This window comes from Agelaius tricolor, unplaced genomic scaffold (assembly GCF_023055355.1).
Source record: "Agelaius tricolor isolate 1412-34295 unplaced genomic scaffold, bAgeTri1.0.p SCAF_71, whole genome shotgun sequence".
Classification (NCBI taxonomy): Eukaryota; Metazoa; Chordata; class Aves; order Passeriformes; family Icteridae; genus Agelaius; species Agelaius tricolor.
The window spans coordinates 1,300,022-1,545,254 of NW_027269331.1; the positions used below are offsets into that span (position 1 = coordinate 1,300,022).

A 245,233-nucleotide genomic window follows, 5' to 3' on the forward strand; every position below is an offset into this window, starting at 1 on the left:
AGTCAGAATAGAATTGTGGATGTCAGATAATGTCAAACTCAATTTCTGGCTTTACCTGCTCCTGGGAGTGGTCGGGAACATTACGGACATTATGGTTAATTGTTCCAGATAATTTTGTCCTTTCTTTATTTTTTATACTTTTATTCACTTTTTCATTTTCTTTTTTTTTTTTCATTATTTTATTCTTATCTATATATATGATCTTAGATGAATTTTCTGATATAAATTAATTTGATTCTATGTGTGTGTGTCTCTCTCAATGTCTCTCTCTATGTGCATGTCTCTCTCAATCATTATATTCATTAAGCTTTTCATTACTTATATATTCATTTAAATATAAAATAAATTCTTAGACATTCATATATATCCACACACAACACAAAGTTAATATTCCTATAAAATAAATTCTTATACATTCATATATATCCACACATGACACAAAATAGATATTCCTATACAAGAGAGCTGGGGAGGGACTTTGGATGAGGGATGGAGCGACAGGACAAGGGGGAATGGCTTCCCACTGCCAGAGGAAATGGATGGGATATTGGGAAGGAATTCCTGGCTATGAGGGTGGGGAGGCCCTGGCACAGGGTGCCCAGAGAAGAAGTGGATCCCTGGAAGTGTCCAAGGCCAGGCTGGACACTGGGGCTTGGAGCAGCCTGGGCTAGTGGAAGGTGTCCCTGCCCATGGGCAGGGGTGGAACGAGATATTTTTTAGATTCCTTCCTATTAAACCATTCTGGGATTCTATGACATTCCTAAACATCCATATTTGCTACAATTAAATATCACACATTCCATATAAAAAGCTGACTTCCCTGGAGGAAGCTGCTGTGCTGTCAGACCCCTCCCTCCACGGTCTCTACTGGTGAGCAAACCCTTCTGCCAGGAGCGCTCCTGTGAGCCCAGTGGGAAAAATCCATGGTACCAGGGAGCAAACCCTTCTGCCAGGAGCGCTACTGCCAACCCAGGAGGCAAAATCCGTGTCTGGAGAAGCCGCTGTGCCAGGGCTCCGGCAGCCGGAGCTGCCTCGTGCGTTAATCACGGGCCCAGCGCGAGTTCCAGCTCGCTGGATTCCGCTCGGAAGCGCGTCCTGGCAGCCAAGAACCCTCCAACACATCGTGGTTTTGTGCTTGAAAAGGTTTAAACCCCTGCAGGGATTAAATTCAGGTGTGAAGAATGAACAGGCATCAGCCGCCTGGGAGCTGGGATCCAATGTGTTGCCTTCGCCTGAGGATGGGAATCAAGGGAGCTCCATTCCCTAAAGCTCCTCTCCAAATTTTGCTTTTATGGCTAAATTCTTCTTTATTTTTTTTCTTCTGAATGAGGGAATGAGCTGCTGTTTTCAGCTGTGGGTTATCCCCATCAGCTGGAATTTGGCTCTTGGGGTTTCCAGCCTTGATGTCTCATCTCTGTCGGGGTTCCCTGAGAGATGTGCATGGCTCTGGGGCTGTGTTCTGCACCCTCCTTCATACAAAATGAAATAAATGAAATGAAATTGAATGAAATGAAATGAAATAGAATGAAATAGAATGAAATAAAATGAAATAGAATGAAATAAAAATAAATGAAATTAAATAAAACAAAAATTAAATTAAATGAAACAAGATAAAATAAAGGTCAATAAAATATAAAATAATAACTGGTCTAGTGGAAGGTGTTTCTGCCCATGGCAGGGGATGGAACTGGATGATCCCTAAGAGTCCCTTCCAACCCAAACCATTCTGGAATTTCATGAGACTCAACTGCCTTAAAGTCCTGCAATAAGAAAGGAGAAATCAAGGGATAAAGGCACAGGATAAGCTAAACTACAATTACACTGTGAAAACAAGTATTTTGATAAAATATACAGCTCTTAGACACTTATACTATTGACTTTTTGATAATCTTTATTTCACATCCTTTTTCTCCCCTATTATCAGCACTATTATTAAGATGTGGAAGAGCCAGGGGCAGCTACAAGAGGCATCTCCATCAGGATTTATCATCCCAGATGCAAAACCCTCCAGGATTCACGTTGAACCTGCAGCACTCCATGAGTCAGGCTTCAGGGAATCTGTGGTCAAACAGATAAAACATAATTATTCATGGAAGAATACAAGCAAATAGTAGAAAAACAACTGCATCATAAGGGAGGATGATACATCTGCCTGCAGGCCTGGTGCCTAAAATGCTTCTCAGTCCTGCATGCAGAAATCTGGGCACGATTTTTTAAAAACCTGGGCTAGTGGAAGGTGTCCTTGCCCATGGTAGGGGGGTGGAATTGGATGAGCTTTAAGGTCCCTTTTAGCCCAAACCATTCCATGATTCCATGAAGGGCTGCACTTGCAAATCCCATCCCTTTGCAGCCCTAATAGAGAGATGAAATATTTTTTCACAGCATCTGCTGCTGTGCCAGGTCTCGCTAACAATTTCAGATTTCCCAGGGAGAAAGAGTTAAGACTAATTAGAAGCACTAAATAAACTAGTAGCTGGAGGGGGAAAGCAGAATTCAAGTTGCATATTAGTTTTAAAGGTGGTTAAAGCATCTTTAAAGGCGAGGGGTCACTTTCTGGGAGCTGGAACAAAGCAGCTCATCAATAATGAAGGAGCCGGCAATGGAGCAGCGGCAGCACCGCTGGAGCACTTGGGAAAATGCAATGATGGGAATTGCCTGATGCTCTGCAAACTGCCCTGGTAATTTGCTTAAGGGAAGCAGCCAAATGCACGTTAATATTTCAAAGATTTTGTTGCAGCAGAACTAATAAGCAAAGGCCAGGAATTTATTTCAGTGCAGGGGACGGGGGTTAAAACCCCAAAAGTGCTTCTGATCAGGAGTGTTTAATTCACATCCAGCAAAACATGATAGGGCTGGGAGCAACACATCTGCCTCCTGGGCTCTCTGCATCTGCAATGCTGAAGAGTTCAGCTTTGTTTTAGTTTCCTTTGGTTAAAACCAACCCCCTGCAAAGGCTCACGTCCAGGTCTCTGCTTCCCAGTGTGCTGCCCTTGGGATGCACCAGGATCTGGGATTCTCCATCAAGGGATTCTCCAGCCGCTGTCAGGGGTGGTGCTCCCTCATGTGCTTCAGCTCAAGTCCAGCCCTTGCTGCCCGGCTTTGTTAGGGCAGCCTGGAAAGTGCTGGGGGGAAGGGGATGGCTGCTTTGTGCCGTGGAGCACCCCTGAGTGCCACCAGCTGTGTCCTGCACCCCAATCCCGGCATGTGGATCCTGCACTGGATGGTGCAGGGAGGGCACTGAACTCCTCTGGGCACCTCCCTGCACCCCATAGCACCCCAACAGCATCTCAACCTGTCCCTGTGCACCCCTTCTGTGTGAACCCCTTCACTCCTGTGCACCCCCTTCTGCAAACCCCAAACCTTCCGTGTGCCCCCTTGTTCACCCCCTACACAGCCCTGCACCCTCATTCTGCACCCCATACACGCCCCCATTGTGCACACCCCTGCACATCCCATAACCCCCATACACATCCCCATTGTGCACACCCCTGCACATCCCCTAACCCTCCTTACACCCCTGTTGTGCAAACCCCATTGTGCACCCTATACAACCACCCACACCCCATTGTGCACACCCATACACGTCCCATTGTGCACACCCCACAACCCCCTTACACACCCCATTGTGCACACCTTTGCACACCCATACACACCCCATGCAAATCCCATTGTGCAGAGCCCATGGACATCCGATACACACGCCCATTGTGCACACCCGTGCAAACCCTCTGTACACCCCACTGTACCCCGACTCTGTCCCCATTGTGTCCCCATTGCGCCCCCTCCCCTCCCTCCCCTCCCCTCCCGCCGCTGCCCCCTGGCGCCCCCCCGCGGCCGCCGCGCTCCCCCGCACCCCCCGCGCGCGCCGGGGGCGTTCCCGCCCCGCCCCTGCCCATGGCGGCCGCCGGGGGCGGCGCAGGCCCCGGGCCGGCCGCTGGGGGGCGCGCGCGGCCGCCGCACGCCTCTCGCTGCGTAGGGATTTTTTTTTTTTCTCTGTTTTTTTTTCTTTTTCCTTCCTCCTTTTATTTTTTTTTTTCTCCCCCTCCCCACCACGTCTTTTCCCGAAGTCTCTCCCTCCGCCGCCTCGTTTCCCTCCCCGCTCCCCAGCGCCGGGACGCCGCTCCGCTGCCCGTGAGGAAGAGGCGGCCTCCCCCCGCCATCCCTCCCCGCCTCCATCCCTCCCTTCCTTCCCCGCTCCTCCCGCCGACCGGGACTCGCCCCGAACCGGCAGGGAGACGGTCGCTGCCCGCTCCTCCTCCTTCTGCCGCTCCTCCTCCTGCAGCGGGGGCCGCATCCTGCTGCCGGGGGGGAGGGAATTGATGTGGATACCCAGCGCAGCACCACCACCACCACCATGCAGCCGCCGCCGAGGAAGGTGCGACCCCCGCCCGGCGCAGGGGGGCTGAGGGCGGAGGGGCCGGGGGCCGGCTGAGGGGGGTTCTGGGGGACTGGGTCTGGGGTGCGGGGGGATGCGGGGGTCCGAGGCCGCGGGGAGGGGGGCGCAGGGTGGGCTGTGCGGTGGGGGAGGCTGCGGGGAGGTTCGGAGAGGGAGCGCGAATGTTGGGAAGGGAGTGGGGGGTGCACGGCGAGCTGGGGGCCGGGGGGCTTTGGCGAGGGTGGCCCTGCAAGGTGGGTCCTGGGGAGATATCGGGGGGTGCTGGGGACTGGGCACGGAGGGGCGGTGGGGTGCGATGGGATGGGAGGTAGGACAGGGCAGGGATGGGGACGCGGTGGCGAGGATGGAGGTGCAGGGGGGCAGCGCTCCGTCAGGGACCCCCCTCTCCAGCGGGGGCTCTCCAAAGGGGACACGGAGGGCTGGGAAGGGGGGCAGTGGCTGCGGAGGGCTCGGCTGCACGGAGGGGTGGAGGTCGTGCAGCTTGTGGGGTGCTGCCACGGGAATTTTGGGGGCTCTCGCGGCGCGTTGGTGCCAGCAGCGAGGGGTTGGTTGTCTTGGGGAAGAAGGTCACGTCTGGAGTTGATCCAGGGACGCAGCCTGTCCCGGCGTGTGCCAGGAGCACACAGGAGCACACAGGAGCAGGGGCAGCCGGAATTGTGCGGCGTTTTCCCACTCGTTCCCACGTGCGATGGGAACAAGCTGCAGATGCGCCGGGGAGGCTCTTCGGGTGACCCTGCGGTCCGTGGGCATGTGGGGCGCTGCCCACCGGGGGGACTGGTGTGGCAGCGGAGGCAAGCGGGAATGGAAATTTGGGATAAACGCTGTGTCCCGTGTGGCTTGTCTGGCTAGGCAGGTTGGTATCTGCGAGAGCTGGGCTGCCTTCAGCTGCTCCGTGGTGGTTTCTGGGCACGTTCTGGGGGTTGTGCGGAGTGCTCGGGCTGCGCAGAGGATGGAGAGGATGGAGAGGCTGCTCCTGTGCGAGCAGGAGTTCCGTGGGGCTGAGACCTGTGCCTGTTCCATGTCCCGCTTTGGGCTGCTCTGGCTGTGATGGAGATTTTCGAGGTGGGATTTCTCCGTGGGGAGAGGATATTGCCCAGTTCTGCACCTGGCAAAGCCCTGCCACAGTGACCAGGAGAGGAGGGAACGTGAGCAGGATTCCCTTGTCATGCCCAGAGCTCCCCAGCAGCCCTGGCAGGCAGCTGCAGTGAAGGTCTCTCATTCCTGCCTCACAGCCTCTTATTTTAGGGGCTGACTCTGCTTTTGTCAAACAAAACCAATTTAATTTCAATTATTTCAGTTTTAATTTATTCATTTTACGTTCATTTGCTTTGCCTGTACTATTTCATTTGAGCTTATTTCCATTACCTGGCTTGTGTCATGTAGGTTTATTTATTTTGAGTTGGGCTTTTTTTTTATATACAGATAAAACCAAAAATGCTGAAAGTTCACGTTAAAAATAGACACGTTTTCTGCTTGAATTCAGGGGCATACATGTGATTTATTTTTCTGGTGTCGTGAAAAACTTGTCTTTATGTGATGTTGTGATTAAAGGGTGCTTGTTGCTGGGGCACGATTTTCAGAGTTAAAATAGGGAAGCTGATAAGATCTAGGGTTTTGTTGTTTTTTTTTTTTTTGCCTGGGTAGTGAAGAAGAGAGAGATGGGTGCCCTCTTCCTCTGTGAATTTCTCTTCCCTCTGCAGTAACAGTTTGGCATTTCTGTCCTCAAGAATGCATAATGTATTCAGAGATATTGGTGATCATTTTTGAGGCCGATATGTGGATTCCCTGTGATCACTAGAGGGCTTAAATACCAAGACCTCTTTTTAAATAAAAAACAAGAACAAAACAATTCCAAGGTTGCCTTCCAAAATCAAATTGTTCCCAGTACCTGGGCCATTGGTGCTCCTTGCCAGTTACCAAGCAGGTTCCCAAAGTATTGCAATTTTGGCTGTGCAGGATCACAAGGCTCAAAGGAAAACTACAACAGTACTAAAAATGTAAATCCGACCTTCTGAAGCCTTTCCCAATTTGTTTGCTTGTTTTCTTGTTGAAATGTGACTTAAACTACAGAAAATATAAGTGGTCCTTGGGTTGGTTTGTTTGTTTCTCTGATGAAATGTGACTTAAACGACAGGAAATATAAGTGGTCCTTGGGCTTGTTTGTTTGTTTTCTTGTTGAAATGTGACTTGAACTGTAGAAAATATAAGTGGTCCTTGGGTTTGTTTGGGTTTTTTATAGGTGAAAGTTACACAAGAGCTGAAAAACATTCAGGTTGAGCAGATGACAAAACTTCAGGCCAAGCATCAGGCAGAATGTGACCTACTGGAAGATATCAGGTAAGGCTACAGAAAATGTTACCAAAATTCCTTTAAGGTCCAGTTTTTGGAAGAACATTTGAGTTACAAAATTCAGGAACTGACGATGGAATTTCCTCTTTGGATTTCCTGCTTTTAGGCTGTTAAAGTTTTGACACAGCTGGAAATTATAACTGGAGCTAACACAATGCAAACCCTTTTTTTCTTCTTTTCAATGGGGGAAATGTTAAAAGAAACTCACAAACAACATCCAAAAAGCATTGGTCTTTTCAGCAATATTTATTTACATAATATACTGAGACTTTGATTTACCAGTTGTAAAAAGCTGCTAAAATTACTAAAATATTTTAAAGGCACTGATGATTTATGTCTCTCTAGAGATAGCTTTGAAAAGCACTTTCAAGCAGATTGCATTTTTTTACCAGAAAGTTACAAGAAGATATCTGCATTTATAATTTAAAACTCTGCATGGGTTCAAAACAATAGAGAAAATCCACACAACATCAGTTGTGGGGGTTTCATTATTCCTTTAGGTTCATGTGATTTGCTTCTCCTGAAATTAAAGGTTTGCTCTTAACAAAATATGGTGGGAGTGGGTACCTGGCATTATATGGAGGATTAATCATTCAATTTCCTGTAAAATATTCAGCAGAAGTCCATTGCTGCCCTGCTATTTTTGGCAGTGGACAGTCCACATGTTAATTATTTAAATGAGATTTCCTGCTTGATGTTTGTATATTAAATGCAAGTGTTTGGCTTTGACAGATGAAGTTCTGTTTATCAGTGTCCTCCATAAATCAGAATGTCAAGGCTGGAGCCTTTTCTCCCCCTTGTATTTTTGGGTGTTGAAACACTTCTTTTTTTCCTATGGGAAAGATCACAGCGTTCATTTCCTCAGATTAAGATTATTCTGGGGAGTGTGTAACACGCAAATGCTGAGTAATAAGTAACAGACTGATCCAAGGAATTCCCCCCCCTTAGATGGAAACTTCTTTTTAGAGCATCTAGGCTGGGTACTGCTGCCATAGCCCAGGTTTTGTTAGCACTTGCTGTTTTTCAGGAGCTTATGATCACTTCAGCCTGTATTCTGCTGAAAGATGTCATAAGCCTGTGGATACAAACCCAGGAAAACGTGAAAATGCCAGCTTAAAATATCTTCCTTTAATGTAATTTAATTTCTGCAGTTAATTAAATTTCTGAATTTTAATGTTGGGGATTAGGAAGCTGGGTTAATATGTTTAATTCACTCCCGTGGTCACTGAGTGTGTTCAGCACTCTGGTTGCAGAATTGCTGTGTGGATTTACAGATTAAACATTCTTTCAGAGTGGGATGATGAGATGGGGTATGACAGCTCAGTGCTGTCAGTGATTTGCTCAAATATCAGATAAGAGAATCAGAACCAGGGAATTTGGGGTTAAAAGCATTTGCTGAGCAAGCCCTGATCTTGGTGTGTGATGCAGAGGCCTTTGGATTGGGAAGGGAGGAGCTTTGGGGCCTCCATGGTGTTGGTCAGGGTGTGATGCTCCTGGGGGAATTTGGGTGTCAGCCTCACCCCAATATCCCATCATTTATGGCTGGATTCAGGATATGCAGCCACCGTGGTTCCGGAGCGTTCCAGAAAGCTGGAACCACACACAGGATCTTTTTGTCTCTGTGAGGAAGGTTTGTTTTCACAGAAAGCCCCTGCTGTTATCCCAAAGTGTGGAATTTGGGCACAGTGCCATTTGTTTATCAAGGCTCAGAAGAGTTTGGGTCCTTTGGTAGGGTTTTTGAAGCTTTTGGGCACTGCAGGAGCACAAATTTGTGCTCAGAATTCCAGAAACTGAAGTGCTGCAATGGCAACAGGAAACACTGAATCAGGGCTTGCAATCCAGTGATTAAAAATGCATGTTTGAAAAAGTTACTTTATTGTGAATAATTGCTTGGTTTGTTGGCACATAAATGCAAGCATTCAAATCACATTTTTTGTATCGTTTTGGTTGGGTTTTATGTGCAACTAAAGAGAAGTGATAGGAGGAAAAGATCAGAAAGTTCTCCAGCAGAATACATCTATTGTCTGGTGTATTAGCAGATGATTTTTGGCAGCCTACCAGCCCATAAAGCATGCTTGCAGTACCAGCAGCTTTGATATCTTTATGCAGAACTGGGGATTCTTGGTCAGGGTTGAGGTATATGTGTTTAACTACCTTTTTTTTTTTTTTTTTTTTTGATAGCTTTTGACACTATGTAAAATTCTAGTATTTATTTTTAAAAATACCAAATGTCCATTTCAGTCTTAAACTATATTGTTCCTCTGTGGAAGCTCAGTAGCACTAAAGCTGAAGTCTCTTTCCATGACTTGACAAGACTCTAATAAAGAACGTGTTTGAAATGTGTTAGCAAATAGATTTAAAAATACATTTCTGTGTTTACAATATCTGTTTGGCTCTTCTGTTAAATTTCTTCATGCTCAGTGACTGAGGAATTTGGGGAACAAGTGATTCAGGATGCTTTTAGGGTCTTTTGGCTTACTTTTAGGTATGACATGTGTCTATCTTCTGTGGCTCACTAAAGCTATCTCATGCCTTCATGTGGGAGATCTGTGTTGGCACTACCATAAAAAAGGTTGTCTTTCTGCCACTGGGATGGAGAAAAAGGTTTTTTTTCCTTGACAGGCAAATGTAAGTTTTGTTCCTGTGATCTAGAAACCCTTCAACATTTATGGCAAGGAGTCCTTCACTCCATCCACGCTGGCTGCTTTTAGGCAGTGAGTTAATTATTTTGCTGGGCTGTGAATGGCTGAATTTATCAGAGGTTTTAGCAATATTCATGTATTTTATTTTGGTTTTAAGATTGCCTTATTTGACTGATGGTAGTAAGTAAGTCATAGCCAGGGTCTGCAAATGCCCTTGGTTTGCTGGGACGCAGGGATGCTTTCCTTTTGTGTGTATACCAGTGCCTGCAGAATTGTAAAGAACTCTGTATGATTCACATTTTAATTCAACTTGGCATTTCTGTGAGGTATTTATGTGCTACAGACTTTATAAACTCATTAAGTGATAATTGCTTTACATCAAACATTGGGCCTTGCTTTTTCAAAGGCTTGGGGTCTGCTTTTCCAAAGCACTTGTTATGCCTTTTCAGGTTTTGCTGAGGTATCCTAAGATATCCTTTCTAAAACTTCTTCACATTTGTGTTTTGCTAGAGAGAATGAAGTTGTGCTTATGTGTCTGTTTTTACTTTAGTCTGGACTAAAGGCGTAGGGCCAGGTCTGCTGGCCCAGCTAATTCTGCTGCACCACAGGGTGGGTTCTGTGGATCAGGGAGCTTCCCCACCTGAAATCAGCCTTCCCTGGCTTTTCTCCCAGGTTTTGTGATAAATCCAGTCCCTGGTGCAGTGTGGCAGGGGAGGGGGGAGGAATGATGAGTACCTGAGGGAGGAGAGGGAGAGCAAAGCTGCTCAACAGCAGCCCAGGTTCACACGGGTTTAAAGTCACTGTGTAAGCCCAGCCTGATGCCCCCGTGGAAGGCACAGCTGCTGCTTTGTGAGTTACAGCTCTGGAAAATTCACCTCATTTAAGCCTTAACTCGTTTTGGCTGTCTGGATGTGCTGATCTACGTTGCCTCATCCTTTTAAGTCATTTGAAATGAGATGTAAAGATTGCCTGATTTCTGGCTGAGAAGGAGTAACAATACAGTCCTTTCATTTGTTGGCTCCTGATTTTAGTTTTTTCAGGTTTTTTTTCCTCATTCATAATTTAAAAGGAATTGCCAAAAAGACAGGCTCACCATCTACTTGTGCAACTGACAGAGATGTGCATCTATGTACAAACACTTCCTTCTGTTTCCTTCCCTCTTCTGCCCTTGTGGTTTCTGCCTCCTGACACGTTCTTTTTGATAAAGCTGCATTTCTCTGTGTTATTCACTTTCCTTCTGCTGCTGCCTTGCTTTTGTGGGGTGTCCTTGTGGGTCCCTTCCAGCTCAGATATTCTGTGATTTTCTATCTTCCACCCTCTCCTCCAAAGCTCTGCCTCCTGACAATCCCTTCTCCCTTCCAATTTGTCAACTTCAACTTCTTTTTTTTTGTTTTTTTCCTCCCAGGTGCTTCATCTCCTCCCTTTCTTTATCCAATTCTGACCTTGTGAATTTTAATTAGTTCTCTATTCCTGAGATTCTTTCCTATTTAATGTGCAGCAGAGCCACTGAAGATGTATTAAGCCAAGTGAGGAGATGTTGTGGCTCTTCCTTCCCAATGTGAGCCCTTCCCAGTCTTGGTTGCTGTTGCTGGGCTGTCCCTCCTGCAAGTTGTGAGGGAAGCAGTAATTCCAGGGCAGGATTTGTGTTTCTGTGCTCAGGATGAGGACAGAGAACTCCTTTTAACTCCTCAGCCTGTCATAACAAGCCAGAACGAGCAGCACAGATCTTTAAAAAAAGAAAGTAAAAGTATGAATGAATGTACATCTGTAGCCAGCCAGTTCCTGCTCGTTTTAACATGTCATTTTCTGTGCTCAATTATGCTCTGTGGAAGCTTTTGCTTTTGGATACACTTTGTACTCCCTGGTGGAATTTGTGCTCCTGGAATCTGGCTGGCTGTGTTGGCAGGTTCCTGATAAGGTTTATGGCAGCTGGGGATGAGTCTAGAGTAGAGACCAGCAGCAGTTCCAGTTTTAAATACAGCAAATCTACAGGATCCCTTAAAAGATTCTGTGTCAGGGAAGAGCCTTGTGGAGCTGTGGAAGGAGGAGCAGATGGAGAAAAAAGCTGTCAAATAATATGTATTTACATGTGTGTGTAGCCATATGTATTAGAATTCCGTAAGAGATTCTGAATAATTTTGAGAAATCTCTGCTTTTCCTGCCCCCAGGCATGGTGGTGGTGAGGAGTTTACCTTTCTTCCTGTTCTTTCCAGTCTCCAGCTGCAGGGAATGCAATTTATTTGGGTATTCCTGAACCTGGGCTGCAGAGGATGTTTGCCTCTGGCTAGTGGTATCTGATAAAGCCCCTTTTTAAAAAATTCATCTCTCCACGAGCAGGTCCATCTCTTTTTTCCCTTTATCCTGCTGAGAAATATGTCCTTCCTTTTTCCCTCAAGGTCATTCCCTGCATTCAGCAGATGCAATCCTTGCCTCTGGTGTTAGGGGCTTTATTTCAGTAGGAGCAGAGTGATTTGCTGTGCTTACAGGTTCTGAAGCCTGCAAACTGCCAAGGTAGAAAGCAGCAGAAGAATCAGAAAAATTCCCCAAAACAATGTGCAAAACGTTATTTTTCCTGGGTTTGACTCACACTTGAGGCTGTCCTTTGTGTGACTGGAATATTTATTTCTTTAAAACTTCCAATCTTCTTACGAGCTGATGACATTTCTTTCCTCCTGGGTTGATCTTTCTCACCACCAGTGATTATTGTGACTTTATTTTGTACTTTCAGTTTTTTTCCCAGGCTCTGCTAATTAGTTGAGGACACACAATTCTTTGCTGTAACACTAAATAAGCAGAAATTTCAGAAATTTTGAGAAAAGTTGGTGCAGTTACTTCTGAATAATATTCCATATAAAGATACCACAGAATCTGTGGTCTGGGCACGTTACCTATAATTAGGCAGGGCTTTAATGAGATGCTCACATTCTTGACGGAATTAAAATCTGGTGATGTTTTGACTGGAACTGTTTGAGGGAAGCTTGGAATGTACTTTAAAAAAGGCTGTTGCCTACTGGGTGTGGAAATCCAAGTTCTGAGTGAAAAAAGAAGAGTTTTAGTATAAACATGGCCACAGTGTAATGATTCAGGCCTGTCTTGGCACAGTGGAATTGAGAAATGGACCACATTCCTTCTTTTTTTTTCATCCCTGACAGACAAAAATTAATGGATCCCCTGTTTTAGTATTTCTGAGTATCTTTCAACTGATGAAAGTTAAATAATCAAAAGTTTTTTTTTGTTTGCTTTTTTGTAGCAGAATAGTGTAAAAAAAAGCCCAACAAATAATTTCTCACATCAAAATGAAAATTTTTTTTTTTCCCCATTTTTTTTCTCTGAGGTTTGCATTTGAATGAGCTTTTTTTTTCTTCAATTCCAACACACCCTCTGGAAGTCTGATTTTTAAGGACTTTCAGGAGACCCTGGGCTTGTTCTGTTAAGCTGTGGCTTTAGTGTGAGTTTCTCATCCAAGACATAACAAGAGGATTTGGGTTCTGAGTAGTCCTTGCCAAAAATTGCATTTTCACTTTTGACTCATGCCCCATTTTTTAAGAACGAATTCTTTAGTTTGCAGAAAGTCCTGTGGGTTTGATTTCTTTTTTTTTTCCTGAATTTTATCCGAGCATGGCTTTTCCTGGACCCAACTCTTGTTTTTCACCACGATGTTCCTTGGCAGAGCTCTGGGAAACCAGCAGCTGCCATGGAGTCCTGTAAAGTTGCCTTTGGTACAGATTTTCATGGAGACAATTGCAATGTGTATTAAAATATATGGCACAGGGTGGTTCTGAAGGAACAGCAAATTGTTGTTTTGATCCACTTGTTCAAACTCAAGGTGCTTCTTGGGGTTTCTTTCTTCTCCATCACATCATTTCTGTGGTGAAGGCTTTCCCTCAAGGTTTTTCATCCCAGCTCTTATTGAAACCCCTGTGTAAGGGGAATTGCAGGGGACATCCCACAAAGGTCAGGATGAGCTGTGTTGGAGAGAGGAAGAGCATTCTTCCCATTCCAGGCACAATCAGGGTGGCCTGGCCTGATTTCCTATGGTGGTGGTGTGTTGTCACAGAGTCATGGAATATCCTGGTGGAATGGGCCCATCAGGATCATGCAGTCCAACTCCTGGCCCTGCACAAACACCCCCAAACCCCCCATGTGCCTGAGAGCATTGTCCAAAGGCTTCCTGAAGTCAGGCTTTGGTGCTGTCACCATTCCCTAGGGAGCCTGTCCAGTGCCTGACCACCTTGTGGGGGAAGAGTCTTCTCCCAGCACCCAGCCTCAGCCTTTGGTTCTGTTTAGTTTGGTGCCAAAAGGTTTATTTTGCAGGTTTTGCTGCCTTTGCCAGTATCCCATCAGGAGACCTCAGAAGCCTTGTGCCTTGTCAATTCCAGCATCCTGAAAAAGATGGGAATGGGATTACCAAATCCTGCGCCATGTAAATATTCCTGTAGGGGAGGCAGAGGTAAAAAAGAGGTTGTGGGTGTGTTTTGTTGGTTTTTTTCCCAGAAAAAGGCTGATGTACCATGGTTATCTTGGCTGCAGAGAACTTTGTGTCCTTACTTTTCTTTTCATTCCCAGCTGGTCCTTGAAATCAGCTTCTCCTGCTCCCAGTGAACTTTCGACCCAACTAATATCTTATCTTACATGTGGTGAATTTGGTTTTCTGATGAATATGCATCTGATTTTTAAACTTTCTTTTTTTGCTTAGTAAAATCATTGACCTTGTTTAATCATCTTGATTGCTTTTTGCATATGAAAGCACACAGAAAATTGATACTTACACAGCATTTATACTTTTAAAAACTGGCAGTTGAAAAAAGGCTAAAACCTTATCAAACCAAAGCTGCTCTGGTCAAATGTTTGCTGTATAAACTGGTTTCTAATGGCTCAATGTGGTACTTTTCTGACTGGCTTTTATAGTAGGTTTTAAAATTTTAATAACATTTTTCCTAAATGTACAGTAGGACTATATTAAGTTGGGGGCTTGTTATTGACTTGAAGCTTGTAAGTGTTGGGTTGTGTTTATTTATGGAGTAAATGCAATATTTCCAAGTAAAACTTGAGGAAACAGAGGGAAAGTATGGAATTAATGCTTGTAAGTCTTGGCTTGTGTTTATTTAGGAAGCAAATGGAATATTTCCAATTGAAACTTGAGGAAAGAGAGTAACTACAAAAATAATCTATTGAAATCTAGGGTTTTTTTGGTTTTTTTTTGCTGTGTGCTACTGTAAGCATGGAGATTCCATTCTCAGACTTTTAAAATGATTCCTAACCTTCGGAGCCGCTCCTTCTGAGAGCCTTTGGAGTTATTTTAAGCGTTCCTTTCTTTGTGGCACTGTGAGAACAGTCTGGGCCAATCCCCAGTGGCTCTGGGAAGGTTGTTCACACACTCCTCTCTCCTCCTGCGCCGGCTCCACCAAACATCCTTTTAATGAGACAGACAAAACGCGCTGGTGTCTAATTTTATGAGCAGAGCTCAGCCATGCAGAAGACTTTCGAAGATTTATGGTGGTAGAGCCACTGAGTAGAGTTATTCTAGCCAGATGCAAGCCAATCTTAGTGGGGAAAATGTTGGCACTTATGGCCATGTTTAAATACATACAATCCTGAGCATAAATAAGATTTTTTTTGAGGGGGCTCTGCTGTGTTCTGTTTGCATCTTTGAAGGAGAAAAAAAAAAGGGAGGAGGCAAAAGAACTGAGCAAGGCACAATTTTTCTTGAGGGTATGATACTCTGAGATGAGCTCAGATCAGAAGTGCCTTTAAAGAGCTTTGAATATAAGAATGAATCATAGATTTGTGGAATGGTTTTGGGTGGGAGGGGGATGTTAAAACTCATCCAGTGCCTACCCTGCCAGGGCAGGGACACCTTCCACTGTCCCAGCTTGCTCCAAGCCCTGTCCAACCTGGCCTTGGGCACTTCCAGGGATCCAGGGGCAGCCACAGCTTCTCTGGGAATCTGTGCCAGGTCCTCCTCACCCTCCCAAAGAGGAATTCCTTCCCAATATCCCATTTAATCTTTCCCTCTTTCCCGTCCTTCCCTTGTGTCAACTGCACTGCTCAGCTTGGCATCATCTGCAAACTGGGAATTTGAGAAATCACTTAACTGTGTGAAAGGTGGAATTACTTTGCTCTTATTTCAGAGTGACAGAGATGAGGGGCTGAAGTTCTTGAAAAATGAAGTAAAATTGACCCCTATTTTTCAGTCTCTCAGCAGGGAGTAAAGTAGTTGTAATCTCTTGACATAATTGGGAATTTCTGTCTTGAAACATTGCCATGTGCTAGGCTGCTGAATTTCTGGTAATGTTTGACCTGAAAAGCATTGCCTTCCCATCCTAAAGCCAGGCAGAGGCAGAACAGACAGGCTAGATTGCCTTGTGAATTAAAAAGAATATTCAGAAAAGCAATAATAGGCCGTGTTACGGTGTCTTGATTTGTAGCACCTGCTTTTCATAGTCCTGGTGTGTTCCCAGGCTGGTTTTAGTCTGTCTTATCTCTAAATGTACTTTGCTCGTTTTCAGCTGTGTTGCCACTGGTGAGAAAGGGAGTAGATGACAGTGGTTTCCCATGTTATTTTAATGTGCTTGTTGCTTATGAAGTTTTCTTTCATGTTAATTGATTTTGTGTGATTGTTTCTAATTATCTCTCTGTGATCTGAGCTGGCTGAGTAAGAGGACAAGTACGTATCACTGCCTAGTAACACCTAATTAAGAAAGAGGTCCTGCTTTTGAAATTCCTCTTTGTCTTCTCATTCTTCCTCTGTTCTTCTCAATGCTGTTGAGCCAGAGTTGTGTGAAGAGAGACAGGACAGGGAATGACTGGAGAGGATCCAGCAGAGGATACAAAGATGTTGAGGGCCAGGAGCACCTCAGTTCTGGAGAAAGGCTGAGGGAACTGGGCTGTTCAGCCTCGAGAACAGACAGCTGAGAGGGGATCTATCAATGCATACAAGTATTTCAGGCCAGCTGCCAAAGGGATGGGGCCAGACTCTTTCCAGTGACAGGACAAGGGGCAATGGGCACAAACTGGAATGCAGGAAGTTCCCCTTGAATATGAGGGAAAAAACTGCTGAGAGATGACAGAGCACATGGAGGAGGCTGCTCAGAGAGGTTTTGCAATCTCCTTCCCTGGGATTATTCCAAACTGGTCTGTGGGAACCTGTTTTGGCTGGGGGGGTTGGATTGGGGGTCTCCAGAGGTCACTTCCAGCCCCAGCCATTCCATGGTTGTGTGATTTGGTGAGATTAAGAGAGCACCATCACAAGGGTGGGGTTTTGTTTGACAAGAGTCACAGCAAAGCACAAATATTTGAATCGAACCTGTTTATTGAACCGTCTCCTGTGGCACTGGTTTAAGGTGGTAAACTTAAGATACCTCACTGTACCAACAATACCAGGATGCTCTTTAAAAGTAAATTTCCTCCAGGGCACACCTCAAAAGGCTGTCTCATCCAACCCTACAAGGCAAAGGGAGCCTGGATGAAGTTACCTCACATCTGTATCTTGAAAGCCTCCACAATGGGGACTCCCTGCATCTCTTGGGAGGTTGTTCCAGAGACAAAGGCTCTCTTTCTAAAATGTGGCAATTTGGGAGCAAAAGATTCAAGACTCATTATTTGATTTCCTCTGGATCTCTGAGCAATCTCATCTTTTCTTTGCAGTTAAAAGAATATCAATTCTCTGTAGTATTAGCAGACATTAGTATTTTCGGGGTACTTGTACAACTCGTGTCTTTGGGATTGTTAGTGGGAGTTGCAGCTATTCCTTGTATTTCCCACCCAGTAAGCAAAAAGAGATGAGAGAAAAGTAATTTCTGCAGTTGCAGTAAGACTGGTTCGTACCTCCTTCTTAGCTCTTTTCTGTGTGTTTCAAATCAAAGCAAAGGCTCAGAATTGTAACAGTGTGGGAGGTGTTGAGTCTCTCAAATCACTATAAATAGTGGCAGACTTGAGAGGACTTGGGAAAGCTTGGGAAGTGCACTAGTTCTCCTTGGGAATCTCATTTCTTTTCCCCTGTGGTGTAGAGGCTTTCAGGGGAGCATCTGCCTAAAATCTTCTGATTTGGCTTGAATGTATGCAGGGCTTGAATGATGTGCATTATGTTCAAATAGGTTAAAAGTGCAAACAAAACTTTTCTAGACATTGTTCGTCTGTATTTGTATTAATTGATGTAAAAACAGATTGTAGTTAATTGCTATGAGCTAATCAGCTGCATAGAAAACAAAGAAGGCCCTATATTCTAGCTTTTCTAAGTATTTGGAGCTTAGGCTTTTCTGCTGAAGAGGTGAAGGTAATCTTTGTGATTACAGGAGCTTTTCATTTGGAAAGATGCAGAATTTTGGTTGTAGTATCCAAAAAGCGGTTGAAGTTGCAGTCTGAGGTGATGCAGTCTGTCTCTTGTTGGTGGAAAGTGGCTGAATGTGATTCATAATGCCTGAGGAGCTGAATCTTCTGTCTGTTGGGCATTTGGGCTCAAGAAATTTGGGCTCAGGTCCTCAAGAAATTTTGGGCTCAGGTCCTCAAGAAATAGTTTTAAAAACCTGTGCAAAGACTTCGATCATCCTCAAATGTGTCACTGATAAAAATGTCCTTTGTTTGTCTGCACTTGCTTTCCTGTGTGCTGCCTCTTCTTGTGGTAAGCGCCTGCTCTCCTTCTCTCCATCCTAACAAAGAGCAGCACAAGGAGGAGCAAAGGCACATTTCTTTTCCCTGGAGCCGAGCATGGCCGTGTTGTTATTCCGATTTCCCGGGGAGACTTGGCCCTGTGGCTGAGGTTGGCCGTCGGTCCCCGCGGGCTCTGCGCTGCCGCGGGAATGCGGCCGCACGGCCTCGCTCTTTGTTCCCGGCTTCTTCGGGGGGTGCTTGGAGCACCCCAGGCCTGGCTTATGAAGCGCCTCGAGCTTTGATCTGCCCTGAGAAGTTCCTTTGAGTTGGTGGGGGTGCTTTGATGTTCTCTGCTCGCTGCCAGGTCCTTCTGCTGGAGGTGCAGCGCACAGTTGTCCACTTAAGAACCAAGACCTCATCTCTCTCCATGCATCCAAACACTTCTTTATTCTCAGGGAGCAAATGGATCTCTCTGCTGGAGGAGTTTGTCCATCGTAGTTGTGATTTTTTTTTTGTTCTAAATTTAGCAGGTTAGCTCGATACTGTGCTAGAGGAGGGCTGGGCCCTTTTGTTGACACAGCTCAGTGGATGTTTGAAATGCCTTTTGCCTTCTCTGCACCCAGCTGTGCTGCTGAACTGGCAGTATGGGAAAGGCTGGGAGAATTGGGATTGTTCAGCCTGGAAAAGAGAAGCTTCAGGGTGACCTAATTGCCCCTTGCAGGACTTGAAAGGAGCCCATAAGAAAGATGGAGAGGAACTTGAGACAAGGGCATGAAATGCCAGGACAAGGGGCATCATTCTGGCTGCTAAAGAGCAGGGGTAGTTGGGTTTTGGGGGCAAGTTCTTCCCTGGGAGGGTGGTGAGGACCTGGCACAGGTTCCCAGAGCAGCTGTGGCTGCCCCTGGATCCGTGGCAGTGCCCAAGGTCAGGTTGGACAGGGCTTGGAGCAACCTGGGACAGTGGGAGGTGTCCCTGCCCATGGGACTAATGATCTTTCAAGTCCCTTCCCACCCAAACCATGCTGGGAGTCTGTGATTTTATGACAAACCTTCATTAACAGCCCTGTTCTGATTTTACTGGAGCTCAGGAACAATGGTTTTAACTGCATTATGCTCCTATATGTGATTGAAGCAGGCAGTGGTGCTGCAGGTAGTAAACAAGATCAATATTCTTGTCAGTGGCAAGAAGACAGGATGCCTTGACCCATTTTAGATATCTTTTCCCTATCTTCTTTTGGTTGGCAGTAGACTGAAATTTCTCCTTTAGGGGAAAAGTTTATAAGGAATATTTGTGTTCAAGGAATGACTGGACATGGCACTCAGTGGTGGCAAGGTAGTCAGAACTTGGGCTCGAGGATCTCAGAGGTCTTTTGCAACCTAAATGATTCTGTGATTCTAACATATATCTACAGATGGATTTTAGAAATTGTGCCACATGTTTTCAGTGAGCTGTTAGATTTTACTGACTTGAAAAAATAACAGTACTGTGCTCTTCTAAAACAGGGTGATTGTGCTTTGAGGAAAAAAATCCATTATAGTAATTATTATTACCTGTAGAATCCATTAAAACACAGAATTTGACTTACGTCAGTGTTAGTGACAATGAAACCTTGTGAAGGGCATAATTTAAAATTGAAATGCTCATATTAAGACTGTAGGAAAAGAAAGGAGAGAAGTCTTTGTGATAAACCTGGGTGGCGCTGTCAAGATTCCTAAAATGTGACAGATGAGTAAAGTAAGAACTCCAAGGTGGTTGTTGCCTGCTACAAAACCTTTTGCAGATCCAGGATGAAATAAGAAGCATGAATGATGAAATGTGCCTTGGCTTCTTGCTGTTAAGCAAATGGGGATCAAAGAAACTCCTCATATTCCTGTTTTCTAAAAGCTCCTGGTAGACAGTCTGAATTATAACATCCTAGGTTGGTTTTGTTTTTTTTTTTTCCCTGAAAGGGAAATGCCTTGGATATGATGAATCAGGTCTGGGGATGATATAGAAAAATACCCTTGTATTTGTCTAAGTTGTATCTCTCCCTAATGTTTGCTTACTTTCCCATTTTAAAACAAAAACTCATTAGGGATCATTTTAAATACACTTAAGCTCTGAAACCAATCCTTGTATTTGTTGTGAATGTTAATGCTCTAAAGAGGGCACGCTTTTATTTTGAAAAGGGTGAATGAAACGTTCACACACACCAGCAGCTTTCTGGCAGTTCTTTTTTGTTTTCTTTTTTTATTCTACTGAAGGAAAAACGATTGTTTTAGCATTGTTTTGTGTCTGGGTGTCATGTTCCTCTGATCACATGCTGGACTGCTAATACTTCTCTGAGACAAATTGCTGAAAACATTGGCTACGTTTGAGGTTGCAAGAATTCTCTATATATAGTGACAGAATTGATTTTTTTGGCTCTGTTGCTAGTGGCAACTCATCCTAATCCCAAACTGTACAGTAATGTGATTTATGGGGAGTACATTGCTCGCTAGTGAATGTTGTCTGGAATTTTTTTCTCAGTGCATTGCTACAGGGGCACTGTTCAGGCACGAGGTGAAGATATTTAATGGTTTATCATAGGTTGTGTGCATTAGAACATTTAAAATGATGAATAAATTTGTAGCTCACAAATGCATTTGGGGAAAAACTGCTTTGTTGTTTTTGATAGATTTATAGAGAAGAAATTTCATATTAATTGGGAGCTTGTGCTGATAAAAATCACAACTATCTCCTGTTGAAGGCCAAATTTGCTTGTGGGTACTTTCACACCAAGAATTTTGCTTATGTGTTAATATTTTTTGTTTAAATCAAATAAATGTTACTGAGCATTAAAATGCTTCAGTTAGAAATGTTGCCAGGATATGTATGTTCTGATATGCTCTGTATGTTGTAAAGAGCACTTAAAATTGGCCTGTGCCAGTTGGGATTGACCTCTAAATGTCCTGGTAAAAAAAAATACGGACTTTATAATACATTGTGCGAGGAAGTTTCAGGTTTGAAGTGCATCTTTTAAACTACTGTGAGCACTGTAAGCAATGCTCTCTTGAAAATCCAAATGGGCTTTTTAGGAAGGGACATTTTGTAAGAGCAGAAAATCATTCATGGTTTGTCGTGATGATCATCAAGGTCTTTTCCCACCTGAGCTATTCTGTGTGTGAGAACTTGTGAATTCAAGATGTTCAAAGTTAGGCTTTGTGGCTTTTGTTTTTCAAAGCAGGAGCTCATTTATCTGCTCTCTGTGGGCATGGAAGGCAGAGTTATTACTCCTTTGAGTTGAACAGTACTGCCTTCACTTGCTTGAGGGGATGGCAGGAGGATGATCCAGGTACTGAAAATTGTGTGTGAAAACTGGAGTAAGAACAATTGTAGGTGCATGGATGCTGGCAGGACAGGCAGGAGACTGCATTTGTCACTAAGACATTATGCCCAACTTTGATTCCTTGATAGTATAGCTGGCTGTATCCTGATGTATTGAAATATTGGTTGAAATATTTTCAGCTTTAGTACCTCTGTTTACTCTCAGGAGAATTTCCCTTCCGTGTACTTTTATCTTAGTTGAGGATAAGTGGAGATTTAAAGGGTGAGCATTCCAAAGGACAAATGGTAGCAAAGCTGTCACAGCTGATTAGTTTTAGGTGTGAGACGAGCAGGCTTCTAATTGCAGGGCAGAGACAGAGAATCCAGTGCAGTTGTGAGTTACTGTAAAATCTCAGTGTAGCAGAAGGATGGAGCAGGGCTCCTCGGGGTGGTAAAATGTTCAGTAGTAGCTGAATCAACAAGGGATTACTGTGTGCTTGGCTATAAAAGGGATGGGTGGATATGGTAGCTGCTGTTTGCTCGGGGAAAAACTGCTAGAAAATCGTGAGATGTGTTGTAGAAAGGAATTTGTAGAGGAGAGAAGAGCTCTGCTGTGGTACAGGATGTTGGAATTGCCAGCTACTCCCTTTCTGCAGGAATTTATGAAGCTCTGTTCAGAAGAACTATTTTAAGACTAAAGAGGAGACAGTACAGAGTATGTACATTAAAGTCAAGTTTAAAAAAAGGCCACTCCTTTATTTCTTTTGTGCTTGCCAGAGAACTGGAGCAGTGCACTGAGGTAAGCAGAAAGTGAGGGCTGCCGGCGAGCTGCAGGAAGGAGAGCTGAATTCCTTGACTCAGCAAGCAGAGAGTTTCCTGATGTTACAAATATTTGTGCTTCCCGAGTTGTAAAGATGCCCTTCGCACGTCTGCTGAGATCAGGCAGACCTCAAGTGGATCCACAAGCAGGAAATGTCCCTGGCTTCTCGTGCTGGGTCAGAGAACTTCTTTGTGGGCAAAAATTGAGGCTGTGGGTGACCTCGCCAGGGTGGTTTTGAGTTTGTTCTGCTGCCTCGTGTGCTTTCACAGCTGGTGGGACCTTGGCCTGCCCAGCAAGTTTCTCGTTAAAAGTCTTGGCCTGGAGGCCACGTTCACCCCACGTTGGGATGTTTGTGGTGTGAGAACTCCACGTTGTCCGTGCTTGCCGTGGGAGGGGAGGCTGGTGTTGGGAATCCTGTCCAGACTGGTGGTGGCTTGGGCTTCTGTGACCACAAATTGCCTTCAGGACCTGGAGATGCACTGTTGTGAGAGCAGAATTCAGCAGTGGTGGGCAGAGTTTCCTGGGAAGCAGCCAGGAGTGATGGGTTCAGCTTAGTTTTCCTAAGCAGAACTCGCAGAGAGCTAAGGAGCAGCCCATCCCATTGTGTGGGAAGGTCAGGAGTTTCATGGCTGAGCAGGGAAAGCATGCATGGTCCCTGGGCAGGAAGGAAGGAGCATGAAAGCTTTGCTTGGCTGCTCGAGGACAGTATCAGTGACACCTCCACCTGATCAGGGACGTGAGGAGTGGAAAGAGGGAATGGGAGCAGCAAGACATCTCCTGCATGAAGACTCTTCCAAGTGCTGGGCTCTGGGGAAGGGCTTGCAGTACTCAGCAGTTTTATTTCCTCCACTCAACATTTCCAGGGAAATCTTTCCCTTTACTGATGTCAAGGAAAACCTTAACATGTAATTTGGAAAGAAGAGCCAAGGTAATGCTCTGATGTAGAAATATGTTCATTAACAAGAGCTGGAGGAAGAGTTCCACGTGTGTATCTCTCTGCTGAAGGGCATGGATGTGATGTAACATGGGAGGTAGAAGGTTTAATTGGAGACCAGGCAAATAAAGCCAGCCCAAAATCCAGGCAGCAAACCAGTGTTTGAACAGTGCTGTTAAATGCCCAGCGCAGTGGAGTTTATTTAATAGGTGGTACAAAGTCTTCAGCAGGAAAGGCAATAGTGGCAGTGCTGATATTATTCAAAGCTGACATGGAACTTTTGCTCCTTGATAAAAATGCAGCTGAACTGCCTGTTTCTAGCAATAACATAACCCTGGCCGGTGACAGCATGCATATAAAAGGGTCATCTTTCTAGGAAGGGATCTGTTTCATTCAGATGATATAAAACCATTGAACAAAAGAGTTTGTTATTTTTAAAACCGAACATAAAGGCTGTGATTTGCTGTAATGTGACCTCTGGTGATTTTTTCCCTGGAGTCGCTGAAAAGGAACCTGAAGTATTCTGTGCAAATGAAATGGAAATTACTTTCTCCTTGCTTACAACTTCCTAATTGCTTCAGTTGCCTTTTTGCAAGAGCAGAGGCATGAGATCAACTCTTAGAGTCAGCACTGGTTTTACTGAAATTTGGGGTGTTTAAATCAAATACAGTTAGCCAGAAAGTGATTGGAGGCACCTGGATTCCCTGGTGAGGTGACTTTGCTGATGATTTTGTGGTGATCTGACAGTACAGAGAGTTGTAATAAAGGAGTTAATTCTTTTACCTGATGTAATTAAGTGGAAACTTCACTTGTCATGCTTTGTCTGAGGTGAAGTTTTTGATGTATAAATAAAAAATATAATTTGTGGCATTCAGTGATCAATATTGGAGGAGTTTTGCTGGGAAAAGGGAAAGTCAGGCTACAAAAATCTCTGAATTTGGAGTCTTGAGTACTTTGTGACAAGATGGACAAGAGGAATGGATTTCGACTAAAAAGAGAGTAAGTTTAGATTAGATATCAGCAGGAAGGGTATTAAGAGGAATTTCTTCCCTGTGAGGGTGGGCAGACCTTGGCACAGGGTGCCCAGAGCAGCTGTTGCTGCCCCTGGATCCTTGGAGGTGCCCACAGCCAGGTTGGACAGGGCTTGGAGCAGCCTGGGACAGTGGAAGCTGTCCCTGCCCATGGCAGGGTGGGGAATGGGATGTTCTGTAGGTCCCCTCTGACCGTAACCATTCTGGGATTCTGTGAAGTATGTTCCAAATTTTAATAATCTGGTTGTTGCACTGCCGTGCTTTCTGCAGCCTATGTACAGACAAATTCAGAAATTGTGGTGTTCTGAAAAATAATTTACCCTTCAGCCACTCAGAATTTTATGCAAACCTCCTAAAACATTTCTGTAGTGGTAATTCTGATTAGTAAGGAGAAAAGCCACGAAGAGGAGCTTATTACATGCAGTGATTGAGAGTCTTGTTGTGATGAATAATTTCTGTAGATTCATTATTGCTCCAGGTATGTTGTCTTTGTGTCTGCTGGACACGGGCAGGGAATATTAATGCAGTGTGTCCCTGCATGCATGGGTGTTCCTGGAGTCCCTCATTAGCCATGCAGCTGCTGCTGTGTTATCTTATCTCAGCATTTATTGCCAACCCCTGCCCTGAACAGAGCCACAGGGATGATTTATGTTGGCTGGAGTACTTGGGATTCAGTTGTGCTTTTGTTAGTGACACATCTGTCCTTAAATTAAAAACCAGGTAACAGCAGTTATTTGGTTGTGTGGTACTGATTCATTATGGTGCATTTTTCATGTTGCTGGGGAAAAGTGAGAGGAGACATCCACATAAAAGTACTGAATTAAACCAAACAAGGTTTGGTTCAATTCACAAAACCTGTTTTCCTTCAAGGGATGGCAAAACTTTTTGGCCCATTCTCTTCTCCCATGTATTTCAGGGTTGCTTCCCTTTGGACTTTATAGTGGGAGCTGGCATTCCAAAGGATATTTTAATTCAGTGTTATGGTCTGGAAAGGGGGCTGGAGCCCCAGGAGAGGCTGAGGGGGCTGGGCAGGGGCTCAGCCTGGAGAAAAGGAGGCTCAGGGGGGACCTTGTGGCTCTGCACAACTCCTGACAGGAGGGGACAGCCAGGGGGAAACAGGGACAGGAGGAGAGGGAACGGCCTCAGGCTGGGCCAGGTTGGACATCAGGAGGAATTTCCTCATGGAAAAGGGTTTTAAACAGTGGAAGGCACTGTCCAGGGAGGGTTGGAGGTGTCCAAGGAAGGGCTGGACGTGGCACTCAGTGCTCTGGGCTGGGGACAAGGTGGGGATTTGGCACAGCTTGGACTCAGTGATCCCTTAAGGTTTATTGCAACATGAATGATTCTATGACTTGCCAAGACAAATGCCATCATTTTGAACATCCCTTCTTCCTTCTTCTTCCCCCAGCTTTTATTGCTGAGCACAGTGCTGTGTGGTCTGGGGTCACTTGGGGTCAGCTGTCCTAACTGGGTCCCCTCCCAATTTCTTACACACTCACAGCCTACTCACTAATGGGATCAGGGTGCCCAGAGAAGCTGTGGCTGCCTCTGGATCCCTGGAAGTGCCCAAGGCCTGGCTGGATGGGGCTTGGAACAACCTGAGACAGTGGAAGGTGTCTCTGCCCATGGCAGGGGGTGGAACAAGGTTGTTATTAAGGTCCCTCCCAACACAAACCATTCTGTGGTGTGAGGAGCAGGAAGGGCTTTGAGCTGTGTAAGCACTGCTCAGCAGTAATGGGAACATCCCTGAGTTATCTGTGCCTGGAACTTTGTGTTCTCAGCACAAATCCCAGGGACAGCCCCATCCTAGCCACTGTGCAGAAAATTAACTCCATCCCAGCCAAGCACTGTGAGCTGTCCAATGGACCTGGACAGGGCAGGACTTGGAGCTTACTGGGACTCCAGAGCTGCAGTGGGATAGTTCCCTGTCACCTTGGAAAGGTCATGGCATTCAGGAGAGCTTCCTGATGGCTGCAGAAAGGCAAATACTGGATCCATTTTCAAAGACTGCCAGGAGGAGGATCTGGGAACAGCAGCTTTACCTTAATTCCTGGGTAAATTACACAGCAAAACCTCCTGGAAACCACTTTTGAGGCTTCTTTTCCATTCCTTGAAGGGGCACAAAGGTAATTTGGAGCAGCCAGCATGGACTCCCAAGGGCAAAAGGTGCTTGATTGCCTTTTGGGAAAGCTGGCAGGGCCTGTGCTGTGCGTGGTGGCTTCGGGGAGACCTTTGACACAGTCCTGTAGCACCTTCAGAGCCACACTGGGGACACATAGACTGATAGCTGGGTGGAAAGTTGGCTGGGCTCCCCAAGTCTGAGTGGTGGGGAGCAGTGCCAGGTGCAGCTGGGAGCTGGGAATCCCTCAGAGCTTGGTGGGTGAGTGCTGCTCCATGGCTCCAGTCACAGCCTGGATGGTGGCATGGGGCTTGTGGCAACTTGAAGGAGAAGTTAAACTGGGGGAGAACATTGACCAGGGTCTGGCAGGAACCTCTGGAAGGTCAGCAAAAGCAAATGCCAAACTCAGGGGCATTCCAGCCTTGAGCAGCCGGCCAGGCTGGGACTCCAGGCTGGAATTTCAATGCCATCCTGGGCAGAAACACTTCCCTGCATGTCTTCACCATTAAAGAGATTGGTCAGGAGTGATTTGTGGACAGTAATTCCTAAATTTCATCTTTATCCTGCCAGCAGTAATGCAATATGCTTATTTATTCCCAGTGCCCCACTAAAAATCATTCTAAACCATTTCAAGTCTGGGATGGTTTAAAAAGAAGACAAGAAAGAATAAATACAAAGAAAATCAACAATATTTGGGGTTGATTAAAGCTGATGGACTGATTTTTGTCACTGAGACAAAACCAGCTGCTCCCCTTTTTCTTTTATTTTCTTTTTTTTATATTGAGAGCTGTCTGTTTTCATGTTTTTAATGGAAAATTTTGGAGTAAGTGTATACTAAAAAGAAAAATCGGGATAGTATTACTTTGGACATGATTGCACACTGAGTGTGTGTGCTCCCAGTGTACATTATAAGCACAAGTTGTAAAGTCATATTTTTCCACTGCTCTGTGTTCTAGCTGTCAGGAATTATCCTTGATCTACTTTCTGGGAAGCTGGAAATTTTTGGGTATTTCAAAATTCACTGATTCATCTTCTCAAGTGGTGTTGGATTGAGTCAGTTTTAACCCAGCTGCAATGTGCTCTGCAATTCTTAGGGAGATTTACTTTGAGAATTTTTGATGGGGTAAATTAATTTCAGGTCAAGGTCAGTCAAAAGGTGTGTTTCTTTAGCCTAATGTTTTTGGGTCTTTTGGGTGTGATATAAGTTTATCTGTTTTTTGAGGCTTTGTATTAATTGTAAGGATTTTAAAATTTCATTAAAATTTTCAAACAATTAGTCTGAATTTTCATAGCCAAAAAACCTACAAACACAAGCTGGTGTCAGGTGAGCTGTATGAATTTTCCAGTTAATACCTTGGGTTTTTCATTATTATCATCATCTTGCATGAGAAATTGTTCCAAATGGGATTCAGGCCTTGCCTGGTTCATTGTTCAGTTTCTCAGCCTTTGAATAGAAATACATTCACAGGTCCAAATTTAAACTCTTCTTTTATTCAAGAGCCCTGAACGTGGAGTGTGTGTTTACGTTTTTGCATAGCTCTGCATGGAATTAAATTTTTATACAGTGACTAATTCACTTGCTGGTTTTCAGGGTGTCACTGGGTTTAACTTTCTGCTGTGCAAGCTGTGTCTTTGATCTTCAGATTTGTACAACTGCACAATATTGGCAGATGGAACATTGTCTTACAAAACACTAATGTGTATTTTAATGTTCTTATATTGATTTTTCATGAAGGTGTGAGCTTTACACATTTCCAGCCCAAGTGGACATCCATGAAATAATTAAACCCATCTGTTTCTCCTGTTTCCCTGTAGGAAAACTTAATGAAATATGATTCTCCACTGACCTGACTCCTTAATTCACATTGTTATGCTCTTCTACAATGGGAATATAAAAAGATACCTCAATATTTCATAGCATCTGTTACCTTTAATGGATATGAGTGATGGAAATACATGCCAGTGGTTGAAATTTGGGGTTGAGAATTTGCAATGAGGGCTCAACACTAGGAAAAGTGTCATTAGCGAAGTGGGGATAGCAGGAAGAGAAGTTTTCTTTTTCCTGCTTTCTTAGAATTCCCTGGTCTCACAGAGCCTGAGCAAGAATGGGAAGGGAATAAATGTATTGCATTAATGTTGACAGGATAAACAAGATACTTAGGAATTACTGTCCACAAACTAAAATGCCTTTTTGGGGACTGCAATTCTGATGTTTCCTGCACTTAGTTAATGGTTACTTTAAGAAAAAGGTGTAAAGGTAAGTGTTAATGCTCCCTAGTTTAAAAAACCACGAAATAATGTTCCTGCTTTCTTGCAGACTCACTAACTCATGTTGTAAAAAGTTACCAGTAGTTAGAGAACATTTTATTACTTCATGGAAACAAATGTTTCCTTATATGGATAGATTTGGAAGTCCGTCCTGAAGGACAATAAGGTTAAGACAATCCCAGCTTTGCACATAAAATCTGGATACACGTGTCAAAGTTTTCACACCGCCCAAGTTCAGAAACTATGATGCATTTATTAGTCAGAATTCTCTTTTCCTCTGCTCAAAATAATTTTCTCCTGGGAAATGTGTTGACTTCTCCCCTTTCATCATGTTTTGTAATCCATTCATAGCTGTCATAGAAGGGTTGCTGTATGAGCTGTCCCAAGGTTCAGAGCAGCTTTGTGTTGGTCCAGGGGAGGGAAGCGCAGTCCCAAAGCCACAGGGAGCACCAAGGAATGCAGACAACTGATCCCAACAGCCTTTCCATGCTTAACCTTCTTCTTCATCCAGCAAAACAAATTTAAATATTGGATACAGCATCTTGCCAGTTATTTCCCCATTTAAAATACAGAACAATATCTAAAACTGAAATATTTCTCATAAGGAGGTGCTGCTGTACAATCCATTCCTGCCAGAGTTTGTGGTTGATCCAATTCCAAGATTTCAGTTGGGATTGGGAGTCAGTTTGATTCCCATGTTATTTTGTAATCCTACACAAGGGCTGGTTGAATGTTTTCGTTTTTCCTCTCTGGTGCAAAACTTGTAATGTAGAAAGTTTTTGGGGATATCTGGAGCTTCCTGCTTGTCACAGTAATTGTTTTGCAATTAATTTAAGAGGAATTTGGTTTGAATGGGGTGGGGAAAAAGCTCAGGTGAAATACACAACTTCATATCCAGGTTTGGTGTAACTCAGCCCTGATTCTATGTTTTGAAATGCAGTTAGCTGAGAATTGGAAAATAACTTTGTTTACCTAAGGTGTTCCCAGATTTCAGTTCCAAAGACTGGCACTTGTTTTCTTCTACCTCTTCAATATTGATAACACATTTTGGTTATTCCTTGGAGTTATTTGTGCAGTTCTTTGTACTTCTGATAGAAAAGTGAGCCTTTTCAGAGGAATATTGTGGTTTCTAAGTGTTTGTTAAACTGATTGGGATATTGGATTTTGGAACAGGAGATGCTAAAAGAAATTGGGTTATAATACTAGCTGGAATACTTGGAATGCTTTACAAAGGAAATTCATTCACAGGCATCTCAACTGACTTCACTTGTTCCTATCAAGGTGTTTCATATGGGAATCACACAGCCTTTGGAACCCACCTGGGCTACACAAGGGGGATTTGGGAAGTTTAACTGTTGGAGCTGGAATATGGCCAGATCTCTTGGGCTGTCATTGGTCTGGGAAGAATTTTAAGCAATCATGATGCATTTAAACTTTTACATCCTGTTAGGGAAGCTGAGCCTGTAGCATGTGGATGGATACTCTTCATGGATGAAATGGAGTAGGCAGGAATAAAAGGAGCCTGTCCAGACTCCTTTTTATTGAGTTAACTTAATTAGAGGATGTTCCTGAGGTGTAGTTTTTTTTTTTTTTATTGGCATGTCACCAGAGTTATTGTGTAACTAATTTAAATATAATTAGATTTTTTTTGTGCTTATGGTGTAGCCTTAAGCTGAGTAGTTTGTGGTATAGCTTAAAGAAAACACCTCTGATCAAAATAAGTCTGAAGAAAATTAAGTAAGTCTGTCTAGATACATAAAGTCAAACGCTGTTCTGTGCTCCCAAATAGTCCTCCCTTGGCTGTACCACTGGAAAGCTGACGAGCTTTCATTAAGAAAATGCTATTTATGCCTGGGAACTGAGTAGTCCTGGGAACTGAGTTTGCCCAATAAAACTTGGAAATTCAGCCATCACACATGTGAAGTCCACACACAATCGTTGCTGGGCTACTGATGTGCACTTGTCAAACCATTTCCCTTTTTTGTTGCTGTTTCACTCTGCAGACTGTCCAGCAGAAGCTCCTTTTAAAGTAAATTATTGAATTTGTAGAGTTTTGCTCTCTGTTTTAATGGATTTTGACTAAATTATTGAATTTGGAGTGTTTTGCCTAATGTTCTAACTGAATTTCTTTGCTTTTCTTTCAGAGCATTCAGTCAGAAAAGAGCTGCAATTGAGAAAGAATATGCACAGGTAGGTTCTGGAATAATTTTGATGGCTGAGACATTGTTCTGTTGGGATGATTTATTAATCAGCAAATTACTATGGTGTATCTTTTTATCATTGATCTTTTCCATAAGTTACTTTCCATGAAATGTGTTGAAGTTCTGAATCAGTTTAATTTATACAGGACTTAGGCCCATTCTGTATTTTCATGTAATTTGACTTGAGGAAGTTCTCGAGTACAGAAAACATTTTTAACATTTTTTTCCCAATTGTTGTAAAGTCAAACTCCATGTGGTTTTCTCAGAAGTCAGTGTGAAATTTGAGTGAAAGGTAAAATCAGGTCAATTAGAGGGAGAGGAAATGTTCTGGCTTACTTGATCCAAAATAAATTTAAATTCACATTCTTCAGTAAGAGCAGCTTCCCATTCATCTGAAATAAAAGCGGATTTGGCCTCATGCTTGTGATAGGAGTGGAATGAATTTTGATTTGTTTGTGAGAAAAGAGGGAGGATTGCTTTTTCTCCCCCAGTCCAAAATTAGAAAGCATCTAATAAGGGGCAGCTGCCTGTTTAATTTACAGTAAAGGCTCTTGGAGCTTAAGTCCAAGTACAACAGATTAAAAATACATTAATTTATTTTAAAATAGATTAAAGGTAGAATAAAATCCAAGGGAGTGAGCTCGTGGAGCTCAGTATGCCATAAATCCAACTGGAGATATGCCTGACGTGGAATGTGAGAACACAAGCTGTCACCAGGCTGCTTCCAAGTGCAGTTTGTAGATGTCATGTTAAACATCCTTTCAGTCCCCAGTGCTGCATCACCCCCAAAATACACAGAGCAAACTTGTTCTGGGGCCAGGCTTCACTGTCAGCTGGGAAAAGATGATTCCTGTGCCTGTGATGGATGGGTTTTTAGTGCTGGATTTTCTGCTTGTCTTCTCAGCCTAAAACCCATCTGAAAACCCTTCCTACACCACATGGAATTTGTGCTGAATTAAACCCACTCACTGACATTATTGCCATAAGTTATTGGTGCTCCCATTCTTCCTCCAGATATGGTTTACCTTGGCAAGTATCAATTCCATTGGCAGTTGTATTAAATTTGATTAAATACCTGAATTTTTCAATGATGGTGCCTCCTGAAACTGAGGTTAAAAATGTGTGTTCTTGAGTGATTTTTTAAAATGATGTAGAAAATTTAACACCAGTTCTTAACACATTTATCCATTAGACACTGGGAATGTCTTTTATATGCAGAGACACAACAGTCACTGCATTTAGGGAATAGTCCTGATAAGTTGGAAAAATAATTACACTGCGCTTCAGAAAGCTCCGACCTAACAACTGAGGCTTTCAGCTCCTTGGATTTAAACCCCCCCAGCTTTGCAGCAATGCAGCTGCAGCATTTGAGATTCACTGAATAGCTCTTTCTATGAATGAAGTCTTGTGGGATCGCTTCCTTGGATTGCTGATAAGTGCACAGCTCCAAAACAATGTTGGATGCTTCTTCTAAAAGGATTTCTGTTTTGGAGGTGGTAATAAAATTTCACATAAAGCCTTTTGGGGAGAGAAGTTGTGCTCCAAATAAATGGGAAGTTGCATTCATCAGCAATGGGATATTCCTTTTAAACCAGTTCTAAAGGGAGCTGGAAATGCTCAGTAGTTTATGAAGCCAGACTTTTAAACCTTTTCACAGATTCTCTCCAAATGCCTCTTGTCACCTTAGGGAATTTGGAATATTCTGACATCTGACTTTTTTTTGCCAAGTGAGAAGCAGTGGAAGGCTGGCCAATGAAAATCAGTTTCCCAGAGCTGAAGGCTTTGTTGGTTTAAAAAAAATTGTAGGTTGGTGCCCTGCACTTGGGTGCCAAGTTTCTAAACACAGAGTGCTTTTGTTGGGAGCAGGAGAACCTGTCCAAAGGCAAGTGAAACACCCCAGCCCAGTGTTTATAACTTGCCCCTAATTACATGGTAAGTGGTGCAAATGTATGTGATGAATTACAGGGCCTGGATTTAAATTTCCCTGCTCTTATTTTGTCCAGGTTATTTTGCGTTGTGTTTTCACCTGTTGCCTTGAAGGTTTTTGGAGCTGTTTTTTGCCTATTGCCCATCTCCAGTGGGTTCTTTCCTGGCTTTTCTAGGCTGTGCCATGGTATAAATGGGAGAAGGATCCAGTGTATCAGCAATTCTGCAGATTTCTAGTGATCAGTTGGGATTCTGCACTCAGCTCTTCCACTTGTATTTTTGGTCCTGCATTATTTAATACATGCTCAGAGGGTTACCTTAATATTCAGAAATGAGAGCTCAGAAAGGTTCTCATTTCCCACTAACAGTATGCCTGCTAATAGCATTTAAATTGCAATTTTATATTGTTATTATTAGCTATTCTCCATGATTAATAAGCGACCTGAAATCAGTGCCTGAGAATACTCTTATGGTGAAAAAACAGTTTACTGAATGTGTGCTTTTGCTGCTACCTCCAAAAAAAACCTGTTTTACCCAGCATGTTTAATAGGTAAAATGTTGGTTTGGGGTTTTTTTTTCTTGAGATTATAAATACATTTCTGCTGCAGTTACTATTATTTCACACTTTTAACTCAAGAGACCAGTCTCTCACAGTCTGGGAACACACAGATGACCTTCCTTGTCATGTTTTGGTTTTGCTTGATGTTTCATTATCATTGTTTCAGAGTAAAACGTGACTCCAGGCAATCAGCATGGCCTGGCCCCTTGGAATTTGCAAGTAACCTCAAGGAGGTTGAGTTTCCCTGCATGCTAATGAGTTTCTAATTGTAGTACCTCAACCAAATGCACTGATGTTCTACAAAAAGGTGGGAGAGCCCATTCCCTGAGCTACATTTCAAGTGAGCCACAAGTAGAAGTGTCTGTTCAGTTTTTCTTTTTTAAAGAGGCAGTAATTGTTAGGATTTTTTTCTCCTCTCTGTGTTTTTTATAGGTTAAATTAACAATGAAGAGCTGTGGGTGCTCAGTAGAACCAGCTTATCTGTCATCAGGAGGGGACAGGGCACTCGGTGTTGATTGCTTTGTCTGTGGCACTGAGAAACTTCATGCATTTAAAACATTTTCAAATGTGGAGAAGAGAAAAGAAAATTTAATGTTGTTTATAGCCACAAAGTCCTGTTGGCAGCTGCTCATATCCATGGTAGTGGTCACGAGAGGAGCCTTAAATAAGATGAAATGGATGTGAGAGGGAAAAGCAGCTGGAGGTGGAGTGAGAGGAGCAGGATAGGTGGGGAGGTGGATGTAAGCAGACACCATGGTCACCCTTACCCATTTCCCTCGCCCTGTGTCTCACCAGACCTAGAAAACACACTCATTTCAAGACATCAGAATATATGCATTAATAGTTCCTAAAAAATTACAATATTCTTATGGCAGTTTTTGTCTATGTAATGTGTGCATGTGTATACATAATATATAAAGCAGATAATAAATAAACATAACATGATTTATTTTCTATCTTTATATATGTATTTTATATATAATTTATTTATATATTTGCTAGAATGTACTGGCTTTCCTTTGTTTAAAAACAAAAGAGCTGACCATTTTTTTACCATGTTCTAACAGGGTGTCAAGCTGCTCAGTGGCCTTTTGAACAATTTTTCAGAGGATTAAAATCATAAGGGTTAAAATCAGACATTGTCACCATGTCTAGTAACTTCTACCATGGCTCATTTTTTTTCCTTTGCTGTTCTTTATCCTGTATTCCAACACTTTGTGAAAATTAACTTTATCATGTGAAGACTGGAAAGGTGATGGTATTTCCCTCATAAGGAATGAGAGAAATTGAATGAATTTTAGCCAAAATACCACAAATCTCTGATAGAATGGATACCAAACTTTTGAAAATACACTGGTTTATTGGAGTGTTTCAGTGGTGACTGTAGGAGCAGGAGGATGGCAGACACTGCTCAGGAACAGCTGGGAGATTTGGGAATGGTACTGGGAAGCTCTGTAAATAGAGCCCTGTCAGCATGGGACCCCAGTCACCTGGGTTGATTCCTACATCCCACCAGGCAAAACAGCTGCAGCCTGGAAAACACAGCCTTACAACAGGCTTGGAATACAAAACAAAAATTCCAGGGTGAAGCAAATTCTTTCCTCTGCCTCCAAGCCACGGAACCCCTGGAGCGGCAGGAAAAAATAACTTGAGGTACCTGCCCTGCAAAGGCAGCAAGCAGCTTTCCATGAGATCATTGCCTGCAGTCTGGGCAGAATGGGTTGGATTTTTTAATCCCAAAGGATGCAGGAGGTTGCTGTGGGAGAGCAGGAAGAGATTGTGGATTTTAAGGGTGGGTCCCCGACTTGGGGACAAACAAGGAGCAGCCGTGGGTTGACTGCTCAGGAGCTGTTTTGTTAACAGATGAACTTAAGTTACTTGTTTCTTCCTGTGAGGATGATTTTAGAGTTGCTGCAGTGCTAAACCTCCCTCTAGAGTATTTCTGTATTACTTATGACATTTTGTCTTGGTTTTGTTTTATGGTGAAATTGATGACTTTTGTAGTCAAGCAGCAATTTAAAAAAACCTAGGAAATCAGGTTTTGTGTGTGTATGGAAGATGTATTTTTAAGACTTAGGACACTTCATCTTTTAGGGAATTGGGATCTTCTGTATTCCAGATCCTGTGAGGAGAGTTTAGTTTGTAATTAGCTGATATGCAGAAACTAGGTTGGTTTTTCTTTTATCTCAGGCTTATCTTTGGAAGGAATTTAGCTGTCATTCTGTGATTTCTCTACAGAGAAACTTTCACTTGTAGTACATGAGTGGATTATGTTGAAATTTCCATCCTGGGTATCCTGAGCTGAATGACTCCTGTATCTGGATATGTTTGATAGCAATTAATTTGAAAGACAACAAATTGCTTTGAAACCCATCTGTGTATTTATTATATTTTCAAACTTTCTGTAGGAAACAGTAGGAAAAACTCAGAGTGAAATCTTTTTCCAGGAATGAGCTCACTGAGTGTCTGCAAGTGTTGGTTTGTGTCTGTTTCAAAAGACAGGCAAAATATTCCAACCCCAACCAAACAAACCCAGCCTGTAAGAAGTGACCCTGGAGGCCTGAGGTGCTCCCTGTGCACCACTCAGAAGTGTGGCAGAGCTTTGAGGTGCCTTCTTCCTACTTTATTGGTAGTGTTGCAAACCATTTTAGCAGGCATTCCGTGTGTTGGTTTAATTGCATATGAAAACCATGGTTCTGTCCACCAGTGCTGGGGACTGTTCTCCTCCCAGCCCAGAGCCTGGAGGAGACTTTGTGCTGGTATTTATCCATAAAGTTCCATTTTTTTCCCAGTGGTGGCTGTGTGAATGTGGCACCTCTTTCTCTTAGCAGAGTTAATTTCTTGCCTGTGCAGAGAGAACACCTACTGAAATCCTACAATCCAAGGTCTGACTTGAATATTCCACCTTTCCTGCTGTAGGAATTTCTATAGGAGAAGGCAGCAGACCCAGGGAATGTTTGTGTGTGACTTTATTTTGGATGTTGCTGCCTGAAGCTTGGTTGGCACATCTGCTTGGGGAGTGGGAAAAGCTGTATCCAAGAAACCTCTGGATCCAATAGCAAAAATGCCAGAGCCATTCAGGCCTACTCCTGCACTGAGTGGTGTTGCCCCATGGATCCTTAGGGCTGTGAGGCTCCTCTTCTTCCTTCTTTTGGAATCTTGCTGTGGTTGATCCCATTTGTCACAGACAACCATGTCAGGCAGGTTTGTTGTAAACCAACTCTGCTGCTTTCCATGGGCTTCCTCCTGCTCTTCCATGAACTCTGCAAACCAGGGAGGGTGGGGAGCCTTCAGAAGGGGCTGATACTTGCTTGGAGATGATGTCTTTGGTTGATACCCATTAATTGTTCCCTGTGAGGGCGGTGAGGCCCTGGCACAGGGTGCCCAGAGCAGCTGTGGCTGCCCCTGGATCCCTGGAAATGTCCAAGGCCAGGCTGGACAGGGCTTGGAGCAGCCTGGGATAGTGGAAGGTGGTGGCAGGGGGTGGCACTTGATGATCTTCAAGGTCCCTTCCAACCCAAGCCATTCTGGCATTTGCTGACTTAATTTAGGATATTTCTTTTGGATAATCACTGATGTTTTCTAAATGAGCTTTGGATTCATTAGGTAAAAAAAACTCAGAGTAAGGCTTATGAGCACTTAAAGTCTTTGTTCCTTGCCATATCCCTGAAAAATCTCATGTTTGGTGTGGAATGCCTGTGATTTCAGATACACCTGGAGCCAGGGCTGTTTTCTTAGTTTAAGTGTCAGCACGACTAACTTTCCATTTTTTGGGAGAGGATCCCAAGTGGTAGCACTTCCCAGTCACTATGGAGATCATGCATATTGATGGCCTGGTTTGGTCTTTTCAGCCATGGTGGTGCACAATACATCAGCAGAACTTGATGTTTCCAGAAAGAAAACACCTGCCTGGTACTACCTTTGGATTATGTTCTCCATTCAAAGCACTGGGATATCCATAAGCAGGGCAGGAAAATGAAGTGTAGGACCCCGTGGCTATTCAGGCCATTCTTCCCAAAAAACCATGGAGAATCAGTGGCCGTGAAGGCCACAAAGACTGAGCTGCTCCATTTCATAAATGGTTAGGAACACTATTGTGAATTTTAGAATAACTTGTAGAGACAAGTTTGACAAATCAGATGTTATAATGGGATTATTGATACTATTCTGCACTTGTCACAGTTCAACCTCTTAGTGCACGTTTCCCTTTTTTCCCCCAAACAAGAAGCTCTTTAGAATTCTCTATATTAAATGTCCATTTAACATTTAATATAATATACTTTGCCTGGAACAAAGACTGTGGGTCTATGAGTGACATTCCAAACAATATTATCGTTGACCTCTTTTTATGTAGATTTTGCATTCAGTTGTTCTTGTACTTTTCTGTCTCCACGTCAGAACTTAAAGTGGGGAAAAGTGGGATATCTGATTTTGGTCTTGTCTCACTGGTCGTTCTGTTAGAAGAAAAATGAAAATGCCCTACACTGCAGCATTAGTCCATTTAAAAAGAATTTTAAAAGTCAGCCTTTTAAAAATGCTAAGCTATCTGCTACAGTTTTTATGGAATTCTTTAGGTTAAAATAATATTTCTCTAAGAACAGAGGAGGACTGTCAGCTTCTATTTTCAGTGAAAACATCTAGTTCCTTATAAAGGGGCTGCTAAGCTTAGAATTACTCTATTCCTACAAAGAAAGCCCTTCATAAAGAAACCCCCATTTTTTGCTGAACTGATGCAAGCAAGTTTCTCTGAGCCTGCTTTTAGCTGTTATTTTTCTTTCCGATTACTGCGCTCAGAAGCATCCAGAGCCTGGAATTTGGATCCTTGTAAGTGGCTCTGCTTGCAGATGAAAAACTTTATTCTTCAGAGCTGCTTTTGCTTGGCCATGCAGCCCCACCAGTGAGCCAGGCAGCGGATCCTGCAGCCTGTGGGGTTATCCATGAGTTCCTTCTGTGGGCATCGTTTTTCCTCTGCTGCCTCAGTTTTTCTCAAGCTACCCCAGTGTTTCAGTTCTTTCCTAACATATTCAGCCCTTCAGTCATCCTTCCCAGCAGCTGCTTTTCTTTTTCGTGGGATTTAAGAGGGCAGGCAAGTCACAACCCAAGGCTTTCAAAATATGCACAGTGGAAACTTTGGGCGTCTGAAGTAGCAGCAGCAGCAGCAGCGCTGAGTCATGAGTCCGTACCAGCCAAGGCTGCTCCACCTCTCTTTGGGCTCCTTTTCCACCTCTTTCCTTATATCTTGTCCTGGGAGTTCAATACTCTTTCATTTCCTAGCTCTGCACAACTCATACACATCTCAGAGTTCTTTGGATGGAGGAGATTCCTGTTCCAACCTCCTTTACCACGCTGTAGTTTGGTGAGGCCCTTATCGCTTTGAAACTTGGAAAATCTTGAAGCATCTTGGTACCCAAACTGCATCCCTCAGGAAAAACATGTCACTGTTCTCAGAGAGAACCCAGGCCTTGCCTGAGCCACCTCCTTGGCCTTTTTCCCTGCTCCATTTTCCAGTCCCCTGGTAATGGTGGTGCCATGCTCTCCTCCCAGCTTTTGGGTTGGTATCAGTTCCTCAGGAAATGCATCCTGGTTTGCAGACCACTGCTGGACAGGGCTGTGCAGGGATCTACAAGCAGTCAAACACCCAGGAACGCTCTGGATGTGGGTTTGGGGGTGTTTGTTTGGGGATTTTTAAATCCCTAAAGCTTCAAGGTAAGAAGGCAAATATTTGATGCATGACCATCACCCCCATCATCCCTTGTATTTTCTAGTGGGCCATAAACAACTCAAAAGCTGTTTTTCTCTCAACTTTCTTTTCCCTTTCTTTTGCATTTCTGCACCTTCTCTTTTAACCTTGCATTTGTTCTGGAGCTATCAATTGAAAATAAAATTCCTTTGTATCCAACATAACTCTGCCTCTATACCTAATAATAAGCACCTTCTCTGTTACAATCAAAAGACCATAACTTAGGGTAAAGCAGAAATCAGTGGTTTGCCTGAAAATGGTACTCAGGAGAGTGTAATTAAAAATAAAATTATTATTATTATTATTATTATTATTATTATTATTATTATTATTAAAGGAAAGGGGTTTTTTTAAATTATTGATTTTAAAAAACAACCTACACAGAAATAAAAGTGTGGAGAGTGTTACTTTGTGTTGATTTCATTTGGTTTATTCAGCTGACTAAATTTTCTCCAGTTCAGCTGGTTCAGCTGGTTGTCAAATGTTGGGCACACAGAGGTAATTCATAGGAGATGGTGTTCCTTTTTTCTCTAGGACTTTGAAAGACTGTTTGATTGCACCCCCTGCACAGTAACTAAAGTGGTTTTGGGCTATGTGCGACTGTATTTTAGGTAGTGACATTTCTGAAAAGTTATTCTTCCTTTTGTCTCAGACATTTATTTTACTGTTGAAAAGGTTTCCACTGGTTAAATAAATTTAAAAAAAAAAGGGAGAAGAGCTCATTTTATTTCCTGTTCAATAATTGAACACCTAAACTTGTGTTCACACTGTAAAAAGGACTGAACATGGGTTTGCAGGAGCAGCCTGTTATCCTTTCCATTCTAGAGCAATCCCCAACCCCAGGGATCCAGATTTCATGTTGGACCCTCAGCAGTTCATTAGAGGGATGTAAGGAAAACTGGGCAGAGCTTCTTGGCTACTGAAGCTGTTTATCTTAGGGGACTATTTAAAGGGTAAAGTAGATGTGTTCTTAACTATTTTTAAAAACTATACTCCCTTCTTCCTCTTTCCAGCCTTGGAAGTTTGCTTTCAGACCTGGATAAACCAGGATGTGTTGACAGCTCAAAAAAAAAACAACAACCAACAGAGAATGTTTTAAGTCAAATCTCCCCTAAATGATTATTCAGTGTCAGACCCTGCAGCCACAGTGGGTGACTTGTTCAGTTTTATACAGATAAAGGCCTTTAGCCAGCTTTCACTCCCAAAAAAAAGAGGAGGGAGAAAGGAAGCCATCAACGTTTAGATCCTAGGATCTCAATTATTTCTGAGAGCTCTCCAAAACTGCTGTCTCAAACATTTATTGTTCTGTTTCATGGTGTGTGGGGCCAGCAGTAGAGCTCAGCTGGGTCATTCCCTTCCACATCGTGTTAGGAGGAATAAATAGCAATGTTTAAATATCTTGGTGCTTTAGATAAGGAAAAATGCTTGTCCAGCTGGATTCTGGAAAACTGTAGGTGGCTGGCATCCCATATAGATGATGGGCTCCACTTGATTACTGGGTTGGTGCTATTTTATTTTAGTAGTGTTTGGTTGTTACTCATTAAGTTACTTATTAATCAGTTTTCTGGGTTTTTTTTTTCCATGGAAAATAAAGTAAGCCAGTGCAACAAGTTTTATATTGGGAGATTTTGGTATATTTAAAAATCAATTAACTTCTGTCTTATTGAGAAAATATTTTAAAATTTGATGGGTAAGTTAATGACATCAACATTAGAAAACACTAATGAGGGGAAAATCCAGTGTAGGTGTAGTGCAGGAACAGAGCCTTAACATAGATTTACATTTTAATTTATAGATGTAAAGCATTCTTTTCAGTCACCAGAATTGTGTTGATGATGGCATAGAGTTATTCCTGCTATCCCTTGTTTAATTTTCAATATTACTCCATATTTTTTGCTAGGCAGATATCCTGCCTGCTGCTCATTTCTCTAGCAATATACTCTTCACTGCCTTTTGCAGTTTAAAGGGTAGTTTCTTCTATTTTCAACAAAAATAAAAGCATATTTCATACTGGTTGCAAACAGAAACTAATTGAGTAGGAGGAAGCCTACACATTTACGAAAAAAACCATCTCAGCACTGGTTTTCTTAGCTCTGCTTGTGTCCAAATATGGCTCAGAGGTTTTTTTTTTACTTTCACAAACCATAAGGAGGTAATTTTAAAAAAACCAAAAATACTGAGGGCCGGTTACATTTTTTGAGATGTGAAATTTGTGAGCTCCTGGGTTTCCTGGATTTATTTCTCTTCAGGATGCCAGATAGATCTGTGTTTGCTTTTTGATTGTCTATCCAAATAGGCTGGCCAAAAATTTGCATTTTTCCTATCACATGGGGTTTTCTTGTATTTATAGCAGCATCTTGAAAGATATTTTCTGTCTCGTGTTGGTTTTCTGGTTTTGTTTTGAGAAATTTTTTTCCTGATAATTTATGTTCACCTAAGGTAGAGCAAAGCATCTCTATGAATGCCCTCCAGTAAATGTGGTTGGGAATGGAATTTGTAAGCAGGATTATTTTTTCTGTGTTCATAAAAGTGAATAATGCAGATAATTCACTGGCTACCTTTTTAAAAAGAGTTTTCAATTATACAGCTATTACCAGGTGCAATGATGTTAAAATTGTTTATTTTTATATAAGAATAATAATATAAGCTCTTAAATATAATAAAGGGGTTGTGGAGCATCATGAACAGCTGGAATACATCAAAATGTTTATTTTTGATTATTCTTGTAGCCTGCAGTTGTGTGTTAAACCTTTAGGAAGCAAAATCCCCTCCCATAACAAAATCTGGAAATGTGATCCAAGGTGCAGGCAGCTTCTGGGAAGTCTCCTGCAGAAGGGTTTTGGTTGAGGGTTCCACCAAGAATTCTTAGAAATACCTTGGAGAAATACTGAGATGTTGCTAAAACTACATCCTGTCACTTTTTTTTTCCCCTGCAAAGAGTTCTCTACTTGTTCCATAGGAAAAGAACAAAAAACATACGGAAGGAATATTGAATATATGTGGTAGAAATAAAATAACAAAGAATTTGATGATCCTTGTGACTCCAAACACCCAGTATTCTATGATGCAAGATTAAAAAAATTATTATTTCTGACTTCAAAGCTGATTTCCTTTATAGCAATAAAGCAATAGCACACCAATAAATGGTAAAAATTGTGGGGTTGGGCTGGGTGGGTTGTGCTTATTTTTTAGCAGTGGGTCTTGTCACCTTCTTTATGGTGACCTTCACGATTGTAACATGACTCCTTAGTTTCTTAAAACTTCTTTCTGAGGAAAAATCCATGAGAAAAAGGGTTTTTGCTGTGTGTTAGTAAATTGAGCTCCTGAATCTTAAAAAAACCCACCCTCACACTACATATTTTGCAAGTTCGTATGGCTTATCTACTGGTATTGTTTGGGTTTTTCCCCTATGTGTGTCAGGCACAAAGAAATGAGGCAAAGAACTTGTGAAGGAGAAATGCTGCAAACAACCTTGTGGGAAATAATTTCAGTTCCTAAAAACGTGTGTTCTTCTTGGGAAGCCACAGAGCTGAAGTGAGGCTCAGCTTCCAAATGCAGCTATTGAATGTCTCTAAATTTGAGTCATATTGTTAAAAATAAAATACTCTCTGCTTCACAAAAAATTCTTTTCACTCAGCAGTGATATTTTCCTCTCTAAGTTGTAAAATTCCACCAGCTCCAATCCTGCCAGCGTTGTATATAACAGGAATAAACAGATTTTCTCTTTCAGGCACTTTCTGATGCCATGTTTGACAGAGTCTCTCCCTGATTATTCTTGCAGTTTATCCAGGTTCAGGAGCGTGAAATGTTTGCTGATTCATGGCAGGATTAGGATGTGCTGAGGAAGCACTGCTGGAATTTGGCCTTGCTGAGAGCAGGGATGTGGCCTGGCTGCTGATGGAATCAGCCTGTGGGAATTCTGCTGCTCTGATACATTCAGAACTTCTGGGTATTTTATGTTGGGGTTTTGTTTCTCACAGTATCTAAAGCTTTAAGTGTTCCTCACATTTAAATAGCATTTTCCAGCAGAAATAATAGAACATCTGAGTGAGTGTGTGTCCAAGCCCATCCCATAATTCTGTCTGGTTTTCCTTTTCCTGAAAGCACAGTGGCAGCTCTTCTAGAGATATCACCTGTATTGGTTCTCCTTACTCTGCTCAGATTTGTGAGGTTGAAATTCACTTTTCTTCACCAATTTCAGGGGAGAATCCTCAGGAACTCGTTTGGCTGCTACACTGAGTCACTTGGCAGGTGGTTTTGTGGGATGTAAATCCCACTTCACTCAGGTTATCAGGGAGGCCACCCATCATTTTTGAAATGTCAGGTGTTTAAATCCATGACCAGAGGCTCCTGATAAGTAAGATCAGAGATGTTTTCCCACCATTTAAAAAAGAGCCAGCCCAGCCTTGAAATAAAAAGAACTTGTAAACTCTTTAGCCAGCCTTTATTATTCAAGAAATGTTTGTACCTTGCAGTGGTGTGTATCTGATGAGGATGTGTTTAATCAGCCCTCTTCTGAGTGCAGGAGATGTCCTTTCAATGAAAGATCTTCTATATCTTCTTTTTGAAATAGGGTTTCACCACAGGACTTGATGGATTATTGAGGTGTTAATGCTAAATTAATACTAAATAATTACTCAGGGAGAGCTTCCTCTCTGCTGAAGAAAGCACTTTGCTTTGCCAGCTGAGAAACTGAAATAAATAGCATTTGTACAGCATCAGTGTGCTCCATTGATTTGGGCTTTTTCTATCTCAACTTTTTCAGTGTTTTCCCTCTCTAGCAGCACTGCCAGCTGTCTCCCCACTCCAAATTATACTGTCACCAGTTCTGTAAACACCAGAGAAAACCACTTTTATATTAAATTCCTTTCTCTGCTGAAGTGGTGGATGGAGCTGGTAACCAAGTTACTAAAGAATCAAAAGCAGAGGAGCTGTTAATTAAATATAATTTGGCAAGGTGCCCAGAAATTTCCCTGTCGTGGGAGTGGGGAATGACAAACAAAATGAAGAGCTGCCACTGCTGCCTTTCAGAGTGTCTGGAAGATGTATTTGCTTGGATGTGCAGATCCACTACCAAGCAGTAATAAAAATAAAAATCCACAGAGCAGCTCCAGTGCCAAGGTGACCTTGTGCAAGTGGTTTTTGTAAGCTCAGGATGAGTTGTGATCACATTTCACAGGAAGCAGAAGAATGGGATACAAACCAAAGTCCTGTGTGGTTTTAGGCTGTTGTTTAAAGGTGAGAAGCAATTCAGTGCCATGAATTGCCCCTCATTTACATCAATTCCACGTGATGCCACATTATTTTATAATTATCCCTGCTTGCTTGTGGGCTCATTAAATCATTCATGGGCTGCTGCTTAGGTGGGATTCTGTCAGTGTGCTTTCAGTTTTTATGATTCTTGATTTTTTCAGAAAGTTTTGCCATAGGTGATTCAGTTTTTGGTCATCCCTCCCTTTTCTTGCCCACATTTTGAGTATCTCATGTTGAATGGGTTCAGTGAATCCTCTTTTTATGTGTTCAGCATTGTGATTTCAGTGTGATTTCGGGTAGATCTTCCCTGCCTTTAACCAGCACTATATTTGTTTTTAACTTCTAAATCTGCCTTTCTGTCTTCCTTTCCCAAACAAATTAGATTCTCATTTGGAAAAGAGGGAGATGTCATCTCTCTTAGTGATGATTTTTTCATATTTCATGTATGTTTTGATTCATTTTTGCCTCTGTATTAGTGCCAGAATGTCTTTCTCCGTTGTCAAAGTCCTAAAATCCCTTATGTAGCAATGAGATGACTTGAACTGAAACTTCCTTCCAATATTTACAGAAATATTTTATATAGAGCATTTTTCTGTTTCATTTTTTACACTTAAACTCCTTGTTTGTGAAGCTGTAAAGCACCAAGCCCTTGTGTATTAACTTTCTACAAGGTTTTAGTTCACTTCTCTCAATCTCTTGCCTATTTTGCTCTCAGTAATGCTTCTCTGTGCCCCTGATTTCTGCAGCTTCCAGGTCACACCAGTCTCTGATTTACCCTGGTTATTGGGGGGGTTTATTTGTGTTCTGAGTGCTTCCAGGTAGGGAATGTTTCCTTCTGTGTTTGTACAGCACTATGTAAATTTGCAACAATATATAAATGTTTGCTAATGACCCAGCCCTGTGGAAGTTAATAAGTCACATCACACAACATTGATGTGCTGTGTTCAGAAACACAGGGTTTATTTAAAGAAAATCAGGATTTAAAAAGGTTGGAGTGGAGAGATGAGGCCAGACTGCAAATTTGAAGCTTGCCCTGGGCTAAATAAAAGTTGTTTTTAAAAATCTATTATCTACCAATGCTGATTTAAATATGAATGCAGTTCACTTTGGTCCTGATTCTGTTTCAGATCTTTTAAAACCAGATTTCATTGGTTTTCCTTAGCAGAAATTTGCTCTTGATGTGTTTGCTTAAAACAAGACTTGAGAGAGCCCATCTGCACTCTCCAGGCTCTGTGTCAGCACTGGCTTCTTTTTGGCTTCAGGCATTCCTGTGAAGAGCATTTTCCTTTGCAAAACCATGGAATTTTAAACACACATTGGCCAGTGTGTAAAATACAGTACCAAATGAAGTTAGTTTTATTTTTTTCTGAGTGATCTATATAATTTCCCTGCTTGATCTCAGTTTTAAAGCTTTATTCACATCTTTGTGTCTGGGATTAATTTGACTTGGCACAGTGCAGTGTCTCTGTCTCCCAGGAGCAGCTGATAATTTACAATGAATTTCTTTCTCCTCTTCTCCCTATGACTTGTAGCAAAGGTTTTTCTCTGCAGAACTCTGAATAATATGCAAAGAGCAAAATTATTTAAGAATGAATAGCTGAATTACCTGTGATGATTGGAAGCTCAAACATGGCTCAGCTTGTAATGAGTCCAAAACTGTTATTTACCAGAACATCTTTGGTTTGCAGCAAAGAAACCTTTGAATAATGAATAGTGCCTCTATCTGTGTAGCTGTACAGAAAATATTGGGCTGCAGGCCTGCAGTGAAACAAGGAGTTGACAAACGTCTGTTAATTATATGCTAAATTAATCATATTATTCTGGTGAGAGAAAGAGAAAATGTGTTTTCTTTTAGGTATAATAATGATGTAAATAAGAAAAATCAGCAGTTTGGAACTGACTTTTGAAAGATAATTTGTTATAATTTTTTATTACTGCTTCCTTGTCTTGTTTTTTTAAGCGCCTATTAATTTTTGGAAAGGCTGAGGCTGATGTGAGTGCCTGTAAGGGCCTGTGTGTGACTGGGCTGGTGAACATGAGCTGGAGCCAGGACATGTCCCTGGCTGTGTAAATCACCAGGTGTCATTTAACCACCTGCATTTGTCAGGGAGTTGCAAAGGAGGAATGGGAGGAACATCTTTGTTACCATAAAATCCTGAAATTGTTTGGATTGGAAGGGACCTTAAAGGTCATGGGCAGGGACACCTTCCACTATCCCAGGTGGCTCCAAGCCCCATCCATCCCGGTCTGGAACAATTCCAAGGATGGGGCAGCCACAATTTCAGGGTGTACACCCAGTGATGTACCTGTGGGATGTTGAGAAGCCCAGTCCTGAAAGGGAAAGTGAAAGCAGCATTGTGGCATCTTGGTGGTGGGATTTCTGGTTATGGGAATTTTGGATAGGAAAAAGTCATGGGGAGAAGGCTCTACTAAAGCAGGCTGGATTTGTTCCCCTTTTAGTGAACAGTATTGTCTCTGTCCTCCTATTTATATCCTAAATGCTTTTTGTCCTTCCATCAATGTTGTGAATACCTGGAACAAAAGCCCAGTAATAATTAGTTTCTAAAATTGAGTAAATGAAAGAGCAGAACTTTTAGTGAAATCCAATTATGTACCATCATATATTAAGCTGGTAGTGGTGTTCTCACATCCCAAAATCAATGGCATGCCCTGCAGGCATGTTTTAATTAAAATAGGAAATATATATATTATGTTAGTCCTGCTAAAATAGTTAATTCTGAAGTTCCTGATTATTTTCCTGAACAAGTATAAAGTTCAGTCTCTGAATAAACCCCGTCCTCTGAAGGCTCAGTGAATTGCACCTGACAGTGAACAAGGATTGGCAATCCTGAGGGAGTTTGCAGTAAATCAGGGAATGTTCCTGGGGCTGTCCAAGGCTTCCTCTCTCCCAGAGTTACCTCCAGAGCTTGAGTGAGTGTTGGCAGCAGCAGAGCTGAGAGCAACCAAAAAAGTGTCAGGGATGAAGATCTACGATAAGCACAGATGGAAAGAGCCAGATACAGGAAAGAAAACAAAGCAGCTGGGGGATGGAATTTTGTCCCTGGTGAAAGAAGAAGTGAATGGTGAAGAGCTGGGGAACAGCATAAAAAATGAGATTATGGCAATGGCTGCTCAGGTTTTGTGTTGCCAGGCCAAGACAAAGAAATAGAGGTGGGAAGTGCTAGAAATTGAAGGGGGGAAGTTAAAAAGAGATTGAAGAGATGGACCAGACAGTTGGTGTTGAAAATGGAAATACAGAAATGCCTGGATGGGATAAGAATGGTCAAAAGAGTGTGTGGGGAAAAACTGGGTCGTATGGCAAGGTAGGAGAAGTCTGAAGTGGAGCACTGGAATCAAAGATGTCAGTGCTGAAAGACAAATAATAATTGAGAACATAAACACAGAGGGTGAAAGATATTTTGAATACTTAGGGAGTGCCCAGAAGCCAATATGTTGGCTGATCCCAGAGGAGATTCCTACAGGAAACAGGGAGAGAGAACAGTGGAATTACTGGAAATGCAAAGCACTCAGTGTCTTGGCAGAAAAAGGGAGAATCTGAATTCTGGGTGTCAGAAAAATCCTGGAGGAATTCCAGCCAGGCAGGAGACATGATGAAGGCTGTGTACATGTGATGAACACATGAGCAAGAGTCTCCACAATTTATCTGTAAATTGTGTTGAATGAGGAATAGTGGCAACACTCTCACGGATAGAAGGAAGATTGGATTAAATCACTTTAAAGCAATGTCAGAAACTGCCCAAGAAATTCTTTTGAATTGAAGTTCAGTGTGAAGTTGTTGGAATCTGAATGGAAAAGAGGTGGTGATGGAAATGCAGCCAAATATCCATCAACTGGGAAAACAAAGCATGTGGCTTTGGAAACTTGCTCCAAGAGTTAGGGGATGTTGAGGTGAAGCAAAAAAGAGCATAAAAAATAAGTTCTGAAACACTATGCTTGTAAAATTAAAAAAAAAAAACAAACCAAGGCAATTGGCTCCTGTATAAACTTTTATCTTTACTGACTCCAATTACAGGGCTGGAACAGAGTGAAAACCTGTGAAGCAAAGGAAGGTGTTGGTCTTTAAATCTGGATTATCCCTAACATTGCTTCTATAAGTTCTACACAACCAACTTTGAGGCCCACTGTAAATCAGATGAATATGTCCTTTTTTGAGGAATAAGTGAGGATCTAAAATTGATTTCATTTTTATTTGAGCAAGGCTCAGATGATTATTTCTTATTTTAGTCTCCTGATACCATCTGTAGAAACCTGGTTCCTTTAGAATCAGTCACAGGCTGGAATGGGTTGGAAGGGACCTTGAAGCTCATCCTGTTCTATCCCCTGCCACGGGCACCTTCCACTGTCCCAGGCTGCTCCAAGCCCCATCCACCCTGGCCTTGGACACTTCCAGGGATCCAGATTTCTTCAATAATAGTGAGAATAGAGAATTCAGCTGCAGAGCTGAATCCTCAACCTGTGTAAAAGTCAGTGCTAATGGCACAGGTTGTTCATCTGTGATAACTTCTGACCCATTAATGCTGCTCTGCATCCATTTAGTACCTGGTGCTCTGTGGGAAGGGAAAGTCCTGCCCTTAGAAGTATAATTAGTCATGCCTAACGTACAGTTAATGAAGTTGGAGGCTGCTGGTTACCTGGATCACAGTCATTTGCCTGCAGTCTTTTTTGTGTCCTACTGAATCCTGGGATTCAGTGGGATGGCAGAAGAGCTGGGCTATCTCCATGAGTACTTACTGGAAAATTGATATTTGGGGGAGGTGAAAAGCATTTCAGGTAAGAATGGGTGATTCAAGCCATGGGCTTTTAAGAGTTGTGCTTGAAATACAAAAACATTGTAGTAGTTTTTAAGGATAAATTTTACATATTTTAGTAAACTACGTTAAAATTAATAATCCTGGAGGACTGAAGTGGAGCAAATTCATTATCTTAGATTCCACATTGGTATTTTACTTATTCTGTGACCAAAATGTAGAATTGGAGTAAACTCAGCCAGAATCCAGGCTCCCAGATAAGCAGATGATGTCCTGCCCATCTTCCCCAAAGTTCCCGCTTGTGCCAGTGCTCCTTCTGGAGCGCTGCCTTCCAGCTGAGGGAGAGCTGCCATCTCTCAGCTGCTTTGTCCCGTGGCAGAACACAAGGAAAATGTCCAATGGGATGAAGAATACATTTCCTGGGCTCTGAACTCGGGCTCTGACCCCTGCTATCCACGCTCCGCTAGGATCATTCCAGGCATCTCCCAGCTCGGCCAGGGGATGTGTTGCTATCTTCCGTTCACATTCCCTCCCTTCTTTCTCTTGGTTTGTTTTCCACATGACTGGGAAACAATTGCTTCTTCCACATGGAGCCCTTCTCCCATTCCTGGGAAAATAGCAGGGAATGGGGAGCATTTGCATAATCGTCTTTAGTGCTATTGTGGGCGGGCTTTGGATGCCGGCACGGAGTTGCAGACTGGCCACCTGTCCAGAACAAATGAACTTAGCTTTTGTATAACGTTATCTGGTTTTCCACAGTGTTATTTTTGTGTAATGAATAACTCGATTAAAATATTATAAAACCCCATCATTCAGTAAATGTTTGTGTTGGGTTTAAATCCCCCCTCGCAGGGGTGAGGAGGGGGACGGAGTTTCCTCTTCCTCTGTTAGCACAACTATATTTTCAAGCTGCCTCTGACATAGTTTTATAACTGCCTTTGTGAAATTATCCTCATGAATATTAATTAGGGGTGTGGGAAGAAAAAAAAAACCAACCCAAACCTCAAAATGATTTACATTCATCCTTGTATAAATGATAAATTAAGTGTTGTCTAATGTTTTCTAATGGTCCATTTCACCTATGTAAAACAATTAATTAAACAGTTGGCCACTCAGGGAAGGAAGAAGAGGAGGGTGCTGAGGACACCACCCCTGCCAGGGCTGCAGCACAAGAATTAAGCTTGTTCACTGTTTACATATGTGACTTTTGCATGTCTCAATGTTAGTCTTTGATCTCTTGGACTCCTGTGACTGAAATCATAAAAAACTAATTCTAATTTCTGCTTCTGAAGGGAAAAAAAAGAGACAGTGCGTTCCTATGTGCAGGTTTAGGGCTTTTGCCAGGCAAGGTGTGGGAAGGACAAACTCTGGGTGCCACATCTTATTGCACCTCAACCTTTGCCCCGTGACTGAGTTTCGATTGCTGTGTTATGAGAAATCAAAACAAGCCCTTCCATACTTTCTGTTTGCCATAAATAACATGTGGAAATTAACCTGGACAGTAAGATTTCCATATTGCCCATTTTACTTTCATGTTTATATCTTCTATTGCCCATAGTAAAAAACAACTGGCCAAAGTTTGGCCAAGTAAGCACCACTAAATTATGACCCAGAAAGATACGGGTTTCTTCTTCCCCTGCATTTCTCTTTCCCAGAGCAGTTAAAGGTAAGAGCTCCATTAACCCACAGCACACTATTATTATTTTATCTGTGCTTTTGAACCCTTTCTCAGCTCCACAGTGGCTGTGGCATTGCTGCTTTGCTGTTTGGTGGCAGCAGATAAGAGGAGGGGAGTTTCTGTCAGGGAGCAATTGCAGTTCCATTCCTGAGACAAGAACATCCACCATGGACATTGTCCTACCTTGTTTGGCTTCTGGCTCGTTCCTGGTGCACGTGTCCCATGGATTGGGTCCAGAGCTCCTCCTGCTCTTTTATTTCCCTTAGTTAGCAATCACTTGGAAATGCTTCTGGTGAACATTGTAGGTTTCTGTGATTGATTTACGTGTCAGTGCTATCAGCTTTGGAATATTACTGGAATTATTATGGAGTTTGGTCTGGAGCTGCTCAGGAAGAGGCTGATGTGTCCCTTGTGTAGCTGTCAGTCAGCAGTGTTGGTTTAAAACAAGCTTGGAATATCTGCCAAAGAATCTGCCACAGATCCTTTGCTGAGGGAGAACATTAAAATCAGGCAGTTGTGTTTTGCTGCAATAAAATAAAATGTCCTTATAGTCAGCAAGGAATAAATATTGAAAGTCTGTAAATTAAGAAGTTTAAAGCCGAGTCTTTCTGCTTCAGCAGTTTAAATTTGCAGATCCCTTTTCATTTTGTGTGAATGGATGATTTGTATATGTATTTGATAAAAATATGAGTGCTGTTACTATAACCGGGTTAAAAAACTGTTTTGTTTGATTTGCTACCCCTGCTATGGTTTGTAAACCCTGAGCCATTAAAGGTGTGTTTTCTCTACCTGAAATGTGGTGTTTTCAAACCCAACAAACCAGTGAATTGGAAAATGGGGGCATGTTGATAACTGGACATATTTTTTTAATCTTTTGCTGATCTTTTTCCTGCTTTGCTTATCTCTCCTGTAATAACTGGGAATTGATTTCACATTTTATGCTCTCACCCACTGAGTGAAGACCTGGAAGTTGCCTAATTCATAGCCCAACTTTCAGATTTACAGCCATGGATCAGCACAGTGTTTACAGGAGCAGTTCTCCAGATATGACTGAATTTGGAGGATTTAAAGTCAGGCTGTCGAGTGCAATCTGATCCCTTTTGCCATTACTTATTGATGAGGTTTCCTAGGTTTTCCAGTTGTCAGCTTGCTGATGGAGCTCCAAGATTTAGGATGTTATGTGGGTATGGGAATCTCACTCTTTGTTTTCTGATTAGGAGCCTGACCTCTGGTACCTCATTTTAACATTAGAGCGGACTCTGGTGAATAATGGTCTGTGTTGAAAGTGCATCCAGCTGGAATTGTGTCTTGGGATGGGGGTAGGGGGGACTGGAATCTTTGGATGCCATCATGAAGCAATTAGACAAGCTACTTAATAATTTATAGCTTGCTGTCTTAAGGGTTGTAAGCGTTTTGACTGAAGAGGGTTTTGTTTAACCTTTCAGGGCTCTCCGTGAGGCCGAGATTGAGCTTAGAAATGATTTTCCTTTGAAGAGTGGCAGAGAATCCAGAACCAGATGACTTTGTCATCTATTAATTAATGCTTTGTCTTGCTACCTAAATATAAGAGTTTGCTCAGCTCTCTTAGAGCTTCAGTGTGTTGTGAATAGAGAAAAACCTTCAGGAAGCAGAATGTGAACAACAGGATTTTTTTGCAAATCTTGTTCTTAAACTCCTTTTTTGTTGAATTTGCTTGTGGCTTGGTGACTCTTTAGTGTTCTTTCACCTTAAATATTATATTTAAAATAAATGTAATATTTCCTAGGGAAAATGTAATGCTGGGGAAGTGAGGAAAGCAATTGCATCTCTACTAGATTTCCGTGATCTTGGTGTAATTTCAGTATTCTTGGTGTTTATATGAGTGACTTAGGAATTATATAGACACCTTCCAGTGAAACAACTAGTAATTAAGCATTTAATGAAATCCAATCTTTGGTATATCAAAAGAAGAAAAGCCCACCTGGGTTTTCAGATGCAAGAGAATGAGGGGCTCCACTTGCCTGGAGGTGTCCAAAGGCCAAGAACCAGAAATAAAGTGCAAAACACTGTCTGTAGGAATTGACTCCACTGGCTCTTCTAGAAATGTTATAAAATTAAAAAGTTAGGAGAGATTTCTAATGATAGTCTGTCAAGCATTTGTCTGGGGAAGAAAATATTTGTTAAATATGTTGCTGATATTCTTGGATGTGACTATTTCACCTCCTGTCAATGTGCAGCTGCTTCAATTATATAAATATATATAGTAATATATACTTAAATATAATAAATATATACATACAGTCACTGGGAGATATTTTGGATGGCCAGATGTAATAGCTGGGGTTTTTTTGGTTTATTCCCACTGTTCTAAGGATATTATCCAGGGTTTAGACCTATATTTGCTTTATATTGCTTTGAATTCAAGTCTGAAGAGCGGAATGGTTTCCTGAATTGCAGTGTGGATTCATTTTTCTCTACATTATTCTGTGTGTTCCCTTTTTGCCATCAAACTCATCTGTTCTTCCAAGGGCTCTTCACTTTGGGGGAACTTCATTACACAGCATCTCTTGCAATATGAGTGTTAAATGTCATTGCTTTCTCCTAAAAACTTTCAGCCTTCCCACTTTATTTCTCCCTGCTCACCCTGTGAGTGTGCTTAACAGAACCCTTTGGATAATACTATTTCTATTTTAAGGACTGGAATCTGCAGTTTTCCCCTTCCCTCCAGCTCATCTGCTTCATTTTTAATAGGAATAATTTGTGGCTTTCTTGTGAAGGGCTATTCCTGTTGGAATAACCTTGTAGTTGCTGATACTTATCCATGGAAGTTGTGGATATTTTTCCCCCTTGTATTTTTTTAGATCCAAGGATTAAAAATAATATCTACTGATCTCTGCAAAGTGGAAGCTGCTGCTTGATACAAAATAAGAATTCTCAGTACTCACCAGGGCTTGACTTTGAATACCTTATGCTCAAGTACTGCAGGGTGAATAGTGCAGCTTCATGTAACTGCTGTGTAATCTGGGATTAAATTAAGGTGCTGATGTGCTGAGATCAGTGTGGTGGGGACTGACATGGTCTCATTCCCTCCTGGGCTCACTTCATTTGCATTATGTTAACTTTTGCATGTCATTTTTTGCCTCAAACTTGAGTTGTTGTTGCCGTATTTGATTTTGGGAGGTTTTGGTCTCTGTCCTTCTGCCTGGCCTGATGTTACAGACTGCTGACCATACCCAGGGCACTGGTGCTCCCAGAAACCAGAGCAGAAAAATTTGCTGCAGACTGCATTTATCTCGTTTAATTTGCTGATGTGGAACTGTAATTGAGAGCTTCCATTTATCATTGTAGCAAAACCTTGTTCTAAACAAGCTGGACAGAACCACCTGAGGTGTTGTGTCTGAACACTTGTGTGTGAAATGCAACCCTGTTTCCAAGGAACTCATTTCAGCCCTGTTCTTGGCTAATTTTATGTTAAAATATATTTGGTACCAGCATAGACTTGGAATTTCAGGCTTCTCTGGTTTATTTTATTAATATATGAGTCAACTTGTGGCTCAAGAGCTTCTCTTGTAAATATCAGTAAATACATAAAACAAATACTGCCTTTGCTGTTTTAAGATAAAGAATCCAAAGAAATTTGGTCCAAATAATCTTAGTTTGCTAGGATTTGAGCCTTTGCTTTTGTAAGGATAAGAACCCAAGCAAATTGGTCCAGATAATCTTAGTTTGCTAGGACTTCAGTCTTCCTTCTTTTCTTTTCCTTCCTTTTTTTGGGACCTGCCCTGGAAGCAGTTTGGGAATTTTCCAATTTTGAAACCAGAATAGGAGGACATTTCATATCTGTGGTGAGAAATTAGCCCTCAATCCATTCAGAAAGCAGAAAAATTGCCAAGGCACCAATATGAGGAGATGGCACCCTCCTTCAGAACACCCCTGCGCTGCTCCGCGCCTTCGTTTGCAGCACCACAAAGCTTCCAACAAACCCCACACGGGCTGGGAGGGTTGTGACACGAGGTGGGGGAAGGCAGAAAATGCCCAGTTGAGAGGAAATGTGCCATATGCTTCCCAGTGCCGAGCTGCCAAACTGCAGCCCTTCCCCATTGTGTCGGCGCGGTGCAGAGCAGATGGTTCCTTTCCCCCGGCACTGCCTTTTCTGCCTCGTTCTGTTTGTCTGATAACACCAATTCCAGGAGTTGCACGTGGGAAATAATGTATAAACCTCTACAAAAAACCTTCCTCTGGATGGACCTGTGCTTAGCAAACATTGAGCCTGAATTAATGCATTTTTTAAGCTCCCTAAGACAAGCTTTCCTTCTCTGTCTGTGCTTTCTATTGACGTGATGATTTTTTGTTTTTCTGAACTGTTCCTGTTAAATTCTTTCTTAACTGAGCAGGAAGGAATTTCTTTTTCTTTCTTTTTTTTTTCATGTGAACAAAGTCAAACTGAGTTGGACTCTGATGTTCTTGGCAGCTCTTGTAGGGTTGGCTTGTTTTCTGACTTCAGAGAAAAATTGCTTTCTAATAGACTGTTTTTCCCCTTAGTGAGTGCTTTGGCACCTGTATCCTGAGTTGTGGAAGGGTTTCTTTTTTTCTACAGATGTTTGAACATGAACACAACCTTTAACATCTTTGCATTATTGCTGCCAGCTTTTCTGTCCTGTTGAAAATAGAGATTTTTTTTCCTAAAAAATAATATCCTTGATTTAAAGTACTACCATACTGTAAAACAGTAAATTTACTCTATAAAATGCTATTAAAGACACTTTAAGATGGCTAAAATGTTACTTAAAATTTTGTATTGTTTGCATAACTGTATTCTATAGCCTTAAATTTTGCTTTCAGTCTCTGCTACTGTTTGATTTATAAAGGACAAAACAAAACCATGGCAAATTCCTGGAAATACAAGGCAATACTTTAAAGGTTCGGCTAAAGGAATGAGGATGTCACATCCTGTGTCCTATAGGATATATGAGGTGTTAAGGAATGTGCTGTGCACTAGGTAATTTTGTTGTTAAGTTATTACTTCAGGGTTAATGTGGAGTCTTGGAAAGGTGGGAGATTTTCTGTGGTAAATTAAGGGAATTACAAAGGCTGTGATCCCTGGGCATCACTACTGCTTGTGGGAAGCTGGATGTCAGCTTTGGAGCCCCCTTGCCTGGGAATGTTGATATCAGTGATCTCCTCTAGACCCAGTTTAATTATTAATGGTGGTTCTGATGTGCCACATCCACCTGGGATCTTCTCATGGTAACCTTCCTGTGGCTTCCCTGCTACTGTGGGCACTGTTTACTTTTTCCTATGGGAAAAAAACCCTCAAAGAGTTTTAGGGTTTTCAAAGCTCTAAAATGGATTTGTTTTAATTAGTTCTTTCCAAAAAAAAAAAAAAAACAAAAACCAAAACAAACCCAACAGAATCCAAACCAAATTCTGTTCCCTGTGCTGGCACTGCTGAGGCACCTCCAGTCCTGGGGCACTTTTGGACCCCTCAGGACAAGAAGGACATGGAGGGTCTGGAGGGTGTACAGGGAAGGCAACAGAGCTGGGAAGGGTCTGGAGCACCAGGAGGGTCTGAGGGAGCTGGAAAGGGGCTCAGCCTGGAGAAAAGGGGGATCGGGGGGACCCTGTGGCTCTGCACAACTCCTGACAGGAGGGGACAGCCAGGGGGAACAGGGACAGGACAAGAGGAAATGGCTTCAAGTTTCTCCTGAATTTTTTTGAGGTTACCAGTTCCTTCTGTATTTCCCTGCAGGACACAATCCCACCATTTCTTATGCTCTTCTATGAATGGGTATTCTTCCTAAAAAACACTTAGATGGAATTCCCCTCACCCAGGAATAAATAAAGTATTTCTTCTTCTTTTTCTCCACTTGAAATGATGAGTTCTCCAGTCCCTTTTCCTGCATCAAGTCTCAAAGTTTACTAACCAGAAGAATAATGTGGCTTTGGTGTCTGCTGACGTAGAATGCTGAAAATGTTGTTAGGTACAACTTTGTTCTTACTCTGCTCCTCCTCAGGCTGCCTGATCAATCCAGCTGTTTCATGTAGGAAGTCCAAACCTTTGTTTTCCATAACTGGATGGTGGTGCCAAAATTCCTTGGCGGATGGAAGCGTGCACACTTGTCTCCCTGATTTCCAGGGAGCTCTTGGGTTGTTTGTGCAGCTGGAAGAGTTATCCAGCCAAGGTGAATCATCTTCATTTCTTTTTCAGAAATTTAGGTCTCTTTGTCTTCTACCCTTGACATTTGTAACTGTACTTTTAGTGCAGATTTAGGGGTTCAGAACGAACCCAGAATGACAAGTGAGGGATTAAATTCCCTGACTGCTGTAGAGTTTGTGCTGCATTTAATTATTTTACTGATCTGGGCATAACTAGGTGAGCACTGGCAAACCTTTCCTCATGAAATCACAGAATGGGTTGGGTTGGAAGGGACCTTGGCATCAAGGACATTGTGGGGCTGTGGTGGGACCAGTGACGCTTGGAATGTGTGGCTGCAGCATCCCAGAATTTCTTTTCCATGCCACTATGTCTTCCCTGAAATACTTGATGAAAAGGGGCTTTGCTAATTAGTCTCAAACTACATAAGTTTATGAAGCTGAAACTGACTGAAGTAGAAATTGACTGCTGTGCACAATTTTTATTATCATCTTCTGTTAGAGGGGTTGATTTCAGCAAGGCTTGAAGTGGACCTTTAGGGGTTAGTGTTGAACAGAATGTACAAGAAATATGAATTAAAAAATTATTTAATTATTAAGTAGTGAATTCTGAATAGTGGTGATGCTTTCGGAGCAAAATTTGTTCATGTAAACTTTGCCAGACAGATAAAACGTACTGAACTCTTTAAAAATATGGCATTGCATTTTCAGGCAGATTTTTCATTTTTACCTCATATTATGATGTACACAATTAAATTTATGCCAAAATCTGACTTAATTGCAGGTTCCATATTCTGAAGATAGACCAAGCTCAAAAGCTAATTACCAAATTCAAAATTAATTTTAAAACTTCACAGTTTAAACATGATAAACTTCACAGCAGTAACACTTCCACTGTTACAAAGTGATCAATAAATATTATGTGAAGTACAACTGATTTCAGAGTTATTTGCCAGCTGTTTTAGGGTGAGAGAAAAATCAGCTTTGTGCTCCATAGAGCGGGAGCTGTGTCCGTGCTTTGTAATCATGTGAACCTTTAATTAAGAAGTTCCCACAGAATAGGAAATGCTGATCTGCTGGAGACACTTCCAGGGAATAACACAGAGCAGCTTCAGTGACAGCACTTTGGAGAATGGAACAAATTCAAAAAGGTTTCTCTCAAAATAGTAAATATTTAAAAATTGAATCCTCCTAAATGGCATTATTAAAAAATAAAACCCGACACGCCTGTAGTTTATTAATTATGGTTTGTTGTTATGGTCAGTGCCAAGTCCTACAGTGAGGATGAGAGAACCACAATGTTGCAGCCGTGACTTACTGGTCTTAAATACATATTTTGTAGCTCTTTGAAACAATACAGAGAGGTCACTCAGCATTCCTGGTTTACTCTGACTGTCCCTTTGTAGCTCTTCCAGTGCTTCCCTGCTTTTTGAGCTAGTTCAAAAGTTTTGAACTGGTTCCCTGAGGCAAGTGAACTGGTTAATAGGGATTTTTAATCCATAGCTCAGGCTTGGCTTAGGAGATCCCGTCCTGATCCTTCTGTTTAGTAGAGCAGCGGCTGTACAGTGTTCTCCAGCCAAAAAATACTGTGGAAGGTGAGGTTTTTGCCATCCTTCATCAGCCACCCAAGATCTGAATTACAGGAAATTTGGAAATTATTGCTGTGCACCTCACATGTTACAAAACTGGGAAGTATCTGGTTTTGGTCTCACTCAGCAAAACAGAACTCGTGGAGGTAATTATGGGGAAGGTGAGAATTTGAGAACTACCCTTTTTTTTTAGTCCTAACTGGGGCTTTCCTTTTTCCCAAGGCTCCACATCATGATCCTGTTGTCTGTCTTTATGTCCAGCAACACAGAGCTTCCATTTGGGTGAGGGGAGAGGAAAAATCAGCATTCCAGGAGTCCTTAGACTCAGTTTGGTGCTTGTTGAAAGTGCTATTCTTAGCAGCTCAAATAGAGAAGAAGAACCCCTGTACCTGACAGCAGTGCTGGTTAAACCCCCCCAGAAGTTCCTTCAGACTCAAATTAAAGGGATGCTTCTGGCTGGTATCCCTGAAAGCAGCAGGAAACGGTGGTGAGGAGCAGACAGATGTGTCCCCCATGTCCTGCTTCAGCTGAGGTGTGAGACAGAGGAAGGATGTGGCACTGATGTCCCCAAGGTGGTTCCTCTTTGGAGGGAATGGCAGAAGTGCTGCTGTGCCATCTCTGGGGGATTTGGGTGGCATTTTGTATTTGTGTCCTGAGAAACTTTGCTTTGAATTAATGCTGGCAATCAGACCTGGATCAGACATGGAGGAAAAGAGTTTGTTTGCCATGACTTTACTCTTCAGTGTTAATTTCAGGAAAGGATCTTAAAAATCACCTCATCCCAACCCCTGCCATGGGCAGGGACACCTCCTACGATCCCAGGCTATCCAGCCTGGCCTTGAACTCTTCCAGGGATCCAGGGGCAGCCACAGCTGCTCTGGGCACCCTGTGCCAGGGCCTCCCCACCCTCCCAGTCAGGAATTCCTTCCCAAAATCCCATCTGTCCCTGCTCTCTGTCACTGGGAAGGCATTCCCTGTGTCCTGTCATTGCCTTGACCCATCTGCACAACCTTGCACTTGGCCTTGTGGAACCTCATGAATTTTCCTATTTTTAAGCTTTAGATCTGTCTAAAGAGCAAGGTCCAAAGTTGTTAAAAGTTTACCTAAAAGTTAAAAATTAACTCAGCCAAAAAATGACATAGTCTAGTGCAGTAGGGAGGAAAAGAAATCTGGTTTATAAGGAGCAGTGTAAAGCAGTGGTTCCCCGTCCGAAATGTGATCCAGGACTTTGGTTTATCTATTAGGAATGGGATTTGCTCAGGAAGCACAGACTTCTGAACCAAAAGGCAAACTGACTTCTTCTCCAGAGCTGCTAATGTGCCTTTGGCTCCAGGGAGATGTGATGTGGTGGAAACCTCCTGATACCTTGTAATACAACCTGAGGCTCTGCCCCTTCCTGAGGTTTTCTAACAGTTTCATTGGGACTTAAAGAAAGCCAGCACTGAAAAAGAACTCTGAGTTTATGTAGAACAGCTTCACGATCTAGGAGAATCTAGTTATTTCAAGTATAAGAAGGAATAATTTTAGATGGTTTAAACAGGAGCTCCTTGTATTTTGAAGAATAAAATCAATCTTCAGCCGTTATCCAACTTTCACGCTTTAAGAGGGGGGAATTTTACTCAGATTTCCTCACTGGGTGGCTGGAAAGCTGGGGGATTTTTATTTGCTTGGATTATTGTACTTTCTCAGGGGTTGTAGAGCTAAAAATGGTGAGAAGAGAGTCCCTAAACTTCAGGCTGCCTGAAATACTCTCACTGGATAAATCCTGGATGGTGCAATAAGAACATCATCACAGTCATTTTTAAAGGAGTCATTTAGCAAAAGGCCTTCAAAATAACCTGGAATGTTTCCAAATAGCAACATATCCTTAGTGTAGCAATTTAAAATATGTAATTTAGGAAGTGAAAATAATTTCTCTACATGAATACTGAGCTAGGTTGGTGTAACTGGATTTATTCTGGTTTGTAATCTGCTCAGAATTGGAAATATCTGTGATTAAGTTATGGCCGTGATGCCACATCATGGAGATTACAATTAATTTTTCTTGATGCCTAAAATCCTAAAATTTGGAAGCCAAAGACAGGAGAATTCAGAGAAAAAGCAGTTGGAAGCTTAGTGAAGTATGATTCTATTACTTAAAATCTGTCAGGGTATTCATAATAAGGGAGACTCTTAATAAGCCAGAGGAAGAAACTTCCAAGACTGGTTTTGTGCCAAGTAATACAGAATATGAATCCCTAGATTAGCTATGGATCCTGGCCTGATGAAAGGTCAAGAATATAATAGGTTAGAGGATATTTTGATGAATAAATCTGAATTGGCTTTAGGTCTAGTCAGCTTGGCTGCAGTGGATTTATCCTCTGATCATTTCCTGTCTTAGCCCTGTGAGTGTTGTCTTTGAAAACTGTGAAACCTTTGGAAAAAAAGGACCAACTTAGTGCCTTTTTTTTTTTTTTTAAAGAAGGGCTGGGAGAGGAAAAGTTAAATTATATCTCATTCAGGTTGTTTTGGAGATAATTAAGATGCTGCAAATAAAGCAACGGTTTTAACAAATGAACAAAGTGAATGAGAAGAGCTTTGACGTTTCCTTTGCTAAACCTGATTGCAGGAGTGCCTGAGGTGATACTTAACTGCTGTACATGAATTTTTTAGCTTCCCACTTTGTTTTTCTTTGCTTTCTTGTCATGCTTCAAATATCTGAAAATAAAAAGAGAAATGAAGCTGCTTGGAACAAAACTGTGAGTGAATAAATGAATGAATGAAACTCTATATTGTTTTGGAGTCATCTGATAGTGGGAAGGAAAATCCCATCTTGAGGAAAGAGAAGCAGCATGGTTAGGGGTGCAGGTTCACCTTAAATAACCAGCCTTTCCTAATGTTTCCAGGGAATTTTGCAATTGATGCTGCAGGCACAGGGGAACCTCTTTTATCTCTCATTTAACCATGTTAAAGGCAGTGCAGATCAGCAGTCAGGGCACCTTCTGGGAAGTGCCAGGATGCACTGGAGAAGTCCATGTGCTGCCTGTTGCAGGGATTGTTTTCATTTTCATTTGGCCATGGGACTACTGCCTAAAACCCTCTGTGAGCTCCCAGCACAAGAATTGTGTCTGACAGAGCTTGTGATGCCAGTGGAGCCACGACACATCCTGCCTGGAATCCCTGCCTGTGTCCCTTCATTCTCATTAAAATATTTAATCTAGCTCTGGTAAATAAAATGTCACTTGAAATAATCACTATCCCAGACTTTAGTACTGACACTGAATGGTTCTGCTGGATTCAAGAACCAGGGTTCTCACCTCACTGGCTGTATTGCATTTTCTGCTCCCTTCTCCCTGTCCAAACGTTTCCAAGGGATTGGCAAGGGTGTAAAATCTCTTCCATTTCTTGGTTTGGATACACCTAATTTCTTCATCTGTGTAGTAGGAGCATTCTTCAAAATCTAGACATTTTGCATTTTGGCTGTGTGGAGTTTTTTGTCTTTTTTTTTTTTTTAGGAGTCTCTGCATTTGACAATTCCCCTTCATCCTCAGCCAGCCCTCATAGATTGCTTCATTAATTTCACAGAATATTCTGAGCTGGAAGGGACCCACAAGGATCATCAGTGAATGGCCCATACACTCTTTGTTCTCTAAAAATATGGGTTTGAAAATATCTGATATCAGTCAAAAGGCTGTTTTTACAGTGGCAGGAGAGTCTTGGTGTAGCTGTCAAATTTATTTTGGAAGAGCCAGCAGTACTGAAATAAAACAGAATTTCCACGGTGCCTGTACTCACAATAATGACAAAGTGCAACATTCTCAACACTTTTTTCCCATTTAAAAGTAAAATAAAGCAAAGCTCTTTCGCACATAAGCAATGGATGGGTCTGATAATAAGAATGAATACATAATAAAACTGTGACTTTTTCTAGCTGCTAATGGAGACTGTTAATTTGCAGCTGTTGATTAGTAAAAGTGGCTTCCACACTTCCCATGAAGTCAGTTTAATTGGGAGTAACCTTGCTTTTTCCAGAGAAGAAGCAAAGTAAAGAGAGATACTGAAGCCTCTCTGTTGTGGAGTGTTTGCCTGCCAGAAGAGGACTTAGCAAACAAAATAATGCAAAAAAGAAATAATCATGTCAGAAAGCTGCTGTGATAAAGAGAAGGGATCAAAATGATGCAAGATACTGAAACCACCTAAATGAAAAGCAGTACTGAATTTGGCTGCCTGATAATCCCAAAACTCAGTTTTACATCAGCTGTGTCTGTCATGCTTTCTGCTATCAATTATAGGTTTTTTGGGTACCTGCTGTCACCAGCACCTCTCCATTATTATTACAGATAAAAACCCTACAACTGCTTTGGAAAGTATTGTTAATATGACTTTTAAAAAGTCTTCTAACAATGATCTTTTAATTTGGGTCATCTCCCTCTTTCCTTTTCTAGTGGTGATCCCTTTTGTAAGTATTATAGCAAGTATTTTAATTTTTTTTTCCTTCCCAATACCTGCCACAAATGGCTTTATTAGAAAATATCAATAAGTAGACTTGAGGGGAGGTCTGGTGCTAGGGAGCATCAAGTAGGAGCTGCAGCCCTGGGAAATAAAAATCTGAGTGTGTTTGAAATTGTGCTGATTTTTTCCTGGATGCCAGAGCTCCAGGAGTGTTTGGACAATGCCTTCAGGGTGGGATTGTTGGACTGTGCAGGGCCAGGAGTTGATTTTGTGATCCTGTGGGTCCCTTCCAGCTCAGGCTATTCCATGATTCTTTTATCCTCCCTATTCTCTTCACTTTTTTGAGTGGTTCTGTTGCTAAGCTTGTTCAGTTTGGAAAAAAATGGTTAATCCCGCTGGGTTTATGGTTTATTTGCTGACATCAGTGATAGGATTTCTCTGGGCAAAAATAGCTTTATTTATCCCTCTTGTGACTTTTTTTGCATCTTAATTTTGGCAGAGCTTGTCCTCAGCTGCCAGTGAGCTTTTTTTCCTGTTGGGGAATGTGTGTTCAGCATCTTGAGGCAGATCTCGAAGTGGAGTCTGAAGAATAAATGGTGGAAACATGGAATTAGCACCAGGTGGAGGCATCTCATAAAGCTCCAAATCCCATCACAAATTGCTCTGCCAGGGTTAAAGGAAATGCTGTTTTTCCTTTTATCTGGGATTTTTTAACAGCTACCTAATGGAATTCACATTTTTTTAAAAAACATGAGGGAGCATGACTTTGCTACTAGTGATCTATTAGCAACATTTAATTTTTCTATGTGAACACATTGATCAAATCATAGCTTGATAATAAATTTCAACCACTGTGTGGGCTGTAAGACATAAATAAAATCTTGTGCTGTTTGAGCTACTCCTGATACTATTTTCTAGGAGTAATCCAAAGGTTATTGCATCTTAAACATGATATGGAAAGTATAAATAAATGACACTGGGCAAAGATGTCTCACCCCAGGCTCTTCCTCAGGAATGCTTTTTCAAAATACTCCTGGGGCATTGATTCTTAGCTGGAGAGGGAATTTTCACCCAGATCTCCACTTCTTTCTTGTGTAGACTAACATGCAAAAGGTGGAGGTGTTTCTGTGGTGATGGTTTGGGTTGTAAAGGATCCTCAAGGTCTTCGAGTCCAGCTGTTGTCCAGCCACTAACCCATGTCCCCAAAATGGGATATGTACTGATATATTGAGGAAAATGGGATGTATGTTGATATATTGAGGAAAATGTGATATATATTGATGAAAATGGGATGTATGTTGATATATTGAGGAAAATAGGATATATATTAATAGATAGAGGAAAATGGGATGTATATTGATATATTGAGAAAATTGGGATATATACTGATATATTGAGGAAATTGGCATATATATTGAGGAAAATGGGATATATATGGATATATTGAGGAAAATGGGATATATATGGATATATTGAGGAAAATGGAGGGGTCTGCAGCCAGAGGAGGGGTCGGTGTGGAGCAGCTCCCCTACCCTGTGTGGTTATAAATGAAACCTTGCTGCTTTCTGACCTTGAGTATGAAAATGTTGTTATTGATTTCCTGAGGCCGTGCAAAAAGAAACTCAGGGACTGAAGGGTGCAATTAACATTAATAATTAAAGATGAGCTGCATTTGTCAATCTCTTGTCTGGTGTAATGCTCCGGGTAATGGGCTCCTCCTGGGAGCAGCAGAGCTCCTGCAGCCTTGGATGATCTGAGCTGGGCATGTCAGGGTGGGCTCATAAGTGATGATCCAGATGTTTCCTGGATTCTGGGAGCCCCCTGTCCTGATCCAGAGAAATGCAAACTGGGGTTCTCACAGCTGGCACAAGTTCAGCCCTTTCCCTTCCAACATTGCCAGCTCTGAGTGTGGGAATTTGTACATTTGCTGAGCTGGAGATTGCTTCTTTGGGTTTTCATTTGTCTGATGTAAGAGCAGAAATGATATTTTAATTACCTTTTTTTTTTTAAACTATTTTTCCCCCTTTTTTAACAGAGCATTCAGAAGCTGGCTAGCCAATACTTAAAGAAGGACTGGCTTGGAATAAGAGCTGAGGAACGAAGTGATTATAGGTAATTTACCAGTTGGATATCTCAAAATTACTGTATTTATCATTTCAATTTGTGTCATTATTTTACTTAACAATGAATCACTGCTTTTCTGTAGCTAATTTTTCTTTTTCCTTTGTAGTAGAGCATTGCCAGTTAAAAGAGAAGCTTTGTTTTCCTGAGATTAGTCTTAAATAGATGTTTATGACTTGAATATTTAGGAAGATGGGAGAAACAAAACAGCTTGACAGGACCACAACTGTAATTTGCATCTGTTTGGGTATTAATGCCTGTATCTGAATATAGATTTTTGTAGATAACTTTAAGGCTAGAGGGATAAGTGTGTGGATTGTTTCACAGGAAAAGAGAGGAAGAGATCTCATTTTATGAGGCTGTTCTTTGTGAAGAGCACATCTGACAGCAGGGAGGATGCAAAGCAGGAGACAGTTGTTTACAAAACTTTATTTCATTAACATGAAAGGTGGATAAAACATGAAACCAGAAATAACTCAGTTGCTGAAAGCCTTTGAACAGCAGCACCTCTTAAATATTTGTAATAAGCGTTCAGATGTTTTGTTTTAATGTCTTCTTTGTATTTCCACAAGTTTATTTCAAGCAGGAAGAAATTGACAGATTTGTGTTTGGGACTTTAAGCACCCTCACGTTGCTTGTGTGTTTAGAAAGAAATAAACTGAATTATCAGTCTCAAGTGTACATAAAACACTCCCATAACACCTGTGAGATCCCACAGTGCCAGAGATCTTCTCCAAACCCCTCCCTACCCATCCCCAAGTGCTGAATCCAAAATGTTTGGTAGCAAATTGAATCACAAGAGAGGAACAGGTGGGAAAATCTTTATTTTTGGTATAACTTCCATTAAAGGTTTTGTTAAAAGTGGAGATATTTGCTGGTTCAGCCTAAAGGATTATGCTTTAGATTTAGTTTTAAAAGCAGTTCTTGGAAAAATGTGTGCTGCTGTCACATAAACCAGCCCAGGAGCTGGACTCTGATTCTTGTGGAAGATCCTTCCAGTTCAGGAGATTCTATAAATCCACATTTTTAGTGGAACACCTGACCTCCCTTTCTTCCTTCCCACACCCTCTCTGTGTTTCATTATTTTAGGAGCATGTACTCAGTTTGGAAATCACTCTTAGAAGGCACCATGCAGGTGGCCCAGTCCCGACTCAACATCTGTGAGAACTATAAAAACTTAATTTCTGAACCAGCCAGGAGTGTCCGGTGCTTTAAGGAGCAGCAGCTGAAGAAGGTACTTGTGCTTTAAGAAATCCTCTAAACTATTGTCATTTTTATTGAGGAAAAAGATGCTTTTTGAAATCTTTTATTGTGGCACTTCTAAAATATGTAAGTACTCTTCATCTTACAGATGTAAGATTCATCTTATAGTACTCTTCATCTTATGCAGCTTGTTGGAGAGAGATCAAAATTCTGAGCTGTTATCTCAAATTATAACTGCTTGGAAATGAGTCTCCTAAAAATATTATATCAGTTGGTCAAATGTATCTCAGCAAATCTCACACTGTGCTGTAGAAATTGCATTGAATTGGGTTTGCTGTGACAATTGCAAGTGGTTTTTGTTAGAAGAAGTTCAAATTTTAAGAAAAGACTCCTCTGAAACATGGAGGAATGGCTTGAGCAATCTCCAGGGTGGAGAGTGGAGACTGTCCAGCCACCTCCTGGAACACTATCACAAGTAAGTGCTCCAAAAGCTGCTTTAATTATCTCTTTAATTATCTGTAGTTGTCCCTGCAGAGAAAATAGTGTAGTTCCAGTGAGCTGGATATTAATTTAATTGCTTGTTGTATTTGAAAATCATTCATGAGGGTGGGCAGGGCCTGGCACAGGGTGCCCAGAGCAGCTGTGGCTGTTCCATCCCTGGAAGTGTCCAAGGCCAGGTTGGATGGGGCTTGGAGCAGCCTGGAACAGTGGAAGATGTCCTATTAATTAAAAAAGAAAAAAACCCAAACAACAGACATTTTATCTGTCCTTGTTACAAAGTGACAACAAAGACCCAGAACGTACCTAGTTCTGTGTTCTAGAGGAGTTTTTTGTAAAATACTTGGTTACAAATTTAAATAGATGTTCCTGTAATGTGAGCTCTCAGTTTCTGAACAAATTATTCTACTCCTAGAAACATGTGCAATTTCTGTTTTATGAGGGAAAAATTAACTTTATTAATGCTGTTTTATTGTCCTGTGGAATTTTATTTTCATGTGAGGCTTTCAAAACAACGCTGTGGCAATTGTATGGCGTTCTTACTGGTAAATAATTGTACTTTATTCTTCTGCAAGTGGCGATAATTCAGTGTTCATGAGTCAGCAGCAGAAGTGGGATCTTTACATTCTTAAAAGTCATAGAAGTTCCTTTATTCCTGCCTTCTGAATCAGCAGAACAAGTTATTACAATTATCAGGGCAGTATTCTGGTTCAGAGTATTCTAACAGTGATATGCTTTTCCTACAACATGGAATTATCATCCACTTGGCAGGATTAATTTTCCTACACAACCAGTTTATTGTTTTACACAGTGCAGGCTCTCACCCTTCCTTTTGAATTCCCAAACAGATAAATAATGGATAGAGAAATAATTGTTCTGACCTCCATTCAGACAAAAGCTTATCAAAATTAAAATTCAGTCAGCAAAATACTTGTAAGGTTACATGGGAATACCCATCTAAAGTGGCATCCAGTCTAATGATAATTTTTTTATCCTGCAGGGATGCAAACCAAGATTATTTAACTCTTCTCAAATGATCTTTTTAACAACTGGGGTTATTTGATATTTTAATTTTTTGATGGTGGCAGGAGATTTTAGGGATCAAAATCCCCACTGATGTTGCAAAACCCTGGTTCTTTTCACTGGCTTTCAGCTCTTTGTCAGCCATCCTTTACATACAGATTATTTTACCTTTCATTTTTCACTGATGCACACAGAGGTCTCCAAAAATCCAAATTCTGCCTTCCACCACTCCCCAAACCAGCCTATAGGGAATGCACCCTCTGGAGCCATTGCTTTATTGGTCTGCACACATCAAGCAGTGCCTTTAGTGGGAATTTTTTGTAGCAATTTGACAGCTTCAGGGAGAGCAGGATTGTGTGGTGAGAAGACCAGCAGTTCCTGTTGGCTGCCAGTTTGTTTTTTCCAGGTGGCTGGGTGTTATTTTTTAGCACTGGAACAGGGGAAAGTCAGTGTTAGGTTGTTGGATGCCAGCACCCCATCAGTCCTGCACTGCTCCCACAGGAGGTTACATTAATTATGCATTAATAATTAGTGTAATGAAGGAGCTGAGGTGTTTTGCAGGGGTGTTCAGCACCTGGAATGAGGGCAGCCAGGGGGGTGATGATGATATGAAAAGAGCTTGGACTTTTGGAGTGATATTTGTGGGACTCAAAGGTTTGAACTCACCCCTGGGTGCTGCTGGAGCCTTCACTGACCACATCCAGCCTGTGATGTCTGTAATGAAATAGAAATCCAGTGGACTATCAATCTCCTGCATGCTTAATCCAGTTTGGGTAAAATAAAATCTTTAGTAATCTCTTCTAAAGAGAGTTTTAATTCTAGACACTGATGATTCACATTGGATTTCTTACCTAGATCCTGCTGAGCACACATTCTTTCCCACTTTGTTGGGGTTTTTCGTAAGCTGGCAGAGTGTCTGAAGAATTGCTGAATATAATGATTTTTCTTCCTGTTGTATTGTGTTTTGTGTGGCAGCTTTTGCCTCATATTTTAAATTTTAAAGAAGGAAAAGATTAATCATTTTTTTGGTATCACTTCCAGTAGATTGCCTTTGGATTTTTCTCGGTTGTATTCTGATAGCTTCAACTAATTACTTCATCCAAAGCTTTCAGAACTTTTCTGTTTAATTTGTGGGTTATCTTAACACTTTAAACAGCAGCAGAAAGAAAGGAAGAGAGGTTTTGTGTTCTGATCAGTTTTAAAAGACCTGCATGAATAATTGACTAGGAGTGACTTGAAGCCTGCATCCTTCCCTATAAAATACCATAAAAAGCAGCAAAACGATGATGATAATATTATTTGGATGCAAAAAGAAGTAATATTTTCTTCCCTGAATGCTTTTTTTCAGTGTGTGGACCAGCTGACAAGGATCCAAGCTGAACTACAGGAGACAGTCAAAGATTTAGCTAAAGGCAAAAAGAAATATTTTGAGACTGAACAGATGGCTCAGGCGGTGCGGGAGAAAGCTGATATTGAGGCCAAGTATGTTTTTCTAATGGCATATGCAGGAATAATTGCAGCCCCAAAAAGCACATTTCTATTAGGTTTTGCACTTGATATTTGGCTTTCAATGAGATTCTGCCAGGTTTTCTTTGCATTTTGCTCCCATATATTTTTGTAGCTATTTCAAGCAACCCTGACAGGAAATTCGAACTTGTTTGTGTTGGTTTGTTTAGAAAGGAAGTTTAAGTAACAGCTTTAATTCGGCATTTTCTATGGAACTGGCACTTTTTTGATACTAAAGCCTCCTGACTTCCTTTTCTGTCCACACATCTCAAATTTTGGATCAGTCCATTTAGAGAAGGAGAGGCAGCAGGACACTGTTTTTCATTTTTTGAGATAAATTTTGGAGGCTTTAGCTTTTTTCTGTTCCTTGACATCCTAAAGAGGGTGATTTCCTTCCTTCCAGGAAAACCAGTAACATATGTTTTGGGTTTGGAGTCTGGCCTGTCTTGTGGGAGTTCACCACACCCCTTTTGCTTTTTTTTCCTTTAATTTTTATTTTTTAGAAGTTATTCAGAATTGCTCTCAGGGAATGAAATGATGGTTTCCTCAGAGATCTTTTCTGTTTTTCTGAGGGATGACGAAAAGAACTTTAATCAAATTTCCTATAATACCTGAAGAAAGTAAACAATAATACATAAACAAACAAAAACAGCCAAAAATTTGAGCTTGGAGGTTTTGGAGCAGATTTATCCTGCAGTTTTATTCAGATTAAAGTAGCTATTGACTTCAGTTTGTTTTCTTATTTATTTTTTAAACCGCCACTCTTCAGACAGCAAAAAAATACTTTTGTAGAAATGATGTAAGGCAATCATTCAATTTCTTCTGCTCATTTTTGTTCCAGGTCCAAACTTAGTCTTTTTCAGTCAAGAATAAGCTTGCAGAAGGCAAGTGTGAAGGTGAGTATAAAACTTGGATTTTGCTGCTCATCTCATGAGGTGAATGCCCCAAATTGTCTGGAATGTAGAGGTGAGGGACAGCTTGGAAGGGAAATTGGTGGGACAAAGGATGAGCTAAGAGCATTCTCTGGGCAGAGTATAGAATTATATATGGAATATATGCGATGAATTATTTATCTAATTAGAGTTAAAACTGTTCTTTGAAGACCACACGTGAAATTCTGATTGCAGGAGAGAAAAATCCATCAGGAATCCCCTCATCATTAGGAAGACTTAAAAGCTAGAAGTGCCCTAAAGTTTTCACTGTATTAACACAATATACACACAATTAATTTGCTCCTGCTGAATGCTTGGTCGTTGAGGTTCCCTTTGTGAGCTGTGTTTCCACTTGTTGCAGTTAAAAGCCCGACGATCCGAGTGCAATTCCAAGGCTATTCACGCCAGGAATGATTATCTCCTCACTTTAGCAGCTGCCAATGCCCACCAGGATCGCTACTATCAAACTGACCTGGTGAACATCATGAAGGTAAGGAAGCTGATTTCTGCCTGCCACAGGCTGTTGGAATCCCAAATGCAGGGAATTCTCAAAACTTTGGGCCTGTAAGCCAAGAATTAAACACGGGGTTTGATCTGAGACCTTGGGAAAGGCTTCCAAGCTTAGAGAGAATGTGGATTTGTAGTTGAAAGCAGAGCTAAGTAAAGGAAAGTTTAAAGTTTTAGAATTTAAGATATAGAAAAAATAAAAGTAGTTCAAGATACAGAAAAAAGTAAAAGTTTAGAGTTTAAGATGTAGAAAAAACAAAAGAGGTAAACAAGGAGTTTAGAATGCAGCACTGTAGGTTTCTGTGTCATAACATGATTAGTTAATAAAGTTTGCAGTGCATCATGGGTCCATAAGATAAAATATTTAAGGATTGAGTCAAACACATAAATATCCTTGTTGGCAGTGTTTTATTAATCAATAACTCCTTAAAAAGTCTTGTAACTGAGGGTCTTGTTACCTTCTGAGCCATGCAGTGGAGATGTGAGCTGAACTCACCCTTCCTGCCTATGTAGAAGATAAGAAAATAAACCCCATCATCAAAAACAACTCAGAGGTCCTGTCTGGAATTCCTTTCAAAATTCCCCACAAGTGAATTATCACAACTGGGAACTGGGTAAATCAGGAAAGTCCAAAGTCCTGGATTGGCTCTTCCACTGAGCTGCCACAAGTGAGAGGGAAGGTAGAGCCTGCAGTGGTGTCTGAAAAATTTGAACTAGCTTTCAGACCCCAAAACTGAGCAATCACTTCATTTTTTAATTCACTGCCTTTCTGAACTCAAAAACTCAGTTGGATAAAGGACCAAAAAAAAAAAACCTGATTGAAAAACTCCCTTGGATAAAGGAGTCGGGTTTGTCAAACTAAGCCCTATATTTTCCTCTTGTAAGGAAACTGGAGATTTTTTTACTTCTTTAGTACCATATCCCATAATCCTTTTTGTTTTGTGTCTGATCAGAACACTTCTTTATGGTGTGATTAATGAGCTAGAGTTATTAAATATCTTGGTTTCCCAACTATGGGTTTTTGGGAACAGCAGTCTACATTCTTGTTCCCACCTGTGGCACTTTGCCAGGTCAAGGCAGGAGTAGCTCCTTGAACTCAGAGGAAATGACACGCTTTAAAAAGTTCAAATCTGATTGCTCACTGTTGTTTTTTCTTAAATATCACCCTAGAATTAATTAAATGTACACTATTCCTGTGTCTTTGAATTTGAGAGTTACAGATAAATTGTAAAATCATCTCCTTCACACTTTATCTGCTTGCATTTCACATGTTGACATTTTCAAACTTTACTTGAAATTGCTCTTTACAAATTATTTCTATGCAGGGTGACTTAGAAGTCTGTCATTTGCATTTTGAATTGCTTCATTGGAGAAATGGCATAGAATTATAACAAATCCCTATATTACCAGTATACCTTTGCATTTTGGGGGGGGGAAATATTGATATGAAAAGCAGGTAAGTGAGGTAAAAAATTAAAGCACCAAAGGAATTCTCCTGCTTTTCCCTCTGTGTGTGCTTTTCTGTTAGTAAAATGTGAATATTTGTGCCGACTAAATGTTTGCTACATGGAAATGCTTGTAAAGAATTTCCATGTGCTGGTGCAGATAAAATTATTAATTGATGCTTACATAAGATAATTCCATACTTACATGCATGGTTGGCTGTCATCACTTAATGCTCTTACTTGGGAGCAATTCCAGAAGGGAATTGAATAGGTTCACAAAAAAAACAAACAAAAAGGGTGCTTGAAATCATTTTTAAAAATGAGCAAATAGCCTTGGTAATTTTTTTTCCAGCCTTTCTCAAGCTGAACCTTTTTATTTTTCATACAGAAAAAGCCTTACAACTTATTCTTTGATATAAATAATTGTGGTTTACTGAAAGCTTAAGTGCTTTCATCCAGCCAAAATTACTGTGGAAGGAAAGGACAACACTCAGGGTTTATTTTTCTGCATCTCTCAGATATTTATAGCAGTTGAATCTCTTTGTCTGGTAAACAAAAGTGTGTTTTTAATGAAGAGCTGTAAATTCAGGTCTCTTGCACTGTTGGCCATGAGCAAAACTCCCTGGGAACACACCCAGGTGTCCTGGGAATGGGGTCATTCTCTGGAGCAAGGCAGAGGTCCCAAAATTGGAGTGGCTACTGGAGATTTTAGGGGAGAGAGAGGGAAAATCTTCAGGAAAATCAAGGATAATGCATCCAATTTGTTCATCCAGAAGCTCTAATGTAAATTGAAGGATGGAACTGCTTAAATATATAAATAAATACAATAGGAACAGCAGCTTGTAATCTGGAGTGGGATTTGCTGGAAGAGTCCTGGTTTCTCCTTCTGAAATTCTTGAGGGAACTACACTGTATAAAGTACAGAAAAAAAATGATTCTTTTATTTAGCAGAATGATTTAACACAAATGGAAAAGGAGCTGGAGAGAGAGGTGACCAATTGAAGGTGAAAAATCATTCAGTGTAAGCAAATGTACAATGGCTGAGAAATGGAGCAAGATCTTGCCAATTTTGGTTCACCAGGCAGAAAAAAACACATGAAATGAATGTTTAGAAGAGAAATGCAGTAACTTGGGGAAAAAAATTGCTGCCTGCAGAATAAAGAACTCTGAATAGCCATTACCATTTTTGAAAGAGATGCTGGAACTGGAAAATGGAGTGAAGGATAAAGGAATGGAGACACTAATCTCTAGGTGACATCCCTGGGAGGGAGTTTCACCCTTCCAGCACGGTTTTTGTTTCAGTAGGTTGAGTGGTGGTGTGACCCAGTATATTTTACATGCTATAAGCAGTTGTAGTGTCTAAACTAAACATCTTTGCTACTATGTTGTGATTAATATTCAGAAAATGTGCTTTTTATCAATATTAGTAAGCCCTTAGGTATTCCTGTAGTGCCACGTGCTGTCTGTGAATGTTTCCCCATTTAGCTGCCCTTGAGCTGATCTTTGAACTGCTCAGGGCTCTCCACATTTCTAAATCACATCAAGTATCTCCTCAAACTGTTCAGATTTTGGAGCCAGTGCCTGGTTTTTCTTAGTTGTTACCCAAAAATGATGAAATCTTTAGAGTAAGAAAAAAACACATGAAAACTGTTCAGCTGATACTTGGCTGTATTAGTGTATATAACATTTACAAATGTGTCAGAGGCTGTTTCTGTTTGCATCCACCATAAACAGTTTCTCCATGGGTTTTGGGTTCTTGTTTCCAGAATTAGGATGGAGCTGTGTGGATTTTGTTGCCTCTGGCTCACTGGAAGCCAGGGCTGGCTTGGCTGGAGCACATCCAGTCCCTGGCCTGTTATCTTGGAGATACCAATTATTATCACTGTGTTAGTTGAAAGGATTGAAGGGACCACAGTTGGGCTAAAAATTATTTATTACTCATTGATTTATTATTTAAAAAATAAACATCAGCCTCAAAGGCTGTGAGATTTTAAAGAATAAGCAGTCAGCCATAGCTTAAAGTAGGGACAGGTTTCTTCATTACAAGGCAATATATAACATTCAAATCCAATAGAAAATTGCCACAAAGTTGATTTTGTTTTTCTAACCTATCACCTTTACTTAATTGTGCTGCACTGTGGATACTTTTATCCAATGGGCTACTACATATGATTCTCTTACAACATTTAAACTCTTAGCTTACTCTATACATTACTTACTTCAGTAAGTAAATACTTACTAAATATTAGTAATTATAAAATACTTTACCTATTTAGTAATTACTTTAGTGTAGTAATTACATGACTACATTACAAAACCCTTCACCATCTTACTCAATGCAGTCTCTTATTTATCTAAGGTAAATTCTTACTTACAGCTATAGAAACATAAGTTTATAATTTGTCTGCTTAATGTCTGTGTACTTTTATTTTTACATCTATCCAAGCTTCTTGCAAGGCTGCAAATGAAACCTTTCAGTGTCTGTGGAAGTTTTTACCTTTCCATTTCCTACACTGGCCATGATGTGCATCCAGCTGCTGCCTTTGGGTTGTAGCTGTGGCACTGCACTCTCAAACCATCCCTGTGCACCATCAGCATGTGCAGACAGTGCTCACTGCCCTGGCAAACATGAGATTTTCCTCTCAGCTCTGACATGGCTGCATTGATAAATAGTGAATGAAAAGCTCAGCTGATGGGGCTGCCTCTTCCCATCTGTTTTCTCCTTATATTAAATTACCTTTTATTTCAGTAGGCTAAAAGGTGTCTTACTTGGCATAAAATAGAATCATGGAGTGTTTATTGTTGGATGTGGACATCAAGGGTTGGTCCTGGCATCCTGTGTGAGCTGAGCTGAGCAGAGACAGGTGGAGTTCCTGCACAGCCAGCCTGGAGAATGGATCTTCAGTGCTTTGGAACAGTAAAATCCAATAAAAGGCTGTGTTGGTGTTGGAGAAAGGAGGGGTGGAGATATTTTGCAGCCTCAGTGTGGGTTTGTCCCTGCAGGAGGGATTTCCAGCCTGTTGGGAAAGAGTGATGTGTGCTGGGCTGAGGCACCTTGGGCTGCTTCCAAGAGGAAGCTGCTGCTGGGTTTGTTCTTGTGTCTGGCTCTGGAATGCTGCTGTGGTGCTGTCCTGTGACAAATGAATCACAAATCCACCTTATGGCCTTGTTTTCTTTTCTGTGACAGGCAGCAAAAGGGGTTTTTCATACCAGGGTTCCTGGTGCACACAGCTCCTGCTTGTTTTCAGTGGTTCAGAGTATGTTACTTTATTTTGCAACATTTTTTTGTAGAGAAGAAAAAATTGCTTGCTCTGCTGTGTTTGTAACTGTGAAAGCTATCACAGACTAAACAGTGATGCTTGGAAAGAAAATACAAATTGCTTCCAGCTTTTTCAGTAGGATGAAGAATTGTTCCTACTGTGCCTTCCTAGTTTTCCAATTACAGCACTTAATAAGGAGCAAAGCCATTCTAGGTCTCTCTTCAGAAAATATTTGAATCCTTTTGCCTTGCTTTTTATCTGTCCTTTATGTCCATTTCAATCTCTGCAGTGAAATTAAAACCCCTCAAAGCACTGACTAAATAAAGCCTGGTAATGTTTTATTCTTTGCCAATTTCCTGACAAGCTGCTTAGGAAGAGTTGCCATCACCTGAATGTGAAAGTACAGTCCACAAACCCTTTTAAAAATAAGTTGTCTGCCTGGTGCTTAGGTTTTTACTTTAAACTGAGGTCAGAAGGAAATCTAAGATGATTTTGAAGTCAAATCAGGACTGTTTTGTTATTCATCCTTTTAGAAACTTTATCATTTTTAATGCTGTGCTCATAATTCTGTAAGTTCCCGTCATGAACCACCTCAAGGATTGACTTTACACAGCAACTTGCTATGAGGAAATGTTGACATGAAAAAAGAAAAGCAGGTGTGCTGGACACTTTAAACAGTTCTGAGATTATTTAAATAGAGAAAAAAAGAGGGAACAAAAACTTCCATTGCAAAATCACAGAGTGGTTTGGGTTGGAAGGGACCTTAAAGACCATCCAGTTCCAACACCTTCCACTATCCCAGGCTGCTCCAACCTGGCCTGGAGCAGTTCCAGGGATGCAGGGGCAGCCACAGCTTCTCTGGGCACCCTGTGCCGGGGCTGAGGAACAGCTTACAGGTGGTGCTGCATTTTTTATGAGCACAGAAAAATTCTGGAGAAGGTAGCAAGGAGTAGCAGCAGGTATTTCTAAACTAAGCTCTTTTAAAAGGAAATATTTCATGTCATTGCTCGTGTGGGCTTTGGTGTTTGAGGGAGAACAGTGTCAAAAGCTGGTGCTTTGTCTTTGTGGTTTCAGTGGTTTCTTTTATCCTGTTGTAATTATCAGGCTGCTTTTCTGGTTTTTTCTGTACTTTCCAGTTTGCTTGACACAAGGAAGTGGAGTTGTGTAATTTGGCTCCTGTTCTTGATCAGAGTTCTTGTGATGATTTGGCAGGTTTGAATAAAAACTTGGTTACATCATTTTCCTGCAACAGTCCTTTGCTCAGGTGTGGGTGACAGTAACAACACAAGTTACAGCAGAGCTTTGTTAATTTGAGATGTTGATTTATAAAATTACAGGTGAAGTGTGGCTTTTCCACACCCTTGCCTGTTTTTAAGGACTCTGATAGAGGAAGAGATCTGGCTGACTTCCAAGGAATGAGCACCCTGGTGTACTTGACCCTGCTCTGAGGGCAGAGGTTGAACCAATATCTCCCTTTTAAACCTGAATTTATAATTATAATAAAACTCTATCATTCCTTAAAAGAGCATTTTTTGCTAAGGAGGTTCTCCTTGGGATTTAACCACCTGCTTTCTGGGTTTGGGGTTTTTTTCTGCAATTAAGTGGAGTAACTGCATGAGTTCCAGCAGTGCTGGAACCTTCATGTTCTGGTGAGCCCTGGTTTTTATTTGTTGGAATGGTTGGGAGTTTTTGTGAAGCTGTGTTGACTTCTCTGTTTGCAGCATAGTCATCCATCACTTTTCCCATGCACTTTCAATGATCATTTAAAACAAATGGAACTGCAGGCTCCAAACATGACTTGCACAAATGAGATTCAGCTGGAGCTGGCAGTATTATAAAAATGACCCCAAATTGAGGACTTGGTGGCTTCCAGTTAATAATTTGCTTTATGCCCTGAAATTAATAAGATGTGTGTGGCAAAGGGTTCTTTCCCCTGGTGGCTCTGTCTGAATTGAAAAATAAGTTGACACAGTAGCTGAAAGTCTTCAATTGGCTCAGGAATGTTATCCCAGCACTGCTGTGTCCTGTAGAAATAAAAGGGTACCATTTGCATCAGCACATATTTCTGTAGCCTCTGGAACAAGCAGAACCAATATTATCACTGTAAGAAATCAATTTACGTCCACAGTATTGTTTCCAACTTTCTGGAATGATTTAGAAGCACCCAGGGGATTCCTTTTTTAAAATGGAAAGTTTGCCCCTCAACGAAAAAATAGCATTAAGATAAAGTAATTCTGAAGTCACCAGAGATTTCCATGTTCTTCTATAAATCTCTTTTATTATTTCAGTGCTACCAATTCTTTTAAGATCCTGTAAAACTCCCTTAAAACTGCAGAGGGGACTTGTGCAAGTGAAAGAACCATTGTTTCACTTCCTCTCCTTGTCAGCTGCAAGCCACAAATATTCTGTAATCCCAATTAAGGCAGCCATGGATGGCATTATCTCCAGCCTCCGATGGGCACAGGAACTTTCCTTCCCAGGCAGTTCATGAGTGTGCTTGGCCTCCTCATGGTCATTCCCACAGAGGGGGGTGGCTGGAGGGATCATGCTCAGCACATGATCCCAGTGTTCCAGAAGATGCTCATGGTGGGTTCCACAGCAGCTGATCCTGATCCCACACTGTTTTCCATCTGTCTCTGTGTTGATGTGTGCATCAAACCTGGGGGAAAGGAATTCCAGGTTGTAGTGTAGTTCTGCATCCACATAAATGATTTAGATCATTAGTTGTGGTCTCTTGTTCAGTGTTTTTCTAAAATGCTCATCTCTCACATTCCCAGCTGATACCTAAGAAGTGTCTTAGAGAATTTTTGGTGTTCACAGTCCATGGAATATGTGCTGACTCCAGTTGGGAGCACTTGGATTCCAGCTGACTGTGAGTTAATGTTTGCAGGGAAGTGAAAAGAGGATTTGCACTGGAAATGCAACTTTTGATGTTAATTTTGGTAAAACCACAAGCAAGGGAGGTTTGTTTGCTTTAACAGTGAATGGTATTTGCAACAGTAATTGTGGTGTATGTATGTCATAGAATCATGGAATGGTTTGGGTTTAAAAACAATCCATTTCCACCTCCTGCCATGGCAGGGACACCTTCCACTGTCCCAGGTTGCTCCAAGCCCATTGTCCAGCCTGGTCTTGGGCACTCCAGGGATCCAGGGGCAGCCACAGCTTCTTTGGAAAACCTGTGCCAGGGCCTCAATACCCTCACAGGGAACAATTCCTTGCCAATATTTCGTCTAACCCAGCCCTCTGCCCCCCAGTTCTTGCATTTCCAATTGTATCTTTATTTTTTCATAGACAAAATGTGGATTTTCAGTTTCAAATCCACCACTCACCCCCTGAAAAATCACATTGCTCATCACGCAGACTTTCCACACGACCTTGAGGCACAGGAGTGGGGCTGAGTCACAGCTGTTTCTGTTGTGAAAATGAGAAAGTGTGATGGTCACATTGGCCTGGTGACAGTCAGTTTGTCCCACCTCCTGTTTCAGTCACAAATTAATCCCTTGGTAAAGCATTTGACCCAAAGAAGTCCATTTACTTCAGGGATCCAGGTGTTTATTCCTCCATGGCTTGGCAGAGCAGCGTGGCAAAGTCTAACACAGAACTCAGGGCAACTTAATTATCTTAAAACAATGACCATTTTTCATGGTGAAATAAATTATTTCTTGATAATATGATTGACTTTTCAGTGAGGTTTCCTTTGGTGTTTTCACAGAAATAACTTAAGAAAAGGGTTGGTTGTAAAAGAGAAGTGTGGTTTTACAGATGCTTATGAAAGAAAGGCATTCCCTGTGTCCTGTCCCTCCATCCCTTCTCCCCAGTCCCTCTCCAGTTCTCCTGGAGCCCCTTTAGGCCCTGCAAGGGCTCTGAGCAGGGGCAGAGAGGGAGAATGATCAGGGATGAAATCAAGGATTTAAGCTGAATGTAAAACAAGGAAAATGCCTGGAAAGCCAAAAAAAAAAAAAAATTCAAAACCCCTGCTGGAAAGAAGGCAGCAGGAAAGCAGTGTAAGGATTAGGATTGGGAAGGAGTTACTTGAAAGGAATCTGTGAGAAATCTGGTTGAGGAAGGCAGCAGAAAACCTAAAAAACCTAAGACACTTTTTATTTTCCCCCCCTTCATTTAAAGATTTTATGCAGAAACTGTTTAGGATTTGAATGGGGCTTTGAGATATTTTGGTCAGCTGTCATAAACCCTCTCATTGTGAGCAGGAAATGAAGCTGCCATCTTGTTTCAAAGCCATGCTGTAACACAATGAGAGCAGTTCCCAAAATACTTCCCTGTGCCAGAGAGCAGCCTTGGAGCTCAGGAAGCACCTGGGCTGCTCCTTTTGGGAGGCAGGTGGGGCATGCAGCATTCCTGCTTTAGGATTCATGGAGAAAAGCCTCCCAGACAAACCCTTCTCAGGGCTTTGTTTTTAGCAACTCCACTGGGAGAACTGAAGAAGCAGGGAAAAGTTACTTTTTTCCTCAGTGTTTTGGGTTTTTTTCTGCTGCTCCTCAAAGCCATCCAATGTTTCAGTGAGTTACCTGGAATGGACTTGTTTCCATTGAAACCAGGGGAAAAACTCGTGGATTATTCTTAAAATTGAATGTGTGTGCACAGGTTTTGTCTTGGTAAATGAGATATTAAACTGTAAAAGCCACTGAATGTGTGGAGATCTCAGAGCTCCCTCCATTGCCTAAAGGGGCTCCAGGAGAGCTGCAGAGGGACTGGGGACAAGGCATGGAGGGACAGGACACAGGGAATGGCTTCCCACTGCCAGAGGGCAGGGATGGATGGGATATTGGGAATTAGGAATTGTTCCCTGTGAGGATGTTGAGCCCCTGGCACAGGTTCCCAGAGCAGCTGTGGCTGCCCCTGGATCCCTGGCACTGTCCAAGGCCAGGTTGGATGGGGCTTGGAGCAGCCTGGGACAGTGGAAGGTGTCCCTGCCATGGCAGGGGGTGGGATGAGATGATTTTAAGGTCTCTTCCCACCAGCCCATCCTGTGATTCTGTGACTCATCTTCTGTCGTCAGTGGCAGGACAAAACATTTCTGAGTGACTTCACTAATGAAAGCAGCAGAAGAATTATAACAAGGAGATGAGGCCCAAAATAGCACAAGGCCAATAAGTGTGAGATGGAAAATGTCACACTGAATTTGAAGTTTAATTAAATCCCAGAAAACGTTATGGGGAAAATGGTAAAATGGTTTCTAATCTACAGCTGTCTTGCCAAGAGGGAGGCAAACCTGGGAAGAGTTTTTGTAGATCTTTGAGAGTTTCATAGGGCCCAGCTGACAAATTTTGAGGTTTATTCTTTCAGCTTCCAAAGGTCTGCTCTGTTTGGAGTCCATGCAAGTGTTTTGGGGTGGCTGGAGGTGAGGAGCTGCTCATTCCCTATGTGGACAAGAGCTGCTTGAGCTCTGGTTTTTGCAGTCTTTAGAAGACTTCCTTGCCTTGGAACCCCTTCCTGTAGTTGAAAATTCCTATTTAGTTTTTACAAATTGCTAAGGAGGTAATGAATTGTAAAGCTGGCCCAGAAGCTCAGTCATGCAAAGAGGAGGAGGAGGAGTGGGAATGCTCCAGTGTGGTTTGTCTCCCTACCTGCAGGTTTGATCCCCAAAAATAAAATTCCCATCTGTTCAAGTTGTCATCTCTGCTTAAAAAGCTTTGCAGCCATGCTAGACCCCCTTGGTGTGGAGGGAAGCAAACAATTCCCTACCAGTGGCTTCCTTAAATCCCTCATTCCTGGTGGCTGACTTGTGGAATGGTGTCATCCAGCTGAAGGAGGATATTATTTTATAATGTTTTACAAATTATCAAAGCCCTAAGGTAATTGCTTGTAGGATTGGAATGCTAATTAAAGGAATTCATCTCTCTGGAATTCCCAGTGTTGCTCATGGATGATGGGAAGAACCTTTTCCATGCACTTTCCTCGTGGCACCAGCATTGTCCAGGGCATCCAGCAGCACCTTCCAGCTTCTATGAGGACCTTCTTAAAAATCCTCATGGAATTTTTAAAACTTTGGGAAAGTTTCAGTGCTTGGGTTCAAGGCTTTTAATCTCACATAAAAGTCATGGGGAGATGAAAATGATTCAAAATGAAAATGAAAAAAAAAAATTGTTAGGAGGAATCATGACAATATTCTGGGATTTAGGTGCCTGAATCTTCTTGGGGATAAACTTCTTTTGACTGGAGTTTTAAACCAGGTACATGGAGATAGTTAAAAATGGGGTTTCTAGTTCAAGCTGAAGAGTATTAGAAATCAAAATTTTAAAACTGCTCCTATTAATAAAATTGTACAGTGTTTACTATGCTAGATTTATATATATTGTATATATAATAATTTAACAGATGAGAATTCAATTTACTAAAAGATAATTTTCAAAAACACAGAATTCCAAGAAAATATGCATAAAAAGAAGATGGCAAATCTGAGAAATACCTTTTTTCCTACATAAAATGTTCACAGATGTTTGTGGCTCTGTGTGTACCAAAATAATTCAACATTTTTTGATAGCTGATCCACTTCTGTCAGGCTTTGCTCTTCTCACTGGGCAGCTCATCCAGTTGGATTCAGTCTCAGTTCCTTCAGCTGGATTATTTTAGTGTATTTTTATGATATTCATATGTGACTTCAGGTCCAGATCCCTGGATTCTGTGTCTCAGCATTCCCACTGAGCACAGACCCTTCTCTCTGGCTGGGCCTGGGAGCCCCATTTCTAATTTAAAAGGGGATATGGGAGCATTCAGTGAATTAACTTTGCTGAAAGGCTCAATTTATTTAATAGCAAAGACTAAGCACTGAAAACAGCCTTGTATCAAAGAAATCCCAGCCCTGCCAGATCCTTGGGATGTCTCTTCCTGTGGGATTTCAGTCTCCTGCTCTGCTCTGCCCACACAGAGTCAGGAGGGCCTCTGAGCAGTGGCACTGTGAAATTAAGGAGTTTTTAAAAAGGTTTGAGTATTAATCCTGCAGGGCTGAAGTGAGTTTGAAAAGGAGCTTAACTTTAATGCAGTTATGTTCAACAAATACTGTCAGGAGACCAAAGTATATTTAGGTATTCCCAATCAGGCCACACTTCCGAAGTGATTTAATTAAAAGATTTAACAGAACTAGATCCCATTTTTGTTCATTTTTTGGTTGATTTTTGTTACCCATCACTGTCCTGTCAAACAGTAGAAGATTAGAAAATCCTCTCAGCTTTTGGAGAATATGGCAGAACTGATGATTCCATCAATCCTTGTTCAGGAGTACTGCTTGGAATGGGGATTCTGTGCCAGGCTTTGGGATGGGGGGTGGGGGGAATCTGTTCGTGAAAGGGAAAAACCTTCCACAATATTTTTAATTATGGACTTCAGGCTCAAATTATCTTTGTCCTCACCCACTGGTGCTTACAAGGAGTGCAGGCATAAATTGTTAGTGCGATTCCCCTGGAGATAATTGAGAATGGACTCCTAGAAGTAATAAAGCATAATTGGCACCCAGAATTCCCAAGTGGGGTTTGGGAACCCAGGATTAATCTTCCTGCTGCACTGCAGCTGCCATACCTTTGGCATTACCCCCATCATGTTTTTTCCTTTATTGTGGGACATAAATGCTGTCATTGTTCTGTGATTCCATAATTACTGCAAATAATCACAGTGCTGTGACTCTGGGCCATTTTCCTTATAAGAGCACATTTGTGCGGATTATAGAAATTCCTAGAAATAGTTTTGTTGGGTTTGGTTCTTGCATTTTAGTGTGACTGGCAGAGTGATCCTTTTGTAGGGTGCCTGTTTAGGAAGGGGGGGTTCCCTGTGTGAGATACACTCTGCCCTTTTCATATTGCTGAATTGTCTCATTTATTAGCAAAAAATTTAATTGAATTTGTATTTTGAGTTGGAAAATGCCTGAATATTCTGAATATCCTGACAAGACCACTCATGTTCTATGTGAGAGAGAGCAGTTTTACATTTGCAGGGCCACATCAAGCTGCAGGTGAAATCTCTTTGGCATGATAAGAACCTGAAAGGCTTGGGAATATATTAAATTATTGGAATTTTTAATACTGGGACCTTTCCATCCCTGAACCTGCTCTGTGAGCAGTTTTTGAATGGCCTGTTCACTGAATGCAGGTGACTTGAAACCCACATAGAGAAAAAGCAGATGGAAGTGATAAATCCAAGGAACAGTTGGGAACAACAGCCTGTGCTGGGGCAGAAAAGGTTTTGTTGAAGAGATTTATCTGAAGAAGTAAATGAAAATGGTAATACAGAGATTAAATCAGCTGAATTAAAACCTAAACCCAGCAAAATAGGTGGTTAAAAAGACTTGTAAGAGTGCAAAAGAATTAACACAAGCTCCTGAGGAATGTTTATGCTCAATATCGGAATTTTTTTTTTAACTCCTTTTTAATACATTTTATCTTCCAGGGGAGTATTTTTAAGAAAATGCTTGTTTCTTAATTTTTTTTAAGAACATACTAAGAAAATAGCTTAATGAAAATATTTTAAGGAAAATATTTATTAAGAAGCATTGGGATTTGTTGTGAAATGCACATGTGCATTATGTGCATTTGTTGTGAAATTTTCATGTGCACATCTGTGTCAGTTTAAGGTTTCTCTCCCTTAGCTTGTGTTGTTGTAATATAGAAAAGATTTGGATTTATCCAAGCTTGTGTCTGAGTCAGGGATGATTCTCCTGTAGCATGAGAGTTCCTATGGAGACCTCCTGGTAAATCTGGAATTCTGTAAGGAAGAATTCCCAGGGCTGGTTCTCTGTGTGAGATTTGGTTTTGTAGGAGGTAAAAATAATCAGCTCTGGCTTGTTCCCAAGCCAAGTGCATTTCTTTACCTTACTTTCCAAATCATGTTGAAATATCAAAATATTTGTTGATCTGAGCAGCGAAATAATTTATTTTTGGGTAAGAAGAACTAAAACTTCCAGACAGAGCACACACCCCTCTGCTGTTCCTCAGACATTTTGTGATGATGACGATGGTCTTGTGGTCAGCAGAGGAATCCTTGAAGAGCAGAAATGGTGTCAAAGTGCTGAAGGATTGAAATGCACATTTTTCCACATGAAGGAAGCCAATTATTACTGGCATGAACAGTGTAGAGCACTCTGTACTCTCCAGATGCAAAGATTTCATCACGGTGACAGCTCTGCCACAAAGTTGTCTTCTAAATGTTGGATTTGAGCCAGAACTTTTTTTTTTTCCTCCAAGAATGAGGAAGTACAAAAGCAAAGATGCAGTTTATTAAAAATTCATCCTGTCAAAAGTGGAATTCCCCTGGGATTTATTCCAGGGCTGTGCAAGAAAAAGCAAACTAGGTCCAAGATGTCTTGGGAGATACTGTTGGGGAATGTATTCCTAGATATTCCTAGAACCTGTTTTTATCTTCCAGAGTTTTTTAAGCCTTACATGGTAGAATTTGAAGATCTGCTTTTCCATGCTTATGGCAGTCTCACGTCAGGGTGTTCTCACTGATTTCAGTGGAGTTCTCCTTTAACCCTGGAGTGTTAATTTAGTGCTGCTTTCACCAGGTAACTCTCACTGCTGTCAGCCTTGTGGCAATTAAAGGAATTATAAAGGGCATTTCCTTCCATGCCTGTGTTCACCTACCAGACCCTCATCCTGAAATGTGACAACTGCAGGGCACTGCCATGAGATAGTTGGAGGCAAATCTTGTTCTTATCAATAATTTTGTTTATTCTTATTCTAAAGGGACGTTTTTCCAGCACTGGGGGAGGGTGACAGGCATCTGTTGGTGGCTGTTCCATATTTTTGTGTGCTCAGAGGAGGCTGCAGCTCCCAACAACAAAGGTTTTGTCAGTAAAAACAATGACCCTGGCGAGATTGTAAAGGAACAAAATGATGTGCAGAACAATCATCAAGTGACTAATGAGAGCAAACAAAGAACTTGCAAACAAGCCCCAAACTCCTGACAGCAGAAAACACAAAGCTCTGGGGTAAGGGAAAGTGCAGAGTGTGTTCATGGGCACCCAGCTGAAAGGAACTTGGGGCTCTTGTGGTCTTCCAGTGTCCATTGTTCCCCTGTCTGCGTGGTGAGAGCTCCTGCAGGGTGTGGGAGAAGAGGGAACTCTGAGTTTCATCAAACCTTGTTGAGTTAAAGAGGCACTTTCTATTCCTGTCATCATATTATCTTCCTACCTCTTGGTCTGCTGGTTTTATTCCCAGGTTATCATGTATCTCTGCTCTTCAGCTGGAGTATCTTGTGCTCCCTTGTTGAGCAAATGCACTCCAGGATAGCATGTGGTCATGCAGGATGTGGATTTGGGGAAAACAGAAAGAAACAAGAGAAATTAATTAGCCTGACAGCAACAGGACAGTGACACAGTTATCAAAATTCCTTTAAATCGCTTTCTGTGGAAGTTCAACAAGGGAGCAGAAGCCAGAGAGGATCTTTTTGTGGAGTCTCTTAAACCGTTCTTCACTCAGACCTGCTGGCATCCTCTGGGCCTGCTATAACAGCTCCATGTCTTTCCTGTGCTAAAGACTCTGGATTTGGATGCAGTGCTCCAGGCACTGGATTTCAGATATTTCCAGGCAGAGCTAGGTAGTGATACTTCAGGAGTGAGTTGCATCTGGACCTCACTAAGGCAGACTTATCAATACAGCCTTTGGCTGTGTAAGATTATCCTGAGGTACAGATAATTTTACAGCCTTAGATTATCCCTGCATTGCTTTGGATGCAATTTCTGTTAAACTGAAGTCCTGATTTTACTGAACTAAAATTTAGTTGCTCTCCCTGCAGGCTGAGCAAGTCCAGCACTCATTCTTGATCCAGGGAAGAGAGTTGGGGTTTGCCCTCAGCTTTCCTTAGCAGCTTTCTCTACTTGCACAGCTCAGCAGAAAACCAGGATTTTTCCCCAAGAGGGAGCCTGCAAAGGGCAGGCTGGGCAGCAGCTTCCTGTCATTTGGAAGTCAGGCTGCAGCCCTAAAATCCTTGATGGGCATTGACAGGGTGCAGTTATTCCTGCAGGATGTCTGGGAATGAGCAGCTCCAGTAGCTCCAGGCAGGTTGTTCAAAGCCGCTGCTAGGGCTTTGAGCAGGGCCTTGTTGGGAATTCAGACATAAATGTTGTGTATTGTTGACAAACACAGCCCTGATTTACTTCTGCACTGGGAGGGGATCTTGATGGAGAGGAAGGAATTTCAGCAGAGACAAATGCTGCAGAGATGGAAGAGTTAAAAAGGAAAAATTAGCAGTTTTTCTTGTGTATTAGGAGAAATTGATGCCAGGAATCAGCATTTTTAAAGGAAAATGATTGTGGAATGGAGCTGTTACCCAGAAATGATGGGTTCTGTGACCTTCCTTCCTCCTTCTCCTCCCGTCCTTGGGAAGTGCTGTTCCATTTCACGGCTCTGAATACTGCTGAGTGTGGCAAATCCAGCTGATCTGGGCTCTTGACTTTGTTCTGAGTTTCAGATGAGTTTTTAAAATGCTTTATCCTTCACTGTCAGATAAAAGGAGATTTGTTGCTCTGTTTGGGCTCAAATACAGAGACTTCTTGTCTCACCCTAGAAAACATTGAAGTTGATGCCTTAATTCCAACTTAATTTTAAGTTATTTCTTAATTCTAAGAATACCTGTTGACCAATTACTATTGTCCGTACTCCAACCTTTCCTTTTAATATTAATTTTATCTTTTGTGACACATAAAAATTAAAACCCTCAGTGGAGTGTCATTTACCACAATCATTCAGCTGAAAATTCTCAGACTGTGCCATCCATGAGATTGCTCTGTTTATTTAGTGGATTGGAGGCAGGAGTTTCAAGCACAAGCACTCAAAAAGCTTCACTCAGCATGTTTGTTCTGCAATTCAGATTGTTGGGCTTTTAATTTCAAGTAAGGAAAAGTTTTGAGTAATATTACAGAAAATAAAGGGTGAGAACTCAAGTCCCGGTTCTTAATGGATTCCAAGTGGTTTTCAAAGCAAAGCAGATCAGGGATAGATAAAACAGGGGGTTTAATGCAAATGAGAGTAGGGTGGTAAAGGAATTTAATTTTCATTTTTAATATAATTATAGTCACATACAAAATTATTTTAATATAAATATAAAATAGAGAGTGGAATCTATGATACAGATCTCCCTTTTGATTTGGGGGCTGAACAGGAAAGCAACTCACATTACCAGGATGCAACCCCATTGACTCCACAGAGAAGTTACCACTCCACAGACACAATGATTTTTGTTCAGCTCATTTCTTCCCCTTATCTTTCTGTTTTCAGGCTGCAGCCCAGACAGGGGAGGGTCAGCTCTAATTTTGTGCTGTTCCCTCCACCCATGTGAGGAAATTCCTTGCCTTCCACATCAATTCTATTGTTTCCGGCCCAGCGGTGGCAGCTCGAGGAGCCTTTGCCAAGGATTTCGGTGGCAAAATCAGCCCTCAAAAACTGCTGGGTGGCATCATCTCAGGGAGGAATGGGTGTTTTGAAATGAAAAATTAATCTCACAGAGCCATAGGGTGGTTTGAGTTGCAAGGAACCTTAAAGATAATCCCATTCCACCCCTAGTTTGAGGATGATGGTTCTCGTCACAAGCGTGGGGTGAGGGAGTTTAAAATGCATAAAAACATAAATGTATGTTTGCAAATACCAAAATTGTTTCTAGCAGTGGTGATTCAGATGAGACTGGTGTGAATTAGTCAGTGAAACCCACATGGCTTCACAAGTGTGCCTGTAATTGAGGGTTTTTAGCCTAGCACTGGTTTTGGTGCCTGGTGGTTAAATGAGAGGTTTAGTTTGAACACCTGAATTTAAAGTGTAAAATTATTACCCAGAGCTTCAGCACAGATTTGAGGAGTTTCTGTGCAAGACAAACATGAACAGAATACCAGGAGTATTTCAGAAATAAATGGGACAACAGGGAAAACTCACCTTGGTGGCTTCACACAACTCTGCTCTGCATTGTGTTGGGCAGAGTTTCCATTTTTAATTTCTGTTTGCTTTTAAAATAAAAAATACAGAGTAGTTCAGCTTGTTCTCTGTCTTCTCCAAGAAACTGAAATGGTAATTCTTAAGTGGAGTGTGGCTGAGACCTGTAAATGTTTTAGTGAAGAGACCAAAGTCAGTCACATAAATGAAGATGAAAATTCTACACAGGGTCTGTTCTACATTGTATGTTATTTTAAACAAGTAACAACCTCCCAAAGGCAACCAAATGTCCTAATAATAGCTAAAATACTGTCATTTACATATTTGCTTTTGAGAGAATTTTCATAGAATGTAGAATGATTAAAGCTAAATTCCCAAAATGTTTAGTATCATCTCTTGAAACAAAAAAACTCTCCTGAAAATGATCTGAACTGGGACTGAAGTTTTGTTTCTGGGAAAAACTCTCAAAGTTGTACATGAAACTTGGATGTTGAAATCAGAACAGTGTTCTAGTCCCATTCCCTCTGTATATAATTTTATTGGTTTGAGTTAATGTACAGGATTTCTTCTAAAAATGGGCTTTAATTTGGTTGTGTGTCCATTGTGTTTATTAACAGCTTCAACTCTTCTCAGCCCTAATTCCAGCTTTTAGCTTCTCAAGCTTGGACACAGGGGAAGTAGTTTTGTACTTTTAGTATGGCAATTCTGCTGTAAAGAAATGATTTCTGAAAAAACAGTGACTTTTTTCTATCCTTGGAAATTGTAATTTTGTGCTACTTAACTTCGTATTATCTTGGGTTTGATGCCAGATTTGTTTTTTTAAAAAAATACCCTTGATTTCCTTTTGAAGTTGACAAAAAGACAGGTTTTTCAGTGGGATTGTAATACAGTAAGTGATTTAGTGCTCTCTGGAGAGTCAGAAAGAGAACAAAAGCCATTGTAGAGGAATAATGGGTGTTGGGTTTTTTGATTTTCTTTTTTTTTCCCCAGTTTCCCCTCCAAGTTGTGTGATGAGAAATTTTGAAAAGACTTTTCCTTTCAAAACCTGTGATGTTCAGTGGTTTGGGTCAGAGTGTTTGTAAGTGAATGAGATTCAGCTGATAAAACCCCACGTGAATGTTAATTTAGATCCTACAGTTCAGCAAGTCAAGTCTTTTGTTTTAATATGAACACATCCAGCTCGATGTAATAATTACCATTTTATAGAAAGGATAAATCCATTATTATTGCAAGTCTGGAACCAGCCAGCTCTCTGATGCTGTGGCTGATGGGATGTCACCTTTTCTGTGCTTTTTAGCCTGTGTTGAGGCTGCTTTCTCAGCCTTGCCTGTGTGGTATTGCAGTGAACTTCAATTCTGGCAGCTCTCATCAGTATTTAAGAACTTCATCATATTGAAACTGCTTTTAATTAATGAAAGGAGCCAGGCTGTAATGCAGTTCTCACATGCTGACAGACCCATGTGCTCCCTGATGTTTTGCCACACTTTGCTCTGATGTCCTTTCTTAAATATCTTTATTTTTTATATCACACTGTGGGGGTTTCTGCCATCTCAGCAGAGCTGTGGTCATTGCAGGAGGAGGGGGGAAATAATGAAGTTGATATTTCTGATATTTCTCCCTGTTTTTGTTTTTTTTTCTTTACTGTTCCTTGAAGTGCAGGCTGCAGCTGGACATGAATTAATGCCCAGTGCAGTGTGGATGATAATTGGAGGGAATGAACACGTGTGGGGCTGGGCTGTGTGTGCCTGACATGTCTGTGTGAGCTAATTGTGGGGGCACTATTTACGGTCACTGAAGAGCAATAGGCCCTTGGCATCCTGCCTTTCAGCTGACCTATTTTAGCCATCTATCTTGGAGAGGGATCAATCACAACACACAAGTACCAACTTCTCTCCACTGGCTCTGCAGTGCACCCAGACTGTCAAAACCCAAGGCAGAGCTCAGCATTTAAGACTGAAATGTAATGACACGAGCCCTTCGTGTGGGGGTTGACATAAAAACAACATTTGGGTTTGATATGGAACTGTGAAATTCTCTTTTATGGCATCGTGGGATGAAAAGAGTCACAGCTGCTTTGCAAACTGAGCACTTAGAATTGCTTTGCCAAATTGAAATGATTTCTTTACATTTCTTTGCAGAGTTGCGCTCCAGCCCTGGTGTTTGAGCTGAAAAGCTTTAGGAACAGATAAAAGTTGACAGTTCTGTTTTGGGGGAGTTTCAGGCTCCCCGTGGTCCCCCAAGGAGAGCACAGGCAGTCTTGGCAATTTTGCCCATCATTTGTATTCTCTGTGAGCACAGGGCTGAGCTGCTGCTGGGGCTGCCTGTACTGGATGTGAAATGAGTGCCCTTGGAATGGGGTGGTGACTCTGGCACTCGTGTGTCCCTTCAGGGCTAAAAGCACAGGGAATGTTCAAATCCTGTGAATCCCAGCAAAGCTGTGCCCACAGCAGCACAGGCAAGAACTGAACCTGTGTCTGTGTTTGGCTGCCTGCTTTCTGTGGATTTGTTGCTGGGAATTTCCTCATGTTTTCCTCAATTGGCTCTAAGCTGGTATTACATAACTCTTAAAATAAGAATTTTTTAAAATTCTACATAACAGTGTTTGGTGGAGCTGACACCACTGGCAGGAGGCTGGAGCAGTTATCCTATAGCTCTTTCCCAGCCATTCTGGGAAGTCCTTCCTGGGGCAGGGCCTCCAGGAGCTGCCCTGGCTGCTGACACCTCAGTCCCAGCCCGAATGAACCCCTGAGTGCACCAGCTACAGTGAGGGGGCTTGGAAGGAATTCCCAGTTTGCCACTGGTTGGATAATGGCTTCCTGATGGCCACAGAACTGCTAAGTTTGAGGCAGGTTTAATGTGTAAGGCTGGAGGAAACAATCTGCCTCTGCTAAAAATTCCTTTACACTTGGAAGGGGCAGGATGAAGTGTGTAGTGTGGATTTGGGATATCAGAATTTGGATGTGAGAATTCCAGTCCCACAATTTGATTATGTCCTCAAAGCATCCCTCACTGAAGGTGGCTGTGTGCTGCTGGGAAAACTTAGCAGAAGGAAGATCTCTTTTGTTCTTCCTGACTTCTGAGGGATTTCATGAAACCATGCAATGGTTTGGGTTGGAAGGGACCTAAAAGCTCATCCAGTTCCACCCTTGTGATGGGCAGGAACACCTTCCACTATCCCAGGCTGCTCCAAGCTCTGTCCAACACTTCCAGGATTTGTGTTTGATTTTTTGTGTCTCTTCACCTCACCTTAAACACTGGGCTTGATTTTTCAGGGCCAGAAACCATTCCTTGAGTTCTGCACAATTTCAACTCTTTCCCCCCCCCTCAAATTTGCAAAATGTTTTAAATAATCAAATACAATTTTCTAGAGAAGCACATTCTTGAGTGTGTTGGAATGGAATGGAATTTCCATGAATACACTGTTTAAATGGATATCTGTGAAATGTGGCCTATCTAAAAATCTATATCACATATATATAAAATACATCCTGAGTTAGCTATCTAAATGACATTGTCGTCACTTGCAAAGCCATATTTAATACAGTCATATCTAACATTTAACCTGCCCTGTGTGATGTTTTACATCATGTGTTTTTACAGCTCTGCTCACAACAGAGCTTTGGGGTTTGAACTTCGCTGTCACTGCTATGTTTGGGATAAATTTGTGTTCCTTGTTTTGTATCTCTGTGCCCAAAACAGCTGGGGATGTGTCCCTCCAGATGTTGAGTGTCCTGGCACCACTCCCTGAGGAATACTCTGGTTGGCAGCACCCGTGGCCTGGCAGTTCTGGGTATTTTCCTTGCCCTCTGTGACATCTCCCTGAGCATTTTCCCTGCTCCAGAGCTGCTCTGCCCCTGGGAACAGCTGGATGGAGATGCTGGGATGTTGTTGTGGTGCTTTGTGCTGCCATCTAATGGAGCCCAGCACTGTCATTCCTCCTGCCAGGAGTGAGGGATTTTCTTGGTCCCTTCCCACCCAAACCAGTCTGGGGCTGTGATTGTATCAAAATGCATTTTAAGTTCCTTTTCACTTGAACAGTCTTACTCAAGATTTCTTGCACTTCTCTTTCTGTCCACTCCTCACAGGTGTAAATCTGCTAAAAAATAATGGTGTGAGCATCTTGCAAGTCCCTTGGTGAATACTGATAAATTGTATACAGAGTTACTTCCTGCTTTTCCTGATTTTTTTTTTTTTATTTCTTTCCCTTGTGCAGGCTCTTGATGGAAATATATATGATCACCTTAAGGATTATTTAATGGCATTCAGCAGGACTGAACTAGAGACATGCCAAGCTGTACAAAACACATTCCAGTTTTTACTGGAGACTTCCAGCAGGGTAAGTTTGAACTGAATGATGCTTTGTAACTGAATCCTTGCAGCATGGACAAATCCCCAGGCCTGAGATTTGCTTCCAAAATCATGACAGAACTGAAAGATTGTTATTTTTGGTTACTCCTGAGTGGTGTTAAGTTCAAAGGCACCAGACAGTTTTCTTGGGGAGAATTTTTCCTCTAGCACCCAGACTGCCTTCCCCTGACTGCATTTGTGCATCCAGAGATGCTCTGCTCTCCTCACTCTGCACGTTTGGGAGGGGAAATTGCAGCTGAGGGTTCTGCAGGGTGTAATCTGGAGCAAAGCCCCAGGAAACTGCTTGGATCATTCCTTAATAATTGTCTGTCAACTCAAAATCCAAGCTATTAGGTTGTTTTCTCCCTGGAATTAAGAGTGGCAAACACAGCAAACAAATTAGAGCCCTGTTGTAGACGTGGTTTGTTTGCTTTGTGGAGCTGCCAGACTGAGAGAGGCGTGATCGCTTCCAGGGTGATTTTGATACTTAAATAATTCATCTGCTGGGCTAAAAGAAGGAAAAAAAATTGCCATTGAGCTCAGAAAAAGCTGCTTTGGTGCAGTCATAATATTCCTTTTTACGTTTCCCTTACCCACCCACCCAGAAACAGAGCTCATTCACACAGATCTGGAGCAAAAGCTTATTTAACACATTCCTTATTTACCTCCAAGCAAGTGATCTCACACCTTCAGAGATCTAAAGGGAGGGCATGAAAATGGGCTTCACCTTCAGCTTTGAATTTACTTGGCAGCAACTGTAAAAATAATCAAAACACCATTTTCTCTTCAGTTGTAGAAGGAGTTTCAATAATTTACCTTGGGGTGTATTATTCAGGTCTGCTTCAAATACCTTCCCCAGAAATGCTGGCTTGGAATCTTGCAGCTAAACAGGCTCCTGTATAATGTCTGCATAATTAATTTTTCACTGTTGTATCAGATCCTTTGTGTTCAGAATGCTCAGAGAGCTGCTGGTTGGGACTTTGATCCAATTCTAAGCTGCCATATCCAAACATTTCCTTGGAGCAGGAATCCTTTCCTCAGATATTTGTGTGTGCTGAGGTTGGGGTGCTTCAGAGAGCTCCAGGTCTGGCTGATTTTAAACAACCACCAAGTCAGGCTGTGTGTGTGAGCTGTGTTTTTGTTTTATTCCATGGGCACAATGCCTGGAGAAGGGACAGAAGTGTAAATCCAGCTGGCAGGTCTCAACAGGGCTGTTACAACTGGTTTCTACAACTCCATTTGCTTCTCTCTTTGTGCTTCAGGAATGTGGAGAAGACAAATTTGTGTTGCTTTGCTGAAGAAATGTGCTTTTCTCTGAATATATTGACTGGTGGATTTTTCCACAGGCTTTGCTTATCCTTTCTTTCCATAACAGGTTGCAGTAATCAGCCCCCCAAAAAAAAAGAACCCAGAAAAAAACAATTTTCTCTCCACCAAAACCCATCCGTGTCTTTCAAAAGCAGCTTGAGTTGTTAAACATGTAATAAATTTGTAGCAATTTAGAATAAACCTGTCATCAAAGCAAAGGTTTTAAATATTTATTGGGGGTTTTGAATGCTTCACCTGTTCTTTGTTAGTTTGCAGTACAAGCTTGGCAGGCTTTGCTTAAAAGAGACACTTCAGGTCATTGGGAGGAATAGAGGAATATTTTTGCTCTTCCATCTGAACTCCATTTCTGTTTGCAGGATGGAATTAAATTGTATTTGCTTTAGGAGGACACAAATTGCTTCACACAAGTGCCAGGGATGGCTCCTTGGATGGGCAGGGCTGGCTGTCACCTCATGTGAAGCAGATTGAGAGAAACAGCTAAAAAACAGATTTTGTGTATAAAATGCTGTTTTTTCATAGTTTTATCGTTGTTGGTTGGAGCTTAGGAGATTTTATTACTCCTGGGTCAGGGTGGCCATTGTCATTCCTCTGACACTGGAATGGGAACACTGACCCCAAAGGGGACAGGGACAGATGGGATTTTGGGAAGGAATTGTTCCCTGTGAGGGTGGGCAGGCCCTGGCACAGGGTGCCCAGAGAAGCTGTGGCTGCCCCTGGATCCCTGGGAGTGCCCACAGCCAGGTTGGACAGGGCTGGGAGCAGCCTGGGACAGTGGAAGCTGTCCCTGATGCCCATGAGAAGGGGTGGAATAAGATGATTTTCTAGGTCCTTTCCCACCCAAACCACTCTGGGGCTGTGATTTTATCAAAATACAATTTAGGTTCCCTTTCAAGACACCTTACTCAAGACTTGTACTTCTTGCACCTCTCTTTTGGAAAAAAAATAAAATCTGATTTTCTTTGGAATATTTTCTGAAATTCCATTTGCTGTTTTGAGTAACATTTCTGTGAGGTTTCTGGTAAGAGGGCAAATAATTTCCTTTATGCACATCTCTAACTGTGCCTTGTTTCTGCATATGGGGTATATTCAATGTTTGATTTCAGGTCTGTTGTAACCTGTCAATTGACATTGACTTCAGAAAGAAACCATGTAAAAACATGGATTTAATTACTGAATAACAGGAAATCTATTTGAAAAAGTTGCAGCTTAATCCCAAGGATGCAGTGTTGCTTTGGAGTCTTTTTATTATCTTTTTTATCAAGTGTCCAGTATTTTGTGCAAATGCAGGATTTCATGTGCTGGGCTTGCACATCCTCCCTGACCTCCTGTTCTGATAAAGTTGTTTTCATTTTTAACCACTTATTGTGGCTTTGAGGGCAAATCTCCTAGGAGTGATGTTGGAAAAATGAGATTTCTGCTTTGAACTGATTTGCTTGGGAGTCAAATTTCTGTGGGGAAAGCACGTAAAAATATCTGTGGAGGTTTTCGCATCCTCAGTAACTTCATTCTGGGGGGAGGTTTCCTAATTGAAGTTAAAATAGCTCCACATATTTGGCATGGCCCAGGGTTGTGTGCTATGGTCAGTGTTCACATGGATCTAAAGGACAATTCAGTGGAATAGCTGCTTAAATTAAATTATTTTGATGCCAGATCAGTGCTGAGCATCCTCTGAAGCTGCAGATGTTTCCTTCTTTAGTATTTTCTGAATTTCTATTTCTGGGAATTCGTGATGCAAATCCCTGTCTGTTTTCTCCCCATTTGAGTGTGTTTATGTTCAACTGCTCAAATTGGAGCAGTAATTATGTACTTTTCTGGTTTAGATGAGTGTGTTATTGGCCCTGGAGGACTATTTACTTTCTTTAACTGGAGATTAATTTTTTACAGTTCAGTATTTCAGCAACACAAGCATCAACATTTTGCTGCATTAGTGAACAAGTTTTATTTCCCATTGTCCACGCAGCACAGAGTTCTTGGTCATGCACAATGCTGCTATTTCTGGATAATAAATACCATCTTTATTATCTCCTTTGTACATGTAAACCCCCAGTTTGGTAATAAATTGATATAATTTTGATGCATTTTCATCAATTGAGGCAGTGAATGCTCTGTAAGAGTTCTTCAACCAGTGATCCTATTTTTTCATCTTGCAATCACTGGGTATTTCTTTGTAAATCTGTGTAAATTGTGACATAAGAGGTTTGTTTAGGGATCTGTGTCATGCTGCCTGAAACGTATCATTAAACAAATTTGGGAGCTGAAGGAGTTTTGCTTCAGCAAAATGCAAGCTTGGAGAGTTTTCTCTGAAAGCAATTTAATAAAGAGAGATGAAGTTTGTAACTGATTTTGGATGCATTATTCCAAATAAGTCTTTTCAGCTCCCACAATTAATAATTTCTGCCAAATTAAGACTTTTCATCTCAAGAAAGAGCAGTGCACAGGAAATTACCCATAAGAGGAGGGGAAAATATTTATGGCAGCGACAACCTATTCAGTAGTTGGTGTTTTTCCTCTATTTTGTAGGTAAATGTCAGGGATATTTTAGGTCCTTGTTACCCCTGTGTGTCCTGCCAGTGCCTCTGAACAACTCAGGTCCTCAATTCCCTGCTGGTGCACCCAAACTTCTGCTGCAGGTTTAATCTCAGTTGGAAACTGTGCAGGTTTTGCTCTCCAGCTGTTTTTCAGTTCACCAAACAAGGAGTCTAAATAAACCTTTTTCTTTCCTCAGGTGGTGCGGGATTACAACCTCCAGCTGTTCCTGCAGGAGAACTCCGTGTTCCACAAACCTCAGCCTTTCCAGTTCCAGCCCAGTGACAGTGACACTGTAAGAGCCCTGTGAATCCCTGCAGTCACTTGCTCTTGCTCTGTTTTAAAGCAGATTGTTCTAAATGGGGAAGAGAATCACTGGTATCCCAGTCTGGTTTAACCTCGTGCTGGTATTTTTGGGAAAGAAAGGGAGAGTGGCCTGGTTGCAGGAGGTGGGTGATGGTAAAAAAAGCATCAAATAGGCTCTATATCACCCACAAAAGAGCAGAATCTTTTTTTGGCTTCCAGGTTGTGACTAACAGTCCTCTGTTTCACTGCTTTCAACCTAATTCCTACTAAATTTTCTTGCCTTTTTATCCTGCTGGTGAGATTCTCATAATATTCACTAATACTGGGTTACAGCTGTGCCAAAGAAAGTGTCCCTGTACACCTAAATTGCTCAAGGAATACTTAGAGATACATATAGAGAGTGTTACTAAAAATAATACTGTTAAAACACTGCATTCCAAAATAATATGCAAGAATCTTATCTTGGTTTCTGTGTTGCTTCCAAAGCAATCATTAATGACATTAAAAGTGGGTGAATCAGAGTATGTAAGTGCATTTCCAAACAGCACCTTGATTAAAGTGGATTCTTGATGTCCCATTGACATTACTGATGGTATTTTAAGAAACAGCTGTTTAAAATAGGTTTGGATCTTTGAGGCATATAAACTTTTTCTGACTTGAATTCTTTATTGAACTGATTTAGGCAGTCCTGATCTGCATTCAAGTAATTCAGATCAAGACCTGCATAAGGGTGACTTTCCCAGTCACCCTGACATCTCTGACTGGCTCTCCTTTGTATTTCCCTTATGACAAACTCTGATTTTTATTTTTATTCCAGAAAGAGTCAGTTATTCCCATAAATAAATGTTTGGACAATGCTCTTGGGTGGGATTGTTGGGGTGTCTGTGCAGGATAGGAGGATGCTGATGGGTCCCTTCCAACTCAGGATATTCTGTGATAAATTTTAGGTTGTTCTTGGTAACAGTGAGCAGAATCTTTCTGTGTCTTTGCTCTGCCTCTCTAACCTTTGCTGCTATGTTCTCATCCCTGTGCACTCCCTGCATCCAGAGTTTTAATGCAGTTCAGCTGGTGGAGATTGAGCCCTCACCTGTCAGTGCTATGAGAATGACCATAGCAGAGGTACCTGGGGGTGTTTCTGGTCAGCCCTGTGTTATCCCTGTGCATGTGGGATGCTGAATTTACACTCTGGACAGGTGGCAACAGAATGCACAATCCCTATCTATATAACACAGAAAAGGTAAAAAAAAAAAAAAAAGCTTTTTTCACAATGAGACTTGAAGGAGGAAAAATCAATTTAAGGGTGTTATTAGTGGGGGGCAGCTTCACACTTCTCCTTTTGTAATTGATATTCTAATCAATTTGGGGGTTTGTAATTGATATTCTAATCTGCTGGGACATGAATTAAAATTTCACAGCTCAAGACAGTGCTGTGTGAAATTGGTTGCTGCTCCTGTGTGAGAGGGAAAGGTGTGAGAGCTGCAGGCTCTGAGTGCACTGCTGAAATGCAGCCCCATTGCTGATTCATTTGGCTCTTTTTCCAGAGGGCCATCCCCAGGAGAGCTGGAAGTCTCTCCCAGTAAACTCCCCAGTGTGAGGAATGCCAGGATTCTGTGCCATGGCACTTGTGTGGGCTCACGGGGTCCACGTGTGCTCCTAGTGCTGCCTCACTCCAGGAATTTTTGGGAAGCACTGAATGGGTCCTTCATGTCTCAGTTCCTCCTCCTTTGCTTGGTTAATTCCCTTGGGCTGCAGAATTCCTGCATTTCCTCAGTGCTCTGCAGCTTTTTAATCTTCAGCTGCTTAGGCTGTAACCAATTTTCCCCAAAATAATTCAATTATGCTTCTTTAGGATCCATGTAATTCTGCTCACCTGACAGGATCCTACCTGGGCATTCCCATTTTTAATGAATAAGTACAAGAGAATGAAGGCTCTTGCTCAGGCTTTTGAATTGGTCAGAAATTGGGTGTTTTCTAATTGATGGAGGCAACATTTAATTGCAGGAGAACAATCACGAAGCATTCTTTTGCCACATGTTCTGTTTCTAGATGTTTTGCAGAGGTTTCTCCGTTGGCTTTTAATTTCTGTGGGTTTTGCATAATAATTTTCACACCAAGGACTGAAAGAAAAAAGTAGAGTCATAAATACATCTCATCAAAAGTTTAATATGAACCTTTCCCAAGAACAAGTTGTAGGCTCTCTTCAGGCTGATCCACTGGGACTGGGCTCAAAATTCAGAGCCTTTAAGTATTGCTGGAATGGAGTTGTGAGGGCTGTAGGCAGGAGGAATGTTATAAACAATATGGATGTGGAGCTCTGAATGGAGAGATCTGAATTCTGGTAGAAATTCCACTTTTCCATGGTCCATCCCAAACTTCTGTTTTATTACCAGGATTTCTGTGCAATCCTTGAGTCAGGGACAGCCCAATTTGCTTCCACAGTGATCCCAACATGCACATTCAGAGCCTGCAAAAGAGTCTGTTCCTAAGAAAGGAAGGAATTAAACAATTTTCCCTCAACTTCCAGGATTTTTGATCCCAAAAATCCCAGTTGCTCTAGGCAAAATATACACTTGAGTGCCCACAAAGAGAAAACCACTTCAAAATGTTTTACATCAATCAGGTATTTTCCTTTATCTTAAAAAATTGGTTTGAACTGGAATTTAATCTGTTGTTGATATTAGTGAATTACTTAAATGATTTCATTGTCTTGGTTCATTTTGATGGACATAAATTCTTATTTTTAAATAAGAAAGTTTTCCCAAAAATCCCTAAAAGAAACCACTTATCCTTAAAGAAATGGTTTGTTTTAAAAATACTCAGAAAGAAACAATTGATCAGTTCCTAGCAAGCTTTAATCCTGTCCAGAAAAGAATTCCCAACATGGATTTATAGCCAGCAAAGCAGAGAATAGCAAAGAATATTTTAAAATTCCTTTATCCTCCCAAGGAAATGCACTCAGCACATCTTGGCCTTCCACAGAGGCTGCTGTGATTCTCCAGTTTCATCATGCCCCATCCTCCCACAAGGGAAGGGAGATTTCTGAATTCCACAGGAATCCAGCGTGTGGAAAATGCTGCCCTGTGCTCACAGATAAGCCACGAGAACAGGGCAGAAGAGAAATGAAATTTCTGTTTCCTGCTTGGAAAAGCTGCTTTTTCCTTGATCCCAGGGTTATCACGTGAGAAAGGGGGGCAGGTGACACAGAAGTGTCCCTGGAACGGGAGGAGAAGGGCTCTGGAAAGCTGACATTTCATTTTTGGGGTCTTTTTCCTGTTTTTTATTCACTGTTTCCTCAGAGAACGTGAGGAAAACCTGTGGCCCAGCTGATTTCTCCCACAGCTTCTTGACATGAAAATAATCTTATTTTTTCCCTCTCAATTTGCACAAAAACACCTCAGGAAGTTCAGAGGAAAGTTTTGTTGTTTCACTCCATGTAACTTGGCTGTTTTATGGGTAGATTGTGAAAACAGAGATTATTTCTCTTCTCTCTCAGAAGAACATCTTGAAATTTCTCAGCATCTTCTATGAAGGAATTTTATATAAGTTACATTAAAAGGGCCCATATTTCTATATTTACAATGTTCTGTACATTTAATACCAGAACAGACCAGGTTTAAGTATAACTTTCTTGAACCTAAACCTAAAAAAAAAATTAAAGTTATTATTTAATTTGATCAACCTTTTAATACTGGAACAGACTGATTTTAAGTATAACCTTTTTGAGGCTAATATATATTACAAAGAAGTAATTATTTAATTTTATTCAGAATTAGGAGTTCTTTTTGAGGAAAATTACAGCCAATTCAGGTAAAGAAATGATCAGTGGGTGTGAGTGGGCAAAGCTCTGCCTTCCTTCTATGACTTGACCCATCTTGTGCCTGTCTAAAACTGATTTTATTTAGTCCCTTCCACCCCAGTTGTGCTTAAAATAAGATCTGAGATCTGCTATTTATATTTGATGTTGATACTGAAGAAAAAGGAAAGTTTTGGATCTACTGGGGATTTAACTTAGGTTGAATGTGAGGATCATTTCTGATTTTCTCCTAAGTATAATGATCTGGAATTAGCTCCCAATCTAATGGATTTTATTTTAATTTTCACTGCCTAATTGATTTTAATTTGCACCACCTAATTTTAATTTAGAGAGCACACAGAATTCTTTGGCTTCAAGCAGTCAGGAAACAAAATTTAAGCAAAGCTCTGAGTATTTTCTAACAATGAAAATCAGAGAGCACAAGTTGCTCTTCTGGAAAGAAGTGGCCATTTCAGAACTACAAATTTGTTTATATTGCATTGAAAATATTCACAAAATCAATTTTTCTGGGTCAAACTTGATTTTAAAAGTCCTTTTTTTTGCCTCGGGTTACCTAATGAGGGCAATTTTTCCATATTTCTAGTCCTAATAGATTTTTGGAAAAAATTGGCTGGGAATGCAGCTACTGTGAGAGCTGAGGCAAATGAGGATAATTATGAGGGTGAGAATAGAAGTAAATGAACAAAAATACTCTGCACTCTAATTTCAAGATTAATTTCAGTGAGAACAATAAAAACTTTAAAATAAATAAGATTCAAATTAATTTTATCAAAAGGGTTGTGCTTTTCATCTCTTGTATGCAACAGAAGTTCTAAATGCAGAAACATCAAGGCCTAGAAATAACAAAGCTGTGTTGATCAGTGATATTTAATAAAAGTCAATAATTTTAAGATTCTTAACTTCCAAAACAAAGCCAAAAAAACTGAAACAAACGAAAAAACCCAAAACCCAAACCAAAACAAAAAAAACAAAACATCCCTGCCTGGTCTGATGTTTCCTTTCCTTCTACAGCCCCCTCATCAATTTATTAGATTTATATAATATTGTCTAGTATCAATAATATATTATGGATTTGTTGGTTTAAAAAGCAGCATGTGGTTCTATAAAGCAGCAATAATTGGTTGATTTGGATTTAGCTTTATTGTAACATATATGTGATAATAATATCAATATATCCTATCATATATGTGATAATAGTAGTGGATTTAAGTCCTTTTTTTGTTATTCTGAGGGGGAAAAATCCCCTTTATGCAAAAAAAAAAATCTTAATTTTTAAAGATGAGGAGTGTCCAGTTTGAAGTGTTGGAAATTGACTGAAACATGAGTCAGCCCCAGCTCACTCTTGGCTAAATTAAAATTAAATGAATTCAGCAACAAGAGACTGAAAGGAGCCCCAAAGTTGGCTCACGATTTTCTCAGAACTGCTGAGTTTAGCAGTGAGTTGTGTGAAAAATGTCATGTGTGTTCCTTCCTCCTCCCCAGAGCGTTCCTCTGCAGCATTGGCATGGAAACTTCTTGTTTTCACCTCTCTTTAAAAGAAATGCCTGGTTTTTAGCTGTGTTTTATGTCGGTGCTTTGCATGCAATAAATGTCCTCTGCTTTTTGCCTTGCTAGAAGTGAACTTTTTTAGGCTTCAGCCACAAAAATAAGGAACTTTGAGGCTCAAGATCTGATTTTTTTTTTGCTTTCAAGACAGCACTGTGCCATCTGCATCCGGGTATAACCAGATAAATAAGAATACAGGCTGAGTTTGGCCTGTTGGGAGGCAAATCCTGCACCTGCACCAACATTTCAGACCAAAATGGAGAAGTGACATTTGGCTGCAGCCTGAATGCTTTTGTTAATTTAAGAAGCAGCATTGCTGCCCCTGAGCTTTTTAGCTGCTTGGAGCCATCCAGAAGTTTCTCTTTGGTTTACTGATCGAATTTTTAGCGCTAAACACTGTTTTTGTTGTAACCCAAGCCCTGAGGGAGCAGCAGGGTGTCCGTCTATGTTTAGCTCAGGTTTTCTGGCTCTGCCTTCATTCCTTGGCCACCAGAGTGGGTTTGGTTTCTCTCTCTTTTTGGAAGAGGTTAAACTGAGGCATTCCAGGCCTGAAAACACTTCAGCTTCATGGAGTAAATCAGGATCAGACCCTTCAGTTCCTCCACCTTCTTCCCTGCAATTTGGGCTTTAATGTCCACAGCAGATAAATCTGGTTTAGCTCCTTTCTTCTCACCTATTTAATGGTTTTCATTTTCTTGATGTTCCTGTCCAGTCTGTCTTTCCCTGAAGGTACAGAATTCAGGCTTTTCATTGCCACATTTTTATTTTTGTTTTATTTTTAGAACTTCAAGCAAGGGTGAGGTCTGCCTGGGTGCAATACTGCTTTATAAATAACTAATAAAAGTCTGATCCTACAAAATTCCTTTATTTTTTAGTAAGCCTTAAAGAATAGCCACAAAGTCCACATTCATTTTTCTGGTCAAGTGCTTTTGATTATAAATAGACTAAAACCCAAAATCACACTTGGGGTAATGGAGAAGATTATCAAGTGACTTAAAAGTTTGGATTCTTTCCATATGAAAATGAGCTGTTGAGTAGGAGCAAGAGCAGTGGGAACACTGAAAATATGTTATGGGCTGTTTTCACTCTCAGATGTTTGATAGGGAAGAGGGAATGTCAAAGATTCTGCTCAGGTTTAGGCTCAGGTGGAAGCTGTGGAAGAAGCTGTGGGAAAAAACCGAGGTGAAATGTTACCTTAAGGATTGGATGTGCCTAAATAAATCCATGTGTTGTTTCCTTCAAATTTACAATGGAGTAGCTTAACAGAGGTAATTATGAAGTCAGTAATGAATGAATATGATTCTCTAAATCCACCTCAAGAAAAGCCAATTTACTAATTAAATTGAGGGGATGGCTGGAGAGATCCTCACCTGAAGCTTCACCTTCCTACCTGATCATCCCAGGGCTGGCCCTGTGCCTGTACCTCTCCTCTTCCTCTTCTGGGCTGCTCCACACCTTGCTTGACAATTCCCTGTGCCTGGAAAAGAACTCTGGCTGGCATTTCAGACACTCAGAATAAAGGCCAGGTTCATTTTTGGCAAAGAACTTCACTGAACAAGTAATGAGCAGAACCAACTTTGCCTCTTTTTCAGTTATTATCCCCTGATAGGCTGTCAACCAAAGGTAGTAATTTTTTTCTCTTCCATGAGGCCAGGAAAATCTTGTTTTCAGAATTACTTCAGTTTGCCTCCTGGTGTCTCTTGGTTTTACCCCAGTCTGTGCCAAATGCTGGTGTAGATGATTGAACTCTCATCCTTCCTTGACACAAATCATTCCACTTTTCCTGTTAAAATACGTGATAACAGCATCTCTTATTCTGCAACAGCTGGAGGCTTCCCAGCTACCCTGAAAATAATTCCATGTCTTTCAGCTCTCTTACCCTTTTCCGATGGCTAACCTTGGATTTCTCCTGCCTAAACAACCTTTTCGTCCTTCTGGGCTTTTTCTCTAGTTTCAAACTCCACCTGATGAAGAAAAATGGTGTCATTTGAACCACACAGAGTGAGAAATTTGTGACACAGGCATTTCTTTCACACTTCAACAGCTCTGTGCATATTCTCTCTTCTTGAGTCAGTTTATAAGGGATTTTTTTAGTGGATCTCGAAGGCTGGGAAGAATTATGTCAGGACTTGTGATAAAAAGGAGTGTAGGGGGTTGTGGATTGCAGTGACTGGATCAGGGAAAGAAGTCACAGGGACTGGTTGAGGTTGGAAAGGATCTCTGGAGGTTGTCTGGTCCAGAGCTGGTTGTCCAGGACTGTATCCAGGTGGCTTTTGGATATCTTCAATGATGGAAGATGATTCTGTGATTCTGTTACAAATGGAAATGATGGAAAGATTGGGAATGATTTCAGTAATTCCATGCTGGAAAATGTTCCCACTGTGTTCAGCCTGTAGATAGCAGAGAACTATTTCATCTTGCTCTAGTTGGAACTTCTTGAAGGGGATAATTTTACTTTTTGTCATTGACACAACAAAAGCAGGAATAATATGGAATAATACCAAAAATGTGATTGGAAATTTCAGACTCTGTTTTGCAGACACAAACATTTTTGGACAGAAACTGCCATGCTGAACTAAAATATTTGATGGCTTTGTGGTTTGATCACAATTTACAAAGAATGAGCCCCTTGGTCATGTGGTGGGGCCCTGGCACAGGGTGCCCAAGGAAGCTGTGGCTGCTCCATCCCTGGAAGTGTCCAAGGCCAGGTTGGACAGAGCTTGGAGCATTGTGGGACAGCGGAAGGTGGTGTGGAGAGGTGCTGGGTGGGCTTTTAAAGTCTCTTCTATCCCAAACCATTCTGTGATTCCGTCATCTTTGCTTCCTGCAATGCCTCTTTACTTTGGAAACTGAATTATTGTGAACTTTTGGCTTTTGGAGTTGCCTTCCCACAACCTGGTCCCATCCCGAAGTTCACCGGGAAGTTCTTGTCACACCTTCCTTGTTTCATAAGAAACAAGACCCCAGGCTGATAAATGTGGCACAAAGTTACCCTGTAGGCCAGCACAGAGGCAGCCCAGGGTCTGGGCCATCGTAGCTCATCCCTTGTTGCCCGTTCCAGAGCCGGCAGCTGGAGTCAGAGACGGGAACCACCGAGGAGCACAGCCTGAACAAGGAGGCGCGGAAATGGGCGACGCGCGTGGCCCGCGAGCACAAGAACATCGTCCACAGCCAGAGGGTAGGTCTGGGACAGGCACATCCCTTGGGACAGGAGCTGCTGCCAGCACCAGGGACTCACCTGGGGCCTCCCCTCACATGGCTGTCAAAAGTCAGTTCCACACTGGGAAAATCCATGAGGAATTGGCCCTTAAATCTAATGCGATGACGCAAAATTAGATGGGAATTGATAAATTTATTTCTTTGTCTGTGGCTGAGCGCTGAAGAGCCAAGGGCTATGTTTTGGAATGTATTGAATGTGTCTTTTAGGAGGGAGAATAAAGACAAAAGTTTTTTGCTCTTCCCCCAAAAGATCCAGCCATGAAGAAGTCTGCTGTGCTTTCACCACTCCCTGCCCAGTTTCCCCGTGTTCCATACAATTCCAGCTCCTGAGCACAGCATCAGCTGGAGAAAAACAACATCCAGAATGCTCTCACATCTCTGGGAAGGCTTCAGAGAGACCTTAGTGCCCCTTTCAGTGCCTAAAGGGACTCCGAGACAGCAGGAGAGGGACTTGAGACAAGGGGTGGAGGGACAGGACACAGGGAATGGCCAGAGAGCAGCGTTGAGAGTAATCACCTTTTATTTCTTTTATTTCCTGGGATGGACCTTTGTCAGCCAATCCCAGCATCCAAACAGTAACTGATTGTCACAAATTCCTGTCTTTGGCATTTACTGCACCTGTGGTGTGTGTCCTTGTTCCTGGCAGACCCTGGAAGAGCTGGAGTGCCACGGGGCCGTGATGTCCGAGCAAACCCGAGCGGAACTGGAGCAGAAAATAGATGAAGCCAGGGAGAGCATTCGCAAGGCTGAGGTACAAAGGAAATTATTTTGGCATTTTCACTTCCTTCCCACAGGTAGATATTGGTTACAGCTTCATTTGGTTGGTGGAAATGTGTATTTTTAGCATCAAAACCCAGGGAGTTTTAAGATTTTTTTTTCTTCATTTAGTATTTGTCAAATCACTGAATGAACTTCATGAAAGTTCAGATCAGAAGAGTGATATTAAAACATCTCCTGATGAAGAATGAGTCCTCTTGCTGCATTTTTCACTGTCAAAGGTCAAGAATCTATATATTTACGGGTTTTATCTGAAACAGACTGAAGAACTATCTCATTGTTTTTTACTAATTTCCTTCTGCTTGAATGAATGAATACCAGAAAATGGTGACTTTATCTGACTTCATATTTTCAGGTTCTAGAGCTGCCACGTGCTGTTGTAGTGGGTTTTGATACACAAACTAAATCTGAGTGTTGATGAGAAAACATTGGAAATAATCCTTGTATCTCTAATTTTAGTGTGAGGTGCTTTTAAAAGGGTTACTGAGGTTTTTGAGACCTGTTGTGGGTTAAGACTCATGAAAAAATGAACTTCTTATTTGGCTGCCAGTGTTGGGCTGGTAAAAGTGAACTGTTTTCATGGCCACTGACTGAAAAATCCCATTGCAGGCAGCAGGATCAGATCTGCTGGGTTTTGGGTGAGTGGGTTGCTTAATTAAAACTGTAGGAGAAACCTAATTGTTTCAGTGAACTGCTTCTCATACCTCAGAGTACCTGATGTAATTAGGAATGTGATTTACAGGTGAAGGGGTTGGAAAATACAGAGCAAAATTATTCCTCCTCCTGGCAGGAGAACTATCAGACTCTCTTTTTAAAGCAAATGCAGGATATGTTTTTTTTAAAAACCTAATTCTTACAGAAAGCGGTTTAAAAACCTGGTTTGAGTAAATAATTTCCAAGATACCACACTCCAGAATACTTGTGTATATACATACATAGTTAATGATTAAACCTGCAAGGATAAAAGCAGCAGCAAGAAATAAAATCAGGATAAGAAGTTGCCAAAGAGAAAGTTCTTGCAGCAAAATATTATAAAAGGTACAAATTAAATCAGTCTGGAACTTACATGACTTAGGAGAGAGGGAAAGTGCCAAGAAGTGGAAATTTTATATATTATTTTCTCCAAGACATGTGTTTTAGCTAATACAGACAAATAGTGTATTCTCCTGGTTTTCCAGTGTGTTGGAGTTAAACCATCCCTTATCTTCCTAACATTTCACATGTGCCATGTTTTACAGGGCAATATGCTGCCAGTGCCAAGTACTTGAGGATGAAATTCAGTGATTGAGGGATTTTTGCCAACTTCTTTCTCTTCTGCTGCATGTTTTAAAGACATGAAATTATCCCTGAGCTTTTGGAATGGTGTGGAAACCTCTTTGTGGGAGTTTTCTGTATTGCCACCAAAGCTGTTCATAGTGTAGCATTGTTTATTTTTTTCAGATAAATCAATAAGTGAATTTAGGGAGATTTTATTTCCCCTTGGGAATGTTTTTTTCTTTTAGCCCTGTTGGTCCCCACTCCTCTAAGACTGAGCTTGAGACCTTAAATCAGACAAAGAGATTTTTGCACACATAAAATCCTGGAGGAGAACAACCTGAGCTTTGAGCTTAAACCTGTTCTTTGGGAATGCAATTATAATTCCTTGCAGTGTGTGAAAACCAAACATTCCTGCATATTTAAGTGCACCTGATGGAGTTGGAATTACTGAGGGTTGGGTTGGGGAGTGGTATTTGGGAGTGCAAAAAGTTATTGAGGCTGTAGAGAGGCTGTGGAGTTTGTTCTGGTCTCACATCTGAAGGTGTGTGAGGATGACACAGAGATTTGATTTTTTATTTTATTTTTCTCTTGAAATGCTTGTTATTTTTATGGATTTTTTTATGCCTGTTCTATCCCATTTTGGTTTCTTGACTTGTTCATTTTCCTTTGCAAATCTGCTTTCTCCCTTTTCTATCCTTGTCATTCCTGAAGGGGAAGACAACTTCACAAACATATTGGGATTAATTTTTTTGTGGTTTGGTTAGAGAGGATTTTATTGGTAAAGGTTTCATTTTTCCAGGGTGTATTGGGTATACAAGTACTCATCTCCCTGCCCTCTTCCTTGGAGACCCTGATTCCAGGGAAATCTAAGCCCTGGGAGGAGCTGAGGAGCTGTTCCCTATGGATAACTGAATTTAACAAGTATAGGGATGTGGAAACGGGTGTAATTTGAAAGTACAGCAAAGGAATTGAGTAAAAATGTGCTCAGGATCAGGAAATATTGGAGAATCCCAAATGTTTTGTGTTCTGCAAGGTGAATATAAACCCTCAGATTGGCACATCCACAGCTCAGTGGGTTATTTCTGATCTTTTTCTCCCTGGGATAACAGCTATTTTTTCCTTGTGATGTTTTCAGGGAGCAAACTGCTTGATTAGAGTTAGGGAAAAATTAGGATTTCCAGCAGAGTGCTGCTGTGCAGATGATACATGACAGATGTGACTGTAACTGATAACCAGAGCACACATTTTTGTGTTAAAATTGGAAAATGTGGGGTTTGTTAAAGGAGGGTTTTTTTGTTTTGTTTTGCTTGATTGCTTGTTTTTAAAGGAAATGTTAAGATAATGTTAGAGTTTGAGTGATAATACCTCTGGCACTGGCAAAGAAGTAAAATTGACTGTATTTAATAACACACTGTGGAGTTCAGATCCAGAGGGATTCCATCCTTGTCCCAGCTGCATTGAACCACTTTGATAAAGACAAACCCTGAGAGCACAAGGTGCTCCTTCAAACTAAAAGTGGCACAATTCAGGCATCAGCTGTAAAAGAGATCAATTAAAAATTGGGGAATTGATGTTGAAAACTGATTATTTGTGAAGATAAGCCATTCTTGGAGCTCCTCTGTACTCACTGACCCAATTCAGGTAATTGAAGTAGAACTTCTGTGATTTCAGCTTTGATTTCTGTAACAGCAGGAAGGAAGGGAGGAATTGAGCTTTCCATTTTCCCACTGCCTGAATCCCTTTATCTTTCAATGACTGGAGACAGAAATTTACTGGGAGCAGAGCCTGATCCTCCTGGCTGTCCCCTCCTGTCAGGAGCTGTGCAGAGCCACAAGGTCCCCCTTGAGCCTCCTTTTCTCCAGGCTGAGCCCCTTCCCAGCTCCCTCAGGAATTTTCCAGCCCCTTCCCAGCTCTGTTCCCTTCTCTGCACACCCTCCAGCCCCTCCATGTCCTTCCTGTCCTGAGGATGCTGAAGCTGCCCCAGGACTGGAGGTGCCTCAGCAGTGCCAGCACAGGACATTTCTTCTTCTTATCTCCTTTTTCCTGTCTCACACCAAGGGCTCCAGCCTGGCTCTCCCCAAGCAGTTCAGTTGTCCCAGGGCTGACAAGATTCTTCTCCAGGATGGTGGCAGAGGTTTCCCATTTGCTCTCAGGTCTTTGGGCCTCCACAGCAATTAATCCTGTTCCCACTTAATTACAGGGGGATATGTTTTGTCTCCTCATCAGGATACCTACAGCTCTCCAGAGAGTGTTTGTACCAGATTAGATCTGGTTAAGGCTCATTGTGGTGCTGTTCACTCTGTTTGATAGCTCAGAGGTGCAGGGCCAATTTAATTGTGTTTAACTGGGGGGCTGATTTCTCCCTCTCCTTGTATTTGGCTGTGGATATTTATTGCTGGGTTGTGTCACAGTGGGAACAAAGGAAATTCCATATGCTTCAGGAAAATAAATGAAATGGAGTCACAGAATCACAGCATGATTTGGGAGGGAAGGGCCCTTCAGGGCATGGGCAGGGACACCTTCCACTACACCAGGTTGCTCCAAGCCCTGTCCAACTGTCAGGGAATAAGGCTCTTAATCCATAAAGGTGAATTTGTAAAATGCCACCCTCTGCCATCTCTGGTTGAGCTCAGGAAGCAAAGGCTGGGGAGCAGTGCAGGGAGCCAGGTGCCTTCCCTGCAGGAGATGTGGAGGAGTTGTTGGTCTTTCCAGGTCAGCAGATTGAGGACTGGTCTGGAAAAATCCCAGTGACATCCACAGAGCAGGAATTTCAAACTGTCTTGGTGAAAAGCAGTTTAGTGAGGGGGAAGATGACTTTTTACATGGTGGGTAGTGCCAGGACACAGGGAATGGCTCCCACTGCCAGAGGGCAAGGATAGGTGGGATATTGGGAAGGAATTCCTGGCTGGGAGGGTGGTGAGGCCCTGGCACAGGTTCCCAGAGAAGCTGTGGCTGCTTCTGGATCCCTGGCAGTGCCCAAGGCCAGGTTGGATGGGGCTTGGAGCAATCTGGGACAATGGAAGGTGTCCCTGCCATGGCAGGGGTGGAATGGGATGATTTTCTAAGTGATGGGCTCTTTGTCTAATCCAGCCTCTGCTCCAGTCTTACTGAATGTTTTGGCTCTGAAATGTCCATTACATTTTTCACTCTGTGAGGAACCAGTGTTCAACCCAGGACTACAGAGAAATGTGATATTAAATGTTTGTATACATACATTTCACAGACACTTCTTTCCTTACAGAATTTGGGTGATGTCCATTCAGGCCCTGTTCCCAACAGCTTGAGAGCCACTTCTTAAACCCTACAAATTCAATACTTAGGGATCTTTAATGTTCTATGTGCCTAAGCTTGGGAAGAACCCATCTGCCACTTGGCCTGGAGCTGTACAGGTGGATTCTTCTCCAGGAATAGCTTCCCCTCTCTTTCCTTAACCTTGGAATTCCCTTGGGAGAGGTGTTATGTGTGCCAGTGCCTCATTTCCTGCTTGCTTCACGTTGGATTTCAGTCCATGCAGATTATTTAGCATATAAATTAACTGCTGGAATAGCTGTACAAACCTCCAGCCCAGCCTCCCACTTAGAAAAGAAATGCACTCAGTGTTGTGGTGGAAAATGTAATTTATGAGCTAATTCCCCACCCAGTGCAGAAAAATGATCCAGATTTAAGGTGAGTTGTGTTGGACAGGGTTTGTCTTTTTGTTTGGGGTGGTTTTGCCACAGCTTTGGGTTTTCCACCCCAAACCCCAGCAGGGCAGTGCAAGTTGATTTTTTGGTTTATTTCCTTATACATCCCTACTTAAACACATGGGATTTAAAACTGAACTGCATGGAATAAGACTCACTTTGGGTTTTGAGAAGTTTAGGCCATTCCAAGACTTAATTATAAATTAAATTGATTCATAGTCATGCCTATCACTATGTATCATAATTCCGGTGGCCCAAAATTTAACTTTCCCTGAAAATAATTATTTCATTTTAATGTATTTTTCTAAGTAAAAAGCCTAGAATTTCAACAAAAAGTTTTTCAAAATGGGGACAGAAATAAAGGTAATGGCCTTCCAGAATGTTTTGCCAGAATCTCTCCACACTGATTTCTTCCTGGCTAAAAGAATTTGCCAAATGAGAGTGTCCAGCCACTTGGGGACATCATCAGTGATGGCCTTGGCAGTGCTGGGGGAGCAGTTGGATTCCATGATCTTAGAGGGGTTTTCCACCCTAAGTGGTTCATACATGATTTTTTTTTCCTGCCACTGAAAAAATATTGCAGTGGAATAAAACATTTCTCACTGAAGATGTTTTGGATCTCCTCACAATCCTAATTTAATTTGATTTTAGTATCTGACCAAGCTCCTAAGTGCAAATTCTGTGTAAAAGAAATAAATCTAGATTCTTCAGGAGAAAAAGAAAATCTGGGCATGGCACAGAGTTTGTTCTGTACCTTGGAAAGCCATGGCAGGTAAAGCAACTCTGCTTTCAGGAAAATCCATTTAAAACTGGCTTTAAGAAAAACCTAAACCAGAATATAGAAAGGGCAACATTTTCTGCTTTTCTGTGTGGTTTTTACCCCAACACATTTATAAATGGCTTTGTAGGACTTGGATTCGAGGTGTTTGTGGGATGTGAAGGAAATCTGGGTTTCTTTCCAGCCCTTTTCTCTCCTGGGAATGGGGAGCAGCTCTGTAATGTTCCTGCTGGATTTCATTTCCATGCCTTGCAGAGCAGTTGTGTATCTTCATCTTGAGTAAGCTGTGGGTCAAAAAACCATTGCTTAATTAAGACTGGAACAGTAAATAAACAAAACTATTGCATCTCCCATGTGGAGCAACGTCAGGTACGTGAGGAATAGATAACAGTGTTTATATTTTCTAAAACTTGGGTGGTTTTTCCTTTCATCTTCTTAGATCCTCCCAGCAGAAAGAACAGCTCAGAGGAGCAGGAACCCCCCAGAAGAGTTTGTACATTTTGTGGGTGGCTGATGGTTTTTTAATCAGTGTAAAAATACCCCAGTCCTCAGCTATTAGCCAGTAATTGGTGGCTGTAAACAGCAATTTTCACTGTTACACAGGAAAATGTTTGTCCTGCAGTGAGATTCCCTAACAATGAAATTTGGGCAGCACCCAGATTTCAGAGCCAGTGCTGGATTCCAGCATTCCTGGGCTTGGGAAGCTCAGCTGCCTTCCTGGAGATGCTCAGAGTTGCTGGGAATGCCAGGGGTCACTTGATGGAAGATATTTCCCAATCTGTCAGTGGAGGTCACTCAGTCCCCCAGTGTCCCTGGAGACTCCAGTGGGAGGCAGGGAAAACCAGGGTTAAGGCCTTGTTTGGTTTTTAATGTGATGATCTTCCAAGGGAACAAGACTTGGAGAAAAGCTTGTGGCACAATGTGGTGAAATCACCACTATTGCCCTGTTTCCTTCTTATTTAACATTTTATTGTGGCATAATGAAAGCACCAAACCCCAGCTCATTCAGATGGAGTGATGCTTGAATGAAATGTATGTATCTTTATAAAATCACAGAGTCATTGAGGTTGGAAAGGCACTCCAGGATCATCATGTCCAACCCAGCACTGCCAAGGCCACCACTAAACCATGTTTAAATGTGTAGCTGTTCCTGTGTGAGAAGCAGGATAAAGTTCTGCTCCTGAGTGGTATTTTATTTGTATTTTTCCTACAGGTAGGAAGCTGTTAACTCTGGTCTACCAGCATAATTATTTAGGTAAAAATATAATTTCAGCGTGTAAATAACTTTCAAGTGCAGGCCTGACCTAATGCTTCTGGTGCTTTTATGGCTTGTCTGCAATGGAATGGAACTCAAAACATTTGTGGTTTGGAACAAACATTTGTTGACTGTTAAGGCTCCTGGGTGTAAACAGGGAGGGGGAACTCCATTGGATTTGCTGGGTACATTGAATTAAAACCTCTTGTAAAGTACACTCAAGGATTTTGGAGCAGCTTGTTTATTTTAGCTCACAATTTGTACAAACAAACTACAGCAGAGCAAGGACTAACAGCAACTGCAGATGTTGGTAGCAGCCTGGACCAGTGTTTATTGCTGTAGCATAACTCAGCCTAATTGGAAATTGCATAATGAGGTAAACAAAAACAACTGGGCTGAGCAATCCCTAGGTGGAGGCACAGGGAAAGTGCTCATAAATGGGTATCAGGATGTAAAGACAAGGTAGGGGAAAGCTACTTCACTCCACGAGTAAATATGTACATTAATATATATATTTATATATTCCCCTTCACTCCACAAATAAATATATACATTAATATATATATTACATATTCTACTTCACTCCACAAGTAAATATATACATTAATATATATATTTATATATTCAAGGCCAGGCTGGACAGGGCTTGGAGCACCCTGAGATAGCAGAAGGTGTCCCTGCTCATGGCAGGGAGTGGCACTGGAGGATTTTAAGGTCCTTCCAACCCAAAACATTCTGGAATTCTGTGAATAAGTTGCCTTTGACAAGGTTGTTCTCCCTGCCCTGTGCAGCTGCAAGGTTGGAGTGGGTTTGTTGGAAATCTTGGATGCTTAGGAACAGGAGAGAAGGGATGCACATTAATGTATTGAATGTTTCCTCCTTTTCTCAGCTCTCTGAACACTGTTTACTGTTAATCATTCACCTGGAGACCCCTTGCATGAAGAAGTGGCTCAGTGGCTCTGGCTTTTCCCATGGGAAACACCTCTCAAAGTTGTCCCATCCTCCTTTCTCCATCCCTGATTACAGGACAGAGCTGCAAGCAGCTGTAGCCATATGAACTTTCATCTGACATCATAAATTTCCCTCTTACAACTGATCTACTCCTTAAAAATCACATTTCTTCTGCGAAGAATTTAAAATAATGTCTCTCAAAAGTGGTTTGATTGAGACGGGTTTAAAGTCACCTTCACAAATTAAGTGAAAATGGAGACATTTTGGGGGTTCAGCTTAATCAAGTTAGCAGTCATTTCTTTTCTGATTTCTTTTCTAAGTAGAAAGATAGAATTCTCTGATGCTGTAAGTGCAGCAGCATGTCAAAAATGAGAAAAATACCTGTATCACTTCAGCTCAACACAAAATTTTGTATGGAGTAAGGATTTGTGTAAGAGATAAATATCTGGCACCCATTGGCATTTGAATTCACTGTACACATATTCTGCATAGTCTCCTGTTCTTCAGCCACTACTGGAAAAGGAATTTCCCTCTAATTTTTGCCTGAACTCACCTGTTTTTGCTGGGATTCCCAGTGCTGCTGAGTGCTTGATCTGAAGCAGTGAGGTGCTTCAGATCCCTGTGGGAAGGGCTGGAAGGGAGAGAAAGGAGATGAAACTTTGCTACTTGCTAAAAATGACCAGTGCTGTGAAAGGGAATGTGGGAAGAATTCCAGGGTGGTTCAGTGGGTTTCTGTTGCTGCCTCCATCAGTGACTCACTGAAGGATTTTTGGGAAATCACTTGATTTTTGTTCATCTGATGAGCAATGGCAGCAGGGGGTGTTGAGAGGGCTGGTCTGGACAGAAATACCCTCAGTTTTATCCCTGGGTTTGCCCTTCACTTCTTGATGCAGATCTGCTCTTGCTGAAATCCTGAATTTCTTCACACTGTTCTTCCCACCCCTCCTGTTTAGACTGTGAACTAATTTGGATCAGGGTGGTGCTTTGCCATGAATTTGTTAAATCCTTGGCTCCATCGGCCAGCCAGCCTGCCAGCATGCTGAAGTGAACCCAGCTGTCAGAAAACCTCCATTTCCATGCTGGTCTGAAGACAAAAATCCTGAAACTGTTTGTTGGAGTGCAATACTTACTTAATTTGGGGATTATTAACATATTGTGCTTCCATAACAAATGAGTTTCCTGTCATCTCTGGCACGTGCTGGTGGAAAAGAGCCTGGCTTGGGAGGTGGTGGGTTGGTGTGTGTGTATCCTGTCAGGTTTATTTCTGTTTCACATCCAGCTTAGTCACCACCTGGAAAGGTCTGCACTGTGGATATTCCTAATTTTAAAAATCTTGGGAAGCAAGATTGTTGTGAAGATTGCTTTGAAGTCCAACTGTGTTGTTGGACTTCAAAGCTGCACTGAACTACTTAAGGGTGTGAATTGGGAGTGGGCATAAACTCAGAGGTGATACTTCAAAAAACACAACTGGTGAGATTGGCTGAGCCTCCAGAAAACCATTGCCTGTGTCTTGGCTCACACCAGGCAAGGAAATGAGGAGTGGGGCTCATTTCCACAGGGAGCAGCTTCAGGAGCCATCTGGATGGTCAGAAGGTCCATGGGGCAAGGTGGGACCTTGAGGAACTCTGAGCTCTGTGTGTGTTTGTGTCCCCAGATCATCAAGCTGAAGGCAGAAGCGAGGCTGGAGCTGCTGAAGCAGATTGGGGTGTCCGTGGACACGTGGCTGAAGAGTGCCATGAACCAGGTGATGGAGGAGCTGGAGAACGAGCGCTGGGCCAGCCTGCCCTCGGTCACCAACAACGGCTCCGCGCACCTGGTACGGATTCCTGGGGGGGAGAAACCCATCCCCAGGGCTGGGGGATCTCAGATTCCCAGGGAGAACATCTCTCCAGGGCTGGGGGATCTCTCCAGGCGCTGCTCCTGATTTTGTGTGGGATACAGCAGGTCCAGAGGAGGCCCCGGAGCTGCTCTAGGGCTGGAGCCCCTCTGCTCTGCAGCCAGGCTGGGAGAGCTGAGGGTGCTCACCTGGAGAGGAGAAGGCTCCAGGGAGAGCTCAGAGCCCTTGCAGGGCCTGAAGGGGCTCCAGGAGAGCTGGAGAAGGACTGGGGACAAGGCATGGAGGGACAGGACACAGGGAATGGCTCCCACTGCCAGAGGGCAGGGATGGATGGGATATTGGGAAGGAATTGTTGGCTGGAAGGGTGGGCAGGCCCTGGCACAGGGTGCCCAGAGCAGCTGTGGCTGCCCCTGGATCCCTGGAAAGTGTCCAAGGCCTGTGTTTCTTTGAAGTTTCATTAATAGTTTATAATGTTATCTTGAGCTCTTTGGGTGTGCAGATCCAAGTGTCAAAAATCCCAAAGGAATTCCTGTGCTGAGTTTCACTTCAGATCCTCTCTGGTCACCATAGATGAGGATTTGTTGCATAGCTGTGTTAAACAGTGATTTTATTCCATTTCTTTTTGTACTCCATCTCCTTTAACCTCCCTCTGTGCCTGTTGGGCTGCTCCCAGTCCCCCGTTCCCAGTGTCCCCAGACATGGCACAGTTGGAGCTGGAGCTGAGCCCCCCGTGCTGGTCCCAGGCGATGCCACAGCCTGGGAGGTTCAGCTCTGAGTCTCATTTTCCCTTTGACACTTACGTAGGCTCCTGCATTTAAAAAAGGCTCTGTTGACCTTGGCAGGCCAGACAGGGACAGCCCAGAGATGGAATTCTTAGAGCTGAGACCAAAATTATGCCAAAATTCAGAGGAATTACTGCAGTTTGTAACAAGCAGCACTTTGACTCCAGCCTGGAGGAGTGGGCAGTGTTTAAAAGAGCTGGGGAAGGGAAGCCAGCTTCCTGAAGCCCCAGGAAAAGCTGAGGGAGCTGGGAAGGGGCTCAGCCTGGAGCAAAGGAGGCTCAGGGGGGACCTTGTGGCTCTGCACAACTCCTGACAGGAGGGGACACTTGGGGGAGTCAGGCTGTGCTCCCAGGGGACAGGGACAGGACCCATCTGTGTATATGTGCAACAAAACAAGATAGATTTTTACTTGTTTGTTTGTTTGTTTGTTTGTTTGTTTGTTTGTTTGTTTGTTTTCATCATTTTTAATGTATATAATCTGCTTTTCTCATCACCTCCCCTGCATTTCTTCCTGTGTTTGCTGCCTGTCCCACACCTTTGGTGTCCTTCTGTCCCATACACTGATTCCTTGCTGGTGCCATCCTCCATCCCAGACCCTGCAGCAGAAGGATGAGCTGTGTCAAGCCAAGCTCTCAGTTTCCTGTTTTCCCTCTCCATGCCTGCTTCCCAAATGATTCCAGCTGAGGAGTTGAGAGCAGCCCACATGCTGAAAATAAAGGAGTGTTTTTCCTCCTTGTGCTAGAAAAGCAGGAGCAGATGTTGCCCAAACCTTGTAGACATGATTTGCTGATTTCCATGATGTCCCAGCTGGATGTCAGCCCTGGCTGCTGGGACCATGCACAGCAAAAGGCAGAGAAACAGGAGGGGAAACTCCAGATTTGCCATGATTTGTGGTTGGTTGCTGATTTCCCAAAGCATTTCCCAGCTGTAGGACAATTTTTTTGTTATCCCAACATCCATGAAGGATAGATGGAGGCAAGCTGCTCTTGGATGAGAGTTACTGAGGAAAAAATAATCACCAGAACTGCGAGGATTTGGTTTGGAAATAGTAACATAAAAACTAATGAAGTCAGAACATGATAAAGATTTGTGCTGTTCTGGTCCAGGCCTAGAAGAGCAAAGCTGTCAGAGACCTGGTGTAGGGAATCTGCTCTGGGAATTGGTAGGCTCAGCTTAACTTTTTTTTATCAGTCTCTCACTTTTCTGGGGGAGCACCAGATTCACTCCCAAATTAATAGGAATAAACACAGGGAAGATGGCTCTACATAATGGTGTTGCCTTTGATTCACAGAGCTGTTTTCACAGCATAATTCATCATTTTTCACATGAGATAAAGTTATTTATTCAAAACATAACCCAGGCATGAGGCCAAAGCACAGCTCCTGGCAGTCTTACCCAAACTTGTATTTTTCCAGCACATTGACTTCAGGTTTTATTTAAACTTTTATAGCAAGTTTTTACAAATCTTCCTGTCTCTTAAGAATTTTTGTAATAAACTGCAGCAAATCTGCTGTGTGGAATACACCAGCTAGAAGGTTGATTTGGAGGATTATTTTTTTAAACTTTAGATATTTTCACTGCAGATTTATTTTATAACTTGTGGTCACAGGTACATGAATCTTTCAGTAGCATAAATTCCCTTTTTTCCAATAAACTGTTTTTTGTGCCGTTGCGATGGCATCTCCAAAGTACTTTAGTCACAGATTATGTGAAAAATGGATTTTATAACTGTCCATCAGCTGAGCTGGAGCTTCCAAAATCTTCTGCAGTACTTCTTAAAGTCCAGGTGCTTTTGTCTGAACAAAGAAATCCAGCTGAGTTACTTTCAAAAACAATAAATCATAAAAAATACACACTGAAAAATATTAACCAGCTCATTTTTACTGTTATTTCTTCACCAATTTTTAGCAGCTGCTGTAATGCCAACTGGAATTTGTTTTACCAGGTCAATGCTGATGCAGAAAAGGAAGAAGGTGAAGAGTTTGAAGACAGCATGGATGTTTTTGATGACAGCAGTTCTAGTCCTTCTGGTACTCTCAGAAATTACCCTCTCACCTGCAAAGTTGTTTATTCCTATAAGGTTAGTGATTTTTTAAAACGTATTAGAAAAATGAATTATATAAGAACAAATAATAAATGTGCCTTTGGGAGGCTGAGGTTTGCTTTTCTGATAGGGTGAGATTCAGGGAGGTTCTCAGGGAGAAGGGCTTTTGTGAATGGCAGAACCTTCAATGGGATGTTTTAAATCATGTTGAAGCTTTCAGTTTTTTAACAAACATCACTTCTAATAAAAGTCTAGATGGGAATGTTCTTTCCACTGCCCATGCCTTGCCCTAAAAGCCACTTTCCTTTTCCATCCTTCTTGTCCTGCATTCCAGGCTTCTCAGCCAGATGAGCTGACCATAGAGGAGCACGAGGTGTTGGAGGTCATTGAAGATGGAGATATGGAAGACTGGGTGAAGGTATCATTTTCTCAGCTTGTTTCCATGAACTCTGGTAGGATGGAGGTTGGGGTGGGAGGGAATGCTGGGATTCTCTCCAGAGCAGTGCCCCAAGCAGAGAATGGCTCCTGTTGTTGGTTCACAGGCACGGAACAAGGCTGGACAGGTGGGATATGTGCCAGAGAAGTACCTGCAATTCCCAACCTCCAGCAGCCTCCTGAGCATGCTGCAGTCCCTGGCTGCGCTGGACTCCCGATCCCACACCTCCAACAACTCCACGGAGGCTGACCTGGTGCCAGGCAGCCTCAACGGGGACTCCAATGGTAAATCCCACTTAAAAATACATAGGGTATTGAGCTGGCTCTTGGAAACACTCTTCACCTCGAGTCTGGGAGATTTTCCCAGATTTCATGGAGTCACAGAATTGTTAAGGTTGGAAAAGACCTCCAAGATCATGAAATCCAAGCTTTGACCAAATCTCCCACCATGTTGCAAAGTCTGCTCATTTTTTAATCCTTCCAGGCATGGGAACTCCACCATTTCCCAGCTTGTTCCAATGTTTCAATCACTATTCCAGGGAAGAAATTTTCCCTAACATCCAACCTGAGCCTCCCCTAGTGCAATTTGAGGACATTTCCTCTTGTCTTATCTCTGGTTTTGTGGGAGAAAGGGCCCCACCAGCCACAACCTCCTTTCAGGGAGTTGCAGAGTGAGACTGACCCATATCTGAATACAGCCATTCCCAGTAATTATCTCAGTAATTATCTCTCTCATATTAAATCTGCATAATTCACCTCCTCAGCTCATACTGAGATTAAAATTAAGGAAATTTTAGCTGAGATCAAAATTAAGGAAAACTGGAATAATCTGCCCCAGCAATAACAGATTCTTATAAAGAGCTTCAAAATCCCCAGCTCCAGCTATCAAACTTGATGTATACTTCCATTTTTTTTCTTAGCTCATTGGGTTTTTTCCTTTTCCATTTTGCAGTCTGTTTTGTCAAAGCACTTTATGATTACGAGGGGCAGACAGATGACGAGCTGTCCTTCCCAGAGGGAGCCATCATCCGAATCCTGAACAAGGAAAACCAGGATGATGATGGCTTTTGGGAGGGGGAATTCAATGGCCGCGTTGGGGTCTTCCCCTCCGTGTTGGTTGAAGAGCTCACAGCCTCAGAGAATGGAGAGACTCAGTGGATTGGGGATATCCAGGTATGGAAAGAGGTCTTGGCTTGGTTTATTATTTGCAAAGTTCTGTCACTTCTTCGCGGGGGAAAAAAAAATCAAAACCAGTTTAAGGAAAAAAAAAATCAGAAGCTATTTAAGTAAAAAAAATCAGAACCAATTTAAGGAAGAAAAAAACAATCCAAGCCCTCAGTGCTTGCATTTTAGTTTCTTCCCCAGCCTAATGATGTATTTTTGCAAATTTGTGAATAAAGGCAGATATTATGATAGAAAGCAATCAAAGGAAAATTCGTAGTTTACTTCCTGTCTTTAATTTAGAGACTGAGATGTCAGACACAACCTGGCAAAAAGAGAATTACAGGCTCTTTCAGCCCTAATTGAGTGTTTTCATACTTAAATCTGTTCTATATTCTCTCAGTTTTTGAGGGGCAGGATACTGCCAAGTTTTGGATTATAGTAATTTTTGCAGCAATGTCCTCATTTCTACAGTGTAGTTCTATAATCCTTATATCGTATTAGAAAATCAGACATTCCAGTGTGGAGTTTGGAGATAGAAACTGCACTTCCATGTTTTCTACAATGGAATTTTTCAGTATTTTTATTCCTTGATTTAGGAAGACCACAAAAATGCACATTTAAATGCATTTTGGGTGGGGATAAAGCTTGTGATCCCAACACTTCTGTGTGAATCCCACTTGTCTGAGCAACCTTTTTGTTTCGAATAACTTTCAAAAATCCTCTCTGAATTACCTGGAAGAGGCTGAAAATTTCTGTTCAGTGGCAACCTGTGATTTAAAAAAATTGAATCCCTGTTGGATACCTTGGCTTTTCTTCCCAAACTTTCCTGCCAGCTGCTTTTCCTCCAGAGGGAACTTGCTGGAGTAGGGATGGGTTGGAAAACCAGTGTGTGTGTGTGTGTGTGTGTGTGTTAAATGTGCCAAGGAGGATTTACTGCAGCTTCTCCCTCTTTTTGGCACAGGTATCCCCCACTCCAAAGGCCAACAACTCCCTGCCACCACTGCCTCTGTACGACCAGCCTCCCACCAGTCCCTATCCCAGCCCGGATAAAAGAGGATCCCAGTTTTTCCCCAGGTCTCCGTCGACGAACGGTGAGAAATTTGCAAACATTTTGGGAAAAGGCTTCATTTAGAAACCTCTCAGAAAAAAGGAGCATTTTTACAACATAAATTCAGCAATTCTGAGGGGCTTCTTTGTAATAGGGTGTTGCTTATTTCCTCAGAGAACAGCTTTGGTTCAGAGTCCCCTGGATTCTCCCAACCTCCACGAATTCCTCCGGAAAGTTCCTATGGCAAACTGCGGCCTGTAAGTGACCAGAAAATCCTGTGGGTTTTATTGATAAAATATTTCATTAAATATTCTATTATTATATTAATATTATATTATAATATTATAAGTATTCTAAAATATTGATATTCAAAGAGTAACAGCCCCTAAACAGAGCTGAAAAAGAGGTGGGGAGTAAATGCCAGAAGATGTCAATCCTATGGTTTATACAGTTCCTTTCCTGCATATTTGGGATTCTGTTCATTTCCACCCCCTTTGGTTTGAGGGGTTTGGATTCACAATTCCTAATGATGAGGATTTTGTGTTGTCTTTGCTGCCTAGAAAAAGGACATTTGCCAGAAAAGGAAGGGAAGAATTAAATCACTTTGAACGTGGCAAAATCCATCTCCTATGATTAACTTTGAAATCAAGTTGTGGGGTTTTCAAAGCCCTAAACCAAATCATACTAAAACAGAGCATTTGTCTTTTCCTAGCCTTTTCAGTAAATGAGATTGCAGAAAAAAGAGCATTTTTTGATATTTAAATAATATTTTCTGAATATTGAGGTAGTATTGGGCAGTTTGATGCAGGATTGCTCCACAGTTCAGGTTTCCAGAGCAAGTCTGGTGTATTCTGAAATGGTGTCCTAAAAACCCTCTTGGCACTATAGGTGATCTCTGTCAGGAGCAAAAAGGACTGATGTGGCAGAGTGTGAAAAAAACATCACATTTTGGGTGTGTATTGTTGAGAAGTATCAGTGAGTCAGGTGCAGCAGAACATCCTGGTAGTTCCACTCCACGGAAATTGCAGGCAAAATCTCCATCAGATTCAGCATGTGATGAGCCTTTCCCATGTTTCCATCCTGGCTTATCCATGGAATAAATCTGGGATTGCACCCTGGAGGGAGTCTGGGACAGTTCATAAGGAAAATCCCTGATGGCGGAGCTGGGCAGCACTGGAGCTGCATCCCGCTGGACGCACGACCTGTTTGTTTGCATCATCTCAAGGGGTGCAGGAGGTGCAGTTTGCATCATCTGGAGCTCAGTGCAGGAAATGTCAGGGATTCTGGTGGGATTTGGCCATTCTGGGGTAGTCACGGGCTGGTTCTGAATGTTGCAGGTGCGAGCAGCTCCACCCCCCCCGACACAGCACCACCGCCGGCCCACGGAGAAGATCGAGGACGTGGAGATCACTCTGGTGTAACGAGGGGACTGGCTAATTAGTAGTGCTACAATCAAGGCCAAACACAGCTTTTGGTCAATCTCGTTTTTAGGCACCTTTGCATGATGAAGACTTGGACTAGAGTGAGAGATAGGGAGGATTTTATGTGGCAGTGACCTGGCGGATTCCTTCCCACAGTCATGAATATTTTGTGCCTTTTGGTTTTGTTTGTTTGTTTGTTTGGATTTCTCTACATCATTCTTCTTCTCTTAGCACAAACCAAGACAGGCCAAGGTTGGCTTTTTTTCTTGGCTGGAGATGCTCCATGTTGATGTGGAGACAAAGAAAGAGCCCCATTCATGCAGCTTAGTCTTAGCATCCTTTGCTCCTGTGCATTAGTACAGTATATTACTGTTGCCATAGGAATGTGTTAAAGATTGTGGATCCTTCCAGTAGCATCACCTGCCTGATCAGGTATTCATCAGAAGAATGAAAAAGGGAATGGAAAAAGAAGTCTAAAGGAGAGGCTGGCTCCTCTTGAATCCCCCTGCAGAAAGGAAGAGATGGGAAAATGATCTCCTGGAGAAGCAAAAGTGTTCATTCCATGGGTGCTCCCCTTGTCAGTGATTCACAGCTGAACATTCTGCCTTTGGATTTTTGTGTTTACTCAGTGCATTTACTCATAGAGGATCTAACATGGAGGTGCTGAACCAGCAGCAACATCTTCTTCCACAGCAGAAACCAACGGGTAGAAAAGCAAAAAAGCAAGTGAGATTTTTGTCTAGATCTGGAAATTGAGCTGCTTTTTCTTTTCTGTTTTTTTTTTTTTTTTCTCTTTGCAGATTTTGGGGATTTTGGTTCTTTTGTTGGGTTTGTTTTATTTTTTTAAAGCATTTGGGTCACTCTTATCCCAGTTATTGCCGTGTACTTTATTATCCAACATTAGCAGTGTATCTTTGTCATCAAACCACCTGAGTTCTAGAGTTAGCAGTTCCATTTAGAGTACTTACATGCATTTAGTTGTTGCATTGGATGGCCCTGTAGCCTTTTCCCACCCCAATCCCATTAACCAGCCAAAGCCAGGGAGCCAGGAGCAGCTCCGGGTTCTGCCTTCACACCACCTTCGTGCCCAAGATGTGCCCAGTTCCTCTCAGGGAAGAAACTGAAAGGAAAAGAGTTTCACATTTCCCTCAGAGAGCTCTGAAAAGGGAGCTTGGATTTCGGTTTTTTGAGAGAAAAGGGCAAAGAATATTCTGAAGTTGAATGTGGAGTGGAATGGTTGGAGGAGAGGGAAAAACTGGATGCAAGCAGGTTTTTCCTTGGGTACTGACTAAAATATTGTCAGCATTCTCCATCAGATGAAAACTTCAGATCAAAGGCATCCCAAGGTTGGGTTTGGAGCTGTTTGTGGGTTCTCTTGTGTCTTCATGGTTTTTTTCTCAAAACCAGTAAGTTTTCAACCTTTAGTTTACTAACAAGGGCTATTTTTTGAGGCTGCATTTACAAAAAAAACCCAACGACTCATCTAACAAGATTTTATCATAAACTTTGCACATACTTGGAAATCCCAACCCAGGCTGGGTCTCTGAGACATCCAGTGCTTGCCAGTCTCCTTTCCCAGTGGGATCCTTAACCAAGAGTGGGGCTGTCTGAAGGCAACAATTCATGGATCAGTTATGGAATCAGTGACTGTCCAATGAAGTCTTTTCCGTATTTTATTCCTTCTTTTGCACCTCTTGTCCTGTTGATCTGTTTGAGGTCTTTTTATGTGTTTATCAAACTTATTCTTAAGTTTAAAAAGAAACGTTTTTTAAAAAAAAAATGGTTTAACTGTTTGCAAATATTTTGAGATCTTTACAACGCAGAAGAAAACCAAGTTTTTGCCATAATGTTCATGTTCAATTCTTTTGGCCAGTTTCACCAGTTTCATGTTCAGTTCTTTTGGCCAGGACACGGGTCTGTGTCCTTCACACCCGGACTTTCAAAAATCCAGAAAATTTTTATTTAAAAGTCTCTTTAGTTGTATTTTAAAATATTTTCTGTAAGAGCTGCTAATTTTATTTAAAAAACAAAAGTGAAAAAAAAAGAAAAAAAAAAGAAAAAGGAAGAAAAGTTGTAAAAAGATGCCTCCTTTTTAACTATGATTTCTTCATACAGGGCATGTATCGGCCGTTGCATCGTGTACAGCTCAGTACACCCTGAAAGCATCAGTGCAAATGCTTTCTTTATATTGGCTGTAAAAAGTTTGTATTTATTATGTATAAAAAGTTGAATAATAAAAAAGTGGAACTAAATCCCTGGTGCCCTGGGAGATTTGGGTGGGAGGGAGGTTTAAGAGAAAACCCAGGGATAAAAATCAGCGTTTTCTTGAGAGGGACTTGGTGCTTCACACAGAAGTTTGTATCTTGTGCTTCAGGAAAAGGACATCCTTAAAATCAGCTTTAAACATCTTTTGGAGGGGGCATTTATACAAAGAACAAAACATTGCAAGAATCGAAGAGTCGGCAAAAAAGCTCCAGTTATCAAAATAATTGCTTAATAGCCTTGATGCAATTAGGATAATTGCCTAAAGAAAGCCAGGGGAGTGATTGATAACAACCCTTCAGAGTGATTGTCCCTTAATAGGCTTGATTTGCCTAATTGTGCCAGGAGCATTCCCTCTCCAGCTCTGGGATCCCTCTGTGGGCTGCATTTCCACGTTGGATTTTCTCACTGCACTCAGAAGCTGCCTGTCAGTGACCACCTCCTTGCTGGGCTAATCCCAGTTTCCTACAGTTGGTAGGTGCCAAATATTCCATTATTTCCACGTGCTCCCTGGTTTTGGACACTTGTTTTTCTCATGGAACACAGCACTTTGCTGTGGGGCTGGGTTGGATCTTTTTGCACGTCCACTCTTCCCACTGAGCTGCTGCACAGACCTTTACTTTTTCCCCTGAGCTCCTGCAGCCTCTTCCTTTGAGAAATCCCATTTTTCCTGCTTTTTATATGGATTCATGGTGCTCCTCTAAAAATTATTGTCCTGCCTTGCTGCTTTGACAGCTGTGTCCTTTTCTTTTCACTGTTTGCTTGTTGCTTGGGGTCCAGAACCAACAGAACTGTGCTGTGATCTCATCATTCTTGCCATAAACTGATTTCTATGAAAACCTCTTGTCCCTGAAATGCCTTTCCTGCATGGTGTGAAGAGCACACAGTGACCACTTAGAGGCAAAGAGAGATGCTGAGGAACCACAAAGGCTGCAGGGCTCTATTTCCTCCTTGGCATAGTCTAGAGAAGGAATCTGGGGAACTTCCCCAGTGCAGAGGGTGAAATGTGAGTCCCTGCAAGTCAACAGCAGATCTGTTAGAGCCAGGCTTTCCTCTGCTTGCTTTGGTTCCCAGATTTTGGCTTTAAACTGAGAGAATGGAGATGTAGATTGGGAATTAGGAGGAAATCCTACCCTGTGAGGGTGGGGAGGTTCCCAGAGCAGCTGTGGCTGCCCCTGGATCCCTGGAAGTGGCCAAGGCCAGGCTGGACAGGGCTTAGAGCACCTGGGACAGTGGAAGGTGTCCCTGCCATGGCAGGGGTGGAATGAGGCGATCTAAAATCCCTTCCATCCCAAACCAGTCTGGGATTTAGTGATATTCAAAAAGTGAATAGGACTGAGACTGGGTAGAAGAAATGGGGGTAAACAATGTGATGTTTACTCCAAATTGTGCCAAGGTTTTGGGTTGGTTTTTTTTTTGTTGTTTCTTTTATGGAAATATTCAAAGGAACCAGTGCAGTGGGTGAATTTTCTCTCCCTTCTAGTACAAATCTCTCTCACTGCTGATAGTAATTAAAAAAGAAAACAAAAATTGCCCCATCTTCTCTAAATAAAGCATCTTCTGCTGCTTGGAAGTCTGGCTGCTCTGCAGCTTGCAAGGTCCCTATAATTAATAACTTGTAAATCCCAGCATGGCAGGGGCAGGATTAGCAGGGAATCCACCTCAATCAATCAGCCTTTGGAGCCTCCCAGGAAAGAGAGGATGCCACTGCCAAGGGAAGAGTTCTGTCTCCCCGTGTTTTTTCCATTTGCAGATCTGTTACCCTCCATGAAAATCTTGGGAAGGATGGGAGTAAATGTGCTGTCCCCCCACACCTGGACAGGTGTGTCCAAGAGAAGGGAGCTCAGGGATGTTGAGACCTCAGTTCAAGGCACTGGGGGAGGCTGGAGAAAGTGAGGGATGAAAGGGAAGAAAACTTAACTGAAGTCAGGGATGCAGCAAAGAGACAATAAAAAATGCAGCCAGGAAAATGCTGACGTGCTTGCCATGCCAAGTGGTTTCCTACTCCAGGCATTCCCCAGGGGGATTGAGGATTACAGATCTGGCAGCAGGATCAGTGCAGCAAGTGAGCCTCTGCATTGCAGGTCATTTCAGCCAGAAAATGAAAGAGAGCACTGCAGTGATACCAGAAGGGAGAGGTGGGAAATCCCTCTGCTTGGTGGAGCAGCACAAGGAGGAGGGGGAGAGTGGGTCTGACAGGTACCTGTGCATCTCCTGGGATGCTGGCACTGCTGGGAAGAGCCTGGCCCCATCCTCTTGGCACCCTCCTTCCACAATTGCTGCACATTGAAGAGTTCCCCCCCAGCCTTCTCCTCTCCAGGCTGGAAATGCAGAGAATCCTGGAATAAAATCAGAGGACAGGAGAAAATGGCCTCAAGTTGTGCCAGGGGAGGTTTAGGTTGGATAAGAGGGAAAAAATCTTCACTGAAAGGATTTTCAGGCATTGGCACAGCCACCCAGAGCAGTCCCCATCCCTGGAGGGATTTAAAGCCATGTGGATGTGGCACTTGGGGACATGGGGCAGTGGTGGCCCTGGCAGTGTTGGAGGAATTACTGGACTCCATGATCTGAAAGGATTTTCCTGAATGATTCTCTGGCAGGGAGAAGCTCTGTGTTGGGCTGAGGGCTGTGCAGTGGCCATGAAGACTCAGGAATGGGGTTCCAGGATCAAGGCTTCAGACTGGACCTCCTTAAGGATCCAGGCAGAAAAACAACATTCTGCCATGGCCAGTGGCAGCTTTGTGTGTTGGAAGTGGCTTGTGGAGACTTTGAAATCACAGGTGTGGCCCTCATCCCCAGGGAATGAGGCCTGAGGTGGTGTCTGCCACATCCATCCACAGCCCAATCCCATTCCTCCTGCTCTCTGCACTTCAGGTTTTCTCCCTGCAATCCATTTTCCAGCGCAGGCTCTGTGCTAAGCAGTGATTCTGAAAATTCCCTTTTGCTGTCTGCTGGATTTCCCAGCTGGTATCCAAAGGGAACAGGAGGCAGGCCCGTGGGAGATGCAGCTCTGGACATCAGGAATTGCTTCTCTCAGAGCTGTCACTGTCCCTTGCCAGCCTGGACCATGGCCAGGGATTAAATGGGCTTTACAGGAGGCTTTGGATTCTCTTCTGTCATTTCACCCAAAGGTGTGAATACCCCTGGAGTGTTCTGGGTCGGGCAGGGATGGCTGTGAGGATCAGGAAATGGGGATAACCTCACCTTTGGGATGCTCTGTCTTCACTATGGAAGGAGAAGCTGTTCAGCTGTGAGTGTCCAAGTTTGAGCTCCACAAAGATCCCAGGACATTCTGAGCTGGAAGGGACCCCCAAGGATCATGGAGTGCAGCTCTTGGAGATTAACCCAGACCTTGGCATTACTAACACCATGTTCTTCTGGCAACTAACAAACATCCACCCAAAACTCACCTGGATGTGAGGTGAACATGGAATGGGCCCCATGAGGAGGAGCTGGGAGCTCATTTTTCCCCCACTGGCATCATTCCTGGATGAATCCCTGTGTCCTGTTTGCCAAGCATCACCTGAAGGTTTCTCCTTCCAAAAAACCAGTCTGTGCCATGCTGAAGTGCCACTTCTATTTCAAAATTGCTTTTATTCCACTCCCAGATTTTCACCCTTTTTTGATGGAGTGGTTTTGGGGTCGGATTTCTCTTTTTGAATGCAGACTGAAGAGTGAGTGCTGTGAGCTGTGCTTCAGCTCTGCTGTAATTAGTTTTGTCTACTGTAATTGCTTCTCCTTTTTCCATTGTTTAGTGAAAAACGAATGAATTTCCAGGTCTGGTTGCATTGGGAGTGCTGACAGCAGCTTTTTAAAATCCCACAGCACAGCTATTTGTCTTTTTTATTCAGCTGAATCCTGCAGAGTGGGACAAATTCGGCTTCTCTTCTGTGTCCTGGGCAAATTACTGCACTAATTAATTTCTCTAAGACTGGGGCCTCTTTGCTTAGCAAAGGGAAGGGATGGAGGGAGGGCACTGTCTGGAAAACAGCAACAACCCTGGATCAACTCCTGGAATAAACTTGCGTGAAGAGACATGAGAAGCTGATGGCTTAAAAATAAGGTTTATAGGGTTAAAAAAATGGATATTGTGTTATTAATCCCACTTCATAAGAACATCTTGGTTTCTGAGAAGGGAGCAGCTCTAATCCATCACCCTGTTCATGCTCCCAGGGTTTCCTGCTGCAGGTGTTGCTGTGGGATTTTAAAGAGAACTGGCATTTTTATTGGGAATTCAATGGCAGAAGGTGTTGCTGCTCCTTAAAAACGAGGGGGAGATGCTTTGTGTGACAGCAGGAGGAGGGCAAAAGAGGGGAATATGACCAAAGGACTTGAGGGGTTCTGAGAACATCACTGACAGGATGCCAGGAGAGAAGGACCCTGCAGAGGGAAGCTCCTTTGGGCAGAGAGAGGAAGCAGTGAGTGCTTGGACTCCCCAGGGATTTCTGTGGAAGGATCTGAGCACTCATGGGATGCTTGGGACATCAGAGCTGAGGCTGAGCCAGGGATCAAAGTGGCAGGAGGGAAATCCAAAATGTAATGTTTTTCTAAAAAGGGTGGGCTTGGGGTTTTTTTGCCATAGAAACAGGTGGTAGTTTTATTTTTGTCCATTTTTTTTTTCTTCTTTCCAATCAGAAATTTCATTCCAAATATTAACCCAAATATTCAATTCAATGAATGTAAGTGATAATAAATACGGCACTCCCAATTCCCTCCTTGTTGAAGTTCCTGCAAATTATTCCCCAAGGACACTGTTGGAGTGGGATTGCTCTGGGATAACGAGGGAATCTCAGTGATCTGCCTAACAGTGGGGAAGTGCTGCTGCTGCTTTCAAAATTACCTGACCGAGCTAATCTGAGGGTTTGGAGACAATTTATTGGTTTGGAGTCCTAGCCAGACATAGATGGAGATAATTCTGGGATGTTAGTGGTATTATTCCTACAGAAAAGCAAGCTGGGTAAAGATTTTCAGGTTTTTATAAGCCCCTGCCAAACAACTGGGCTGCATTGCAGCTTCAATGTTTAATTTAAGATGTGGATGGCTGAGATACCAAAAATCAGAGCTCTCTGGGTGGTGGTCACTGAATATTTCTGCTGAAACTGCTCATTTTCTAAAGCCAGCAGCCCCTCACACTGCTTTAAGCTTCCCCTCTAAAGCTATTTTTAACAGATAAAGGGGGAAAAAGGTGTTAAGTTTGCATCTCTGCTTTTGCATTCTGGTCAGGTGCCTTGTCACTCTTCATGGCTCTCCTGCAAGCTGGCATCCGAGGGTTCTGCTTAATGTCCTAGAAAATAACCTTGTGCTTGGACCAGCAGCCAGTTTATCACTGCTGCTCCCTGGCTCTGTGTCTGGGGTGGAGAGGGGACAGGGAAAAGCAGGGAGGGCATGGAGCTGGGTATTGCCAGGCTGCTCCTGGACCAGCAGCTCCCTCCCTGCTGCCACAGCACCTGGGCTCAGCTCGGCCAAGCAGTTCTGCTTCCCTTGTGCAAGCAGGGAGCTGAAATCTGGGATTGAGGGTCTGGGATTTGAGCCTTGCAGCCTCAGCCAGTTCCCTCAGTGGTACTTGCCTCCAGTGCTCTTCAGCTCTGTTGAAGGTGTCATCTTCCCACATGGATGGCTCCATGGATTTCTCTGGCAGTGGGAAGCCATTCCCCCTTGTCCTGTCCTTCCAGGCTGGAGTGTCATGTCAGCAGTTCCACCAGGAGGAGCAGGGGATGGCCTTTGTCACCAGCCTTGTCTCAGTGCACCTGTAAATCATCACAAAATGCGGTGCTGAGGCAAAACAGCTCCTCCTGCCCTCAGCCTGTGTCCTGGGGCTTGAAAACTGATTAAGAATCACTTGCTTAACTGCTGGCTCTCGGGTGACAGTGCCAGGGCAAACTGCTCTCCTGGAAATGCCCATTAAAGTTTCAATTTCCATCCCTCAGGCGGAGCCGTGGGGCCGGGTGTGAGCTGCTGGAGTGACTGCTGCCAGCAGCCACTGGCTTCATTCAATAGTAATGAGACAGGGGTTCCCAGCTAAGCAGCACACTGAGCATCCTTAGTCCATTTCCTGTTTTTAAAGGAAGTTTAAATTGTTTAATAACCTGCTTGAAGTCCTTCAAGTGAATCCAGGCAGCAAAGCAAAGTGCTGTTTAGGGGCAGGTGCCCAAAGGAAGGTGTCAGAGTGATGGAGCTGTTTGGGAACAGCCTCTGAAACACTGCCAGCAATTTATCAGATGTGCTGGAGGTGACAGGCTGGGATTACAATCGAGTTGGCTGCTGGCTCAGACTGAGCTTCACTAACACCTTGCTGAGTGCTGCAATTCCTGGGTTAAATCCAGACCATGTCCAGTGCACAGCTTCTGTTTTGCCCATTTGCCGGTTGGTTTTCAAGCTCTGATGTGTCCTTAGAGGTGTGAATTCTCCTGGAGGGTCCCACACACCTTTCCAGAGCAGTTATTCATCCTTAACCTGGAGCTGAGCTGGTGCTGCCTGCGTTTCAATCCCACTTTACCAGCTGCAGGGAAGGAGATGGGGTTGGGGCAGCTGAGAGCTGTCTCTGCCTGGACACCCTCTTCCATCCCTGTACTGCAGGATCCTGCCACCTTCCCCTGCCTCCAGAAGGTTTGCTGGACTTATTCCTGGTGTTCTTGCCGAGCTAAGAACAGTAAATCTTGCTGGGTGTGAAATGTTTACAAAAGGCCTGGGAATGTGGCCCTGACTCCCAGCCCTGTTCCTTCCATCTCTCCCCACTCTGAAGGGCTGCTCCATGTGGGAAGGCAGAAAACATTTCTCAGGAAGATTTCCAGAGGTGCCAGGGAGTGGTGAGGAGCTCAGTGAGGGGTTTATAGCTTGGGCAGTAGCAGCTGCTCCAACTGCAGCAGTAAATTCTAATACAGCCTCTCCTGCAGTAAAACTCCTGCCTGAGTTAGACTTTACAAATGCTTTACAAGTGGTGCTTGCAATTCATCTTATTTCTGCTGGAATTACCTCCCAGGACCCATCTCCATTCATTTAATGCAAACTATCTCATCTTGTCCATCTCTACCCGGGGTTTCATTTTCCACTGCTACTCCCTGGGAAAATTCATGAGCTCTGCAGTGCCTCTGATGGTGATTTGGGAGGATTTCTGTTCTCCTGCTGGTTCCTGCACTGAAATGCAGGGATGTAGGTTGGGGTCCTGCTGTCCAAATCCTCCTGGAGCACCAGGAAATCATAAGGAACAGGAAGGGAGATTCCTGAAATCCTCAGGCATGTCCATAGAGGTGATGGGGCGTGGTGAGAGTGGAACCCAGCGTGTCACCCCAAATCCTGCAGGTGGGACCACAGCAGGAATGGGCTGTGCTTCTGCCTGCACCAGTTTGTATTTTTGATGACCCCAAGGCTGTTCCCTGTCCTCCTGCAGAGCCAGCACAGTCCCTGGCAGGGTCTCCCTTATTTTGGGAGCAGCAGTGGCAGCTGGGGACTCTCCCAGGCAGGGCACTCTCTCCTAGTGCCACCTTTTGTCACTGCCCACAGAAAGCAGAGGGTATCCCAAAGCCCAGCGTGCCATGGAGCTGGGAAAGCTGTCCTGGCCCATTCCCTGCCAGGGCTGCCAGCCCCTCCTGCTGCCCTGAGCAGGAGCCAGCTTCCTGGGGAGCAGATGCTGGATTCATTGAGCCCCTGCAATGGCCCTCAGCTGCTGGCTGGGCACTGAATGGAGCTGGGGGGAGGCAGGACAGCTCCTCATTCCCAAACCTACTCCTAGCCACGTCCCCCACAGCCAGGAAACCTGGCACCACCTCCCAGCACCTGCCAGGCCCTCCCCATGGGCACAGGGGGCTGCCAAGTGCCACATCTGGGGTGACATCCTTCCTGTGTATCCCTGATTCTGCTCCTGCACAGTCCAAGAGGAGATCCAGGTGCTGCTGCCAGAGGGATGTGCCCAGAGCCAGGGAGGGTCATGGCTGGAGCAACCTCCAAGTTTTTTCCATCCCCTGCACATCCTTTGGGGACAAAAGCAGCTCCTGTGCTGGTGGCCAAGCTCCACAAGGGAGTGGGGAATGGGGAACAGCAGGGGTGCAGTCCCCGAGGGTGAGGACCCAGAAACCTGAGTGTCCATCACTTACCGTGGGATTTATGGATAATCCCAGGCCTGCTGCAGATCCCAACCACTGCTGGGCCTGGGAAGGCACTGGGACCTGCTGGACCTCACCTGAGCTCTCTGTGGAGGGGGGTGCAGGTGTGTCACAGCTTTTTTGGGGTGTTGCCAGCCTCCATTTCAGCAGGGATGGAGCAGGGGGGAATCCACAGAATCAGGGAATGGCTCAGGATGGAAGGGACCTTTAAAGGTCAGCTAATTCAAGCCTCCTGCAGTGAGCAGGGACATCTCCAACCAGCCCAGAATGCATTCCCAGCACCCAGGGTTCGCTCAGGCTGCTGGCTGATGCTCAGGGAGGAATCCCACCTTGCTATTTGGGGAAGGCACTGGATGTCCCTGGCTGTGAAGGCCACACTTGGAGCCCCCAGGCCACATCTGGGGGACAGGGGACATTGCCTTGGTGCCAAGCACCAGCCAGGCCCTGCTTTGTGTCCAGCTCCAGCCCTGGGTGCTGACCCTGAAATGCTGACAGGACACAGAGTTTGTCCTTCACAGGCTGTGGAAAAGGGGACACACATCAAGGTCAGGCTTTTTGCTCGTGTTCTGCCTTTTGCTGTGTTTTTGTGATACAGAAATTCATTAGGTGAGACCCTCCTGGGTAAACTCAGCCTAAAAAACAGGTGATCTTGAGCAGATATTTTCTGCCCTGAAAGTATGGTGGAAAACAGCAGAATGGGGGGGTTTGTGCAGCTTGGCAGGGTCTTCCCTGAAAAATTACTTGAGACTCCAGTTCACAGGGCTCAAATCCCTGCACAGAGACATCCCCAGCTGCTGGACACCTCTCCAGAGGCTGATGTTTGTGGGACAGAGACTCTTGGGCTCAGGAGGAGCAGGGGGTGTGCCAGGATGGCTGGGCACACCAGGAGTGAGACAAAGGTGTCTGTGACAGAGGGGACACAATTCCTCACCACCACTGCCACCTGCCTTTGATGGGATGCTCCGCCATCCCTCCAGCTGTGGATCAACGAATCCCTGGGGATTCATTTATTCATTCTTATTCATTCAAGAGGCTTTTCCCAGCCTGGAAACCGTCTGCACTGACATCTAGTGGCTTTTCCCTGGCCCAGAGCAGAGTGGGATCCTCTGCTTTACTGCTCCTGCTGGGGGCATTTTCACAGCATCACTTGGGCTGGAAAAGGACCTTAAGATCATCAGATCCATCTGCAAACCACAATAATATCCATGATAAAATGCAGTTTAAATCTCCACTTCCTAGAGGCTGTGCGTCAACTCTGTACATTATTGTTGTTATTTTTGTAATCCTCTACAATCCCATAACCATTAAAAAACAATGTGTTGTGACAGGACACAGGGAATGGCTCCCACTGCCAGAGGGCAAGGCTAGGTGGGATTTTGGGCAGGAATTGTTCCCTGGGAGGGTGTCAGGCCCTGGTACAGGATACCCAGAGCAGCTGTGGTAGCCCCTGGATCCCTGGCAGTGCCCAAGGCCAGGCTGGACACGGCTTGGAGCAATGGAAGGTGTCCCTGCCTGTGGCATGGGTGGAACAGGATCAGCCTTAAGGTCACTTCCCAACCAAGCCATGCTGTGATTCCTGGATAACAGCAGAGCACCCTCTGACAGCAACGCCTGGCAGAGCAGGTCTCCAGGTATAAGCCCGGGGTGAATTATCATATATCGGTTTTATTTCACACACTGCTGACTCTCGTGTCCGTTTCCACGCCGTTTAACCCGTTTAGAACCCGTTTAACGCCGCTCTGGACCGTACACTCGGCTCAGTCCTCGCCAACATGGCGGCATGGCAAAGACTACATCTCCCATGGTGCCCCGCTCGCGCCCGCCGTGCCAGCGGCCAGCCAATGGGGCGCGGCGGAAGGCGGATATAGCGCCGCCCGCGGGGCCTGCTCCTTCCTTTCCGCCGGGCCCGGCTCATCATGGCGGTGCAGATCTCCAAGAAGCGCAAGGTGAGCGCGGCCGCACGGCTCCTCCGCGGCCGCGGGGCGCTGCCGCACCGCCCGCGGCGGCCCCAGCAGCCGGCGGGGCGGGAGCGCGGCGGGCGGCGGCGGCGGACGGGGGAGGATGGCGGCGGATGCGGCGCGGGGCCCGGCGGGGAACATGGCGGCGGGATGGAGCGGGCGCTTCCCCATGGCCGCGCGCGGAGGTGCGGAGCGGCGCCGGGAGCCGGGAATTGCGGGGTTTTCGCTTTGCTTTCCAGCGGGAAGGGTTTGCGGCTGGTGGCTGCCCCGGGAGGGCACCGGGCGCTGCCTGTCCTGGGGAGCGAGGGAGGTTTGGGCTGTCAGGAGTCCCGGCAGCAGCATCCCGTGGGGCTGGGAAAGGGATGGGACCCCGGTAATTATTTCCCTTAAATTGCTCCCGAATTCCAGCATGAGCAGTGGCTGTGGGTCAGGCAGTGTTTGGTGTAGGCTCCTGCTAGGAGTGGGTTATTCCTGAGAAAGTCAGGGAAGGGGGTTCCATTTTTCCCCACTGCTGCACCCTGAATGGGGCAGAGCACGGTGCTGGTAAAGTCAAGGTTGTGGGTTCAGTTCCTGGGCTGTTCCTGTAAAAGCTGGACTTGGTATTCCTTGTGGATCCCTTCCAACTGAGAGTATTCAGTGATTTTTCTCTGAGGAAGGCAAAGTTGTCAGGAAAGACACTCGGAATTTGGGTGAATTGCACTCCAGTTCAGGATGTGACAAGACCTTGACTTTGTCCGTTCGTGTTTTAGTTTGTCGCTGATGGCATCTTCAAAGCAGAGCTGAACGAGTTCCTGACTCGGGAGCTGGCTGAGGATGGATACTCCGGAGTGGAAGTCCGGGTCACTCCCACCAGGACTGAGATTATCATCCTTGCCACCAGGTAACTCAGCCTTCCTGAGCTGGGATGCTCTGAAAGCTCTCTGGGATGGCTCCAGTCTCACTCCTGGGGACAGTTTTCTCACTTGTCCTGTGCTTATTTTCCCTCAGAACTCAGAATGTCCTGGGAGAGAAGGGACGCCGGATCCGGGAGCTGACGGCTGTGGTGCAGAAGAGGTTTGGATTCCCCGAGGGAAGCGTGGAGGTAAAACTGCCTCAGGAACTGGGTGGTGCAGAGGGATTTGTGGTGGCAGCTGAAAGGTGGTTTCAGGATGACTTGGGCCTTCTGTTACTTGGCCTTAAAAATGCTCCTGCACTGAAATAAAAAATAAATTACAAAGAAACTGCTCTGCTGCAGAAGGATCTTTGACAAACCAGTTATTTTTGATCCTCAGTGTTGGGGGTGTTTTCCCAGGGGAAGGTTGGGCTAGGGCCCTTTAAAGGGTCCGTGCAACCCAAAGGATTCTGTAGTTCTATTCCATGAAATCTTGCTCTGAAACAAATCAGGGAAGGAGGGGGAATGTGTGTGCTGGGATGTTGCACATTTATTCCATCTTGGCCAATGCTGCTGGATCATGTTAGACAGGGAAGGAAATGTAGAATAAAGCTGCTGCCTGTAAATGTGGAAGGGTTAACGGGACTGAAGGTAGGGAGTAGAGTAGAATGAAACTCCTGTGTTCTTCTAAAGTAAAAGTTAAATTTACTGTGAGGGTGGTGAGGAACTGCCACAGGGTGCCCAGAGAAGCTGTGGCTGCTCCTGGATCCCTGAAATTCTTCAAGGCCAGGTTGGAGCAACCCGGTCTAGTGGAAAGATCCCTGCCCATGGCAGGGGTGGGAGTGGATGGACCTTCCAAGGCACAGCAGGCTGTGGTTGTGTGACTGGCTTGGCAAGGAGCCCTGTTGTGAGTGTGCCTCTCTCCCTGCAGCTCTACGCTGAGAAGGTGGCCACGAGGGGTCTGTGTGCCATCGCCCAGGCCGAGTCCCTGCGCTACAAACTCCTGGGGGGGCTGGCTGTGCGCAGGTGAGTACAGCAGCCTGCCCTGGGGGACGTGGGGCACTCCAGGACTGTCCCCAAAAAACAACTCTCTGCAGTTTGAGGATTTAACCTGGTAAAGCTGCACTGAAACTTCAGTTCACAGTTACTTCTGGAGCGTTCTGTGTGGTTGCAGGTTGTCTGTGGGATATGAAGCTGCATGTGTTCCTTTGGGAATAAATGGGTGGAGGAGTGAGGCAAGCAGCATTTCAGGCCTTGTGGCTGTGCTGTGGCTCAGGAGGCAGTGTCCCTGCTCTCATCCCCTCGGTGATGAGGCGATGACGAGTCAGAAGCGGGTGGCTCTGGTGGCAGTGCCCTCGCGGTGTCACGTTCTGTGGCGCCGCGTGAGGTCCTCCAGCAGCAGCCTCCTGTCACCAGTGAATGATCTAGAGGCATTTGTCTGAGAAGGGATGGGAGCTGCACTGCTGACACATAAAACTGAGGTTGGAATTGTGGTAAAATTCCTGCAGGGAGCCCTGTGGGTCTGGCAGAGCTGGCTCATGGCTTGGCTGTCCTCTCCCTGCAGAGCCTGCTATGGTGTCCTCCGCTTCATCATGGAGAGCGGGGCCAAGGGCTGTGAGGTCGTTGTGTCCGGCAAGCTGAGAGGTCAGAGGGCCAAATCCATGAAGTTTGTGGATGGCTTGATGATCCACAGTGGGGACCCAGTGAATTACTACGTGGACACAGCCGTGCGTCACGTCCTACTCCGGCAGGGTGAGTGCCTCATCCCTTTGCAGCTTTGGCAGGTTCCTTCTCTAGAGCTGCAGAGACAAAAAAATCTCAGCTCCTGGCATCCCGTTCCTGGAGGTTGGAGATTTCCCACTGGCATCCTTGGGTTGAAACTCACGTGGTTTTAATGCACTTCTCATCTCACAGTAGTCTAGTTGTGCTGCTCTGGATGGTTCAGACTCTGAAAATTCTGTTTTCTTGAGCTCTTGCCACTGAACTCTCACTGTGGGATTTGAACATTACATCTAGAGTAGAAGTCATTTGGGAATGGGAAGCCAAGGGGCTTTCAGCAGCCACTGTGGTCATACCATGTATCCACTTCTCTGCTGGAGGGGTTTGAATGTTTCCAGTTAGAAATGTGGCTGTTGATTCTGCAGATGGTCTCACTTGTGTCCTGGGGCCTCTGAGGCTGGTGATAACTTCCAGATGAGGTGCCTGTTGCCTGGCTTTAAGAGCCCTTGGCATTCTGGTTTTCCTGGCTCCTCAGGATGGGCAGAGAGAACAGGGGTGCTGCAGGTGTCAGACAGTTAAACCAGACAGTTTCCCAGCTAAACCTGCTTCCACTTGTTCTGCTTCCTGGTAGAACACAAATGATGTGTGTGTCTTAACTGGCTTTGGGTTAATCAGTTGCAGAGCTCCTGGTGCAGGGATACCAACCCAGCCAGAGCTGTTCTCCACCTTCCCTTCAGTGATGATACGATGACGAGTCAGAAGGGACATCCCTGTGTCATTGCAGCCTGCTCTGTGCCACGTTCTGTGGTGCTGTGCTGAGGCTGCCTTGGCCAGGGTGTTCTGCTCATTGGATGATTTAGAGGCATTTGTCTGAGAAGGGATATTAAAAAAAAAGTGGGATTTCCTAGAAAAATTAGCTGAGGAAGAGGACAGGGCTTAAAACGAGGCTTGGAATGAGTTGAGGGTAGAACTGCAGTCAGCCAAGGCAGTGAGTTGAATAACTTTGCATATCCAACTTTAATTTGCCTGGATTTACAACACTGATATAAAGTCACAGTAATTAGATTTTTAAGCTGTAGCATGTGTGTGTTACAGTGTTGATAGCAGATCTTCCTTGTGGAGAGAGATATTTTGTAACCGTGGTGCTCTTCTCTTGATCTATTTTGTGTCTCCCTTGGCCTGTCACTCTCTGCAGGAGTACTGGGAATCAAAGTAAAGATTATGTTGCCTTGGGACCCCAGTGGAAAGATTGGCCCCAAAAAGCCTCTGCCAGACCATGTCAGCATCGTGGAACCCAAAGAAGAGATTCTGCCCACCACCCCCATTTCAGAGCAGAAAGGTGGCAAACCAGAACAGCCAGCCATGCCTCAGCCAGTGCCCACTGCCTGAGGGGTAAGTGCCTGGGGGCAGTGGAGGGAGGTATGCTGAGGATCCATGTAGAAAAGGTTTCAGGCCACCAAAACCACAAAGCTGGGATTTTGGGAAGATGAGCTGCTATGTTGTGCCCAGCACAGAGACCAGAGTTGGGCTTGACCCTTGCACTGGGTGAAGGGGACAGGGTTCAAGGCATGTGTCAGTGCAGCTCAGAACACTCCTCTGGAGAGGAGATGATGGATCTGTTCACATGCCTTTTTCCATGTTGTGTTATACAAGCATGGATTTGGGGGCCTTGGATTATTACAGTTGGAGAGACTTGGGTTGGGTGCCTTGGATGTATTGGTGTTGTATCAGTGTGCAGTTGGCAGCACAGAGTATATATTCCTCATATATCTATAGAATATATTCCTCATATATCCATCCTGTCCTGCCCCAGGATCCAGTTTGGAATAGTCTTAGAAGCCATGTGAGAACAATTTGTAGGCTGCTCTTGTAAGGAAGTTACTACAGTTTGAAGTCTTACCAAGGAGTCTGGCAAGATCTGCCTCAGTGGGAAAAGTGGGGATCATTGGCCAAAATTCAGGAGATGAGAAATGCAGTTTAATTGAAAAACTTGGTTTGTTCTTTGTTTGGGATAGGATGGTGGTTATGGAAAAGAGTTTGCCCCCAGCTCACTGAGTGTTTTGTTTCTCGTTGTAGGGTTTGTAACATCTGCAACCAGAAGCTTGTCTGTCCTGAAAACATCTCTTAATAAAATCACAAAAGGCAGTGTTTGTGAAGGTGCTTTTTCTTTTTTTTTTTTTTCTTTTTATTTTCTCAAGATGTACTCCAGGAAGACCTTGCTCCCACCTTTGGTGTGGAAGGAATTCTGTTGCTGTGTTCCCCTTCTGGAGTGACCTTCACCAGATCCTGATCCAAAGAAAGTGGGAATAAAGCACTGATACCTGTGATAGATAGAGCTGGAGCAGCAATGCCGTGTTCAGAGGGTCGGTCATGAGTAACACACACTCCATGGAGTACTGGTTGCTGTTCCCTCCATCCCAGTACCTTATCCAGTGCTTCCAGAAGGGGGAGCTTTTCTGGCAGTATCCAGGCCAGTGCAGCTCCTGTCAGGGTCAGGTACCTTTGGGTGTGGATTTGTGGGGTGAGAGCAAAAGTGACACTCAGGATTTCAAACCTTCTGTCCTGACCTGCAAAGTGGGAGTATCTGGTGGAAGTTTGGTGCAGGAATGGGAAGAGAGGCACAATCATAGGAGATAATGTATGTGCAGGATCAAGGAGTTTGGATTTTGAGGAATTCAAAGCCTGTTTGTTGTTTAGGACCAGCTTTCACATCCACATTTCTGTTTTTAGGAGGTTGCTCTGCAGGAATTAGGCAGTCAGGTTAGGAACTGGAATTTTGAACTGGTCTGTCTAGGGAGCCTTTGCCTTGCTGTTCCCAGCTTCTCTATCACACCTGGGAGTCTGAGTTTCAGAAACAAGAGTGTCAGTGATTTCAGGTTTCTGTGTGCACCATTCAGTGCAAATGTTTAAATAGTTAATATAAATATTAGACTAATGCCAATATTAATTTTTATACAAATTTGAATGTGGAAATAATCTGAAAATAGAAAATACGACAACACAGCTCTGTCAGATTGTAGGAGCAGGAAATTTGTGAAACTGGGGAGATCTGAAGCAATAAAAGTCACACCTGGTTTTGCATGTTGTCTCTAAATTCTTAAACACACTATGTGGTAGATGGTGATGGTTAGAAATCTCTCCTGCTGCCTCCCAGGGAGGGCTGGATTTCCAGGAGATTGTTCCACTTCCTGATGAAGAGCTCTCCAACCTTGTCCATTACCCTGTTAATTTCACAGTGCTCATCACTGCTAGAGTCAGGAGCTACACAAGTTATGGGGAAGAGAAGGCTCCAGGGAGAGCTCAGAGCCCCTTGCAGGGCCTAAAGGGGCTCCAGGAGAGCTGGAGAGGGCTTTGGACGAAGGAGGGAGGGACAGGACACAGGGCATGGCTCCTACTGCCAGAGGGCAGGGCTGGATGGGATATTGGGAAGGAATTCTTCCCCGTGAGGGTGGTGAGGCCCTGGCACAGGGTGCCCAGAGAAGCTGTGGCTCCACGTATGAGCTGAACACCTTTTCCAAGTGTTTTGGCTGGAATTACCACCACTCTGAGGTGTTTAAAGAAGCTCCAAAAGAGGAGGGAACTCATTCAGTTCCCTGTGTCATATGGGTGCTTCCCTTAGACAAAAGCCCTGGCAGATGAGCTGGGGGTGGGATGAACTCAGGAGCTCTGGAAAGCTTTTAACTTAGTTTCAATATTGCTATTCCAGGGTGATGTGTTCCTGCTGTGGTTGGTGCTGGAGGTGGCTTCAGTAATTCAATTTAGTGAAAATGTGGAAGCACGTGCTGCTATTCCAGTGTGGGAGGAGCTGCACAGGATTGTGTGTGCTTGTCCAGGGAAAAGAGGACATGTCTGCCTTTAGTTTTGCTTAAGAGTGAGTGGCAGAAGGTTCATCCCTTGCCAGCAGTGGGAGAACATGGATTAGCAGGGTCTGCCAGTGCTGGATTTTCCACCTGGGAAAGGTATCTTAAGCCTGCAGTTTTTTCCTCTGTTTCCCCAGAGTGGATCCCATCTGGAGGAGCTTTGGCATGGAGAGTCAGGAAGGCTGGTCCCTGTGGCTGACAGCTCAGTTTTTATTCTGCTAAATGGCCCATCAGGACGGGCCAGTTGGTCCTTTACCTGTGGAGCATTTATAGTGTTGGATATTGGCAGTTTCAGGAGAAAACAGTGAAGGGAAAATCTGCTAAGAGCATTCCTTTCTCATGATTGATGTGCTACAGGAATTCATCTTTTGCATGAAGTAATTTTTGTCCATAGTTGCCACTTTTAGGGTGTTTTGGATTTAAGGATTGCAAGGAACCTCTTTAAGTTTATTTTGCTCTACAAGGGATTCCAGCCACCAGGGATTCATTGAAAAAGTTTTATTGCAAAATTACACAACTGTCAGTGTGTAGTACAAGAACAGACAATAAAAGCCATCAGACACCTGCATCCACATGATGCAAATTATTCACAATATCCCACAGTGTGTTCTTGCCTTGCCCACCCCTTCCACCCCCCAGCCCAGCCTCCAGAACGTTCTGTGTGTGGGTTCAGTGCACTGCATAACCTGGAAGTGTCCCACATTTGGGGACACACCTGGCATTGCCTCCTGCCTCCCAGCACCTGGGAATATGCAGTATTGGGCTTCTATGGCAGCAGGGAAAATTGGCAGGGACAGAAAGCAAAGCCATGTAGGTGCTCCATGCTGGTTTCAGGGAACTGGCAATTCCATTGGGATGCATGGATTTCCCTCATTTCCATAATCTCAGTGTTTGCCTTGTGGTGTCTCTCAGTGCGTGGCAAGTGCTGCAATGCTCCTGGGATAACATCAGCTCCTTTAAATAGTATCCCTTGAAGAGAAGTTAGGAATAGCCTGGATCAGGCTGTGAAACCTGCTAATTATCAGACATAAATATAACTATAAATACCTTTGTTTTTCAGGGTCCCCTTATCCAGGTCAGCAGACAGGGAGCTAAAGTACCATGGAGCTTCAGCAGAGCATAATTAGGAAGTCAGGTAATGGCAGCTTTAAAGCTTTGTGTTTAATTAAGCAAGAAAGTGGAGGTGACCCTGATCCCACCTCCCTCTGAGAAGCCAGCCAGGAGTGCCTTGGGTCAGCTCCACAGGGAGCTGATTGGAACCAGCTCTGGGAGAGCCCTGGCAGTGGGAATGGAGTCTTTGCCAGCCCTACAGGCTGATGCAGAGCATTTCCTAGAGAAGTGAGTTCTCTGCCTGGTACAACTGCCTGTTTAATTACAGCTGTTGGCCCCTCAGTGATCCCAAGGGGTGGAGTGTTGAAGGAACCTCAGGTTACTCTTTCTAGAAATCCAGGCTGTGCTTTCAGCTCTCCCTGACATCCCAAAGCCCCTTAGTTCTCCATAAAGTTTTGATCCAGGCTGCTCTTGGCTTTGATGCTCTCCCTAGGGAGCTCTTGTGGTTGAAGCATCGAGCGCAGAGCACAGGGTTAGGCAGGACAGAAGAGCACAACTCCATACAATCTCCATTCTTCCATGCTGCCTCCTGCTCTGCTGCAGGCCCCTGCAGGGGCTGGACTGCACAGCTGGCCCTTGGAGCTCTGTTACACGCCCCTGGAGAGAGAAGAGAGAAGCAGGAGCAGGCACCCAAGCGGGAGAAAAGCGGCAGCGGTAAGCGTGCAGTGGGATTGGAAGCGTTTGGGATGGGAGGATGGTGCCTTGGCAGGGCTGGTGGAGCAGCAAGGAGCTGAGCAGGAGGCTTAACCAGTGCAGGGAGGAGCTCAGCTTCACCCTGGCCACCTCAGCTGACTCCCAGTGACCCTCTGGTGCCAGGCTCCCCTGCTCCTCTCTGGAGGTGGGTTTGTGCAATCTGGATTGTGGGGTGAGGTAAAGTGTACGCTGGTTTCTCTTCACAATGCACCCTGGTCTGAATAGCACCCATGGTTCAAGAAGGATACAAAATAGTGTTTCCCATTTGTCAAAATGCCCCCCTAAAAACACACACAAACCAAAGCTCTGGGAAAAAACAACCCAACCAAAACAAACCCAACTACAACTCGTCGCGCATCTTGTCGCCTTTGGGCCTCACGAGCCTGCCGATGAAGAGGATGGAGTTGGTTTTAGTGTCCTTGATCATGAAGATGAAGGGGTGGTCAGCGTAGAAGAGTTTGGGGTTCCTCATCTCCTCTCGGCCATAGATGTCGGCGTCGTAGGGGTTCCCTTCCGTGTCCCACTCCAGAGCCGCGGCATGGAACACGTTGGACAGGTAAAGGTCTTTCTTGCCGGAGATTTTGGACAAGTCAGCCTTGGTTTTGTCAATGGCTTCTGTCAGGCCCAGACCACCCAGGTGTTTCTAGGGGGAGACAAGAGGTCAGCAACCCTCCCGGAGATGACACAGTGCAAGAGGGAAGAGGGGCAGCAGGCATGGATAACCCATCATCCCACTGTCTTTCCCCCCATCCCAAAGAACTGTAATAAGGGCCAACTCTTGAAGGACCTCCTTTACCTGCAGGTCATGGCTGACTTCCAGGACAACTTTTGGCAGCGAGATGGCCACTGATCTCTTCTTCATCTTGCTAGTCCACGTCTTGAGCTGCTCCTTGTTCAGCAGTTTCTCCACTCTCTCCAGAGGCTCCACGTGGTTTGGCATGATGAAGATCATGCTGGAGAGCTTGTGAGCCAGTGGCATCTCTACCACCTGGAGCTTCTCTGCCTCATCATCGTAGTAATTGTAGAGACCTTGAAACCAGAAAAGGGGAACAGTTGGATGTGGAGCAGAGGCAAAGTGAATTCAGCCTGGACTTTCCCTGACCAGCAAGGGAAGTGAGTCTGGACACTCTTTTGGGAAGTGGCCCAGCATTATTGGAGTTGGCTGTGGTTCTCATTTGTGTAATGAGCAAAGATTTGTTCCCAACAGCCAAGCAGCTCATAGTAAACATGGATTCTCTGCTCACAGGGAGACTGAATCAGTAGAACAAACACTTCCCTGCTTTGTTCTCTATCATGAGGCAAAAAAATCTTTGAAGCAGCTGGTGGAAATCTGGGTAAGGGAGAACAATGATCCTAACTCCAGCTGGTCTTGGTGTGGGGCAGGGGGTTTCCCACTCACCTGTGCGGTGCATCATGGGCACGCCCACGGTGTAGGAACGGGTCACCATGAAGCCACGGTTGTCCACCATCTTATGATGGAACTTCTCATCCCAGTGAGCTGCAGGAGAGAGAGAAACACAGCTTGTAAGAAAAGGGAATGGGCAGTAAGTCCATGCACAGTTCCCAGCCACTGACAAAGAGCTGCCTCCAGTGAACCTAGGATTTGTCCACCTTCCCTTGAGGCTGGTGGATGATCTTTAAGGCCCCTCCCAACCCAAACCATTCCATGATTCTGTGTGTTGGCTCAGGGCAGGTTTTGGGGCACTCGTACCAAGAACTGAAGGTAGAACTTACGCTTGAAGAACATGGCGTTGACGATGAGGGCCCCATCAGTTTTCTCCACATCTTTGGTGACCTCTGGGAGTTTCCCATCCGTGGTCTGGGCTGCCCACTCATTGATGGACTTGAGGGCGCTCCTCTTGTCTCGGAAGTTGATCTTGGAGTGCTCGTAGTTGTAGTGCTTCTTGCTGTTCTTGACGAAGTCCTCGGTGAAGGTGATGGAGGCGGGGCCGTAGAGGCGGTTGCCGATCTTCCAGGTGACGTTGCGGGCGGTGCTGTTGCTGACCTCGCTGAGCAGCTCGGCCAGCCCGCTGTGCACGTACTCGTCGTTCAGCTTGTCCGCACTCAGCACCGCCTTGGCCTGCGAGGCTGTCGTGGCCTTGCCCCCCAGGGACACCAGCCCCAGGGATGAGGCCACCACCACGGGGGACAGCAGGATGTTCTCCATGTCCTTGTCTTTGGCCATGGCGTGGTAGAGGTTGAAGGCCAGCGTGGTGCTGCGCTCGGCCAGCGTGGTGGCCTTGTCGCTCAGCTTCCTGTCCTCCGAGGGCACGGCTGCAGCGAGGCCCAGGAGGGCCAGCCCCACGATGATCCACATGGCTTCAGCAGCACCCAGCACCTCACAGGACCTGCTGGGTGAGAAAATGCACCATCAGCATGAGCCAAAGCCTTCCTGGAGCATCCAGAGATCCCAGGGGCTCTTCCAGAGAAACCCATTCCTTGCTCCAGTGACAGTGACATTGCCCCAGTGCTTCATTGGGGTGCAGCCATCCCAAGTCCACCCTGAGCAACAATTAATCTTCAGGAGTGCAGGCTGCACCCTGGCAAGCAGAGCCTGTGCATTTGGAATGAAAGCTTCCTTCCTAAGCAGTTTCCCTATATTCCAGTGTTAATGTACTGTGATGGTTTAAGGAAGGGTCAGGGAATGTAAGCAACAGCTATTTCTCATGTGATCTTGACAGGGCAAGGGGGAATGGCTGTAAAGTGAAAGAAGACAGGTTTAGATTGGACATTAGTAAGAAATTCTTCCCTGTGAGGGTGGTGAGGTCCTGACACAGGGTGCCCAGAGAAGCTGTGGCTGTCCCTGGATCCCTGGAAGTGTCCAAGGCCAGGCTGGATGGGGCTTGGAGCAACCTGGGATAGGGGAAGGTGTCCCTGCTGCCCATAGCAGGTGGGGAAAAAGATAGTCTTTAAACCCAACCCTTCCATGATTTTCTCCCCAGAGCAGGAGAAACCTCTTCCCTGATCAGGAAAAGCTGAAAAATTTTCATGCTGCCCCTTGATCCAAGGGCTGTTGCAGGCACTGCATGGCAAGGACCGTCCTCTCTGGGGACCCTGGCCTGGGCCCCAAACCCTCAGATTCCTCGGCACTAGATGGAGCACGTGAGCTTCCACCAAGCAAAGCCAAGCAGCCCTGGAGAAGATCCTGCGCTGTCTGATCAGCTCTGTTCGGCTTTGGTTTGCCTGGGGCAGAGGGAGGTGGGGGAGCCTCATTTTCCCCAGCAGAGCCTTCAGTTCATGCCTGAGGTGGGTGGATCTCATCCCAATGTAGGTGAACCCACCCCAGGAAGGGCTCTGAGCCCCAAGCTTCTGGTCTAAGTACCTGGAAGTCCTTTGGGGCTCATCCCCCCCTGGCCCCACACCTCCCCTCCCTCCTGCCTTCACTCAGCAAACCTTCCTGCTGGCAGCTCCTCAGGCCTTAAATTCCCCCTCCAGCTTTTGGGGACTTTGTCCTCCACAGGAACTGCTTCACTACACTGCAGCCCTGTTCCTTGGTGGTCCTTTGCTCCCACCCTGCTCCTGGCCAGCCTCAGGGGCTGTCCCTGGCATGGGGAGGCAGGGAAAGGCTGCAGCAGGGTTAAAGCATTCCCAGCAGGAAGCGAAGGGCCCGCTGGGATTACACATGGAAGGAAACACGCAGCACGTAGCCCCGGGCGAGGAGAGTGCGCAGTTCCACCAGGGACCCTGTGCCAGAGTGGGAATTACAACCTAAATTCCTTTATGGGAGCAAGGCTGCTGTTAAAGGGAGGAGCCATCCTGCCTGCCCCAAGAGCAAAGATTTGTGCAACAGGCTCAAAACTGCCCTCAACACTCTTAAAGTGCAGCCAGGGTGACAAACACTGGAAGTGTGAGGAGGCTGCTTCTGGTTTTCTATTTCCCGTTTATTTCTAAGGATACCTTGAAACTGTTTCATAGTGAGGTCAACGTTTGCCTTTTTCTTTCTGAAAGAAAACAGATACATGGAGTAGTTCTCTTGTGAGCAGGGGGTGGCCTGCACTGCTTCATCCTCAGCTTAAAAAAAGCTTCATTACTTCATGGCCGGGTGGCAGATTTGGGCTCTGCTGAGTCACACAGCCCGAGATGGAGAAATTTTGCCCATTCTCGGATTACGGCAGCGATTCTGGGTGAATTCAGAGCCCGTGGTGAAAATGGAGGGAATGTGGGGAATGCACAGCCAGCACCATCCTCTCCTGTGCTCCCACAGCGAGGGGATGCCCAGTGCCAGCGTGGCATTCCTCAGCCTTCCCTGCGGCTGCCGGGATCCCCTTTCCTGGCGGGATGGGATTTCTCCCAGGAGCAGGACAGAGCTGCAGAGCACAGGACTGCAGGCAAAAGGCCATTTCCGTGTCACCAGAGGGATGTGGCACTTGGTTAAGGCAGCAGAAGCAGGGTCGGGCTGTGCTGTGCAGGGAGAGCTCTCGTTCCTGTGCTGGGATGGTGCCCAGGGTCCTGCAGGCTCCCAGGCTGAACCTGAGCGGGGCTGGAGGATTTCACCCACACCAAGCTAAAGCTTCCCTTCTCCCCCTTTTCTTTTTCCTCATTCTCTGAAAGCTTTTCCCGCAGCTTCACTGTGACCACCTCTTGCAAACTGGAGGCAACTGGAGGATTTTTTAATGCTTTGCTTCAAAAACCCAGAGCCAGCTCATGGGACAGTCTGTAACCCTATCCACCCACCCCACTGCAGCCTATCCCCCACGCACCCCCTTCTCCCATGCCACAACCCTCCCCCCGATTTTTTTGCCAAGCAGGAGGCTGCAGGACCCCAAAATCCCCCCTCGCCCTGCTGCAATCTCAGCTCGGTCTCCACCCGGGGTCCCCCGGGTCCCCCCCTTACCTGCAGGGTCGGGACACGGCTTTGCTCGGCTCCCTGTGCACCTCCCGGTCCTGCGGAGGGGGTATATAAGGGGCCGGGGAGAAACTTCTGGAAACTTGGGAAAACCCTCTCAAAAATGCTGGGGAGGGAGAGGAAGGGGAGGATCCGTCCCGGCTCTCTCCCGGCCCGCCGCCAATGGCAGGGAATGCCGGCCCCGCGCCGCCGAAGGGGGGTCGGGATGGATGGGGGATGCGCCTTCCCTCCTCCTGCCCTGCCTGTCCCCAGCCTGTCCCCTGCCTGAGCCCAGCCCGGCCTCCTGCAGGAACGGGGGGACCTACTCCCTGCCCAAACTGGGCTTTTGCCTTCTTGCAGGGCTCAGGTCCGTCTTATTTCCATCCTCTCCCTGCCCCTGGCATCTCCTGCAGCTGGATGGTTGTTGGCACCAAAGGCAGGTAGTGATATATTTATTTGTTTGTTTCTGGGCTGTCGCCCTCCATATGAAGTCAGGGGTGATGCAAAGGGCTTCAGCCACGACTGGAGCAGTCACAGGCAGCCTATGTTTAACACCTGCCCCATCCTGAAATGTGAATCTGGAATGTGATCCCCAAGAGAGAAGAGAAAGTTCCAGGGAGAGCTCAGAGCCCTTCCAGTGCCTAAAGGGGCTCCAGGAGAAGGACTGGGGATAAGGGATGGAAGGACAGGACACAGGGAATGGCTTCCACTGCCAGAGGGCAGGGCTCGATGGGATATTGGGAAGGACTCCTGGCTGTGAGGGTAGGCAGGCCCTGGCACAGGGTGCCCAGAGAAGCTGTGCCATGGAGAGGTTTGCGCTGAGTCACAAGTGTTGAAGCTCTGATCCAACCCTGTCATGTTTTAGGACAGCACAGGATTGTTTTCATGGCAGTCTGGGATGGAGGGATATTCAAGGTACCACCCCCCTCATGGTTAGTTACATCAGCAGAAGGATGCTGAATCCTTGTGTTCTTTAACTGATGTCTATGTCTCCCTTTTAATCACACTGTAATTTAATTTTTGCCCCTAATTTTGGCTCTGCCAAGCTTTTCTGCTTCCCTCTGAAGACAGGAGTCTCAGCAGATCTCAGCCTCCTGTTGCTGTAGTAGCAAACAGCATCTGATTTTCCTTCTGGCATAGAATATTCTGCTTGTTGTCTTGGAAGCATCTTGCTTTGGAATCACCATTCCGTTCCCCTTCACAGCCCACCTATTCTAGAAGGTAGCATCAAAAGTGACATTTTTCTTCCATCTGACCTGTTCAGATGGTGCCATGTGAGTAGATACTTCTCATCTCAAACAAGGGGAGATCTTTGAGACCTCCCTGTAAAAAAAAGCTTCCATCAGCTGCAACAAACCTGGTGCTCAGTAATGTTTAGAGATCTGGTCTCTTCAGGGAGGGATTCAGTGAGAAAAATAGCTTTGGAATACTTTACCCAACAGATTTTGGTACACTAGTGTCTTTTGGTGCAGTTAGCTTTGCTTTATGTGTGCATAAATGATCAACAACAAGGTCCCAGAGTTTTTATAGCAAAATTTTGGCTTTATTAATAGTGAATTTGCTGATATCAAACCATCAATACCGAGGCAAATGTTACTGGTCTGTACCAGCAGCATGTGCCAGCTGAGAAATGAGAAAAGCTCCTTTAAACTTCCACCATCAGCTGCTTTTCTCTGCCAAATTCTGAATTGCTCCACCTTCAAACCCTGCTCGGTAATTACTTCCCATGTAAGATTTTTTCACCTTCCGAGTGGGATTTAAAATAAACTCTTACACTTTTAATCTTGATTTCTTTCACTGCCTCCCAGCACCAAAGTCCCTTGACACTCTGGGTGCTCTGTGCTTTGGTCCTTTGAAATGGCTTTGCCTCAGTAACATGGAGTAGAATGCAAATAGTTGTGTTTGAGGGCTGGCAGGCCAGCATGAAGATATTTCAGATTTTTCCTGATTTTTAAGTGTATATTTCAACCTATTCCTGCTATTAAGTGCAGCAGTTGCTATTTCAACCTATTCCTGCTTTTAAGTGTATATTTCATCCTATTCCTGTTGTGTCTCCAACACAACCTGGTAAGAGCCACAAAAAACCCTTGCAGAGCTTTAGGATATGAATGCGCAGAAAATGAGTCAGTTCTACCAAAATGTCAGCAAACAGCTTCATCCTTGTCCTGGTTTGAAAAGGAAGTAAGTTTTTTGGGAGGCTGTGGTGAACAGTGACTGTGAACAGTTGTGTCCAGGGCCAGAGTTCTGGGAATCAGGCTGATCTGCATTGCTGGGGAGGATTCCTGCTGCTCTCCAGCGATTCCAAGCTGTGCAGAGACGCTCCCAGCCCCCACAGTGCCACGTAGGAGCTCCTCCAGCGGTGGGATGGGGACTGGGAAGGGGGAGCCAAACTGGGAGTTGCCTTCTTCCGTCTCCCCTGCTCATGTAATGAGCGGTTCCAGCTGCCAGAGGGACACATCCTCTCCTCCCGGCCAGCTCCTCCCCTCCAAACCGCACTTGCGCAGGGCAGAGCTCGAGATTCTTTTGTCTGGAGTTATTTCCAGCACGGGTTGACTTTGTGGGTTTAGGGCAGTGCAGATGCACTGAGCCTTAAATTAAAATCCACCCAAATTTCTGTGACCTGGGTGTGATCCTACAGCCCCCAAGACAAAGCAGAGGGAGATTTCTAGGCTGTTGTTGCAGTGCTTGGAAATGCTGGGATGGAGAGCAGTGAAATCCAGCTGTACCAGTGGTCCAGTTCTCTGTGGGAAACAATCCATGCTCAGCCATGAAACATCCAGATTGGTGCTGTGCTGGTTGTTTGGCTTCTTGTTTCAAGCAGTGTTACTAATTCACTTGATTCACTTGACTATTGAAGGAGTGGTTCATTTCTACGAAAGCAGACGCTGTTCTTTGGACAGGACTTTTAAATATAAACTCCAGCAGCTTTGCACTCTCACCTTGCAGTCACCCAGGAGACTCATCCTGTTTTCCTATGCTGGAGACAGTCTGCCATCTGTGCTGCTGTGAGGCAGTGCTGGTGCAGGATCTCTGCTTTCCAGGATCATGGCTGAGGAGGGCAGGGATGCTGGGAGCCTGCAGTGAGGAGCCTTAAAACCACCCCATGGGCAGGGAGGGACCTTTCACTGTCCCACCTTGCTCCAAGCCCTGTCCAACCTGGCCTTTGGCATTTCCATGGATCCAGGGGCAGCCACAGCTTCTCTGGGCACCCTGAGCCAGGGTGTCACCACTCACACAGGGAACAATTCCTTCCCAATATCTCCTCTAACCCTGTCCTCTGGCAGTGGGAAGCTATTCCCCCTTGTCCTGTCACTTTCTGCCCTTACAAAAAAATCCCTCTCCCTCTTTTTCAGGAGCTCCCTTTAGGCAGTGGAAGAGGCTCTGAGCTCTCCCTGGATCCCTCTCTGCTCTAGAGCTAGTCAGGGCTTGCCTACTTCTCCAGGTGCTCACATGCAAAGATTTTGGGGGAATTCTGCTTCAAGGCTCAGCCCAAGGACAAGGTTCAGCACTTTAATATCCTCCCTGCACACCCTCCTTTGGCACTGTGAGCTCACTCCTGCAGCCACAGGCACCGTGGAGCCGTGGCTTTGCTGGCAGCAGTGCCCTGCACTGGAGTGGGATCCCAGCCCTTCTCTCCCTCTCTGGCTCTCAGCCATGCCCAGCTCTGGCCTGGCTGGAGCTGGGAGGGCCCAGCTTTGTGTGAGCAGACAGCACACAAAGGATGGCAGTGGAGCTGAAAGGCTGCATCCTGTGGATCTGTGCCCTGGCCTGTCTGGAGTGCAGCAGTGAGAGCCAAACTCCTGTGCCAGCCTGCTGTACCAGAGCTGGGCATGCCAGCCCCAGGCTTCCAGGGAGCTCACTGGGTTTACATGTCCTAAAGGGACAAATTTGTGGATCCTCTGCAAAGCACTGATCTCCTTTTGCTTCCTCAGCAGGTGTGCTGGAGGAGGAAAAGGAAGAGGAAAAGACCTGATTGCTGTGGAGCAAATTCCCCGTCCATGGCATCATCCAGGTATGTCACAGTGCACAAACCAGGGAGGACAGGCTACAGAGGCTGCAGCTGCAGCTTTCCCACAGGGCACAGCAGAGAGAGATTCCCTTGATCCCAGTTTGTAATCCCTGCTTAATACTCCCAGAAAAAAAGTTCAAAATCCACAGGGTTTCCTGCCAACACAGCAAGGCAGGGGGGTGGAATTCCTCTGGTGCTTTTGGGTGGAAAGAATGACATCTGTGTGGCCTCAGCAGAGGGCTAGCATGGGTGGTGGCAGGTTGGATTGCAGGCCCATGCATCCCACACCTTCCTGGGAGCTGGGCTGTGGCAGGAGGAGATGGAATCCTTGTGGATGTGGCAGCAGGGATTTGCAATCCCTTGGGAGGACCCACAGGGCTGTGGGGTCCGGAGCTGTTCCTACACTGATCCAGGAGCGCTGGTGTGGGGTTGTGGCGAGCCAAGAGGACTCCAGGATGCCCTTTCCAGGCTAATGTTTGGACCCAGTGGTCCTAGAGGACTTTTTCAACCTTAAACTCTGTGATTCTAAGATGAGCACTGGTGATGTGCACTCCTTACCCTGTCCCTTCTGCCTCTCAGTGACTGGGACTGGCTGGATCCTCCCAAAAAGCAGCCAAAAGGAAAAGCCAGTGCTTGGTTTGTCAGCCACATCAGTCCCACAGGCTCAGGGGCCATCTCAAGGACAGGATGTGAGAGCACCAGGGCTTTGGGATGCTGCAACATCAGCTTCCTCACTGGAAACAGGCATCAAGGAATGTCCAATTCCAGGTTTTCACCCTTTATTACAAAGCACAAGCAGAGAAGGCCCAGGTGGTCAATCTGCTCTGGAACTGTGGTGGGGCACCTTTCTTGTTAAAAGCTGCAATGAGCTCTCCCTCTTCTCTTCCTGGCATTTTCCAGGAGCATATGGGAATGTGAAAGGTCTGAGCTCTGCCTGCCCTTCACATTTGGTGGAAGCTGAGAGGAGGCTCAGCCCCACACGCTCCCCCCTCAGGAAACCGGGATGTAAAAGGAAACAGTTTATTCTGGAGCCAGCTGAGGGAACAGAACCGCCCCTAAACCCCAGCCTGGCTTGCAGAGGGATCCTCAGCAGCCAATCTTCTGCTTCCAGCACAGCACTGCTCAGGGCTGGAGGCGGGGTGGGCCCAGCCTGTGCTGTGTGTGGAAGTGTGTCACACAACTGCCTGTCTCCCCAGTCCTACTGCTGTCCCTAAAAGTCTTTTCCTTGTTGGAAATCAGATTCCCAAGAAGCCAAGTGCTAAAACTGCCACTCTTGATGGCAGAGGAAAGAGAGGGCTGAGTGCGGGACAGGGCTGGGGCTGCTGGGTTTGCTGTCCTGAGGACTTTGGGGGGTGAAGACAGGAAAGGAGGAGGGGAGGGATGAATCCCAGGAAGGACACGCTGGGCAGTGGCCCAGCAGGAACAAACAGCGTGTGCACTCCTCCTCAGCCAAGTGCTGAGCATGTGTAAGCAAAGGGATGCTTAGGAGGGGCCTTGGCAGCCTCTTTGTCTATTCTGCTCTTGCAGAGGCAGCACAAAAGCTGCCCAGAGAGATGCAGCAGGAATCACGGGATCTCAGACTGGTTTGGGTTGGAAGTAATGTTAAAGCCTATCCAGTGCCATCCCTGCCATGGGCAGAGACACCTTCCACTATCCCAGGCTGCTCCAAGCCCCATCCATCCTGACCTTGGACACTTCCAGGGATCCAGGGGCAGCCACAGCTGCTCTGGGCACCCTGTGCCAGGGCCTCACCACCCTCACAGGGAACAATTCCTGCCCAAGATCTAATCTGAAATCTGCTTTAGTGTAAAACCAAACAGGAAAAGGGGTTTCATCCTTCCCTAGTTTCCAAGGACTATGGTTGCCCCAACCCTGGGGATGTTCTGCTGATCTGGTGGGACCAAACCAGTTTGTGTCCAGATCTGAGCTGCTGCAGCTTTGCTTGGCATGACAAAATGCACCCAACCTGGGAGGCAGATGTCCCTTGCCATAGGTCCAGATTGGGTAGGGGGCTTAGCCCATAACATGGAAATTTAGGATGTGTCTGCAAGAGGCCAGGATGTATTCCAGGATGGATCTCCAAGGCCAGAGTCCCTTAGGAAAAAAGTGACATCTTCCATGTGTGATGAAACCCCACTTAGCCTGAATATTCCTGCCTGCTTCAAATATGCCAGCAGAAAATTGCAGTGTGTTTTTCCCAGCTACTTTATAGATTCCCCATGAAAATGTGGCAGGGAAGAAGTGGCAGATTTCTGGAACATTCAAGGAATCCACATGATGCAACCACGCTGCGTTCTTGCAGAGCGACACCCGGTCCTGAAAGCTTCAGAAGGAGCCACTCACATTTTATTCCAGCTGCCACTGGGCTGTATTCACACATTAAAGACTTTTCCAGGGTCACATCCCTGTCCTGCCACAGCTCCTGGTGTTGCAGAGCCACATTCCTGCCTCAGGGATGTTAATTTTAGAAACAAAACTCACTCTCTGTTTTCCGTTTTCCGTCTTTTGTAACTTGCAGGGAGGAAAACTGTGGATGGCCCAGTGAACTTTTCTCTGTTTCAGAATGAAGCTGGAAAGGCTTTTTCCTGGTCTTCCCAAATGCATTTAGAAACTCACAGGCATGTTTAGTTTTGGGGACAGTCATGCACTTGGCAGTAAGAACAGCAGATATGGATCCTGGAGCAAGGGGAGCTCCGTGGCTGTTGGATGGGATCTGCCAGCTGAGTCACACGAGGCAGATCTGACTCATCACATCAGAGCTGCATCTGCAGATGGCCCAGGATTTTATAAAGTTGGGCAAGGCTGATTATCCTCTGTAAAAGCTGGGGAGACTGAGGCATGGAAGGTGAGTTTGGGGCACAATCAGAGCCAGGCTGGTTTGTGCTGCTTTCCTCTCCACAAGGATGCTGAGGACTTGAGAGGGAGTCCCAGAGGCATCTTCTCCCTCTCTGCAGAGACACTCTGCTGAGGGCTGGGACCCCAGGATGTGGAGCTGCTCTGTGTGGGATTATCCCAGCTCCAATCTCATCCAGCAGAGATGGATCTCATGGCCAAGGGTCCTCTGGATTTACAGAGCAGCCTCTGTATCCCTGTCTTCTCTCTCCTGGTTACTGTGCTGCAAACCCCAGGCAGGAACAGGCTCTGCTTTGTGTTTTTGTAGCCTGTGGGACTATGATTGATGCCTTTCTCCAATATGGATGCCCAAACTGTGCTTCCCACAGTGGGAAGAGATGCAGGAGCTGCCTCTCTCTGCACACTCCAAGCTCCTGGCCCAGCACTCAGTACACTGAACATCTCCTGCATGTCCCTGGATCTGACAGGCTGTTCCCAACACTGGAGGAGGCATCAGAGCTGCTGAATTTGGCTTTGTACAGAAGGTTTCTTGTTCAGCCTGGGGCAGAGGTGCTTGGGAGAGGTGGGGTGGGAGGTTTACATGAATGAGGATCGTTGTTTCACTCCTGATTCCCTTCAGGAAGGTGCTGGATGTTTCCCAGCTGTGCACAAACAGCTTGGATTCAGTCTTTGAAATCATTTGCACTTCTGGACTCTGTTGGCTTTGACGTCAAGAGCTGAATCCCCCTGGGATCACTCCTGGTTTGGGACCCAGGGGATGCTGTGGTTACAAAGACACGTGTGAATCAAAGCCTCTTACAGCTGCCCTCCTCCTCTCCTGCATGGAGCTGGCTTAGCCTCATCCACTTGGGAATTATTTCAAGCTCCTTTGCTGCAGAGAAGCAGCAGCAAACTACTTAAGGCAGCTCCTGAATTTTGAACATTTCAGGATGCAATTGTGGCTGCAGTTCAGTGGGAGGGAAGCACTCAAATCCTGAACTTCCAAGGGTTTCTGTTGGATATGGAATACCCAGTTCTGGTTATTGTAGTTTCCAATGACAAAGCTGTGTGCTGGACATGCAAAATAATGGAGAAGCTGCACAATTTATTCATTGTAAAATTGTCTTCATTTTCCAAATTGACCTCCCCAAATTCAGAAATATCTCCAGTGACTGTGATGGCACTTGTCTTGATGAATTAACAATTTAACTATGATTTTCTCCCTAATTCCAGTTAATAGAATAGTTGGATCTGCTGGAGGCAAGTTCATCAAATGTGGGGTGCACAATGAATCCACTCTGGGCTCTGTCTCTGATTCACCACGTACCATGAATCCAGCAATTCATCACTGCCTGAAGCTTTCCTGACTTCCCTGGCATTTGCAGGAAGGTGCATGGTCACCCTGTAGACGCAGGTATGAAATGGGGCAGAGTGGGGGGACACCCAAAAAGCCCTGCAGGAATCTTGGGCACCACAGGGCTGGTGTAGAGTCAGTGCAGACAAATCCTTGTGGGCATGAGAAGCACTGGGCTCATGGCACCGTGCACTCCAGAGGTCCTTTAGGGCCTCATCACCTGTTAGCTTCAGCTAATCAGATAATTGTGTGCCTTGGTGCCAGCCCTGCGTCCCTGGGGTAGCAGGAGCATTGTCCTCGAGGGTGGGATCATGGTAAGGAACCTCCTCCAGCCTTGACTGCCACCAGGGTTTCTGTCTCCGGTCCCAGCTCCAATCCCACGCCCTGAATCCTGCACTGGGAATACACTTCTGGCTCTGTGTGGCTGTGGCCATGAGTTTCCCATGCTTCAGAAAGTGCCATGAACCCACAATAAACAGCACAGCCCCTGCACTGCTGTCCCTGAGCTCCCCTGGTCCCCAGTGCAGCTGGTGCTTAAACACTTGGGAGAATGAGAATATTTAGGATTTCTGGGCTGCAGAAGTGTCAGTGTGGAAAAGGCTGCACCAAAGCAGAGAGACCAGCGGAAATAGATGGATTTAAAAATAGTGGAGACAGAGAGGGACTGGCTGGGATTCAGGAGCTGCAGAGAGCTGGGAGCACACAGATCCACTTAGGGCTCTGCAGGACTCGTTTGGACCCTGCTCCCACCCGCACCAGCCCTGGGCACAGCTCCCCCTGCAGAGACTCCCCCGTGGCCCTGGCACTGCTCCCCTTTTGGGGGTTCCCCAGGGAGCAGTGCCCAGCCAGGATTCCACCCAGCTCCATGACATCCCCTCCATGCATCCCCAAACGCACCCCCCGAGCCCCGGGGAATCCAGGGAATCTCTCCCCAGGCAGGGAGGGACATTCCATCCTGCTCCCGTCCCCGTGTCCCGGTCTCGCTGCTCCCCCCGCTGCCCGGCTCCGGCACCATCCCGGGCTGGCTCCAGCCTTCCCCAGCCACCAATCCCGGGAGGAGGAGCAGGAAGGGCTCGGTCTCCACCGCACAGCCCCGGGATGTGCCCCAGCAGTGCATCCTGGGAGCCCCTCTCTGCCAGGGAGGGATGATTTCCCTTCCACTTGCCCTGGGAATGATGCTCCTCCAGGCCAGTCTTCTCTGCTGGAAGGAGAAAAGCCAAGAGAAATAACAAGGCTAGCATGGTCAGGAGGGAAAAAGAGAAGGAAAGATGGATGTAGAAACCCCTGGCATTTTTGCTTGTTTGTTGTTTTTTCTTGTTTTGGGTTGGAAAGGACCTTAAAGATCACCCAGTGCCATGCCCTGCCATGGACAGAGACACCTTCCACTATCCCAGGCTGCTCCAAGCCCTGTCCAACCTGGCCTGGAAGAGGAACTTAACTTATTTCAGATGCTGCCAAATATAATTTCAACTGTAATTTATTATCATAGAAATAGTATAGATAACCCCAACCTGTGGGAGCATGGCATGGGTGCCTGAGCAGCATACCAGGAGATTCCTTATGTCTTTCCAGGTTTCAGTTTCAAAGTTGCTATTCTGCCTGGGAGCAGAGAGAGGGAGTCCTTCTCCTTCTCTTTGAGAGACCTGCAGGATCCTCTTCTCCTGAAGAGGGTTCCCTAGGCTGCCCAAATCCCAATTGCCATGAGGATTATGTGAACTGGTCTTTTCTTTGTCATGCCAGGAATCTTTCCTTGTCTCTCTCTTTCCAGGGAAGGAAAGAGAGAGACAAAGATCTACAGGAGAATCTTGGCAGAAAGACTGTGGGGATGGGAGTGACTCGGAGCAGCTCTCATATAAAATCACACAACCATTATGGCATAGAATGGTTTGGGTCAGAAGGGACCTTAAAGTGCCACCCCCTGCCATGGCAGGGACCCCTTCTCCTGTCCCAGGCTGCTCCAAGCCCTGTCCAGCCTGGCCTGGGACACTGTCAGGGATCCAGGGCAGCCACAGCTGCTCTGTTTCAGGGCCATGTCCATGTGTCCCCAGGGATGTGCCAGAGTGCACAAGCAGCAGCCAATCCCTTTAGCAGGGAATGGGAAGGGCTGGCTTCCTACAGGACACGAGGCTGGAGCCCCCAGGGGGGGTTTGCAGTGATACCCTTCAGGTCTCCCACTCAGCTCTGGTCCAGAACTGCAGCCTCCCAGAAAACAGCACCCAGAAAAGGGGTTTGGCTTGTAGGGAAGTGTTTTATTTCCTTTAATTAACTGGATCTGAGCTGGATGGAGCCCAAGCCTGTTCTCATCATGCAAGCCCCAAGCTGTGCATGATCAGAGCTGACAGCCCCAGTGGTGCTGGTGCCAATGCCAGCAAACCCCACTGATCCACCTGAAAAACCCCTACAGGTCTGACACAAAACATTCATGCTCAGGGAATGGATATTTGAGATGAAACCTCAGCAGCAGTGCCTGCTCAGATCCCCTCCTCTCCTGAATTTGCAATTGCCAGCAGCGAGGAAAATCTCTGCAGAGTAACTCAGGGATTGCTTAGAGCCCCTTGCATTGGGATAATCAAGTGAAGCAGCAAGTTTTACCCTGTATCTATCCAGGAGAGAGAAACTGGAGCCTGTCAGGGTTCTTGGAGCCTGGCTGGGGTGATTTACCAGGCATCTGAGTGCCTGTGCACACAGCTCCAGATGCCTCCCTCTTGCCTTCCTTCAGGACACGCTGCCTCCCGCAGGGAGCTGCTGGCTGAAGGGGGAATTAAAGGCATTTGTTATTCCCTGACACAGTCCATCACCAGGCTGCCTTCCCAAGGAGCTGCAGCTCAGGGGCTTGCCCTGGAGGGAGGAGCTGCTTTATCATGGCATGGCAGCTCGCCTGGGGAAGAGCTGGGAGACAGCTGGGATTTATTCTAGAGCCAGAGTTCTGCTCCTGTGGGGAGGCCAGGGGTCAGAGAGATGAGCCAGGCTGCAGGAGGGAGGCAGGGAGGGGTTTCACACTCCTGTGAGCACCCCAACACTGCCTCCCCAGCCCAGCTCTCTCATCCCAGTTCCCAGAGCTCTGTGCCCTTCTCTGACCTCAGCTCATCAGAAGCACAGAGCTGGTGATGCTCCATCAGCTCCATCTGTGCTTGCTGCCCACCCTCTCTGCACCCCCATGTGTTTCCCTTGGGGAGTCCTGTTCTGTCTCCAACCCCCTTCTGCTTCCAAAGGATTTATTTCCACACTCCCAGCTCCCCTCTCCATCCTATAAACGGAAAGGCTTAGGCAGGCACTGCTGCACATTTAGAGCTGTGTGACCACGAGATTTGCAGCCAGCCCAGTCAGCTGATCCAGCCACACTCACTCAAGGAATCATTTTCCACTGATGGCCAAGCTGTGGCTGCCCAGAGTGGGAGAAAAAAAGGGAGACTTGGTGTGTTTGGGATAACTGGTAAAGGAAAAGCACACCTGGAAAGGGAGGCACATCTCTGCCCTTCCTGTATCCTGAGCTGCTGCATCTGTCAGGGTAAGCAGTTGTAGGATGAGGTTATGAACCAAAAGAGGGTGGATTTAGATGGGATATTTGGAAGGAATTCTTGGCTGTGAAGGTGGGGAGGCCCTGGCACAGGGTGCCCAGAGAAGCTGTGGCTGCTCCTGGATCCCTGGAAGTGTCCAAAGCCAGGCTGGACATGGTTTGAAGCAACCTGGGACAGTGGAAGGTGTCCCTGCCCATGAAATTGGATAAGCTTTAATGTTCCTTCAACCCAAACCAGTCTGTGATTCTCTGTTATTTTCCTGAAAGCCAGGTCCTCCTTTGGACTCTTTCCTTCCATCTCCAGCTTTCCAAAATCTCATTCCAGGTTCTGTACCTTGAGAAATTCATGTGTGCCCCCAAGGCTACCCTGGGCCTCCTGAGTCCCACAGGGCTGGAACCATTGCTGTGGTGTGGAGCTGAGTGAAGGTCTCCTGCAGCCAGCCCTGGCAGCTCCTGCTTGGTGGCCCTGGCAAGAGGCACCTTCTGCCCCTGTGGCTTTGCCACTTGGCCTGGAGGAGAACTGGAGGTGGAAAGTGAGTGCTTGCAGCTTCAGCAGATGGGTATCCCATGAATCATGGGCTACCTGGCTGTGTGGTGATCCTGGATGGCTTCTGCTGGACCTGTTTGTGCACATGCAGCTGAGCTGAGGTTTCCTGGGAGGGCTGAGCTCCCTCACGTGCCCTGCCCAGCCCTGGCTGCACCTCAAGGCCACCACAGGGACAATTGGCACATGAGATGTGTCTCTTTTGAAGCCCAGTCTCCCCACCCTCCTGATGGGGCAGCTCTGCCCAGTATTCCAGAATTCCCCTTCCCTCCTTCCCAAAACACACAGCTGGGAGGGAGTGGAGACCTCCTGGACAGATTCTCAGCTGAATTCAGGGGATTCAGGGAAGGTCTCTGCTTCTTGGCTGATCTTAAGCTGCCCTCACCCCTTGTTGCTGTGGGGGAAAATCTCCAGGCTGAGAGAGGGCAGGAGGGGATGGGTGAGAGGGAAATTCCTGCCAGGAATGAGTCACCCCCTCGTGCTGTGCCTGGAAAAAGCAACTGCTCCCATCCTGCTGCAGTGCTGGGGCAGAAGGGATCCCTTATTCCTTTGGGATCCCTTTAGGGACAGGCTAGAGTTGGTAAGTTAGGCTGGAGTTTCACCCAGCTTAGGGAAAAGCAGCAGAGCCAGGTATCAAATCCCAAATGGCTTCTCAATTCCTGGCTGGTGAGGCACAAAGCACAGGGTGACTTTGTCTGGTTTACCCACATCCTTTGTGTCATTTTAAATGAGGGGAGAGATTTTAGATTAGATATTGGCAAGAACTTCCTCCCTCTGAGGGTGGGCAGGCCCTGGCACAGGGTGCCCAGAGCAGCTGGGGCTGCCCCAGGATCCCTGGCAGTGCCCAAGGCCAGGCTGGACAGGGAGCAACCTGAGACAGTGGAAGGTGTCCCTGCCCATGGCAGAGGTGGCACTGGGTGGTCTCTGAGTTCTTTTTCTACCCAAAACAAGAAAACAAACCCAAAACATTTATTTCTTCTTCCCACCCTTCCCTTCCCTGCTTAGCATTAAATTCTCTGAAAGATTCTCCTGCACAGGAGCATCCTCCTGAGCAATGTAGAATTTGCAGTAAACATCCCCTGCTTGTGCAAAAAGCCAAAACTCTCCTACCTGAAAAACTATTTTTAATCAAGGAATACTGGAGATGGTTTAGGCAGAGAGGGAGCAGCACTAAACCAGTTTTGAGTGTGGTTTTTGGGACTGTGACGGAGCTGGACAGCATGATCCAAACTTTGCTGGGGTGCAGGATTCATGTTCTGGGAGAATAACAAACCACCCCCTCAGGCTGAATCTGGGGCTGATGGCTGGAATTTGAGGAAATCCTGTGTGTTTCTAATCTTAGGCTGCTTTTTTCCTGGGTAGTTTATTTCTCTAAATAGAAGGGCTTAAATGGGATTGACTCCTACTATCCTTGTGGCCTGGCTGGGCTGTAATCTTTAATGGTCAGCAATGGGCAGGGATGTCACATCTCACATCCCTTCTGCTTCTGCTGTTAAGGGAAAACACTCAGGAGCCCTCACTTCCTCAGGTGTCACCTGGAGATCTGTCCCAGCTCCATCCTGCCCCCTTGGAATGGCAGGTAAAGGACCCTGGTATCTGACAGGACCCCAGGGAACAGCTGGAGATGTGCCAGGGCAGGTTTGGGTTGGATTTAGGGAAAGGTTCTCCCCCAGAGTGAGAAAGGTTCTCCCCCAGAGCTGGCACTGCCCAGGCTCCCCAGGGAATGGGCACAGCCCCACAGAGCTCCCGGTGATGCCCAGGGTGGGATTGTTGGCGTGTCTGTGCAGGGACAGGAGTTGGACATGGCCATTTCTCAGGACTAAGGGAGGAGAAATGCCAAATGTGCTCTGGCTCACACAGAAAACAGGTCAGGGAGCTCTGTCCCCACAGTGTGCAATGGCGTGAGGAAACAGCTTTTTTAGGATGGCCAATTATGCATCTGAATGTCCATTTAAATTTCAGATCTCCAGGAGAACCATCCACCTCATCCCTGGTGAGCAGATCCAGGTTCCTCCAGTTTTCCAGCAGGATTTGCAGTGGGTGGTCACAGACTGGAGAGCTTGGCAGCTTTTTCAGTGGTGCTGTTTGCTGCAGGATCCACATATTTCTGTCCTTGTATGGAATAATCACATCCTGATGAAATCCAGGATTTGTGCAGCCAAGCTGACTTGTGCCACCACCCTTTGCAGCTGCCCAGACACCAACCCTGCATTTCCTGATCCTCTTCCTCAGCTCTTCAAATCCTCCTTCCTAAACCAATCCTGAGCCTCCCAATCCATTTTTCCCATACTGGGCAGCAGCTCCCACAGCAGGGTGCCCTTATCTCTGTAGATCCCTGTGCAGAGGGTCCTCGGCTGCCCCAGCCTGCCCTGAGTGCCCCACCTTGCTGATGCATCTGCAGCCCTCCCTCAGGGCACAGGGGAGGCTGAGTGGAGCCTTTCCCTTCTCCCACCACCCTGTCTTGGTGTGTGTGGGAAGCACAGTGCTCCTGGGACATTGGGATGAGTCAGTGTTTGCACATCCTGAGTCACTCCAGGGAGTTGCCAGAGAGGAGGGGGGGATGCCCAGCCTCATCTGGGGGTGTAAATATCCCAGGAAGTTCTGTCTGAAAGAAAATTCCCATTGAGAGGTCACCACCTTGTAGGGTGCTTCCAGCAGGGCCACCACCATGGACCACAAGTGTCTCTCCATGAGAAAAAGTTATTTCCTGGCCCTGCTATCATGTGAATCCTTTCAGATGGCCCACAGCTGGTTATCTGGGAGGGGTTCCACATCCCCAGCCCATGGCTGTCCTTGGAAACTTCCTGGGACATGCCAAGGGGTTCTTCTTGGCAGCTCCCTCAGAGCAGGTTTGTGGAACCAGGGCATCCAACAGCCAGGGAGGCCGTGGAGGAATGCCAGGCAAGTTCTCAAAGCAGGGCTTTTGGGATGTCTTTTGAGGAGAATGAATTCCCAGTCCTCCCACCAATGGCAATTTTTATCACTATTTTGGGGCTTTTTTGAGCTAGAGATGCTCCTGAGCTCATGGAGGCTTTGGGAGTGGATCAGCTCAGGAGTCCATCTCTGGTGCTCAAAGCAGGTTTAAGATTTAAAGGGGAGAGTGGACACCCTTGCTGACATCCCCACAGGCACCTTGTCCTCTGTGCCCTGATGAACCCAGAGAACACCACGGGATACTTCAAATACACACCCAGGCTTTGATTTTTACCTCCATTTCCAGCTTGAATGGGATAAATTCCCATATCAAGAAGAGCTAGAACCACCTCAGGATTTTCTCTTCCCAGAGTCCCTGCCTTTAACATGAACTAAATTTTCTGTGCTTGCTCAGAGCAGAGGCTGAGCAGGGAGTGAGGCCAGAAAAACAGGGGGTCATGTCAGACTTTCTTTTTCTCTCCTCTTAACACTGTAATAAAAATACATCTCGAGCTTGTTTTGGGATTAACAAGAAAAAATTCCTCTTGATGGGAACCATCTGTGGCCGGGAGATGCCGGCTGCTCTCTGCTTCCCACCCTCACCCAGACGCCCTCATTCAGGGTGTGTTCCTCTCCCAAATATTATTCCTCTCATCCCTGTGCTGGTGGGAGGAATCCCAACTATTTAAGGAGGCTTTTCTCCCAGCATTTCAAAGCAGCAGCAGCTGGTGACACCTCTGGAGGATAATATTTGCTCTCCTCATTACAGCCCCAGTGCCCAGCACAGCTTGCTGGTGGCTGCTGGGCTCGGAGGGGAAGCACTGCAAGTGTCTTGGGTGTGACCTTTCCACCCCAGACGTCACCTCAGGGTCAAAGCAAACACCTCGAGGCCTCTCTGGCCTGTCCCACAAATCAGGAGGGGAAATCTGCCCCGAGGAGTGGAGATTCCCTGGCTCTGCCTCTGCTGTGCTGCTGGAAATGAGGGCGTTGGTGCTGGTCCCTTCATGGTGTCGAAGAATGAGGACAATTTTGGGGTGGACCTTGGACCCAGCTGAGGTTTTGGAGTGGGAAATGCAACTTCTGGGCTGGATTGGCAACGGGAGGATGAAGAGATGCATTTGCAGCAGCAGAAACTCCAGAGAGATTTGGAGCAGGGAGAAGCCTCCAAGGCCAGGAAGAGGAGAGGAAGCTCAAGGTGAATCCAGCAGAACCCAGGGCAGGTCTGGCCCAGGAGGAAAGGCTGGAAGTGTTCCTCTGCTCTCTCCATGCAGCTGAGGAGGCTGCCTGGCTGGAATGTCTCCTCCTGGGATCAGCTCCTGGCAGGTTGAGCAGGAAGCTGGAGCAAGACAAGCCCAACAGGTTCTGGGCTGTGAAACCTCCTGGATGGCAGCACATCCCTGACCTGGGATCCAAGAGCTGAACTGAAATGGACCCAAATGAGCATTTTGGGGGCTTTCATAAACCTGGTGGGATGAAGGATTTTTGTGTGGACCTTGACATCTTCACAGTGATCCAGGCCTGGCTTGGGAGGTGGTTTGGATTCATTTGGAGAAAGGAGGGCAGGACATTCAGGTCTTGCTTACCCTCACCTCTCCTCCATGGAGCCCAGCACGAAACATCATCTGCTGGTGGATTTTGTCCTCCAGCAGATGAAGGCAGAATGCTTTCCATCTTTGAGGCTGGAAAAATCCATCCCCCAGACAGGGGCTTGTCCCTGCAGCTGGGGGTGCAGCCCATCCCAGGAATGTGGGATGTTCTGGTGCTGCTTTGCTCAGCCCTGCCCTGACCACAGGCTGGGAGCAGGCCTGGCTGCTCTCAGAATATTCCATGGATCTCTGAACCCATGGCTGTTGTAAGGTGCTCACCCAAAAGCTGGTGTTGTGCAAGAAGGACTCATCTTTCCAAGTTAACAAATCCCTCCTGGGCCAAAGGCACCCCAAAATGGCTTTAACAGAGAAGAGTGTTTGTGTACAGTTACTGATGCTTGGAAAGCTGAATGCAGGTGCTGTGCTTCATCCATCAAAAAGCAATTTACAGATTAAATTTGTAAAAATTTTTATAAACTGCTGGAACAGCATCATGTAGAACAACATTATTTTGTAATGGGAAAAAAAATTGCCTTTTTTTTTTAATGTTTTATTAAAAATAGAGGGAAATGGATTCATGTAACATTTTTCAGACAGCGAGGTTTTGAACTCCGGGGGTTTAATTTTAGCAGTGTTTGTGCACACATGCTCCATCTCAGGCAGGCTGAGCTGAGGCTGGGATGTGTTTCTCATCCCCTGTGATGGGGTAAAACCCCACATTTCCATCCAAGAAAACTCTGGGATGGAGAGGATCAGAAAACTGATGCTCCCCCTGACCTGGCTGAATAACAGGGGCTTTGTTCAGGGATGCAGGTCAGGGATTTTATTTCAGTACCTGCAAAGAAGCTATGAGAAGAATGCAGCAGGTTCCTCCCAGCCTGGAGAAATGCAGAGATATCTCCAAAGGTGTTTAATATTAACTGGAGCAGGACACATCCCTGAAGGGTTGCATTGTGAGCCTATCTGTGTTTGTATCCAAACATCACCTGCAAATCCACAGGGTGGCCAGAGCTGGAGGAGGTGAAAGTCCTCCTGGAGGGAGCTGGATCAATAATGGGTTTGTCAATAAAGATCATCCCGTGCTGGCACCAGGAATGTGAACCACGAGCCCAGACCTTCCTGTGCAGGCACAGAACAAAGGCCTCAGCCAAAAGGCTCTGATGAATGTGCTGGTGAAGAGAAGAGGGCTGGGTGGGCAGGGAGCAGAGGGAACAAAGCAGCCCTGTGTGCACGGGGCAGCCAGGGAGAGCGCTGGGATTTGCCTGCCAGGGTGGATGTGATGGCTGCTCCTCCAGCAAATCCCACTGGGATTTTGGTGCAAGCAAGGTTTGGCCTCCACACTCATCCTCTCTGACTCTTCTGGTCAGATGTTATCAGAAGCATTTTTTGGTAAGGCTCCTTCTCACAGGGCAGGAGAAGGAGTGTTGCACCACATAATGAGAAATATATTTCCATCCTAGCTGTGTCAGCTGCATTTGTTTATTAAGTGGACTGCACCAGAAAATGCTGTTAAACAAAGTTTAATTTAAAACCAATTAGTTCAGAGATGGCTTCACTTACATGCCCTGAAGTTCTCCCAATATATCTGGAATCATGGAATCAATAAGTCTGGAAAAGACCTCCAAGATCATCAGGTTTAATCTTTGACCAAATCCCACCATGTCCCTAAACTGTACTGTGAAGTACCACATCAACATGATTTTCAACTATGGGTTTTTCTTTTATCCACAGGAAACTTGTGTTTATCCTAAGCTTGATACTGAGAGCAGGAACTGTGTATTTATTGTGGGGAAAAAAATGCCAGCAAATAAAAGGTCACAAGCTTGGGATACAGGACCAAGTTTTGTCATCTGCTCAGTCACTTGTGGCAGTGACTGTCCTTGTCAGGACACTCCCCAGCTCCCCTCCATCCAGAGGGCTCTGGATGCACTGAACAGATCCATGTTTCTCCAGCCCTTTGAAGGGCTGTGGGGCCAGTCCAGGTGTTGTTTGCCCAAGACAATGGTACAGGGGAACATCTTTTAGGGCTTCAGAGGGACACGAGGGCACACAGGGTGCTCTTCATCCTAGAAACATCGATGGAGACAGACATTCCTCAGCTTGCCAGTGGGTCACCACCACCAAAAAAAACTGCTCCTGGCTCCTCCAGGTCTTCTCAATTTTATATTTATTGTATTTATTTCATATTTATTTACCTGTTATGACTGAGCCATCCCTATTTCCTCCCCCACACTGCAAGAGTTCAGTGCAATCATCAGGGGATGCTGAGGGTGACAGGGTCCTGATTTACCTGCTCCAATAATCCCTGCTCCTCCTGTTTATGTGCATCCCTCTTGTCTCCTGGAAGGGGTTGCTGGTAACTCCCCCAGAGCAGGCACACACAGCTATTGTGCAAACAATGTTTCCCGACTTGGTGGACAGAAGATACCTTCATTTCCAGTTGCTGGGTAACATCAAATATTCCTATTTTCACCCTCAGCTATCTCTTCAGGGCTCACAGTTCACCATGGCTTCTGCTGCAGGGATGGAGACCTTGCAAGGGCTTGTTGGGGCAGCTTGAGGAGGCAAAAAAAAAGTGAGAGGTTGAAATACAGAAGATGTAACAGGAAAATGGCTCTGCAAGCCCTCCCTGTAAATGCTATTATGGTAAAATAATTATGCCTGAGGGGACGCTTACAATCAACACCTTCCTTGTGCTTACTAGAGGCACAAAGGCCTTGCAGAAAGAGGTAGGAAAAAGGACCTTAATGAAAATAACTGGCAGCACAAACACAGGAAAGCACCGAGCTCCCTCCTGTTTGCCCTGCATTCCCCAGGAGCTGCAGGGGCAGAACAATGGTGTGTCCCTCTGCACGCTTCCTTCCCCTGCCCGGGCTGCTCCGGGGCAGCCCCAGCCGGGATTTGCGTCCCAGGCTCCTCTGCACGGGCACAGACACGGGCACAGCTCTGATCCTGCCAGGCATCCCCCAGGAAATCCAGCCTGCCTTCCTGCAGCCTTGAGTTTCTCTCTGTGAAATTGAATGTTGGAATCTCCCAGCCAGGTGTGGCAGCAACTGAGCAAGGGTTTCTTGCTCTGCCCCCAAAAAAGCCATGGGGAGTCTGCTGTGCTGTCACCAGACCCTGCCTTGTTTTGCCCAGGAGTGCAGCAGCAAATGCAGAGAAGGGAACATCCAACATGCTCTGACATCTCTGAGAAGGCTCCAGGGAGAGCTCAGAGCCCTTGCAGGGCCTGAAGGGGCTCCAGGAGAGCTGCAGAGGGACTGGGGACAAGGCCTGGAGGGACAGGACACAGGGAATGGCTCCCACTGCCAGAGGGCGGGCATGGATGGGATAATGGATAGGGAGTTTTCCCTGTGAGGGTGGGCAGGCCCTGGCACAGGGTGCCCAGAGCAGCTGTGGCTGCCCCTGCATCTCTGGAAGTGTCCATAGCCATGTCTGGGTCTTCTGGACTGCTCAGGAGGGTGTTTCTCCAGCAAAGACTTCCCCCCTGTGAGCCTGGGAGGAGGAAAAGGGGTTTTTCTGCCCACAGAGGGGATAGAACAGCACTTTTTTCTTGGAGGAGGCTGGTGCTGAGTTTAAGGATTAATCAGCCCATTCCTCCTGATCCCACTCTTGTAAGAAACTGCAGCATCTCCCTCCCCATCCATCCCAACCAAAGACCAGAGCAGTGACTCCTCTGAGCATTTGCCTTGATGCCCTTCTGAGCTGCCAGCCTCATATTTCCCTGCCAGGAAACAGAAATGTCCCTTCTGGAGGAATTTTCCCTTCCATAAGCACATAACAAAACACATTCAGGATGTGGTGTGAAATGCCCAAAGTCAGCCCTGGTTTAGAGCTGAGCCAGGTCCTAAAGGAGGAGTTTAAACAGGGAATCACACACAGGGAGTGTCACCAGGGGTTTCCAGGAGGCCTTTACAGCTGCATCCTTTGGAAGTGAAGCTGGCTGGAAACGTGAGGAATGAGCACAGCAGAATTCCCTCCCATGCCAAAGGGAGATATTTAAAGTAACTTTGAGCATTCAAGGCTCTCAGCACGGGACAAGGAGCTTATAAATCTGAAACCAACCTTCCCTGTCCAAAATTGCATCTGTTTTCCTAGAGGCTGCATGGAAATTCATGGTCAATTTCCTTCAGTGGCTTTGCTTTGAAACTGCATGGCCCTTAGCAGCCAAAGTGCTGCTTTCAGGGGGCAAAGGTGGTCCCTCTGCTCATCTTTGCTTTGTCCTTGTCCTCACAGCTGCTTGGAGTGGCTGGAGAACAAATCCTTCCCCAGCCCTGCGTCCTGGCAGGATCCTGTGTCAGATTCAACCGGCCAAGTCACAGAAATATTCTGAAAATGTGCAAACTCTGTCTCTTTTCAGAGGCATTTTCCTCAGCAAATGGATGCTGTAAGGAACTGACTGGCTGGTGCTGGGAGCATCTGCAGGATTTCTGGAACCTCACGAGTTTGAAGAGTATTTCCTCTTGGTGCCAGAAAAAAAGATTTTCCCCTTGATCTTACAAAGGGCTGAACTCTTTCTGCTGAAGTTAAAAGGCAATCCTTAGGCACAAAACCAAGGATGTTTAGAGTTTGGCAAAGGCACCAGACTTTGTTATGTGCCTTGGAATATCTGCATCTGTCCCGTCCCCTCCTGCACATCTACCCCAAGCCTGTAGGAAAACACATCCTGAAGCTCTGCTGTGGACCCACAACCACAGTAAATAAAATGCTCCCACAGGAGAGATTTCCATCAGGATTTAAGGGAATCACAGCTCTCAGGCTTGTGATTCTGAAGTATCTCATGTCATCATTGCTGGAAGGAGAAGCACTTGGGAAAGGGCTGCCAGGACAGCTGCCTGTACCTCAACCCCACAGCTCCTCTGCCCTGCTGGTCATTGCTTGGATCAGAATCTAAATTCTGGTTTTTCACCTCCAGTCTTTCCTTACTGCTGGGTGCAGCAGGATTATTTCTGTTTCTCTGAGGAAAAGAGCCAGTTGCCAGCGACCTCTCAGCTTAGTCTGCCTCAGTAAAGAGGAGTCTGGCATTTGGCTTGTGCTTGCTGGTTATTTTGACAGCACATCCCTTCCTTTTGCTCTGCTTGGATCAGTCTCTACTTCAGGGCTGGGCCAAAAAAGTGGGAAATGGCAATTTACAGGGAAAAAAATGAATCTATTGCTGTCAGCCAAGTGTTTTGTCACCTTGCATCAAGAAGGGCAAAGGATTCACAGCCAGGACACAGCTGAGTTTTGGCCACTGTGCTGGGCAGGCCTGGGCATCCTTCTCATCCCAAATAACCTGAGCTGCTGCAGTGTGAGGAAAACAAGTCCTGAGCATGGTGTAGATCCAACAAAACACTCGTCCTTCCCCCAGAATGCTACAGCAGGGTGGCCTCAGTGTGGAGATCAGGTCCACCTGCACACTTGGGAGTTCAGGATCTAACGTAGGACCAGGTGCAGGTGATAAAGGGGGTAGAAAAAAATGGTGAGTTGGAAAGGTGGGGAGAAATCAGGAGGCTGCAAAGCCCAAACCTGCACTTGGCTGTTTTTATCCACCCCGGTAGGAACACAGAACATCCCACCTGCCCCATCCCTGCAAGTGTCCAACGCCAGGCTGGACAGGTTTGGAACAACCCGGGACGGTGGAAAGGGGGGTTGGAACGCTATGATCCTTAAGTTCCCTTCCACCCCAACTCATTCTGTGATTCCCGGGTGCTCGCCGCCCTTTAGGGGCTCAGCATTCCCAAACCCCCGGCACAGCGCCAAGGGGTGCTCCAACCCTTCCCTTGCCCCCCCAAATCGGAACCCTTGCGGGGTTCGCTCGCAACCCAAAAGAGAACTCCCCACAGTTGGGTGCAGCTTCCTTTTCTTCTCCTCCTCCTGCTGCTGCTGCTGCCGTCCCTGCGCTCCTCCCGCGCCGCCCGGGGCGGAGCCGCCCGGCCCAGCGCCCGCCCCGCTCCCGAGCCGAGCCGAGCCGGGCTGGGCTGCGGGGCCGGGGCCACGGCCGTGCCAGCGCCGTCCCTGCGCCCTTCGCTGCCGGCCCTGGCACTGCCCTGCCGCCGGGGCCGGGCTGCCCTTCCGCGGGGCTCGGCAACCTGGCGCATTTCCCGGCGGCTGCAGGTAAAGGGGAGGGGAAGGGAGGGCGGCTGGGCTGGGGGCTGCCCGCATCCCCCTGCGGGCTGCGGGGTGATGCTGAGTGGCTGCGGGTGGGACAGCGCTGCCGGGTTGGTTTCACCTCCAGAAGGTGCTGCGCTGTCCGGAGCCGCGTTGCTTTGTCCCTAAAGGTGTTTCTTTTGCGTGCCCCAAAGGTGTTTGTGTTTCCTTGCCCTGTGTGCCCCCTCCCCACCTCGGGCCGCCAGCATCCCGAGCCAAGTCGGGGATGCGAGCGGGTGCTCCCGGTGCTGGGGGATGTGGGTGGGCACCCACCCGGGGAGAGGTCCCGGGGAGCCCCCTCCGGTCCCCGAGACCCCCAAAGTGTCCGGGTGTGGATCCGGACAGCGCTGTTCCCCTCGGGCCCTGCGTGTTTAACAGGGAGCGCTCCGTTTTGGTGTGAAATGATGGCATCTGCAGCGTCCCGTCGTTCCAGGGCTTCACCCCGCTGTCGTCCGGAGCTGTAAAATCCTGAGGCAGCACAATCCCGAGAGGGATTTATTTATTTATTGTTGCTGGTCCAGCTGGAGGAGCGCTCAGCGCCCATCCAGCTCCCTGAGGATGCTCAGGGATGTCCTGGGTGGCTCCTGGCAACATTCCCCGGCAGCTTAAAGACACCAAATATCCAGCAAGCACTGAGCAGGGAGGGTGAAAAAAGGTGAATATAAGAGGGTGTCACTTTCTCTTGATGCTTGGCAAAGAAACTAATTCAAAAAAAAAGAGTAATTGAGGGAAAATAGAAGGGGGAAATCGTCCCGTTGCTGTTTTATTGAAACCCTCACCCACGTCCTGTCTGTTCCCCGCCCGGAAAACTGGGCATGGAGGAGTTGCAGTCGGCATGTGAGCCTTGCTCTGGAAAAGGGCTGCTGGAGCAATTCCTGGTGTGGAAGCTGTGAAATTTCACCCCTGGCAAGATGGAAATGGGGATTCTGCAGCCAGGAAAAACCTGGCTGTGTGGAACTCGCCGTGCTCTGGGATTTTAGGGCTGGGTCCTTACAGCCGCTCTTGTTGTGTGTAATCGTGTTGGCTTAAGGGTTATTTTGGGGCTGGAGAGGGATTAGGGATAGATGTCAGGAACAGGCAGAGCCATGCTGCATGTGGAACTTACAAAATAATGAATTATGGTTCTCTTTGCTGGCTCTTTGTCCTGGTGGGAAGGAGCCCGTGCAGATTTTTCTCCATAAGAAAGTTACATTGTACACGGAGAACGTTAAATCCAGGGTGCTGGAGTCTCCTCAGGATGCTCCAGCTGCCAGGAAATTTAGATTGCTGCTGATTAGCAAGTACAAGTCAGAGTGGTGCTGCTTCTTACAGAGCTTTTTTGGGGTTTGGATCACCCATACAGGATAACAGCCTTCTCTCTTCTTCAAATTGCCAGCTTACACTTGGCAGGTGTGGCCAGGGAAAAGCTGAGGTAAATGGATTTCCTGCCTCGCATTTTGTCTGGCATGTCCATTTTCCTCATCAGATTGCTATGGAAAATGGTCCATTAATTCATTAGCCAGCCTTTATCCACCTGAGCAGTGATGCATCCTGACTCCTTAAAGCCTGTTATTTTAACATATCCTCCTCTGCCAAGCTTTGAAACATCTTCGCGCTGATACCCCAGCAATGTGGAGCTGCAGAATATTTCTCTGTGATTTAGGAGGTGCTTCTTCAGAGGCAAATAGAAGCTCTGCTTTGATGGCAGAGTTAATTTTAGAGTGGGTGTCTCTGTCAAGCTGTACTTTTTTTACTAAATGAGCATGTTCTGCTTGTTACACTTTTCCCTGCAATGAATTTGGCAAAGCACGCCTGGTGTTTGTCTTGGAAGGAAAATGAGTCTTGGTCAGATCAATTGATTTGGTGTCATGTTGTAGATTCAGAAACTGCTAGCTCAGAATTAATGACAAAGAGTTTGGTTTTTAGCAAAGCAATAAATTGCTTGATAAACCAGGAAGGTTATAACGAGACACAGAACCAGCTGTGAAGGGACAACCCTTTGTTGTACTTTTACCCATTAAGCGTGTACCCAGGTGTATTTGATCTCAAGTAACTGCCTTGAAATCACCATGCCAAAATCAGTATATTTAGGGGTGTTTTTTGTGAGTTTTTAACATGTGGGTTGGAGTAACTCACAGGTGCAAGTGCTGTTGTAGTTGGAGGTTAAAGATGCAGGGAGCAGGTGGCTCCTTCACCCTGATTTCTGTTAGAGGCACTTTGATGCTCACAGGTGCTGGAAGTTAGGTCTGGGTGCCCTTTAACCAGACACACCTGGGGGGAATATTGTCCTTTGACTTGCTCTGTGAGTCTTCCCGAGGGTGAAGATAAAAGGCAATGATTGTACCTTTGAAATACTCCTGGTGCAGCTCAGGGCTTGTGTGGGAAGGTGGGGCTGGACCTGGAGGGGCACTTAGGGCTCCTCCTGAGAGCAGCTTTCCTACAAACACAGTGGGGTAGCAACATGCTTTCCTTGGAGTCTGCAGTGCTGGTTTGAATCTCCTTTTTCTTGAGATGAAGCACCCACAGAGGTTGTGCTCCTATCCCTGAGATGCTTTGCACCTTCACTCTGATATTTGTGGGATGGTTTGGGTTGAAAGGGACCTTAAAGTTCCTCCAGTTCCACCCTCTGAGATGAAGAGATGGGATCCACCTGGCAGCCACTTTGCTTCATTAGACTGCAGCTGCTGCTAATTAGGCTCCAACGAGCTCAAATTGGGGTATTTGAGTCTTGTCCTGCACCCCAGCCAGTGCTGCTGCTGTGGGTTATGCTTGGCGCTGCTGTGGGTGAGTGGTGTCTCACTTTATTTGTTGCAGGGTGTTTCAGGGCTCCCCAAAATCCTCGTTCTGGGCTGGGTGTGAGCTGAGCAGTCCCCTATGCTCAGGAGAGGGCAGTGTCACACCAAGGAGCCCATTCCTTGTCCGTGCTGAGGAGCACACGGAGCTGCCACCTCCTGCCGAGGAGCTCTGCCCCAGGGTGGGTTTAGGAGCCAGGCACCTCATCCCCCTCCCTTCTTCCCACACCAAATATTCCCCCTCCAGCCCTGCTCCTGGTGCCTAACAGCCCTTTGCAGGAACATTCTGAGCATGATGCTGGGAAAAGGGATTTGAAAGACTTTATGGCAGTTGCCTTTGCCTGCCAGCCCCTCTATAAACAGTGATTAGATACAGCTACTTTAATGCATGTCTTGACTTTAAAAAAAAAATATATATATTAAATTGCTACACATTGGTGTTTGGCTTTGCTGCTTTTTCCTCTTTAGCAAACCACTGTGTTCTCTCCACTTCCTCCAGAAGTACCCACAGATACTGGCAGGACAACTGCCTGAATATTTGGTGCAATAGTCTGTCATTGCTCAATAGCCTGACAAACAACAAAAAAAGGTTTCATTTTTTATATGCAATTAAATATTTGTAGAAGATTTCTGCTAGGGAGTGGTTTCAAGGTACAGAGTGTTCCTCTGAAGGGTGTTCAAACAAGGAGCTTCTGGGGTGGCAGCTGGGAAGGTTTTTGTGCCTGTGCCTCCATGCATTCCATGTTTCCACATTTGGAATCCATTTCAGGTTGGGACTGAGCTCTGTCTTTTTTATTGTTCTCCTGGTCTTTGGGCAGGATTGGTCCTGATGATGAAAAACGAAAATGAAAATGTTTCTTTTTTGGACTATTTTTTGTGGGTGTGACTCTTGATCTGGTTTTATTTCTTTTTTTCTCCCTGCTGGATGAAGGATGAACTAGGATAGGAGAGGGGGAAATTGCACCTTTCCTGGGGTGCTGCACAAAGCTGGGCACCAGCTCTGTCCCCATCTGTGCAGAGCCCTGCTGATGGTTAATCTCTTCCTTGGAAAGAGCCTGGACTGGTTTTAGTGTAATTCCTTAGTCATGACAGACCTGAACCCTCCTTTCCTCTCTGCATCTCTCTCTGTGTTGGAGCCACACTTTCCATGAGGAGCTTGGGGTCCAGGCTGCTGGATCCTGGAGGTGATGAACTGTAAGTTTATTCTCTTCTTGGCTGGGAATGCTCAGAAGAATCTGTTTCACTTTCAGAGTTTTACCACGTGGTGCTGTGCCAAAGCAGCTTTTTGTCTCCCACTTTCCCCCTTAGATGTCAGCTTGCCTTTAAATTATTTATTTATTTTAAATCCTGCTGCTTCTCTTAAAATGCTGCTGCAACTTGTAAATCCTCTTCATAAATATCTGGCCCCTGTATTTTGCTTCCCCTTCCTCCTCGCTGAGGTGAAATGAAACTTGTCCCTCCCCCAGCCCGAGGTGAAATGCACAGAGCAGAAATATTCTGGTCCTTGGCTGTTTTTAGCTGTGCTGAGTTTCAGGCTCACGTTTGCCCAGGGAAAGCAGCTTGTATGTGACTGAAATAGTCCAAGGTGAAATCCAGAGTTTCCTCTAATAGGTATTTTTGGGTGTAGCCTTTAAAAAGATGTAATGGACTGGTTGTACCCTCCAACATCCACGTGTTCTCCTGAGCCACTCTAGGAGATTATATTTGGGCCACTTAGCTGGTATTGATGAATCTCTTGAGCTGACAGCCACCTAATCATAAATCAAGTCTGAAATCAAGTCAGTGTTCTGCAGAACTGCAGCAAAACAAAATGCATTCAATTTCCTGACTTGGGAATTGGCACCTGACAGGGCCAGAGGATGCTCAGGGTGTTCCACAGGATTCTTGGGAAGCAGGACTAATCCTGAGCAGGGCACTTAAGAGCTTGGAGAGGATTTGAGGCTCAGGGCTGGCTTGCTGTGCTGTGAAATTGCCCTGGACCTTGCCAGGAGGGAGGGATGTGGCTCTTGGGGGTGTCCCTGTGTGTGACCCCATCTCAGCCCCGTGTGCTGACTGCAGGGCTCTTGTCTGAGAAAAACCTTGGGGAATGGGGATAAAACTGGGATCTATATCCCCAGTGCTTCCCCAAGGAGCAGGATAGGGCTGGGGGCTTCCCAGGTTACAGCTTAAACCCAGTCCCTGGGAGGGCTTAGGTTTGTTTACAGGGATTTACCCCTGTGCTGGGGGCACTCTCTGGTATTTGGGTGGATTTCTCCATCCATGACTGATCTTAGAGATCTGCACAGCAATAGTGCCTGAACAGTCCTTGAGATCTGTGCATTTGGGGGATTTGGGAGCCCTGGAATTCATCAAGCCAAGAGGTGAGATGAGACTTTCTCAAACACCTATTTTTAGATGTGTTCCTGTTCACATGCAAATTACACTCATCATCAAGGATTGCTCTGCACTTGGGACACTGGATTTGTAATCCCTGATTTCCAGCTCTTAGATACCAAAATGCCTGCCAAAAATACAGATATTGCTGTCTCCTTTTTCCCTGTGCCCAGGAGCTGGGGACTGGGAGCTCCCACCCCACTTGCTCTGCTGTATTTGATGCTCTGTGAATACAGAGTGGTGGCAGGCTCTCGTTTTTGGGGTGATTTCCCCTCCCTGCATGGGCTTTGGCATCAGTTGGTGGTGGCTGACAGCTTGCAGGATCATCTCCTGCTTTCCTGCTCCTTCCTGGATGCTGGAGGCAGGATCTGCTTTCAGAATGAAGCAGCTCAGCTCCTCTTTAGCTGGGAGTTAATCACCCAGAGGCAGAGAGCTTGCAGCCCTCATTAAAAGGCTGATTTAAAGTGCAAGGTTGACAGCTCGGCTGGAGATGCTTTCCCTTATCACAACTGTTCCCTAATCTGTCTCCTCTGCGTAGGGATGTGTTTGTTTTTGGGTTTTTTTTGATTTGGATCTCCAGGCTCCTGCTCTGGGAGAGCTGTGTGCTAAAGGAATGTGCTGTGAGACAGCTGAAGATGTTGAGATGTTGATGTGGTGGGAATAAAGCTGCTCTGGTGTGCCTGAAGCTGGCAGGGAGAGCCCTTAGTGCCTCACAAGGTCACTGGGCTGTGAGTTCCCCAAACACAAACCCTGCCAGGGCTCCTGGGACGGTTCTGCTCTGCCAAGAGATAGAAAGCTGCTTGTGGGATTAGAGGGATGGAGCAGTGTGGGAGGGGATTGTCCTTCCCTGGATGTGTACCTGGGCAGGTTTCAGCTCCAAGCCTTGTCCTGGCCTTTGCTGAGCCTCAGCAGCTGCAGAGAATCGTTCTGGGAAGGGAATCTCTGCCTTAGTGTCCCTTGGGGCAGGGGGATGGCTCCTTTGGATGCTCCCTGCTGCTGAGAGGTGCCAGGAGGAAGGCTGGCTTGTTCATGGCAAGATTGGATGGGACCTGGGAGCTCCTGCTGGGCTGGAAATCCCTCCTGGAGCTGATGTGATGGCTACCCCAGGGTTAGAGTGGGAATGTGGCTCAGGAGGGAAGCCTGGGGGCTTGTTGGGAAGCTCTAACCTGGTGTCCAGGCTTTCAGAGCTGCCCTGTGATGAGCAGGTACAGATCCACTTCTAGCAGCACAATAAGCTTGAATTTTTGTGTCCTCTATGTTTCTGAAAGGCTCAGCTCACTCTCATGACAGAAGGGGTTCAACAGTGTCCTTAAATCCAAATTTCTGGGGTCATTGGTTATACTGAGCTGTATTGGACCCGTGAGGAAATCACTTTGCTCTTTTGACTTCTCTCCCAGCTCAGGGGAAATAATGGCTTTTTCCTTATTTCCCTGAACTTTGCAGCTCATCTGCAGGGTTCCCTGGAGGGACAGATCCTAAGGACTGGCTTGAATCCTGCTCTGCTCCTCTCCTGGAGCAGTTTTGGGGCTGGATGTGGAGCTGTGGGGGGAACACAAGGTGAGGAACAAGAGCAGCTGAGGCCAAAGGAGTCAAAAACCCCAATGTGCCTGCTCCAGTTTGTGCACCTTCCCAGGCATTTTGTGCCTCCCCTTATCTGGGCTGATATTTGCAGTGCTGATAAGAGAGGGTCTGTAACAAGTGTGCTGTGCCACAGATAAAACCTGCAGTGCGTAAGAGCTGTTCCAGCTTGCCCTTATCAGCACTATTAAACCTGAATATCAGCAGGGCTTCAGGGATGAGGCTGCCCTGGCTCCCTCAGCACACCACATCCAAGCAGCAATTGTGTTGGGACTGCTGCTGCTGCTCTGTAAGTCCCCCTCCGATGTGATTTTCTTCTTTTTTTTTGTTTTTTTTTTATTTTTTAATTTTGTGGGTTTTTTTTTTAATTTTTATTTTCTGTGGTTTTTTCTGGGGTTTTTTTTTCTCCTGTTTTTTTTTGTTTTTTTTTTTTTTTTTCTTGTTTTTTTCCTGGTTTTTTTTTTTTTGTGAGTTTTTGGGATGTTTGGTTTGGTTTTCAAAGTTTTCAAATCTAATTTTGGGATCGAGGTTTGTGAACTGCAAGGTTTCAGATCCAATTTTGGGTGAACTGGAAGGCAGCTGCCTGGTGGTTGTGTGCTCTCTGTGTGGGTAATGAGGTGGTGGCTGCTCTCAGCATGGATTGAACAGGCTGGATTGGAGGTGTCACATCGCCAAAATGAGGTGCAGATGTGGCACTTGGGGACATGGTTTAGTGCTGGACACAGCAGAGTCAGGTTACTGGTTGGACTTGAAGATCTTAGAGGTGTTTTCCAAACTTAAGGATGCTGTGAGTTAAGTTTAGGGATTCTTGCATCTCTCCAGGCTGCTCTTTGCTCAGAGAAGGAAATCCCGGTGGTTTTGAACACCAGTGCAGGGAGCACAGATTTCCTGCATCACCTCAGGGCTCTGACCTCTGCAAGGGTGGGAAAACATTGGATTGAAGGTGCCAAAGGGTGAAGAGAATTGCTTGGCCTTGGACACTGCCAGGGATCCAGGTGCAGCCACAGCTTCTCTGGGCACCTGTGCCAGGACCTGCCCACCCTCACAGGCAAGAATTCCTTCCCAAAATCCCATCTGGCCATGGGAGGCCATTCCCTGTGTCCTGTCCCTCTCAAAGCCAAGCTTTAGGCTGCCTGAGCTGGGCTTAATCTGAGGAAAATCAGCCCTGCCTGGAGCTGCTGAGGAGATGGGCTTGGACAAAAGCGGGAGCAAATTCTGGTTGCTGTGCCCAAGGTCAGCCTGACCCTGAAGCTCCCAAATTGTTCCAAATTTTCCCAGCTAGCACTTGCTGCTCTCAGCTGTGTGAGCAGCTCATGGGCTTTATCAGCCCCTGGTGCCTCTGCCTGGGCTTTGTCAGAGCAGCCTGATCCCAAAGGGCCAGAATTAAAATAAGTGGGAACAGGAGTTCCTGGGGCTGTGCAATTCCAGTGCCTGACGTAGCAAAGCCATCTGGTTTCTCCCAGACTTGATCTGTTGATGGTTGTATCTGGATTGACTGTAAAGATGGGGAGAAGGAGCATCCTTGGTGCTTCTGAGAGCTCCAACCCCTCAGGATTGAGGCATTGCCACATTTCTCTGGTTTAAAAACCACAGCCAGGAAACACAGAGGGAAGGGGTTGCAGTGACCTCAAATCTCCTTTTAACAAGGAGAGCTGCAAACTGGACCCCTGACCCAATTCCTCCTTTTTAGAAGGGGTTTTCTGGAAACTTCAAGCTGGAAGCGAAATACAACTGTGGGGCAGCCTGCTTGCTTTTGTCTGGCCACCCTAAAACTTACTGCTGTATTTCAGCATTGCCTGAAGCTTATGAGGTATTCTGCTCCCAAATTGGCCACATTTGGTGACTGATCCCATATGTTTGATTCCAAAAGGCTGCTACTTTTTTTTTTTTCTGTTTTTATGTTGTTTTTTGGGGTTTTTTTTCCTGTGAAGGAAAGGTATGAAATAAATACTGCCTAAAAGACTTGTGGCTGTCAGCTCTTGGACAGGGCTGTGAGGAAAACCCTGTTCTGTCTCATGCCCCATCAGGTTTAATGCTTGCTAAATGGCAGAGCTGTTGAGAACAAGTGCTGGGCTGAGGCACTGGAGCTGGGATTACAAAAATAAATATTGCTGCAAGTGGCTGAGCTTGGAAGTAAATGATGCTGTGAGTGGATGTACAGGGACTGCTGAGGTGTCTGGATTCCCCCCAGGGCTCTCTGCCAGGTGGGAGGATTGGGAATTTGGGAAGGCAGCCTGTGAGGAAAGTCCTGTGTCCCAGCAGTAATAAATCCTCTCCCTGCCATGCAACATGAGGGCATTTTTATTTAAAAATATTTTATTTAAATAGTTTTCTTATTTTTCGTATTTAAATATTTTTCTTGCGTTAGAGCTGAAGCCTTTTGTAGAGTCTGATCTTTCCATTTTGCCCATCATTTACAGATGTGGCAAAAAGAGAAAAAAGGGTTTGCCACTTGTCTGGCTTTTAGAGAACTCTAAAGTGATGAAAAATCAAATTAAGAACTGTCTGCCATGATCATCCTGGAGCTCTGGAGGTTTTGCTCTTGCTTGTGCCATCTCCCTCCTGTTTCTCCATGGGAACAGGGAAGGACTGAGCTTTTTATCCTACCTTTTAAATGGAGAAACACTGGAGCACCACAAAGAAATAATTTGTTACTTGTCCTCAGATAATGTAAAATAACTTAGAGTGATGCTCTGATGATAACTCTGGAAGGAAAGGTGTCAGATATTGAAAAGATTTGGGATCATCCCTCTTTTCCTTGCAGCCATCAGTGCTTTTGGCCAAGAAAATAGGTATATTTTCTAGCTATTTAAAAAAAATAAAGGACATGGCACTGCTTTGATGGGGCAAGGTGAGGGTGTGAACTCTTGGCTACTGTAGAAAGGCAGATATAGAGATTGATTTTTTCCTTGAGGTTTGTTCCCATTAATCCACCTCTGTGAGTGCTGCTCTTTGCCTTCTGATAGAACCCCTTTGATTGTTAGGTTTTTAGGGGGTGGTGCAGGCTGAGGTGGGAGAGGGGGTCTGGAAAATGCTGGCTGGGAGCCTCTGCCTGGTTCCAGCATTTAACTACAGAATTTTTGCTCTGCTTTAATTGTCGCTCTTTGCTGTGATCACTGACACAGGCCTACTGACAAAATGGAATAATGCAATCTGTAGTAGTTTTTCTCCTTCTATTTTCCTTTCTAGCAGGTTTTTCCCCAGTGCAAAAGCCTGAAGATGAACCCTTGTTTTGTGATTATTTATTTCCCTGCCATGATGGACATTCAGCAGATACCAGAAATACCTTCAGTTTTGGCCACAACCTGCCCAAAACAGCTCTGGGAGCTCTGCAGGGGGAGGTGTTTGGCACAGGGCTCTGGTTTAGCCTGAGCCAACAATCCCAGCTCCCAAAGCATCTTTGGGACCACCAGGGTGTGGAGGTAGCAATTGGAAAATCCTGCTGCTACTGCAGCAGTGACACAGGGAGTGCTTCACTAGCTCATGGGATGCTGCTCACCAGGGGTGCTGTGCAACTAAAACCCATTCCCTGAGTGTTGTTTGTATTCATCCTGAGTGCACTTTGGTGACCTGGGAGTGTAACAGAGCTCTCCAAACCCACTCAGCTCCCTGCTTGCTGTGACTGAGGGGTGTGGAGGAGGCATTTATCCCATGGATAAATGGGATAGGAGTAAAATCCCAGTTTTATGGGGTTGGGTGGAGGTGTCTGAGCTGGTTTTGGCCACTTTTCCCTGAGAGCACGTGGAGGTGTCTGGCAGCTGAACCTGCCCCTGCTGCTCCCCCCAGCCCTGGTTCCCAGGCTCTGGGGGTAGCTCTGTGAACGATTTGGGAGCAGGGAATGTGTTGGATTTCCATCTGGAAGTGGCCCTTTCCTGTGAGAGGGGGATGCTGAGCACAGGAGATCCCAGGAATAAGCTCCTGCTGGTTCCCAGGAATAACCTCCCTCTGGGGGTGGAACACCAACAGCACCACTCAGATCTCTGAAAGATTGTTGGCAAAAATGTGCTGCTTCACACTGAACATGGGTCTCCTTAGGACAACCTATGAGCTGTTCTTGGGGTGAAAAAACCAGAAGAAAGTGAAAATTGATTTGTCAGGAGAGAGTTTGAGGCTTCTCTGGGTCCAGACCCCAAGGGAATATCCAGTGTCCCCAAAGTAATCAGTCCACCCAGACTAAAAGGTGAGAATAAAGGAAATTTTCTCTTGATGTCATCTCCCAGAGGTCTTCCCGGTGGTGTGAGTTTATTTGCTGCCAGGCTGGGGACAGCAGTGACAGAACTCTGTGTGTCACTCAGGTTTATGTTTTCCTGGCAGTCCAGGACCTTGCATTGCTGGTCCAGCAAGATCCTGACCTCATCCCTGCCCTCTGGCATGGAAGCCATTCCCTGTGTCCTGTCCCTTCATCCCCTGTCCCCAGTCCCTCTCCAGCTCTCCTGGAGCCCCTTTAGGCACAGGAAGGGGCTCTGAGCTCTCTTTGGCTCTTTCTCTTCTCCAGGTGAGCACCCCCAGAGCAGAGCTGAGGGTTGTGCCCAGCCCACAGGCAGTGCATGGATGGGTGGCTGCCCAAACGGTGCTGCTGACAGCATCTCTAGAAATGTCAGTGCTGATTTGGGCTCTGGAGGAGCTGGGGGTGCAGCAGAGCTTCCCACAGGGTGCTATGACAGGGACATGTCACCTCTGAGCTGTCACCCAGGGCAGTGACTCTGCAGGCAGCCCTTGACCTGCTGCTGGTTTTGGCCACGAGCAAGCTTGGCTTGGCTTGGCTGTCCTTATTTATCCAGCACAAATGGATTTGTCACCCAAGCTCTTGGTGGCTGGTGATTTGTCTCTGTCTGGAGCAAATCCTGCTCCTGAGTCCCTGCCTGCCCACCTGCTGTGCTGCTGCTCGGCTTTCTCTGCTCCTCCAGCTCTCCATAAAACCTCTCTGCTTTCAGAAATACACTCCTTGAGTCTTTTTCATCCTGTTTCTTGTTGGGTACAAAGATAATGCTGCTGTGGCATTTGCTTTCTTATCCTGCTGTTGCACCTCTTGATAGTTTTTTAACAGCTTAATTTAAAACAAGCTCTGAATTAAATTGTGTGGGTGGGATGCTTCTCTGGCTCTGCTGAAATTGTGGAACTTCTATGTGGCAAAAAATGGCTTTGGAAGGAGCCATGTCCTGAGTTTTTCCTGTCATGGTTGTGCTTTTCTCCTTGCTCCAGACTCCCCACTTGCTGATGCTGTGCATAGCACTGGGCTGAGCAGTTAAAAAGCACAAAAACTCTGCCTTGCACCCAGCCCAAAATAAACCCTGAACTTGGGAGCTGTGGCAGCTCAGCAGAGCAACCTCAGAGGAATCTTCATCGTGGTGGAAGCAGATGGAGCTTGACTTGGTGTCAGTTCTGAGCTCAGAATAACTCAGTTTTACAGCAGGGAAGTGGAAAGGTGCAGGGCTGCCACAGCCTGGATGCTCACAGGAGGAACTGAGCTCTGTGCAGAGCCAGTCCCAGGCAGGGATTATTCCCAGATTATTCCCACTCTTGGGAAGCCTGGCCATGAGGAAAACTCTCACTTGGATGTGTTTTGTCCGGGTTTTTTCTTGGGGGGTGCTAAGCAAGGTGTGATAAAGCATCCTCTGGTGACCTGGTGCCAGATCCCACAGCTGGAGGCTTCTCTGGGAGAGGGGATGTCACAGCTCAGCTGTGGCTTGGGATCTGAGGGACAAGACCTGAAGAGATTCCCTCTTCCCCTGTCGTGTGCTCACTCTCCATGCACACCTGGCTTCACAACTTGCCTCCCTCACATCTGTCCCAAAGCCTCAATTCTATTTATCAACTGGTTTAATTCCTTTTGGGATGGGATGAAATGCAGCATTGGCTGGCCCTGAGCTGGCTGTGTCTCATTTACAGCCCTTTTCTTTGGGGTCCAAGCTCTCCCTGGAGTGGGAGCAATCCCTGAATCACAGAATTTGATTTGGAAGGGACCTTAATGATGAGCTCAGCTCATCATCCAGGGTGCTCCAAGCCTTGTCCAGCCTGGCCTTGGACACTCCCAAGGAATGAGGAAGCCACAGCTTCTCTGGGCACCCTGTGCCAGAGCCTCACCACTCTCACAGGGAGCAATTCCTTCCCAATATCCCACCTAACCCTGCCCTCTGGCAGTGGGAGCCATGCCCTGTGTCCTGTCCCTCCATCCCTTGTCCCAGTCCCTCTGCAGCTCTCCTGGAGCTTTTAGGCCCTGAGAGGGCTCTGAGGCCTGAAGAGCATGTTAGAGCTGTGGACTGGGGCTTCTTGTGCAATAATTAAAGGTTAACCCCAGCAGCCCTTGCTGATGTTTGCCTTTTGCTTTAGAGGAAGGAAATGGGATCCTCATCTTTAGCTCAAATGCCATCTGTACTTCCACTGATAAAAGTGAATTTGTGATGTGCTTAATGAAGCCTAGAAAGATGTCTCAGATAATGGACAGCAAATATCTGCCCTTTAAGGACTTCTGCCTCCCAAAGTTATTGCAGGGCTTCCAATTACAGTTAAGGCAGGGAGGCCTTGTTGTTTTGGGGGTGTTTTTTGTTTGGTTGGCGAGTTTTCAGAGGAGAAAGCCCCTTGAAAGCAGATGGCAGAGTTGGATCATGTGCTGCTTCCCTTCACATTTGGGTGGAAAATGTTCCCTGGAAACAGGGCTCTGCCTCTGTGCAGGGAAAGAAGTGGGGAGAACTTCAGAAAAGGGGTTTTGCTTTCCAGGGCCTGGCTCTCAGCCTGCCTAACCTGGGAGTGCAGAGGTGGGAGTGGAGCTGGGTGACATCTGTGCTTCTGGCATGTCCCTCTCCTTGCTGGGCCAGGGCAGCCCAGATAAATCTGCCCAGTTGGTGCCTGTTGGGGGAAAGCCCATTTCCAGAGCATCTCTAGGAACTTAGGAGTATGGAAGGAGTGGGGTGTGTCCTGGTGTTGCTGCTGTAGCATTGGAACACAGGGCATTCGTAGGGAAAGGTTTAGAGATAATGGGGCTGGTTGATGATAAGCAGGTGTGTCCCCTTTGCTTTGGGAAGAGGTGCAAAGATTTGATGTTTCCAGCACTTAAAAAAAGGAAGTGGTGAAGAACTTGGAGGCTCCTGCAGCATTTGAGATCCATTAAAATCCTCTCCATTGAGGGACTGGGAATCATGGAATCACAGACTGGTTTAGGTGGGAAGGACTTTGAAATTATCAGGACACCTTCCTCTAGCCCAGGTTACTCCAAGCCCTGTCCAGCCTGGCCTTGGACACCTCCGGGGATGGGACACGAGTGATCCAAGGTAGGGAAGGAGGGTGGGACAGGGCTGAGATGCAGCAGTGCAGGGCTGGGGAGCTCTGGGATTAGCACTAAATCCTGGGCACAGAAAGAAGCCTCAGATGCCTTGGATGTCTGGCATTTCAAGGACTTCTCCTCTAGTAAGGTTTTTGCTGAGCCTGCCAGTGAAAATCCCCAGAATGTCACAGTTATTGCATGAGACTTATGCACTAATAGGATTTAATTTCTGCAGAGCTCCTGATGAGGGGAAGAAGTACCTCAAAGGAGCACAGGTATTTTGGGAAGGGCTTAAGTGGAGGAAAATTCAGCTGCAATCCTGTTACAGCAGGGAAGCTTGGAGATAAGTGAGACAGAGCCAGGAGTTTGATCGCTTCCACATGGGATGTGCACAGCCCTGTCTCTCCCAGCTGTCCCTCAGCTCTTCCCTGCTGGAAAGAGAGGAATTGTCTCAGTGAAAGGTCTGCTTGCTTTCCCATGGAAGCTCCTGCAAGGCTTGCAGAGGTCCTCCTGTCCCAGGATTTGAGTTTCTGGCCCAGTGGGGAGCTGCTGCATTTTCTCCTGTTTCCTTGCACTGTCAGGGCTCCTGGGGGGCTGGAATAAGGAGAGGCTGGAGGGGAAGGGGAGTGTGGAAGGTTTCCTTCCTGGGGAAAAGGGTTGGTAATGCAGCTTGGGGGGAAAAAAAGCCAAACAAAGCGGCTTCTCTTCCCTTCTGGCTCAGAGGGGGGTGTGATGTCAAGGTGGAGCTGAGCCTTCCCAAAGGCTATGGGAATGTTTTTTCTTTCCTTTTTTTGAGGGGTGGGGGATTGGTTTATATTGGCTTTTCTGTTAAATCTCTCAAACAATGCTGCTTCCCCTTCCCTGGAGCAATTGTTCCCCATGGCTCCTTCCCCTTCCTCCCCATCGTGGGAAGAGCTCTCCTGATGATGATGGATGGGCTCAGATTTAGTCTCTGCTTTACCTGCTCAGCTCTCTTGTTTTTCTTTGTTATTTCTGCCCAGATCCTCATCACAGGGTAGCCAAACCCAGATGTTTTAGTGCTGATGGAGGGAATTAAGTGTCAGAGCAGCTTCTAGTTTCACCCTTGAACTTGGTAGGGCTGGGTTAATGACTCTGTGGTCCTGGAGGGCTTTTCCAACCTTAGTGATTCCTGATTCTACATGTGGCTGCAAAATCAAATAGACTAAGTTTCATCCCTTGAGTCCATGTAGTCTCCTCCTGGGAGAGCCAGTTTCTTCCTTAGAGAGGAAAAAAAGGTCTTTTTGTGGCCAGCCTAATTTCAAACCTTTTCAAATGCATCCATTTTGGGAGACAAGATTATTTTTTTTAATTGATGTCATTTTTCAATGCCCAAGAATCCCAAGACAGTGATTGGGCCCTGGCACAGGTTGCACAAAGAAGCTGTGGATGCCCCATTCCTGGAAGTCATCAAGAGATAAGATTGGATTTGTCCTTCAGGAGCATGTCCAAGGAAAATCTGTCTTAGAGCAGCATGGGAGAGATGCTGATCTCTCCACTTGGACTTCACTGTGAATTTAAGTCAGAACTGAACAATTCCATGTGCCACATGCAGGAATGATAAACCAGTGGATATTCCAGGCTCAAGGATGTAAGTAACCACCTGATACTGCAGTAATTCCACTATGAGCTGTTTCTTTTGGAAAATATCCCCCAGACTCCAGATAAGAACTTCCAGGTCCTTCCAGCCTTTATCAGAGGAGCTTCCTGCAGGGAGCTGCTGGTGATTTGTGCCAGGGAGGAAAGGGAAAGGCAGTTGGGTGAATACTCCATGAAAGGCTTTGGAGGGCTCATGGAAAGGCAGCAGCAGCCTGGGGGGCTCTGCCCTCTCTGCTGAGGTGGAAATCATGTGGTCTGATGAAACAACAGCTGATGAGAACCTGTTTTAGGGGATTCTATCATGCTTCAGCAGAGCCAGGACTGTCATCCTGTAGATAAGGCCATCACCCACTGTAAACACAGTAATTAACAGTCTGAACTGTGAGAGGTGCTCTGATGGAAACCTGGCACTTCAGGATAAAATAGAAGCCTGTGGTGGATATTGAAAGCCTCTTTCCCTTGGGCAGTGGTAAAGGATGTTCTTGCATGCAAGTCTGAAAAAAACCCTCCTTTCTGTGCCCTTTTCACAGGCTGTGGTTAGGAACTGCAGGTAACCCCCTGAAATGATTATTGATTGGAGAGCTGCCTGGGAGTGCTGCTGTTTGCTGACTTGACAGATGATAAAATCCTGTCCCAGTGTCATCTGAGCATCTGTCCTTGCTGCAGCCCAGTCACTGAGGCTTTACCTGCATCTGGTCCAAAGCCAGCTGTATTTTTAGCCAGTGTTTAGTGTCCAAACTGTTTGGTGCTGTCCCAGGGCATAGGAGTGGTTGCACAAATGACTTTTTGCACTGAGAGCTCACTGAGGGGAGCACTGGAGTGATGGAGATGCTGTGGGAGCTGGGATTGTGGTGGCTGCTGCAGCAGAACTGTTGGGCTGTTCTCTGTGATTCCTTAATGTTGTTTCTAATTAAGATAATAAATAAAGAAATTGCTTCTGGGAGCAGTTTTAGAGGAGATCAGGGGGAAATGGTGACTCTGTCTTCAGCAGGGGGCCAGACACTGCAGTGTTGAGGTGGTGCTGGCCAGGCAGAGGATCTGGGGCTCTTGGCTGACTTCTGGGAAGCAGGGGGAGATCCCTCCTTCCCTCCTCTTGGGAGACCACAACTCCCATGGTGGTGTTCCCTGTGGCATTCCTTGCTGGAGGAAGATGGCAGAAATTTGGGACTGTGGAGTACTGGGCACTCTTCTAAGCACTGCTGCTTTTGTCTGAGGGATAACAGCACTGGGAATGTCCAGAAATGGCAAATAAATCTGGGGCCTGCTTTGGATCAGCAATGCTCCACAGATCCAGCTGTGGCAGTGTTGATTTTCTGAAGCACTGATCCTCTTCCTTCCATTCCAGTCCCTCAGAAGAAAACAAATCCATCAGTTCAGGTGCCAGAACTTGCTGCTGACTCTGCAGAAGTTGTTTGCACTTCTCTTGTGTCCCTTTTATTTTCTTGCCCCAGAGTTTGGGCCCCAGGGAAGGCACTTTTGGAAAGTGTTCAGTGCAGAGCTGATCCAGAGGCGTAGGAAGGAACAGAGTTAACAGATAAACATCCCCATCCCCAGTTGTTTGGAGACCTCTTGCATTGGTGTGTGATACTTGTGTCCCAAACATAACAAGTGACAGGATGGGAGGAAGTGCTGGGGAAGTTTAGGTTGGATGTGAGGAGAAATTTCTTCCCTGGAGGAGTGGTCAGGCATTGGGGCAGGCTGATATGGGGAATGGCGGAATCACAGCCCCTGGAAGGGCTCAGAAGTTGTGTGGATTTTATCATCTGTCAACACTGTCGTGCTGGTTAATAGTTGGACTCAGTTGTAGAGGCCTTTCCCAGCTTTAATGATTCTGTTTCAATACAACTTTATTTCTTATTTTTGCAATAAATCTTAGTGGAATTTGCTCTTAAAAGCAGCTACCCATTAAAAATCTAGGAAACTTGGTCCTCCTAGTGTGGGATCCTTTAGGCTTTAAAAGATTGTGATTATTATCAAGATTTATGCCTTGGAGCTGTGTGCTGGCTGTGTTGGACCTGCTGCTCTTGGTGGGACCATGTGAGGGCTCCAGGAGGCTCCTTGCCTCTGCTGGGGAGGTTTTGGCTGCTGTCCTGTCCCTGGTTTGGTCCCAGACAGCCATGGCAGAGGTGCCAGCCTTAGCTGGGTGCTGCAGGAGGAACCTTTGTGTCACATCCTTGGATAGGGACTGAGTTCCATGGGGCTGCAGGGACTGTGGTCCAGCTCCTGTTTGTTCAGGCTGCCCTTGGCCCTCTGGATAACCCCCTTTAATCCCTGGATTTACACAAATCAGTGGCACCAGAGAGTGTCTGAGCAGAGATTAGCCGCGGGTGAATGCGAAAGCGCCGAGGGGAAACTGAAATATTTCTGTTGCTAAAAACGACTCTCAAATTCTGTGTTTTTGTTTTAAATTTATTTATTTTTTAGCTTTGTGTTCTGAACCAGAGCTGCTCAAGGGCTGTAGTGCCACGGGTCCCTCATGCAAAGACCCCTCCATCCTGAATCAGAAGCATCTCTGTGCCCTGCTGTCCCCTGCACGGTGCTGGCACGAGCCAGGTGCCCTCGAGGTGACAGCTGGGGGTGGCCCTGTGCTGCTCTGGCTGATCCACACTAATGCAGTGTTTGGAGAGTGGAGCCTGGCTTGCTGAGGACAGGCAGCTTTGAGGGAGATAAACACCAGGCTGACCTTAGCTTTGCCCAGCTCGCTTGACCTGAGGGCAGCTTGTGGTGCCTCCTCTGGGAGAAATCCCTTTTTAAACTGAACTTTTGGAAGGAGAGGGGTCCTTAAGAAGCCCACAGGTGTGCTGATAGCACCATTGAAATGTTCACAGAATACCCTGAGTTGGGAGGAAGCTGTGATCTGAGCTCAGACAGGCTTGACTGTGATGGTTTGTGCTGGTAACAGCTGGATGGAGCTTGAAGCAGTGTGGGACAGTGGAAGGTGTCCCTGCCCATGGCACAGGTCAGTCTGGATGGGCTTTGAGGTCCCTTCCAAGCCCAACCATTCCATTATTCTAAGTCATTTTGCCCCTGAGACCTTCCCAGCCCTGTGGGATGGGTGACAGGGATGCCCCATGCCACAGGTGGAATACTCAACCCATCACCACCAGCTCTCATCTGCTCTTCTCAGTGTTTGCAGCTCAAAAAGCAGCCTGGGAATCCTGACTCTGCCTCCTGGTTATGAATTTAACATGAAACAGGGCTTTGCTCATGTTTTAAAAGCTGCCTACAGAAAGGCTGGGAGGAAAGCTAACACCAGGACAAACTTCCTGGGAGATAGGAGAACATTTGTTTGCTTTTCCTTTGGTGGAGAACCTCAGAGTGTGCTTGTAAAACTACACATTGGTTTATTCACTCCCAGAGCTGGCTATCTCCTGGGCTGGAGAGATCTGCTCTTCTCTGAGGAATTTAGATGAAAAACCAAAAAGAAGTTTGGGACTATTACAGCAAGGAAAGGCACTGAACAAATGTTTGCCAGGAATAACTTCTTGGGTGCCCTTGTCTCTGTGTTATCTGGTGGTGCCTCTGGAGGAATGCTGTTCCTGGAGCAGCAGAAGGTCACAGTGACACGTGTTGGGCTGCCAGTGCTGCCTGCCTTGCTCCAGCCTGGCAGCCCTTGCAGGGTGCTGCCTGAGGGGTCCTTTTTGTTCAACAGCTCAGTGACAGCAGGGGGGCTCCTGTGGCACAGGAAACTTTGAAAGTGTTTAAGGATCTTGTGGTGAGTGAAGCACCACCCTCTGTGGACTCTGGACTGGAATTGGTTCAGGGATCAGAGGATACCAGGTTGGAATGAATCTTTAAACATCATCCAGTGGTGATGGTGATCCACCCCTGCCATGGCAGGGACACCTTCCCCTATCCCAGATTACTCCAAGCCCTGTCCAACCTGGCCTTGGACACTTCCAGGGATGAAACAGCCAGGAATTCCAAATTCCCACTATCCCATCCATCCCTGCCCTCTGGCACTGGGAGCCATTCCCTGTGTGCTGTCCCTCCAGGCCTTGTCCCCAGTCCCTCTCCAGCTCTCCTGGAGCCCCTTCAGGCCCTGCAAGGGCTCTGAGCTCTCCCTGGAGCCTTCTCCTCTCCAGGGGAGCACCCCCAGCTCTCCCAGCCTGGCTCCAGCCCTGGAGCCTCCTCTGGGCTCTCTCCAGCAGCTCCAGGTGCTGCTGCTGCTGCTGTGTCCCCAGGGCTGGGGCAGCTCTGCAGGTGGGGTCTCACCTGGGCACAGGGACAGAATCCCCCTCAGCCCAGGGCATGGAGGTTCCTGGGTGCCAGAGCACATGGCCAGGGCTGTTCATCCACCAGTATTCCCAGTTCCTGCCTTGCAGGGCTCTCCCAGTGTGTCCATCCCCAGCAGCTTGGGTAGCACTGGCCTGAGTCCCTCGAGGTATTTGGGCTGTGAGTCCCTTGGGTGTTGGGGCTGCCACAAGGCTTCAATCCTGCCTTGCTATTTGGGACAGGAGCCCTGTGAGCTCTCAGCACTGAGGAGGTTTATTCCCCTGCTGGGTAGAAGGAGCTGGGGTAGGAGTTCAGGGTGCCAAGGGCAGCTGGTGCCATTCCCCATGTCCCAGCAGGGAGGGGACTGCAAGGACAGTGGCACATGTGCAACCACGAGGGCACAGCCTGAGCTGCCAAGGCCTGAGCTGGCTGTGGGTCAGCTGAGGGCACTGTTTACATCCTGTAATTAACAGCAGGAGTTAATCACTGGGCTGGCACGCCCCCAGACGCTGGGCTGGAGTCACAGTGTCTGCTGTGGCAGTTGGATCCCTGTCCCAGAGGTGACAGCAGGCCAGGAGCAGAGATGTGTCAGCTTGGGCTGTTGGTGCTAATTTATCCTCCTCCCCTGCCCAGTGTGTGCCTGCAGCACATAAATCACCATCTTTATAAATTAACTTCTTCCTCTTTTTGGCCTCTTGGAGAACCTGCTTTGTTTTGGGGTTGTTTTTTGGTTTTTTTTTTGTTTGTTTTTTGTTTTTTTATAGAACATGTTGAGATGTTTGGGTTTGGAGAGACCTTAAAGCTCATCCATTTCCATGGTCAGACACCTTCTACCATCCCAGGTTGCTCTAAGCCCCATCCAGCCTGGCCTTGGACACTTCCAGGGATCCAGGGGCAGTCACAGCTTCTCTGGGCACCCTGTGCCAGAGCCTCACCACCCTCACAGGGAACAATTTCTTCTGATTATGAACCTCTGGGGCAGATTAAGGAGAACTTAGCAAAGGCAGAGCCTTGAACACAGCATTTCTGGTCCTTGGTGGGACACAGAGCTGCTCACAGAAGGCCAACCTGAGACTTTTGGTGGTTTCACACTATTTCATTGACTCTTGGAAACTTTTGGTGGGTTTCACACTATTTCATTGACTCTTGGAAACTTGGGTGTCCTAATTATTGTCCAGTGCAAGTGAAAATCTAGTATTTGGCTGGTGAGTGTTCTGGAATATGCTGACAGGCTGCTGGAGGGATTAAAGTGGCAAAACAGGGGATGTTTGCGCTGTGTTGGTTCCCCACTACCACTGTCTCTTGTTAGTGAATGCTGCTCTTGTTGGGGCTGCAAAAAAAGGTCATTGGTCCTCCTTGGTTTAATGAAAATTTCAGAGGGTGGAACGAGTCTGTCTCAGAAGGATGCAGAAAGGGAAATGGGGATGGTGACTTAAAATCTCCTCTTCCATTGTGTCCACAGCACAGCATCTTGCTCTAAGCTATGTGAAAAGACTTGAACTCTGAGTCTAACAAGGCTAAAAGCGGAGAGGAACAAAATCCAGCTTTCTTAGTAGATGCACAAGTGACCTTCTTGTTAAAACCTGAGGCAGTTCAGATTCCTAAAACTGCCAGGTCTATAAGGGACACAGTTAATTAACATTGCAGCAGATATGCTGGGGAGTTATTTCCATCCTTATCTCCCTCAAAATGTTATGGAAGGGTTGATGTGCCTTTGTCTCCCAAGTGGTGAAGGGAGATCAATGTCTTCTCCCAGGGTAACAAATAATAGAACAAGAGGAAACAGCCTCAAGTTCTTCCAGGGGAGGTTTAGGTTGGAGATGAGAAAAATATTTTTCATGGAAAAGGTTGTCCAGTCCTGGCACAGGCTGTGGGGAGTCCCAAAGGCAGCCCATGTGCATTAGGGCCTGAATTCAAATACAGCAAATGTAGCAGTAACAATCCTTTGGAAAAAGCTGGGAAAAGATCCCAGCTGAGTTGTGGGGAATTTGGAGAAAAGGAAGGATGGTTATGAAGCCTTTTTTCCCTGAGAACTGGTCACATTCTCTGGCTGAAAGAAAGTCTAGGGATGATATGGAAAAAGGGGCAAGGACCCAGCCTTTTGAGACACATTGTGATGAGCTTGTGGCTCCTATTTCCAGCTCCATTTTTGAATCTGATGGGCTGGAATTCCTGAAATCCTCAGTCAGAGTCCTGGAGAACTCTGCCTTGAGTCAAAGCTCTGCCCTCAGTTATGGAGAGAAGCTTGAGGACACGTCCAGGGCAGAATGACCCAAAGCTTCTGGCAGTGCTTTGTCCAGCAGGCACAAAATTTCCTGTGGCACAAAAATTGCTGTGTCTTCCCTGGAGCAACAATTGCCACGTTTTCATGGAGCAGGATCAGGGTGATCTTGGCTTTGCCTCCCTCCCTGGCTGCTTTGAGCTGTTCTGTTGTGCTCCTCTGTCAGGTGGTGGTGCTGCAAGAAAAGAACTTTTTTGGGAGTGATTGGGGTGTGATTGTCTCAACTTTTTCCTCAGTGGATCTCCCACCATCTCCTTAGAAATGGAGGCACTTAACATGGAACACTCTTTTCCCTCCTCCCATTCTTTATACGTAAGTTGGGTGTCTTAAACTCTTCAACCCAAAGAAAATCCACATGGAGTTAGATTTCTTCACTTCCCAAATGTCTGCTGGGACAGATCTCCTTGGGACACTTGCAAGCATCACAAAGCAACGGGGGCTTAAAGTGCTTGGGGACTCCAGCCTGGAGCTGAGAGCTCCCTCCCTCTTGGGTTGTGTAGGAAATGTGTTCATGGGTTAGGCAGGAAGTTCACCTGGGAAGAAAACAGGTTTGGAAGTCTCTCCCACATCCCAGGTACTTGTCTAAACCCTCAGGCTGTTTACAGTCTGGTTTTGGTGGGAAAGATTAGATGTTTTATTTAATATTCCAGCTCTTTTTCTCTGTAGGATGAGGGAGTTTTTTGTAATCTGCATCCCATAGAGCTGAAGGAAGTTTCCCTGCCTGCAGTTGTACAGAAAAGGCAAGAACAAGGGAGTTATTCAGGAGATGTTGGAATGTTCCAAACCCTAGGGAGAGGCCAGAGGGAAGTGAGGAATCACCTGGCAGGGTTTGCTTTGGGTGTCTTCATAGGTGGTGATGAGCAGGATTTCTTGGATGTTTGGGAAGCTGGAAGAAACCCAAATGCTATCTGTGTGTTTCTGGTTTATTTAAACATCAAAATTATACCACACATGCTTCCAGAGCCCAGGGTATGGCAGCTGTGAATGGTGGAAGAGAATTTTAAAGCCTTGTGGTGATTCACCTGCTCTCCTTTAGGATAAATCAAATCTTTCCTTAATCAGTGCTGATAAATAGACTGCAAATTGAAATGATCTTATTCCTTATAATGTTTTTCTTTGATTTTTTGATTTTCTTGCAGTACAATCCCTGAACAGCCTTTAAATCTGAAAAACATTTTTCTACTCCATGCTCCTGTGGTGCTGATAATTCTTCTCTTCTTGTCATTCCTTCATCCCTGGGTATTTATGTGTGTACAAACAGAGAACAACAATTCTGACTTGCCATCCCAGAGCTCTGTGACCATTTCAAACATAAACTCAGCTTACATCTCAGTTCTGCTTTCCACATTATAAATTACCAGCATTTATTGGTCTTTTGACATACAGGTTTCCTAAGGGAAAAGGAGGAGACTGGCTGAACAAAGCCTTCTCTATAATCTGAGTTTGCAGCAGGCTTTGGACTGAAATTGCAATTCCCAGCCAGTGCAGCAAGGATTTTATGGCTTTATCTATAATTTCATTTATGCCAAGAGGAGGTTTGGGGGATGCTGGATCCTACACCTTAGACTGCATCATTAAAAGATGAAGGTGTATGATATATTACAGGAATTGCATGATGAAAACTCAATGTTTTTATGGAAATCCATCACTGGGGACAGTTTCAGAGCCATGTAGTAATTTGGGTTGGAAGGGACCTTAAAGACCATGGCCTTCCATCCACCCCCTAGCATGGGCAGGGACACCTTCCACTAATCCAGGCTGCTCCAAGGTTGGGGTGATGCTGATGGCTCCTATTCTGGGCTGCTTTTATTGTCACCTTTTGCTGCCACAGCTCAGTGCTTTAATAAAAACCTTTTGCAGTGACACATCTTGAACTCTCTGCCCTAAGCTGGGGGTTAGCCTGGCCAGCTCCTGTCCTGTGTGAGATCAGATGGGTATTTTGGCACCTGAAAGGAAATTCTGTACTGGGAGGAAGACTTCTCATGGCTTCTGAAGATCACTCTGGTTTTGGGAGGGCACAGAAAGCTTGACCCTTCTGAGATGGAGGGGACTGGGTGAATCTTGCCACTGGTTCCAGTTGGGATCAGGAGCTGGGCTGACTGGGCTCCATCCTGCTGGGATGAGGAGTAGCTGAGGACAGGATTTTCCAGCAGGGGATCAGTGGCTCCTGAGCAGGCAGCTCATGAAGCTGTGGCTGAGAGCTTGGATAATAAAACTGGGAATCCTCCTCTGCTGGAGGGGCTGCTGAGCCCAACTTCCTCCCCTCTGGAATTCCCCTTGCCCTGGGACAGTGGGTGGCCCTCATGGAGACCTTGGCTTTCCAAGCAGCTGGCACTGCATCAGCCCAATGTGTCCGTGGCTTTGTCCCTGTCCCCTTCCCACCTTGGGGACTGGCTTGGAGGGAAGGGTTTTTTTTGTGGGAAGGTTCCAGCCCTCCCAGCTCCCTGGAGGATGGTGCTGCTGGGCTCTGGGGGTTGTGGCCTTGTTGCCTGGGCAGAGGGATGGTGGCCTTCACCTTGCAGATGAGGCATGGCTTGGGGACAGGAGCAGTTTTGGCAGGGCTCCTGCTCGTCTCCTGTGCCTGCCGAGCAGCAGTAGCAGCTGCCTCGTGCCCTCTCCCAGTCAGGAGGGAGAAGTAGGTCAGAATTTGCATTCTTTGCCCAGATTCTCCACATAGCTTGAACATTTTTTCCCTTTCCCCCCCCCCCCCCCCCCCCTCTTTTAAACTCCTTGTTCCTGTGCCTGTGTGTGTGTTCCTCGGGCTCCCCTGAATCAGAGGGTGAAGGCTCAAATTCAAATGTATAATTGGTCTTTAATATCAGCCTTCCTTTCAAAAACACTTCTGGGAGACTCCTCACATGCTGACAGACCAATCCCAGCATGTAAAACTCTGAAAGAAATGCTTGGGGCAGCGTCTTCATTTTTGGCTGCTGTGTTGTCTGGATCAGGAGTTGAATTTTCTCCTGTAATTTCTTGTTTTGCATGACAAGAGCGAGTAATTGGGGTGAAATCATCTGTGCTGCAGACTGGGATGGTGAGATTTCTTTTCAGTGCTTCTCTGTATGGGTTTTTTTGGGGTTGTTTTTTTCTGTTTTGCAATGTCCTGATTGGGTGGGGGAGGAGAGATGGAGCACATGAAGGATTGTGGCAACCAGAGAAGCATCCAAGCGTTGCTGGAGGGCAGGCAAGGAAGATTTTGGTGTGGTTTTGTGCACTGTGAGAAAAAAGAGCTTTGATTTATTTGATGGGACAGGAAAGTTGTGGCTGCCCCTGGATCCCTGGAAGTGCCCAAGGTTGGACAGGGCTTGGAGCAGCCTGGGACAGTGGAAGGTGTCCCTGCCATGGCAGGGGTGGGGCTGGATGAGCTTTAAGATCTCTCCCAACCCAGACAATTCTGTGATGATTCACGTGTGATTCAGCATCTCTGGCAGATTTTTCAGTAATCTGGCAAAGAAAAAAAAGTGAATGTAACATCCTGAGATTGGGTGGTTTTCCAGAGGGTGATGGCGAGACAGACCTGCTGCACGATTCTGGTCTTTCTCCATCTGTGGAGGTGATTTTTGTGGTTAAATCCTCCAGAGGCTTCATGTGCATCATTGTCAGTCTAAAATGAAGCAAATTGTGTGGTCTGAAGGCAGGTAGATGGTAAAAGGGACAGAATTGCTGTGACACAATTGTTATTTTAATGCTTTTTCACTATATTTTTAAAGTCATATTTTAAAAGTATTTTTAAATACTTCACTGAGATTTTGCTTTGTGTTTCTTGTAACAAGTCTGTGTTTTTAGCCAAAAACTCTCTTTTCCCAAGGAGATTTCAGGCTGTTTCTGCTGTGTCTGCTTCGGGCTGGTGGATCTGCCACCTGGATCTGTCTGAGGCTTGTGCAAAGAGCAGGAATTATCACGTCTGCTCCCACTGTGCCCCCTTCAGCTGCCAAAAGGTGTCAGCAGCTCTGAGAGGGCTCTGCTCAGGGAGGATCTTTTGGGAGCTGAGCTTTTCCCCGTTCTGCCTTTGCTGTTTGATCTCTTTCCTTGGGGCTTTGGTGTGTTCAAGCCTTGGCAGTCAGAAGGCTGAGTAGAAGTAAACAGAAGGTCGAGTCTTTTTCAAGTTAAATCCAAATCTTTGGGCTTAACTTTTGCGTTAAACTCTGCTTTTAAGTTGGATGAACTTTATTGGAGGGTAGATTTGGGAGCTGCAGTGGTTCCCTCCTGTACCTGCTGTTTGCATTAACCCCATGGATGGCCTGCTGTTCCCCTTGGATTTTAGGCTGTAATATTCTTCCTCCATTGTGTATTCCTGCTTTCAGCTACCCAAAGGGGGAATTGAGTGTTGTTTTTGGAAATGTGGGGTGTGGCTGGAATCCCTGGATCATGCTGTGGTCAGACCAGAGTGCTGCAAAACTCTGGTTACCCTTCACTCAACATTCCTGTCTCCATAAAGAGCTTTCTTGGGCTGTGCTGACCTGTTCCTCACCTCCAGGTGAGGTTTAAGTAAACCAGTTTATCCTCTGGCTTAAACTAAATCTAGACCTAAACCTGCCGTCCTCTGCCTGGATCTGGAATCTCCTCTCTGTGGGTGACAGCAGGCAGAAGGCTTGGGCTGCTCTGTGGTGAATTCCAAAGCCCCACAAGATGAAAATACACCATGAAGCCTTTTCTGTCTCTAGGAGATGATTTTAGCAGGAAATCAATGTGAACTTTGGCTTCCTTGTACAATCTTGTCTTGTAAGTAAGGGGATGATGAATGGGTATCAGCTCAGCTCCTGCCAGGCAATAACTGGAGATCCTTTGGACTAATAAACTGCACTGTAACTTAAAACAAAAATTCAGGCTTGTCAGAATACAGAATACAGAAATGGGGATGATCCTGAAAATGACTCTTGGCTGCCAAGCTAAAAATAAAGAGCTCAGTAGTGAGAAACTCTTGGGGAGTGTGTTTGCCCCATAAAGAAGGAGAAAAGCTGCTGACAGCTCTGGTTTGGGGAGTGCAGTGCCTCAGCCTCCACAGCTGGTATAAAGCATGAATGTGAATTAAAAAAATGAAAAATGAAAATCAGCTGGGATTGGCTGGTGGGTGTTGGCACTGGCTCTGCTGGAGCTGATCCTGTACCTGCTTTTTTTTTTTTTTTTTTTCTGTTTGAGGTGGTGAAATGGTTTATGTTTTCTTTTGGGGCAAAAGAGATGATGTGGTTGGCTCTTCAACATGATATGAGTCAGTAGTGAAACACTTTTGGTGATTTGTTGTCTCCTTTGTGCTCTGCTCGTTCCTCCAGTAATGTCCCTGGGTTTTGGCAGAGGCTTGGAGCTGAAGCTCTGAGGTTGTTTTTGTTTGTGTATTTTGCTCATCCTAAAGTGATGTCAATAACAGGAGGAAGTTCTGAAAATTAGAGAGATTGGCTACTTCAAGATGCTTAAGTTTGTAGCCACTTAGCTCACTCCTCTTAAAAATAGTAATAATGAAAAAATATAAATAAAAATACGAATATAATCCTGGATCTCCACCCTTCCTTCTCTCCTTATCTTGACAAAGAATCCCATTACTCTGCATCTTGTCCTCTTCCTGAAGTCTCTGACCAGGGAACAGGAGCTGGGGAAGCTGAGGTGAAAGCTGCTGCCACAGGGTTGGGGTTTCCCAGCTGAGGGTCAGCCCAGCTCTTTTGATCCTACTACAGAATAAAGGAAAAGTGTTTCCCTGGCATCACATTGGCTGTTCCTGTCTGAAAGCTGAGCAGCCTTTTCTCTTTGGAAACTTTCCCAGAGATCAACCTGGAGCCTGTGGTTCCTGGAGTGGAGAGACTAAACCAGGGCTGGAAGCTTTAAAAACATTCGTGGAATGGTTTGGGTTGGAAGGGAGCTTCAGAATCATCCCATTCCACCCCTCCCATGGGCAGGGACACCTTCCACTGTCCCAGGCTGCTCCAAGCCCTGTCCAACCTGGTCTTGGACACTTCTAAGGGGCAGCCACAGCTGCTCTGTGCACCCTGTGCCAAAGCCTCACAGGGAAGAATTCCTTCCCAATATCCCATCTAACCCTGCCCTCTGTCCTGTCTCTCCATCCCTTGTCCCCAGTCCCTCTCCAGGTCTCCTGGAGCCCCTTTAGGCCCTGCAAGGGCTCTGAGCTCTCCCTGGAGCATCTCCATGGCCTCCTCTGTACCTCTTTTCCTGGCACCCACCTGTGCTGGAATTCTGGGATTTTTGGGCTGGATGAGCTTTCTCCAGCACATGGCAGGGAGCTCCCTGTGCAGGGACTTTAGGATGTGACCTCCAGCAGCTGTTCTGTGGTGTTGGCTGGATGTGGGGCTGGGATCAGCCACCTTAGTTGAGGAGAGAACATTTAGAAGCTGGTGTTTTAAATGCCTCTGCTGAGCTGAAGGAGAGATTTCAGAGGAATCATGCTCCAGCCCCCACAAAACCTGAGCCACCTGTTGCAGGGAGAGACCTCTGGAGCTGGGGTGAGCTGTGGCTTCACACCTGGGGGCTGAACAGGTGCTGGGTGGCAAAGGATGATGTGGTGTGGGGGAGGAAATGTCCTTAAGCTGTGAAGGAGCCTCTTGAGAGACAGAGAGAGACAGAGCCAGACGAGACACGGAGCCGCCTCCGCGTCCTCGCTCTGCCGGCGCTCGCGGAGCCCAACAGATCTGGGGACCCAAGCGTGGGTGGGGTGTGAGGAAAGCACTTGGGTAATGTCCCTGGAATAGAAACTCAGCCCAGCTGTCTGCCAAAACACGAATGGGAAAGGTTTTTTAGGGCTTTAGTCAGTCCGCACGAACTGGTACCAAAAAAAAAAAGAGAAAACTTGGAAGTTCTCAAGGGCTGGGCAGAAGGTTGGACAGCAAAAAGTCCTTTTGGGAATACCTGGAATCCAAGTGGATTTTACCAGAAATACTGGGACAGTGTGTTTGTTTTTAGCTCAGTGAACATGTTCTCACTCTCTTTAAAGTGCTGCTGAGGATGAGCCAAGCTGGGCGGTGAGGACTTGAACTGAAGTCTCACAGGCTCCTCAGAAGAAAAATGAACCTTCTTGGCAAGCAGCATGGCCCAAACCCTCAGCTTGCTGGAATGTGTAAAACTCCTCAAGAAGCTGGAAGTGAATAGCCAGGATTAAAGAGGGAGAAGATGATGGCTTGTAGCAGTTTGGCCAATTGCTGGCTTGAATGGTTTCTGCTGAAAAAAAAGAGATTTCCAACCTGAGCAGCCTTGCTCTGCTGGAGTTTAGATATGGGCTGTAAACCTCAGGTTGTTTGAAAACTTGAAGAAAGGCTTAGCTCCTTCACTGGAAGGAGAGGGGTAAAATACAAAATTCCTGCTTAGTCCTCTTTCCAGTCACTTCCTTACATTCCTTGAAGAAAGTGATTCCTGCTTCTAGAAAATCACAGAATAAATAGTTCAGCTTGGTAGGGAGCTCAGCACTCCAACCACCTGCTCAGGTTAGCTCAGGAATTATCTTCAGAGCAAGCTGATGGAATTGGCAGCTGGATCCTGTGGATTGCCAGAGCCTGGTGTGATGATGGATGAAGGATGTGCAGACTGACTCCAGAAGCACTGGATGGAGGATGAGTAGGAACCACCACAACCCCACTCTGTATCAAAAGAGTGTGAGCCAAGGGGTCTGAGTCTATCTTATTCTATTTTAAAATTTTTATTTTAGTATTTTTATATTTTAGGTGGCTTTTTTTAAACTTTATTTTTACTATAGGCAATTTCCAACAGAATTCACAAAAATACACAAAATTAAATCAAGAATTGGTTGGAAAAGGTGCCTTCCAGCAGTTGCCTATTTTTCTCCCCCTTAGAGATAAAAATAGTAAAATCACTGGATTTCTTTTTATTCCTTTCCAGCTTTTTATTGATCTGGAAAGGACAGAGAGAACACAGAAAGTTTAATTCATGTCTCTCACCTGTGGGCTTAAAGCCAAGGAAGGCAACGAGTTTAACTCAGTTGCCCTTAGCTGGTATAAAGAATAAAATTACTTTTTTTTCCCATGAATGAGGCATCTTCTGTCTCATCCCTCTTTAGGATTTATTGGTCTGAATCTTGCTGCCTTGAGGACCCATGGATTTGTTTCTTCTCAGCTTTCTTGGCTGAAGAGCTGCACTGGGCAGAGGCAGACTCTGCTTCAGGTGGTGCCTTTTCAGGAGAATCAATCACAGCCTGCCTAGGTAAATGCTGTGACCTCATGCCTCAAATTCTGAGTCTGGAAGATGAAGAGTTTGGTTTCTGTCCCTGAACTAAGGAGTTGCAGTAAGGCTGGGGTTGGTAAAGGTCTGGCAGAGGTGCTGATCGTGCCAGGATTGAGGTCAGGGAAGAAAGTGCCTCCTTCCCCTTATGACCCTGCAGGACTCTTACATAACTGTTCTAAACCAGCTTAAGGGAGAGCTGCCATGGGCAGGAGGGGAAATAAAAAAAGCACACTAGGGAAAGGTTGCTGATAAGCCCAGAGAGCCCAAAAATAGGATCAGGCTCCAAAGGAGAACCTGCTGGAGGTAATAACCTGGAGATTGACAGAAATTCAAGGGACTCACATGAGCCCTGAGCCAGACAAACCCAATCTTGGACTCTGATCTTGATGTGAGGATACCCCGGCTGTTTATAAATTGTGTCCTGGCTGGGGAGGACAAAAAAAAAAACCTCCTCAAGTTCTGGCCATGCCTCAGCTAGACCAGGATGCTCCCATGCCAAGGGATGCAGGGGGAATTGGAGGCCTGGCACTGACTGCATTGAAGGAGAATGAATGTTCAGATCCAGAGGATCATGGAATGGAGTGGGCTGGAAGAGACCTTAAAACCACCCTTCCTTGAAAACTTTAATGGATTCCTCTTTTGTGTTGAAAATTATTCCTGAAACATGGACAAAGTGCTACATTGCCAGATTTGGAAACAAAAGGCTTGACTCTCCCCCCCCTTCCCAATTATTTCCCTTTTCCCCCTTCCCTATGATAGATTCACCTGGTGATTTGTTGTGCCATTTCCTTCTGCTTTCATACAGCAAAAAGATTTCTCCTATTTTCTGGACCCAGTTATACTTTGCTGGTCTGGAAATCAACATTTTTTCAGGGAAAAAAAACCCCTCCACTTCTCGATCTTTCATTTTCTTTCTTTCCTGGCCAGCTCTTTTCCTGTGGAATTCTGATTTATCCAGTCTGGATACTGGTGGCTTTAAAACCTGGTGTGCTCATCCAGGGAAGAGCAATTTTAAAGTTAGTTTTCAGCAATGTGTAAGAACCATTCTAGCAAAAAGAAGGGTATTGCTGATGTTCTTTTTGGTTTCCTTTGGGTTTGGGTGAGGGTTTGTTTGTTTGTTTGTGGGTTTTTTGTTGGTTTTGTTGGTTGGTTGTTGGTTTTTTGTTGGTTTTGTTGGTTGGTTGTTGGTTTGATTATGGTTTTGTTTGTTTGTTTTTGTTGGGTTTTGGTTTGGTTTTGGTTTTTGTTTTATTTGCTTCTAATGGTTATAAATCCTCATCCTGAAATTTCTTGCTGAAATTTCCCGCTCGCAGCAATCATTTTTTAGGTGTAAATCTTTCTTGTAATTTGATGAACATCCCAACATTTTTCAGGATCTTTTCACTTTGTTTAAAACAGTGGCAGGAACTGGCTTGGCCAGCAAATTACTGAGTGTGAAGTCAATTATTCAAAGCTCTCAATGTTTTCCTACTTAACCAAAAAATATTGACTCAAGAGCAAGCTCAGTCTGGTTTCTTTGGGATTTATTTCAAATCTTTAATCTTCCCACTTCCATCCCTTCCTCTTTCCAGCTGTACTTGCTGATTAGTCTCTGACAGCAGCCTGGGCTAGAGCTGCTCTTCCTTTGGGGGGAGGTTTATTTGATCTTTTCCCACCCAGCAGCAACTCTTGGAGAGCATTCCAGCTGGGCTGGAGGAGGCTGGAGCTCCAGGGAATTGCTGCCTGGGGAGGGAAGGAAAGGTGGGAGAAAGCAAGGAACAGAAACAGAGGCGCTTATGCAATCACCCTGTGTTTTGGTAGGAAAATAAGCTGGAAATAAAGATATTTTGACTGGTCGAAGGAAAAGCTGCTTGTCTCCTACCCAGACAGTAGCTGCTCTCAAGACAGGATCTTAATCTGATGGGTGAAAACCCAGAGTGGCTTTCTGGAAGTGGGATAAAAGCCACTGAATCCTGGAAATGCTGTGTTCGTGTGCAAGTTCCATGGGCTCATCTTCCTGAGAACCTCTTAAATAAATGTGTATGAGACTAATAATAATAATAATAATAGCAGCTTTTCTGTGAGAGTTCTGTGCTCTGGCAAGCTCTTCTCTGCTTCCCTGGGATGTGGCTGCTTTCTGGTCTGTGTTCCAGGGGGAGATGCCTGACCCACCTGGGCAGGGGGTTCTGTCTTCAGAGCGAGTGTAGCCTTGAAAATTTTGCTTTTGTCATGTTTGCTTAGGGCTGGCTCATCAAAAGATGTGCAGGAAGCCTTTTTATTCAATTCTTTGCTTGTGTGGTGCTCGAAGATCTGCCCTGAGCAGTGTGCTGGTGCCATGGATGTGTTTTTAGGATGGACAGGGAAGGTCACTGTGGTGAATGGATGTGTCCTTGTGGTCAGTCTCACTGACTGAGGGATGTTTGCATAGCTGGTGTGGAGTGTGTGCTGCTGAGCACCCTGCCCTGCTCCAAATCTCTTGGATATTTGTATTTATTTTTTGCTTCTTCGGTGTCACAAAGCTACTTTAAAAAAAATGAACTTCTAAATAGGCCTTTTGCTAGAAAGCTTAGAGTGGTGCAGAGAAGGAGAGAGAAATGCTGTTGCATCCTGGCCTCTGGGCTCCTGTGGGATTTAGCTGCTCCAGATGTTTGGATAAACTGCTCTGGGCTGGGAGCAATTCCCACCAAAGTGCAGTGGGTTAATGGACCCTTGGAGGTCTTGCCTTGAGATCATGTTCTCTGGAGCATGAGGCTGAGGTCCATAAATAATGCCCTGGATGAGAGCAGTGTTTTGAGAGATCCCAGATGGAAAGAGCTCTGTGCCAGCATCTCCAGCCCCCAGGCTCATCCTAACCCCCCAAAGGGTTTTGGAGACCTTTGATATCAATCCCAGAATAGTTTGAGGGACCGTAAAGCTCTCCCAATGCCACCCCCTGCCATGGGCAGGGGCACTTTCCACTTTATCCCAGGTTGTTCCAAGTCCCATCCAAGATTGAACAATTCCAAGATTGGGGCAGCCACAGCTTCTTTGGGCAGCCTATGAGAGAACCTGGCTGTGATGTCTGCAGGTGTCCCTGTTTCACTCTAACTACAATTATTTTGAAAACCCCATTGTGCTGATAATGTGTCAGTCTGGAAGAGTGTCACTGGTGCTGGGAAAAGGGCACCAGGACACAGTGAGTTAATGGTCAGAGAATCAATGCTCATCCTATTAAAAGCTCTCAAAAATGACTGAAAGCACTTGGACTAATAGGCCTTGGGTTTGCATCACTAAATGAGTTTGTGAATCCCTCATGACTGGGCCTTTCCATAAGGAAAACAAGCTAGGAGCTGATGCAACTGGCAGATGGAGCCTTGTTTTTGTGTTTTTTGTTAGAGCAGGACTCTCCAGGCAGAGCTGGAAATGTCTGTGAGCCTCCTCTGCTAACTCTGGGAGTGCCCCTGTGTCTGGAGGGGTGGGTCCCTTCCTGACCTCACCCTCTGTCCCCATCCCTCCTGTGTCAGGGTGACCTTAGCCCACATTTGGAGATGCTTTTTGGAAAGCAAGGAGCATTTCAGACTGATGCAACTCCTTGCCAGGTCAATTGAGAAAATTCCTTTCTCCTGAAAGATTTATGCTGCAGCAAAGAGAGTGAAATCCTTTTGTCCTTATTCACATCCTCCTAAAGATCAACACCAGCTTTTGGCAGGATACAGGAATCCCAGTCAGGACAGGCATTCACCTGAGCTGAGTGACTCTGGAATGGGGTTGGGGTTGAAACCTGTCTCTTGTTACCCATTTGTTTCTTTGGATGCAATTTTCCTTTCCCTCATGACAGGGAAGCTCTCCTGTCTGTCTCCTTGCATTGAGCAGAGACTGATTTGTACAGAACTGGAAAAAAACCTAGTAATAACTGGGGTGAGGCTTTAGGAACATGAGGCAAACCTCTGCTTCTTTGGAACAGAAGAGGGATAAAGTGGATGTTAGCCTTCCTCTGGCAGAAATCAAATATCTTGTGTGCCACAGGGGTGGAGGAGGGGATGGGGAGTGAATACATCTCATTTTCCAATATCATTTTTGTTTCTATGTTTTTCAAGCTATCACAAAGCTGTAGTAGAGGTGATGAAAGGCTGACTTTACTTCTTGAACCTCTCCTGGACTTCATCAGTTACCCCATGGACCTCAAAGCCCACCCAGTTTCACCCCGTGCCCTGGGCAGGGACACCTTCCACTACCCCAGGTTGCTCAGGAAGGCAAAGCAAGTTTTTCTTCTTTATTTATTTAGCTCCTCTGCTACTTGAGAACATTTATTTTCGTGAGTAGTGTCTCCTGCAGCCGTATGGAAGGAATCAATCATAGGAAATAAAGAGCTTGTAATCCATTTAACTAGGACTTTCCACCTCTCATTAAGCCAGAAACATTCATGCCTAATTCTCTGGGTAGCAGTTGCACAGCAGATGTGCAGGGTATCGATTGGAAAATTACTCTTGCTGGGTTTGTTTTCCTTTTTTTTCCTTTCCCTCCCTTGCTGTTTCCATTCCAGTGCCTGCAGTGGGTGTGGAGGCACTTGGCTCCCTCTCAGATGAGCCTTCCTGGGGTTGTTGGTGCAGTTTTCTTTCCCTGCTGGCAGGAGCCAGGTTTTCAGTAGGGAATGTGTGGGACAGGCTCCTGCTCCAGCTGCTGGCACCATCCGTGGGCAGCTCTTGGGGGCTGTGTTTGGAAAGGGAAAACCAGGAGAGGGAGAAATGCTTGTCTGAAGAGGAAGCTGCTTCTCAGGGTGTGCATGTTCAAACCCAGCTCTGTTTCCACTTAATTTCTCAGCAAAAACCTGCTGGTAATGGGTAAGGCTTGGTGCAGACTTCTGGTTTGCAGCTTGGTGAGGATGGCAAAGTTCCTGGATTCTGTGGAAAGGAAAAGTGTTCTTTAACCTTTTTTAGTTTTTAAACACTTTTAAATTCCTTGTTGGTGCATGGGTTTTGTTTAGCATCCAGCTCTTGTCTTCTCATTGTTCCTGTGATGGGTTTCCCTGTCTTTTTCTCACCTGGGCTCTGTGGAGCCCTGCTGATTTTTTGTCATCACCCAGACCATACCAACATCAGAAGACATTCTCTGTCTGAGGCTCTTCAGACAGAGGCTGAACATGGGGTCTCTTCCTCAAGACACTCTCTTGCCATCCCTCTTCTCCCAGTTTGGTGCTTTCCTGCCTGTCCCTTTGGGTTTGTGGCTCAGATTCCCTCCACTTCCCTGTCTTCTGCCGAGATCAACAGCCCTGTCAGGCTCCTGGTGGTGTCTCACCTCACCTTAGCTGCTATCTTAGATTTTTAGCTGTTGAACTGCTGGCTTCTTGTGCTGCTCTGAGTGTTTCTGGAATGCTGTCCCAAGGGGACTCCACCTGACATAGACTTGGAGAGGTGGAAGGGTTTGACTGTCTCTGCTAAAAATGTGATTTCACACACTTGGGGCTGCTTCACATTTCTCTTTGCCGCTTCTAAAAGCCAAGAGCCTTATTAGAATTAAAGATATGAGAAATTCACAAGTTGTTGCCCATCTCTCCAGCAGCCCCCAGAAGATGAAGCTCTTTTTATACTCAGGTTGTCAGAAATTCTTTGGCAGAAGGGACCTGAAGTGTCCCATGTTCTTCCTCATTCTGTGCTTTGTTGCTTGGATTTTACTTCAGAACCTGCTCGTGGACTCACCTGGGATTTTTGGATCTGCAGGAGATTTTGGGTTTTCAGAGCTGTGCCAACACCTTGACCTGCAGGGCTGGTGCAGAAAGCAGAGATTGTGTTTAATTATTGCTCTGCCAGAAGTTTATACAGGTTTTTCCTGTGCCCTGTTCCTCTTCTTCCACCCTTTCAAAGTTGCAGGCACCCAGTCCTGCCTCACTTTGTGGAAAACATTAAGAAGTTCTGTTGCAGAGGGCGTTAGTCCGTCCTGTGCTTATTTATTTAGGGAGATTAAAGTCTAAGTTTTTCTTTTGTAATCCCTTTGAAGTATTTATCTTTTGAAGTCTGAATTTTCATTAACTGGAAGTGCACAACCCCCGAACTACACGCTGCCCTAGTTTCAAAGCTGTAATTTTTTTTTTTTTTTTTTTTTTTTATAGAAAACATTTAAGAAAAATAAACAACAGGTCAGACCCACAGGGGCTCCACATCAGCCAGACCCTATTTGGGATGTGTCTGTTTGGGTCATCCCTTCCCACTTTGGAGAATCCAAGTGGCTCTGCAGGCTCTCCCTGCGTTGGGATGTAGCCATGGATTTTTGGGATCTCAGGGATGTTCCCCTCCTGAGTGCTCTGCCGGACCAGCACATGGCCTGTAGACGTTTCTTTCATTTTTTAAATTTGTTTTTCCCTCCACTCTTATTTTCTGTCATTGAGGCAGCAGCACTCAGCTTTAAGGACAAGGCTGTTGTGCTTTCCTGCCTCAGCTCTCATCCAAAATATTCCATATGTCCATGTGTACATGGCAGAGGATACTTTCCTGCAGTTCATCTTTTTTGCTTGCTTGCCACGGGGAAAAAAAAAAATAGATGCTGACTGAAGTTTTGATATATATCTGCTGCTTTTGTTTGTGCAGTATTATCAGTATAAAAATGAATGTTTTCAGCCTGGAAAAAGTGGGTGGGAAACCTCTGGCCCAACCTGATTTCCAGAGTGGGGAATAACAATGTGTAGGGAAGAATAACCCTGCTGGGTCATTGCCTGGGCATCCTTCACCCCTAAAATTAATCACCTGAGGCTGTTTTCTGGCTTTGGGGTGTCCCATTGCTGCCTTGAAATGAAATCTTGGATCTTGCAAGCTGAGATGCTTTGGGTTTGTGCCAGCAAAATGTGGAAAATGGTGCTCAGTGTGTGTGTGTGCATCTCAATTTCCTCCCATGGGAGTGGCCAGAGCAAACAGCCCTCAGTAATAGCTTGTTATTAAACAGATGGGGATATTGACCCTCTTCCATTTCCATTTTCCGCATTGGGGAAAGTGAAATTGCATTACTTTGGCTTGGATGAGTCCAGTGTATTAATAAAAAAACGTGTATGAAAACCAATGGAGAGTGCATGCAAATCCCAAGAATTTAGATAATGATTTCAGCCTTGGCTGGGCCATAGAGATTTCTCTTCTGTTTTCCATTTTTGTGCACAGAACTGTGGAGTTTGCTCTGGAATAGGTTAATTTTTTAGAAAGTATTTAAGGAAAATCAGGATTTTCCAGTATAATTAGGGAAACGACTGACAAGCAGCCTTACAAGCATATCAATAGGGCTAATTGATTATCAGGCATGTTCTCACCTAATTGGCATAGGGAATTATTTGCTTAACAGGGTTTTAAGCATAATTAGATTGATACAAGTTTTAGTAGAAATAGAGATGTTGAATTTACTGAGATTCTTGATAAACAGTGATCCCAGGAGTCACCAACAAGTGGAAAAACACTTCTTTTAATATGGAAATCAGCAGAATCTGCCAAGGCTCTTTTTAAAATGAGTTAACATAAAAAATTAACCTCAAATACCCCTGTATTTTTTCATGTTTATTTCTATTTGCAAGTGGGGTGAGTTTCCTTGGGCCTGAATTTTGGGAGATGGGAGCCTGTGTGCTCAGGGCTTGCTTTGGTTTTGAGCCTCTCCAAGTGTGGGGGGGAGCACGTGCTTCTTCCCCTCGTTCTCCCCAGTTTCTCCTCTCTGGAACCTTGTGGAAGGCCAAGGTTTTCCATTGGATGGGTCTTCCCAGCCATGCCTTGACAGCTGGAAATCCTGTGGGACACCACAGGTGTCTTCCACATCTGCATGGGTGGTGGGGTTATTGGAGAAAATTGTGTGTCTGCCTTTCTCCAAATGCTCAGCTCTGCTCCGACGTCTCCTGAGGCTTCAGGATTCCATGGGCTGGTGTGGACCTGGCAGTGCTGGGCTCATGGTTGGACTCCATGACCTTAGGAGGCTTCTCCAGCCTTAATGGTGCCATGATTTCATTATTTGTAAGCCTCCATTGAAGCATCCTTGGCTGTGCTTTGGGTTTTGTTTTGGAGATGCTGATCCAAACCCTCCTGAGCAAACTGTGGTGGGTGTTCAGAGCAGGGCTCTCCGTGGTGTGGCTGGAAGGGCAGGAATGCTGCTTGGCTTTTAAAAACCGCAGAATATCCTGAGCTGGAAGGGACCCACAGGGATCAGTTCCAACCCCTGGCCCTGCACAGACACCCCAAATCCCACCCTGGGCATCCCTAGGAGCTTCTGGAGCTCTGTGCTCATTCCCTGGGGAGTCTGGGCAGTGCCCAGCACCTCTGGGGAAGAACCTTTCCCTAAATCCAACCTGACCCTGCCCTGGCACAGCTCCAGCTGTTCCCTGGGTCCTGTCTCTGTCCCATAGAGCAGAGATCAGTGCCTGCCCCTCCTCTTCCTCTCATGGGGAAGCTGTACCTGCAGTGAGGTCTCCCCTAAGTCTGCTTGAAGGGGAATCAAAGGGGAGGGCTTGGGCTGCAGCAAGCCTTGGGAAAGGTTGTTGAACCTGCTCCTCTGGAGCTGCATCCCCACTATTTACTCAGAGCACTTCAGGACTTGTGCTGTTGCTCTTCCCCTCACTAAAATGAGGGCACTGAGATGCTTTAGTGATTGGTCTTGATTGCTGCCTTCCCTCTCCAGTCCAGGTTTCTGAATATTGCCCTGAGACTACAGGGATGGAGCAGTTAACCCAGAGAGACAAAAATCAAAAATTTTTAGGCCAGATCTCCCCAGAGAGCTTCACTTTTAAATGTGCAACTCCAATTCTCCCTTTTTTTTTTTTTTTTTTTTTTTTTTTTTTTTTTTTTTTTTTTTTTTCCCTCCAAAGCTGTTTGGAAAGGAATAATGTGTAACCAATACCTCCACTTCAGTATCTCAGAAGTGCAGTGTGTGCTAATTAGGCATCCTGGAGCCTTTGGAAAATGCTCCCATTGTATTTCTAGATGGAATCTACCCTGCTCCCCCTTTTTGGACAAGTGAGCTGGTTATTCAGCTCTGAGAAGCTCACAGCCATTGGCAGATGATGCATCTTGAAAGTCAAGGTTGAGAGCATGAGTGGGTTTGTGTTTTCTGTTTTATTTCTTTCCTCCCCCCCCCCCTCCCTCCTGGTGCACGTTGCTGGATTTGAATAATTAATGCCTGTTGTCTTGCTTCCTGTTTTCATTTCTGTATGTAATGCTAACCAGCAGTGGGCTGAATCATTCATGGGCTGCTCTCTCCCCCTCGGCAGCTGGAGATGGCATGGGAACAGTGATTGGGAGGTGCTGCAGACTTTCTGCTGCTCCCTGGACTCTGTTTCTGGAAGCAGGAGCAGTAAGTATTGAGCCCATGCTCTTGGCCAAGCCGGGCTCTCTGGGCAGATGGTATCAGTGTGGTTTCTCTCCCTGCAGCTCCTGTTACTGCTCAGGTGTCTGTGTGCATGGAGGGGAGGGTGGCTGCTGGGTTTTGTCCTTTCCCACCTGTTTTGGGCTTTGATGGATCTGGTTGTGATGCTCATGGAGAAGAGGGAGTGATTTTAGGCTTGTTGGTTGTGCCTCATGCAATTACACTGTATTTAGGAGTGGATTTTTTAAAACTCAGGTGTTTTTTTTTTTGTCATTGTGCTTTTCCTGAGTTTTTGTGGAGAGCAGCCTGGAATTCTGGGCTCCCACAGTGCCTGCCTTTGCAATGAGAGGAACCAGGGTGGGAGCTTCACTTGGTGTCTTAGAGAGCCTTTTCATCTGTCTTTTCCCTTGGGCACTGCCAGGGATCCAGGGACAGCCACAGCTCCTCTGGGCACCCTGTTCCACCCTCCCAGGGAAGGAATTCTCTCCTGTCAAAGTGATCAAATGAAATTAAATAAAAAAAAAAAAAACCACAGTGAAAGCTTTTGTGGATGGAGCTGGCCTGTCTGCCCTCCTGCCTTGCATGAGTAAAGCAGGAAGACGTGGAAAGCAGGAGAGATGCTGTCCTTTGGAGAGGAATTAGTGCAGGCTTACTTGGAACAGCTACAGCCTTCTAAGCTTTCAGGGTGGGAATAAGGGCTTTGGCTGGGGAGTTGTTAATAGGCTGTGAGTGATTTTTACATCTTGCACAGAGCCCTCAGCATCTTGTACATCACTCCACAGTTGGAATCTTCAGGGCAGAGAAGGGGGTTTAGCCCAAGAGCTTTAAACAGCATCTCCAGTTTTGCACATCCTCAGTGCCTCTGTGCCATGGTGACAGGTTTTGTGGGGAGACAGAGGGGGAGGCTCATTTCCTAGGGATGGTCTGGAAGCTGAAGATGGGGAGGCAGCTTGAGCAGGGACTGATGCTGAGCTCTATAAACAGCAAGAGGAGAGGTGGAACCCGGGCACAGGGAGGTGACCCCGACACGAGGCCATAGAAGTGGCACAGCAGCACGGGGGGGACATGAGCAGCAAACAGCTCTGCCAGGCTGGCTGTGCCTGTCCCTCTGTCCTGCCTGTCACCCCCAGGGGACGAGCAGAGCCACGTGGGGAGCTGGGCTGGCCACACATGGACCTGTGGGTCGTGCCCACCTCGTGTCAGCGCCCCGAGCAGCACGGGGAGCTCTGCTGAAAGCACAAAGCTGCCTCTGTGTCTGGGGGAGAGGAGGGCACAGGGCTCTGGGGACAGCCTGGTGACAGCTCTGGAGCCACAACAACCTCCTGCCTCTGGGATGCTGAGTCCTGATTAAAGTGTCAGGGCAAGGCTGCCCTGGGCTGTCAGCACAGAGTGTGAATGGACACAGACAGACAGGGGCTGGGAGGGGTGAGCTCTCTGTGTCCCTGCTGACATTTCCAGACTCCAGCACTGTGTCTGCACTGCCTGCAGCATCCCCTGGTGCATCAGCTGGAGTGAAAAATACAGTCAGCCCTGCTTTTGGAGGCTTCCTTCCATGGGATGTGTCAAGGAAAAGCTTTTAGGTGGCTGGTTTATCTCCCTAAGCCCAGCCATGCTTTGTGATGCCAGTGAGGGTGTTGCTGCTCAGCTGTCACAGCTTTGCCCAAAACCTGAGCCCTGGGAATCCCACATGTAAGGAAGCAAAGTGTTTCCCCTGGAGAGGCTGGATTTACACACCCTGCACACAGCCCTGCACTCTCAGGAAAGGGGGGCAAGCACTGTGCAAGCTCAGCTGCTGCCAAACTCCATTGCCAGCCTGCTAATGATGCACAGAGCAGCAGTATGGGGCTGTGGGTGCACACCTGGGCTGCAGGAAGCTGTGGGAAACCTGTGGTGTGGGATTAAGCACAGCATCCAGCTCTGCATCCCGTGAGTGCTTGAGAGGTTTATAAAGGGAGAGGGTAATATCTATAGTATACATTTTGTGTATACACACTCTGTATTCCATATTCTTGGGGTTGTCCAGAAGTTTGGTCCTTGCTGGATCCCTTCCAGCTCAGGACAGTCCCTGATTCTGTGATGCCCCTTCTGCAGGAGGCATGGAAGTGTTTATTCCTCGTCTGGGACTGTTTTGCAGGCTTCCTGGGATGCTGACACTAAACTGCTTTAGCTTGGCTCAGCTTCAGCTTTGTGGAGGTCTCCGAATCGATTTTCAGGTTGTTCTTGCAGCAGCTCTGTCTTTTTAAACTTCAGTCATTCATAGGAACCCAATCACCTGGTGCAGATCCTCATCCTGCTGCTTCTGTCCTCACGTGGCTTTCCCTGATGTACACTTTGCATTTGGTGGTGTGGGAGAAGCTGCAGGAGGAAACAAAACTTGCAAACTAATTAAACTTCTTGGTCTTGTTGAGTAATGAGTGGGAGATATTGGCAGGACTGGGAACAGATCTGATTCTCATCCCTGCTCTCAGTAGCCAGAGGACACGGTTTATTATTAAATTGCTTGTTAACATATTGAAATATCGCCGGGGATTTTAATTTCCTTTTTTTGTTGTTGTTGTTGTTTTCTCTGCTTTGCCCCAGGGCGCTCCCAGGAGCTGATGGATTAGTGGCAGCTGGCTCTGGAGGGGCTGGAAGGAGCATGGTTAAACACCAACCCCTGCAGTACTACGAGCCCCAGCTATGTCTGTCCTGTCTGACCGGGATCTACGGCTGCCGCTGGAAACGGTACCAGCGGTCACATGATGACACCACCAAGGTGAGCAGGGGACAGCAGCTGCTGCCACCCCTTCCCTCTCATGCTGGCTTGCAGCTCTTGGTTGGAAGGATGAAAGATTTGGGTTTTTTCCTTATTTATTGGCTTGGATGTTTGATGGGAGCTGTTGACCATGGCATGAGGCTGTCCCCATATGATTGATGTAGAGATGGGGACAGTGAGGTTGGTCATGGGGCTCCAGGGGATTGAAAGTGCCCAAATCTGTTTATATTGTGCTAAAGGGGAACACTTTCCTTGTGGTTTTTTACTCCTGCTGGTGCTTGCAGCACCCTTGGCTGGATATGTAAATTGTGTTTCTGCAGAATCCCTGCCTTCGTGGTGTGGTTGCAGTGGGTCCAGAAGGGACTTGGTGATCTTGGAGGTCTTTTTCAACCCTTATGATTCTGTTCTTGATGGTGGTATTTGGCCCCAGAAGGGACTTAGTGATGTTGGAGGTCTTTTTCAACCTTTATGATCTTGTTCTTGTGTGTGACAGTGAGTTTGTAGGTAGGGGAAAAGGGTGCCCAGAGCAGCTGTGGCTGGCCCTGGATCCTTGGAAGTGTTCAAGGCCAGGCTGGACAGGGCTTGGAGCAGCCTGGGACAGTGGAAGGTGTCCCTGCCCATGGCAGGGGTGGCACTGGATGATCTTTAAGGTCCCTTCCAGCCCAAACCCTTCTGGGGTTCAATGGAAGGCAACAAAAGATGAGAGCAAGCTGGGGGTAAATGGAAAAGCTGTTGGAGGTGACTCTTCCCTCCCCTGGATAAATACAGATTGTAGGAGCTCTGCCAGAGGGCATCCAGGCTCAACTTGCACCTCCCCTTTTGTTATGGGCTGGGAGATGAGGTCTTGTGATGTGTTGATAAGAAAAGTGTGAAAATATTGCTGTCAAAAGCACCCTGTTACATCATCTGGGTAAAGATTTTGTTTTTCTGTTCTCCTGTGCTCCCATGTTGCCTGGGATGGTTTTTTAAAGTGTGCTTACAAGTTAAATTTGGAGTTTTTTTCCCTCTTAAATCCTGTTTCATTTGGAAGTGCTCCCAGGGGACCCTTTGGTTGCCTTGTGAATGCTTAATTTCGCTCTCCTATTGCTTGGCTCCTCTGTTCTGTTTTTAAGCCTATAACCAGGGATCTTCTTGGCTCTGGAGTGCTTTTCCTCTTGGAAAAGCAGCTGTGAGGGAGCAAACAGGGCTGTGTGGCAGATCTGTGCCAGAAATGCTCCTGGTTGTGAATTGCAGCCGTTGTTGGTGGCGCAGCTTGGCCAGGAGCTCCCCTGTGGATTGGAAAGTCACGCCTTGAGTTTGTGCAAACTAAAAACAAATTTCCTTTTGCAAAATAGGAATGTTGATGCTGTTTTCCCTCTGCTTTCAGCTTGGACTGGGTGACCACTTCAAGCCAGCAGAATATTGTAGTTCTTAGCAAAAAATTTACAGAAAAGTTGCCACAAATTTTTCAGTGAAATCTGCCTCTGCTTTTGTTACCAAAAAATATCAGTGGCAGCTTTCCAAGTCTGCTTGGGATTTCCATTGCCTTTTGCTAGTGCTGGAAAGGAATTCATTGTGTTAAAGGTAGTTGATCCAGGCTTTAAAATATGTCCAGTCTGAACTGGTCTTTTTAAAGTCTTTGTGAGGCCTCAACTTCCACTTTGGTAAAAGAGAGATGGAGACAGCAGCAGGAGTAGGAGAAGAAAGCCTAAAATGAGCTGCAGGGTGTGTTATCTGCTTTCTTGTTAAAACATCAAACTCCCCAGAATAAAAGGCTTTCATCCAAATTTGGATCACGACCCAACTTGCCTCCATGGTATCTTCAGCTGATGCCTGTGAATGTTTGTTGTCTGAATTGTGCTGCACCTCAACAGCCAGAATTTTAATGATTCCTCTCTTTTCCCTTCAAATGTATGTACATCAAGCTTCCTACTCCATGTTAAAAAATTACATGAAAATGAGAATTTTAATTGGACACCTGAGTTCTAGGGATTTTTTTGAGAGGCAGCTTGCTGGAATTTTCATTATCCTTTGCTTTTCTCTGACCTTTGAGAATGAAGAGAGGGGCTGGAGGCACACAACCAATATACTCTGATCTCCTTTTAAAATTTTGAACAATTGCAAAATTCCTTTTTTTCTATTGTGGGCCCTCAGCTTTAATGGCAAGATCCTCTTACACTTTTTTTTTTAATGTTTTTTTAAATGAAAGACACATGAAGGTGGAGAAATGGTCTTGCTGAGATTCAGATCATTATAATCTCTGTAGCTGGTGTGAGGAAGGAATTTCTGATCTAACCACAGCTTGTTCATCACATATTCAACCAAGGATATGATGAAGTCAGTGCATGGAAGCTCTTTTTTTTTTTTGGTTATTGCTTCCAAACCCCTGTTGTTTGTACACAGCAAATATCATCCTGGTGGTTGATATTGGTAGAGGGGACAAAAATTCCCTCCCAAAGGAAATAGCAACGATAATTTTTTAATCTATCCAGTAAAAAGAAGCCACTTTTAACTTTTATTGACTGGCTGGGCTGAGCTATCAAACATGGTCTTTCTCTCTAACACAAATCTCCTAATCCTCTTCTTAATTGCAAGTTGTCTGAACTGTGAGGATGTGGGAGGGGAAATATCCAGTAAAGCCTCTCCCTACCTTTATCTGCTGCTGCTCATGTAGCTGCAGATCTATAAATGATGTATCAACCTCTTCCTTCCTAGGACTTGGGCAGTCCCTGTCAGGATTTATGCCCTTCAAGTGAAATGTGTGTGATTCCAGATAGTCCATTTGCTTAAATGCATCACATGACCTCCTGCTGAGGCTTCTGATGGCTTTTTGGGGTCCTTTTGTGCAGAGATAAGTGAGGAGCTGTGATCCATCAGCATAATGAATTGCAGGGCTGTGTCTGGGCTGTGTGTATTAATTCACTCTCTGGTGAAATGCTCTTGTAATTCCCGCTTGGCCAGAGCTGTGAAATGACCTGAACAGATGATCTAAGCCACGGGCTTTGGAGCTGGGACTTTGTCAGGGCTGATTCCCAAATGGCCAGAGGTCACTGGTCACAGAAATTGCTTGCTTTGCTGCAGTCTGCTATTAGAGGATGGCTTCATTTGCCCTTTTCCATGAGTTTTTCAATTTGTGAGGGTTTCAGACCACAGGCCTGAAGGCACAGGAGCTCTTGAGGGAGAGGGGCTCTTTCAAGGTTGTTTGATTTGAGGCTGGGCACTGAAGCATTGGATGTGAGCAGTGACTCAGAGCTGAGTCCCCATGAATGGATGTGTCCAATCATGTTGGCTTGATGGGCTAAATGCAGGGAAATCCAGTCATCCCCTCAAATATCAATGTGTTTTTTCCTTATTGTTCCTGAGGGTGCCCCCCTCATTAGAGGGGTCTGGACTAGATGATCTTTAAAGGTCTTTTTCAACCCAAATTATTCTATGATTCTATTTTTTTTTTTCCTCCATGATGCTTGGAAATGAAAGCAAAACGAGGCTGTGTTTAGGGTTTTCTGCATCACTTAAACATCTTGTAACATTCACCTTTGAGCCCTTTACTTTACAGGGAGGCTGTGAGAGGTGGAGGATTGTCCAGGGAAACTGTGACAGCTGAGCCAGGCAGGAATTGCATTTGCTTTGTGTGGTGCCTTCAGACCAGACTTGGCAGGGTGTTACTGGTTTTAACTGGGAATAGCATATTTTGGCCTTCATGAAGGAGCAAGACCTCTCTCAGACAGGGCAGGATCCTGTGGAGGACTGGCAAGGAGCAGAGAGAGGTGCTCCAGCCTCAGGAACTGGAATTAACCTGCCAGAACCTTGCTTCAGTTTGATTTCCACACCCTCCTAGAAAGGTTGGGATGAACCAGCTTGCTCTGTGTCAAAAAGGTTCCCCATTTCAGCAAAGCTGCTTTGAAGGATGGGAAATCCCAAGTCCTGGAAACCCCCAAAAGCCACAGGGTTAGAGCCTAATCTTGTGGTGCACCCTAAATATTGTCAGGGGGAGGATGTGTGACTGATGCTGAATTTGTGGTGCAGAATGCCAGTGGGGGAGAGTCTGCAAAACCCATTGACTGTGGGGCCTGGGCTGGGATTATGGGCTCAGACTGGGTGATTAACATGCCCTGGGATTTCTAAAGCTTTAGAGGTGTCAAAGGTTTTTCCTGCACAGCATCTGCAAAATGTGGCTTTGGGCTCTGAACAGCCAGCTCTGAACTGAGCTGCAACTGGAAAAAGGGGGAAGAAAAGGGGGGTAAGGAGGGATTTTTGGGCCCTTAGAGCCAGCCATGTGTTTTTACAGGGATTTCTTCCCCCGGACACCTGGGTGCAGCAATGCTCCTCCACTCTAAGGTGCAGCCACTCTCATAACATCTTGACTGGTTTGAATATGCTCAATCAACTCCTGGTTTAACTCATATGGGAAAGCCTTTCCAGACTCTGCCTGCGAGTTCCCTGTACTGGTTTTGACTGGGATACAGTTAATTTTCTGCACAGCAGCTGCTGTAGTGCCAGATTTTGGGCTTGTGACTGAAACAATCTTACAGCTATTGCTGGAGATTTTTTACACAGCATCAAGGTACAGTATTTTCTGAATTCCCTCCAAGAAGGGGAAAAAATTGAGGTGATTTTTCTGCTTGTTTTCCTAGACAAATGTTCTTCCTCTCAGCTGTGTAGTTGTTGTTATAGTTGGAGTTATACAATAGAATTATGTAACTCCCTTTTCCAAAGAGGCAATGGGAACCTGTGATCCTGTTAATCCCAGGTTAATTCATTGTGTTGGTCTTTACTCAGACATTTAGTCCTTTCCCATGTGTGGAGCCATGGGTGTGAATTTTGAGGAGAGAAAATGAGAGAAGTGAAATGGCATTGATATCATGGAAGTTTGACTTGTGGGAGTCTGGATGTCAGAAGTTCTCTCTCTGATCTTGACAGAATAGTGAAAAATTGTGGCCCTTTTCCAGAGGAGCCTTGATTTTCCTCACCCAGAGGGAAGTGAATGTGACCTTGCTGCCCTTGAGCTGGACTCCAGTGATTTACTTTACATTTGGGATTGAATTTGCCAGTCTCCTACTTCACCAACTCTGCTTTTCCAGCCTCTCTCGTGAATTCCCAGGTGTTCTGGAATAGATCCAAGCACTGTTGGGCTTGGACAGATCAGAAAATGTTGGAGAGCAACTTTGCAGTGTGTCCTTACTGGGTTGTGGATGCACTGGGAGAGTGCAGAGGCCAATGGAAAAGGCTTTTTATCATCCTTTCTTTTTTTCCTATCCAAGTTGAAGATGTTTTTTTCTGTCTCTCATAAAAGTAGACTTTGTGGAAGTGCCTCAAGGATGCTTGTGGCTCCAAAATGACCACAAAAATTATTAACTAGATATGAAGGAAACCTGGCCCCAGTGGGAGTAAATGAATGAAATGGAAGGAATAAGAAGGAGCAGGGTTAGTTTGTGGTGATGATCCTTGAGAAAGGTGGAAAAGGGTGGAAAGGTGGAATTTGGGGAAGGAACCAGTCTGGGAGTAGATCATAGAATGGCTTGGGTTGACCACCTAATTCCACCTTCCACCATTCCAGGTTGCTCCAAGCCCCATCCACCCTGGCCTTGGGCACTTCCAGGGATCCAAGGGCAGCCATAGCTTCTCTGTGGCAGGGCCAGCCCACCCTCACAGGGAACAATTCTTAATTCCCAATATCCCATCTAACCCTGCCCTCTGTCAGTTTAAAGCCATTCTCCTCTGTCCTGTTCTTCCAGGCCCTTGCCAAATGCCCCTCTCTGCAATAATGGCCAGCAAGGAAGGGAACAACCTGAAATCTGTGGGGTGTGGCTTTCCTGGCATTGGTCACAGGGCATTTCAGTCATCTGCCGGGCTGTTGTTTTGGAGAGGATTCTGCTGCCTGGGAGGTCTGGGTGGGGATCCAAACTGCTGGGGTTCCAGGAATGCTTGTGGTTTTAGGAATTGGGAACCTCTGTGCTGCTGACACATCTTATTAACAAAATTGATTAGCAAAGCTGAAAACTGTAATGACTCTTTGTTGGCTGTGAAGCTGATCTGTGATTTTTGTTTGCTGTCTTGTGTGTTCCTCTGGGAAAGGAAACTTGGATTTAGGAGTGTTTGGTTGCAGATTGAAACTTTTTCTCCAGGTTGTTTCCAGAAGAAGTGCGGCCTAGCTCCAGAATGGGATTTCAAGGGTATAACCAGCAATGGCTAGAGGTTTTAATTGTTTTTTGGTTGCTTCTCTTTGTACTCATCTCAACCTTGAAAATTATTCTAATTTTTTTAGCCTTTGTGCCATGTTTACAGTGAGGTGTTAAAAGCAAAGCTGGTGAACTAGTCTGGACCCATAATTTCCTCTTGATGTGCAGTTCTGAGCCTTTATTTGGCAGATACTTATTTGCAGCTGATGTCAGCAAGCACTTGAGAGTCAATTGACTTCAGTGAAGTCAAATGAGGCCCTTTTGCAGGGAGAATTATGGAACCAAAAAAAAAATGAAACAACTGAGGCTTTGTTTGAAGTGTGCACTTGCAGCCTGTGACTCCTAGAAACTGAATCAACTTCCTTGTGAGCTCTCCTGAAGCTGGCTGTAAAGTCAAGGTTGACTTTTGGGTGACAAAAAGCAGTGCCAGTGACCAGCAAGTGGAGTTTGGGTGGTTGTTGAGATAATGCTGCCTGTGCCAAAGATGGCCCTGGGTCCAAGGAGAGCAGCTCTGATCTCCTTGCCCATCAGTTGGGGGTGTCTGAGGCTGCTGGGCAGGCACCAGGCTCTTGATTTGAGCGTGATGTGAACAGCAGAAGGCTGGAGACTTTAACATCCCCTTTATGCCAAAGTGTCCTTTCTGGGCTCAAATTCCCAGCCAGGCTGCATGCTTAGCAAAGGGAGAGAAAAGAGACCCCAATCCTTGTCCCTTTCAGCAGAAACCAACCCTTCTCTTGATTGTAATCAAGAAGAAACCTCAAAGATGAGGTAATTCCAACCTTCCCCTATGCCAGGTTGCTCCAAGCCCCATCCAGCCTGGCCTTGGACACTTCCAGGGATCCAGGGGCAGCCACAGCTGCTCTGGGCACCCTGTGCCAGGGCCTCAGCACCCTCCCAGGGAACAATTCCTTCCCAATGTCTCATCTGATGGTGCTTGGGGGGAGAGATGGGTGTTTTCGGAGTTGATATGTTGGCTCTTTGCTCCTTTCACCACAAAGCTCTTTCATTCTTGCTCACTGCTGTCCCTTCATGTTTGACATTTTCTCACGTGACTTTTTGTGGCCTTTCTGGAAAAACAAACCTGGTTCCTGTAATTCAGAGCTGCTGTGGTGCCATGTCTGGTTTGTCACCACTCAAACCACCCCACATCCTGACAAACCAGCCCTCTGTGGTGGCTGTGCCTCCTTGTCTGGGTCTGTTCCTTCCCCAGCATGCTCAAGTTGTGTCAGAAGTGGGGGTGTAGCTGAGCAGTATCTGGAAAGGAACTCTCATTTCACTGCCTTTTTTTCCCCTTGAGGTTGATGCAGATTTACTCGGTGTGTGTTTGCAGGATTTAGTAGCTGTGTGCTCAAACCTGACCAAATTATTTTGCTGCTGCCATCAGGGATTCCTGCTTCTCCAGCCAGAAGGGAGGGATAAACAGTACAAGGCAAAGTGGAACCTATGATGGACCAGTGTCTGTCATGTGCCCGGCTTGAAATATGAAAGTTTTTGTGTGATGAGCCAGCTCCAGCATTTAAATTTACTCCCAGGATGGCTGATTGTTTATTTTCTTTCCCCAGTGCTTCACCCTTGAGATTTAAAAAAGAGTAATGAGTAAATGAGCCAAGCTTCTGCCCACTCTCCAGAGAGATGCTGGCTTTGGACACCCAGCTGCTGCTGGGCTTTGTGGCTTCATTTGGTTTCCCTCTGGCAGTGCACTGAACCCATTTAAATGTCTCTTTGGGAAAAATAGGTAAATCCTTCCATATGTCAAGTATTAGAAAAAATACATGATTTCTTTGACTTGCACAAAGCATCCCCTTGTCTGGCAGATACAGGAACAAGTGCAGCCTTGTTTCTGGGAAGACAAGCCCTAACCTCATGCTGGTAAATCTGACATGTCCACTGTTTCAGGCAGTCTCTGTTGGTGTCAGCTGTGCCTGTGAAAGCTGGGGAAGACCCTGATTTTATCAATTTTCCCCTTGAAAGAGAGAGGCACTTCAGTTTTGCCTTGCTCTAATTCTTTTTTATTTTAGGCCTTCAGGTCACTGGGTTGCCTTTGGCACATTGGCCCATTCAGTGGCTTTTGTCACCAGATGTGTCTTTGCCCTCTGGACCATCCTGGAGGATAAATAAGGCTGTGTTGGGATGGGGCAGCACTTTGTGGAGCAAAATGTGAGCACTCAGGACTTGCCAGCTGGGTCACAGTCGAGGTCATGCTGCCCCACATCCTGTCTGTGCTGGTCAGGGATGGGCTTTGGGAGGAGCAGGGGATCAGCCTGCCCTGCTCTGGGCTCCTTCCTGCTCCCTCCTGCCTTGTGGCCATCTGGGCTTGAATACAGATGGGATTTTGGGCAGGAATTGTTCCCTGGGAGGGTGTGAGGCCCTGGCACAGGGTGCCCAGAGCAGCTGTGGCTGCCCCTGGATCCCTGGAAGTGTCCAAGGCCAGGCTGGACAGGGCTTGGAGCAACCTGGGACAGTGGGAGGTGTCCCTGCCCATGGCAGGGGATGGCACTGGGTGATCTTAAAGGTCACTTCCAACCCAGCCCAGTGTGGGATTCTGTGAAAAAGGATTCTGGGAAAACATAAGACACAACCTAGGAAAGAGGAAGGGAAGATGAAGGGCAAGGAAATAAAACAGTGCAGTGGTTGCATCCAATCTGATCCAGTATTTGTCTCTTCTTCTTGATTTTAATTAACTGATGTCCATCAGCTCCCCTGAAGAGTGGCTGGAGAAGCCTTTCAAGTGTAATAGATAAAACTTAACAAGAGTCTTAATTGGAAAAAGAGAAGTTTTCTAATGAGACTGCTTTGGGTGGACACATGGACTTCTTAGAGAGATAAAAAGGAATTGCAGTTATTCCTGAGCACACTCCCTCTGAGAAATGGAGAATTGGAGGTGGTCCCAGGGACCTCCTTCCATGTATTATATTTTCACAAACTTTTTCATTTAGGATGTTGTTCAGCTGCTCTGAGTCTTTTGTAGGACTCAGGCAGAGCTTACCTGCTTGGGATTAGAAACTAATTCAGGATCATTACCTTTTGGCTGTTGCTGCATAAAGATTTTTTTGTTTGTTGATTGTTTTTTGTTTTGTGATGAACTGGCCCCAGGTGGATAAGTAAAAAATTGCTTTTCCTGCCTTCTTTGAGTTGGACAGCTTATGATTGTGGAATTTGGGAATTCATTTGAAAGAAAAGTGGTTCTGAAGTTACAGTTAATTTTCACCACCAGCAGCTGTTGAAAACTGAGATTTCCACTACTTAAAACTTTATTACTGCTCTTGTGATGGGAGGATTTAGGGATGGGGCCAATCTGCCCTCTGCAAATATATTAAATCAAATATATTGGGAGGTGGCTTGGTGTGTTGTATGAAAGGAAACTGAGAAAGTCAAATAAAAGGAATCCTTCTGCTCAGCCTGGGCTGATATGGCAAATAAAAAATTTAAAGCAACCTCTGCTTTCATTTTGGCATCTTTGTACCAATTTCACTGGGATGAGCCCACACGGCTGAACAAAGGAATGGCTGGAAAATTAATTTCCTTGGGATTGAAGATAAATTCTGCTCACAGTTGTCTTTTAGTTACTCAGTGCAGCTGGAGTGAGCCTCTTGTTGTGCTTCAGGGTTTTAATTGTCTTCAGTGGGAATAATTAATTAATTGGTGTGAGTGAGGTATTTACTTTCACAAGTTTCAGATTTGCAACAGTTCTTAATTACAAAGCAATATCTGAAGGGGCTTCAAGAGAGCTGGAGAGGGACTAAGGATGAGGGATGGAGGGACAGAACACAGGGAATGGCTCCCAGTGCCAGAGGAAATAGATGGGATTTTGGGGAGGAATTCTTGGCTGTGAGGGTGGGGTGCCCAGATTAGAAATTAGGATTAGAAATTGTGTAAATAACTGCTATAGGAGCCAATCAATCACCTATAAAAGGGTCAGCCCTGCTCAGGAGCCACTTGGAAAATTGTCCAGAGCCTGGGTTTGAAGGCAAAGCAGCTCAAGCTGCAGAGAACACCCTGCCACCCCCAAATTAGCTGTGATTCCTGGTGGCATCAGCCCCAGGGCCACACAACTCACCTCCAAAGCAGCACAGTGTTGGTGCTGTCAGGAAGCCTCAGGTACCAGGGAGCAGGATGATCCCAGGCGTTCAGAATTCCTCAGTGGTGACACCAGCAAGGTCTCTTCCATCCCAGTCCATTCTGTGGTTCTATGGAATGCCAATCTCCAGGTGTTTGGGGTTTTTTTCTTTATATTTTCTGCTTGCTCTCATTTTTCCCCTCACCTCCTCTCCTGGCTCCACCTCAGACCTGCTGCCAGAGCAGCCCAAAATGAGCTGCACTGGGGGGAAGTGGCAGGAGAAGGAACTGGGAGCTCTTTTCTGGCCCTGGCTCTGTTGTACATCCTTGCAGAAGCCCCTTCCTGAGGGGGGCATGTGCAGTCAGGGCTCTCAGTCTCATTTCCAGCTAGATCTGAGCTGGTTCTGTGGGGTCAGAGCAGCTAATGAGGGGTATTTCCCTTGGGATTCTGTGCCAGCACTCCATCCTTGGAGATGAATGTGTGCTGGGAGAAGGGGGTTGTAATTCAGCTGTGTGACATGGCAGCCTGGATAGCTCCTGATAGCATCATAATTCAGGCAGCACAGCCTGAGGAGCTTTGCCTTTCCTCTCCCCACTTCTGGAATGTGGGCAGAGCTGATGCAATGCATTTGTTGGGATTTCAGCCCCCCAAGTGCTGCTTTGGGTGTAGGATGATGCTCTTAATTCAACAGCCCACATGCTGAACTGTCATCACTTCTTGGGTGAAATAAACCAAATGTTTGCATTTGGTGGTTCCTTTCAAACCAAGTTCCTTATTCAGTTTTCTGGGTGGGTTTGGGATTTGCCATTGTGGGCTGGTTTTTGTAATATTTAGAATTCCTCTGGGCTTGGTTTTATTTTTTAATTTTACTAAAAGCCCTGAATGATGGATAGGATGAGATGAATCAAACACAGGCTTGGTCTGGCCCTTACCTCACCAATCTTTGGCTTTAAAGGTGTCAATTCAATGCTTCTTTTTCATGTCAGTGAAGTGGCATTTGACACTTTCAGTCCCTTTCCATTGAATAAAGAGGCTCCAAAAGAGCTGGAGAGCAACCTGGGACAAGGGACAGGACCCAGGGAATGGCTTCAGGCTGCCAGAGGGCAGGGATTTTGGAGATTTTGGGCAGGAATTGTTCCCTGGGAGGGTGCTGAGGCCCTGGCACAGGGTGCCCAGAGCAGCTGTGGCTGCCCCTGCATCCCTGGAATGCCCAAGGCCAGGCTGGACAGGGCTTGGAGCAGCCTGGGACAGTGGATGGGTGTCCCTGCTCATTTCTGGAGAGGTTGACCTGGATGAGCTTTAAAAGGTCCCCTACAACCTCCAGCTCTTGTATGATTCTGTTATTCTCACTCCTTTTTCTAGAAAATCATGCAAAATTCAGGAATACACTTTTTTTCTCCTCTTGGGAACAAAGCTTTCCTGGGCTGGACTTGTTCCCTCAAAGCAGATCTGTGTGAGAGCATGAAAGCAGCTGGGGAAAAGTGATGGAGAAATGACCCAGGCCACACAGAGCTGTCAGGATGGTTTAAGGAATTAAATCAGCTGCCAACTGCTGCTCAACAATTATATTTTGCAACAGGGTTAACATTTAGGGGTTCTTTACCCTCTGTGTCTGGGTGTGATTCATGACTTCATACACTGCCTGTGCTCCCAAATTGTTTTCCTTATCAATTCCCACTTGTTCTCCAGGCTGTCACTCCATGGGAGCTGCCCACAGGGGCATCCCAAGGGAGTGCATTTGCCTCTGGGGCTGCCTGCAGTGATGGATGGGCTCACCTGGTGCCAGGTGCTGCCTGGAAATGCTCCTGTCACTGCCAGACCTGATGGATGGGGCAGCCTGACACTGCAGGGGGTGGCCTTTGTGCAACAAAATGCAAATAATGCAAATAATGACTGTGAAAGGGTCATTCTGACTGTACCAAAGCAGCACCAACAGTGCCACAAACACTCACAAGCACTGCACAACACATTGCAGCCATACAAGCTGGGGCACTAAGGGAACAACTCACAGAATCCCAAGATTTTGCAAAATTTTCCCAAAATCCTAAGTGTATCAAAAGATAAACTTGAAAGAGCCATTGGGGCTCAAACAAAAACTATTTAAAGAGCGCCTCGCTGCTTTACAAGTAGAGCCTATTAGAATGCCATGTTTTAACTACAAAAAACCTGGTCATTTTTAAAAAGAGTGTTATTATAAAGTAGCAAAAATGCAAAATTACCTAATATTTACTGTCAGTGAAAAAAAAAATATACAAACCACTGTCAGTGTGGACGCTGGAGGGAATTTCTGGTTGTTTTTCTGAGCCCTTTTTGGGCTTGAGATGCTCTTGGATCTGTTTTATTCTCAAGCCTTGCACCCCTTCTAATTATTGAGGGCTTGCCAAGCACTACAGGACAGCTTTGGAAATGAAGAGCTGTCTCCTCCTTTTTTCTGCCATATCTCCAAATGGGAATAATCATTTTACCCCTGAGATGCTGCTCTTACCTGTGCTCTGTAAATGGACCCCAGCACCAAGCTGGATATTGCACCCCAGGGGGAATCTGGGAAGCATCTGCTGCTGCTGGCACATTAAGTGGTTATGAGCACTAAAACAGCTTTATGAGAAGCCAGCACTCAGCTTCTTATTAGTCCAGTGCCTCTGTGGCTTGAAAACAAATTAAATTTGAGATTTTCCACACTTGCAACCAATGCTTAAAGCTATTAGAGAGGTAAAAAGCTGAAATGGCTCTAAAGCCTCCATTACAATTTTACCACTGGATGAAGGGTTTTTCAGAGGTGGCAAGAAGGATTTTTAAAGCTGCTGCTGGGCTTGCCTTCTTTGGAAGCCTGCAGTGGATGTGGTCCAGGAGGAATTTCTGCCAGCCCTGATGCTGAAATGCTCCCTGGGGATGGCCATGGGTGGGGGGACAGTGCCTTTGAAGCCTCCAGGGTGTCTGAGGGCACAAAAAGCAAGAGAAGGAAAGGAAACTCTCCAGTTTCTCCACTTCTGCATTGCTTCCACCAGCACAGGCTTGTTCAACAGCTAATCTTGCCCTGAGTGAACTTTTTTCTTCCTTTTCTTGGCAGTGAAATGATTCATGTTGCTTTGTGGTTTTTATTTAATTGGTGCCTCTTTCCCTCCCTTTTTAACCTGTTCTGATTTTCTTCCTCTTTCTGTGATCTCCTTTCTTCTATTTGCTTGAAAGGAGAGAAATAGCCAAAAATCCCTTTCCTCAGAGCTGCAGTACCACCAGACTGCTCAAAGGCTTTAAATTCAAATATTTCATGTGCACCAGAGCTGGCTCAGGACAAGGAGTTCTTGTCCTCTTGTTCCTCATGATGCTGATTTAAAGACAACACCAGACTAAGAAAGATATTTTATTTTGCCCTGCTTTGAGATTGATAAAGAAAATATCTGGGTGAATTTCATGGTGCTTCTCAGAATCAGGCAGTGTTCCTTCTGCTATTCATGTTTTTATATATTTTTTGTTTTCCTATTTTGCTTTTTCAGGACTGACTTCCTCAGAGGCTGCTGGGTGTTAAAGTTGGGTGGGAACTCCTGGTGGAGAACAGAAAATGTAAATTTCAGATATAATTGTTTCCTCTGGATGTGCTTTGTCCTCCTTGTTGGAACAAGTTATAGCTTGAGGAATCCCTTCAGAATCAGGAAATGCATTAAATGCCACCCAGTTACCTCTGGAAAGTCATTTCCCAGGTGGGAATTTGATATTTTCTGAATTATGGTGCCTTTTTGATGGAGGTCTTGATCTTGGCAGGCTCCACCTTCTACAAACACCTCAAAAGATCACCAGGAAAGAGTTAGTAAGGGGAGAAAAAAACAAAGATGTGGACATACTTTGGGGAAAAATCATTCAGTTCATGCACTGCCCAATTTTTGGACTCTTGCCTTGCTTGTAGGGTTGGGATGAAATACTTCTTGCAGTGGTGGAAAAGAGGCTTTGAGTTTAATAATTCATGTATGGACATCTTGAGTTTTGTTTAAACACTTTTGTCTGTCATCACAGCACTGGCTTGAAATAGGATTAGGGTTTGTTTTCCTTGGCTTCCCAAAATTTTGCTTAAGGAGGACTTCACCTCTATCATTAAGCCATGTTTACTATGTAGGGACACTGACACTGGTGAGGAATGCTTGTGAAATAAATCATGTGCTCCCTGTGTGTTCGGCTGCTGCTTTTTATTTGTTAGGACTTTCTGCAGTGGATTTGCTTTCATATAATTTGGTGGGAGGAGGGTGATTTAAATATGAATTTGATTATTTCCAGTGGTAGGAAAGGAGCCCTCTGTAGCTGTGTGCTGTCACTGCTGCCTGCAAAATTGCAGCTATTTATCCTCCTTGGGGTCCTGTTGCAGTCAAATTCCAGATGTCAGAGTTTGCTGGGGTTTAAAAATGATTTTAATTTTCTCAGAGGTCTGGAGAGGGTGTCAGGATTGATTTGCTGTCTGTGAACAGAGGCTTTGGTTTTGTGGCCTCTCTGAGCGTGAAAGACAAACTCAGGGTTACTGTTTTATCTCTTCAGAGGCTTTGTGAATATGGAAAACCAACTTGTCCAGATCAGTATCCTCTTGGAAAAGCTGCTTTTCATGTAGGGACATTGAGAAGGTTGGTGGCGAAAATGGGATGGGTTGGATTATCCTGATGGAATTGCTTTTGTCTCTAAATCGTGCAGGACCCTGTAGTGGCATTAACCTGAGAAGGAAATATTTATGTTTTCATGGCTCACAAAGAGTATTGTGCCTTTTACAGGCAGACAGATGGCTGTGAACCCCTGAAAAATTCCAGGTTTTCCTTGTTTCTGAACTGCAGGATAGGGGCAAAAATAAAATAGGGAAGCTTAGGTGTTGTGTGACGTTGTTGATTGTAATGATTCCTCTGGAAAAGCTTTCTGGGAGTGACTTTTAGGGAAAATCCCAGTGTTTCCCTGGCCTCACTTTGTGTCCAGGGATGTTCAATCCAGTTGTTTCTAAGATGCTCCTATCACTTTTGGGCTGCTCCCTGAGCTTTGATGGAGATTTACTGATTCCTGTGTCCTTCCTGTGACTTTCCCTTGGGAGCATCTGGTGATGGTTCACCTTTGGAAAGGGTGAGGTGTTTTCTTTGAATGTGTTACACAAAAAAAAAAAAAAAAAAAAAAAAAAAAAAAAAAAAAAAAAAAAAAAAAAAAAAACCACCACTGAGGAGAGCAAAACTGGGCTGAAAGAGCAGGCACCTGAAGTGGTGGAGGTTGGAGCAGCTGAATTCCTGGTGGGGTGTTGGTCCTGGTGCTCTCAGCCAGCAGAGAAAGATGATTTGGTTTAAAAAGATGCTGTCGGAGGGAAGATTCCCAAGCTGCAGGATTCTTAAAAAAATTTAATATTAAATCTTAAAAGTTAAAGCACAGCCTCAATGTAATGAGTAATAAAAGAAGGGAGGTGCTATTTATGGTGTTATGGTAATTCTGCTTCCAAAGCAGGTCTTTAATTTGTGCCCTGCTTGAGTTGTTGACTCTAATTTATAATGCAATAAACCTATAGATTGTTGCTCAAAGCAGGCCAGGGATATTACATCAGGCCAGATCTAATAATTTAGGAGCAGTTTATTAAGCTTAATAGCATCTAAGGTGCAATTGCTTTTATGGGCTGGCTCATCCCATGTGGCAGCCCCTGGTTTGTTCCAGGGTGTCTCCTGAATCCATGGCTGCAGCCTGGTCTGATTGCTCCTGATGGGGGAGTTGTGCTGTCCAGTGATGATATGAGTTGTTTTCCACCCCCTCTGCCCCATGGCAGGGCTTTGGAGCTGGATTTTCCAACCCAAACCATTCTGTTTGTAAGCCCTGCTGATTCTGAGTCTGTGACTGGTGTTTGTTGAGCATTGGTTTGTGGGGGTTTGATGTTTCTGTGTGGTGGGTTTATTATTTTGTTTAGGAAGTTTTTTTGTCTGCTTGTTGTTTTTAGAAGCATTTTGTTTGTGTGCCACAGGCCACGGTTTTGACAAGGTACTTTTGATAAGGTTTATTTGCTTTTTTTAAATACCTGCCAGCAGGAAACAGAGTTCAGCCTTCTCTGAGCTACTGTTTGATTCTGTCAGATTTATTTTCTATTCCTGCACAACCTCAGGCAGCTGCCACGTCTGTCTGGTGGTTTCCCACATGCATCAGCCCTGGGAGCTGGGAGCTCTGCATGTTAATAACTCAGTTTTGCACTCAGCATGGAACACAGAGAGAAGAAAAAGACTTGGCCACAGAAATCAATCTTCCAGTTCCTCTAAAGTCTCCATTTTCTGCTGGAGACCTTCTGATGCAGGGGGCTGTGTGAGGAGAAAACATCAGGCTGTTCATGGCCAGAGCCCAAATTTCTGGACAAGATTCTCCAGGTAAAACCCCCAGAGAGCCACAAGGTCCCCCCTGAGCTTCTGTTTCTCCAGGCTGAGTCCCTTTCCAGCTCCCTCAGCTGCTTCTGGGGCTCCAGCCCCTTCCCAGCTCCATTCCCTTCCCTGGACACACTCCAAAATGTGATTTTAAAATTCTTTTTAATTTTTTATGGATCATATAAGTGACCTCAAGCTCAATCTGCTGCTGTAAATGTCCAGATCTGTTCTCTTGGCCAAACTGGATGGTTTTTTGCTTGCTTCTGGCAACCATTCTCCTGCTGGGAATGCCAACATCCATATGCACTTCTCCCTGTGGCTTCCTAATTTGAGGTTGGGGGGGAGCGTATTCCACCTTTTTCCTGTCTCTTGCCTCCTGCAAGCTCAGCTGTAAATCAGGTTGGCTTGTGGCCACAGCCTGCTGCCAGGAGATTTATTGACACTACTTTTATTAAGGTTTTTTAGTTTTTTTTACACTCTGGCATAGTGCAGTTGTTGCTTTAGGGAGGATGTTTTGGAGGGGTGGGTCTAGGCTGGAGAAAATCAGTTCTGATATTTTTCTTTGATGGATGAACAATTGGTAGGAAAGCTTTGCTCATCAAAGATTTGTGTGGTGGGAAAAAAAAAAAATTAATGTCAGGCCTCCTTGGTTTTGTCCTCTCCATTCTTTGTGTTGCTCCCAGAGCTGCTGGCCACAGTTGGGAGATGCTTGGGGAAATGCCCCCTGTGATGAGACAGGAAAGGACCAAATCAGCCCTGTTTGGGTATTAAATGCAGCAAGAACATGTAAAAGATCACATCCCTCAGGGAGAATGCTCCTGCTTGGCTTCAGAGCTGTTGCTTTTCCCTTTTTCCTGGCTCTTCTGAAAGCTGCAGCCTGTTTGGTGCTGGAGCAAACCCAAGGCAAGGTTCTTCTGGAGCCTGTGGGCTGAAACAGCAGATGCAGCTCCTACCCCTGAGCTTCCTGGGCTGCCTTTGGAGAGGAAGGAACAGAGAGTCCTTCTGCATCTCTGTGAAATACTCCTGATAATCTCTCAGCAGATCTGGAGCAGGAATAACCAGGCTGCTGAAGAGGCTGTAAAAAATGGGAAATATGGCTTAGCACGTGCTATATTTAGAAATTCCATCAGTCCTGCAGAAATGGGAGCTGTGGATAATTCAGATATTTCCTGTGGCAAGAGATTGGGTTTTTTGGGGTGGGTGTCCTGCAAGCAGACAGTTGACACCCTCAAGTGGGTTTGTAAATGAGTTTTTACTTTTCCTGTGCTTTGTGTAGGCAATGCTGGCTGTATTCTCATTTTGAAAAATAAACAGGTGTCTTATACCAAATGTGCCTTGATATAATTAGTCATAATTAAGAGCCAGGACTGCTTTAGCTGCTGATTGAAAAACTGGTTATTTTTCTCACCAGCTGCTTCTCACTGAAGCAGTTTTGATGCTCTGAGATGCATGGAAAAAACCCAGCCCAGCCAAAGGCAGAACGAGTTCAAGGCCATTCCTCCCCAAAATTTCCTTTCTCAGTGGTACAAACCCCTGCTTAGGCATTGTGATGACAAAGCTCACAGAGGTGACAGATGACTTTGCAGTGACTCTGCAGATGACTTTCCTGCCATGGGTTTTGCTGCACGAGCAGTTTTTGCTTTTGCAGGAAGAAGGAGAGAAATGGGCTGGAAAGCTTTCTTTGCAGGGCAGGTAAAAATTAAATTACTTCAGAAAATTCAATTTTTTTTTCTTTACTATGCATTTATCTTACCTTCCTTCAGGTCCAAGGTGTTTGTTATTATCTGAACAGAGTAGGAAGAGAAAAAATTGGTTCTGAGTGTGGTCAGCAGCCTTTAGAGCATTTTGATGTCTGCCAAGCTTCCCCTCCAAGCAGTAGAGTGAAGAGCTGCTTTGCTCCATGAGAAAGATGGAGAAGGCTCATGGAATGCAGGTGTTATGCCTTGGTATCACACAGGTTGTGCCTCATTTTGGGCCATATTCTGTCCCATAAGCAGGAGAGAGGTTGTGTGGTTGGGATAACACCCAACCCTTTTGGGTTGGTTCTGTTGACACTCTGGGTATGATCTACTCCTGTGCTTGGAAATATTTTTTATGAGCATCCATCCCAGATGTGAAGCCAAAAGCCACATTTATATTATCTGTAAAAGCCCAGGCTGCAAACCTGTGATGCTTTGGGAATTCTTTCCTGCATTCTTCCCCAAGCTGGGATCTGTCTGGTCCCTCCCTCTCCTGGCCACCACAGGGGCTTTATCTCAACTTGCTGAATCCATGTTGGGTTGTGCAAAGAGGTGAAAGTGTGAAAAGCAGTTTGCTCATCCAAATTGTCCACAGTCACGTGGCAGAGCTGCAGGATTAGCACTTTTTTCCTGGCGTGTTTCACAATCAGTGAGTGATGGAGTAGGGTAAATCTTGAGCTTTGGGTTATTTTCAGTGCCAGATGTTTTGAACTTCCAGAAAATGCCCTCTCAGGTTGTCCTCTGAAAGGGGAGTGGAAAGTCAGGCTGGCTGTGCTGCTGCTTGGACAGACTGTGAAGTGCAGGAGCAGCAGTTTGGCAGATTTGTTATTTCTGTGCCATCTTCCATTGCTGTAATCAACATGCAGCTCTTGAGCAGAGCAATAATTATTCCCATTTCCACAGAGCTGAGAAGATCAGCCACATTAAAATGCCTTTTCTGGAACTGCAAATGATCTTGAGGTGAGGAAATGAAGCAAGGTTTCTTTCCAAAGAGCAGCCACCCGTGGTGCTGCTTTGCTTCCAAGGGCAGCCCTGGACATCCCTGGAGATTCCTGGGCTGATGCCCCATGGTGGGCAGCAGGAAAAGGGGGGTTCTGTCCCTGAGCCCAGGTGAGACCCCACCTGCAGAGCTGCCCCAGCCCTGGGGACACAGCAGCAGCAGCAGCAGCACCTGGAGCTGCAGGAGAGAGCCCAGAGGAGGCACCAGGGCTGCTCCAGGGCTGAGGAGAGGAGAAGCTCCATGGAGAGCTCAGAGCCCTTGCAGGGCCTGAAGGGGCTCCAGGAGAGCTGCAGAGGGACTGGGAACAAGCCATGGAGTGGAGGGACAGGACAATGGGAATGAACTCATCCATCCCCCCACCTCTGTCAGTCTGGGATACTGGGAAGGAATTCTTCCCTGTGAGGGTGCTGAAACCCGGGCAGCTGTGGCTGCCCCTGGATCCCTGGCAGTGCCCAAGGCCAGGCTGGATGGGGCTTGGAGCAACCTGGGAATAGTGGAAGATGTCCCTGCCCATGGTCCATTCCATCCCAAACCATCCTGTGGTTCTATGAAATGTTAAATTTGCTCTGGTTCCAGAAAGGTGGCTCAGGAATTCCTCCCTTGGGGAACTCCTCATCTCCCTGGCCATGCCTCTTGCTCAAAGCCTTCTTTGTGCTTTTGCTGCAGATGCTCCAACTTTAAATGAAGATAAATAAACCAGATTTAATAGATCAGGGCCCCTCTTTTGGGCTTGGCACCATTCAAGGGCTGCCCTGGCTCTGGAAGGAGCACGGAGGGGATGGAGCAGTTCCAGGGCCTTTTTCAGTCAGGCACTGAGGCATTTCAGGTTTTCACCACTGAGGCTCTTGCTCCTGCTTCAAACAGGATGGTAACAACTTGTTTCTCTTGTCTGCAAGTTGGCTGCTTGCCTTTCAGCCCTGGTGATGGGTACTGAGGGGAAATAGCTGCAGGGGAAGCCCTGGCTCCTGTCCAGACACGCATGGCAGGGTTGTTGTTACATAATTCAACTTTGCCATGCCAGAGTTTATAAACATCACAGAAAATGCCCACTTGCAACAGCAGTGATGTGAGTGTGATGTGTCAGAGCTGCTGGGAAGTGAGAAGGGGACCTTGTGTAAGTCAGACCTTTCATTTCTTGGCTGCAGCTTTTATTAGCCTATAAATCTTGCTTATTTTAGCCCTGGCTTTTGTGCCTCCCAGTTGTTTCTGAATAACACAAGCATTTAGACACCTCCTGCTTTAGCATTTTCCTTGCTGCTGTCCTCAGCTGGAGACCAGCTGACCCTTCAGGCAGAATTGCTCGATGATCAACCCTTGACAAGGCTTTTTTAATATGTCATTGCCTGCCACTTGTGCCACCAATGAGAGAGAGGAGAGAAGCTATGTAGGTTTCCATGGGGGAGATGTTCTGGTTTGCCTTTTGGTGCTGTTGCTCCTGGTTTAGCTTTGTCCTTCTGCATGTGCTGCTGTGGAGGTTCCACAGGCTGCTGTTTGTTGGTCATACCAAGCAAGGTTTTCCTAGACCCAAACTGGGTCTAATCTGGGGTTTAATCCAGAAAAAGTGGATATTCGTACCAAGAATGGCACTCACTGCCTCTTTTCCTGTAGGGATTTTGTCTTCCGGCTCTGGCTAATGATGCTCTTGCCCTTTCAACCAGCACAGAAATCCTTGGTTCATTTTTGTTCCTTTTGTGCCAAGCATCATGACAAGATAGTATTTTTAGAACTTGTCTTGCAGACATTTGCTGCCAAGGGTAAGAGGCGAGGGAAAATTGTCCAAGGAATAAACTTACTGTCTGTTTCTTCTCCCAGTCCAATCATTTGCCCTTGCATCTATTTGACATCTATGTCAGGTTATTTAGGATATTTTATAGAACATTTTGGAACAGAAATCCTGTAAGCAGTTCTGAAATGCAGTAGTTCTGTTTAAATAGGAATAAATATTCAGGATTTCTCTCATCCAGTGTTCTTCCTGTAAAGCTGTGCTTATTAAACTCATAAACACCCAACAGGAGAGATCTGGGGGCACATCTGAGCCTGAACTGGACAAATGGCAAAAGCAGTTTGGGGCCAGGACAGAAATAGGATCAGTATGGGCAAAAGTGGAGCTGTTCCCCTGGCACTGAGTGATCCATTGAGGTGTGCAGGGTGATTGGGTCACAGCTTTGCTGGGCTTTTTAGAGACTGCAATCTTTTCTAGGCTTGGTATAGGGCCCAAATGTCCTATTTCCACCTAGAGCCAGCAGCTGACCATTAAGGAAACACCTTCCAAAATCCCCAGGATGTGCACAAAATGTTCCTCCTGCTGATAATAATTTTTTTCTGAGATTACTTGAGTAAAATGTAATACTGAGACCATTACATTTAACAGCCTTCATTGGCTATTTTCTTAGGTAGATTATAGAGTCTTTTTTTTTTTTTATTCAGCCTGCTTTTATGAAAGCTGTTTTTAATCTTAACCCCCTTGCCCCAGGATGCTGGTGCTTTAATTAAAGTGAACCATCAGCTGAATGCAAGTCGACACCATCATGTGCCTTTGCAAAGGACTGTCAGGAGCCTGGGATGAGTTAGCAGGAATAACACCCTCAGGAGGCACTGAGGATGAAATCCTCCTGCTGCTTGATGCTGATGAGAGCTCAGCAGGGATGCTGTGCCCAGCAAGGTGCCCCACTTCAGGCAAGCCTTGGACCTCAGGCACTTGGTCTCTGCAAGAACCTTGAGTTGTGGTTTTTTTTTCCTTCCCTGGATGAGGCTCATCAGTAAAGACTGAAAAAAAAATCTGGACCTATTTAGTGTGGAAAAATTAGCTGTCTCCCCTTGGCCTCCAAGTATGAAAGTAAAAAAGGAGATTATGGTGCTTTATTAGCATCAGGAATGGGTTTGGAATACTTGAACTATTTCATGAGTTTGTCAGAAGCACTGGTTTTGTTGGCTTGGCAAAACCCAGTAGGTTAAAAACGTGTTATCAGGAGCTGTGGAAGTAGAGTAAATCATGCTGTGGGGATAGATTGGGGATCCCCTCTCACTCTCTTCTGTTTCCTCGTGAATCAGAGGCTCCCTCAGGGATTTTTATTTACCTCTGCCTTGAATGAAAGAGTGAGGATGTAATTGCTGGAAGCAGAGCTGGTCCAGGACGTGATTATTGCTGCTGAAAGTCCCCAGGGGCCTCCAACAGCCAGAGAGAGCCCTGGCTCCAGCTGTGCTGCTGTCTGAACAGCACAGGAATTCCCATCTCCGTGCCATCCAGGCTTGCCAGTGCTTTGTGTGATGCATGCTGGGGATGCAGTGGAGTGCTGCCTTTGTTGGGTGATGGACAGCTAGAGAGAAACTGGTGCTCTGGCAGAGTCTGTGGGGAGGGAGGGGCAGTCAGGCTGGGTTATCCCTCAGTTTGCATCCCTTCATCCCTCTCCTTGCTGTTCAGGCAAGCAAAACTGTCCCATTGCTCCCAGCTTTGCAAGCCTGGAGGGAATCAGCCCTACCTTTGTGGTTGTGTTTTTGGAGGCTGGGAGCTGGAGGTGTTTCACAAAGTGTAACAATGATATTTTTAGAGATTTGGCTCTCTTTTAGTTGCATCTGTTGAGCTGCAGTTCAGCTCCAGCAGCCCCAGCAGGAGCACATATTTCAGGAATATGTTCTCTGCTCCTTTCTGTGACCTGCTAAATGGAATTGTAAATGGAGCATGTCACAGCTCAGGAATCTCATTCATGGCCTCTTCTAACAAGGTGTGCAGAGAGCTATTAGCCCAGGCTTTGAGTCTTTGTAATAATCAAACAACATGTGCCTGAGATGTGCAGTGACTTTCTTTAGGAAACATCTGGTTAAGTGTTGAAGCCACAGCAGCAGGGCTTTCTCTCTTTCTCTCTCTTTCTCTCTCTTTCTCTCTCTTTCTCTCTCTTTCTCTCTCTTTCTCTCTCTTTCTCTCTCTTTCTCTCTCTTTCTCTCTCTTTCTCTCTCTTTCTTTCTCTCTCTTTCTCTCTCTTTCTCTCTCTTTCTCTCTCTTTCTCTCTCTTTCTCTCTCTTTCTCTCTCTTTCTCTCTCTTTCTCTCTCTTTCTCTCTCTTTCTCTCTCTTTCTCTCTCTTTCTCTCTCTTTCTCTCTCTTTCTCTCTCTTTCTCTCTCTTTCTCTCTCTTTCTCTCTCTTTCTCTCTTCTTTTCTTTGCTCCTTGCTTCAGACCCATTGTCTGCCAGACCCAATTTCTTCCTTTTTCTACCCATTTCTTTAATGATTGGCAGTTGCTTCTTATGCAAGACCACAGGGGGTTACCAAGGAGTAAAAAACCTCTGCAGTGTTTCTGAAGTGACCGGACTGGCTCAAATTGGTTGTGCTCCCAAATTTATCCTTCCAGTCACTCCCTCTCCTTCCTGGGGAGGGCTGTAGCAACTGGGGAAAGTCCCATTCCTTATGAAATACGAAGTACTAAGCCAAGACAGGGGGAAAGCAGAGAGTTGAGGATGAGGAGTAAAAAGCAAGAGGTGGAGGAGGAGTTCAAGCAGAGCTTTGCACCAGATGGTCGCGATTGTTGGATGGAGAGAAAACAAAGCCTTTGGACAGGTTACAATGTCCTGTGGGAGCTGCCTGATGCACTGTGGGGTCTTGCAGGCTCCTCCTGCTCCCTTGGGTTCCTGAATCTTCAGTCCAAGAGAGGGATGAAAGCCTGATCCCTCTGCAGCCTTAGGTGAGGGAATTTCAGCCCAGGCACCTCGGATGTGCGTGAGGTCTGTGAGGCCATTATTTGCTACTCAAGTCTATTGATCTGCTCACTTAAATGCTTCAAATCCTTGGGGTGCAAGGTGCTTTCCATTAGTTCTGCCCCTCTGCAGTGCCAGATGGAGCTGCTGGATGTGCTTTTGTCAGTGAAGGCTGATTGCACCCTGGGCTGTAACAATGGCAATGCCGGATGTGGGTTTTCCTCTCCAGGGACACTTGAGGAAACTCATCTGAGCACTGAGGGCTCCCTATAGCCATAGAACTGACAGAAGTGAACCCACTGGGGCCACCAAACTGTTTGGAACAGGAACAGGGGAGGAGGGGTGGGGAGCTGGGGTTGTGCAGATGGAGGTAGGAAGAGAGAATTTTGCTGCTCCCAGCAACTAAGGAGAGGATAGAGAAGGTCACAGAATCATAATTTTTTGGTGTTGGAAGGGACCTTGAAGATCCTCCTGTTCCAACACCCTGCCATGGCAGGGACACCTTCCACTAGACCAGGTTGCTCCAAGCCCTGTCCAGCTTGGCCTGGAGAACTTGAGCCAGGATGGCCCTTGGCAAGAGGCAGCAGGCACAACCTGCATCAGGGGAAATTCCAGCTGGACAGAAGGGAAATTTCTCCCATGAGGGTGGTGGTGAGACCCTGGAGCAGAAGCCAGAGGAGGGTGGGAATTCAGTACAAGCCACTGCTTTAAGGACTCTGCATTCACATACTGAGAGTTAATAAGGAAAGTTTGTAATTTCTCCTTAGGAACTAAAGTGTTCCCATTGACAAAACACTCCAGCTGACACTTGTTCTTGGTGATGCTCAGTTTCTGGGTCTCTTAGGAGATGGAGTCATCTTTCATCCTCAGAGATGATTTAATAACTTGCTTGAAGATAATGTTTTGTTTGTTTGGATAAGATCTGATTGGGTAATCCCGAAATGAGGAATTGTGCTGTCAGTTTTCCCTTTGTATTTGCTGGATAAATGTTACCTCTCCTCCTTTCCTCTCCAAACTAATACTGATAAATGCCTGAAGCAAATTGATTCTTGAAAATGCCAGAAAACAGTGGAGTGCAGACTCCTTAATAAACTCTTTGTTGGATCCAGGAGTGAATTAAAATGGTCTGAAAACACACTTGAGTGATGGTGGTGGTGCTCCAGTCCAACTCCAGCTCCTGGATTTGCTCCTGAGGTAGAGAGCAATTGTTCAGGACTGATCCCTCAAAAAACCCATTGAATTGCTTAAGGCAGGTGCCTGAGCTGGTGGATATTTAGGGACACAAGGATGGTATGCACTGCAGGGAGATAAAACACCTTTTGACCTTGTTGCATTTCCAAATTTCAAGGTGTGGTTATATTGGATATCTCTGAATGATGTCTGCGCATAAAATTTCCAGCAGGGAGATTTACAGTATGGAGCTGGAGGAAGATTCCCACACTGGGTTTGGTTGGTGTGGTAAGATCCATGTGCTGCTGTTTTCCATCTGCTTGTGCATGCCCTGCCCAATGTGCTGCCAGATTTGTGGGAGGGCTCAGGCTCCTTCCAGTTTCCTCTCAGCAGAAATTCCATCCTCGAGCCAAGATGCCCTTCAGCAAGAAATTGCTTTAAAATACTAGATTTTCTCTAAAAGGCTTCTGTTTTTCAAAACTGGAGTTTTTCTGATTAAAAAAAAGAAGGGGGAGAGGAGGGGTAAGACATTGTTAAACAGCTTCTTCCTGTTCTAGTTAGATTTTTATTTAGTTATTTCATTATTTTAATGAATGAACAGGAGGTTCACTGTGCTCAGGAGACAGAGAATGGGTAGGGTTCTCCACAGGGACTGGAAGCCATGAATTCCCAGAGGCACTTTGGCTTGAATAAGAGCCTTTTTCCTAGTGGATGACTGGCAGCTCCAGAAACAAGAGGGTCGGCTTCCTCCTCCCCCTCTCTCCTCCTTTTTCCTCCTTTTCTTTTCTTTTTTTTTTTTCCCACAGTTTTTTCCCTTTTTTCCACTCTTTTTTTTTCCCTTTTTCCTTTTTTTTTTTTTTTTTTTTTTTTTTTTTTTAATAAAACTGTGCCCCAGTAGCTGCACTCATCTGATTTAAACTTCTACACAACTTTGGGTTGTTTCCTCTGCCCAGTCTCAGTGGTGGCTCCTTGTAGAGTTCACAGAACCACGGAATGGTTTGGATTGGAAGAGACTTTAGGGATCATCTTCTTCTAACCCTTGCCATGGGCAGGGACGCCTTCCACCAGACCAGCTTGCTCCAAGCTGTTGATGTTCTCCAGGTCTCAGTCTTTTAAAGAAAATATCTTTAAGTGAATAAGATCCATCTGCTCTGTGGTGGATCTCCTCAATTCCAAGCACCCACAACCTCCTCCCTGTGTTTAGGATGGAATCTTTAGATGGAATCTTTCTTTCTCTTTAGGTGGAACTTTTAGGTGGATTGTGCTGTGGTTTCAGCTGCTCTGGGAGAGCTTTGGGCACAGTGGGTTTGTTGTGAGCCAATCCTCACACGAGGATGTGAATCCAGGAGGGAATATAAAATCCATCTGTTCCCTTCTGAGCTGTGCTGGAGTGAACTGCAGCATGCTCCAGCAGTGGCATTTGGGTTCCTTCACAGGAAAGCTCCTGTGGATGCACACCCTGGAAGGGACCCAGCTTCACCCACGTAGATGGAATGTGTGCTGTGAGCTCATCCCTGTGGGAATGGAGCCATAATCCATCCGGCAGAGACATTTCCTCAGGCCCATTCCCAGTTCAAAGCAGGCTTCTCTCCTCCCAGTTCCTCTGAAGCTCTCTGGGTGCCAGGGAGGATGCTGGAGGCGTGGGTTTGCTTAGGAAGGGGTTCTGCTGTTTCATCCCAAGGCTGGGAGACGTAGGCGGATCTCAGGGATGCTAATCCTGCTTGGGATGAGCTGAGAAGGACTCCAGCAAGCAGCACAAGTGCAGGATGGCATTTCAGGACTGCTGTCAACTGGGGTCACTCCAGCAGCTTCTCTGGAGCAAAATCCTTCTGCTCTGTTGGCTCTGTCAGGGAATCAGCTGGCTCTGGCCTTGCATTTCCTTGGCTTCCATGGAGCAGACCTGGAGCCAAGAGTGTTGTACTGGCCCTGATTCCCAGCTGGGTCCAGAGGGAGTGTGAGGGGACAGCTGAGCTCGTGGTGCAGCATTTCAGCAGCCCTGGGGACTGTATGTGGGAAAAATAAGGAATTTAATATGGTCTCACATGTTGAACCCTCTGTTTTGCCTGCAAGACTCAGGCAGGGTTTGGGACAGACTTCTGATAGAGCCATCTTAATTATGTAATTTAAATCAATGTTAATTATAAATATATTGAATTTATTTATATATCCTATCACTATATAAATATTAATTATATTACTCTAAATATATAATATGAAGAATATTAATTATATGGTTGATCTTTATGATCTTGGAGTTCTTTTCCAGCCTTTCTAATTCTATGATTAATAGAATTAACCTCAGGAAGAGAGGCAACTGTAAATGCAGTGATAACCACTTTAGATCAATGCAGTCTCACCCTGGGCAGTCTTTATTTTTAAGATCTTAAGTGTTGATTATCTGTTCTAAGTTCAAATCACCCTCTGAATCCTGATACAATGCTGATCTGCTTTTTGGGAGAAAAGCAGGCAATTTAGATAGCCTGGATTTCCTGGTCAAAGGATTTTTTTAGTTCACAAATGGTACCATGCTGGGAGGTGTCTCCTGGCATATGTGTGATCATCTGGAATGAAATAGGTGAGAAATTCCTGTCTCTAATATAGAACTGAGAAAGTCCTTGTAGGAGGGGTTGGTGGGAGTATGTGTATAGTTAAACCTCATAACATCTCCCACAGATCCTGCAATAAATAAAATAAACTTCCTGAGCCTCTCTGCTTTCCTGTGCACTGCAGTAAATAATGCTTTGTGTGGCTTGGGGAGTTGCAGCAAAAGAGACTGGCAGAGCCTTCAGTTAACCAAAACTAATCCCTAAATTGGAAAATCTGTCCCCTGTGATATGAAATTCATTGCTGTTTTAAACAAGATTAAATCTTCAAGCACAGGAGTGGGTAAAATCCATGAGCCAGTGTCACAAATGAATCAAACACTGGCTTTTCTGCAGCAAATTCCTTTAATATGTGGATTGGGTTTTTTTCCCCAAAACCCCTAACCTGGAGCTGGAACAGTGTAGGGATTGGGGATGTGCAAAAGTGGTGGAGAATGTGTGTGAAACACTGGTTTATATATTTATTTGTTATTAAGGATTCTATGATTTTAATGAAAATTTTTAAATCTGTCAATCTACAACTTGGAAGAATGTCTCTGTTGTCATTAATTTCCTTTTGGAGCCCTTCTGATTGTGTCTGTTGATCACTGAATCAGAGGATGGTTGGAAGGGACCTTAAAGATCAAATATTCTGTGTTTTTTCTGAAAGCCCACTGAGAAATGTGCCTGAACTCACTGAAGGATGCCTTGAGACAGAAGAATTTGCCTGGGTTTTCACAAAACCAGCAAGGCATGGCAAGGGCACCCTCAAGGACAGACCCAAAATAGCTTTTGGAGAGCTTGCCACAAGCTCTGCTGCCTGCATGTAAATAAGGGGGGGAATTATCTTTATATATACAGGGGGAAGAGCTCAAAGGTTTTAAAATGTTTTCCTTGGCTTGTTTATCAAATCAGTGTCATCCAGTGCATGAATATCAGCAAAGCTCAGCCCAGAGTGACCTTTAAAGGGCTGGAGGGTGGGATTTTTGTAGAAATGTTGGTCTTTGGCATAAAAGGTACCTAAAACCTCCCTTGCCTTGGAAAACCCCAAATATATGTGGGAATATAACCCATATTTAACTTATATGTGCAAGGAGGTGTTAGACCCAAATGGAGAGGGGGAGAGAAAATCCCAAAAACCAGTGGGAAATTGAGGTTTGAGATCTTGGGGATGTGCAGAGTGGAAGGCATCCGGAAGGGGGGGAATGGTTTGGGTTGGAAGGAGCCTTAAAGCCCATCCAGTGCCACCCCTGCCATGGACACCTTCCTTATCCCAGGCTGCTCCAAGCCCTGTCCAGCCTTTGGAACACTCCCAGGGATCCAGGGGCAGCCCTGGCTTTTCTGGGCAAAATTGGATGTCTTGATTTGGGTTATACAGCCAAGAATTTGGAATTTCTAGCAGAAAACATCATTTTTGGCACAGCAAAAATGAAATAATTCCAACCCTTTTTATTGCTTTATTTTGGCTTTTTTTTTCTATGATGGAGGATACAAGGAGGAGCGGTATCACAGGATTAGTATCCAGGGTGATGCACATTAAAAAATAGTCACAGTTAAAAATAATTATAAAAATAATTCACAGTTAAGTAGATAACTCCAGCCCTTCCCATTGAAAGAGAGGCAAAACCTACTATTTTTTAATGTTTCTATTGTCACTATATTGGTTACATTGTTTTGCATAATTAAAAAGCCAGGAGAGTTCACCAGAGAAAAGAGCATTTTCCAAAAAAATCAATGTGTGCTCAGGGTCTGGAAGGGAATTACAGTGGCAGGGTTGCTCATAGTCTCTTCCAGTCTTCATCCTTCCTTGCTCATTGTGGGAAGAGAGGATTTGTTGGAATATTTTCCGTGCAGAATTTATTTCAGTGTTTTCCATGTTGAAATGAAAACACCTGTGGATTGTTTAAGGCCAAGGAGTAAAAACCAACCAGGAGCCCATGGAAATGGTGCTGGTGAGAGGCAGTTTGAGGACACTGATTGATGTCCTTGTGGTTTGGGATTTTACCCATGGCATTGGAGCAGGGGCACTGAACAGATTTATTTGGGGGATTTCTTTTGTGTGTGTGTTGAGTAGAATTTGAAATGCTCCTGCATGCTGAATGTTGGTGCTGATGTGGTCTGTTTGCAAAACACTTGAAATATGTGGTGGTGGGAAGGAATAAATGTTGGGGATGGGTGGTTTGGCTCTGCAGGATCTGAGCACCTCAGGGGAAGGAATAAGGAGTAGGAACATCCCTAATCTGCTGTGTAATCTTCACCATGTGATAACTACTCATTTAGGCTAAGCCCAGAGGAGGGGAAGATGCATGAGAATGGAAAAGTTAATTAAACAATTGCCTCAAAAAAACCAAAAAAACCCCACCTAAACAACCACCAACAAAAGCCCCTCACCAAACAAAACCCCAGCTCCATATCCAGAAACGTCCCCTCTCCCCTGGCAGCTGGAGAAATGCTCTTCCAGCCCTCCATAAGATGAATCTACATAAATGAGCCCTCTGCCCAGACCTGGGGAAATCTGGAACATTTCCAAATCTGCCTTTGGAAATGCCTCTTTACTCCAATGAATGCCCGTAGCTGGGACCAAATGGGATTCTACTGACACTGATTTCTCTTTTCCTCCACAGTGGGAGCGCCTCTGGTTCCTCATCCTCACCTCATCCTTCTTCCTCACCCTGGTGTGGTTTTACTTCTGGTGGGAAGTTCACAATGACTACAATGAAATCAACTGGTGAGTAGAGCTTCCCTCAGGAAATTGGGGTTTTGGCCATCATGCACCTGCTTGACACAGCTTTGGATATATCTGGATCCTTTGGATGGGACTGTAATGATGAGAAAGGGAAAATGGGGTGGGGAGTGGGGCTCAAGGAGAGCTCCTTCTGCCTGATCTATGTGTAGCTGTAACGTGGCCTCACATCTCCACTTGGTGGCTGGGTTTTTGTTTGTTTATCTTGATGGTTGGCTGGATTTGAAAGTGACTGAGCAATTTGGCTGCAGCTATTCCACAAAATACCCATGGCAAAAATTCAGCCTGAAGCACATGGGTGTGGAAAATATTATACAAAGTTGGAAGGAGCTGAAAAGGAGCTTTGCAGTGGGATGTGCTGGAATTTAGGGTGTTGCCAGCTGCCTTCCAGTGCTGGAAATTATTCTCCCTTTTATTATCGGCAGCATCTTAAAACATTTTGACAGCACCTTGGGCTGTATTCTAACCAAACTGCTTTGACATCACCTTCTTGTCAAACATGAAATGTAAAGTGTATTTTAAAGCACAGCGGGGAGCTGATCCCTTAAATAAATCATCTGCTTTGGATGCTGGAGCTGTGTGAGGGAGATGTTTACCAACATGGTGATGTGAGCTGGCTCCTCCCAGGAGAAAATGGGTTTTTTCTCTTTGCTCACACCCACACTGTGTGAAGTGAAACCATTACTATGGTTCTGTATTATTTGTAACAGCAGCATGATAAAAATGCCTTTTTTAAAGTGGTATTTTGGAACCCTCCTCTTCTTCAGTTTGTACCCTCAGTAAAGGATGTGATTGCTCCAGTACAAAACCAGCTCTGTCTGAGCTCAAAGTTGTGAGAGGGCTAAAAGCATTCCTTCAGAAATGAAGGAAAGCCCTGGGAATGCTGGGAATGGGCACTGCAGCTGCAGTGCTGCCAAGTTTTGGGTCCCCAAATATTCTTGCAGGAACAGGGGGAGATGTACAGGTCTGCTCTGGATGCAAGAGGCATTTGGGATTTAACACATCCAGATGTCACCTGCAGCCCAAAGCCCTGTCCCTGCCATGCAAGCCAGGGTGCTGGAAGCACATCCCAAGAGGGAAAGGATTCTCTTTTGTGCAGCACAGGTGTGGAAGAGGCTCTGTGGATGGCAAACAGCATTTCAGACACTGCCACTCAGTGCTGAGAATGGCTCAGTGCTCTGTGTGTGCTGTAACCCCAGCTGGATCCCTGCTCCACACACCACCAGAGGTCGAGCAGGGTTTCTGGAAAACAGCTGTGGAAAGGCTGGGTAGGAGGAGGAGGAGAACACAGGGTGAGGCTTTAATTACAGCCATGCCAGTTCCAGGCAAGGGGAGAGATAATTTCCACTGGGTCCATGCAGGCTGAGCCTGGCCCTTCCCTTCCAGCACAGCTGCATGGGCTCCATGAAAACAGAGCAGTTTGGGGCCAGACAGGGTGAGAAGGACTTGAAAGCATCATTTTATTCCCAGCAGAGCTGTGAACCTGTTGCTGATGAGGCACAAGTGAGGTCCTGGCGTTTAGAAACAGCACCTTTGATGTTCCTCTGCCATTGTCACTTCTGGGTGGTGT

At 45.3% G+C, this 245,233-nt stretch overlaps 4 protein-coding genes, 2 long non-coding RNA genes and 2 other non-coding genes across 16 annotated transcripts; 6 read left to right on the forward strand and 2 right to left on the reverse strand.

Moving 5' to 3' along the window:
* Window positions 1-1,865: 1,865 nt before the first annotated feature.
* Window positions 1,866-4,351, reverse strand: LOC139585270 (uncharacterized). The gene is made up of 2 exons (XR_011677011.1): window positions 4,226-4,351; window positions 1,866-2,058 (listed from the first exon to the last, which is right to left on the reverse strand). It is a non-coding gene; the product is annotated as an uncharacterized lncRNA (long non-coding RNA).
* FCHSD2 (FCH and double SH3 domains 2) lies at window positions 4,245-124,848 on the forward strand. Of its 4 annotated transcripts, none has more exons than XM_071417892.1 (21): window positions 4,245-4,375; window positions 6,636-6,733; window positions 30,578-30,623; window positions 64,747-64,823; window positions 65,922-66,066; window positions 68,905-69,038; window positions 69,904-69,958; window positions 70,356-70,484; window positions 92,292-92,414; window positions 96,480-96,575; window positions 97,634-97,705; window positions 105,007-105,123; window positions 105,811-105,915; window positions 115,520-115,681; window positions 118,430-118,564; window positions 118,863-118,946; window positions 119,071-119,248; window positions 119,916-120,136; window positions 121,089-121,218; window positions 121,350-121,432; window positions 122,513-124,848. In XM_071417892.1, exons 1-21 carry the CDS (start codon window positions 4,355-4,357, stop codon window positions 122,594-122,596), a joined length of 2,295 nt encoding a protein of 764 aa, XP_071273993.1. In that variant the 5' UTR covers window positions 4,245-4,354; the 3' UTR covers window positions 122,597-124,848. The 4 variants fall into 4 exon arrangements, with proteins under 4 accessions (XP_071273993.1, XP_071273994.1, XP_071273992.1 ...); XM_071417890.1 differs by lacking the exon at window positions 4,245-4,375 and adding an exon at window positions 4,959-5,249; XM_071417893.1 differs by lacking the exon at window positions 97,634-97,705.
* A 9,927-nt stretch (window positions 124,849-134,775) lies between these two features.
* Window positions 134,776-140,586, forward strand: RPS3 (ribosomal protein S3). 2 transcript variants are annotated; one of them, XM_071417864.1, is made up of 7 exons: window positions 134,776-134,903; window positions 135,665-135,795; window positions 135,903-135,996; window positions 136,718-136,812; window positions 137,351-137,538; window positions 138,701-138,897; window positions 139,704-140,586. In XM_071417864.1, exons 1-6 carry the CDS (start codon window positions 134,874-134,876, stop codon window positions 138,892-138,894), a joined length of 732 nt encoding a protein of 243 aa, XP_071273965.1. In that variant the 5' UTR covers window positions 134,776-134,873; the 3' UTR covers window positions 138,895-138,897; window positions 139,704-140,586. The 2 variants fall into 2 exon arrangements, with proteins under 2 accessions (XP_071273965.1, XP_071273964.1); XM_071417863.1 differs by lacking the exon at window positions 139,704-140,586 and adding an exon at window positions 139,582-139,650.
* LOC139585300 (small nucleolar RNA SNORD15) lies at window positions 137,087-137,233 on the forward strand. Its single transcript, XR_011677020.1, has one exon. It is a non-coding gene; the product is annotated as a small nucleolar RNA SNORD15 (small nucleolar RNA).
* On the forward strand, window positions 138,237-138,384 carry LOC139585299 (small nucleolar RNA SNORD15). The gene has a single exon (XR_011677019.1). It is a non-coding gene; the product is annotated as a small nucleolar RNA SNORD15 (small nucleolar RNA).
* A 1,262-nt stretch (window positions 140,587-141,848) lies between the features above and the next one.
* SERPINH1 (serpin family H member 1) lies at window positions 141,849-148,133 on the reverse strand. 4 transcript variants are annotated; one of them, XM_071417858.1, is made up of 5 exons: window positions 148,003-148,133; window positions 144,903-145,516; window positions 144,568-144,666; window positions 143,965-144,197; window positions 141,849-143,811 (listed from the first exon to the last, which is right to left on the reverse strand). In XM_071417858.1, the coding sequence occupies exons 2-5, from the start codon at window positions 145,483-145,485 to the stop codon at window positions 143,509-143,511; spliced, it is 1,218 nt and encodes a 405-aa protein (XP_071273959.1). In that variant the 5' UTR covers window positions 145,486-145,516; window positions 148,003-148,133; the 3' UTR covers window positions 141,849-143,508. The 4 variants fall into 4 exon arrangements, with proteins under 4 accessions (XP_071273959.1, XP_071273960.1, XP_071273962.1 ...); XM_071417859.1 differs by having other exon boundaries at window positions 144,903-145,519; XM_071417861.1 differs by lacking the exon at window positions 148,003-148,133 and adding an exon at window positions 146,562-146,706 and having other exon boundaries at window positions 144,903-145,519.
* Window positions 142,493-166,541, forward strand: LOC139585252 (uncharacterized). 2 transcript variants are annotated; one of them, XR_011677008.1, is made up of 4 exons: window positions 142,493-143,129; window positions 151,929-154,847; window positions 156,068-156,248; window positions 162,212-166,541. It is a non-coding gene; the product is annotated as an uncharacterized lncRNA (long non-coding RNA). The 2 variants fall into 2 exon arrangements; XR_011677009.1 differs by having other exon boundaries at window positions 151,929-152,005.
* Window positions 166,542-170,389: 3,848 nt separating this feature from the next.
* Window positions 170,390-243,663, forward strand: GDPD5 (glycerophosphodiester phosphodiesterase domain containing 5). Its single transcript, XM_071417900.1, has 3 exons — window positions 170,390-170,844; window positions 213,008-213,182; window positions 243,545-243,663. Exons 1-3 carry the CDS (start codon window positions 170,390-170,392, stop codon window positions 243,650-243,652), a joined length of 738 nt encoding a protein of 245 aa, XP_071274001.1. The 3' UTR covers window positions 243,653-243,663.
* The last annotated feature ends 1,570 nt before the right edge of the window (window positions 243,664-245,233 follow it).

Bases quoted from the DNA above. Each gene is read 5' to 3' on its own strand.
- GDPD5 (XM_071417900.1), top strand. From the start codon at position 170,390: ATGATCCTTAAGTTCCCTTCCACCCCAACTCATTCTGTGATTCCCGGG. The intron at 170,845-213,007 runs GTAAAGGGGAGG...GCTTTGCCCCAG, and splicing joins GCATTTCCCGGCGGCTGCAG to GGCGCTCCCAGGAGCTGATG. The intron at 213,183-243,544 runs GTGAGCAGGGGA...TTTCCTCCACAG, and splicing joins CACATGATGACACCACCAAG to TGGGAGCGCCTCTGGTTCCT.
- RPS3 (XM_071417864.1), top strand. From the start codon at position 134,874: ATGGCGGTGCAGATCTCCAAGAAGCGCAAG. The intron at 135,997-136,717 runs GTAAAACTGCCT...CTCTCCCTGCAG, and splicing joins TCCCCGAGGGAAGCGTGGAG to CTCTACGCTGAGAAGGTGGC. The intron at 136,813-137,350 runs GTGAGTACAGCA...CTCTCCCTGCAG, and splicing joins GGGGGGCTGGCTGTGCGCAG to AGCCTGCTATGGTGTCCTCC.
- FCHSD2 (XM_071417890.1), top strand. From the start codon at position 5,085: ATGGGAACAAGCTGCAGATGCGCCGGGGAGGCTCTTCGGGTGACCCTG. The intron at 69,039-69,903 runs GTATGTTTTTCT...TTTTTGTTCCAG, and splicing joins AAAGCTGATATTGAGGCCAA to GTCCAAACTTAGTCTTTTTC. The intron at 97,706-105,006 runs GTACCTGGGGGT...TGCCCGTTCCAG, and splicing joins TGAGAATGACCATAGCAGAG to AGCCGGCAGCTGGAGTCAGA.
- SERPINH1 (XM_071417858.1), bottom strand. From the start codon at position 145,485: ATGTGGATCATCGTGGGGCTGGCCCTCCTGGGCCTCGCTGCAGCCGTG. The intron at 144,198-144,567 runs GTGAGTGGGAAA...TCTGGTTTCAAG, and splicing joins GCCCATGATGCACCGCACAG to GTCTCTACAATTACTACGAT. The intron at 143,812-143,964 runs GTAAAGGAGGTC...GTCTCCCCCTAG, and splicing joins AAGTCAGCCATGACCTGCAG to AAACACCTGGGTGGTCTGGG.